Genomic DNA, 208299 nt, shown 5'->3' on the forward strand with positions numbered 1-208299 from the left:
TGATTAGCGGAGCCAGGTGGCAATGATGGCTGCTTTTTCTTCCTGGACAAGTATTTTAATCGTTTTCATGCATTTAAAAACAAAAGTAACAAACTTGTTTTAAATATGTACCAAATAGGAAATATGGATAATCACGTTAAAATGTAAGGGATAAAAGTAAAAAGTAGTCTAAAAAAATACTTAGGAAATACAAAGTACTGACAAAAACTACTCAAGTACAGTAACAAAGTATTTGTACTTCGTGACTTCCCATCGACTTATGCCTGTCTCCATATGTTCTTCTTTTGCGAATATTGAGAGGGGACTCCCCTGCTGTAGGTGGCAGTATACACCATAGAGATGGGATGCACCAACAATTTTAAAGAAGAAGAAGAAGAAAAACAGGAAGCGACTGCGCCGTGCGATGACGTCGTATAGGTTTGCTTTTGTAATTCTATGATAAACCTCATCGATTATTTGCTGTTTTCCATCTAAAATTGCATTAATATTAGCTTCTTTAATTAATTCCCAAAAGATTTCTGTTTCGTCATCGCTTTGTGACTACAAACGTATGTGTGACGTAATATCCGGTCTTGTCAGCGTTTATTCACAAAACCTGTTTCCATAGCCTAAATTAGAATTTTCCTTTTTTTGATGTGCTTGAAAATCCACCCCCTCTAAGCATAAAAACTTTTTGCAAATCTTGGGCCCTTTTTCAAACTTCTAGCGTTCCCATAAGATTTTATTTGAGTATTTTTTGAAAATTCTAATAAAAATGGGTGGATGGAAACCCCACTAATATTTAATTAAAATGTGGCATCTCTGTCTGATCACTGGCTGGCGAACGTGAAGAACTAACCTAACGTCATTTCAAAATGCTCTACTGCTCAGCTAGAAATGAGAGGTTGGAAAACGTGAATAAAAATATTATACAAAACTGGTTGTTGAGAATTACCACACGGATCCCAATATAAAACTATTTGCGGCGATTGAAGCGCTGATCCTGTGCTGAGTGGAAGCCAGATGCTAATGCTAATTAGCTATACTGTCACATTAATGATCAAGTTTTACAATTACAGGGACATTCAAAGTGAAAGGATCCATAGATGTCCTGAGTGTGCCATTTCCATGTTGTCCAACAGACACTCTCTATTTCCGCAGACGACGAAGGCTCAAAAAGAAGGAAGTCCCTGTGAGATCTGCATAATGCAAATGCATTGAGGTAGGATTCTCTCCAGTGCAAGGTCGGAGGAGGTTGCAGCAGAGCTCACTTGTCTTCTCTGGATAATTACTCTGCTGGAAAGTGGACATAAAACTCAACATCTGTGAGTGGAGTTTTGATGGAGACTACAGTAGTGTGGCAAATTCAAATAAATCAATCCAATTGTTGTTTATGGAAAGCAGCTGGCCAAGAAGCACATGTTGGTAAGTGGAAATATGAGATGGTTGCTGAGTGCTGTGTTTGTCTGTAACAAAACGTCTTCCATTTTTACACACTGGCAAAGCCAGACACTTTCAAGCATCTGATGCCATTTGTTGTGCTTGGTGGCAACATCATCCATCTGGAGGAGCTGAGCACGCAACCCGTGTTTCTGTCTTGGTTGATGCTACAAGGCTGCTCTCATAACAACAAGATAACTAGCCTCCATGGGTTTACTGAAAAATAAGGTTAGTATTTGCTTTCAGTCATGTACAAACCCTCTTATCCGTGTATTTATTTACATGCACTGAATCAATTCATCTGTAATGCAGCCAGCAGTCATGTTCTGGATAAGCTTTCATTTCAAAACATTTGGATTTAATTATCATGGGGATATGATATCCAAACAATCTGGTTTCTTCCATTAATAACATGATTGTGGCATGGCAGCATGAGCTAAAGCTGCAGCCCCTTTCATATATTTTCATAGATTTGGAAATTGTTTACTCACTATTACGGGCATGAGGCAAAACTCCATTTCAAGTAATGACACCGTTTATGTTGAAGTGTTTTAAAAGATCTTACAGAGGAAGTGTTTGGCTCTACAGCTGACCGTATCCCCACTTAAAAGGCAGATATGACGCTGTGACTCGCAACGAGAGCTTCAGGACCGTGCTGTCACACAAGGAAGGGGAAACGGCACAAAGGTTTTGTGTAGCTGATAAGTAAAAACTGAGGAAACCGAATGCTACAGCAGACAGCACTGTGTGCTGCTAAACAGATAAACAGTAGAGTATACTATCCTATTGCACCATGATGCAAACGTTGAGTCTTTTTGAGAAGTTTGTCCCTCCGCCCGATGATGGATTTGGACAACAACTTTGTCTTACTTTCCTGCACCCTGCGTTACATTGTGATCGGCCAGTTATTAAGTCATTGTTTGGATTAGGCCTATTGGTCAATCACGAAACGCAGCACTATTGATTTGTCATATCAAGTCACGTACGTATACATTAAGACCAGTTCCAATGTTTGATAAAAGTCAACAACAACAAAAAACAGCGCTTCTGTCATGCCATTAATTGTGTAGAGACTCGAAGAACATTTTCAGATTGAGGCAAAGTATACTACTAGTACTAACTAACCTTGCCAGCAAGCTGAATTCTCGCAGTATTTGTGAGTTCACAAACTCCAGAGAATACATCTTGTACCGCTCGTTACAATACGTTTGCAGCCGACCTTTTTTAGGTCGGACCAATCAGGCGGGACAAAACCAATACGCACAGACAAACAACCATAACAGTGGCTTCGTGCATTTTTAGCTGGTAAAGATGTTCGTGCCCACCCATTTTTGTGATTTTTAGTGGTATGCAACGGAACTACTACATTTTTGAAAATTATGTAAACAAAATACAATATATTCAGAAGATGAAAACATATATATTTAAAGCAATTAGAATGAATAAGTATATCTGACCAATGGCAAAAAAAAAACTCAGAAGGGAGCTAAAAATCAAGTTAAGACTGATTGCCTTAAGTTTGCAAGTGTTCTCGCTTGTAGCAAGTTGTGACATAAAGAGGTGGAGGTGACTAAACAAAACAATGAAAAAGTTCAACCAAACTATTATCATGGCTCAAGTCTGTGAAGAAAAGCGTGGGTACCAAGAGTGATTTAAGCAGGAAAACAGCGTGAGGATGAGACGTGATCATTGTGCTCCTCCTTATGTCCTTTTGCGCTGTGTATGGCAACGTCACTCCTCGGAGCTTACAAATAGGCTACTGGACATTAAGGGTTTTAGTTCAGTGGTTAAAGCACTTAATTCCCATGCTGTGCTCGTTCGAAGCCCGAGTAGCCAGTGGTAATAATTATCAAACCGTGCATAATGTTACAGAGCTGCCAACTGTTACAGATTTTCCGTATTTTGTTACAAAAACTACTGAACGCAAATTCATTACGCCTGGGCAATTTATATTTACATAGCAACACACAAAACCTGATATCTGATTGGACAAAAAAAATTAACTAACCCACAAACTACTCCATGCTGATGTGAAGACACTGACCATGTTAATGGTTTTTAACGATAATTGCAGAGGAAATGCTTGAAGTCGAAATACAATTTATACAGTGTATCTGCTGCCAGGAGTGCCCAATCCTAAGCAGGAGAACACAAAACCCACAACAGAAGAGCAGTGTGATGCTAGCCAACAAAATGAAAGCTTCAGAGAACAACATTGACTTGTAGGTCCCTCATTTATTCACAGTCAATGATGAGGGCTGTGAGACCCTCATTGACAGTGGATTTAAGGTGACTACAGTACTATTTTTTGAAAGCTAGCCTAACAAACAACTGGCAGGTGTCCCACTAAGATCTCTCACTTGCGTTTTTTGTAGAGATGGAGTTAACTAAGGAGATCTCTGGCATTTCTGCGCACATATCATTTCTAGCTAAGATACCAGCAAATCCCTCAACTATTGCATCTGAGAGCAAGATATCCCTTTTAAAGAAAAATTTTGTAGCGCGGTATTATTGATGATGTTATTTTGTTCTTCTCTGGCTCAGAAAAAGAGCTCATAGATTTCCACGGTCATGTTAACAGTTTGAATGAAAAGTTTAAATCTAATCTGGAGTATGCGTTACTGGCCATACATTTTCTGGATTTACACATCTCTAATGGCAATGAGAAGTTCATGCATACATTGATATTCAGAAAGATTACACACTTAAACGTCATACTACTTTACTTTGATTCCATAAAATGTTAACTTTAAACCTTTCTTTAACACTTGGGATTGAAAGACGGCAACCCATATCAAACACAAGATCAAGAACAATTGAGAATTATTGAAAATGTGACATTCCATGAACATTGATTAAAGAAAAATTTGTCAAAAGTATATTTTTCTCCACATACATTTATAACATGGCTACACTAACTGAAAGACAATTTTCCCCTTGATACTATAATTACTGTATGAACAGTTTAATTAATTGCAACTCATATTGCGTATCAATTGGAACGTACTGGTCAAATCTTTTAATTGCGCCTTACTAAAAAGAGTTTATGAGACTGGGTAGCTGAGAATAGGATGTTATTAGAAACATAAAGATTAAAGATGGTAGGGAACAACCTTGTTGCTGACGGACTAGTAATGACTAGGGATGTAACAATAAAGGCAATATCGTTATATAGCGATATTAAAACTGCCAGAATATCGCCGTCGTCATGTCACAATATTAAATGCAGCACATTTGTTAAAAAAAAGTCAGGTTGATTTCCAATTGTGCTGTTCTCGCACCCTCTGGTGGCTCGTTTTTTAGTGCAGTTTAGTTTTCACAAGGCATGTTTTAGCTCTCCTATGTATAAAATCCATGCTAATGGTCAGATGAAGGGGAACGTAATATGCTTGTGAGTCAATGTGTAGAGGAACTCAATGTGTGCGTGCATTAGCAAGTAAGTGCCTCAATATTAGTTGTTATTAGACATTGTAGGTTGTTTATATGCATTGCTGTTATATACAAAGTACAATATTGTGTTTTTTTTAGTATGAGCTAATTTTTTTTTACAATATTGTGACCTTTTTTTTTTTTTATATCGTCAACCTCCCCACAATTTTGTGATAATTATCGTATCGTGAGCATGATAATATTATATTGTGATGTTTTGATATCGTTACATCTCTAGTAATGACACGGTGTTGCTGCCCACCTCTGCTTCTAGCCAGGAATTACATTAAAATATTTTTTTCAATTTTCATGATTTACTAAATACATATATAATAATAAATACTGTGCATATCATTCATGTGGTAAAAATGGATGTTGTTATTGGTTACTCACTCGTCAGGCCGAGTCTCATCGTATAATTAATAATGAATAATTATAATATAACGACATGGGATCGGAGGTACAAGTTTATATAACAAAATCCAATGCAGCTTTGCTTACTTTTGAGCTTTGGTGTATGTTTAAGACAGTGCAGTCAGTTCATGACTTGAAAGATTTTTTTTCCCAGAACCGCTGGCAAGTCGTGGCCAGAGAGACTCTGTGTTGGGGCTGTTTTTAGGTATTTCTCTTCACTGTTATGTAGAAGAGAAATGCAGCTCATAGACACATTTTCAGAAATAGGCCAATAACAAAATATTTGCTCAAATACCAATGTAAATTAAGTGCATTTAACTTTACATGTTGTTGTTGTTGTGTTCTGTGTTATGTTCGTGATGAATCTTATACGTTTTGTCCAAAGAACCTGGTTGAGCTGAATTTCGGTGGAAACCGGCTTTAATACATGACTGTTCAAGCAACATAATACTGTAGCACATATGTTCCCAGTTTACCGTTCAATGTGCATTCATCGTCAGCTGATGAATTATTACTTGAACACATCCCGCCACATGTGTCCAATTAGAGTCCAAGTTAACTGTACTGGCAAACAAATTCTAAATTATTCGTGATGCTGAAATGCAGCAGACTGGTTTTCCTGTGATGTCTAATTACATGGTAAGACATGAGTAATTGTAATAATAACTTATGTGTTTCTGTTGTGAAGAAATCCTGCCAGATGGAAAACATCTGGTTTGGTACTCTTTTTTTTCTTGTTTTATAACACTCATACATCTACATTTCCTACATTTCTCCTCAACCCTTAGTTTATGTTTGATTGTGAGTCTTCAAGTGAATGATGAGTAAAGGATTAATTATAACATTTATTAGCATTGTTAAAAAGTAACTTTCACATGCGTTTGGGTCATTATCTGTCATCCGTCCTATCACTTTTGTAGCATTTGGCAAAATGTGAGAGAAGTGTCCCTATACACATCACAATTTACCTTGTGACTTCTGTCAGCAGTTACATCATCATTAAACACCAGTGAGCCCTTTTTTTTTTTGCGGCCATACATGTTCATGCTATATGACGGCCTGGCCTCCCTCTTGATTGACACTTTGGGCCCTATTTTCGTAGGCAAGCATGGCTGGGTGGACCAAGGGCGTTTTGTATGAGACACTATCGGCGCACCTGAATATTTGGTGACAGAAAGTAGACTAGACTTTAGACCAGGTGAAACCAGGTCTAAGTTGTGGTGCAGGTGGTGTAACGTGAAGTAAAACTTCACACATAACATTATTTTTTATATAAGTTGACTATGGTTTCATGGTTTCATCAGCCATAAACAAATGAGTTAATGGTTAAAAACGTGAGGATCATAGCGTTTTTCAGCTTATTCCTCACATGGACAGTCTATATCCTATTAAGATTGTTGATTTTGAATTCATAGTTGGCAGGTTAGGTAATGCCTTTCCAAACTATCATGACTTTATTCTACATTCATGCACAAACTGGTTTTAGGGTATCATCGTAAATCTTACTGCAGAATCTGTCAAATACCTCTGTGAGTTTTTGACGAGGCTTAGAGGGATTGAGTTCATGAGATGGAAGCCCTGTCCAGATGCTTTATATTCTTTCAACCTTCATCTAAATGGCCAGTGTTGCTCTTAGTCCAAATACTTTAGACCTGTGCAATATGCTCAGTGCCGGGCTCCACCAGATGGCGCTGTTGAGCAGGCTCATAATTTGTCTTCTTTATAGCTAATAATTCCGATTTTTTTATTTTATCAAGAATAATAATATTCAAAGAAATTTTTATTATGTTTGTTAGGAGAGGGCCGGCCCCATGAGCGTGTGTTGAAGTGGATGAGCCACTCAAACCAGTGTGCATGTCCCAAGCTGCTCTCAATAGACAGCCATGGAGCCACATTAACTGGGCCCATCATCCAATTGAAATACAGGACTGATGTCATGTGACGTCAAGACCCAATCAACACACGCTCAGTTTGAGCGGATGGCAGCATACAGCAGTAAACTAGATTGTTTTTCATCGGGATCAAAAAGACTACGTAATAGCAAACCAACAATATGTATGAAGTAGATTCGTTGATGACGTCATCGCTCAAGAGAGAGGCAGTGCAGCAGAACCGGAGGGTGCAAAACACTGCAGTTGTCTCGTTATTAAGGAAGCTTGTGGCTCAAGTGAAGGTGAGATTTTACAAGAGTGACCACCTTATAGAGTGCTTGTTGACAGCACACTTTTCAGTAATATCAGCAAAAAGTTTCCATGTGCTGGATTTGAAGAAGCAGAGAAAATTTGGCCAATTGGAAATAAAGTTTAAAGTAAATAAACTGAGCTGAATAAACAGCACTGGTGAGTAGCATTTTTATTTTGAACTAGGGCAGCTCGATTATAGAAAAAATTATAATCCTAACTAATTTGGTAATCAAAATTATTCAAACGATTATTATTTTTTTATACAAAACAAGAAAATGTTTAAGCATGTAAAAATATTACGACAAATAAAAACATTTGAAACACTATAATTATGTAAGTTATTTTTGGAGCAAACAAGATTTATTAAATTTGTCATTTGTCAAAGGTGCAAATATATAAATTTAAACAACTCAAAATGAGTATTATTATCTTTTATTTTTGTTTACGATTGTTTACGATTATGCCAATTTTGTAATTGTGGAATGTAATAATTGAAATTGTAATTGGATTTCAAATAATTGCACAGCCCTATTTTGAACCATTCGAAGGGTTTTTTCATAGCCTTAATTTGTAAGACTATGAATATAAACCTAATTCCCAAAATGTTGGGACACTACACAAATTGTGAATAAAAACCGAATGCAATTATGTGGAAGTGCCAAATTTTTATATTTTATTCAGAATAGAACATAGAGAACAGGTCAAAAGTTTAAAGAGAAATGCCTGCGCTTCTTGGTCTGCTTTAGAAATGACTTCTTCTTTGTACTGTAGAGTTTCATCTGGCAACGGCGGCTGGCACGGTGGATTGAGTTCACCCACAATGTTTTCTGGAAGTATTCCTGAGCCCTTTCTGTGATTTCCCTAACAGTAAGCATTCCTGTTTGCGGTGCAGTGCCGTTTAAGGGCCCGAAGATCATGGGCATCCAGTATGATTTTTCGGCCTTGACCCTTACACACAGAGATTGTTCCAGATTCTCTGAATCATTGGATGATGTTATGCACTGTAGATGATGATTACTTCAACCTTTTTGAAATGTTTCGCTGCTAAACACCTTTCTGATATTTCTCCACTATCTTTCTGCGCAACATTGGAGGAATTGGTGATTTTCTACCCATCTTCGCTTCTGAGAGACACTGCCACTCCGAGAACCTCTTTTTATACTCCAATCAAGTTGCCAATGGACCTCATTATTGCTATTTTTTTTATAAGCGCAATTGACTAAGCCTCTTAATGCTACCTGTCCCAACTTTTTTTTTAGATTTGTTGTCACCATGAAATTTACAATCAACATATTTTCCCCTTAAAATGATACATTTTCTCATTTGTTACAGGTTTGTAAAATCACAGTCAAATCCAAATGGCATATTCAGATAAAGGATATTGGACTGCTTTTTGTATAGTGCTTTAACTACACCATAAGGTGCCAAAAGCGTTTTACAATGCCTCACATTCACCCATACCAATGGTCGACTGCTGCCATGCAAAGGTCCACTGGGAGCAAATCGGGGTTCGGTGTTTTTTGTTCAACGACACTTCGATATTGTCCACACTCTACCACTGAGCCATGCCGCCCCATATTAAGTTGTGACGTTATGAAAAGCAACTTGTACGGCGTTTCAAATTTATTAAACAAATCAAACACAATGACAACAGTGTATTTCTGGCATTAGCGTCAAAATATAGTGCTTCAAGTTATGAGGCACAATGCAAAAGTAAAATAAAAAAAGTATTTCTGTCATTACAAAGCAATTCACACAAGAGAAATGCAATTTCAACCAAAAAACAAAGATTTTCTGTGACATTATTTTAAGCAGAGATGGGCTGTTAATGACCTTTCATCATTTGGTTTCTAAATTGGCAACTCTTTGTTTACCCTGCCTGATTAGATTTTCAGTGGCGCGATGCAACCTGTGCTAGAGAATGTAATGATCTCATAAAGCGTGCAGATGTGTCCAGTCCATTAGTGCACTAACTGCATGTTCATAATACGCAGCAAATTCCTATTTACAGGGTTTACAAACAAGTATCTTGAAGTGCTTAAAAATGTTTGATGTAGCGTTTGACCAGTGTAACAATGTATATATGTACAGATTCAGCCAATCGCATACCATTCATATTTATGGCCACACACAAACACGCAAACAGAATATTAGCAGTATTCCGCCCTAAACAGCTTGCATTCCCTACCAATGACTTGCTCCAAGTAAACAATAATGTATCTGCTTGTCTGGCATATCAACAGTGTTGTGGTGCCGTTTGTTTGTAGACATGGTGGCCTGCTTTAAACAGCTACTCACTTTGTGTCAGGGGAACTGTAATTTCGAAATGTGAAGAGGTTTTCTGGCCTCAGTTTGGATTAACACTGCTCTGGTGGCCCAATGGCTGGTGCTAAAGTCTGGCATTAAACCACTACATGGGGTGCCCAGTTTACAACAGTCCCAACATGAAAATGACATGCAACATAAGAGTACGTCATCAAACAACACAAAAAGGCATACCAAGTTACCATCCATTTTCTTCTGCTTATCTGTCCTCGGGTCATGTTGGCAGTAGCCTAAGCAGGGAAGCCCAAATTTCACTCTCCCAATTTTTAAAAATTATTTTTTTGTTATTCATTTTATTGTGTGTTCTATGCTTATATATATGCAAAGTGCTATTATAGAGTTTTGAATTGAACTGTTCAGGGAATTGATGGCAAGAGGGAAGAAGCTCTTGGAATGTCAGCTGGTTTTAGTATGAAGGAAGGGTCTGGAAGAGGTGGTGACCAGGATGTAGAGGGTCCGAGAGAATTTAGCCTGCCCTTGTCTTGGTTCTTACAGTGGGTAGAAGATACCAACAACAACAAAAATCTGCAGTCCTAATTGTCCATTGCAGTCGGATTTTGTCTTTCTTTGAGGTGGAAGACAGGACTGATTTAATGACGACTGTATAGAGCTGTCTCAACAGCTCTTGTGGCAGGCTTTGCTTCCTCAGCAGCCTCAGGAAGTGCATCCTCTGCTGGACCTATTTGCCCACATTGCACAGCTCTGTAGAGGCATACCAAGAAATTTGTCCATGTGTGTAATACAGATTTATGATGGTGACAGTTTGAAAATGAAAATATTGTGATATTGCTTCACAGTCAAATCTGATTTTAGTGACGCATGGAGTTTTCTTAGGAAAGAAATGTTGCAATGCAAAGCTAGAGAGCTTTTCCACTGGATGAAGTCAGCATTTGTTGCAGATGTGTTAATTATCTTATTGTCATATAAGAAAAAAATATATGTGTACATCAGAGGAAGTAGTGATGTCAAGCTTCCAGGAATCATCCCAATATAATAATGAGTATTAACACAAAGCAACTTCACAGTGAAACGTCTGGCTGTTACAGATGTAGCTCTACTAGTTCGCCAGTTGACCTCCATGATGACAGCACACGTGGCTCCAAGGAGATTTGTGGCACAATTGGCGTTTTTACCATTACCCCCCCGCCAGACAGCAAAGTGCAGTTTGAGTCTGTTGACTCTCTATGCTTTCATTTGTGTATATTCATTTTTACATGTAAGTGCTCATCCTTCATCACCGCACGTACTATTACTAGGATTGCAAGGAATGAACCATGTAAAACATCATACTGTCGTGTCGTTTGTTTTGTATAAGGTTGAAATGTCATCAGTTCGATGTAAGCCATGGAAAGAGTTTTCTGGAAAGTGTGTCTGGGAAATGGAAGTTTTATTAATTTCACGTCCGAAAAATATGATTTTAAATGTTTTGCTTTCATATGTAGTACATTTTTGTGCAGTAACCATACAAGTAATATACAGTATCTCACAAAAGTAAGTACGTGCCTCACATTTCTGCAGATATTTAATTATATCTTTTCATGGGACAACATTAAAGAAATGATGCTTTCATACACTGAAAAGTAGTCACTCCTCCGTGAGCCGGCACCTTACCGTGGTGGAGGAGTTTGTGTGTTCCAATGATCCTAGGAGCTATGTTGTCTGGGGCTTTATGCTCCTGGCAGGGTAACGCATGGCAAACAGGTCCTAGGTGAGGGGCCAGATAAAGCATGGCTCAAAGACCCCTTATGGTGAACACAATATATGGACAGACGTTTCCCTTGCCCGGACGCGGGACACCGGGGCCCCCCTCTGGAGCCAGACCCGGAGGTGGGGCTCGTTGTTGAGCGCCTGGTGGCCGGGCCTGCACCCACGGGCTCACCGCCGGTGGGAGGGGCCAAAGCGGTCGGGTGCATAGTGGGCTGGGCGGCAGCCAAGGGCGTCACTTCCGATACCCGGCTACAGAAGCTGGCTCTTGGGACTTGGAATGGTGTGTGAGGCACACGGCCTGGGCTCTGGTACCAATCGTTTCAAGAGGGGTCTTCTACTCTGGGGTTTACCCCGGTGAGAGGGAGGGAGGCTACCCTCTCTTTCACCTTCAGGTGGGGGAACGGGTCCTGGGTGTTGTTTGTGCATATGTCCCAAACAGCAGTTAAGAGTACCCACACTTTTTGGAGTCCTTGGAGGTTGTGCTGGAGAGCGCTCCCCGTGGGGACTCCCTCGTTCTGCTGGGGGACTTCAACGCTTCAGAACCCGAGTGGTGATATTGGACATCTGTGCTCGTCACGGATTGTCCATAACAAACACCATGTTTAAACACAAGGGTGTCCATATGTGCACTTGGCACCAGGACACCCTTGGCTGCAGTTCGATGATCGACTTTGGAGTCGTCTCATCGGATTTGCGGTTGCATGTTTTGGACACTCGGGTGAAGAGAGCAAAGCTGTCAACTAATCACCCCCTGGTGGTGTGTTGGCCCTGATGGCGGGGGAAGATGCCAGTCAGACCTGGTAAACCCAAACGTATTGGGAGGGTTTGCTGCGAACGCCCTATTAGAAAGAGTTTCAACGCCCAACTCCGGCAGAACTCTCTTTTCCCGATATTAAGTCAAGAAGGGCCATGTTCCATTGTTGAGGCGGCCGATCGGAGCTGTGGCTGTAAGGTGGTTGGTGCCTGTCGTGGCGGCAATCTTCAAACCCGGGATGCCGTCAAGCTAAGGAAGGAGTCCTATTAGGTCTTTTTGGCCTGTTGGACTCCGGAGGCTGCTGACAGGTACCGGCTGGTCGAGCGGAATGCAGCTTCAGCGGTCGCTGAGGCAAAACTCGGACATGGGAGGAGTTCAGTGAGGCCATGGAAAAAGACTTCCGGACGGCTTCGAGGAATTCTGGTCAACCATCCGGCCTCTCAGGAGAGGAAAGCAGTGCACCATTAACATTGTGTATAGTGGAGATGGGGTGCTGCTGACCTCGAACTTTGAAAACCTCCTCAATTCCACCGACACGTCTTAATTTGAGGAAGCAGAGTCTGGGGACTCAGAGGTGGGCTCTCCTATCTCTGGGGAACGGAGTCACTGAGGTGGTTGGAAAGCTCCTCGGTGGCAAGGACCCCAGGTGTGGATGATATCCGCCCTTTTTAAGAAGGGGGACCGGGGGTGTGCTCCAACTATAGAGGAATCACACACCTGCGCCTCCATGGTAAGGTCTATTCAGGGGTGCTGGAGAGAAGGGTCCGTCGGGATGTCGAATCTCGGATTGAGGAGGAGCAGTGTGGTTTTTGTCCCGGCCGTGTAACAGTGGACCAGCTCTACACCCTTGGCAGGGTCCTCGAGGGTGCATGGAAGTTTGCCCAACCGGTCTACATGTGTTTTGTGGATTTGGAGAGGCGTTTCACCGTGTCCCTTGGGGAGTCCTGTGAGAGGTGCTTCGGGAGTACGGGGCACCGAGCCCCCTGATACGGGTTGTTCGGTCCCTGTACGACCGATCTCAGAGTTTGGTCCCCATTGCCGGCAGTAAGTCGGATTCATTCCCAGTGAGGGTTGGACTCCACCAAGACTGCCCTTTGTCACCGATTCTGTTCATATCTTTTATGGACAGAATTTCAAGGCGCAGCCGAAGACTTGAGGGGGTCTGGTTTGGTATCCTCAGTATAGCATCTCTGCTTTTTGCAGATGATGTGGTTCTATTCGCTTCATCAAGCCGTGATCTCCAAGTATCACTGGAGCAGCTGAATGTGAAGCGGTTGGGATAAGGATTAGCACCTCCAAATCCGAGAACATGGTCCTCAGTCAGAAAAGGGTAGCATGCTCTCTCCAGGTCGGAGAGGAGATCCTGCGGGGTTCAAGTATCTTGGGGTCTTGTTCACGAGTGAGGGCAGGATGGAGCGGGAGATCGACAGGCGGATTGGTGCCGCGTCTGCAGTGATGCGGGCTCTGTATTGGTCTGTGGCGGTGAAGAAGGAGCTGAGTCAAAAGGCGAAGCTCTCGATTTACCGGTCGATCTACGTTCCTACCATCACCTATGGTCACGAGCTGCGGGTCGTGACTGGAAGAACAAGATCCCGGATGCAAGCAGCCGGAATGAGTTTCCTCCGTAGGGTGTCCGGGCTCTCACTTAGAGATAGGGTGAGAAGCACGATCATCCGGGAGGGACTCAGGGTCGAGCCGCTGCCCCTCCACGTGGAGAGGAGCCAGTTCAGGTGGCTATTGCATCTGGTTTGGATGCCCCCTGGATGCCTCCCTGGAGAGGTGTTCCAGGCATGTCCCACCGGCGGGAGGCCCAGGGGATGACTCAGGACACACTGGAGAGACTATGGCCTGGGAACGCCTTGTGAAGCCGCCGGAGGAGCTGGTTGAAGTGGCTGGGGACAGGGAAGTCTGGGCTTCCCTCCTAAAGCTGCTGCCTCTGCAACCGACCACGGATAAGCGGTAGTAATTGGATGGAGGGATGTTTTGCTTTCATATGTAGTAAATTTTTGTGCAGTCACCATACAAGTAGTGTACAGTATCTCACAAAAGAAAGTACGTCCCTCACATTCAAGCAGAAATTTTATTATATCTTTTCATGGGTCAACATTGAAGAAATGATGCTCTGATACACTGAAAAGTAGTCACTGTACAGTTTAGATGACAGTTTAACACATCCATTTATCGCTAAAAACCTGGCAACAACAGTGAATACAAATCAGTGAAAATATGAGGGGTGTGCTAACTATTGTGAGATTCTGTGTTTATTCCACAATATACACACTATAACAATCAACAGTCATACGCTGAGTGCTGAAAGAAATGGCGTAGGCCGAAGCAAAAGCTTACTTACGCCCGGCCAGTTTTTTCTGTTCTTGTTTTCCCCCCTTATTTTTTTTTGCTTCTTTCTTACAAACAACTTTTTTTTAAACTTAAGGTACTACCTCCCAAATATAATAAAGAAAGAAAAAACAAAAAACAATTACACAAAAAAGAACAGGACATTTAGTATTTAAAGCCTTGGCAAACAAGTACTTTAAAAATTAAAAGTAAATTACATTTTTGTTAATATATATATTTTCATCATTCCGATATTTAACTTCAGTTGTATACCTTTATCCTTTTAACATTCTGGAAGTGTCCTAAGTAATTGGTTAGTGGTGGGATTTTAAAGATATTTCCCAGACCAGTCATCTGAAAATTTGACAATAATTTGAATATGAATTGCTTATTATTATTATTTAATATTGACATGGACAAAAAAATGAATGTACTTTCAATAAATGTATAGCCGTGATAACAACTTAATGATATCGAGCAAACAAAGACAAAGGAGATACTTCCATCTTTCAGGTTGTAGCTGATGCCTAACTTCACCGGCCGAAGGAGCTGCACTCCATTCCCGTTCCACTAATTTGCATTCAATAAAGTATTCTGATATTTACAACAAATTCAGTTTAAAATGGAGCCACAATTTCTGTTTCAATTCAAACATCAGTCATTAGACAGAAAGCTAGGGGGAACTGATTTAATTGCGCTTCCTGTTGGTTGCTGTGAATCATTGAAATTGTAAACGACGCAACCAACAACTACTACATTGACATATGAATGACAAGATTTCCTGAATCAAAATTCAATTAATTCAAATGCCATGCCTTTCTCTAATGATTGACAATCTCTTGCTTCATGCGTCACTTCAAATAAATGATCAGTTTATGTGTTTGTCAAAGTTGTGCACTTCCACCCTCTGACTCATTTGATTTAGTCGATGCTGAACGCTGCTCCAGCCCTCGGTGTGCTGACCTCTCGGATTAAGAGGCTGTTTTGGCAACATATGAGCTCATGGGTAATTGGCTGTGGTGATATTTCCTGTTGAATGCTACCAAGTTCTTTTGTGGTCACCTCCGAGGTTGGCCAGTTGAGGCGCAGCTAAGACTGGTAATTGAGCAGCACTTTTGTCTCACAGGCTGTGAACCATGCTGAGGAATTTATATACAGTATTCTAACCTTTTCCCTTCAATGATTCAGGGAATCAATTGACAGAAGACGTCGCCTTACAGTATAAGGCAGTGGTGTCCCAGCTTCTCCCTCTGAGGTCCACATATAGAAAAATCTAAAGATGCAAGGGCCACTGAAATTATTATACTTTACCTGGTCCAGCACATCAAAAGCCAATTTGCATCTTTGGATATTTAGAAAATCTCTAAAGTATATAAAAATATATTTCAGCAGTAGCAAATGTCATTTTTATTATTTGCTGTGGGTCTCTTAAAAGAAGATGACAGGCCAAAAATGGCCCCCGGGCCATAGTTTGGACACCAGTCTTTGGTTTTTCCCTCAGTTGGAGAGTTTCTGTATTGCATTTGCATGCTTGTGTGTGTTCTCTGCTGGTACACTCACAGTCAAAAATTGTGTTACATTAGGTGAAGACTTCGAAAAATGACAAGTAATATATTATTAATATATTAAAAGGTTTTAACCCATAGGTCATATTTTATTTTGAAATAGCCTACAGGTCAGAACCATCAAAAAGCCCAAAACGAGTCCCAATTAGGGCTAGGTTTAAAAAATAATAATTGAATAATCAATATCGAATTGATTTTCCTTTTCGAGCCTATTATCGATTCACAAAACCTTGAATCAATTATTTTAATATTTTTTTTCCGATACATTTATAACAAAATAGAATTTTAAAGACTGAGGGTTTTTGTATTTTACTGTTTTCTTGACTTACTTGATTTACTGTTCACATTAATTTAAAAGTATTTTCTTACATTTATTAAAGACCTGACTTATTGTACTTTAAGAATTAATTCAGAATCTTTTCAATGTTTATTTACAATTATTGAATTAGAATTATGAAAATATTTTCATCTCATCTTTGTTGATAACACAAAATCATTTAACCTGTTACTTCCTCCGCAAAATTTCATATTTGTGGATTTTTTTTTTATCATGTCCTTGATATAGTTAAGAAGACTTGATATTCTATAATTAATCAATATCGGATTGAAGTGAATTCTTGTTAATCAAAATCAAATCGATTGGGGAAATTAGAATCGATACTCAGCCCTAGTCCCAATACCACCCATGGGTTAATTATACTAAAATTAACAACATAAAAGCAAACACTTAGTCTTAAACTAGAAGACAAAAGTTGTAATTTTCAGGTCGGCTGGGTCGCATATGGGCCTCACATCCATTTTTTCACGCAAGTGATTGGAACACTTGATTTCAGTTGTTTGGAAAGGTGAGAGAAAGTGTGTCAAATAAGGCTCGATTCAACCATTGAGCTGAGTTACAAGAATTCCACATGCTTAAGTAGCAGAATAAGATTGAGAGGCTTGTGATGTTTTGGTACGCTACCTGATGTGCCTGTATTGACAAGGTAGTCGCGAAAGGTCTTGAGTTCACCTGCTTTGAAATTCCTCAGTGTAGCAATCTATCCATTAAGCAGTGTGCATACATAGATCAAAATAACAGGGTTGAAATAGAGAAAAGTCAAAGTGTCCACAAAGGGCACTGGTCTGGATGAATGGAGCTGGATAAGGCCGTGAATTCCTTCACTGACTTACAGCCGTGCTGTTTGTTTCATGAAACAGATGTTGCGCCGAATCCATCAATCAAGGAGAAAAGGATGAGCTGGATTTTAAAAAGAAAAGAAAAAAAATACACAACTCACAGAGAGTAGTGACACATATTCTTTCTTCTATGTTTAAATTATGATATATATATATATATATATATATATATATATATATATATATATATATATATATACTTGTAAGGAGGAGATGGTTGGACAAAAACGGATGATGTTGCTGTTGGCAGTTTGGTCTGATGAAATGGTTGATTTTATAGCTGAGAGAACTAGCATGACATCATTTCAGTAGAAAAGCTCTTATCACGTGGGAAAGGATCATATTTTCAGGACGCATCAAGCCCTAAAGGCTTACATTGTTTCATTCGTGATTTGAAAAGTTCAGAACAAAACATCGGAAAATAAGTTCTTATTTTCTTCTAAGATGAAAATCTATATTCGTTATTAGGGATGTTCAATACCACTTTTTTTTAGACCGATACTGATCTCAAATCTTCAGTACTCACCGATACCGATACCAAGTGTTGATACCATTAGTACTTTTGATACATAACATTTCCACACTCACAAAAAAAGATTGATTTAAAAAAAGGACATTTCCTTTCCTTAAAATTGCTTGACAATGGCAATTATGTTCTTTCAATTTGTTCATAAAAGTCATTTTGCATAGAGAACAATAAAATGAATTTCAAAAAATAGATAATTAAAATGAAACAAATAATCCAGTGGCCAGGGGAAAAAAACTCCCAATCAAAATATGTGGTTGTACAACTTCCTTTTAAGGAACACAGTAGGGCTGCAAGTATAGAGTATTTTAGTATTTGAATACTCAACTGAAAATTATATAGAGTACTGAAGTACTCGGATTAAATATATTTTTGCTTGGATAAAGAGTAATTAAAGTACTTAAAATAAAAAACTGTTCAACAGTTAATTTTTTTCAAATTGTACATTTACAATATACGCCAGGGTTGTGATTGTGCATTTATGAATTTTGAGCAGTTCATCAGTAGGCCTAATAAGGCAAATTAAATAGGGTATTTTTAAGGCATTTTTCTTTTGCGTTACAGGTTTAAAAAAACAAAAACAAAGGAAGAAGAAGAAGCTTGTGATGAATTTGCAGGCACGAAACACAATAGCTACTGGAGTACTGCCCTACAGGCCACATCTTAAATCACGAGCCAGTTGAATTGTAACGTGGCAGCCTTCACATCACGCTAAAATAACATATACACAGGACAACCAGAAAAAAGAATCCCCTGCACACTGACAGAACTTCACTCAATGAGGGAAACTCAAATTTTTGTTGTTTCCCTCAAATAAACTCCTTGAGTGAAGTTCTTCTGTCAATGTGCGGGGGATTCTTTTTTCTGGTTGTCATACACGTGCTCCGAGCTCCCGCTGTCCACCAGCGCCTGACCATTGGAGGCTACATTGGAGGCTATGCATAGACGCTTCTCCATTGATTAACATATCCACATATTCATGTAACGTATAGTTTGCTCCTTTCATGGCGACTTGGGCGCAAATGCAGCAACTTACCCCAGGCCAGCCGTGGCCCGGCCTGGACCAGGTTGAGTGGACGCGGGGCGGATGGGCGGCCAGTGCCAGTCGTCCCACAGCAGCGGGCCGGGTGGGCTCCCGCGAGTCGGCCGCACCCTCGGCCTCGTTCGCTGCAGGCGCTCGCTCTCTCCGGTAATGATCCTTCCGCAGGTTCACCTACGGAAACCTTGTTTGTCATCGCCGCCATTTCCGCATTCCTTGCGCCCCTTCGATTTGTCTTTAATTCCTTTGTTCCCGCTGCTTGAATCAAATAAGTAACATCCACTTCTTCTTCCGTCCCTTGCGTTGGTGATATACTGTAAGTACCTAAATTAAAAGTAGTCCGTGCGTGCGCTACGCTAAAGCCTTAAATAAACGAGTACTCTAGGCAGGAAAAAACCCTTGGATTTTTTTGTACTTGAGGTACCTGTGGCGGTCAATAAATGCAAACTAATCATTTAAGCAGTTAGTTCCTGACCGAAAAACGATACTAGAATCCATAACCATCGCGAGTACCGATACCATGAAATATGTCTGGTATCGGCCCGATACCGATACCTGGTATTGGTACTCGCCCATCCCTATTGGATATTATAGTATTTCATTATTTTGCCTTTATTAATTTTTTTACGTGTCCAGTTCAGCTGTTTGCTTACACAAAGAGTCCACTTGGTCTTGGTCTAGGCCTGCCCCCACGTGGTAAATGCACACTAGCCCTAATCTTAACCCTTAGGCAGATGGAGTGGAATATGTGCACTAGGGAACAACACTTTTCTGCTGAAATCCAGTCATCCCCAAACTGCACTAGCTCCCCGGGATACCCTGAATATGAATATGCATATATATATATATATATATATATATATATATATATATATATATATATATTAGTTAAACAACACCAACCTACAGCGCAATTGTTTCCACCCTATAAAATCTCTCCACCTCTTTAACATGATACGTATCAATCTGCAGGAGCTGCTTTGTTTAATTTTACAGGCCCTCTGTATGCGCTAGTTGCTGACGCTGTGTGTAGTGTCTGCATGAGACTGAGTTTGTACTTGTGACATTTATTACAAAGCTGTCATTGAGTAGCTTATGGTGTATTTTTACTGTCATGCTTCTGGAGTGTGGGCCTATTTCCAAATCGCCTGCAATGTCAAACCAGTGTCACTTAAGCATCCCTCTGGTTTGTGTGCTTTAGGTCATCTTGTTGGCTCCTGGAAGCATGTGTTGCTGATAAAATTAGGAAAACACATAGTATGACATTCCCTGCTGACACACAAACTCCAAAGTCATCTGACACTCCAAATCGTATCTTATAAAGATTTGTAGGCTTTTCACTGATGGGATCTCATGCCAGCATTATTTTATGACCTCGGAAAGGTTAATACCTTTTACTGGCAACAGACTTCCTTTGGACCAAAGGTGAACACAGAGGTCAGTGGTTATAATCCTTCTGCTTGCCATCATTTTGTGCCGTGGTAGATGGAGGGAATGGTTGACCAATCAGTTCAACAATGCTGTTGGACTATGCAGGTATGAATGCTATCATCGGTAGCTAAATTGGGTAAAATGTGTGCTGGGGGGCAGCCGAAGGCAGAAAGCTTGGCGGTTCAATCCCCATCTAAAGATGTCAGCTTTCGAGTGATGGAACTTTTAACATGCAATTACAGACAGAAAAATGTACAACATTCATAGGTGACAGTACAACTTTTCAGTGTGTGCTGGTAAAAAAAAAATCATCTGGTTGCATTAATGTGAGTGCATGTTCCAGAGGTGACAAATCTAATTCTAGATAGTAAAAACCCTGCCACAGTTTGGCTTTAGCCTCAGGTGCTAGCTAGCTAGCTCCCTAGCTGGCTCCCATGGTGCTTGTTTACCTGCTAGAGAGCTAGCTAGCGAGCTAGCACCAGTGGCTAAAGCCAAACTGTGGCATGGTATTTACTTTCTGGACCTGGATTTGCCACCTCTGTTTAATACTCCCTCTACAGTCTCACTGTTTCATCACATTAGCCATTGCAATGAGACAGCGCCGTCTTCTTCTCTATGGGCGCGTTCAGAAATACACTCAGAGTGTGCGCTGCTCCATTCCGACTGTTTGGAAATTTGGACAGTTTTTCAAACATGCCATTCGGTTATTCATAGTGCCAAAAAAAAGGAGTGCCGGAACGTGCCCTGGGCAGATAGAAATACGCTGGTACCTCAGAGTTTGAACATAAATCGTTCCTGCGAAGTGTTCAAAGTCCGAATTGTTCAACCTCCCAAATATTTTTTACCATGAGAAATAATGTAAATGCAATTAATCCGTTCCCAAGCTCCAAAAACAGAAAATTCCTATTTTAATTTATATTTATGTTATTTACATTTACACCCTGTACAGTATTTAAACAATAACAAATACTTTACCTTTTTTGTTGTGGTGTGATGGCATCAGTAGATGATAAATGCTATATGTTAATGCTTGCTTTAGTTCAGTGCTGAGTTTGTGTATTTACATTGGTCTTATTGTTAGACTACTAAGGGGTCCTTGCGTGCGTTGTTTAACATCAGGCACGTTGTTGAACAGCTAAGGGAGGTCCTCGTGCCAGAATTTACAGAAGTGGTCACGGTAGTTACAACGGCGCGATAATCTCCTTCCTAATTTCAATGTTGTTCGTAGCACTGTATGTTTTTCTTTGCTGCCACCGGCGGAGAAAATTGTCGTGGAAAAATCTAAATGCACTCGCGAGTATGGACCACCTCCGGGAGTTGCCAGGCATTGCACTGGACGTCTCTACAGAGAGTGGTGAGGAGTGCTGATAACCATCAGGACTCTGCTGCCCTCCACCTGAGAAATTAGAGAGAACCTGACCAGGGCCAATAGCATCCCCTCTCACCTTATGCACCCAGCAACAGATTGTTTTCCATGCTGACCTTTGGCAGGCGGTTCGCAGTCTCTGCAGAAGGACACGTTTTATGCCCTTGCCATGAGACAAATGAACATTCCTGCATAACAAAAATCCCTCACGTACAGGCCGCAGCATCCACCACTTGTCAACCCACTTTCCACGTGATCCTCACTGGACTACAAATGTATGGTTAGTGCTACAGTGCTGCTAAAATTCTCACTTTATTAGGTCACTTGAGGTCGCTTTATCTCTTTAAACTTATCTTTTATGTTTTAGTTTTGCTTTACTAATTATTTTGATACTGTGAGCAAATCTGAAATTTCAATTAATGTGCATGGACTGTATTTTTATTGGAAGGTTAGGTCTTATGAAACAAGTCTATGTTGTATACTCACATACTGTAATTCTAAATCTATGATGTATAACCTGTCCTCAACAGTCCTAGGCTAGCAATTGTGCTTTTAAAATGACAACTTTACTTGGAAAAAAGTCAGTTATTTTCTTGTAATATTACCAATATTTTCTGAAGGGTAAAATTACACAACAAAATTACAACTTCCGTCTCATAATAACTTGTGTTTTTGTCTACCTAAAAGTTGACATTGTAGTGCAATGAAGACTTTTTGTCCTGTTTCCTGACTCCTTAGATCATTGAACCACTTCTAACCCCCAGACCGTTTGTGTGCACCCTAAAATCCCCCTCAAACTCCCCGGATGCCATTAAAGAAGAAAGCCTTTTCATCTGTGACCCTTCTGTTTTGACTATATTGCTATTTTAAGGACATAGATTGAAAAAGAGGAGGGGATCCTTGTAATAAAATGGATATTTTTAACACAAATTCATTTTATTCGTCTTATGCAATCTCAGGTCATATCATGATTCTGACACGAGTGGATGAAATGCTTGGCCACCCACAGAGGCCTTTCTTTTTGGTAAAGAGGTACATGTGTGTTGTCTTGTTCCTGGATCTCTGAGCTGTCCCTCATGTAAACAACCTCAGTGTGACAGGAGGAGGCATCAAACGTATTACTCTTCCTGACAAATCCATTCAACCACACAAGAATGTAGATAGCATGTGCTCACTTTGCTTTATCACACAAAAACAGTGCAGTTAAAGGGAGGATTATTTAAAAAAAATCTACAGTGGAAAAAGGGTTATGTGGCCAAGTCAAGTCCCTAAAATAGAGTGCAGTCTGAGAATGAATTAAGGAAAGGTAAGCAGTGCTGTTTGGTGTCTTCTTTTTCTTCAGCTGAATATGCTTCATCTACCCCTACAACAACCTGAACCATTTAAGTGGAATCTTCACTTTTCTTCTTCTCTGGTACAAAGACTATTTTATTGTCCTTTCAAAGATACTTCAGCCATGTAAGTTGTAAGGCATTAATGTTTTCTTTTAATAAACGGTCTTTTGCAGTGTGTTTAATGTCAATGTTTTTGTTGAAAAATGCTACGTTAGCATCTGCGTGTGGCTAGCATGCCCTTTTTTGTTTACAGGTCTTATTGGCTCTTCGCTCTCACACTTCTAATGCAATGAGCTTATTCCTTTGTTCACTCACCATGTTTAAGACAAGTCAAGAAGTCGTTTAAAGCTACGATACACGTGTCAGAGCTGAGGATAAGCCTGGCAGTCACGCGGACACGCGCTTACGAGGAGTAATCTCCAGTCTATAGCATGCTAAAGATAAACGAGCATCTGTGTCTTAGTGATGTAAATGAGGGGAATTCGGGGATGGATGTTTTTAAGTGTTCTGTTAGAATATCTGCAGACAGTTGTGCATGGTTCCCATGATAGGGTCGCACCAGTGTGGTGGGCGGCAACTGCCAGCCCCCTTTATTTTATTTTTGACCAGAGACTCATGGGAAAGCTATTTCAAGACCTTTCTCCTGTTGAACTTTTAAAGAATGAAAGTTTGATAACAGGTGCAACAGTACAATGAGTTTCTGAGTCTGAAAGTCTTTTTTTGTTTGTTTTTAATTCAAGTCAGTATGTTTTCACGGTCTGATGAAAATAGTTTTTCTTCCCTCTTTTTTTTTAAGAGCAATAACAATATATAGAACTCTTTGGGAGCAAGACAACGCATGTGACACTGACTGCCCTTCTTTGTTTTTCCCACACATTCTGACATGACTGGAGCGATAGCCACATATCACATTCACTATTTGAAAATGTTCCCCATCTTATAGCTCATTGAATGGCACAGTGGTTGCTCTTGGTGCTGCCAGGTACATTTGGTCTCGCCCAGCGCTGAATATTTAAGTCATTATGCTGACTATTACCAGGCTGACTATTTGACCTTTATTCTCATGTTGTTGATATACTGTACAATTCTACATATGTACTCTTCCATCATTTTTTTTTACTGCTTTTTAGCTTCACAGGAAGGCTGGAGTCCAGTGGCATTGTTAGGCCTATTTTAAAGGGGCCTGAGCCCCCCTAAAATAATGTGGCATTTAAAAAAAACAAACATGAACAGCCCTGGGATCAAACACACGACCACCGGTCCCCACTAGGAGTTGAACACACTAGTCAGTTTGCAGTGTTGGGCGGTGGCGGCGCTGTTCTCAACACCAAAACTTTTCAGTCATGAAGCTACTTTTATCATCCACAGAAGCTACAATTCCTTATGGCCATCCTCAAACAAATTGAAGCCACTTAAAAAGTTCTCATAGTCTCAGGTCACTTAGAGATTCCTGTTTTTACTGTGCAACTCCAGAGCATCCAGGGGACTATGCTAATCAGCAAGTTATGTGAAAACTCAGAGGAAATTTACCCTGAGATGAGGGGAAACTCTGGACTCTCCGTTTCAAAGAGCCAGGTAAGAGAAATTTTGTCTCAGTCACTGTGGTAACAGTTGAGCGAACAGATTTTCAAATTATTAACCAAACTGCGATTTCACTGAAAATCAAACATACAATAAAATCTGACCAGGATGTACTTCTAACAAATTTAATCACTAGTCAATTGTTTGTTGCACTATTTATTTAGCTAATGCATATTGCTGTCTTGGATAAAAGTTCAACAGCACTAAACAATTAAATGCAAAAACTATTATCTAAACCACTGTTTCTCAGCCCCGGTCCTCGAGTACCCCTATCCAGCTTGTTTTTTTCTATACCTCTCTCAGCCAACAGACCTGAGGATCGTTAACAGGCTTCATGCAGAGCTTGCTGATAAGCTAATCTTTTGCACAGTTCAACTACTTCCTAAACTTAACACCACTCCTTTGTTTCCTGTCTTTCATGATTGGACAAATTGATTAATCCAGGTGTGTCTGGTCATTGTCGTCGTGGTTACAGTGGTCAAGCACACCTGAACTAATCAGGTTGTCCACTCATGAAAGACAGGAAATGAAGAAGTCGTATTGAGTTCAGGAAGTAGTGGATTTGTGCAAAGAGCCCATTTAACAGACACGTCTGGTCACCCTAGGTAACAGATTTATAAACCTAACCTGCTTGTTAGCAGGTATTGCACACTAAATCCAGACTTTCAATGACATTTGGCTGTCTTAAAATCCCAGAAAAGTTTCTGGCTGACATTTGTGTAAACTACAAGTGAAATCTTTGCGCTGCCGAACCCAACTGAAGGAATAGTGTAGTGGTTAATGCAATCGCCTTGTAAGCAGCAGGTACCCGGTTAGCGACCTGCTCAGGTTTGTTTGTTTTTGTTTTTCTCTCTCTTCTTCCCTCTCCTGCCCTCCTCCTCCACAATTTCTTGCGGTAAGGAGCCGTTTTTTTTTCAAATGTTTATTGAAGAATTGATGGCTTGCATTCAGAGGAGAGTTCAAGTTCAGGTGTGGCGAATCAGACTTGAGCAGACGGAAGGAGGCGAAGGCATCAATCTTAAAGAAACACAGAAAGGGTTGTATCAATTTATATAACGTATTTCATATAGTTCAATTAATATGCTTCACATTCTAAGGCATGTACAAATGTACCTATATGTACTCTCTGTCTGGGCATTCTCCATGATAAAACGATGGCTGATTTACTGGACAATTCCTTCCAGACCTGGTACAATTTTCCTTTTAAATACGACACCAGTTTGGGATATTGGCAGCATGTGTTGCTATGACTTCATGTTACTAATGGCAAGGTCAAAGCACCTTAGCAGCATGAAAGTGGCATTTTGGGCATGCTTTAGTTGCATTCCAGCCAAGGCGACATGGCATTTTGGCACAATCTCCTCCCCTAACCCTTCATTCCCTCAGGACTTCTCGAGAACATGAACACATCTTGTTTCCCATCTCCAAGTCTACAAACAAAGAATTTTGAATAGTGTTGCTAAAATGACCCATCACGTAACGTCATTCGTACAAACAAGCACAACTAGTACAGCTGTAAGACCATCAACAAGACTGTGACCAGTGTCCCACAATTTATAGGGGCTTTCCCTGTGGTCTGGAAAGCTATTTCTATCCATTGTAATACACACCCACAGACCAGCGACCACTGGGAGTCCCATATCATGCCATCAAATGTTCAGCTTTCAAAAACAAAAAACACTGGAAGTCACAGAATCAAAAACAATAATTGGAAGAGCCCAAGACTTGAAGGGCCATGTAAACAGACAGTGTGAAAGTTCACATGGAGCCATTGCGCATCATGTTGGATTGAAAAGGCTCATGTTGGCGGATGTGATTTGTGAGTCCCAAGCCTCTTGCCCTTTCTGACACCATTAACTCTGTCTTCTTGCAGAAAGCATGGATTTCCCATACAATCGACTGGCTTTGTTAGCAACTCTCTGATAAAAGAATAGTCATGCCTCTTATCAAGTATTGATAGCGTGTCTCAACTTTTTACACATATTTCAGACTAAGCCATCTGACTCCAAGAAGCATGTAATCTGTAATTTTCTCAGTGATTATACAGTATTATAAAAACACTTTTGAAATTGAGTGTAATATTACAAGAATTGTGATGTTGCTTTAGCTGTTGGCTTTTTGTGTAATGACATCATAACATCACATCACATCTAACAAATTGTTGCACAAATCTTGGTATTATGTCATTACCCTTTGCCAATCAGTGTCTGACCACAGGCCAGACCACAGCTGCCACTTCCAGTCGACCTCTCTGAGACTCACACATAAACACCCCATCATTACAGAGGCAGAGGGACAAGTAGAAAGTCAGAGTCAGTGGAAGAGGGTCAAATTGGAGTCCCAGACGAAGACATAAAATGATGCATGAGAAGATTTTTGTCAATATAGTTAAGTGGAGGTATTTTGAGTATGGGGAAACGACATTATTAGACCCCCCTCCTGTCTATCGTATACTCAAGAGGGTCTGAGGATGGGAGAGGAATATGAGATGTTAGATTTCCCAGGCTAGCATCCAGAGCAGGGAAACTTCCCTGCTTTTCTTGGTGGTCCAGACCAAACAGAGTGGCTGGCACTGACCCACCTTAAACGCTTCATTTCTCCCACAGACCCTTGGATCTAGAGGCATAAAACTGTTGCTAGAGCTCCTCAGGTTTATGGTTTATGAATGAACTTTAGAATGAAAAGTTGGTTGTCATGTACTGTATCTCAGTAATTTTTATTAGCTTATTAAGGACTTTACAAATGTATTTTCAGATACAACACACAGTGAAAAAAATCTGCACGTCTTGGCCCATTGTGGTCAAGATTGAACATAGTCAAAACTGTATCTAATACTTATACAGTACATTTATACAGAGATGGTGGCATCTCAAAGAAGAGAGATGGCATGTCAAAGAAATGTGAGCGTCCATCATTCAGCAGTTGGGAAACCCTTCCGTCATGGCCAAACCGTCAGTACTGTATTTAAGCTAAAGTACCACTGATTGGCACGCTCATCTAAGTAGGGTGAAATTCACTCTCTGCATTTGGCCCATCCTCCGAGGGAGCGGTGAGCAGCAGCAAAGGCTTGCACTCAGGGATAATTTGGTGATGTAACCCCCCCAATTCCAACCCATAATGCTGAGTGTCAAGTAGGGAGGGCAAATGGGCCCCATTTTCATAGTCTTTGGTATGACCTGGCTGGGGATTGAACCCACGACCTCCCAGTCTCAGGGCGGACACTCTACCACTAGTTCACTGAGCTGGTCAGTATTTCAAACTTTAATCATCACTACGTCAACATTATCTTAACCGGGCTTCCGTCATTGCTAAATAACAGTCGATATTTTAGGATCGACAGTAAATTTTTGGGCACAGTTTGTCGATTATCAGTCTGTCAATGTTATTTTGTCCACACTTACGTCATGCTAATTCACATTTTGTCACCACTATGTTGCACTTGACATTGTTTGTTATGTTACCATTCTTTTCCTCACCAATGTCGCCACATATAGTATGCGCACACGTTCGTAACTGACAGGAAAACTGCCGCACATGGCCAACGGTCTTTATAATTCTACATTCTAGGACCCCTTGTAGGGTCAATATCCTGCCTGTTGTAAAATGGTGCAACAGAGGACCCCTTAGCTAAATGTAAATTTAATGAACTGAGCACTAAACTAATGCTTGCGGAGACATAGCAATAAAATTTACAACAGGAGGAAAACATCATTGTGGTCTATGGTCACCCAAGCTCTGAACTATGGGCAGCTATCATTGTTGGGACAGAGTCAGAAGAGAGAAGTCTTGGAGGATGGTGTGCGAGGAAGTGAGCATTAGTGGTAAGTGTATACAGAATTTAATTGTTTGCTGCAGGAGAAAAAGAGTGGCTCAGCCGCAGTCCCGGGAAAGAAGTGGAAGTACTTTGCAGTGCGTCAGCGAAGTGAGTGTCCGTCTATGTTTCCATCATTCGTCAGTGAAACTGCCGTTTGTCATTGACGAACTGAAAAGGTCCGTTGGTACTGACCTAGTTAATGATGATTACATTGACAGACGACAACCCACTTCTGGCAGTGCACTGCAGTTTTTCAAAGTTTCCCGTTATGTGTAAATCGTCAGCAAAACGGACGCCAATTTTGACGGAATGTCCACCTCTGATGTACTAGGTTTAGCTCATTATTCATTTGTCTACTCTTATAAAGTTTCAAGCATGGTAAATATCATTTGATTAGAAAAATGTTTAGATAGGACACTCAAGGATGGGTCGATTGACTGTACATTTTCATTCAGTTAATAATTGTGTTTTACAGAGTGCATTGTAGGTGAGAGGGATGTACTGTACCATCCAGAGTTTAGGAATGGCAGAATTATGAAGAAGTGCAAGAATGTGTCAATAAAAAAAAAAACAAAGGACGGGTGGATTCTTGAGTTCAAAGACAGCTATTACATGGGAGAAAATACAAGATGTTAGGGGCATGTAGAAGGCTAACACAAGGCATGGGCAAACGAGGGATTAAAGCAGAAGAGGTTCTGGAGCGTGTGCTCTATAATTGAATTTCATGCCTGCTGCCTCCTTCTGAAGTAGTGTAGCAAAGCAATCATTTGAAAAGAAAGCTGTTAGTCAAGCCCTTTGCTAAAATGAGAGTCGGACCATAGGAAATCTGGGATTACCCAGGCAGCAGTCTCTGATTTACTTCGTCAAAACACAAATGCCACGTTTTGCCACAGGAACAGAGGGACAGTAACATCATTCTGACTTTTATAGACTGTAATCAGGACAAATTACTGTTCTTCCATGGGTTATGATTGAGAACGCTTGATTGTTAGATCGGCAATGAAGGGGTGTATGGATCGGTTGGGTAGACACGTACAGTATATGGTTGGATGATTTGGCCATATGAGCAATGGAGAGATGATTGAATGGATGCTTTGTAGATGGTTGGATGTTTTTTTGTCAGATGATTTGTTTGTGTACATGTGTGGATGAATGCATTAGGTAGAGGAGTGGTAGATAGCTGTTAGATGATTGGGTAGAGGAATGGATGTGTGGCAAAGAATTGCTAGATGGATAGAACATGAAGCAAGAGAAAAAAATATATTCTGGCATTTTGTTGTAAAATTAACTAGTGTAACATAATACTGTGTTATGAAAATAGTTTAATTTGTTTCCACCATGATGAACTAATTTATTCAGCTATTTCAAGACCTATGTTCCTATTTACCACAGAGTGAAGTGCAGTTATTTGAGGGCAGCTATGGGAATCGAGCAACTTCTACGGTTCCAGGACCAAAATACAATGTATGTGTTGCAATGGGGCGTGTGCAAACAAATCACCTGTAAGAGCCGGTAGGAGCGCATGCGGGCTTGACATTGCGGGAACAGAAAATAGACTCGCTGGGGTGTGTGCATGACATTGGTAGGTAAACTGCAAGATCTCCCCTTGTGGAGGATGTGGTCAGCCGCGCATGTGCCGTAGTCAAGTGGAGACTGAATTGCACCCATAATCACGCGTCCTTGTGTGCTCCATCCTTAATAGTTTTGCCGTGCGGTCAGGGCGCTGCCATTAAGAAGATAATGATTACAATTTGTACAATTAATTGATTTCTATAATCATTCAGAGGGATTGCCCTCGCGTTGTTGTCATATTTATGAATGCAATAGAGGACATCCACCATACACGTCAGTAGAGCAGCCAATCTGTCGGCCTGTCGGCCTACTCCACCTACTTTACCATTTAGACCTACTTTTACCGAGTCTAAAATCTAGTCTACTTTTCTCTTAATTTTAGCCGGTATCAAATGATGAAGTTGTTATTTTTATTTTTATTTTTTTATTTAGCCTTTAATTATCTAGGTATGACAATTCCTATGTTGACCTGGAAAAGTAGGCACATATTCTGCATTTCTTTTTTTCTTTTCTGGGAATGTTTTCCAAAAAGAAAGGTGTTATTAGAGATTATTCACCAGAAGTTGTTGTGAATCAAGCAGACTCATTTAAAGTAGAAAGACTCTGGTGGCGTCCAAGTAATTTTGTCCTTGGGTTACCAAGTGTGTCACAGCTTGCCAGTTGGAGATTGTAGCCATGTGGGTGAGTAAGAAGACATGTTGGTTCTGTTTAGTGTGTCACTGGTTTTATTTTGGTAGTTTCTACTTAATGTTTGTGTTGTTACCATTGGCTGGTCTCATACATTTGACTTTCTGTTTATGCTGTTTGGCAATAACTGTGTTAAAATATAGATTACTCAATCCTCAGGGGAAATTTAAATAACATAATCCACCACTTAAATGCTACCATCAAGTCTCGATTTTACAAAATAATAACAATAATGCTATATAACAATGAGAGAGAGGCATTTTGTGTAAAAGATTACCGAAGTAAGAAGCAATGTTAACTCTTTATCTTCCGATACACCGCCTCAAAACAACTCCAAACCTCTAACATGACAAAAACAAACCCCCACACACACAAATATATATTTTTTAATAAAATACATCAGACTCACCAGTTATACTTTGATTTTATCTTTATTTAGCTCAAACTCTTAAGCTCTAATCAAGCAATCAGAGGACTGAAAAAATGCAATGTGAATGTTAGCTTCCGAGCTGGTAAAAACAAATCTTTGGGGAGAAAAAAATCTAACATTTACACTCCTGGATGCAGGCCAGCCAATAGAAGCACTATGAAATGAACATTTTAAACTGCTGAAACTACTGTAAATTAATACAACTTTATATAAGTTGTAAACCTAGTTGAATGCTTATGATAGTGTTTAGGCCAACAGAGAAGGGCTTGCTGCCCCTTACTGTACACCACTGAACTGCTATTATCATTTCATGTTTCCATTTAGCTGTGATATGGAAATCACTTGTGATAAAAAGGTATACATATATATATATATATTTTTATATCGCATTTGTGAGTAACTTAATAGTGTGGCAGTTGATGTTAAATAATATGATCCGTGAGGTGCAGCAGCAACTTTACTATACGTACGTTTATTAACACACCTCGTTGTTATTTAACTTAAGAGAGTTTTTAAACCAGTGATTCTCAAGTGGTGGGTCTCCACCATTAAGTGCGGGTCATGGACAGGTTGTAAAAAAATAACAGGGGATCCTCAGTTTATGATGGAATGGATGGATGATGTACAGTAAAATATTCAAAGAAAGTAGTCCGGCTGCATATTATGCCCTTTGCAGTATCTTACCTCGGACTGTGCAAGACGATTTCAAATTGATTATTTTCCTTTTAATGGAGCATAACCAGTCAAATGTGTCTTAGTCATAGGAATCCCAACCATTAACAGTTATACACAGCATTCCATCACATGGAGTTGCTCTTTAGAAAATTGGCCTCCAATTGTTTCCAACAGAACCAGATATGTTAAAGTAATAAAGTTGTTTAAACATTGTGTCACAGGCTTTGAAATGTATTGAAGAGTAAACATATTCTGTTGTATATCTGCAGTGTTTATTTCTGTGGTGTTGTATCTAATGAACAAAATAATTACCGTTACCTTTATAGCATCACAATAGAACGTTAAATCTCTTTGTATTTCCTCACAGTCAAACCTGTTTGGGATTCTTGGCAGAATTCTCAGAATATCATTAAAAGACAAGGAGAGTTTTTAATGTTACACACACTAAAATGTTTAAATGTTTTGTCGCAGGACTGTCAACTCAACGCGGATGATTTTTAAATCTTAAACAGGTTATGAAATAAATGACACATTAGCATATTGTCAAACATTTATATAGTTAAGCAAATTTATAAATAAACTATATTTCATTTTTAATACAACAATATTCAGTAAGTCATAAATGGCACACATTTGCTATCATTAAAATGAGAAATTTTTTATTTTTTTTTAAACTTCCAGCTCTATGCCACGACTTATGTATGCTTGTTTATGTGTCCGTGTAAGTATTGAAGTGTACAGGTCAGACCCATTCGCCAATTAGCAGCCTATTAGAGTTCTGAGAGTTCATCCTGACACTAGTGTTTATTTCCTGCTGAGGAGTGTGCGGCACTCAACTGACAACGCAGGTTCCGTTCTGGATCACTACTCAGCGAACCTGTAAACATGGGGGGCTCTTTAAATGAGGGGCATTTTTGTCTATTAGAACGATATAGACCAGAGGTGGGCAATCTCGGTCCTCGAGGGCCGCAGTCCTGCAGGTTTTGGAGGTTTCTGACTTCCAATACAAGCTGATTCCAATCAACAGGATCATTATCAGGCTTATGCAGAGCTTGCTAATGAGCTGATTATATATCAGCTGTGTTGGAGAAGGGCAACATGCAAAACCTGCAGGATATCGGCCCTCAATGCCCACCTCTGATATAGACTAATGCAGAGCAACTACTGTAAGGACAAATGAATTTAATGAGCTTTTGTATTAACTATTTTTGCCCCATCTAAATTATTTCTCCTGCTACAGTTTCTGTATTTAATTTTATACATATAGATTAGGGATGGGACGAGATCTTGTAGTATGAGATTCAATATTTGCTAACTTGCAAACACGGGGAGAACATGCAAACTCCACCCAGGAAGGCCGAAGCCCGGACTCGATCTCACATCCTCTGCACTGGGAGGCGGACGTGCTAACCAGTCAGCCACCGTGCCACCCTCCAATTTTACAATGAAGTAAAAAGTTTACATTGTGGGGAATATTTGACACAATATCTGGCAACAGGTCGCCAATGTGGTGAGGACAACTTGAAAACAAACCATACCTTACCAAATAATATATGGAGATCAAAGCCTTTTATTTTGATGTTATTCCCGGCAGCATGTCGTGGTGTAACAGCTGACTTGGCACTCGGCTGTTTATTTTGCCCTCAAAAACTATTGCGACAGACACACAACATGACAACTCAACTTCGTCCTAAATCAAGTCCAATTGGCAATCAAGGTGCTAATTTTTTTTTATTTAAATGTAAATTTTATGTATTTATTTATTTATTTAGTCAAAATTAAAAATAATAATAATAATTGTAAATATTGTGCCCTGTGCCTGTTTCTAGCGTTTAGCAGTGGCTAACAGCACTAGCGCGCTAACAGCCATCGGGTTACTTCTCAAAGGCAGCTTAATCAATGTAAATGACTCTGCTGATCACTTGCTCAAATGTGCTGTTCTAGTTGGCAAAATTTCCATTTTACTTTACACTTTAGAGCTAGGCCCTTAATTTTCTTGCAGTCTGCTCATTAAAAAGAAAACATTTTGAAAACTGGAAAATGTATATTAGGCATTATTTTATATTACAAATTTTCTAAAAAATCTCATCTCGTTCTTGTGGACTCAATCTCATGAGACATCTCGTCTCGTGGGATTTGTATTTGATCTACCACTCTTCCAGTATATATGCATACATAATATATAATAACGATTGACCATCTATATTTCACCTTTTCATGAATATATTTCATTCATATTCCTCTTTTGCGTATTCTTCTTCATATTTTTCATTGCATGAATGGTCCTGTTATTACCTGATCCCACTGCTGTTCTCTTATTGTTTGTTTTGGAACGTAGAGTACTTATAAATTCAATATAATACCGTTCCAATCAATAAAATGTGTATCTCTCATATTATAAATATCATCTCCATTTCTCATCAGGTGTTATACTCAGATAATAAGTCTCTTCTCTTTTCAAAGCAAATTCATCTGATCTCCATTGTCTTGTCCTCCCTGCTATTGTCTCAGCACATCTAAATCTTACCCTTTGTGTTCCTCCCCAGTCAATCCCTGGCCAAAACCCTGCCACCTCCATGCTCACATAACTTGCCGTCTCCTAAGAGCGTCAGATTCCACTTAAGCAGTCTTTGTTTGTTTTGGAAACAAATTACAACAAATTTCAAAGAGAACAACAAGGGAGATAAAATACTGCCCATCAAGATGGTTTATTTTACAAAGCGCAAAAAGCTCATTGAACACAAGTGACAAGTCATTTAGTGTTTATGGCTTGCTTAATGAGTTCAGAGCTTTGCTTATACCATGTAACATCATCAAAAGGAACTTTGCCATTTTTTGGGGGAATGGTTGTGCTTGAGCAGACCAACCAAAACGTAACCCTACAGGTCAAAACAGATCAGTTAGGTGAAATTTAAGAAATTAAGATATATATATTATTTCTGAAAGGACATTAAGAATGAATTATTTTCTGAAAGAATGTTTGCTACGAACATTTCAGCCAAATCCCTAGCTTTTCCTGTCCTAGACCCAAAAATCAGAGCCTTATTTTGTGCTCTGCGCAAATCTAGTGCAAAGCGCAGTCTAACGATACGCATGGGTGGAGTTGTCTTTTTTGAGTATTTTGTGAGAGTAGTGCAGATAAAAGAAGGCGTTTGGCAGTTATGAGAGGGAACACAACTGACTTCCGCCCAATCAAAGTGGCTCCCCTCATCCATTTTAAATTCGACAAAGATAGACTCGCAGTCTGCAGTTTATGGCGGAATGACTTGCTGGAGTCCATGCAGGAGATCGGCATACACAATTTTATAGTAAAAGGAACTGCAAGATTTCCATTTGCAAATAACATAAAGTTGGCTGCTGTGGATGGGCACTTGGAGACCGACTCCCACCCCAGACCGTGCTTCTATTTGACAAACCCCAAAATTACTCAATTAAAATTGATTGTCGGCCAATTATTATATTAGCCGATGTCGGCCTTTTTATGAATCTGTAGTCCGATAAACCTGGTATCTCACTGCGCAGTGAATGCTTGTGAACGTAGCGAATTTTGGGCTTTCATTAGGAATTGTAAGATGTTCACCGACAGTTTTTATTTGTCGTAAACACATTAGGAACATATTCATACAATTTTTCACTGCTAAGATCGTTTGAAACGTTTTACAAACCCTGACGAAAACACCAAATTAGCTACATTTGCATGCATTTGTCGCTCAGTGAGATGCAGGGAACTTTTCATTGCGGATCTATTTAAATTTCCACTTTATAAAAAATAGGAACTCCCTGCACTTTTTATTGAAATAAAAAAGAAAATAAATTATATTGAAATTTTAGAGAACTTTATTTACAGTAGAAAACTTTAGGGATCTAGTTACTTGCTTAGTTTTTAATTTAGCTTAACACATGCCAATGACACTGGAAGCTCCCTGCAATTTAAAAAAAATTTTTTTTTTAAACAAATCTGTCAACATAGTTTAAAAGAAAACGTTTTGTGTTTTTGTTCTGTTTTTTTTACACTAATATTTTCTCTTTTACTGCAAATGAATATTGGCTTGCAATATCGGTTGGTGACTACTTATAATCTGTATCGTATCGGCCTTAAAAAAAATGTATCGATCACGAATCAATTTAGCTTTGTAAATGGCTATATATATATAAAAAAAAAAGCAGAGAGAAGATTAAGTATGATAGATTATGACCATTTTACAGGAAATATTTACTTTTCATGTTTAAATAACCCATTCAGTAATACTTTTACATTCACCATTTGTGTGAAGGGATTCAAAAATGAATACCATGTTACGAACTTCAGGTCAAATCGCTAATCTCTAGTCTGTCTCTGCTTGATGAAGTAAACTGACAATAATATCGGATTTTTTAAAAAAACATAAAATCTTACATTAATGTAAAAATAATTTACATTAGCACAAAATCTAAACCATTTTTTGTGATATATATATATATATATATTTTTTACATACACTATTAAACATAATTGCCCGTTTATACATGCATGACGGCAAGAAGCAGGTCTTGCTTTATTGAACAATTTCAAAAACCTTGAAAAAGGACTGCCTCCATCACTTTAGTCTGCATTATTAGAGTAATAGCTTGGAAATGATTTTTTGATTTTCCGTCTGCTACTGTACATAGTGAATATTGCACCGAGGCTTAATTTGAAAAAAAAAGTGAATTGAATCAAAATCACAATATGTGTCAGAAAAATCACAATTGAATCTTTTCCTAAAATTGTTCAGCCCGAGTTCAAAGTACAATTATTACCAACAAACTTCATTAACCTTAAATTTGAATGAAAACTGTAATTCCTATCAAACTCATTTGACCTCTTGACTTCTAGAACTTCAGCTATCTTTCCGCTTAAACAAATATAGCAAAAGGGTCCATTGTTTTGTTTTGTTTTCTGGAACTATCTGGATTCTGAACCCATGTGCAGACGCAATGTTCTGAATATTTGAGAGGAGGGATTATCTAAATGTTTCTATAACAGTCTATATTCACATGGCTTTTATGATTGAGTGAGCAAACTCAGGCTAGATTCATCTGAGGCCACGAGTTTGGAAAAATACTCTGCTGTCTTCTTGCCTTACAGAAGGTGGGCTGTTCGCAGATGATGTGACGCTGCATACGGCAGAGACACAGCAGAAAGGTCTATTTTTTAAACGTTTGCAGTTTGATGTTTCTCTGTAACCATGTCAGAGAAAATCATATCCCCCCACACCCCACCCCACCCTAAAAAAATCCACCTACTGTATGTCCATTGTCAAGCGTAAAGAGTCACTGTGGAGTGTCACGTTTAAATGTTTGGGTAGAAGAATGTGCTGATGTTTGTCTCCTCTGCTAAGTGTCTGCTACTACTGATGATAAAAGTCAGAGTAAAATGAGATATTTTCAATCGTGTTACAAAAGTTGTCATGCTACTAGGGTGACTAGACTGTCAAAATTAAAACTATATAAATGACTAAATAAATAAATGAATAAAAGTGAATATAAAAACAGATACAAAAAATCAAATTAAAAAATTTCATACACAAAAATAAATATAAATGGAAATAAAAACACCAATATATATATCCCTAAATAAATGAATAAAAGTAAAAATAAATACAAAAATAGAAAATAAGATTCAAACTTACAACACATACATTACTGTATTTTTGTATTCATTTTTTGTACTTAATTTTTGAATTATATTTTTTATATCTGTTTTTATTTTCACTTTTATTTATTTATTTAGTCATTTATTTATTTTAAATTTTGGCAGTTTTGTTCCTCCATACTGTTTTGGTTAGAACAGTCCTGGTTTTGAGCCTTGGGTCCTGCGTCCAGGCGGATTTGGCCATACTCTTTGTTTTGTACTGATATTACGCAGGTCCCGTCCCGGCGTCCAACTTTTTGGCATGCGTATGTCACACAGTTGTCAGCGATTCATACCCATTAAAAGGAAATTGAACTGTTAAATTCACATTTTTGTTGTCATTCGCGTCATCTACTTGATAGCAATACCTGCTGCATTCGAGGAACGTGGGAAGTCAGACATATCCCACTTGGAATTTCCCAGTTCTGATCTCAAAGCGCTCAAAGCAAATGTAAACAACTGACTGGTTAACACAGCCCGTCCAAATTATATTGCATTACGTAAAGTTACTTTTTTCGAATAACTAAATTAATGTTATAATTAATACATAGATAGACATGTTTAGAATCATGTAAATTATGTTTTGCTATTGTTTGTCTTTACAGGGTTCACCATTGTGGAGTGACGTCAAATTTAAACCGGTCTGTGAAGTCGGGGCCATTTTTTCCCCGACTTCGCAACTCGTATTTCCGAGTTCAAAGGGGCGTTCCTGTGTATACTAATTGGAAAAGTCCAACTTCCCACTTTCTTCGAATGTAGCATTAGCATTGACCAGAATTAGATGTCCTTCCTGCTTTTGCGTCTAAGAATCATGGGAAATGTAGTCCTACGATCCAAAGCGATCAGACAACCCAAGTCGAGCTCTCAAGTGGTATAATTCCAGGGTTACAGTGTGTGACCGGCGCATCTTTCGCTCGTCGGCTGTCAATCGCTCGCAAGAATTTTAGCTCACTGGTAGCAGTCTGTGCTCACAAACCAGATATATGGTTGCGGCACGGGTTTTAGTTTGTTACTAGTTTGTTAACATGTAATTACACAATACATTTTGTGTATGTTTGCTGTGATGTAATCCAAAGTAGCAAGTGCAATGCTTTGATAATTATGCTATGAGTAAATAGTATGTTGCATTGACTCTACTCTAGCAAGAAATTCAAGTAAATGTAACTGTGAGTAATTGTTACTGCCTCTGGTTCCAGCTACGAAAGACAAAAGCTGCTTAGCCATGCCATGTTTTAGCTTCATTGTCAAAATGAACAGAGGTCAGCTATTTTAGAGAAATGTGATCTTAGAATGAATGTTTGTGGGTAAATTGGATTTACTTGGAGAGGAATTATGTGCTGTTTAAAAGCAGTGAGGTAATGGCTGGTTTGCTCTGTTAGAGTTGCCAGCTCTCACATCAGAGTCAGGTCTTAACACGGAAAGAGCTAAGCAGGCAGCAAATGTGTTCTGCTGCCACTCATAATTACTGTCACCCCACTTCTGCCATTTCTTTGGCTGCTTCACTGTTTTCTCCGCTAAATTCATTTCAGATGAATGGGACATCAGCGCTCTCTGTCCAAATTCACACATGTTTTATTTCATAAGCAAAATTGTCAAGGGTGGCACTAAAAGCGTACATTTATTTTCATGACCAGTATAAGTCAGAGGCGGTGCACGGTCTAAATTTGCGCAGAAGCGGGTTTGATTGGGTATTGGTAATTTTGCAGCAAGATGTAAACATAGGTGAGCGCTTCCTAGAAGTGACATTATATAAGGTAGGTTGATAAAAGAAATGTTTGTGATTTGTTGAAGACATGAGTCAAGCTTGCAATATGATTCCTCTTGTTCATGAGTCCCAGTGCATTGTAAAGTAATATTTATCCCCTTGAAAAATTAAGACCATCTCATTATAATACTAATACGCTAAATTCAACCAACCGTTCATTTTTGCTGGTCACAGCTCCCATAAGGCAGATGATTCACTGCTCATTGTCCTTGCGGGGCCCTCATTTCCCCCACATCCACCCCTGCGTTGACATGGTGCATCAAAAACTACCCTTTGTAATGGCTTGCACGTTGTCATTGCCCGAATTTTCTGTCAGCACCCTAAAACACCCCAACAAGATACCACCCTACATTAGCTTGTAGGTGGTCTATATGTGAATGTGTGAGTGGTAAACAACACATCAGGCGTAACCAATATGGTTCCAAGGACCACAAATCACAGGGGACTGTTCTGAAATTACCAGCTATGTGTTGTTACTGTTAAAAACAACAAAAATAGTGTCACTTACCTGTAACTCTTTTTTTGTTGCTATAATTTTTTTATATCACACTTAAATCAGTGTGAATTTGGAAATTGCAGTATTAAAAACCAAATCTTAACAATAAAATGTGATATAGTTCAAAGGTCAATATTGTAGCGCATGAAAAAATATTATTACAATGTTGGCCAAAGGTGTGAAAAAAATGTGTTTTTTCACTCGTGCATACGTAGGTAATACCCCATATGTTTATACTATGCTATGTTTGTAGCATTTAGCCTACAAGTAAATTCAAACTTATTCGCGAGTATGTTAGAACATATTTGCGTGTACGTTCGAACGTATTTCCAGAGTATGTTCAAACGTACTGGCAAGCATGTTTGAACGTATTCGCGAGTAATGTGTTCGAACATACTCACCAGTCAAAATTTTTTTGTCTTCATTGGCAGTTTCACGCTTCCGTAGTCAAATGGAAAATAGTGGTGACGAAATGTAATTTAACATGATGGAAGCACGGTAAAATAACATTGACGGACTACGCCCATGAAATTTACTGCTGCTCCTAAAACAGCATCCGTCCGTCTTCTTCCGCTTATCCGGGGTCGGGTCGCGGGGGCAGCAGCTTTAGCAGGGAAGCCCAGACTTCCCTCTCCCCAGCCACTTCAGCCAGCTCCTCCGACGGGATCCCAAGGCGTTCCCAGGCCAGCCGAGAGACGTAGTCTCTCCAGCGTGTCCTGGGTCGTCCCCGGGGCCTCCCGCCGGTAGGACATGCCCGGAACACCTGTCCAGGGAGGCATCCAGGGAGCATCCGAACCAGATGCCCGAGCCACCTCAACTGGTTCCTCTCAACGTGGAGGAGTAGTGGCTCGGCGCTGAGTCCCTCCCGGATGACCGAGCTTCTCACCCTATCTCTAAGGGAGAGCCCGGCTACCCTGCGGAGGAAACTCATTTCGGCCGCTTGTATCCGGGATCTTGTTCTTTCGGTCACGACCCACAGCTCGTGACCATAGGTGAGGGCAGGAACGTAGATCGACCGGTAAATCGAGAGCTTTGCCTTTCGGCTCAGCTCCTTCTTCACTACAACGGACCGATACAGCGTCCGCATCACTGCAGACGCTGCACCGCTAAAACAGCGGCTGGTTAAAAATAATGTTGATGCATTGACGATCACAGTTTGGCTAGGCTTAAAATATTAACAGACACCCGAACGCTTTAAATTAGTTGATGCGCCCACCTCTTAGTTTTTGTTTTTGATCTTTACTCTACAATGAAGCAATGGAAAATTACCTGATGAAACATCCATCAAAACCATTATACACTATAATATAATATGAATAAAGTGTGTGAAGTGGTTGATGCCTTTTGCTGTCATTCCTTGTCAAAAGCCTTGCTGTACAGGATTGATTAGAAGTAAGCTCCTTATTAAATGGAAGCTTGTGATCAGCCCCATTTCGACTAAGCTAAGGACCCGTCCACACGAATGCCTGTTTTAATGTATCCGCAGAAGTTTCTTACCATTTGGGCAGTTCGTCCACACGGCGGCGGCGTTTCGGAGCTGGAAACCGATCACTTTTGGAAGTGGAAAGATTTTAAAATGCGCCCCTTACGTTCCAATGTGGACACCATATGCAGGCTCCTCCTCCAGTGATGACGTATACGGTCGCAGCTCGATGAAGACGCGGATAGATGTGTCTTAGTCGTTTTGCGCAACCTCCTTAGCTTTTACAGCAAAATATTTTGTGTGATATTGTTCTACTTGAATCACCCGCCATTGTCACTTGTCCTGTGTTCATCTCACTGATTTGTACTGGATAGCCGATAGCCCATACACGCCGTGCAAGCCGTTGAAGCGACAGGGCGGCCATCTTACCCATCTTGCGATTAGACTACTGTATAAACGATATGTATATGATGTGGATACATACAGATGTACAGCTTGTAGGCTAGTATATATATTAAATACAATTATTATTATTTTATTTTTTTATTGACCAGTATTTTTTTTCCCGGTAAATGTATAGGATCGTATGTCGAGAAACGTTTCTTGGGAGGAGTAATATGGCAGCCTCACGGTTTCAAAATCTTGGCCTATCGGCTAAGATCAGTGGTTTGTCTTTTTCACTGATTCTTCCATGCTGCGCTACAGTACCACTCCAGACTTGGCATATACATTACAGCTGTTAAACGTTCTCAGCATCTTTTTTTTTAGACACATGCATATCTTGAAACGTTTCTGTGTCTACAAGATTCTTTTGGGGAACGAATAGTGTGAATAGGGCCTAAGTGTTTTTTGTTGTTGTTGTTTTTTTGCTCGCTGGGTTGGAGATAGAGAACCCACATGACTTGGTTCGAGATATGCTCACAAACAATGACAAAGAACGATAGTATCCTTCTCAGCATTTTGACATGTGACCAAGTCTATCAATGACTTATCGAGTCTGTCACATTCATCCTTCTGTTTGCAGTGCGAAACATTTTACTGGATATTCATTGACCAGTTAGCACTAGAAAGGCAGTGGTTGAACATTACATCAAAGTACCTTCCGGTATCAGAACGATTATACCTGGTAAAAGACATCGGAACAAAAGCGAGGTAAACACACAAGACAATATTGATTGTCAACACAGGATTTTGGAGACGGAAATCTAAAGGAAGTTGGGGACTGCATTAATGGAAAGTGGCAGAGTGGATTCCAGGGAGGTCTGTGGCTGTTTTGAGGCTGATGGGTATGGTGCGTTCAAACTTGTCACACAAAGCCCAGCAGAAGTACATTCTCTATAAACTTTCCGGGAGCTTTCTAAACACAGAGAGTGCCAGCCTACCCCAGGAGAGATTGAGCAGGGGGGCAGAGAGAAAATGTCTTGCGCACACACGGTCCACACACGATTGGTGTCGGCATTTCTGTTGTGTGAGATTATATGGTTCCTTTGTATTTATATTACCTTATGTATTTAGATTACGGAGTTTCTTTGTATTGAGCAAGTTAAACACACAGGCCATTACTCATGTTGCCAGCAGAGAGTCTACTCACCAGCAGAGATTGCTGGACAGTGCCTCACTGATGTCATTGAAGTTGTTCTGAGACAGGTGCAGTATTTGCAGATCTACCTTTAAACGTCATCAACAGCCAGTGGGCATCACATTGGATGACAATTTTGATGTGTTTAACTCCCAAAAGAATGTTCCTGAATTGTACTTTCATTCAAATCCCTAACACGTACCTGCCGTCAGGCTCTTCTCTTGGAGCGTCTCATCTGTGACATTTTGTTGAGATTTGTTTGTTATTCACTCACTTCAAGTTCCATTTATTGTGTTATACTAAAATGTGTGAATTGGTAGAGGAGTGTTTGAAATCGGTGACTTGGGATTTAAATTGCTGTCAACAATCAACTGGCAACCAGGCCAGGGTCCCTTTTGTCCGCAAACTAGCCCAGGGCTACAAATTCCGGTCCTCAAGGGCCCCTATCCTGCATGTTTTAGACGTTTTCCTCCTCCAATACACATGATTCAAATGATTAGTTCTTGGTAACCCCTGGCGTAGCCCCACTTTGATCCTGAATCAGAAATGTAATATAGCAGTGGTCCTTAACCTTTCATTGAACCTCTGGTTCGGTGAGGTCAAGACACACACCCAACTTGTTTGGTCTATCTGTGACTGTTGTGATGGTACGTCCTGTGATTTCTTTATTATTGTAATCCCTTCATGCTATATATGTCGAGTAACAAAAGCAAGTGTTCGGACGAATATGTGTAATATGAATTCACAATGTATAACAGAATGGCATGGTGTTCCACAGGGTTCAGTTGTGGGGCATCTGCTGTTTTCATTGTATCTGGTGCACCTAGGTTCCATTTTAAGAAAACAGAGAGCCAGATTTGATTACAAAGTTCTCCCTGTTCGTTTTCACTAATAAAGCATATACCTATGTCTTGAATTGAATTGAATTAAGGCCTGTCAAAACACAATAATATACCAATTAAACAGCGTTCGTGGTGCACAACCATGTCTTGCGTCACCCTCTACTGACTCGTCTTCTTCGACATAGCATGAAAACACTTCTATTACATCTTATGACGATCCGGCCATGGCTCAGGGTGTAGCGACGGTCGTTCAGTAAGCAGGTTAGCTGTTTGATCCCCGCTCTCCCCAAGTCATGTGTCGTTGTGTCCTTGGGCTAGACACTTCACACACATTGCATCCAGTGCTACTCACACTGATGTATGAATGGTACAAATGTTTGGTGGTGGTCGGGGGAGCCGTAGGAACACACTGTCAGCCTGCCCCAGGGCAGATGTGGCTACTTAAGTAGTTTACCGCCACCACAGTGTGAGTGCATGAATAATGTTTCCATTCCATTGTAGAGTGTCTAGAAAAGCGCTATATAAATCTGATGTGAAAATAAATAAATCCTATAGCTACAGTTACATTCACATACAGAACAGTTTCATTTTCAAGAAATCACCATATGCATTTTACTCTATAACAAACTCAAATCAATGACATTTAAACATCAGTGGTTTTTAAACCCTGTTCCAATAACTTGTTTTACTCTTCTAATATTTACTTTTACTGTTTTCATCTACTATCTTTCACTATCACACTGTTCTCTTCATTGTTAATGCTCAAATATATTTTATATTGGTTGTCAAAAAATATGTAGTTCCTCTTTAATCCAAAGCACAAAATGTAGATCGTTATGGCGTCCATCACTGGCTAATAAATGAATTAGCACTGGTACCTACACGTGTGCTCATTAGTCTAGTCTATCATAACTACGCTTATCTTAGCGTGTAGCTCACTCACAAGTAACACTAGCGTCTCATGACAGACTGTACTGCTTAACACAGGTTTCTGTTACTCTTCACTTACATCATATGCATTTCTTAGCAGTAGTCACAAATACTTCTCTTATTTCAACACACACTGACATTGTGTTTCATTTCGGTGTTCGCGTCGGACTACGTGTACGCCATTACAAATATACATCGTACGTGACTCACTTCTACAAGCTCTTAGACAATGTACATATACAATCTAGCTCGACATGTGTGACATACTCAAGCCCTTATAATCATTTTCTACTATTGTCTATCATTTACATTTTACTTAGAATATATCTTACCCCTCAAAGCACAATAATATACAAATTAAACTGTGTTTGCGGTGCGCGGCCATGTTTTGAGTCATCATCTACTGACTCGTCTTTTTCGACGGCAGTCAGTTATACACCGCTTTAATACGCAAGGTGCTAAACACTCTGCTGGCAAAAACTTATTTTACACTTTGATATCAAATTGACACTAAATGGGGCGTTGGTTAGCTCACTGCGTTGTGCACCTGCAACATGTGTACAAGGTTGTCCTTGGAGCAGGCAATCCCGGTTCGATTCCAGGGGCATGTGGCCCTTTCCTGCAGGTCATTCCCTCTATCTCCCATTTCCTATCAATTATTCAGCTGTACTGTTGATTAAAAAGCCAAAAAATATACTTTAGTAAAAATACACTAAACAGTAATTCTCTCTGTAGAAAATGACTTTTAAACAATAAATAAAAATACAATTATGGGGGAGCAACCATTTCTGTGTATTCGCTTTTACCATAGTGCCACATTAAGAACCACTGTAGTATAGAAAAACATTGCGTTGTTTATATCTTCCAGAGTGACGGCGAAGACCAAGTGGATATACGACATACTAAATTACGATTGTTACTTGAATGTCCTTAATATTTGGATGAAAATGTGCCTTGAATATCTTACATAAAAGATTGCGGGCATGGAATCACCATGCTATGCACCATTTCAGTCATTAAGTGTTTTGGCTTTTTCCTTTGATGGGTGTTGATGAGAGCAAAACTGTCAAACTATCAAAGTAGGTGATCCGGAGTCACTTTGGCAGTTGCTAATATTTGATATTTGGGAACCAGCTCAATGCAACCTTTTGAGCCTGCTGATGTGAACAAGTCTGCCTTTTTTTTTTGTCAGTAATTCATTTTGCTTGGTTTCTTTATCTTTATCTTGTCTGTGATCATAGGCCTTTACCGAGTGTCCAATCTTGTGTTTCAAACGTCAGCAGACCACCATGTCGGTTTGGCTTATTTGGTCAAAATCACAAATTATTTCACACTGTTGTTCCTTAAAACATTTCGCTGTGTTCCTGCTAGTTGGATTCATTCAACATGAGTTCAGAAAAGGTCACGGTCACTTCTCCTCCTGTATGTGTGTTTCTCTAAAATGTTTTCTCTTACTGTTCTCTGCAGTAAAATATTCTAACTTGGTAGATTTGGTTCAAATTGTCAAGACGCTACCTGGGTCTTTGTCTGACTTTCCAATTATCTAATGCTTACACATTCTCAGATCTACACAGGTTGCGTTCCTCTACAGCTCTACTTTGAGACTGATGCTTAAAGGCGGCATAAATGATATCTTACACAAACTCATCCACCACACTCCACTGAATTTGACTAGACAAGCATTGGAAAATGATGGGTTCATAACAAGCAGTTTATTATCATAACACTCGGCACACATCTGGTGAACTGTAAAATATTAACGTGTCCTCGTCTCTGGAAGATCTTAATCTCTCTTGGCGTGTGCATTCAGACAAGACGCGACGCTATGGCTGCTGCGTGTTCATCCGACAATGTTTACGTTGAATGTGTGCAAAAGTGGCGCGTAGACATAATCCACCATTTTCATCGAGTAAAGTTTTGATGAAATGCTTGTGGCTCAATTCCTCCATGATTGATTTGGACGAAAGCCATCAAACTAAACAGTCTGAAGTAGAATACTATAGAGGTCCAGCTGTAGCTGAGTGCTGCTTTTCACTCCCTCTCTCATCAATTTAGAAAACTGGAGGTCAGACTAATATTATTTTTGCATTCACAAATGAGGAATCAGTGATCTGCATCGGTAACACTGCACATCTGTAAAGTACCAGATGTTGACTGAATGAAATTCAAATTGTTTTTAAAAAAAATGTTTCATAAAAATGGAAACTCAAACACAACTATCCAGTGGCAGGAAAAATTATTTACTGTAATTAATGACATTATAAGGACAATGTTGAATGGGAATTGTTGAGTTGAATGTGTGTCATATTCAACACATTTACATTTAATTTATGTTGCACTATATTCATAACAAACAATAACTTTAAGTTTTGTGTAAAATAGGTCTAGAGGTCAATTCCTTCCACAACTTGTATGCTTGTAAAACCCAAGATTTACTTTGTTTTGAATGACAGGTCCATAGACTGACCTTATCAACACATTTTATAATATATAATTAGCATATAAGGTTATGGTGTAGAATTTTGTGTAATAAATAATGAGACCAGTCTTTTGTGCAATTATAGTATATACAAGTAAAAACATTCCACAACCATTTGACTGATGATTTTGACCGATGCTTAAATTAAGGGCCATAATCAGCCGGTTTAATCGGCCGGCCAATCAGTTGATCTGGCATTTAATAGCCTCTGCTGTCTGTTTGTGACACGTGATCAAAGCAGGTGAGCTTGAATGTATCTTGAAAAACTAATAAAAATTAATAATAAAAACAAATGCTACAAAACTTACCTGGAAATGATCAATTGATCACAATCAATTCTAATATAATCAGTGTTTTTAGGCTCTGTATCTCTCAACATGCAGGGGAAAAAAATACATTTACTGTAGCCTTGTCTTGTTAATTTGAGACATCTGACCTTGTGACTTTCTTCAATGCTGTATCTGCCCTAAGTTACAGCAGCTCTGTGTATGCATCAACTGTCACTGGCTGCTTTTAGGGGCCATCTAGACTAAACCACGTTGGTCATAAAATAGGTAAAAGTAAGAAAAAATGTTGGGCTTGTTTAATGTACTTTCAAATTAAGAACCATAATAACCCTGTGCTTTAGATTGAACCCAAAAATGAGCTGAGGCTGAAAAGATGCAGCGGAATACTTGATCATTTTACGTTAATCTTGTCGTTTCTTGTTTTGTACTAAGTGTGTTTTGTTGATTCTTTGCCATAGTTGTAAATATGTCAGCTAATTCCTTAAGTTCTACGCTAAGTTCCAAGCCACTATATCATGTTTATAAATGCAACATCACGTTTATAAGGCCACTGTTTTTGGATAGTTCTTCAAAAGCTGTGGTCTGTGTTTACAGGTTGAGAGAGGGACTGGACTCCAGGATATGGAGCCTGTACTCTTTTACAACGTTGTCTTGTCTGTCACTTGACAGTTGACTGCTGCTCCGCTATCCCTCCGCTCAGCACGCAGCCCTGTTATATTTTCCATTTGAAAAATCCCAGAGGTCACCAGCATGTCTGACTGTATTTGTTGAAGCCAGATGGGGGTTTTCTTATAAACAAGTGCACAGGCAGTATTTATATGGACTGTGGCACCTGACGCCATAACAGTAATGACAGCCTGTTTTGTGGTCAAAGTTGCCATAAGTCACTTTGAAGAATTAAGTAAATATTTTCGTTGTAGTCCAGTTATTGTTTATTATGGAATGGCAATTTTTTCAGAATCTTTCCAAATCTTCTGTTAATAAAAACCCCAACGGAATTAGAACTTTTAGAGAAGTGATTCTGTTTTTTATATAACTTCACATTTTGCACATACTCTTCATCAAACGTATTGTGTTAGTGAAGCTATTACTTTATTTTTACCATTGACTCGTGTGTCTGAGGTCTGCCCTGAAGCTTGATATGGGTTAGGCATGCCAAAACTCCCCACAAAGGAGACATCAAGAAGGTGTCCGTAACAGATTCTGAAACTATCCTGGGAGGAATTCTTCCTGGATAGTCAAGCTCCTAATGCTAAGTTTACATTATGTTTCCAGCGTTCATAGCAATCAGGTTTCAGGCCACCTTGGATGAAACGGGTTGGACGTGGCACAATAAGCCCCTTGTTGGCTGGGATCGGCAAACATAATTGGCCTTGAGGATGTCTTGCAAGATTTTTTAAACTATGGACATATTTCCCACAACATTCATGGTGTGGGTGGGAAACCTAGTTAGCCATTGTAAAACCAGGTGTCAAAACTTAGGGTGTCACATTTTGTCGCTGTGTCCCACCCGGCATGTGATGGTTTGCAATTCCAGCAGGGGTGGGCATTGAAATGACTTTGTTTTCTGGGAGGGGATGTAAACCCTAGTCTGGCAGGAGAGCTTGATTCGGGTGTGTCGTGGCCAGAAACATGCTCCATTGCTACCGGGCGTCGATATTGGGCATTTTGACAAATATCGGTATTGGCCTTTTTTCTAAATCTGATGGCCGGTAAAAAATAAAGCTAAAAACATTTTAATCTCAGGGAACTGTTTATTTAAATCTTCAGTTAACTTTATAAGAGATGCTGCTGACCCTAGGAAACTTCTGAACCTTTTGTTTTTGTTCAACCTCAAAACAAAGAAATGTGAACGTTTAAAATTCCAGGTATTTTTATATTTTGGGAACAAATATTTACAGTAGAAAACTTATGAGAGCTATGGGATTTACTTGTTTAAGTTTCCATTTAACTTTTTAAGATGCACAGATAACCTTGGGAACAATTTTTTGAAATTTTAAATGAAGTCTATTGTCTAAGATAAAAAAATAAAAAGCTTCTACATTTTGTAAAGTCTGAGAAAGTCTTCAATAAGCAATAATGCTTTTAACAGGATTGGCATTTTTTTATTGAAAAAAAATTGATGCCAATATTTCCCCCCTTTTTTACTGAAAATGAATCTTGGCTTCAAATATCGGTTAACGGCCTCCTTGACTACTAATAAGCGGCATCAGTATCGGCCCCCAAAAAACCTATTGTTTTATTTTTTTATTTTCTTCTTTTTCTTATGTGCGAGAGTATGTGAATGCGCGGGTGTGTGTATGTACTCATTAATGTACTCATTAATTCACCTAAAACCTATTAAAAATCCATACCATTCACCTCAACCGAATACTTCAGAATCCAGCTAGTCGTGAGGTTGTCAGGAGACCCGAGGAAGGATCAAAGAAAAGAAAGGAAAGTGAAATCCAGCACCGACCAGACATCACCTACTACCCACCGGGTTACCTACCAGAGTCTTTCACCAACCCCAGAAACATCTAAATTCCAACAAATTAGGAAGATCTCAAGAGACCAAAGGAGAGACTGAGAAAAGGAAGGAATGATAGATGAAGCATGAAACATATTGGTCTAGCTGTAATCAATATTTCATCTGTTGTAATGCTTCAGGTTGGGACTTTTTGAATGAATGAATGAATGAAAAAAATTATTCGGTTCATTGGCAAATTAAAACTTCTACATGGTCAAAAATAATAATAATCCATACGTAAATATATAACCGAAAGGGTGTGGGCAGAAGCAAAAGCATTTGTATGTGTTTCCCCAAACCTCAATACAGCAAGTCATACATGGAACTACGAGTAAATAACATAATATTTTTAGGGAGTTTTGGTTTATAAAATGTTGTGCCTTCTAAAAAAGTAATAGATTTTGACATTTTCGTTTTGATATAGTTTATCTGAGATTTCCAAGATAATTTATGATCGATTATTACCCCTAGAAATTAAATTTTGGTCACAGTAACAATTTCAACCTCATTCATTTGAATCTTTCTGTGTTCATTTGATGCCCGATTTTCAAAAATTATGCTTCCCCCCCCCCCCCCCTAGTATTTAGTGATAATTTGTTTGCATCAAACCTTTTTTTTTTTAACAATTTTAAATCAGTTGTTGTTTCAGGTGATCCCCACTACAAAAAAAACGTGTCATCAGCAAATAAAACACCCTTCAATGAAGTGGTAACCAAATGTAAATCATTAATATACAAAATAAAAAAGTAAAGGTCCAAGAACTGATCCCTGTGGAACACCACTTTACTTTAAAAATCTTTCAATTTGTGTTATATAATATGAACAAACTGTTACTGTTTGTTCTTCTAAATAATTAGTTAGCCAATCATAGGCCAGTCCTCTAATACTATACCTATGCAACTTTAACAACAGCAATTTATGATACATTTTACCTCTCAAGGGTACAGTTTCTCAAGGCGTTGAAGTATAAAGGAGGAGCAAAAGATTAACAGATTGATGTCTGTAGTGGTTAAGAGTAGGCTGAACCAAAGTCAAAAATTTCGATTTTCAGTTTAGTTGGTGTGGCTTGTCTCAAGTCAAGAGTGCCAATGTCTTTAGCTCATAGTGGCTCTTACATAAGATTGTTACAATAAGTGCTTTATTCTTTAAGTTTAAGCCAAAGTGTATAAAACAAACTAGGTCTAGCCAATTGTTTGATGAATGGAGCAGGGATTCCCCTTTTATCGATCTCTTCTTAATTCACAATCAACAGTGGAAATTTTGGGCTAACCCGATCATAAATAATTTATTACAGTCTAAGAAAAAGAACAAAAAAATCTGGCTTGACGTGTACTTGTCTCACGGTCACCTGCATGTTTCAGATAAAGCGAGAGGCATAAAAGACACTCAAGGAAAGATTTGGCCAGATGTGACCACTCAAAGGAATAATTATCTAGTGAAAGATGACCAGGACTGATGAAGAGATTCAGTAAATGTTGCTGGCTGCACCTTTGGGTGAAGATATGAAAAATGAAACAACAGAACTGCATTGTTATTCACCATGAAACACTGCAAGCTGTCTTTTAGGTCTGAGTGAAATAAAGATAATGAATATCTCCAGTCAAATTGTTCATGAATGTAACAATAAACTATGTGTAAGGGTTGTTAGTGCACAACTATAATAGGAAATACTAGTAACCAAAAGACCACCTTTGGTGTTGTCCCCGCATTTCTTTCTCATCTGTGTCAGTGTCAAATAAAAACTTTGAGATAACCTCAGAATTTTATGGTCTCATAAATAGCCTTGGTCTCATTTTATTCTTCATTTATACAGCACATAAAATCTCACAGAATTGCCATGTTGAGCTACTGACTGGACTACGTCACAGCTTTGTAGCTCTTGTCGGTAGTCCAACATTCTCTGAAAACAGAAACAGCATGAATTTTCATTGCATGGAATCTTGAGGAAGGTGTTGCATGGGTACAGTAGATTCTGACATCCGCTGACTTTTTTGTCACTAATAATTTTAATTTGAGATGCAATGTGCACTGTAACTGTATAGGCGGATTATTATATGACGGTGCGTCCTATTATTTTGTTCCTATCAATAATGTGGCGCAGTTAGAAGTGGAACTAATGGTTGCTCTGCTGCTGCTCGTATGATGCCACAATATTATCTGGACTCATGCAGCTGCTATGCTTGTCTGCCATCCTCTACAAACTTTTGTAAACTAAAACATAGTGTAAGTAATTCCAGCCAACTGGTCGGACCGTGAATAAAGGGAGTCTATTGAGAGCTACATTTATCTATATCTATTTATTTAACATCTGAATATGAACAGGTAGGGAGGGATAACCCAGGAACAGACACGACGCTCGGCATACGCTTATCACTGTCATGTGTAGTTTCTGTTTTCCTTGTGTGTCTTTCTTGTCTTGTTAAGTGTGATCCTGCCCTTCCTCGTGTTATCCAATCAGTGCCCTCAGCCACTTGTGTCTCTCCCAGGTGTGTCTTGTTGTGTCGTTAGTGTTTGTGTATTTAGTCTGCTGTCTCCCCTCTGTCTGTGTGGGTTCATTGTTTTTCCCCATGTCCTGCTGCTCGGTTTTTTTCCGTGTCAGTGTCCCATGTCATGCTGCTTGGTTTTTCCTTGTTGTTCCCGCCCATGTTTTGGTTCATGTTTTGTTGTATGATTTGTTTTATTTTGTACTTTGGAAGATCTTTTTGTTTCATAGAAATTAAATCCTTTTTTTTTGATTGGGCCTCTGCCTCCTCGCCTTGTCTTCCTGCGTTTGGGTCCCCAAGCTTCCCCGGCCTGACAATCACACACTGCACGTAGGGCATCAACTGCCTGGGCGGGCACCCAAAAAATTTAAGCTTGTAAAAAAAATCATAATAATAGTAATTATAATAATATCAGTATATAATATTTAAAATAAAAATTTGTAAAGCGTGCATTTTGTGTCCTTCTTCTTTTGGCCATATTGAGGGAAATTAAATAAATGTCTTGGACGTATGCAGAGCTAAAGGCAAGTCGAGGCCCCACAAATCGGGGCAGAGAGCGCCCATTGCGTAACAGGTGTTGTGCCAATGTACTTACCCCCGAAAAAAAATTTGGATCCCCTGCCGCGGGAGCGCGCACTAAATGACGTCACACAACGCGCGATTAGTACGGCCGGTCTATTCATTTAAAGACACAAACAACATGCTTATATTTCAGTTTTATAAACAAGTGCTTTATATTTAACGACCGATAGATGCGTGGAGAAGCAAAAGAAAAGCAAGTACAGTACTCAAACTCGCGTTTGGCAGCAGACTCAAGGTGCGTTCATTGACCACTCACACAGTACGACATCTCATATTTCCATTGAAAACTCATTCAGTACACCAAACAGCCATGACTAGTCCTACGTGAGCACATTGCAAGGGGTATGTGGAAACATTCTATTATTTATTTGCCCCGTCATTGCAGATGACTGATGAAAATAAAATAAAAATATATATAAAAATATTATTCTCTTTCGTGTTCTGTTCATGCTGTTAATACCTGTTGTTTACAGGGAACTTATTCAAAGGAGCTCCAGAGTTTTTGTGGTGAATGTTATGAGAATTATGTATATTACAAATGCAGTTTTATTCTTTATTTTGATTATTATTAGATAGGATATTCATTTGAGAAACAAAGAAGGCAATGTCCAAGAATTAAATGCTCAAATTAATGAGAAGCGATTAAATGTTGTCAATTGAAAAGAACGATTTTAGAGTAAATCTGGGTGATGGTTCCACAAAAGAGGACCCTGAGAAGTAGGTTGTGAAGGTTCTGCCGCCTGTTCTGCTTTAATATATTCTGGGAAACACAAATAAAAATGTGCATTGCGGGGACATACTGCTGGGTGGATGAGGCACTACTAGCTCTTTATGATAATAGGGCTTTACAGTTAAGGAAAAGTATCTTAAACTGAAGTCTTTACAGGGATCCAGTGCGTACTGGAGGAATAGAATCTCGTCACCCAATTCTTGTCAGTAACTTTTTGGACCAGCGGCACAGTCTTTACAGGCTTGCTTGGGAAGCCTGCTAATAGTCAGTATCCAAGAGGGAAAAAATACTAGGCAGACCATTTGTGGATATGCTGTACAGTATTTGCCCTTTAGGAGGGGGGTGCTGGAGATCATTCTTCGTAAGACTCTATTGTTTTGCTTGGGAACTTCAGTTCTTATTTGGGCAATGACAGTAAGAAGTAGAAGGGCGTGATTGGGAAGAATGGTGCATCGATCAGAACTCGTGCAATGTTCTGTTATTGGACTTCTGTGCTTGCCATAGGCTGTCCATAACAAACACCCCGTTCACACTTACAACTGGACAAAGTGGTTGGGGAGAGGGAAGTTTGGTCTTCTTTGCCAAATCTACTGCCCCCATGACAGGAACCTGTAGGAATTAGAGGAAAAAAATGGATGGATGGATGGATGGATGGGCTTAGGTAAAGACCGATGAATCAAATACACTACCTTAACATTAACCTCATGGAATATATAGCAGTTCAGAGAATCTATGTATGTGTGTATCTTAGTAAAGCTAAATGTAGTTAACTTAACATGCATCTCAAGCCATTCCTGTTTTCAAAACAACCCATTATACAAGGGTTCATGGTTTACAATTGAGTACTGTTCCTTCCTGCAAATCGTAACACGCTGTAGTCTATTACTAATCTATGCTAACACATAAATAAAGTCATAATTACAGTACATTATTGTCTTAAAGGGGAAGTCAACCCCCCAAACTATTTTTATATTAACGTCTTTGGCAGTCCTCCGTAGGATTTTACTAAACGTTATTAAACGTTTTTGGCAGTCAAAGAGTTAATATGTTATATGCAGCCCCACTAGTTTAAATATGTTATTCTGTTTAATATTGCGTTAGTGGAATAGGAGTTGGCAGCACGGTGGCTGACTGGTTAGCACGTCCGCCTCCCAGTGCAGAGGACGTGAGATCGAGTCCGGGCTTCGGCCTTCCTGGGTGGAGTTTGCATGTTCTCCCCGTGCTTGCATGGGTTTCACCGGGTACTCCGGTTTTCTCCCACATTCCAAAGACATGCATGGCAGGTTAATTGAACACTCCAAATTCTCCATAGGTGTGATTGTGAGTATGGTTGTTCGTCTCTGTGTGCCCTGCGATTGGCTGGCAACCAGTTCAGGGTGTACCCCGCCTACTGCCCGAAGCCAGCTGGGATAGGCTCCAGCACCCCCGCGACCCTAGTGAGGAAAAGCGGTCAAGAAAATGGATGGATGGATGGATGGAATAGGAGTTAAGCAGCAAAATCCAGCCGTCTTTATCCATCTCAGGGGTGGCCATTTTGCCACTTGCTGTCGACAGAAGACGACATCAATGTTGCTCAGGTCTCAGGTAATAACCAATCACAGAGCAGCTTCAGAGAACAGGTGAGCTGTGATTGGTCGTTGCCTGAGCCCTGAGTAACAGTGATGTCATCTTCAGTCGACAGCAAGTGGCAAAATGGCCCGCCCCCTGAGATGGATAAAAATGGCTGGATTTTGCTTCATAATGCCCAATTCACACTAACTGCGGAGCGGACGCGAAGTGTTTTCCGTAACACAGCCGCAAGGAATAGAAATAATTCGAGTCTGTGTGTCAAATCACACTAGCTGCAGTGCGGTGCGTATGCGGTGTGGAAGTTTCCGCAAGCGTTCTATTTTTTCCCGACGCCGCATGCGGATTTTCATGAAACTGAAGAAATTACACGAGCCGGACAGGAAGTCGAGCGCCGGCATCAAGTTAGATCCGGTATATTTCTAAATAAAACCGTTTGCGAACTAATTTTTTGGGGAGGGAAGCTAGCTAACTACATAGCATGACATGAGTCGGACATTTAAGACGAAAAAACTAGCTCAGAATACATTAAGCATGACAAAATTACACTATTTAAACACAAAACGTACTTACCCATGGTAGAAGTCCCAGAAATAATATCCAATAGCATATCGATGTGACAACAGGCAAGTATGGCTATTGTTTACCAACAGGACTCTATATACAGTACACGGTTCTTATCACGTGAACTCAACTGCCCAGCGTGAACGCCCTTAATCTTGTGGTCTGGCGGGTGCAGATTTCCGGACACGGACAGTTTACGCAACGCACGCGGTGTGAATTGCAGTCCGTGCGGATGCCGTATGGAAGACGTGAATGGGGCGTAACTCTTATTCCAATGTAATATTAATCAGAATGTCATGTTTAGACTAGTGAGGTGACATAAAACTAATTATTGTAAAGAAATGTTTAAGGTTGACTTCCACTTTAAAAACCTTTCTAGGCTATAAATATAACAAGAAGATGAAAAACAGTACGACGTTAACTGAGCTTGCCTCCTTGCTGTTGACGTATTGTTGAGTCACCGTGCAAATTAGTTCACCGCATGCCGTTTGAAATCTTAAAATGTCATATAATCCTCGTAAACTAAAGCATTGAAGCAGAAAAATGAATGTCACCAAGTTACATTCCGTTATCAATGAATCACAAGCACAATCTTCAAGTGCGGCAACTTAAGTGTGACATCATGCAAATGTATTTGGTGACCACTAGTCATTGACCAGTATCTTGAGCGAATGGTAATAAAGATTAACATCCCACTATGTTAAAGATATGCTAAAGTCGTAAAGACGGTGCTTCAAGTCGCTTGACTTAATGTCTATTCACTCCTTACTCTGTGAATCATTAGAGAGAAGGGGAGATACTGTAGCATGCTTGCATCTCGCCGAGGATGAGGGAATCGATAAGAGGACAACTGTTAAGTGGGACCTGCTATCGGTTCATCTTGATGGGACTCCAAGTGCCACGCGTCTTGGCTTTTTCTGTGTTGACACAGATACAGAGCATCATTCCTTCTGGTGTGGCCTCAGATAACATCAGACAATAACATGGCTCTTTTGAAGACAGCCTTGTTTTATACACTTTTTATCATTATTATTTTACACACATTCTGCGCTCAAGCTTTCATTAAATTGTCCCTTTCCTTCAGCCGTCGCAGCGTTGTGAACAATCAGATTGAGTCCAGCGTATTGCAATTCAAGCAATGTATAAGGCCAGTAAATTATAACAAGAGAGATGAGCATCATTTTTGCTCTGCTTTGTTTCCCTTGGAATATCTTCACCTAATCCAGGAGGGGGTTGTCAACATGTTATAAATTGTCAGAGAGGGTCCTATCTGTGGCTGGGTGGGCTTTTAAGCAAGGCCCATCAGTTAAGATTTCATTAAAGCGTTTACTCCTGATGTTGCATGGAGGAGTCTCAGTCTCCTACAGCCTTTTAACAGACTTTGATTTACTGTTTACTGTTGTCTCGTTTCTGAGGTAAATGTACGTTACTGTGAAGCTCAACCGATGTTTATTTTGCAGTATGATGTGCAAACCCTTTTTATTCCTTTAGATGCACTCCATGTAATCTGTGTGTCAAGATATGGACCGAGTGGATTCAGTATTTTCTTCCTAGAGCAGGAAAGACAATCTCTCTGTTGAGTTTTTACAGAAACCAACCACAAATGTATTTCAACCCGAACAGACCGAGTGATGAAAGCATCACTTATTACAGTTTTCGATGACGTCTTCTAAAAATGGACATTGTTGGTAATGTTATGCTATTGATGTCATTGAGAATGCCATCCAGTTATTCTGTGATCATTGATCACCTGATTTTTGAAAGCGATATGTCCTTTGTAAGGGGTAATGGATTGCGGAAGCCTTTCTTAAAACTCACAATATTACACACAGAAATCAGCAAGTTATTTTTTTTTCTTAACGCATCCATTCCCAGCCACTTTCACTGAAGCAACTCTCTTCGCTCCCGCCTGTGTTACTGGATTTTGACTGATTTCGCAAGGCCCACACAATAGTGTGTTCTATTGCTATAAAAAAAACAATGACATGTAACAACCTACCATAAGAAAGGTTAGAGTCTCTTCTTTCATCAGGGGAAAAAAAGTATATTTCTATCTGTTTCCGTTTTTCAGCAATTAGCATTATAATATAACTAAGTTTCATCATTATTCACAAATCTGTTTAGAACTGTGGGTAAATGAGCTTTTTTCAACATGGCCCTGGTTGATCTCTTGTACTCTGCTGCCACCTGCTGGCCGTTTTTGTAATAATTATAATTTCTTCAACCGTTCTCTGCAGTTGAAAGGCTGCATCAAAGCCTTCGGCATTAAAAAAACGTATAAATACGTCCTTGGGACACTTAAAACATTTACAATTTTGGGAGCAAACGAGTTAATCAAAATTGTAAAATGTGATTAATCTGATTACAGAATTTAATCATGTAACAGCTCTACTACAAATAATCTATCATTTATTAATATTACAGTCTTGATGATTCCTCTGCCCGCCAGTTTGAACATGTTTTTATTACAAGGCCTTAAAAGTATACAAGACATATGAAAAACTAACCAGTTAATTAATTTAAATTCTTCCCTGAATTTTTTATTTATTTATGTTGAGCAATTATGATTTCATAGAACTTTTTATGAATATTTTTGCATTAAGTACAGTATCGGCCATTTTGGATAGTCACGTGATCATCGTGAAGGTGTCTCGTGCGTGAAACACGCATATATGACATGGCCGCTAATGACAACAAAGCCACTCACCAGGAATTATTGCGTCCCACGGCGGACATCAAAGGTGGAATTACGCCCTATGGCAAAGACCGTCTACAAAAGTTGCATGTTACAGAGGCTCAAATTACCAGTCAAGTCACCATTGACATTGTTTACTCTGGAATCGTAATTTGTGGACGGTCGCTAACCTGGACTGTAAACATCCGGTTGACTTTTACTCTGCTAGGCCAAGCTACATGTTGTGTGCACGCTTCTAGCCCACATTAGCAGAGGCCACCTCCCACCGTCCCACCCCCAAACGGAATGACATGCAACCTGACATGCTGAGGATTTTACTCTAATCAGAATTGCCGCAGTAATTGTGACAGAAGACGGCCATTTTCTTTCCCATTACATCGGCAAACTACCATTCAAGTGAGTGACGGCAGCTGTCGTTTACGCACAGGATACGTCATCACGGTCACCTGACCAGGATAATGGCGCTTTATTTTGATACTTAATCGGTTTAAAAGAAAATTCAGGGTATAATATGCCAAAGATATTTGCACTTTTACTCTTTGTACACAATGCCTAATCCAATACTGGAAACTGAGTTATAAGTTTTGTATCGCTTTAAATACTGTACATGAATAATGTTTATATTGTCCTATTCTATTCTCCAAGCAGAGCTGATTAAAGAAAACAAAGCTGTATGTTTTTGGTGCCCTGAAGTGCAAGCCCCTAGAGAAATTGTAGCAAACGGAGTAAAGGCGGCCAGCACAAAAAACATGTCTGGGACTCACTTCGGGAGTTCATTTTTTATATAAACACTTTCCAAGCTACTGAATCTACTGTGTGTTTGCTATTTGTTCAGGAGACAGGAAAGGTCGGCTTTTGTATAATGTGTAGAATGATAGCAGCTATAGAGCATGAACGATGGTTGATGCAGGGATGCATGCTGAGGGAATAAACAGTAAAAACAAAGATGCACAGCAAAATGACATACATCTGTGAGAAGATATTTAAAATCTCAAACCGAATCTTGGGCTGTAATCCAGCTCCTGATGCTGCAGAGCATTTTTGAAACGCAAACACTCCAATTGGATGTTTGCTGTGTCTTTTACGCTAGTTTAAACTCAAACTGTTACGGTTGACTTAGTCACGTGCCTCACACTGTGATGTACACACAGTTCTCTATGACTCTTTGGAAAGGGGACTTGAGGTGACTGGAGATGAGAAATGACCCACAGGGCAGTGAAGTGTGGGCTCTGATTGCTATTAAATGCTCCAAGGACCACTCTAACCGTCCAGGAGACAGGCAGGGTGTCGGACACCTGCAGAGGGCTGCACAGGGTCATGCAAACACTGCACAGCTGACAGAGGCACAAAGCCAAGACGTCAAGAAGCAGCTACCATCAACAGAGGAGAGATCGCTTTATTTTCATTCTAACACAAATGTAGCTGTGAGTCAGATAGTTGAAATGTTTATGTGACTCTTTCATCAGGGCGACATACGATTGCAAAAGAAAAGTTCCAGGAATCGTGTCACAAAAGATGTAATTGAAATACAAATCACCCATCTTTCCAATTTTCTTCAAAAATGTTGTCTTCAAAATGGGTTCCCTTGATGACCCCCTTAATCTTGGGAAAAAATAAAATACATGGGGCCAGGTTGGCTGAATATGGAGATCGGTCCAGCATGGCAGGAATCAATGTAATGTTTAATAGTAGTGCTGTCACTATCGAATATTTTAGAATCGATTAATCTATCAAGTATTGAATCAATTAATTGACTAATGTGATTCATTTAAATTTGCATTAAAATGTATTACAAAAGCATTTTTCCCCGATTACTGTTTATTAACCAGTGATTGGTGTTTATTTCATACTTTGTATTCGTATAGTGATTTAAAAAAAGGAAATATTAATGTTGTGCTTTGTTACCAGTTTGGTCATTGTTTTACAAAGTAAAAACAGATGTTTGCAAATGTATTTTGATTAAATACAAGATAATCATCTTTCATGAAGGACTACAGAAATCAGTGAACAATTACTGTTTGGACAATTCTAAATGGCTCCTAACGATTACTCGATTATCAAAATAGTTGTCGATTAATTTGATAATCAATTACTTGTTGACTAATTGATTAATTTTGACAGTTCTATTTAATAGTGAGCTTGTTATCAAACATAGTGCCCAAATATTTATATTCATATTAGCGCCGTCAAGTGATTACATTTTTTTAACTAATTAATCGCATAATTGTCCGTAATTAATTGCGCATTTTTCTATATCTGCTCCTACTATATTCTACAAAGCTTGTAACAGGTAGTTACTTTTGAAATGAATGTAAAATCATCAAATAGAAAGTATATTTAGTTCAAAGTCTGTTGTAATAGCTTTCTTATATCATTTAATAGAATCCTTCTCCAATAAAATGCAACAAAACGGTCAAAACGAATACAGCTTTACAGACATCTGTTTTCTCATAGAAACATTTCTCAAAACTTCTCGTTTGCAGGTGTGCCCGCAAGCAGCAAACTCCAGCAGGGTACAGTTCATAGGCCGCAACAGGAAGTAAATAAAACTGAGTCAACTGAGTTATTTATTTTTTTAAAGTTTTTAAATAATTTAAATTAATCTCCAGAGTTAATGCTTTAAGTTTGACACCCCTAATTTATATACAATTTGGATATTCTGCCCAGAAATGAAAACATCAGGTTCTATTTGTGATTTATTTGTTTTAGTAAAAAAAAAAATAATAATATAGCAACAGTTTTGGAGAAGTTAAGTTGTTACTCAGCTAGTTTGAAACGTTTATCATGACCTTTGTAATGTGTGTAACAATCCTCTGAATGGTCTCTACCCTCTGCGTACATAATGACGTTGCAGCCTTGGCACACGGATGACCGGTCATTTATATAAATACAAAACTGAATTGGACTAAGGCTCGAACCCTGTGGGATACCTGTCACAAGATCTTCATATTTTCTATTGTGTATTTTAACATACTAAGATCGGTTAGTGAGATATGATTTAAACCAATAAGAAGTAGACTGGGAGATTTTAAATGTTATGTTTAACTGTTTCAAACGATTTTCAGAGATCTAAATAAATAAATAACTCAACTTGTGAAAGTCACATGACCAAACGCAGAAAACAGATGAGCCGTGAGTGGTCGTTACCTAGCCCTGAGCAACTGTGATATATGTGACAAATTGGCCGCCCCCTGAGATGGACAAAAACGGGTGGATTTTGCTGCTTAACTCATATTCCACAGACACAATATTAATCGGTATACCGTGTTTAGACTAGTGGGAACATTATTGTAAAGAACATTTTAGGTTTGACTTCCCCTTTAAACACCATTATTGTTTTATTTTTACAAGTTATCATCAGCAAGCATTAAATAGTCAAACCTGGAGTCACCTATGTCTTTTTAAAAATAAACCGTGTGCGGCAGATAAAACAAATGTGCTTCAACATAATAATGAAGCCATCTGATGAGTAATGCAAGCTCAAATGTCCGAGGGAGGATTCACAACCCCAATCAACCTGTCAGTAATGTAACCCTGGACATCAAAGGACGAAGGTGACACTATCTGAGGAACCATGTGAGTTAAATCTTTATTTTTAGACTGATCCATCCCCAGCGGAGCCTCTGAATAGTGGAAGCAACAGCGCATTTCCCTCCGCGCTCGTAGACTGCAAAGTTTTCCATGATGTCATTTGTAGCGCAGGAGCGGTCGTAATTGAAGAGGCAGATGAACACGAAACTGGAATCTCCTCAAATTCCGACGCTCATTTAATCCCCTCATCCTTCAAATCAGTTTCCAGACAGGAGCGACAAAACATCGCAGGAGCTGAGACTTGGGCTCCTTCGCTTGGAGCCAAATATTTGACGACAGATTCCAAACATGACTGAATAATGGGCCACGGTTGATGTACAGTAAAACATTGCTTCATTTACAGGATGCAGACTGAGGTCTCGAAAAACACGATAACAGTCATACCTTTCTCATATTTTCTCCTGAAATAAGGTCAATTTGTTCTTTAACTCTTTCACTGCCACTGACATTAAAAGACGTCAAGTAAAAACCTACGGAGGGCCCCCAATGACGTTAAAAGACGTCATCCAATTTTTTTTATTTATTTTTTTGGGAAACGGGTGCAGGCAGGCCTTCCGGAGCTGTGGTGAAAGTTTCAAGCAGGTTTAGTGAGCCTAATGACTATTTTTGGCCCCTAGAGGGCAACAATGACTCTCTTTTGACAAGATCGGGTGGGCGTCAGTAGAGGCGGAGCTAGAGCGTCGAGCAGGAGATGAGAATGGAAGACAAAGGAAAAATGGTGACCGGTTGTGAGCAGCTCACGCCCGAGCCGTTTTTTTCTAATACGAAAAGCATCGACCAACGATAAAGAGCACATTGATGTGACGATGATCGTCATCGATGATGATGATGGTGGTGACTCCGTGGTTGGAAAGCATTGACGCGGCAGTAGGAGACGTGAAGGGGAGCTAGATGGCTGAGGAGGAAGTGGACAATGGTGACCGTTTGCAAAGCAGCTCTACACTTACAAGACGAAAGGCATCGACCAACGCTAAAGAGCACATTGATGATGACGATGATCATCATCGATGATGATGATGGTGACTCCGAGCTTGACGGCGAAATTGGAAGCGTTGACGCGGCGGCTATGACGACGTCATAACACGCAGCACAACCGAGCACGTTCAGGCGGACGTTCAATCGGACGACGGAGAGTACCCCGAGTCCAATGCATATTCATCGGAGGAGTGTGTACAGTCTGCTACTTGCTATTTATTCCCCGGAAAAAAAGGCCGTCAAGAAAGTGTAACGTCTGCACACGAAACGGACAAAAGCGAAAGTAAAGTGTTGTGCAAGTCCAACGGCGTCTCCTTGCACGCAGGGGAGCGTTATAAAAAGAAAAACTGTATTTGAAACATCCACATAATTGTAAGTAGTACCACAGTTGCACACATTTGTAAATAGTTTGCAAAATTGTTTTGTCAAATTGTTACACTGTTGAATGGAAATAAACATATTTTGCAAACTAAAAACACTTTTTCATTGTTGGTGAAAGCGTTTTACAGAAGTAAAGCACTATTTAGGTGTTTGTGGCATCATTCATGGACAAAAAGAAGTGTACAATTCACTAGAGTGCATGAAATAACATCGTTTCACAAAAAGCTCTTTTTCTCCGCTTTTTGTTTCAAAACAGAGAATTTCGGTGAAAGTAACCATTTTCTATTGTTGATTACTGAAGAACGGAATAAGGTAGAAACAAACTAGTAGTATGTGTGTTTCCATAGTCCAAACACAACATTTTCTGTGGACCTTGAAAGATCAGTCAAAATGCTTAAATCGGCTGGCACTGGGGACAACCCGTTTCTGAAAACGTCTGGCAGTCAAAGAGTTAATATTAAATAGAATGTCAAATGCATAATGAAATATTTAAATACCTTAAAATACAGTTTGTTCTCCAGTGCTGATGAATTATGAATGTTTTCGCCTTCCTTACTACTACTTACTATCTGTAGGCTCAAGCTCCCTGTGACCCTGATAAGGATAAACGCTATAGAAAATGGATGATGGTTGGATATTAGAATTGAAAATCCTCCCACATATTAATTGTTTTAATGTGCACATGTAATTATTCTAACATGAGCACACAACCATGAATATGAATCAATAAATAATATATTTTTTTGAATTAAAATGTCAAATTAAAAGGAATTTCCACACAAGTCAGTTTAATAAGTGTCAAAATCTAGAAAACAGTTCTTGTGTTCAGTGAGAAATGGAAATGCTTACTTTTCAAAGGGGGTGTAGTTTTTGTGGAACATAAAAAGCCTGGTAGAGGTCAGGATTATAATAGTTTGGGAATTTTCCTGATAGTTCGGTTTGTTTTCTTTAGTTTTGTTTTTGAAATGTAGTTAGTTTTAATTTGTTTTAGGTGGCAAATCTAACCCAGAACCAGAAAATGAACATTACCACTTTTATTTATTTAGTTTTCATTACTAAAGTATACTGTTGACATCTCTCGATACTTGGGACGATTTTGAGTTTGATTCACCACTTCTGATCAACTCCGATTGTCACTTATCCTATGTGCAACTTGCCTTCTGCCCAAACTTCCTCTCACTTTCGAAAAACATGGATATATATATATATATATATATATATATATATATATATATATATATATATATATATATATATATATATATATATATATATATATATATATAGGTAAAGATGTGTGAAAGGTGTAAAAGTGATCGTAAGGGGTCGTTTGCCTGTAGTTGCACTGTGATTGGTTGGCAATCATTCTATAGTGAACCCCGCATTTTTCTTTTTTTCTTTTTTTTTTTTTTATGGATCGGATCAGGGATTTGAGTCACGGATCAGATCATTTTTTTGGATCAGCAAAAAAAGATAGATAGTACTTAGTCTTCGTTTATTTTGTAAAACGCCTCTTCCCATTAAATAAAAAAATATACATTCAAAATATCTAATATAGCAGAGTAGGATTTAGGAACACAACTTTTAAGTGCAATATGAGCCAGAAACATTCTTATTTTTACATGGTTCATGTGTAAAATAACAAGATATTAATGGATTAAAGTTGTGTTCCTATAATTTAAACAATTAAGTTTTTAATGGGCAAAAGTGTTTTATAAAATAAATGAAGACAAAGTTCTATTTATCTTTTTTTTTTTTAAATAATGACAAGACCTCAACGTGCAATTTAAGGCACATTCTCTTCCTTTAAATGTGGAGAGTAAATTACAAAGTAGCCTTGGTCCAGAATATTGAAGAAGAATTTATGTAAACTAGGTACCAGCAGCCAGCCGGCAGCCAGACACTCTTTGGTTATGCTAACAGGTAGCCGCTAGCCACTTAGGTCGGAGACTTCCGCAGTATCATACAATGATGGCGTAATTAATTAGCGGTTTCTTAGCATCCTAAATTAGCGATTGAACATGAGTTCGGGATAGCGTTGTGTTGATGTTGGTCGCAACTACAATGCCAATCAACTATGATAAAGAAACATCTAAAAGGGAAGTTAAGCTAGCCATCACGCCACGACGTGGGCAAACTTCAAAGTAAAAGTGTACTAAGGCTATTTGCATTGCCGTCAAGGTATTACTGTATTTGGTCAACTTTATTTTGAAGTTAGGCTTGGCGTGTTACGTTGAGTATGTTTGAGCTTCCTTGTGACAGAATGGTGACTGAATGCGCACTTTGTTTTTTGTCTTTCCCCCACCAACCAATCCACGGATCGGGCGTGATCCAAACCGTGGCAACTGATCCGAACTGACCATGAATGGGCTCCAGGTGGTGGAGTGGAACCGTCATTTGCCTATGATGCAGGTTGGTTCGGTCCCTGCCTGGGAGACCATGTTTGTGAGTGCAAAAAAAAAAAAAAAAGAATCATGGATCAATGATGATCCGTTGCACCGCTAGTTGACTATGATTGTGAACAGGGCATTGGGTGAGAATCAGGACTACACCAGATTTAGGAAATGCCAATGGTCCATAAGTGCAGCACATACTGTTGCCACTTCACTATTTCAGTGATGGCCCTCGCTTTACTAAGCGCAATACTGAATATCCATCCATCCATCCCATCTTAAGTGTATGTAAAGCCTTAAAACCTTTTAGTAGTCCACATGATGGCATCATTAACACCAGCTTGACATTAGTTGAGGAGTTGGAGTTGCTGCCCCTTCTTTGAAGAACATTTTTCATTATTCCCTGTTTGTTGGTGTATGTGGTTGATATTGAACATCTCAATGAAATAAAAACTGGCTATACATGACAAATATGCATTGCAACTGGAGGGGTGAATGAGTATGAATAGGCATGGCAACTTTATTTATATAGCACATACACAAGGCAAACACAATGTGCTTCACACGACCAAAACAATAACATCTCAAAGCATTTACAAACAGGACAATAAAGATATTAATTGAGCAAAGGGAACAAAAGTATATTGACTGTATAAGATATTGACAATATTTAAGCACATTTGCAGCCAAAACGTTTAAAGACATTTAGAAACAAAGATAAATTAAAAAGGAGTACTAAAAATTGATAAAAAAAAAAAAAAAGCTTAAAATACCTTAATCAAATGAACGGGGGCAAAGGGGCATAGTTTTAAATCTGAATCTAAAATCATTTACACCTGGGGATGACTTTACTTCCAACATATTCCATTTGTGTGCAGCATAGCAGCTAAATGCCGCTTGACCACCAAGCTGTCAACGACCCTCGTGAGTGGTTCAGATAATGGGTGGATGGATGAATTCTACAGCTGACTGTAATTAACTAATCAATTCAACTACTGAAAAATTAGTATGTTTACAAATATAGTAATAATAACGTATCAGATTTATATAGCGCTTTTTTATCTAATCAGATACTCAAAGACGCTTCACAATGAAAGCAAATGAAGGAGGAAAAAAATCTACACTTTCGTCTACTTGGGTTAATTTAACTTTGAGTCAAGAAATGGGTCTTTCGGTGTAATACAACTCATAAATATTGGTTAGATCCTTTACTTGGGTCAAAAAATTGGGTCTCAGAAAAAGTGTTTTTTGATCCATAACTGGGTTACTTCTGACCCAACTGTTTTTTGAGTGCATGTCACTCCATTGCTACTACATCGAGGGTGGATGAACTGTGCTCTATAAAGAGATCCAAATTGGATCAAATTTTGATGTACATTCGGGTACCACTGTGTGATTGTTGAACTAACAATCAATTGGCCAACAGAAGCTTGGGAGGACTCCAGTTGCACTTCCACTCATCTCCGCACATTACTCATTGATTCTAATGAAGTGAATATTATTATTCAACACATAAGAATGTTATGTTCAATCTGTTTACCTTTCTATCTCTAACTACAATCAGCATTAAACCTTAACATGAAAACAAATTCCATCATTGTTATGTGCTGAGCAATAAGTGAAATATGTATGTATTCTAATGCTGTTTCTCCGAATTCATCCCTGAAATTACTCACCTGTTCATTCATCATTCTGGTTACAATCAACACCCATCAAGAACAAACAGCATATAAATGTGAACAGAACGTGTTCTTTTTCCAGCTTTGAAAAATTCCATCTGTCAAGTGTTGTCCACCTTTCTGGAAAATACAACTACCGATAATATAAATATAGAACATGGATGCCTATTGCAGTGGCGAGAGATTGCAGGCCCTTGTGTAGACTGCAAGCAACTCTGAGTCACAGACTCTGTCCGAGAAATGAAATGTTGTTGTATTTGCTTTAGTGTTGATGAATCTTCATGGGTGTTCTGCTCCTGTCTTTCGTCCTGCCAAGTTAATAAGAAGATGATGTCATTATCGAGAACACACCACCTTTGTGTCAACGATGCTAGAACATTAACTGGCTCTCACGAACACCAACCAGAGGCCTCTCTATCTTTTACTGCATCCTAAGTAAGTGTGATATAAATAACTATTTCTGCGGTTTTGTCAATGAGGCAACAAGGTGAGCCAACCTTATGACATGAATAGAATTTTAAAAAAATAGGGGTGTCAAAATTAGTGCGTTCATTTTGAGTTAATTTAAAGTTCCATTAACCCCACTTTTTTTTTTTCCATTATTGATTAATGGACAGCCTGTACTGGGGGAATTCCAATTACAACGCAGCAGACGCGTCCACATTAAAAGAGTTTGGGGTCAAGTTGGATCTTACAATTTTAAAAATGTGTATAATTCCACAAGTTACTTCATGTTAAAGATTAAATAGCTCTTGATATGAAAAGAAAAATGCACTGGGCTGTCACCAATGTCTTACAAATGCAATTATGGCATCTAGTGGCAGAAAAATTACCAACACAAATCAATATCACACACAATAGTTTATAATTTTATCTCAATTTTATGAATTTATATGAAATTATTGTATCAATGACTAAAGATGCAGCCATATTTTTATTAGTTTAACATTTTTTATGTTAACAAGAGTATGAAAACTATTTTTGTTGTATATTTGGAACAGATATAAAATTTGCGATTAATCATGAGTTAACTAATGAAGTCCTGTGATTAATTACGATTAATAATTTGAATCACCTGACATGCCTATAAAAAGCACACGTCACAGTGATGACGTGGAGCAACGTACAGGGTATGTTATTATTTTGATACTTAATTGGCTTGAACCTCTTTTCAGAGAGTCAAATGCCATTGATATTTTCACTTTTAATGTTCATAGACACTGCATAATAGGAATAGGATTTTTTTGTCATGTGTCACTTTTAGGGTCATTTTCAATGAAATTGGTCACTTCAGGCCACATGCGATAATACTGTTTTATTCTAAACCAAATGTTATTTTTATTTAAAACAATCACAAAATATGAATTACAAAAAAAAATCCAGTTTGTCATTCAAATATGTGCTTTAGTGAAACCATATTTAGTCAGCAAAATGCATCTCGCTATATTTTGCTGTTTGACTCACCTTGGAGAGTCTTATCTTTATGTTTATTCTTTTAAATGGGATTTGTAACTACCGAAGCTAATGTTTTTGGAAACAGGACTGGACGCAATTAAACTTTGCGTGATTGTCATTAATATGCCCCGTTGAGCACGGACAAATGTAATATTGAAGGAATTATGGGCTCACTCCAGAAGCTCCGATTCAAAGAATTCATTATTTGGAAGGGTCTTCATGAGGACAATTAAAGGAAAGAGTGTCGCCACAGATACCAGCCGCGGTTATTAAAAGCCTCCGGGAATTAACAGGGAGACAGTAACACGCGCAAACATGCGGGAGATCGGAACATTCAAGTTCATGCAAAGACAAACATATATCAACTCTATAGTCTCAGCAATTAGTACAGTATCAAGTTTAGAACAAACAAGGATCAATGTGAGCAAGTCTCATAATTTCTTTATCGGCTCTTAGCCCTGAAAGATAAAAAACCATCCAGGATTATCCCTCCAAAAGCTCCGGAAAAGATGAGGTCACCGAGCTATATTTAGAGAGCTTTAACGATGGCATATTAAACAAAACGCTTCTAAAATTCAATTAAGAAACCACTCGGCCACAATGACCTGAAAATAACCCAGAGTTATTCTAAAACAAAGGCTCTGCCGCCCAGCCGCCGTGCCGCCTCACATGTGGTTTGGAAACAGCACTTCTTAAAACCGCAGATTGTGAGCCGCTGCGGAGATTAATGAAGAGTTTCTTTTTCCAGGTGTTGTATTGTGGATACAAGAGCTTTGGGCCGTGAATTTTTACCAAGACGAGAAATCCTCACGGTAGAAATGAAAACAGTAACACAATATACAGCCCTGATCCGGCTCACGACTCGAGATGCATTCCAGAAAGAAAAGCGGGAACAGACAGATCATTCGCAGATATCGATCAAGGGGGTTATGAACATCCTTTATGTGAATGGAGGAAATCATCCTTCCAAAAGCGTGAAATGTTTAAGCCCCACACCTCAAGGGATTGATTTCCACTGCACAAAGATCAATGTCACTTACCGTTTATTTAAAATAGGCTATTTTATAGCAGCAAATGGAAACTGTACCATATGGGAGGAAAACCAAATCAGAATGATTGCATTTTGATGTATTTAAAATTCAGCCCTAGGTACATAAATACTATGATGTAATAATCAGTAGACTGATTTTTAAAGGAAGGTTCTGCTCAGACGTAGGCTGAAAGTCGTCTTCTCGACCTTTCTTTGACTCGGCTTGATCCTGACACATTTTTATGCAAATGTCCCCCCAATATTGGATAACAAATTGGAGCGACAGCAGTAAAAATTTGAATAACTTTTACAAAAATACAAAGGTATGAATAATGACATCCCCCTTCTTGAAATTGAATACACTATGAACTAGACTGAGCTCATTCTCTGGTCAGGTGAAATAAAGGATATTAAAGACATGGTAAACAGTCACTTTTTTTTTTAGCCGTCAACAATTCTCTTAAACAATTGCAAAAAATATTTTTTATCATCTAATAATTTACTCTGAATCGTTTATATCTGTATTGCAAGATCTCAATCAATCATGATCTCCAATGTGATTGGCTACACCTTCCTCTATTTTTTTTTTTTTTACTTGTCATCAGTGACAAAGGTTGAAAGAGTACATCACTCTAAAAAGTAAATCAGAAGATCTGTTAACACCACTTGATTTAATACAAGAATGCAAGTTAAAAATGTAATTAACTGATTTTGATGCAATTTAAGTTTGTATTTGATAACCTTATTGTTGGGATCAAATAATAATTTCGCAAGTCATATACACTCAAATTTCACTGTTGGTAGCCTTAAAACAAAATTCAAGTTAAACTTAGCTTAATAAGTTTATTTTCATCAACATTGACTTCCATTTTAAGACGATTTGATTAATCCCATAATGCATGTTTAAGATGTAAATACCAGAGTTTTCCTTTCTTATGTATTGTCAACCTTTTTTCACTGATGTATCACGGTGAAATATTTTTTTCAGCCAAGTACCCCAACCATGCAAAACATTTTGGGTTTTTGGTTCATTTACTCAGTGGTCTCTCAAACTAGTTGGAAATCAAAACACACAAAAAAAACCTTTAAGAAAATAATTGACTTAATTACAAATAAAGATTTGAGCACCAAAAAAATATCACCTTTGAAGTGTCCTCCTTCGGGATTATAATAAAGATCTTTTCTGAAAAAGAAATCATTCAATTAATTTAAAATAATAATAATAATAATAAGGATTGACAGGTAATGTTAGGTGGCATATGACAGTTTGGGTCGAAACATTCTGGTTTGAGGAGACTTGATTTTTAGTAGAATTAAATTGAATAGCCTACTGAATATAAAATTAATTTTATTACCTTGAATTTTCCTGAAATATTTACGTAATTTAATAATTATTTTTGCATGGATGGTGCTTTTTACATTTATTTTAAAATCTTGCTGTATCCCTGGAGTGCCCCCATTTGATAACCTGCTCTAATGTATCGTTGTTTACTGACTTAATTAGTAGTGTTAGGAGTCAAGTGTTTTTCTATTTCTGTTATTTTCTTATTCATTAGTTTTACATAAAAAGTGTGCTGTGCATTTAAGTTTTGTCAAGTCTTTCTAGCTGGTGCTGTAATTTGTTGCTGACTAAAAGGCGCCAATCTCTCAATTACTTTTGTTACCCCATACATAGAAGAATATGAAAGTAACTGTTGTTGGTGTTAAAAGTGAGACTATAGTCTCATTAGTGGAGTGGAAACAGTAACACAAACACACATTTAATTACTCTAATATGTTGTTTCTAACCTTTATTATTATTATTATTATTATTATTATTATTATTATATCAGGCACTTTTTATTCTCCACACTTTTTTGCCGTGTAGAAACTCCCACATTTACACCGTTCAAATTTCCACTTGCTTCAAAAATTCACGCATCTCGGGGTATAGATCGTCTGATTCCACATTACTTACAGTATTCGCACAATTTAACCTTAAATATCAACTTAATTGACTCTTAAATAGCTTACTTTTTTGGTGATGATATAATGGATCAAAAATCAATGATGTCATGGTATCACTGGAAAATCACGTGTCCAGTCATTACCGATGAACAAACAGACCTCAGTTCATTCAGTTCGTTAAATTGCAAGCAACACAATAGCATCTTTCTCTTTTCGCATTCTCAAAAAATATATATAATAATTATATGTTAAATGAGTTAAGATAATTTATTTCCAGTACAACTAGGTGAGGTCTCTCACTTTCCATCATTACACTTGTGTTAAAATTCAACTTTTGACCTTTCCCCCGCCTTTTACTGAAATCCAAAAATGACGACTGCAACACAGTTTTTGTTGCACATTCTTTTTTAACTGCAATCACAGATCATAAAAATATCATATTAAAGCCTTTCTGCTCAGGTTTTATGGCGCTCTTTGTGCATAACCAATAACCTAGACATTTGAAAGAAATATGTAGATCAGCCAAGTACAATACGTCCTGCTTCTAATAACCGTGCACCAATGTATACAATGCAGCAAGGAAGGTTGCATGCGAGGTGAAATCATTCTCTGCTCCATTCCATTGTACTCTGTCAGCCATTCCACTAATGAATAAAAATCATTCATTTTTACGGGTTTACTCGCGATCAACCCAGGTATGCATTTTTCAAAACCGGGAGAAAGTTAGAACCATATGGTAATTCGAATGGGAGACACCTGGTTGTGATTAGGGCTGTGCAGCGAATAATACACACACAAACACATTAACCTGGAACACACACAAAAAAGGAACAAGAACAAGAAGCACATACTGTAGCATGCTAATATGCATAGACTGGCTACATAATTTCCCATTAATTGTTACATAATTTAATTATTTTTCTTACCCTATATATATACTCACACACACACACACACACACACACACACACACATATATTTATTTATTTATTTGTTGGGGGGGCTAATAAGAGAAAAACTCACAAATTTGTGAGAAATAAACAGAGACATGCGAGAAATACACGAAGACTTCTCGGATGTTTCTGTAAAGTCGCAATTTACAAATGTTCAAAATGCCTTCGTTGGAAGTAATTAAATTATACTTTACTTTACACATTAAATTATACTTTTCGGTGGGGTTTCAAATAAGAAGATATTAACCATATCATATTATGCATTCGCACTTTCAAGAGGCACTGCAAGAAACTAGGCCTTTTGGGGAGAAAAAAAAATCACATTATAAAGTGACAAGTTTTGTCCCGCAAATTTGCCACTTTAAAATGTTTTTTCTTGTAAATTTGTTAGTTTTTTCTCGCAAAGTTGCCACTCTATAATGTCACAAATATGCAAAAATATGCAAGTATTTTCTCATAAATTTGTGAGTTTTTTTTTTTTTATCAGAATATTATCCCCCTCTGTATACAGTGTATATTTATATTTATACGTGTCCCTAATACACCGGCATAATCCTCCATGTCATTTCAAATTCTAAAAAAAAAAAAATTATTAGACCTACTCATGTTAGTGTATAGGGACTGGGCCTGCCCATGAATAATGACAATTCTTGTGTAATTGACACCCATTAAAAAAAAATAAAAAAAATTATATATTATATGTATATATATATATATATATATATATATATATATATATATATATATATATATATATGTATATACAGTATATATATATATATATATATTGTAAACAGCAAAAACTCTACGTAAAATGCTGATAAAGCACATTTTCAATGGAAAAACAACAACAAAAATTGGAATCAAATATCAACAGTGTCAAGTTTGCAGATGCAGAGATGAGCTTGATTGGTCTCTCCCAACCCCGTCTCCCCCGCCCCATCCTCCTCCAATGCATGCAGTGTATATTTGGAATGACTTGGAAATATGTGCAAAATATGGATATTTTTCAGATATATTACATTGAATGCGAGAAACTGCAAATTGTCAACGCGTTTTTATTTTCTTTATGTGGCCAAATTCATTTGAGAAAAAAGGTTCCTAATTAATACAAACCTTAAATTGTTGGTTCAGCATAGTAACCATGAGCCAATCAAGTCATTTAGTACTGCTCCAAGTAGGACAGACACTCAGCAAAATATATACAGTATAATGTGTATATTCAAACTAACTAAACTAATCAAGGAATAACACAATCAGACGTCTCTCGAGCGAACCCATGGAAGCTCAGTAATACTCGATCCTCGTACCTCAATCTGCATTCAAGATTAGTGAAACACTCCTCGATATAGCGCCGTTTGAGCAATTTTCAGGTCGCTTTCAACGTTTTAAGGCACAAGGGGGGTGACTTCCCCTTCAATATATTGCCATGGAAGCCGATATTGGCTTAACATTTTCATGCTCTGGATTTTGGTCTTGCATTTGTGCGTCATACCTATAGTTACGTATATTCTGCCAATGTAACAGGCCAAACATCCAACCAAAGCACAATCAGGATGCCTTAATTGTGCCCACCATGTGAAAATCGCCTTGCACTACTTTGATTCTGACCTTTGGATTCTTTTAGACATGTTCTTCATTAAAGTGCGGAACAGAGAATCCATGAAATGTTGCCTCCAAATATCCCCTAAATGCTGTCCATCCCATAGGCCAAGTATAACATGGCAGCGAGGGTCATATTTTTAGAGTTTTCGCCTACATACCAGAAGCTATGGGAATCAGCTTCAGCAAAAATAACACAATATCAACTTTTATATTGCGATCGCACTCGAGCCAATTGTATGTCGATGCTATCAGGGATAAATGTAGATGTTCTTCAATTAACGCTCAGGACAGCAAGTCTAGTCTGATCATTTTCTGTTTATGTATGTTGTCCTTCATTTTCAGAAGACCTTGGAAATTTCATTAAAATGAAGACGAGCTCGTACAGGTATCTGGCTTTTGATCCACTGTTTGCTTTGGTTTGACAGACGGCTGTCCGATGATACTAAGACACGCGCTACTTGGCTTTACGATGAAATTATAAACTGCAAAGTCCTGCTGAAGGAATGTTTTGCATCTAATAAAAAGAAGAGTTTGATGAGACTAGTTTGTTTTACATTTGAAGTTAATATGAAACTATTTTATTTACTTATTTAGTATACTTATTTCAAACTATCTCCAAGGTCATGCAATGGAAATTTCAGAAATCCAGGAAATTTCAGAAAAACATGCCAATATACACACGTTAATAACCAAGGTTTTGTAGATACTGTAGTTTTGTCATATTGTACTAATATCTCTTATAATTCAATAAAACGGCTAATGACATCCAATTTTGGGATTATGTACTAATAATTATGTTTTCCTGCACACAACCATTCTACATATCTTGGATGTTTACTGTATAGCAATTTTCATGACAGAGTATTTTTCTATACTTCAGTATGTTTTATCTAGTAGTGTAAATGTAGTTTTTCTCCTTCAAATAGCAACAGGTTGTAATTTTACAACCCCTACCTTCCTGTCTGCCTGGTATGCAAGCCAGTGGCCAGCATGATCTCTGACCTGTGGAGTCTGAGCCAACAGCAGACCTTTAGAGAATTTTAGACAGCCATCCCCACAGGACATAAGTGTTCCCGTCTGTAACAGACAGGAATGATAAGGGTGCCGTGCAGCACGTTCCCAACCCTAAGCAGCCAAATGCAGCCATTAAATACAAGGTCACAAAATATATTTAAACCAGTCACTAGATGAGCACTCAGTAGTGTACAGAATAGAATCATTTTAAGAATTGTCCAATGAATGATCTTTCGTCAGCCCTTTCCCTCTGACAAGCCACCAGAAGTCTAGTTTGAGATTCTTGTTTATCTGACAAATTGTGACCTTAGACATGTTGAGAAGCCCAAACATTTCCGAAGCTGTCCGTCATGCCAAGGAACAACGGGTGAGGAAAGATTGCAAGCTTGTGTCAAGTATGCAAAGTGCGCAGTTCTTCTCGCCAGTGCATGTGAGGTGTCTCCCCACACACGTCACCACAGTGACTCTTATAATACAAACAATGAGTCAATGAACCACATAATGAATATGCAACTAACTTAACTATTTAAGTCTTGTTTGTTTCGATTAAATCGAATATTAAGGGAAAGCCCTATATTTCAATAATTTGTATCAAAAAGTACAACTTTTACGGTTTATTCGTTCACCATGCTCAAAGTGAAATATTTCAAGCCTTTATTTGTTTCAATCTTGATTATTATGCCAGAAAGAAAATTAGGATGACAAAGTTAAAGGCTCCCTGTGTCCAATCTTGTCAGCTAGTTAACGAAAACACCTGCTGAGGTTTTCCTCAACCCTTAAATGGTCTCAGTTAGGTTTGGTATGCTTCAAAATTATGGGGAAGACTGCTGACTTGACGGTTGCGGCTACAGTTGACACCCTTTATAATGAGAAGAGTGTCAAAAGGAAACAGCAACAGAAGCTAAAAGCTGAAAATTGATGTTGTATTGTCAAGAGGGAGATAAGGGAACTGTGGATGGCCAATGTCATCTTGGGCTACAACAACACCTGTTGTGTGCCAAAGGCTGATCGCCCCCCATGCCATGCCCAACAAAGGAGGCCCAACAAAGTACTGAGGGAACTTTTCAGATGGCCAACATTTATGCATTTATGATTGAAACAAGTAGGCTACCGGCTTGAAATAGTTTACTTTGTGTGTAGTGAACTAATATAACATACAAGTTTCACTTTTTGAAACAAATTATTGAAATGAATTGACTTTAACTTGATATTATTTTTCTTTTTTTGGCACACACCTGTATATTGTACCATCTCATCTAACTAAGACATCTGTTCCATTGTTAAGCACAACACTAATTTTATTTTGACTTAAAAGTATGCTCACAAACAAAGTATTGGATCAATACTTGTTTAACTGAACACATTTAAAGAATTTTGCTTCAAAAACTTCATATTCCTACACTTGTGCACTGTAAATATTTTGAGACTGGGTATTTGGTTGCAGTTTTAATGTTCTTTTCGAATACATTTTCACTGTACTACTATTTTACTAGCCAACATGAATGTCTATCTTTATACTTTGTAAATCAATCACTCTCAAATCAACCGCAAAAAAAATGGAAATGATTTATAAGAAGCAGTCATGTGCATGACAAATCATCAAGTGGCACTATAGCCCCAAGTAGTTTTTTTAAATAACATAAAGGAATTTGTGAAATAGACAGTAGGAAAAATCGAAACACAAGGATAATGTTAATACATTTGAACTTAAGCTAACACAATGGTAAAGTCAAAATTAAAGTAATTATTTGTATGAACAAAATACTTTCAAGCCATAAATATTACAGTATATATTGAATCAGGTGACAAATAAGGACAGAAATCACTACATTTCCAGCGTTTGGACATGTCATTGTATCACATTAACTTCAAAACATTGTAGGTCGGGACAGTCATAAGCTGGGGAAGTCTTCAAGACAGAGTTTTCCCCAAAAGTTATTTTAATCTAAAGATAAAGCTGATATATGGATTCATTCCAAGTAGTATGTCCTATCTAGCCAGACATGTTTGTGTAAATAAATGCCTTTTTTTTCCTAAACCAAACCAACAGACACTATGAAAAGTTGGACCAGCCACATATTATTAGAATGGAAAGTGCTGCCAAGATGTGATTTAGGTACAATGGTGGATGTGAGCTTATTAAAGACCTTCACAGAACGATTGGAAACGTGGGCTCGGTGCGTACATTTCTGTGCGGTCGAGGACACCGTGGGGTTGTCACAATCTCTCCTTCCATGCCGTTTACGCTCCATTCCTCCCTCCGCCTGCTCTCCCCCTTGTCCTCCTCGCCAGTGTGGAGTCTATGAGTTGTTTGGCCTGCGATCGTGGCGCTAGTCCACCACTTTGGCAGCCAGTGACATCATCCTAACATCATTTGCGTGTGTGGAAAGTGACACCTCTGGTCACTGTGACACACTGTTTCCTTGTTCACACTATGAATCGGAGTTGGTGGCCGTAAGAATATATTGTTAGATTAAGTGAACAGCAGAAAATACTGTACATTACAAGTACTATGACATATCATTGATCATTTTTCAGACCAGAGTCGCCACTTAAAACTTTCGATTCCATAATAGAACATGTCTATTATGGAACAACAACCTAATAACAAATGTGAAAGCACTGTGTGTTTTAAACTGTGTGACATTTAACATAATTTGTGATGGCACCGCTGTCATTTCAGTAGAGTCTTTAGACACTGTTCCAAACATTTTGTACACTGTGACCGTACACAGGGTAATAATCAGGGGAGTATGGGAGCAATATGTTTTGCTCAGCAAAGAAAGAAAGGTCAGACGTAACTTTTTTTGGATCCTGAAAAGGTTGTAGACAGTCATGAAGCTCGACGGGTAATTTTCTCTACTGACGCGTGATAAAAATTCAGAGTATAAGGTATAAGGTTAGACATAACTTATACGTTAATTTACAATGCAGTTTTCTGAAATTATTATGTTTTTCATTATATAAAAAAAATTAGGTAATGGGCCATTCTCCCGTCACGTGTGACATCATCACAACAAATTCTGTTCTTGCAGACTTCAAGCCGTGTGTGGCTCACAAACATGTGATGTCACACGTGACGCAGCACATTTGCTTCAGTATCTCTGAGAAGGGAAGTGAACAGTCTAAACTAAAATGGTAAATGGACTGCTTTATATATAGCGCTTTAACTACACCATATGGTGCCCATAGCGCTTTATAATGCCTCACATTCACACGCCAGTGGGCGACTGCTACCATGTCCACTGGGAGCCTTGCCCAAGGACACTTCAACATTGTCACCATGGGTGAGGATCAAACCCATAAACTCGCAGATGGGAGATGACCACTCTACCATTGAGCCATGCCACCATGATAGATAGATAGATAGATAGATAGATAGATAGATAGATAGATAGATAGATAGATAGATAGATAGATAGATAGATAGACTATTTATGAATCTGGTTGTGTGTGATCTGATTGAACTGTATCGCCTCCCTGAGGGCAGAGATGAGAAAAGATGATTACCGGGGTGAGAAATATCCGTACTGATGGTCCTAGCTCTTGTGTGATAAAGGGTTTTAGCAAATTATAGCAATGTCCTGGTATGGTGGAAGAGGGCAGCCAATGACTTTTTCTGCAGTCCTTGCAACTAGTTGCTGTGATATTTTGTCCTTGGCAGAGCAGCCTGCATACCATGAAGTAACAGTGCGTTAATACAGTATGTTAAAGTGCTTTCAACAACAGAACGGTAAAAGGCCACCAGCAGCCTCTTACAGAAGTTGTACTTTTTTTAAATCCTAAGAAAATGAAGACGTTGCTGTTACCACTGAACTACTTACCTAAGACACAATAAACATCCTATAAGTTCGAAAGACCTCATGGCCTAAACATGAAGCTTGGAAAAAAACAACAATTGTTGTGAGAATGGCCCTAATTCCTAAACTTGTAGATGAAATATCAACTACTTAAAATAAGTCTGCTGCAAAGCCACAAAACTAGGCCTGTCTATCTTCAAGTTCAAGTCTATGCTACATAAAATCCATTCCTAAAATGTTCTTAATCGTAAGGAATGTGTCCAATTCTGGGCTTTTTGCTTTTTATTAATATTAATATCAAATATAAAGCATATGAAAAAAAATCACTGACTGAGCTGAAATTGCACCCAATTGTCCAAAACATGTTGAAGTTCAAAATGGCACTGTCCACAATTTCAAAATAATTGTTGTCATTATTATGTATGGAAAACACATTTTTATAGTACACATGAGTAAAAATGTCAAAATTTTGGCCCATTGGCTCCTATTATTTATCATAATTTTTCATATGTTTTAATGCACCTGATGTGTTATAGCGCATTTCCCGCAGTTACCCAATTAATTCCTTTACTCAGGCATCAACTAAACGTAGAAAAAAAAAGTTAACTTTAGAGTCATAAAATCCAAAAGACACCCAATGGCACTAGAGAGCTAATTATAATTTTTTTTGTTGAGCTAACTTATGTGCTTCCTACGTCCCGATTCTTATAACAAAACAAGAAAGCGCAGGTGGGATCGAAAGCTCAGGCCTGTGAGCATGTGTGGACACAGTAACAGTGACGTGCACGCGTGTATTAAAGTAGCACTAAGGAACTTTTCCATCTTAATAAAATATTTTCATAACTCTTCTGCTGAAACATCGACATAAAACTAGTTGAATGGTACCTTTGCCTTGGCCTGAGAGGTTCTGTATCATTTTTACTGGCACTAAGCAACTTTGAGGAGGATGACAGGAACACTGCCACACAAAAAACTACATATGTGCTGACTGCTTTATGGCATGCGTCAAAATCTACCCCTCAAGAAAAAAACAATAGTAATAAAATAAATCCATTCCACTGTGAAGCAGATCATCTGCAACTAGAGAACAATGAAAATTAAATTATATATATATTCCAGTTCCTTGTATATATATGCAGATGATAGTTGTGGTCGACAATATTGCTTTTATTGTCCATAGAGGGCATCAAAAACAAATAAAGAATTTAAAAACTATATATGTATGAATAGGTCTGATGCCACTGAATATTTTGAGTGGTCGCAAGTAAAAAAATATTCATGAATGACTTTGTCACACTTCCAATAGTGAGCCAAATTTTGTCTCATTTTACTTATGTCGTAAAGAAAAAATTTACCATACGAGGGTTTTAAATGTTATGATTTAGAATAAGAAAAATACTTTGGTGTTTAAACCAAGATGGTAATTACACTAAACTCAAAGCTCGTTCCATATAATTATTCAGAGCATTATATGTGTTGTGGTAAGCATATCTGCCTAACATGTTTTTTTTCCCACAAATTCTGGCTTCCTCCCACTCTCAAACAACTAACATATTGGCTAATTAAAGACTCTAAATCAGCGATGGATAACTGGCAACTAGCCCATGTCAACACTCGGAGTTGCCCTCGATTAAGTTTTGAAAATAGAAATGTTTACAGTAGGTGAGCAGTTTCACGTTGTGTTCACCCCTTCAACCTCCAAGACTCTACGTGTGCATTAAAGAGAGAGCACATCCCAGAGATAAGCAGCACAAAGACCAAATTAGGTCAACATACGGTGTTTTTCACGTAAAATAAGAAGCATGTTAGATCACCAAACTTAAACACAAAAGATCTCAAAAGTACACAGTGTTTTGTTTTGGTATTCACAAGAACCATTGACAGTTCGTTTGAACTGCATGAGGAGTTACTAAACAGTGAGTGCTATTGGTTATTGATGTCTGGAAATGTCCTGTGGTTGACTGGTAACCAGTTCAGGGTCATTTTGCCCAAAGTTTGCTGTGATAGTTTCCAACCTGTGCAACACTAATGAGCACAATTCGCTGTTGATATTTGCCATAACCATTGAATAAAGGCAATTGCTTTCCATTAAGCCTGTTAGCCAGGTCGACACGGTTAGCTGAAGTTTTTCCTATCACCTTCAATCATAACATACACTATATAAACAAAAAAATGTCTTTTTTTTTTCACCTCCCTTAGAACCTTACAACAACATAATTAGGCGTACCCAAGGTGTCAAAAGCTGCCACGTCTATGTAACTCTAAGTGAACCTTTGTTGTTTTAAATCGGGTACAGAAGAAAGAGATGTTTGTCTGACAAAATTACCTAGGACAAAAATATATATTTTTAAAAGGTCTACATACTGAAAGGTTGGGTTTTAGCATGACCATGATGTGATTTTTTACTGACAAGTTGCATAAGTCAGGCCTCTCAACATTGCATTGAACGGCGGCGATAGCACATGAAGCCATGTGTTTGCTTTGAATATGGAATGGTAAAAAAATGTCACCCCAGATGAATGCAAGCCAGCGCTGATAAGACGTGCTCTCCTCAGGGTGACCATGCAAACACATGTGACACACGTGCACGTATATGCGCTGAAACACACATACACACACAGACTCAGTCCTATAAATAAGCCGTTGGTATTGAAGGGTCAAGTGGAGTCCAGTCCCGCAGATACCAGCCCTGTACTCAAGAATCAGTCTGTAGCCCTTGGCAACCTGTGGGTCTGTTCTCGATCTGTCAACCACCTCCGACACTGTACCCAGATCAGATTACGGCAGGAATGCAATATCTGCGAGAATTTACATGTACAATTTCATAACTGGTCAATTAGCGTCTGTAGAAACTCAGCATGTTTCTACCATTGCATACGCGTCCTTCAGAGGAAGGAGGGTTTTATGGGGGATTGTGGGGAGGACAGGGTAGGGGCATACCAACAACAACATGGCTCTGTTTGACCCTCATTGAGAGAAAATATGTGCTGGCTGACAGTCCATGTCAGTGACACAACATGGCTAAATATTTGCACTGTTGGGTCTTTATATTGGCAGCACAGTGGATGAGTGGTTAGCACTGTCAACCCCACAAAGACATTTCCGGGTTTGGAGATTTCTCCTCGGAGTTCTCAACAAGCACTCTCACAACCTCCAACAGTCTCAAGAGTTGAACCTCTGAATTTGAACTCTGGAGTGGGATGGCAGTTATGGCTTTATCAACTTCAGTTGCATTTATGCAAAATGGAAAATTGTCCTAAAGACAACATATTAGGTGTGTCAAGCGATTATTTTTTTATTGTAATTAATCGCATGACTTCAATAGTTAAATCACGATTAATCGCAAATTTTATATCTGTTCTGAATGTACATTTTTTCTACGTTTTCATCTTGTTAACATAAAAGTGGATTTTTTTAAACTTATAGAAATATGGCTGAATCTTTTAGTCATTGATAGAATAATTTCATAATAATTCATAAAATTTAATTAAAATAAAAAATATGTTCTTTACTGTAAAAACCGAGTGTGATATGGATTTGTTTTGAGGTATTTTTTCTGCCACTAGATTGCATTTGTAAGCCGTTGGTGAACGCTCATTGCATTTTTCTGTTCATATTAAGAGCTATCCTCAACATGAAGTAACTTGTGAAATTATGCACATTTGTAAATTGTAAAATACAACTTGGCCCCAGTCTCCACAAATATATGCATTATTATTAAATGTGTTACTGCTTACATTTGACATGGATGTGTCTGCTGCGTTGCGACTGGAATTCCCCCAGTACACCCTTTCTAAGTAAGGGGCAGTCATTAATGGCACATTAAAACAAAAAATAGTGGTGTAAAAGGAACTTTAAATTAAGTCACTAATTTTGACACCCCTACAACATATCATTCAAATTTGGATTGTATGCATATAGTTGGGTGTCAGGAGTGTTTGCCCACACATCAAGTGTGGAATTCAGTACCAAATACATCTTTTGTTATCTGGCTATTTCTGAAAAAGTGTTTCTCAGCCAGCTGTTATGAATTTTTACCCCACTAACATATGTAACAGTGGGATTTGGTTGCTAAGTTGAGCCAAGATCCAGAGCCATTTTCAACTAACTTAATTTTCAGAAATAGAATCAGAATTATTTGCTAAGTACCGGTATGTAAAAGCACACAAGGAATTTATCTTCACAGTCATAACGCATTTGAAAAACATGAAAAAATAACTATGACCAACAAAGAAGGGCAGAACAGGTAGCCTGATGGTTCGCTAATTAGCGCCCCACATTTCTTAGATGGAAAAAAGAATTAAACATGATGGAGGGGGGCATTCTTCCACCCATTATGTGCTCTTTACAAAGGGAGCACAGTAAGGGCCTGGAAAAAAACATATATACAACAAATTTTAAAGACTTGCACAACAGGACAGCAAATGAGTGACATTTTGACGTTGTTTGTGTTTGGCTACGTGCCTGTTAATTGGGGCAAAGAATTAAATCTGTCGTGTTGTGGCTAGCAAGTGCTGCATGTTTTGTTTTTTTTAATTTGAGGCTCTGAGCACAGCCACCCCAATCCCTAATTGTCATGGTAAAACATTTTTAGATTGGCCCAAAAATATGGTGGTGCAATGAGTACTTCAGTAAATTGTATGTACCGCATGCCCATTTTATATTAAGAACTAAAAGATTTAGCCGATACACACGGCTTGCCTCATTTTATCCATAGTGTTTGACCCAGTATTATTTCAACTAATATTGACACGCTTTATTTCAATTTCACCAATTTTTACTTAATTAGTTTCTCTTCATAATTCGTCAAGCATGATAATAGAAATCAGATGAGAGATGATTGCTCACCTAAATGTGCCTTTCATCTGCTCCAGTTAGTCATGGGTACACACATTACCAACAACAAAGTAGACTTTAAGTTATTAAATTTCTGATCGAGAAAATTCAGGAATGCCGCGCAAAGCCGACGCATAGCCCCTCGGTAATAGGCAGGTGTTAGGAGTTAAGCTACGGTGATGCAGGCTCGTCTCTGAGCTTGAAGCCTCACAGACATGGACCCCCGCTCCTCTTTCAGCCCACACTGCTGTGGCCCCTGGCCAGCACCGGCAGACTCCATCTGAGTCAATTGCAAAAACCTAAACAACCAAAAAACATAAAACAGTATCTCCCAGCTCTGTGTTTATGTACAAAATGGGAGACAACCTATCTCCAGCACAGACCTCTTGCAGTGTTTGTGGATTCCATTTGGAATTGGCGGCAGACATGCGCCGTTCTCGCCCATGGTTCCAAGCAAGTGAAGGTGACCGAGCCACAGCGGAGATAAAGAAAGCAGAAAGATTTAAGAAGGGGGACAGGAGGGGAGAGTCCTGGCTAAGCCTTAGTTGGTTTTCTATCACTTTTGGTTTGGCTTTTCGTGAAATGCCTTTCTTCTGAAGCCCAGTTTAAAGACAGAGGAGAAACTGATGGTAAACTCCAGCCTATCCTTGCTTTCCCACCTCTTCGCCTCCGCTCGTAGAAAAATATTGCTGGTTTATTTTGTACACTATGCCCTTGGCCTCTGTTATAATACTTAATTTGTTTTCCTTCACAATTCTTCCATTCCCATCTTTTTCTTTTGGAACTGCCAGCTCGTATCGTGGGAAAAGGCCTATGTTTTTCTGATAACACTGATTGAGTGCTGAGAAATGACTGAATCACGCTCACTGTCGCTACTGACAAATGCAAGTTCCATCAATAGATCTCACATGGCTTTGAAAATTAAAAAAAAACAAAATGACAAATGATGCAAAGAAAAATTCATCAAGAAATGGAAGGCGGGACCTTTTCAATATTCTGAGAAATCGTTTGAACTTTTTATTTTGTTCCCAGGCTCTCCTCACAGTTGTATGATTTATGTCAGATATTTTATCACCAAAACACATACCTCATACCTTTATACTGTAGCTAATGTACCTCGATGACCTAAGCCTTAGCTAGGTTCTGACGTGCTGATGCGCGGTCTCTAATGCAGCAACAGACACTTTCAGTGATATTGATTCAGTAATATTGATTCCCAGGCAGTTTAACATATTGTATGAATGCAGTGTTCTCGACTCCCCAGTAAGGAAAGTAATTATTGGCTGTCTTAAAACTCGCTAGAAGTCGCTAAATGACGTAATTGCCTAATTTGCATACTTGGCAACACTGCAGTAGAGATAAATTAATTATAAAAATAAAAAAATCTAATATTTTTTTGTGTGTGTGTATATGTCTTACTGTTTTCTTGGACTTTAGGCCTACTATTCACATTCATAATAAGTGGTAGTAAATATTTTCTCTTTCATTTATGAAAGACCTGATGTACTTAAAGACAATTATTGAATTGGAATTATGAAAACATTTTCATCTCATCCTTGCTGATGTAAATGTTTGTGTAACACATAAGTGATTATAACACAATACTTTCATTAATACACTAAATCATTTAACCAGTTAATGCCTCCTCAAAATTTCCTTTGGAACGTCATGTTTGTGGAGTTTTTCTCATGTCCTTGATATTTAAGAAAAACTGATGTTCCACAATTAATATCAGATTGGAGTGAAGTGAATCAAATCGAACAAATCAAATTGAATTGAATTTTTGTCAATCAATTGACTAAATTATAATCATTACCCAGAACGATTTCCAACATTACAACAATATTTTCTGAAGTGCTGACATAGCAGCGTACAGGGCTGGACTGGCCATCTGGCATGAAGGCAGATGCCCGTTGGGCCGGCCTGTTTTGCAGTGCTTTTCAATTATCATTTTCCTACATTTTACCCCAAGAGGCTGGCCCACAATTAAGAGGTACCTGTCCGTTAATTGATTTCGAATATAGATACTATAGACAGCAAACTGAATGGCAGAACTACATGTTAGGCAAGAGTCGGGCCTAAGTCAAAACGTGCCAGTCCAGCCCTGGCAGCCTAGCAGGACGTAAAAACAAAGATTCTGCCCCTGCCTGGTTAGATGACACCTCGACAAAACGCATCTTTCATTGTTGCAAAAGAAAGACTTCACTTTGCTCATTTTAAGAGCAGGGGGAGGACACAAGCAAAAAAAAAAAAAAAACTAATGGCTTTGCAGGAACTTGGCCAGTTTCATGCATTACTTGTAAGTATAAACCGTCAGCTCCTCTCCAATTGGAGGCGTTTATCTTACTTCACGCCGCCGCCGCCGCCGCCGCCGCCGCCGCCGCTCTCAAATAGAGCATTTTCCAGCAACACTCCATTCCCCAGTACTTGCCCCTCATCACATACAAAATGAATGGGTTTGGTGACTGTACCTGTTCGCTGCTAAATGCAGTGTGAAAACGACTTAAGTCCAGTAGTCCAATCCAACATTTCTGGTCACTTCTACTGTGGAGTGGCATCTCATTCTTCAACCAGGAATTTTTGAACATCAGTCAGCAACATTCACAGGGTCTGGACTCAGGGCAAGAGTCACTGCAATGATATTGCCTTCAATCATGTTCTGTTTTGCCTGTGAGAGAGCTGCCACCATATACGACATCACCCCCCCCCCCCACCCCCCGCCCCCGCCCCTCTGAAAGCGTGCTCTCAAAGCGACTCCAGCGACTGCAGACACTATCTTGGGCATGCAGCACAGTACAGTATAGATAGTATTGAGTGACATCACAGGATCGCGAGTCCGCCCCTTATTGTGGGTCAACTTTCCAGCGGGCTCAGCTGTGTTTCTATTGTGTTTATAAAAAAAAATACTTGTAAACAGTCAATGAGTACATCATAAACGGATCATAGAGGAAAACAAAGGATAAATACAAAATCTTAAAAAGCTTCGCTTCTTTTTTTAACAACTTTTTTCCCACTCACTCACCACACACACACATACAAACATGGTCTCCCCTGTGGGAAAGCAAATCCACGCCACCTTTTTTTTCCTTCTTTTTTTTTAACAACTTTAGGTATGTGATTGAATGACGTGTGTAGAGGACGACGTAAAACTTTGTTTACTAACGGACACACGCGACCGCAGAGCCAGAGAAATAAGCAAATCTTCACTTTTAGAAACCTTCGTTTGTGATGAAAAAAATCCCCGCGGACGTGTGGATGACAGGGCAAGCCGCAAAAAAATATCTCCCGTTTGCAAAAAACCCGGCTACGTGTATACATGGCCTAAGTCAATCAGCCAGCCATTGCCAGTTAATACATCATGAATGGTTTGCCTGTCAGCCGTAATGTCCCCATGTTTTATTTGGTTTTATTTATTTATTTTTTGTTCCTTGTGAGAGCCCTTTAACAATCTACTCATAAGTCCCTGGTGAAAGGTGTGAAGTGGAAGCAGACAGGCAGGAAGAAAATTAAAGAAGTTCTAAGCCTTCCAATTTCCTCTCATACCATATTACAGCCAAGTACCATCATGTCTCACGCTGGCTCAATTCGAAGTACAATAAAAAGTGTAGTGCCTACCGGGACATTGTTGGGCGAGTGACAGTTACATAGCAGCGCTGGCCGATAATAACTTACATGGTGACCCCTATGGAAAAACACGCCACTATTTCATGATTTATTGGAACTGATTGGAACAATGTGAACAGTAACATTCCAAACTGAGTTTATTAAGTGTTTATAATTCTTGAGTTGAATCCAGACATCAATTAAATGATATTTTGTTCACATTTTAGCAAGTTATCTAAAACATAAGAAATCACAGAAAACACAAAATGTCATTAGTTGATCTAGATGTCTGTGCAGATGGCCAATAAACATTGTGGCGTGTGTTCGTCACGTGGCCAATACAAAGGCATGTGTCATGAGATTTTTGTGCACTTAAATCAATTGATTTGATTATATGGCGATGATTGGCTCTTTTTTTGTCTTGCAAGTACACGCGTGCTCGTCCAGACAGTTCAGATGAGACTTGTCACGTCTGTTGACATAGGGCCCAATTAAAGGGGAGGATTAAGCCAGGGCTGGGTGACCTCTTTAGGAATCTTTCCAAAACACTGTGTGTATACTGTCAAACCCTCTGACAGACCTTCCCTTAAAGCACTTTCACCTGCTAATTAAAGAAGCCCATGCGTGCTGTAGTGTGTGTGCACGCGTGCTTTCATTCACAGCAAATTCTAGACAAATGTGCCCGTCTGTGTCAGGGACAGATTTGTAGCCTTTACTGCCGTCTATGTAAATATTTGAATTTGGTAGCATTCTGCGTACGCTCCGACACACGTCAGCGCACAAGCTCACAGCAAACAGATTGAGTGTTATTTATTAGATGAAATGATTACATGTTGTGGCGCATACATCGAACCAGTATGTGCGTCGAGGCTACTCTGCAACAAAGGCCAAGCAGTGTTTATGCTTGGAAGAGATTAAAATGGGTAGTAAAGAGCAGTGAGCTGGAGTTGGACAAAGCTCTCAATGCTCTGTGACTTATTAGTGCTGTGTCACAGCGGTCTTTTACAGAATTTGTACAAAAGGTCTGTAGGAAGATCACTGGAGGAAGTGAAGCTTAACATGTGGCTCAAGGGTCCGTTTTTAACTAAAAACAGTTCAGTTATACAACTGTACGACGGCGTATTAGGGTTACGTATAAATATATATTTGTTTAAACTTGTAAATTTGCCATTTTATAAAGTGACAAATTTGCGAGAAAAAAATTGTAAATTTGCGACTTTATAAAGTGGCAGATTTGCAAGGAAAATAACTCAGAAACTTACGAGAAATATACGTAGCATACTACTCGGATGTTTGTGTGTGCCAATCCTTTTCAGTCGGGTTTTCAAATAAAGGGTTTAATTGCTTTAGCAGAGATTAACCATATGATGTTAAGCATTCGCTCTTTAAAGCGTTGGGTACGGGCAGTGACTTTGCAAAGGTCCCTACCCTGAGGAGCAAGCATTTAAGTTAATTTGGTAAAATGTAAATTTACTTGTAGATTTATGTTTCCAGAATTATTTCCAAATTCATACATTTTGGTATTTTTTTGTACAAGTAGCTAAGTTGATGGGTCGGATCTGCTGTTCCTGGTCATTCACTTGCATTTACCTAAAGTATGCTAGTTTCTGATTGGTTAGTGTTAGTCAGCTGATAGGGAATCGGGAAGTGCTGTCACTCTAGTTGTCATGTATGATGAGTAAAGATTAAATTAAGAATGAATCCTTCTCCATCCTGCCTTTTCAATTTATCAACAGTGTCTCATTAACCACCAATGAATAGCTACGCTACGTGTATTTATCGTAAATTTCAGAGTTTTTTTCTCGCAAATTTGCCACCTTATAAAGTAGCTTGCGAGTTTCTTCTCGGAATATTACCCCCACCCCTCTGAAAAACAATTATACAAGGCCCTATACGCCGTTGTACAACTGCAAGAGTTTTTGAAGTTTTAATAAAATAAGCATTGAGGAAATAATGATGTCAATAGTATCAAAACTATCTATAACTATCTAACTAACTATAACGATCTATTTTTAACTATAAATTACTATCGTTGTAAAGTCATGATTATTCATTTTTTTTGATTATTTGCTACCAGACAGTTCACCTTCGCCTCTCAAATTTAAAGTGTAGAGTTAGAGCTTGTTACTATATGTTAGATAGAAGTTGCATTCATTGCAAAGATGGGCTGCACTCCCTGTGAGGAAGGGACACATTTTAGTTTTGTTAGAGGACAGGACAGGAGTAATGAACCAGGCAGTGCTATCAGTGTGTGGTGAGAGAAGCTATGCAGTGCAAAATAACGGTATGGATTTTAGGAGTGCAAAACAGGGGGTAGTCTAGTGAATTGTGAGTGCCCACACATCAAGCACCTAAGTCCTATAGGCGCGTCTATGGAGACATATAAATGAACTAACAGCGTCTCACATGCATCTTTTTTATTTATTTTTAGGTACAGTGGTACCTCAGAGTTTGAACACAATTCGGTCCTGTGAAGTGTTCAAAGTCTGAATTGTTCAACCTCGGAAACATATTTTCCCATAGGAAATAATGTAAATGCAATTAATCTGTTCCCAAGCTCCAAAAACAGAAAATTCCTATTTTGATTTCTATTTCTGTGAAAAAAAAACAAACATGTACACCCTATACAGTATTTAAACAATAAAAAAAATACCTTACCTTTTTTGTCGCGGTGTGATGGCCTCAGTGGATGAAAAATGCTACGTTAATGACTGCATGCTTTAGTTCAGTGCTGAGTTTGTGTATTTTACATATTATTAGACTACCAATGGGTCTTTGTGCGCTGTTTAGCATCAGGCACGTTGTTGAACAGCTAAGGGGGGTCCTTGTGCCAGTATTTACGGAACTAGTTACAACGGCAAGATAATGTCCTTCCTAAATCCACTATGGTTCATAGCAGTGTACATTTTTATTTTCTGCCACCGGCACTGTTGCCTTTCTTTGGGCCCATGTCAGAGAAAATTGTCATGGAAAAATCCAAATGCACTCGCGAATCTACGGAGCTCCTCCGGAAGTATTCTCCCGCTCTGACTGGAAATGAGCAGTGCTTCGTCTCCACTACCGCACGTGAGCATTCAGTATTGCTCGGCTTCACTCGGCTACCCAATCAAGGTACGTTCGGCTTTGCTTGGTTTGCTTGGGTGTTCAAACTCCGAGAATGAGGTCAAACTCCAAGGCATTTTTTACTCAGATTTTTTGGTCGAAGTCTGATTTGTACGAGTTCTGAGACGTTCAAACTCCGAGGTTTCACTGTATTTATTTTTTATTTTACTTATTGTATTTTAGTATTTTATTGACTTTTTTATAGTTGTTTTACTAGATTTTATTGGTATGATAGTGTGCTGTCAATGTGTAGCACTTTGGAATCACTTGTAAAATGTGTTATAGAAATAAAGTGGATTGGATTGGATCTTAAGTATCTAGTGTCCTGAGTTGCTGTATTGGCTGCACACATCGTAAAGGGGACGTGTAGAACAGGTGAAACCCAAAACCCATAACAAGCAATGTAAATCTAAAAGGCAACACCTGAGCTAGTTCAAACCAAAGGTGCTCTGTTCTGAGTTGTTTAACACATCTAAATGTAAATACCATGAAATAAAAGCTGGAATTCTCATATTCATCTTTTGATCTGAAACCTGAATGTATTCTGTATACAACAATATAGAGGACTGTACCGTTCAGCATTAATGGTGACTTCACAGATGTGCATATTACCCATGCCTTGGGCACCAATCTGGATCGTCCTTTCCCTTTTTTGGCCTGGACAACAAAAACAAGTGGGGACTCGTCAGACCACAATTTTAACTTCCATTTGTAAATGTAAGGAGTTTCTGTGACAATGGTTTTCTGATGTGTTCCTGAGCCCACATGGCAATATCCTTTTCACATTGATGCCAGTTTATAATGAAGGGATCAAAGTTCACGGGCATTCAGTGTTGGTTTTTGGCCTTGCCACCTGCGTGCAGATTTCTCCAGATTATCTGTATTTTTTGACAATATTAGGGGCAGTAGATGATGAAATCCCTGAATTCTTTGCAAATGTACGTTGGTTGGATTATTTGCTCAAACAGTTGTTTATTACAGTTGCTTGTAAACAACTGAATCTTTTGGGGATGCTCCAATCATGATATTCACCTGTTTCCAATTAACATGTCACCTGTGGAATGTTGTAAACGGTTCTTTTTGGAGCGTTCCTAAACTTCCCTTTTTGTTTGCTGCCCCAGTCCTAACTTTTTTGGAACATCATGCAGGCATCACATTAAAAATACGAAGATAAAAAATTTTTAACCTAACAGTCGACAGTTTGTACATTAAATATGTTGTCTTCATAGTGTATTAAATTGGCTATAGCTTGAAAATGATTTGCAAACCATTGTTTTGTTTTTATTTATATTTTACAAAACAACCCAACTTCATCAGAATCAGGGTTTTGTATGGGCATGGCAATTTATCAAGAGTGTATACCCAAAAGCCATCTGGGATTGCTCCAGCTCACAAGTGACTCAAATGTGAACAAGTGATATTGAAAATAAATGGATGGAAATTCCACTTATAGAAGAGCGAGAATTTGGAAACCATTTTACTTTTGAAATATGACAATTGATAGGCTGGTCTTTTTTACAGTACGTCAATCAGGTAGAAGTAGGTGACCTAGTGTGTGTGTGTTATTTGATGAGGAAATGACTTCATATTGATGTTTTATAATTACATGAATAATATGGTAGCCCCATCAAACAACAATATCTATTTTTAAGCACCCAAACAGTTGGTTTTTGTGTCACTAGTTTCTGTATTACATTGCATTCCCGTCTCAAACAAAGCGAATGGATAAACAATCAGAGAGACGACCATGGCATGACCAGCAGACATCCCCTTGTTAATGGATGTTTTGGAGGAGAGCGGGCAAGTAGCTTAGTTCTGCTCTGACAAATATCTAGCTGATATGTAGGAGCTGGAGGAACTGGTGACTTAAATACAGAGTGGAGCATCTACATCAAACTGCTGATAAAATAACCCTGCAGCTCAGCTAAGAATGACTAAACTGCTACTTTTATATTGTACAGTCCCAGTCATAAATGGAACTAGACTAGAACAATTTAATGATTTTATAGAACTGGTTTGTCAACCCCCCAAAAATTATTGACAATAATATGTTCCAAACAGTACTCTGGTTAAAATTGCATTAGTGGAATATTAAGCAGCAAAATCCAGCAGATTTTATCAATATCAGAAGGCGGCCATTTTGCCACTTGCTGTCAAGTGAAAATGACATCAGTTGCTTAGGTCTCAGGTAACAATCATTCACAGCGCAGCTTTAGAAAACAGGTGAGCTGTGATTGGTCGTCGCCTGAGCAACCGTGATGCCATCTTCAGTCGACAACAAGTGGCAAAATGGCCGACCCTGAGATGGATAAAAATGGCTGGATTTTGCTGAATAACTCATATTCCACAAATATAATATTAGTCATATAGTCATATTTATAGTAATAAAGTCACATATAATATATTATTGTCAAGAAATGCTTAAGGTTGACTTGGACAAAATATATGCAAATCTCTTTGTTTCTTATTGAACCAATGTACATGCATCACAGTCAGGGCTGGACTGGCATAAAAAAAAATTGGCCTGGCATTTGGTTCAGTTTGCTGTCTATATTCGAAATGACTAAATGGACTAGCCCATATATATTCTGGGCCAGTCTCTTGGGGTAAAAATGGAGGATAATAATAATAATAATAATAATAATCACTGCATCAGCCCCAAGAGACGCCAGCCCACCGGACATCTGCCCTACATGCCAGATAGCCAGTACAACCCTGATCACTGTTTTTCAGGTGCAAAGCATATATAAAAGATCCAGCCTCCACCAAGTATTTGAACAATCAAAAAATAACCACATGCTGTGTGTGGGCTCTCTTGCATAAAAAGAACCATTCAAGGACGGCCCAAAACGGCATATGCATTTTTCACAAATAATGGTGGTTGTCCCCGCCCCTTAAAACAAACAAACAAACAAAACAAAAAACAAAAAAAGGTGCAATGGTGAATCTGCAGGTGCCGAACTGTGGAAGCCACTGACGAAATGTTTATAATTTCCGCCCAAAACATTTTTAGGGAAAAAATAAATAAATACAACTTGTGCATGTGTGTGCATACTACTCCAGCAATCCAGCTGTGCATTTGGTAAACAGGGAAGAAACACTTTACTTGGGGAGGGGGTTAAATGAACCTAAACAAATCTTGATGATTATGTTGACATCATAGATTTATTAAATTGAAGTTTTAAGACTTATTGGGACAACGTGTTTCCAATTTACTTAATGTTTCCATCAATCCAAATTGGTGTAAATTGACATTAAATGTGCTTTTCAGAACTCGTTGAGGGTGGAGAAAATGATGAATTTACAAATCAATGACTACTTTTTGTGCTTTTTATTCCACCTTTCTGTTCTGTTCCACTAATATTTTACTTTCCTGAGTAATATCTCAGCCAGATCAGGAGTCAGGACAGTGACCTCCCACATTGGTCACTTTTTTGGGGGGGTATATCTGGATGTCTGTTTTATCAACAGTGTGAAAAGTTTGTTCGAAAGCTCAAGCTTGAGCTTGTTCTATGTGACTCTCCTTCTGCTCTCCCTTCCAATAACACACAGCAGGGCTGATAGGCAGATATATTTACACTGGTATCATGGGAGGAAGAAGTCATCAGCCAAACCCCGTCCAGCCTCCGGTTCCTACGGGCGGGTCTGTAGCGCAACCCCCAGGCCGCCTAGCCCCTCCCCAAGCAGGGCATATCTGTGTGTGCTTCGCCTGACTCAGAACTCAGAGCTCTCGGCTTAGATGGGACCAAAGCCTCGGCAAGACTCACACACTTCCACATCAACCCCCCGGGGGAGAGAAGGGGACCACTCGGAGATCTGCTTGCTAGTGTAAACACTGGCGACTGAGACTGACACAACAAGAGAGGCTCTGTTATTACTGTCTTGTTTAAATTTCCGCAAGACCTGTAGATGAAGTAGGCATCAGCTCATCTCAGTCTTGGGGTCCAGAAACAGCCAAGAAGGGCCCAGGTGTGCATGGCTGCATCTTGCAACTTTTGAACCCTGGAACTGTACTCTAAAGCATTATGACTCTTCTGGGCTCTGAACACTCCATACTGATACGAAGCAAGTTTAGATCAGGTAAGGACTTGATGGTTTCACACTCCCAATATGATCAATATGCACTGTCAGATGATGTGAAAAGATGTAAATGGACTGCTTTTCATATAGCGCTTTATCTACACCAGTTGTTCTCAACTTCTTCGAGTACCCCTATCCAGCCTGTTTTCCAAGTCTCCCACAAGCAACACAGGTGTTTCAAACGATCAGCTAATCAGCAAGCTCTGCATGAAGCCTGATAACCATCCTCAGCTGTGTTGGCTAGGGAGACATGAAAAACAGGATGGATAGGGGCACTAGAGGACCGGGGCTGAGAACCAGTGATCTACACCATATGGTACCCAAAACGCTTTACAATGTTTCACACTCACTCACCAGTGATCGGCTGCTGCCATGCAAGGCACTGCCAGGTCCACTGAGAGCAAATCGGGGTTCAGTGCCTTACTCAAAGACGCTCCGACATGGTCACCAGGCGTGAGGATCGAACCCACAACCTCACGGATGTAAAACAATTGCGTTTGTTTGTTCCAAGCCGTTTGCCTATCATCATTTGACATTTGCTGTATTCAAGAACGAGCTGTGTGCTCCTTAGCTCCAAGTGACAGGTGCTTAATAGACTCGCACCGTGCAGGGGAGGGAGACAAGTCAAAACGCTCTCCCATATATATAACCAAACGATGCTCCAAGTTCAACTTCAATATCTTGACGCCTTTCTATGTTTTTCTTTGGGCAATTATAAAAGTGTGACATTTAAGAATAATGTTTCGGACAGGTTCGTGCACTTGTTGCATGTCAGCAGCTGAGAGAAGCCAGCTGTTTTGACACTCTGGTGGATGGACGCTGATAAGGGAGATTAGACACTTGTTGGAGGTTATCTTAATAAGGTTGAATTGGAAGCTAATGGTGCATATATGTGTGTGAGTGTACCTGGTCTTATCAAAAGGAGTACAAGTACTGATTTCAATGGCCACTGAAGGTTCCAACTTTTGTATTCATTCTAATCTTGATTCCAAATCCTAACTTCTTTATCTTGTTGTATATCAATGTCTTGTGCATTTGCCAAAATTCTGTCAAGATTCAATTGTCATTCACTCATAATTAGTCAATTCATACCTTTTATCGTGAGCCACCAAAATGGGACGTTGTTGGTTTTGTGAAAATCTGCCAACAAACAAAACAAGCAGCGTACGCATAACTTCCTTGGAGCAGAGGAAAATGTTGTTTTTGTGTCATGCACAAAAAAATTGTGAGGATAAGCAGCAGCCTATAGAAGATGGGTGAATGGCTACTTTCCAAAGATGAGCTCTAAGCATGTGTGTTTGTGCAGTGGTCTTGTATCCTGTATACTGTGTGCGTGTGTGTGTGTGTGTGTGTGTGCGTGCGTGTGTGCGCGCGCGCGCGTGTGTGTGTGCGCGCGCGTGTGTGTGTGCGTGCGCGCGCGCGCGTGTGTGCGTGTGTGTGTGTGTGTGTGTGTGTGTGTGTGCAACACTGCCACCTCCCTGACGAGAATGTAACTGATAGGAGTTTTTTTGTTTCTGAAGCTCATCTTTTTTAAGAATTGCTGCAAGTACTCCAAGCTGGCGATAACATGAGTGCCCTTCTGTTTTCTTATTCAGTGTCTCAAAAATGTAATTGCATCACAGGAGTGGCAGACTAAATGGGGCTTTTCCTTTTGTGCTGTTTAGAGTAGATTGGCAGGGTGGGAAATGACCCACGGTGCTCCAGGGAAAGAGAAACGTGATGGTTCAGGTTGTGCGTTGCTTGAAAAAAAAACACACACACGCAGGAGCTGCCTTAATTTGTCACAGATGTGGAGACGTTGTCTTTATTCCCATAAAGGTCATCTTACTCCAGATCTGATTGATGATACAGTCAGAATGGATTAATCTTGACAAGACTGAATTCATTACTTGAAAACTGCGCGTAAGTGAAGTAAAACTACTTGTAAATTCAACTGCTTGTAATGGCTGCAGTCAGGCACGATCTGCTCTTTTGATTAACTCTTTTTTTAATTGTAGAAGCTCACATTTTATCGAGCCTTAAAGACCGGTGATTTGTTGATCATTTTACAACCCGCTTGAAGTACATTACAAAGCCATGGGAACTGTTGCTGCATGGTTGAATTTAAAAGAAAAGATAAAGATCTCACTTAAGTGTTCCCCGCGGACCAACCAGTGTTTTGTGTGAGTGCGAGCGCCTAACTGACTGGTTCTCATGTTGATTTGATTACAAGTTGAAGAGCTGACTGATGCTACATAACACAGAGTGACAAAGGTGTCAAAGAAAATCCATCTGATCCATACACTTAAGGAAGTATTCCTTTAGTTTTGCTAGTTGTGCTGGACTACAATTGCTGAATTTGGGATTGCAAATCATGCAGTTAGAACGTTGACTCCCATCACTCAACTCTATATTTATAGAACAATTTATAAAACAGCCACCACTGTTTTCTTGAGATGGAACCCAGGGTTAGTAATACAATGAAAACAGCAGAGGCCCCAGAATTGAACCAAGCGGAACACGGACTTCACCTGATCATCTGCAGCCAATAATGGCCAAGTGGCGCATATCATATATCATATCATATCATATCATATCATATCATGTACGTATTAACCTCAGCCGAACCAAAGGAAAGTTTTGTTTGACATACACTATAAAAACAGTTGGGTTAAAAACAACACAAATTAGGTCAAAAATGGATCAACCCAACTTTTTTGCTTATTCAATTTACCCAAAAAGTTGGATCAAATGAATAACATGCAAAACAACCCATGTAATTGGGTTTTGAGTTAAGTAACTAAAGTTGGGTTGGTTCATTTGTGACCCAATTCAATTAACCCCAAAAGTTGGGATTAATTTATAACCCAAAAAGCAACCCACATTTTGGACCCAACTTTTTGGGTTAAATATTTGTTTATGTTAAATAACTCAAAAAGTTGAGTTGGTTAATTTTTAACCCAATTGAATAGGGTTATTAAATAAAAAAATAAACACACACACACACAAACAAAATGGGTTGCTTTGTGGGTTAATAATAGTTTAATTTCACTCAACTTTTTGGGGTTAAATAACAGAGGTCCATTCTTGACCCAATTTAGGTTATTTTTGACCCAACTGTTTTTAGAGTGTATGGACATGCTGTGACTCAAATCTGACGTTGAATGTGTCATTTTCGCTGTTTGGTCCTCAAGTGAAGTACGGTTAGTTCACTTTTAGCAGTTGTCTTTTTAAATCTTATCGGAAATGCCTTTAAACGTTCCTAGCAAAAATACAGTAGTCCTGGTTCTGTGTTCCTGTTCTATCCAGCAATCGATAAGAGTACCACGTACCTGAACATCGTTGCAACTTGCAAGATCCAGCTGTTGACTTTCAGTTACTGTCAGTGGATCCAATCCAAAATCCGTATTTATGCAATGACTTGTTGACTCTTCTTCACAAATCTGCCAAAGATTGTCCCGTGTGCGTCGGGATAAGATTGGCGACTTTATGTTCATGGAAATTCACTGGTATTGGTCTAAAATAAACAGTAACATTCTATTTAGGAATACCTGTTTATGAGAAGTTATACAGTTGTGCTCATACATCTCTCCTGAGCACATTTCTGTCTGCTTGAGGGGAAGTTCTGGGAATGGATGTAAGAAACGCGACCTGTCTCGTTAGGAATTTTGAGTTTGTGTGGAACGGAGGCGTTATTCTTAGCCGCTTTCATTCTTGCATTGTGCCTTTCGTAAATCACAATCTCACAGCGGTGCCACACGTAATTATCGCCACTTTACTGAGCCAACCAGGCAAAGTGACAATTTATTTACACCATAAATCTGGAATGTTGTAAATATGGTATCACATTTGTATACCAGGACAGCCACATTGGAATACAAATCTGCTTAAGAGAAGAAGGGGTCATATGGTTGAAAGTCGTCTCGCTATAACAATGAGGATTTCATGGCAGCTGGTGTGTGTCTCCCAAAGAATTATTAAGTTTGAGAGAAAGAGTTAAAATCATAGACGATGTGGAGGGTTTTCAGACAGAAAACACCTGTTTCCTTACGCCGACTGAATATGCGGTGCTTTGGGAGACCGCAGGACAAAAACCAATGGGGGTTGTTTCCGTTGCATGCTTTGGTCATCGTACATTCCGCAACTACATCCTCTCTGTTATGATGCGACTAACAGGTCATGACCTCTATCACTGTAAACTAAAGCAGATGTCAGATGAAGGCAAAGCGCTTCGAATTACATAACGGAGGTGCTTTGCTACAAGTGCGTGGTGTGAGTTACCCGAACAGACGGACTTCAAATAAAGTCATTATAAAATGTGTATGTGGCCAAAGCTGAATGAATATAAACCACCTGAAGCAGATAATGAGCAATCGGAGAAAAGAGTGATTAGGCTCTGGCGAAAAGGAGGAACATTTTATACTAGTGTGTCACATCCAGGATGTCAGAAGGAGACCTTCAGATAGCAACAGGGAGGGAAAAGCACGGTGAAACAACGCAAAAATAAGAAGGATAGCCACCGAAACAAGTCGACCGACAGACATGGGGGAGTCTTGATGTTTATGACCCCGTACTCCCACATACGCTCTTCTTCTACAATTCGACATACGCACTTTGAGCATGCAGGAGTGTGCGCACACCCTAAGGACCACACACTGCTCAACAGATCTGTTTAAAGCCAGGAGCCGTGTTTATCACTGCCGACATCCTGCTCGCAGAAATATTTGTGAACAAGCCGCTTTGTTTTTCCCCCCGTTTTGAACAAGCATGCATTTAAGACATACGCGTGTGTACATTCCGTCTCAGATTGCTTGAAATTGACGTTTTTCTTTCATTTCATCAACAACCTCGGTGTAATAAAAGTACGCTTCATGCTTTGATTTCGTCTATGCCAGGGGTCTTCAAGTCCGGTCCCCGAGAGCCCCTATCCAGTCTCCCTCCTCCAACACACCTGAATCAAATACTCAGAGCTTGCTGATGAGCTGATCATTTGATTCAGGTGTGTCAGAAGAGGGAAACATAGAAAACTGGCTGGATAGTGGCTCTCAAGGACCAGACTTTGACACCCCTGATCTATGCAATAGAAGATTGGCTGTATATTTTCCCCTGCTTTTTTTTTTAACTGTCCCTTTCTTTCTACGTCTTTGTCATTTCTTGCCTCCTGTTCGTCTTTGCTATCTGTCTGCCTGACTGTCATCATCCTCTTCCTCCCTCCACCTTCAGTGCTACAGTTAAGACTTCAGCAGAGGAGGACACGAGAGCAGCTGGCAGACCAAGGCATCATGCCTCGTGAGTAACCCTGCAACACAGCTGCAGACAGACACACGCATACTCACATACACACACTTGAAAATACCCCAACGTGTCTTACTGGACTTTTGGTAGGCCTCTGCATAATTTTTAGGTTCTCATGTGGTGTATGTAGGTGTGCAAATGTGATAGTCAACACTTTTACAAAACACACACGGTTCTATAGTTATCGTCAAATTATTCCCATAAGGGGTTGAAATCGATCAGTGTGTACAGTTAAACTTTCACTATTATCGATACTTATATACTTGGCATTTTGGAACATAGCGGTTGTTTTTTTGGCTAGCTTCTGCCATTCTCTGTGTGCTGTAACAACAAACTAATGGTAATTCATTTAAGTTGCTGATTGGGTTGCTGATTATGTACATTTCGGATGCTTTTGTTTTGTTGGTTTATGCTTCCTCTAGCAACATAATACAGGAAAAATCATTCCATGTTATAGACTGTTCACTAGTTCCAAATAAGTGTGAATATTAAAGGGAACGCGACTGTAATGACAAATTTGCTCTATATTATTTATTTGGCTGTGACAAACATAACTGTGAGATTAATTTTACAAAAAAATTTCCAGTTTAATACATTTTGTAGAAACATTTAGACATACGCCACCATTGTTATTTACGTCGCAACACATTCAGTGCGTAGTGACGTAGAATGGCGGTTAGCTTTCTGCCGAGCAATGTGAAACGCCTATAAAGAAAGCAAGGTAAGTCTCCGTAGCAATCCTAAAATAATTATCAAAACTCTTGAATGCGTCTGGTGAATGGCGAAAGCACTGCGTGGGGGAGGGTGACCCAATCGCATGTTGTTTCTTTAGGAACATTACGAGGTTTAACTTGCTTTCTTTATAGGCGTTTCACATTGCGCAGCAGAGAGCCAGCCGCCATTCTACGTCACTACGTACTTAATGCCTTGTGACGTAAATAACAATGGCGGCGTACGTCCTAATAAAGTTACTACTAAATGTATTAAACTGGAAATGATTTTTGAAAAATGAGTCTCATAGTTATTTTAGTAACAACCTAATAAATAATATAGAACTTGTCATGTCGGGGTTCCTTTTAACACTAGTTACTATATCTTCGACCTGTAACCGAAATCCACGTTTGCATATTCGATTACCATTTAACCATTGAATCGTAAATCCATTCAAAAGGGCTACTAGTTAGGCACTTTATCCACACCATATGTTGACAAAAGTACTTCACCAAGCTTCATATTCCCTTTTTATGAGTGTACATAGGATATGCGGCTGACGCGCTAACGTCAACCTACGAAAAAGTTTTCCCTTTTAGTTTAAAATAACTTACTTTAACCTCCAGGATCCCTCATATACTGGCCAGCGGCAGAACCCAGGATGTTTTTTCCCCCGCTTTTTGGTAAAGTTTTAAATCCATCCATTCATATAATTTCTGTCATGCCAGCTAGCTTGTGCTAAGCTAACCTAGTATGGTTCGTCTCTCTGGTACAGCATCTCAACTTTGCAAACTCTTTTATGTTAGGACACCAAACTCATGACAAAGGCTTTGATACACTGCCTAGATGGGCTTTTTTGACTGCTTAACAGTTTAATATGATGGACATTAGCCGGCTTAACATTTTCAATATAATGGTCAAACATGTTATGACTGTAGAAGAGCACATCACACAACGCTGTGCACTCCGCACAAATGTATTACGTCACACATTTTGCCACTTAAACATTCCTGTGACACTAGTACACATGACAAAATGCTATGATTTGTTCTCACTTAAATCAGAAAATTCTGTTTTGGCATTATTTTTAACAGCCAATTTGCATCTCACCACCAATTCATGCACAGCCCGACTAGTTACTAAACATTTTTCCTGATTATATTTTCATTTCATTAGCAGCTAACAGACTTGCAAAAACTGTGCTGTTGGCCCATGACTTTTTCCATTATGAAACCATTTTACCTTCAAGGTTATTTAATTACTTCGTGAATAATGCATGAACCTTAGACAAAATGTATTAAACTAATTTATGCAGTAGGTGTATTTTCAGAAGGTCCATAATTTGATATTGACCCAAATTATAATTGCTAAACCTTTGCTGAGATCTGCTCTCCTCTAATTGGTTAGTTCTGTCGAGGATGTCGACGAAGCACCGAGCCTCGATAGCTAGACAGCATGGCCAGTGAGTCAGCAGACAAGTCGGTGAATGACCGCCAAAGAATGCTTTCACGTGGAAGACACTCTCAGTTTCTCGTTCATAGGCCGCATTCACATTGACATTACCTGTTTACAACACTGCATCTAAGGCAGACTGTAAGAACGTGGAGGCATTTGTGAAACGAACAGCACCAAACAGGAGCCGCCAAAGTATGGACTTAAATGCTTAAATGTCACCTGAGACATAGTGTTGAGGACATGTAGACCTGACTGGACTGAGAGTGCACTTAAATCTTTGCCATAATCCAGATTAATGGTCTCTACTGCTCTTCAGGTCAGGGCTGTGCAGTAATACTTCAACAAACTTGTTTAGTATTGACTGCCAACACACGGAAGACTCATCTATCCATTCTACAAGGATTTTCAACTCTTCATATTCATCGTATCTGAAGTAGATACTGACATACCCTTTGGAAATATGTATACATGCACCTATTGACTAATTCATCTGTCAGGTGTTGACACCATTAGTTAACTTTGAAGCTCTTGAATAAAACATCTTCCGTCGCAGCGTAAATCTTCTTTCAGATCTTATTCTGTGGTCACTGCCCCTCACCATATGCACAATAACTGGGTTACTGCTAAGTGCAGTGTGAAAAGGGCTTCACTCTTTAATTCTTCACCTCACCTTACAAGACTTGGATGACTTTGTTGTAGAAGAACCTTGGGGTCTTTATCTCAACCCCATTCAACATCAGTCAATCTGACTTCTAAATTCTCACAGACCAACTCCCACATTTCATTGAAAGTCTTTACAGACCACAACAGAGTGTGTCATAAAGGTAAGGAGGACAAAAACTGCCAAAATTAGAAATAAGTAAATGACTAAATAAACAAATGTATAAAAGTGAAAATAAAAACGGATATAAAAAACATACATGCATACATACTTACTTACATTTGTTTAATTTTGGCAGTTTTGGTCCTTCATAGTGTCCAACATCAGTCACTCTTCTAAATTCTCACAGACCAACTCCCAAATCTCATTGAAAGTCTTTACAGACCACTATAGAATCTGCCATAGGTTCAAATGTGGAAACGAGGGCTTCTTCAAATGTACTTGACAGCAGTGGAAGTAATTAGCGGGTTTTGTTTTGGTGGGGGGATTTGCCTGCAGGATAAACATGACGGGGGCTTGAAATTCAGGGAAAGGATTTGTTGAACGATATCTTTGGCACCGTTTGCCAGATAAACCGTTGGCAAGTGTGCAAGGGAACAGAATCCAGAGGTCTGGCGCTGTCCTATCAGGTTGTAGGAGTCTGTCACTGATAAGGTGGCAAACGGAAATGCAACTCATTTCAATTGGCTGTTTATCTATTGATTGCGGGAAAGTAGCATCGGTTTATTTAATTTTGTTGATGCCTTAAATTTAATGTTTTTTTATTTGGCCTTTATGTTGGCAATCCAAAATTCAAGTTTTCAGAGGCGTGAAGTGCCCTTTTGCTTTGAATATACAAAATCTAATAGCCTATATGTTTAGTGACCTTTTTGTATGGTCCCTGTTTAAAAACACCCTCTATATCTTGAGCACCATGTTTAATCCTTTGTGGATGGAAATATTCTTGCCTAATGCACCATACGTCCTACCTTTTAGTCTTGTGTTTACATTTGACCAATACAGTCAAAAGGTATATGTATTACAATAGCTTTAAAGTGCATTGCATGTTTTAATTCGACTGGTGAATGTTTGAAACTGTGTAAGCCAGCTTCAAACTCACTGGATCATGTTTCGTTCTACCCATGTGGGCCAGTTTTGCAGTTGTTGAGCAGGTTTTTAGGCAGTTTGGTTACACAGTTTAAACACTGTTAAAACTCTGTGATATTAAATCAGGCCAGGCAGAGACAAGAGAGGTGTTTGGGACAGCAGGACAGGCTCCAGAGCTATAAACGGATGATGATGTCATCTTGATGGTGGGCAGCAAATGGCTTTTCAGTGTGACAACTTATCCTTGAAGGAAGAGTAGTTTATAACTAGGCTGGATCATTTCTGCATATCCGTATATACTGTACTGTAAAGTATAGTATAGCTGCATATTGCAGTTTTTTTTCCCAGTTTTTTTTTTTTTTGCATGGCATAACTGTAATTTCAATATGGCCATCACTGATACCAAAGTTTTTAAATCGGATGTGTACAATAGAAATTCCAAGTCAAATAAAATATTTTTTTTAATGATGACTGACTATTCATCTGACAATTTCAATAATAAGTGTAATGTGAAGTAAATGTGTTTGTCCAAGGCAGGGGTCTGCAACCTGCTGCTCTGGAGCCGCACGGGGCTCTTCAGTCCCTGTCCTTTAACTTTCTTTTTTTTTTTTATAGAAATTAATATCTTTTCTACATACTTATTAGATAAAATATTCTTCAAATGAGTAAATGATTTAGATAAAAAATGAATAGTTAAGCATTACAAAAAATGTCAGTTGTCAGAAAAAGAGGAACAAGTTTTTAAATTACCTAAAAATGTCCAAAAAGTGATCATAAAATGTCCAAAAAGGAAGAGGAAAAGCAGAAATTTACCACAAAATGTCTATAAAATTGCCAAAAATGTCAGAGATTTGTTTTTGTTCTTTAAATGCAGAAAAGAAAATGTTCAAAAAGTAACCTTAAAGTAGCACTAATGAACTTTTCAACCTTAATAAAATATTTTCATAACTCTTCTGATGAAACATTGACTTAAAACTAGTTGAATGGTACCTTTGGCATGGCCTGAGCGGGTCTGTATCATTTTTACTGGCACTAAGCAACTTTGAGTAGGATGGTAATACAAAAGTATAAATATAAGCCATACAAGAAACTACAAATGTGCTGACTCCTTTATGGCATACGTCACTTCCCCCTTTACCCATTCGTTACAAAGACAGAAGTCAATTTGACCGGCGTGAGCAAAAAAACGACGCAATACGCTTGTCTTCCTGGAAAATGTGGTCTTCCTTCAGGCATAACATTATTGCTTTTGTCCATATGGCGCTGCCATTATCAACACAAACCGAAAGTTCCTTAGTGTTCTTTTAAATGTCCAAAAAGAAAAGAAAGGTAGAAAATTACCATAAAATATTTTTAGAATTGGCAAAAAAGTCAGCAAATTTCTTTTTTTAAAAGGCAGAAAAGAGGATGTTCAAAAAGTACACAAAACACACAAAAAAAGAAGTCAGATTTTTTTCTTTTGAGAAAAGGGGAAAGAAAGAAAATAAAATGTTTAAAAAGTAACTATAAAATGTCCAAAAACAAAAGAAGAATTCACAAAATTTACTATAAAATTTCCACAAAATTGCCGAAAAATTTCAGTAACTTGTTGGCAAAAGGGCAGAGAAAAAGTCATAAAATAACAAAGGGAAAGAGATTTATGCGGGATTGTACTTTTTACATATGATTTGAATAAACGGGCCTTTAATCGCAGTATGCAAAACGGTGTCAGCTCTAATTGTGTGTTCGCTACCAAATGCTTGAGATAGAAGTACACTATAAGCAAAGCAACAGCAAACAAAATGACATTATCTTGTTAATTAAACTCAGCAAAACGCTGCTTTTTACTTAGAATTCATCCTGCTTGTATTATGGTTGTGTTCCGGTTCTGGATATGTGTCCCTTTTATTTCATGAATCCCTGACTGTGGATGGATGGTATGACATACAATGGCATCTCAGTTACAGAGGGTGTTATATATAGGTTGTATAGGTTATATAGGCAGATTTTTTTTTTCAGCCACCCCTGCCACAGTGACACTATCACCTAATTACATTTTGACTGAGATTACTAAAACAAATTTTGTTTTTGTTATTTATTTATGTCATGTGTTGTATGTTATTGATAGTGTTTTATTTAAGCAGCCGGAATCGTGTCAAAATAGGTCCCATTTTCACTTGTTCCTCTTTGCCTTTAATGATACACCTCTGAGATGGAATCATAACAAACACAAAAAAAGCAAAAATAAAAGAAAAACGCCATGAGGAGATAATCCTATAGATGCTCATTGAACTGCAGTATCACAAGATTTGCTGGCATCTTAAGGGACGTCACTCATGAAGTTGTATGTTTCATATTTTTCTAGAAAGAGTACCGTAAATAAATAAATAAAAAAACGCTCACATGAACCGAAAAAAAATAAATAAAACAAACTCTGATATTGGAACAGATATAATTTTGAGGTAGAGATATCTGCTTTAAATATAATGCAATACATTTTTCATCAGATATTAATACCATCATCTGAGTTGTCCAGCAAAAACCTCAATCTCCTTTATTTGCTTTTGGCACTCGATCCGCAGATATGGCCTGTGAAAAATCTGACTCAAATTCAGTTTGAAAAAATAAGTTCTGTTGCTCTTTCTCACAATCAGATAATCAAAATGATTTAGTTTGCTTGCTTCACTGTGAGGTAATCGCGCCTGCGAGTACTGCAGCGAGTGCAGGTTTGCCCTAGACATGATTATTTTGTAATAGCTTTAACGGAACGAGATTGTGGAAAGGTTGAAAATCTCACCAGCTGCAGCACTTTAATTACAGCCAGTTAATTTATTTTTCTAGCAAGCCAACGCATCTCTGGCTGTTCATGGCGTGAGGCCGCTAGACAGAGGATAGATACGGGAAGAGCAGAGAAACAAAATGTTAAAACACTTGTGGAGTCTCTTGGTTGGTTTGGTTGCCCATAAACTTACAAAGGTTAGCTCCAAAGTGGACATATGAACAGTGTGGCATTTTTCAAGTAAAATCCCAACTGTTTTATTAAGACTTTCTTGATAGGTAGCACAATTGCCAAGTGGTTAGCAAGTCTAGTCAAATAATATTTTCACATAAAATAAAGTGAATCTTGGTTCAGATCCTCCTGTAACGGAGTTTGCTCCAAAACATATATGGTTGGTCAATTAACTAATTTACTTCCAGCCATTTTCACTGAAGCAACCCCCTTCACTCCGGCTGTTTTACTGGATTTTGACTGATTTTGCAAGGCCTACAGAACATTGTGTTATATTGCTATAAAAACATGGAACCTACCAAAAGAAAGAATATAGTCTCTTTTTTTCGTCAGGAAAAAAAGTATATTTCTATCAGCAATTAACATTAGAATATAGCTAAGTTTCATCATTATTCACAAATCTGTTTAGAATTGTGGGTGAATCAGCTTGTTTGCAACATGGCCCTGGTTGATCTCTTATACTCTGCTGCCCCCTCCTGCCGTTTTTGTAATTACTACCATTGCTTCACTCGTTCTCTGCAGTTCAGAGGCTGCATCAATGCCTGTATGCTCTAGCATAAATTTAAAAAATATTTTTTTTAAAACGTATGAATACGTCTTTGGCACACTTAAAACAATCTATTTATACATTTTTGGGAGCAAATGAGTTTAAAGACGGCACATCTGCGGTGGTGCACAAAGGTTGGCGGATCCTGATTTTAGTACATATGCATGGCTTATGTTTACCAATTTGGCTGACGAGTCTCCCTCATGATGTCTGTGCCAGCGCAGTATAGGGAGTCTCGTTGTAGATGTGCCTGGTGGCAGAAAGTCAATCTATTTTGGCCTGCTTAGACCAAGAATTTGAATCATGAAAGAAATCAATCAATTGAACACATTCTTCTTCTTATTATTATTATTATTATTATATTTGTATTATTTTATTTTGACATCTTCCCACTGAGAGAACACAAAAGATCAAGTTTGGGGTGGTGGTCTACAAGTGCCAACTCAATGGCACAGATGTGCGCTACGCTATGTCGAGACTCCGTTGTGTGACTGGTGCAAATGGAATGAGTGAAGCCGTTGGCCATGATTGAAGTCGGTTGTGACTACTCCCACAGCTGAAAATGGATAATGGATAGATGTAAAGACTTTCTTGTTGTTTTTTTTGTTCAATTAAAGGGGAAGTCAACCCCAAAAATGTTTTTGACGATAGCATGTTCTATGAAGCCCCAAAATAATAAATATGGTATTCTGGTTAATATTGCGTTGACAATAATATGTTATATGTGACCTCATTAGTCTAAACATGACATTCTGATTAATATTGCATTGGCGGAATATGAGTAAAGCAGCACAATCCAGCCGTTTTGAGCCCTGAGCAACTGTGATGTCATCTTCAGTCAACAACAAGTGGCAAAATGGCCGCCCCCTGAAAAAATGGCTGGATTTTTTGGCTGCATAACTCATATTCCACAAATGTAATATTAATCAGATTGTCATGTTTAGACTGATGAGGTCACATATAACATATTATTGTCAATAAATGTTTAACATTGACTTCCACTTTAAGTCATTTTGTATCTAGCTAAAACATATTTTGTCATAATTTCTCTCACTGATGGCAGATTGTAGTACAGTGTGAAAGTATGTGCACCGCAAAAGGTACATTACTCGAGTAGGTTTCTTGAGTAAATCCAGTCCCAATTCTAGCGCGTGTTATGTCCCATTTTGTTGATGGTGTGGCCCTGCTGTGTGTTCTCCAGACTCGGCCTCAGTCAGCTCCTCACTGCAGGACCAAGTGAGGTTAAAGCGAGGCCACCTCGCAGAGGAACTCAATGAGAAGCTGGCTCTCAGGCCAGGGCCCCTGGAACTGGTTCAAAAGAATATCATTCCTCTAGACGCTGCCCTCACCATGTCAGGTATCAGCAGAAAGATGCTGCACGAGTGTATTAACACACCATTTAATGCACCTGCATCTCAACCTGTGTGGCCTCACATTATCATGTTGAATTTGAAAGGAGAGCATGCTGCTTTTGTAATTATACCCGGATAAAATAGAGCACACTTTAGACACAGTAATATGGTGAGTGTGCACTTGAGTTGATGTTTTTCCACACCCGCAAACTAAAATTAAAATGTTAATTTGAGTTAAACATTATGACTCCAGGTTTTACAATAATATACTGTAGACCAGTGCTTTTCAAATGGGGGGGGGGGGGGGGTGACCCCAGGGAGCATGTTTTTTTTGTCTTGCTAGAATAAAGTGTAATTGCACATCCACTACAGTGGGTGGCAGTGGCGCTCTGATTTTCGGAGAGTGGGCAAGGAGTATTAGCGCCGCTGCAGAGTTCTACTTACAACAAGTATTTATTATAGAGAGAGAGAGTTTGGTGGCGGGTGGGGGAGTGGAGGGCGCAAAATTATTATTTTTTTACGGGCGGGCCAACAAAAAATAATTGAGAAGCACTGCTGTATAGTAAAGGACTTAATATTATCAGTCAAATCAATTTAAAATGTGGATATGTTTCTTTTTTTATTGTCATAACCACATATTTGTTTCTTCATGACGAAAAAGTACTCTAGTGTCGGGTTTCTTGCAAGCAATTTTTTTCCCATTTTCAGAATTTCCTTAATGTCATTTTTATGTATAATGATAATAATAATAATCCTCATTATCATTATTATTATTATTATTATTATTATTATTTGGCAATACTGAAGTTGTTGAAGGAAAAAAACACTAAATCAGAAAAAATTCATAGTAAAAAAAAAAGTATGTTTAATAATGTCGGATTTCTTGCAAGCTATTTTTTCCCATTTTCAGAATTAATATGTATAATAATAATAATTATTATTATTATTATTATTTTGAATAAATCAATTATATAACTAGCCAATTAAAATGTATAAAAATAAATGAACACACCAAATTTGGCAATACTGCAAACGCTAAAAAAGACAAAGGGAAAAAAAACACTAAATGAGCAAAAATTCATAGAAAAAGAATTTTTTTTTTTTTTTTTTTTTTTAAAGACGATTAACTTTGAATCTCCAGAATTGTTATTATCATTTATTAAAGCAATTTCTCTTTGACAAGTGTGTATTTGTCAGAAAATTTAATCATGTTTATTGGGGAGGTTCAAGTGTTTGGGGAGCCCTCTTGAAATGCCCTCCTGCTCTCTTTGATTCCAGGAAATGCAGCTTGGACACACTTCATTTAGCATTACGCATCATGTCGGGCCTCAGACTGTTTGTCTTGTAATCCCCTCCATGTTTTGTGCTGTCTTTATATCATCTCTGACAGTGTATGTTGCGTACGAGTTTTACTATAGTGGTTATGGTTCTGTTTGCCTTGATCATTCCGTAAACAAGCTGCGTGAAGAAAGATGCCGTGATCTAGTACACTACTGCAGGAGAAGGATGGAAGTACTTTATTGGGATGAGCAACAGCTGTATTTAGGCCCGCCCTTTCTTTAGAAGTGTGTTTGCAAGCACGTGGGGAATATGTGTATATTTGTAACTCCCTCCCCTCCTTTTAGCACTTGTCTCGGCTTTAATGGGACGGCCTGGCTCCAGCAAGCCACCTACAAAGGTTTCTGAAGGGACCAGGCTGTTGCCTGCCTGCAGCATGAACCACTTACCTTAAAGCGGTGAACCAGGAGCGCTGTACTCCCAACCTCTGTGCACTAATTCTGGATACTATGCGACACACCGTAACTCCGAAGTGAAGAGTGGAAGTGTCCAAAGTCTTGTAGAGGTCTCTTCATTATGCCACCTCAGTCTCTGTGATCAGATTGACGGATGTACTTTAACTCTATGTAGCTTTGTGTGTGTGTGTGTGTGTGTGTGTGTGTGTGTGTGTGTGTGCGTGTGTGTGTGTGTGTGTGTGTGTGTGTGTGTGTGTGCGTGTGTGTGTGTGTGTGTGTGTGTGTGTGTGTGTGTGTTGCAAGGGATCACTGGGTTTCATGAGCCCACTACCGTGATTAAAACCAGGGATGTGTTCTTGGTTGTCACGTTTGGATGCAAAAAGGCAATCTATTGTACGTCACACATACACACCAATCTACAACACTGCTCTCTCTCAGATAGACACTCTCAGCTACTCCAATCACAGCTCAGGCCCTTGTCAACCCAGCCAATCAGAATGTGAAGTGGCTATGTCACGGTTTCACCAGAGCAGCGTAACACCTCCACAGTGAGTGTGTACCAGGTGTCAGTGAGACATGCAAGTCAAGTGTCACACGTTACAACTTCATTCGAGCACTTATAAGCACACAATACAAACATATACGGTAAAAATATTTAATAATAAGTTGTTTTCATTAAGGGTCAATTGATAAAATCTGGGCCAAGCTTCCTGTTTAAGTGGGTAGTTTTTTCTATTTTCTTTTATTTTGCTATAAATTTATTTACTTACTTTTTAAAAAACATCCTAAATTATTCATACCATGTTTCCATACAGGAATATCTATATTTTCTGAATGTACATAAGAGGAGAATAAATTAAAGAGCGGGAGAGAGAGAAAGAGGTGGGGGGCATCATTGACAGATTGACGGACCTTGTGCCCACCTCTGTATATATATTGCATGACTTCAATAGTTAACTCACAATTAATCGCAAATTTCATATCTGTTCTAAATGTACAATAAAACGTACAATAAAATATTTTTTCATACTCTTGTTAACATAAAAGTGGAAAACCTAATAAAAAAATATGGCTGCATCTTTTAGTCATTGATACATTAATTTCATAATCATTCATAAAAATTAGTTAGAATGAAAAAGATGTACTGTACTGCAAAGTGTGTATTTGATTTATGTTGAGGGCATTTTTCTGCCACTAGATGGCGCAATTGCATTTGTAAGACATTGGTGATAGCTCTGTGCATTTTTCTTTTCATTTTAAGAGCTATCTAACATGATGTAACTTGTGGAATTCTACCATTTTTTTTAAAAATTGTAAAATACAACTTGACCCCACAAATATTTGCATTATTATTAAATTTATTACTGCTAAATTTTGACGTGGACGTGTCAGCTGCATTGCGACTGGAATTCATTCCCCCAGTACAGACTTTGCAAGCGGGCGGGTCATTAATCACGCGTTAAAATAATTTGTGGCGTTAAAGGAACTTTAAATTAACTCAAAATTGATGGACTAATTTTGTCACCCCTACTGTTATATATGCAGGGGGGTGTAAAAGTAGATATTGTTATGTGTTTGATTAATGTTATGCAAATGTAGTGATGACTTCAAAAGAAGAAGATATATTTATGTTCCTTTCAGCTCATAACAACTGATATCAAGAAAAGACCACGCGTGTGTTTACATGTCATAATGCATGGTTTCCTCTTTTACATTGGAATCAGCATAATTCATTGTAAAATGGTCATGAACATTCCTATTAAAAGGTTGGCAGCATTGTATTTAATTCCACCAAAGTAACTGTGATTGAGGCCTTTTGTCTTGTAATTCTTTGCCTGTCTTCAAAATGAATGGGATCATGTGATGTTTTGCATGACAGTTGAAGATTATTATTAGACCTGTCAAACAATTACATTTTGTAATCAGATTAATCACATTTTAGAATTTTGATTCATCATGTTTAATCACTTAATTAAAACGGCTTTTTATCAAAAAAATTGCATTTTACATTTATTTTGAAGAACACTTGTGTGTTTATTCTTTCAACATTTAATGTTATGAGGACGTCTTCAACATTTTTTGATCCACTGAACACACTCATCCTCCTCTTTTTAAATCAGTTAATTACACACATAATTTCAAATGACAAAAAAATGCTCCAGTATTTTGACATGAATAAATACGCAAACATTTATTAAATACCATGTGGTAATGGTACTGCATTTATATAGCGCTTTTACACTTCACTATATTCAATACTGATGACACTGATGGGTTCAGTTCTTGCTCAAGGATACCGCAACATAGTCACACTGGCCTGGGATCAAACCCACAATCTCAGGGTTGCGAGACAACCATTCTACCACTGACCCATGCCACCCTATAGTTGTGTTTATTGCTCAATACAACCTGTTATACATTTAACGTAACCGCTGTCAAGCTAAAAGATCATCTGCTGTCAAAATTAATAGTGTGATTCATCTGCGTTAATACATGATTAATATGATAATTTTTTGTGATTTATTAATGAGTTAAAGGATCTTTGTACAGTTTGTTATTCGCGATTGCCACCTCTGGCCCAAAGCGTAACTGCAGCATCCCAACTGTGGAAAGTTAACAGCTCATGCCTGCTGTGTCGTACGCTAGCTAACACCACAGGCTAATGCTAGCACAACTCCCCCTCCCCAACAAAACTGTGGAGTGTGCGGGGTCCGCACACTCTACTATAAGGGAAAGATAAAAGCTGATAGGTGCAGTCAGAGTAAAACAGTCAGGGCTCTTTGTACTCATCCGGGCATTGGCGGAGCTTTGCATGATGTAGAAAAAGCTTTAATATTACCTTTTTAAACGGCACAATGCACCTTTAACGCTTTAACATTGACAGCACTAATTATACACGGGGTGTGAAAAGGTTGCTAAGGTTATAGCTACACACTTTTAGAATAGACAGGAGAAGTGAAAATCATCTTAAAGTGAAGAGTTCAAGTTTTTCATTATAAGTAGTGGTTATGAAAAATAACCCACAATGGGGTTGTTTGGTCTTGGCGGAGGCCTACTATCATTCAAGTAAAGGAGGCTTCCTGGTTCAAACTCGTTGGTGAAAAGGTCTAGTGGACTTTTTTTTTTAATAGCAGAAACAATCACCCTCAGTTCATTTTCATTTTCTTAAATTGCCAAACCCAAATTACGGGTCAACCCCTAATTTTTTTTGCAACGCCTGACAAAATAAGATTTGGTATTTACTATTTGTACTCTGGTTTTATCTTTGGTGACAAAAGCTCTTTTGTGTCTCCTTTTGCAGTAAACCATGGCAAGTTCCCCAAGCAAGAGGACTCGTACGCCTTTGAGGAGGACAGCAGCAGTGAGAGTTTGTCTCCTGAGCAGCATCACAGCGACGAGTCTCAGGGCTCAGCTTGCCCTTCATCTGAGGCGGTCGGCAACATGCCCTCCTCCTCTTCCTCACCTGCACTCGCCGGCACACAGCAGGTACAAGCAACCTTGCACTGACTTCAAAACATTAGCAAGATTTATTCACGTCTCTGGTATTTGCTTTCATGCTCCGTTTTCCCCCATCTGCTTGTTTCTACCCACTTGGACATTGACCGGTTCTGGAGTTTGTCTTCATATATTAGCCTGTTCTCCCCCCATGTGGCGTCAGAGCGAACTACAGCCTTTTACTTGTCAATTTATGGTTGGACTTAATAAAATAGCTTTGACTCTTCTTGAGCAGTCGCCCTGGAGGAGGGGGTTGCTTGATGATCTGACGAGCTTAGTTGTCCAGAACTTAATGTTCCTGGTAAGACAAACAGGTTCTGTGAGTGAGAGACCAGAACAAGCATGGCTATGAAGATTGATAAAACAGGACTATGTTTTGCCTCAGCTGGAGGTAGGCGAAATGTGACTCTCTGGCAGGGAATGAAACTAAGATGGTGGGCAAGGTAAAAAAAAAAAAAAAAATCTGACCTTGATTCAAGGTTTCGGCAAGAGTCTTTTTGGAGTCTGTGGTGGTCTTGATGGTGAGGATTTCCACTAAGGATTTCCTTGTCCTGCTGGGGGACTTCAGTGCTCATGTGGGCAAAGACGATGAGACCAGGAAGGGCGTGACTAAGAGGAACGGGACACTAAAGTGCACTATCACTGATCTACTGATCTCAAAATCAGTAGATCACTAGATGTTGCATACTAAATTAATAAATAATTATCATGATATGTATTTTGTAGGAGTGTCAGGCGATTAATTTTTAATCGTAATTAATCACATGACTTCAATAGTTAACTCACAATTAATTGCAGATTTTGTATCTGTTCCAAATGTACAATAAAATGTACAATAACAATTTTTTTCAAAGTTTTCATACTCTTGTTAACATAAAAGTGGAAAAAAATGTTGAACTGACATCATTGAAACAGTCATTTCATAATAATTCATAACAATGAGTTAAAATTAAAAAGATGCACTGTAGTATAAAAAGCGAGTGTGATATTGATTTGTGTTGAGGTATTTTTTCTGCCACTAGATGGCATAATTGCATTTGTAAGACGTTGGTGACAGCTCAGTACATTTTTCTTTTCATATTAACTCATTCACTCCCAGCCATTTTCACTGAAGCAACCCCCTTTGCTCCCAGCTGTTTTACTGGATTTTGACTGATTTGGCAAGGCCCACAGAATATTGTGTTCTATTGCTATAAAAACATGGAACCTACCAAATGAAAGATTAGAGTCACTTCTTTCACCAGGAAAAAAAAGTATATGTATGTATATGTATATATTTGTTTTGCAGCAGTTAGCTTCAGAATATAGCTAAGTTTCATCATTATTCACAATTCTGTTTAAAACAGTGGGGGAAAAGAGCTTTTTGCAACATGGCCCTTGTTGATCTCTTGTACTTTGCTGCTAACTGCTGGCCATTTTTTGTAAAAACTACCATTGCTTCAAGCATTCTCTTTAGTTCAGAGACTGCATCAAAGCCTTCTGTATGCTCTAGCATTTAAAAAAAAAACATTAAAACGTGGAAGTAAGTTTTTGGGACAATGGCAATATTAAAAGTAGAACGTTTTTATACGTTTTTGGGAGCAAATGAGTTAAATTTATGACGTGGACGTGTCTGCTACAGTATGTTGCGACTAGAATTTCCCCAGCACCGGCTGTCCAAGTAAGGGGCGGTCATTAATCGTAATTGAGTGGCGTTAAAGGAATATTAAATTAACTAAAAATTAGCACACTAATTTTGATACCCTGAGTTGTTTGTTTGTGAACAGGAGGGCACAACCAGAGACCCGTCTGACCAAAGCCAAGATGAAGGACTGTCTGGAGTTTGCAACAACCATGCCACCCCCCCAATTCCAGTTCCAGCTATTGTCAAGGTTGGCACATTATGAATAAAATGCTCTCATATTTTACAGCATCTACAATTATTTAGCATGTTTTACTTTCCAAACAGTCCAAGACATCTGACAAGAACCGCCATAAGAAGCCCAAAGACGTGAAGCCCAAAGTGAAAAAGCTCAAATACCACCAGTATATACCGCCAGATCAGAAAGCTGATAAGTCGCCCCCGCCTATGGACTCTGCGTACGCCCGACTCCTCCAGCAGCAGCAGCTGTTCCTGCAACTGCAGATCCTCAGCCAGCAGAAACACGCTCAGCACACTCATTCCCAGTCTCAGCAGCACACACATGCTGGACAGATGCAGGGCCAGGCTCCGCAGCGACAGCCTGCCTTCAGTTATCAGCCGCACCCGCAGGCGCAGATGCAGAAGTAAGCGCATGGCAAAAATCAAAGTGATTGAAAAATTTTACTTTTATTATTCAAGATCTTGCTGAACTGAAGTTGTTTAGTGAAATACTGTATGCCTTTAACGGCTAATATGTGTATTCCGTCATTGACAAAACATCCATTTAGCTGATGAATGATGAATTGATAATTTATATATATAATTTGATTTGTCTTAAAATATTGACGGATTGACCATGACGGAAGGGCGGCCCAACTGTTGATGACTGGCAAATGACGGACGCTTAAAATACATTGACCCGCCCACCTTTGCCTTCTACTGCTACTTACTACATCACAATTATTTGCTACACAAGCAGTGCATCCACACCGATTCCGTGAAAATTAAAGCAAAGATATTTCATAGTACTGTATTTAAAATCAATATTTACAATCATGTCTTTGAGTCAAAAATTCGATAAATAAAAATATCGAATCTATCTAAAAGTCTCCCTCGCTCTCCCTTCCTCCCTGTCTCTCTCATGCTCTCCCTCTCTCTCCCTCTCTCTCTTTCGCTCCTTCTCTCCCTCCGTCCCTCTCTCTTTCTCTCCTTCTCTGCCTCTCTCTCTACTTCTCTCCTTTTCTCCCTCACTCCCTCTCTCTCCATCCCTCTTTCTCTCTGTCTGTCCCAACAATGATCTTTTTTATGTGTGACCCAAAACTGGAAGTAATTGTTTACAAAATATTGTTGAAATAAATAATTTCATCTAAATTTTACAGAAAACCAAAGCCATAAAGGTTTATATACAAATAAGTAGTTATACTGTAAAATATTAGACTCAAACAAGGATTGTAGATTTGTGTTGTCATGGCAAGGTAACGTGACGTCATCTTTGCTAAATTAGTCTGGTTCCGCCTCTTTTGTCAAGCCAAATCTGTTGTCTGTCTATGTTGCTCTTTTGAATAATGTGTTCAAATCTTTCATTCTAGAGGGTCCAGCGAGCAGCTGTCAGTTTGTATGCCCAGTGGTCTATCCACCACTGGAGACAGCAACTCTTCCTCACCAATCAAGACCACATATCCCAACCAAAACAACATCTCCCCAGTGAAACCTGGGCCTCTGCCACCCAATCTGGATGACCTTAAAGTAGGTTCTATAGTTTAATACCATTGTGTTGCCAATTCATTTAATGGAAACTGGAAACGCCAAGTACATTTTTTTTGTTTTGTTTTGTTTTGTTTTGCAAGGTATCAGAGCTCCGGCAGCATCTTCGTATCCGTGGATTGCCTGTGTCAGGTACCAAGACGGCTCTCATTGAGCGACTTCGGCCCTTCAAGGACTCCAATTCCGGCTCGTCTCCATCGGCCTCCTCTGACATCACCACAGTGACCTTCCCCGTGACTCCAACAGGGTCGCTGTCTTCTTACCAGTCTCCATCTTCTTCCAGCACTCTGTCTCAGGGAGGCTTTTACCCTTACCCCAGTACCTCTTCCACCCCGCCAATCTCGCCAGCATCCTCTGAGCATTCCCTCAGTGGCTCGCTCCCAGACAGCTTCAGCGATGTGCCCATGTCCTCTCCGCCACAGTTTGCTCTGCAGGCATCTCCTGGCCAAGTCGGCGTGGATGATGGCCTGGGAGGGGGTGGATCGCGAGCAGGAGAGGGTGTCGGAATGGACGGCATGGATGCAGAAAAAGACAAAATGCTGGTAGAAAAACAAAAGGTGATTGAAGAGCTGACATGGAAGCTACACCAGGAGCAACGACAGGTGAGAACTGCAAGTGTAATTCATATCCCAGAATGGCTCAATGCAGCTAAATAAAATTATATACACCATTGGGAAGTAGAGGGTTTCCACAAGTCATTAAAAAGGCCTTAAAGGGACATTCAGTGATCCCTAGTGCCATCTAGTGGTGAACTAATAATTCATTCATTCATTCATTTCACTGTTTATGTTAACTCATTCACTGCCATTGACGGCTATAGACGGCTATTTCTATTAGTTTTACATTTTTGCCCACTTTTGTTAACAAAAGTATGTAAACCTAGAATGGTTTTTTTTGTATTAGAACAGATATATATATTTTTTTATTAATTATGAGTTAACTAGTGAAGTCATGCAATTAATTACGTTTAAAAATTGTAATCGCCCGACGCACCTAATCTTTATCTTTAAAAAAAAAACATTACTTTTTTTTTTATTATTACAATTTTTTTTATTCGGGAGTTAACTAGTGAAGTCATGCGATTAATTACGTCTAAAAATTGTAATCGCCCGACGCCCCTAATTTTTAATACTTTAAAACAAAAAAAACATTATTATTTTTTCACGATTAATCACACATTTTATATCTGTTCTAAAATGTACAAAAAAATCTAGGTTTTCATATTCTTGTTAACAAAAATAGGGGGAAAAATGTTTAACTAATAAAAATACGTCAAATTAATTTTTGACATCTATAGCTGTCAATGGCAGTGAATGAGTTAATAGTATGCAAAAAAAAAAAAGTATTTACAATGAAAGAAAATGGCCTAGAATCCACGAGTTTCTTTATGTCCTAAATACCAATTGCTCCTTTCACGACCAATGTGCAACATAAAACACTCATGCCACCTAGTAGCAGAAAATTACCTCAACACAAATCTATGACTAAATGTTTCACACTCCTTTTAACTGTTAAGTATATCTTTTTAACTTCAAATAACGTTTTTAATTACTATAAAATTACTATAACACTGAGATAAAATATACAATGTACTTGGAAACAAGATGTTTCCGCTTTTATGATAAGTAACAAGAGTATGAAAATTTTAAGTAAAAATATCTGTCATTGTACATTTACAGATACGTGTGATTAATTTGCAATTAATTGTGAGTTAACTAGGCAGTCATGCCATTAATTAATCAGTCAAACTTTTATTTTTATGCCCATATTGTAGGTTGAGGAGCTAAAGATGCAACTTCACAAGAGGAAGCGCTGCTATGGAGCAGCACAAGGCACCATCACTCCATCTCAGTCCCACAATCTGTCCATGCATAATCAAACTCCAGCAATGATGGGGCACCATCCCTACGAGGTGAACATCAAACAAGAGCCGATGTCCATGTCTTCAAGCTGTCCGCTCTCCTCTTCCAAACATATCAAGAGCTCCCCAGGGAACTGCATGGAGGACATGGGACAATGCAACACCATGCTCCCCAATATGGGGGGTGACTGTGGGCCACATTGTATGAACTCAGCCCCTTCCTCGGGCAGCCCGTCCACTATGACTGCTTTCCTCAGTCCGCAGTGCTCACCACAAGACTCACCCATCGGAAAGCCTTCTGGAAGCCCCCAGCCATCGTCTCCAAGCAACCCTTACATGCTATCACCTCCAGTTGGGAGGGACAGCTGTGGTCACCCCACAACCCACTGCGGTACCAGAGGATGCATTATGCAGGTATGTAGAAACGTCTACAGAACAGTAATCATCAAACCTTAAATAATGTGTGGAACTTTTAACTCATTCACTCCCAGCCATTTTTACTGAAGCAACCCCCTTCGCTCCCAGCTGTTTTACTGGATTTTGACTGATTTTGCACGGCCCACCGAATATTGTGTCTATAAAAACATGGAACCTACTAGAAGAAAGATTTAAGTCTCTTCTTTCATCAGGAAAAAAAGTACATTTGTATCTGTTTCCGTTTTGAAGCAACTAGCATTTGAATATAGCTAAGTTTCATCATTATTCACGAACTTGTTCAAAACAATGGGGAAAAGAGCTTGTTGCAACATTGCACTGGTTGATCTCTTATACTCTGCTGCCACCTGTTGGCCGTTTTTTGTAATAACTACTATTGCTTTAGGCAGCCTCTTCAGGTCAGAGGCTGCATCAAAGCCTTCTGTATGCTCTAGCATTAAAAAAAAACATTAAAAAAAACATAAATACATTTTTGGGACCATGGTAATATTTAAAATCGATTTTGTTTTTGGGAGCAAATGAGTTAAGGTTTAAATTGTTTAAATGCAAGACACTGGCTACTAGTTTTTCTGCGATTGATAAGTTTACTTGAAGGTGAATGGAACGGTTTCGCAATATCGCAGCTACAGGGACAAGACAAATTTTCTTAAATAAATATTGTGAAAGCAACATTTTTTTGCCTTTTTTAATAGTTGATATTCAATATTTTGAGTTAGGTAAATCACCATAAACCTTTTCACCACACTGTGCATGTTTTTTTTTTGTACATCAGATTAAATCTTTCTGTAAGGATGGGCTTGAACAAGTTATAAAGCCCAGAAAATGTCCAATATTCAGTTCAATTTTATACAGGAAAAAAAAAGTAACTGCAAAGAAGTCATATTTTCTTAAAGACCTGCATGATACAGTATAGTGACGCTAAATATGAAATCATCATTGAAATTCATCATATTATATCACAGTGTTTCCCACAGATTTGAAATCTACTTGGGTGGGTGGACTCCGGCGGTGGGAATGGGAGGCGGGTCGGACGGGAGGTGGTTCTCAGTCCTGTAGCCTCACGATCCACAAGTTAGTGACGGCGAACTAACGTTACATGTGGTATATACAATCACGACCCAAAAGTCTTAATGTAGGACCCTGCTTTGACTTACCTATATCATTTCATATATTTCTGTGGCTTTAAAAAAGCGAAGTGTAGAGAGTCTCTCAGGAAACGACATGAGTGCCCTTAATAAAAGAGGTGGTCATTGCCACAAGCTTGTCAAATATACACTCTCTATTAGGCTACGTTCACACTGCAGGCAAATGCAACCCAGATCTGATTTTTTTGCCCAAATGCGACCTGTATCTGACTTTTTTTTTTATGTCAGTGTGAACCGTACAATTTTGATTTTTTCATATCCGACCTGGGTCGCTATCATATTTCGTATTTGCATGAGACAATCACTTTGTGTGATTGTCTGTTTTGTGTGTGTGTGTTTGTGTGTTTTTTATTTACAATTGTTCATAACATCACATTCGGCAGTCATGTTTGATGTGTAGCAAGCCTAAAATGAATAGGGTATAAAGGTTATTAACTACCATAAATTCTTCTCTTTTTTTAAGATTTTTAAAAATTAAAGGCAAGAGGCAATAAATTTTTTTTTAATTGTAATTAATCACATGACTTCACTAGTAAACTCACGATTAATCAAAAATTTGACATCTCTTCTAAATGTACAAAAAGTTTTCATACTCTTGTTGACAAAAGTGGGGAAAAAAATGTTAAACTAATAGAAATAGTTCAAATGAATTTTTAACGTTTATAGCCGTCAATGGCAGTGAATGAATTAAAAAAAGAAAGAAAATATAATTAAAATTTGGGGCGTCAGGCGATTATTGTTTTTAATCCTAATTAATCGCATGACTTCACTAGTTACTGGTTTTATACAATTGTTAACAAAAGTGGAAACAAATTTAAACTAATAGAAATAGTTCAATGAAATAGTTCAAATAAATTTTTGACGTTTATAGCCATCAATGGCAGTGAACTAGTTAATTGCTGGCCTGTAGGCCCTGAAAAATTCCACCCAGCATCCGAAATGTTAAAATAAAAGTAGTTGATTATTGCTATGACAACCTGCGCATATTTGGTAAAATTCACACTTGTGAAAATAATATTTCCAAATGATTACATATTTGATTCATTCCGGAGCCTGATTAGCTTTGGCAATGTGGCAGTTCAGTATTTTGATATGTATTTCTTTTTTTATTTAAATATTGAGATGTAGCCAAGATGAAAGTTACAATGACCGACAGGCAACGCCAAGACAAAGTTCAACAATGTGCTTTAGTCTAGACAAACAAATTAGTGGCTCCAGAAGTGGTAGTACTACATTAAAAATGATTGAATAAGGATTTAACATTGAACATGCTCTCTTCCTACAGGCACCTCATAAGATTACTTCTCAGCCCGTCAACTGTTCTTACCCTACAGACCAAAGAGGCCTTCAGGGAGTTTATTCCAATGCATCCGATTACAGCCTCAATCACAATGGCTCAGCCAAGCCTGGCAACCCAAATATGCAATCAAAGGTAAATAATGACAGAATTCTCCTGCTTTGTCGTTTATTTCATTGACATTTTCTTTGCGTCTACAAAACCAAATTACTCTATTTGCAAAGACCCAATTTCATTGTTCCTTCAACTTTCTCATTAGTTAAACACACCTGCGTGGTAAGCTCCAGCTCAGAGCTAATGTCACTTCTCACCTGTTTCATGTAGATGTCATTTTTGCCCCCTCCTCGTCATCTTGGCCAATCCTTCAATAGTTCACATTCGACTGACTTAAGCCAACTCCCATGCTATGAGGATGCAGTCGTGCAGGTAAATTTGAATCCAAGCTTCAAATTCTACAAATCATGGCTGGCCCTTAATTTTTTAATTTTATTTATTTTATTTTTTATTTGCCTGCTGGCATTTCTCACTATTGTGTTGAGTTTCCTGAAATCCATCACCTATTATACATCTTTCTTTTTGCATTTGCTCCATCGACTGCGCTGTTTTTGGGTTGGAGTATTTTTTTCAAACATGCAGAATATATGCATACTTGGAGTTAAATGAATAAAGGACCATAATATAGCTATCTACAGAACCCTTGAACATGATCAGCCCACAATTCATTACTAACAAGCGAGATAGCACCCATTCAATCTATTCAACCCATTTACATCATACAAAAATGCTAAGAGAATAAGAATTCAGATGTTTTAACTTACCAAAAACATAAACAATTATTTACTTAAGTCAATTAACAACGATGTGACAATTATACTACTTCCTTTGTATGATTATTAATTTTGTAATCGAGTCTAAACTGTCTATTGGTCTTGGTTTTCAAGAAATGCTTCTAAAACTGTTCTACAGGCTTTTGGCTTTTCCGAGTGAAGTCAACACCATTATTATATACTTTCAACTTTTTGTGTTACAGCAACTGACCAGAAGTCAGCAGATGGATGAACTTTTGGACGTTCTCATAGAAAGTGGAGGTAAGCTGAAATGTTTGAAATGTCAAAAACTAATTTTGTCACTGTATTTAAAACAAACATAAAACATTAGATACACTTGTCCAATCTTGTGTGATCCAATAAACAAACAATAAAAAATGTTAATAAAAAATAAAAAAAGATGATAATGATCAATATTTGAGGGATACGATCAGTATTCATGTAATAAAATGCATTCTGTTGTAGTTATAGTTTGGCTGGCCTATTCGTTTTGCAAAGGGTTCACATGAACAACTGGAACACCTCGCTTGTACTAGCATCCACACGTGTGAAAATAAAAAGCACAACTTTCAAAATAAAAGGACCACATATTTTACGTTTTGACTTCATGATTACTGTGAGGGCCATACTTTGCTCCAGGCTGGTTTACAGTGATGCGAGTTACACTATTTTGTTACATGAACAGGACAAAATATTAGAGACACAGGTCCAGGTATAATGTAGAACAGTTCGACACTATTGTTTATTTTGAATATTTGGATTTGTGTCACACTAGGTTTAATATGTTCATTTGATACAAAGCAGTAGAGGCATGGCTTTGCTAAGCAAAGCAGCCCATGTTATTATTTCTTTATAAATGTTAGTGCATTTTTCCATAAGCAGACCCTAACTTGAACCGCTGCTGAGCAACAGGTATCATGTTTACAATTGATCAATTATCATTAAAGTTTACCTAACTACACAGAAACATTTAAAATCGTTAGCAGTCCTCATCATCACTTACACTACCCATATTGCTATCTTACTAAATGGTACCATACATTTATTTTTGCATTTAGAATTCTCCATCTAGATGTAGTACCTGGGTAACTTTATTGAGACTTATCACCTGTTGCAATCAAGTTGCTGGCTTACTACTTACTGTAAATTATAGCCTACCAATTTTATTAATTTTCATCAGTACCGGAATACAGGGTAGATGTAAAATCCTTGTCAAGAGACCATAGCAATTTCTCTGCTCTGGTGGATATTGAATTTGTTAGCATGTTAGCATTTTTATTACAAACCAGACAAAGTGCAATTTCAATAGAAATTGCATGGGAATGCTTAAGGCTATTAGCTCAAGATTTGAATGCATGTGCTAAAATCATTTCAGTAAAATTATAATCCATTTCCTGATGTGACACTCAGTTGGATACATGTATATATATCACTTAGCATAACAGCCATGGGTATATTTGCAATGTATAGTCCATTGGTGAGATTCAAACCTCTAACCTCCTGGTTACTGGACAATGCACTTTACAACACCGAACAGTATCAGACACCTGCCAATGATGATCAGTTGTATGTATGGAAGTGGGCGTGGAAAGTGGTACTTAAAAAAGTTAAATGTCAGTCCCATTGAAAATAAATGGGGAAAAGTTGATATTTAACATGAAATTGTGCAAATACTGTAAGTAATGTGGAATCAGACAATATATACCTGCCAGGAGGCGGGGATTTATGAAGCAATGGTGTAAATCGGAAGAATTATTTGGGAGTTATTTCACGGCAAAGTGTTGAGGATAAAAATCACAATAACATACTGTATGCTGTTGATGCTTCAGCATTCCCATAATAATACCTAAAAACAGGGCAAGGGCAAGATATAATGCTTTCTGAACTCAGGTTGCACTCTTGCTACGTTAGCATACAAAATGTCAGCCCGTTAGCATGCTATCACCTCTCATTAGCCACAGTACCCAATTTACAGTATCCAATCTCTTTTTGTGCTTTTGCAACTCATCTTGCTTTATAAAAGGTCAAGGGAGACTTTCTGATGTAGCGAGAGTGACCAGATTTTCCAATTTACTTTAGTAACTTAATTGATCTGATGCTAAATGCTATATTGGTTGACAGTTTAACATCGCTAAACAAGGCAATGCACTCACCATTTTCCAACCTCTTTAGCTCGACCCCAGCGGCTATTGGAAGCTGGCTGTGCTGTTCACCTCGCGCCGTTCTTACATTCTAACAAAATATGTCGCTAGAAAGCTCAGCTTGTGTTGGGTCCAATGGTGGCGAAGGCAATATTAGGATAGTAGGACAACATTTAACATGATTCTTTGACACGAAAGCAGGAAGTAGTTGTAGTTCCACCAGTATGATGAAAACATGCCTGCTAGCGAGTAGATGCGGATGAGAACGCAAACGGAATGTGAAAGTAAACAGGAAGGAATTTAACAGTTTAATTCCCTTTTAACTCATTCACTCTCAGCCATTTTCGCTGAAGCAACGCCTTTCGCTCCCGGCTGTTTTACTGGATTTTGACTGATTTTGCAAAGTCCACAGAATATTCTGTTCTAATTAGCATTAGAATATAGCTAAGTTTCATCATTATTCACAAACTTGTTGAAAACACTGACAAAAAGAGCTTTTGCAACATGGCCTGTTTTTTGTTATAACTACCATTGCTTTAAGTGACCTCTTCATGACAGAAGCTGTATCAAAGCCTTATGTATGCTCTAGCTAGCATAAACAAAAAAAAAATTATAAATGTATTTATATATTTTTGGGTTTGAATTAATTAATTAATCCATTGTATGAATCGCTATGACAACGGTGATTGACATACACATGGCAAAAAAAAACAGGATACCGGGATGGGACCTGCGTTACATCGGGATAAAACAATGGAGTTGGTGATATTCGTCTGTACTCAAGAGCCGAGGCTCAAAATCAGGACTGTCCCGATCAAATCGGGACGTCTGATCATCCTAGATACAGCTCTTATGGATCTTGTGCAATGGGTCAACCTAATGAACAAACCATATTGTGTGACTCACACAGACAAAGATATGCCACCAGGACGCAGTGATTTCTGTTTAGCATTCATATTGAAGCCTTTCAACCAAAAACTTGTCAAACGTGAACATGTGCTACTGTAATTGTTTGTACTTTTAGACTCTTCATAAATCTATATATTGGTAACCAAACCGTCAACCTGATTCAATACTCCCTCATCTTCTTTCTCTTCAAGAGATGCCAGCTAACGCCAGAGAAGAGAAGGAGAGGTCTTCTGTAACCAAAGTCTTGCCTCACCTTACTGTGTTCCCAGGGTACCCCAGCCTACTCGTCCCAAGGCTCCACCGCCACTACGAACACCATTCACCCTCACAGCTCCATTATGACCACCTGGAGACTCTGCTGGGCCCAATGAGCAGGGGAGGGGAGGCAACCTCTGTCAAGATGGCCACAGACGACGGGCACCAAGAAGACGAAGGAAACCGAGACGGTGAAGGCTACGGCGGCCCTCACAACCACCAGCGCCACCCTCATCATCCCCAACAGGACAAAGTTGGGCCCAGTAGAGATCTGCTAGACACGCCTCTTTCACCCCTCAACAAGGTGTCTGCTATCCCCGAGGTGCAGGGGATGGTCAGTATGGCTTTTAGTGAAACCCCGTGGGAGACGATGGAGTGGCTGGACCTGACGTCACCAACTTCAACCGCTGCCTTTAATGTTCCAACGCCCATCGTGCCCAGCATTTTCAACGCTGAGTTCTTGGATGTCACTGATATAAACTTAAACTCTGCTATGGACCTCCATCTGGAGCACTGGTGAACACAGACGCATCGACAACAAGACTGTATAAATCACATTGGCTATAATGAAAATAGAAAATAATGGAAATCAGAAGAGCCAATGCTAAAAAATCTTGATCCAGACCAAAATATCCTTCATCATTATGCACCTTGTGCATGCTATGCCATTAAGATATATTCATTATCTCAATGGACAATGTGTATTTTTAGCGCCATCTAGTGGTGAACTAATAATTAATTTTATACAGAGGTGGCAAATCCTGGTCCAGAAAATAAAAACCCTGCCACAGTTTGGCTTTAGCCGATGGTGCTAGATAGCTATCTCCCATGGTGCTCGTTTACCTGCTAGCTAGCACGACAATGGAAACAATTAGCGATAAGGGCTAAAGGGCTGAAGCCAAACTGTGGCAGGGTTTTTACTTTCTGAACCTGGATTTGCCACCTCTGATTTTAAAAACCAGAGGTTTTTACTTTCTGGACCTGGATTTGCCACCTCTGGTTTTTAAAAATTAGTGGTGGCAAATCCAGGTCCAAAAAGTAAAAATCCTGCCACAGTTTGGCTTTAGCCCCAGGTGCTAGCTAGCTAGCTCCCTAACTAGCTCTTATGGTTCTTGTTTACCTGCTATTGAGCTAGCTAGCATCAATGGGTAAAGCCAAACTGTGGCACCGTATTTACTTCCTGGACCTGCCACCTCTGGTTTTTAAAACTCACTATAAAATTAATCAACCTACATTTCTTTATATATATATATATATATATATATATATATATATATATATATATATATATATATAAATAAAATCGTAAGTCTCTAGCTAGTTTTTGTTAGCCGCTCCAGCAAGTTGTTGCTATCCACTCTTGGTCGCCACTCCCGCTAGCTCCTGCTCGCCGGGCTGCTCGCTTGCTCACTCCGGTTAATAATGGGTAGTACTGTAATTGGTGGTAGCCTCGCGAACCACTAGATGACACTAAATAATGCACTAAGGAAAGTATTTTTAAAACACATTATCATGCCATTAAAAAAAAAAAATCTCCATAAAGATGTTCTACATTGCCCCTTGACTTACACTTTCTTTACAATCAAGAAATAGAAATTCAACATTAGAAGAATAGAAAATTGCCATTAATTTCATGCAATTTTAAGGAAAAATGCTATCTTAGGATGTATGTCTTTCTTTAAAATGATCTGTCATTGTTCTTAAATTTTATTTATCAAAACTACTAGTAGTATCGGTACATGCATTCAGTATCTGTGATTACTCAATAGTTGTGTACTCATAATGGTATCGAACATCCCTACAAATCAATAGGAATTAAATATTCTCCAGACAATTATTTTTACTTAATTATTATTATTAATTACTTTATCATACACATTTATAAAATAATGCATTATGGCATCAATACTCCAAGCCTAATTTTTACAATTATTTTGAATTTTTTTAGCTTTTGGGTTTGTGTTAATAACTTTATCTTTTAATGTAAATATGAACAAAACTCACTGTGCACCTTTAGTTTAAATGATGCAGTATTTGATACACTTTGCTTTGTGATATTAATATGAATATGCAATGGGTATAAAAAAAGTCTACACACCCCTCGTTGAAAGGCCTCTTTTGGGGTATATAAAAAAATTGAGACCTACTTGATTTTAAAATCTTTTTCACCATTAAAGTGACCTATAGAATGTGCAACTCAATTGTGTGTGTGTGTGTGGGGGGGGGTTATGCTTTGGTTAGAAGAAAATAAGGTCAGGAAAAGCCTACCAGAACAACTGATTATTATTTTTAAAAAAAAAAACATTTTGAGGGGGGCGGGGGCTATTTGGAAGCAATTTAATATTAAAATGGTTAGCGGTGTATGCTGACTTAGATTTAACATGAGTTTGAATGTGTAACCACGACTTATTGTGGTCCCAATTTTTTATATCACAAAAACCTTTACACAGGGGTGTTTTTTTTTTTTTTAATGTGCTCTTGTGTAGAGAAGCCTGGCATTTCTTTGAGGGAACCTTTTAACCCTTTTCATTCTTTAAAATATTTATCCATGGAGTGGCGTTATTCAAAACGTAATGCCTTTGAAAATGTGTTATCTATTTTAATCAGCAGAAATTGTGCATATATCATTTCTGCTTTCATGCAAACATTTAAATTGGCGTCAGATAAATTCTATGTCATCTCTATTTTTCTAACAAATACTTTTTGTCCTAAAACATTCACCCTTTAGAACTTCAATCCAGCTAGTTATTTATTTGGTGTAATAATATTTGTACCGTTTCATGTATTTATACTGACATTCCTTTCTATATAGAGATTGCCGCTTGTTTTGGATTGAATAGACCACAGACATTTGTCTTATAAAATGTGATGCAAATTGAAATTCCCACTTCAAAATGAATCGTTTTCTTAAATCATTTGCCACCAAGAATTGTCCATTACTAGCACTTGTGAATAATAAATGTAATATATAAGTACACCTGTAAACAGATCTCTACTGTGAATACTGCCTTATACTGTAATTCACCACAGCTGGCTTTTTACAAAGTAGGTGCCCTAATAAGTAGTTCCACTTTGTTGCACATGTAAATACTTATCACACATTTGACAGCTCTTTGATTTCTTGTGGGAAATCAGCCTGCTAGATGCAAGGCTACATGTTTCCCAAAATGTACATTTTCCATTTCCACGTTGTCTGCAAGCATTGATCATCAATTGGCTACAAAATTCTGCTTTTCCCTGTTCCAAAGGGGGAAAAAAAACATCTTTCTTTCTACGTAAAACAGTCATCAAGCACAGAAAAAAGTTTTACTGAAGTTAAGAATATGACAAAATGTAAACTAATCATCCATTTATGCTGTACTTCTGTTTTTTAATGTTTAAGTGATGTATGCAATAAAATGTGTTTCCATTGGTTATTTACTGTGATGACAGTGCATGGAGGGGACTACTGACTGATTCACATAAGAGGTCAAAATTGCCATACAGAACTTGGACATACACCTAAAATATTGATGATTAGTATGAGAAACTTTCTCGGTAGAATGAGAAACATATTTCAATTTCCCCCCATGTCACTTAAGACCGAGAAATTTTATCAGAACGACAAAGTTTCTCGCCCTATTGAGAAACATAAAAATCCGAAGAAAACAATGCATTTATATAGAAATACATATATATATATATATATATATATATATATGTCTCAGTACACCTCCCAAAATCCTTAATCCTCATCCAATCACTATCAATGAGTATTTATGCTTTTCTGGCAACTCAAATTATTTATTTCATCCCTTTGTGTAAAGATGTTTTTAGTTTGCATCAGTGCCACCAAGACAAAATCCATCCACCGAAAAAAAAAAAAATGTACCTGACAGAAGCTGCAATGTTGCTTGGCCACTGACTTTCTTAATTTTGTCTTTTATTTTTAATTCCTGCATTCCTGTACACAACAGAAAAGAGCAATAAATTCACCACAGCAAAATTAAGTCGTGTACCTTTTCTTTTTATGTACGGAAAAAACAAAACACAAGTCCAGTCTTTTCCACAGGAACTTTATTGGTAACCCTCGATTGACATACAATATAATATTAATTGCCCTTAATATTACTTTATAATCTAATATGAACATTCTAGTAGATTGCAATTTATACAACATGTACCCCAGTGATCAGCATTCACTAGGGCTAGAAAACATACCCCATAGGTGAGAAACAGATCTTTTTTTTTGGTAGGTTTGCACCATTTCCGCATTACAGACAAAGACAAACAGATAAGTAGTGACAGAATCCTCCAATTGACCTAAAGAGAGCACACTGGCTCGACCGCAATGACTCTTTAATCATACTTATTCATGACCTATCTGGCTCCTATTTGGGGGATTCTGGCATTTTGATTGAAATATAATAGGTGACATCGATTTTCATCATCAGTGCAAGCCAGAGCGACATGCTTGGAGGGACATGCTGAGTATCCAAGTCATCTTTCACCACTCAACAGATTGTGGCAAAAGTGTTATTGGACATAATTTAGCAGCATTTACTGGTGTCTTTTTTCTATTAGGAGGAAACCCTTAGCGTCCCATTTCTCAAATTTACACCTGTTTGTCTTTGTAATGCAGCATGGTGGATCTGTGATCAGTGTGGATGAGCAGTAAAACTGTACAGTGCGAGGACAGGATGCAAAGAGGAATCAAGGCCCAATCTCAAATTCCACTCCTGATTTTTTTTAACCTGCTCTCCCCACTAACTAGTTGTGGTTTTGTTCGAGCGGGCCTTAATAGTCTTGCAAAACCTGCCAAGAACAGCAGATTAGATGCACTATATACATACACATATACATACATCAGTGGACATCAAGTAACTTTACATCAGGCAAGCATTGCATTAGCCAGTTTGTGCATTGTCATTATTTTCAAGTCACAGAAATGAGCATTTAATTTCTTTCAAAAAAAAAAAAATCCTTAATAAACTTCATGTCCAATCCTACAGTAAGGTCTATTGTATGGAGGACCAAAACTGCCACAATTATAAATAAATAAATGAATAAAAGTGAAAATAAAAACAGATATAAAAATAATTTAAAATTACATTAAAAAATATATATATAAATGGAAACATAAAAAGTAACAATAAATACAAAAATAAAAAAACAAGATTAAAAAAATAAATATAAAAATAAATGTCGAAATAAATACAAAAATAAATATCTAAATAGAATTAAATATCAATCAATAAATAAAAACACTTTGCTCTCACATTTATGCATTTCATGCTGCAGACGCTCTGTCAGGTTGCTCGACAAGTCGTGGTGACAATGGACAAGATAGTCATCCATTGCTGGAGCTCTCCATGCAAGGCGGCGACACTTTTTCGCCGACCCGCTCAGACGACCAATGAAAGGCAGTTTGCAACGGAGGAGCCCAACACAAGACACGCTTAGGACCGCCCCCCTCATTTGAATAACATTTCAACCTGACAGAGCGTCTGTAGCCTCAAATAAATAAATGTGAGAGCAGTGTTTTTATTTATTGATTGGTATTTAATTCTATTTATATATTTATTTTTGTATTTTTCTTACATTTTTATTTTTTGAATCTCGTTTTTTTGGGGGGGAAGGATATTTTTTGTTGTTTTTATTTCCATTTATATTTATTTTTGTATAAAAAAAAATTATATTTTTTTATATCTGTTTTTATTTTTACTTTTATTCATTTATTTATTTCGTAATTAATTTATTTTTTAATTTTGGCAGTTTTGGTTCTCCATACTACTGACTGTCTAAAGACCATCTTGAAAACAAACAAAAACAAGGCTCATCTCAGTGACTTGAATGCAAAGACATTACAAGAGAGGGACAAACTGGGGCGACCTTGAGCGTTGACTATTGTCCTAATTGTGCGTTAAGACAAACACTCACAGATTCCACATTGAAGAGAGAAATGACATAAAAGCCACACAAACCAATTTCAGAATTATTCACCCAGACAAGCGCGTTTTGCATACTTATGTAGTTACCGTGGAGCCAAAGTCCAAGATGGCCGTGTGTGTTTACAGAGTCGGTCTAGCTGATTACATCTGTACATTTCTTCAGAGGTGAACACACAAAAGCATACGTACAATAGGTGGCTATTTTTAGTCATCAGTCTTTTTATTTGGTATTCTTTTTTTTTTTGTGAACAATGAGTGACTTTAAATGAGGTGATGTGTGGTCGAAGGGTTGGCTTAACGATATTGATCACATTGCACCACTCATGTTCCTCTCTTCTTTGGAACGTGACTTAAATCGGTGATTCTGTAAAAGTCCAAGAGCTAAGATGGAGGGTGTTTCTCACCCGTTGCACGGTGGCCCCTACCACCAACTCCCTCAGTCCACATACATGGGAGAGATGGGAGAGGCGGGGATCTTATCCAGGATGCGGCACACGTAACTGGCGACATCCACAAAACGCTCTTCATACATGAGAATGAACGGATGTTTCTGGGCAAGACAAACACATACAATAGTCAACTCCAATTAACACCTTTCTATAAACATACACATATATTGAATTATTTTATACTAGCTTTGTGGTGCATGCATGTTGTTTACAATTCATTTGTCTGCTGCTATTGAAATAAAAACAGTATAGCCCGTTGTAGTTAAAGATGTAGCAAAGGCATTTTACACTAGAAAAAGTGCAATTTCTGCAGAAATTGCGTGGGAATCCTGAATAGCTGAATGTTTATGAAGCAAATTGAAAGATAAATTATGTGAAAATAACTCATTATAAATTGTAGTTGAATGATAAAGTATTATGTGGGAGTTTTTTTCACTGTAAAAAAACGAGGAGAATAAAATGCTATAATCGTATTGAATAAAGAATCCAAATAATATAAGTGGCAATTAACTGACAAAGGAGACACTTACCAGCAACTCCCTGTACTTTGGCCTTTTAGATTCGTCCTTTGTAAGGCTGGGGAGAAAAGCGTGTCAAAAGCATGAAGTCATACAGAAATGGTTTACATTTTGCTTTCGATGTTGATTAACTTAACGGTTCAAATGAATTGGCTGTGTAGTGATATTTGAATAAAGTGACAGAACAGAGAAGATTAGAACTGGATATTTCACAGTGCAGGCATTTGAAACCTAGATATTAATAATGCATTGTTTCCACCAAGCCGTAGAGTTCAGACAAAGAAAAAAAACAAAAACAATGGAGGACAGACAGCATTTTGTGTACTTGTGTGGCTGTTAAAAAAGGCAAACCTTTGCAAAAATGTGTTTAGCTCTGGCCTTGAGGAACCCGAATAAGTATTGTTGGTACCCTTTAAGAGGGATGCCAAAAAGTAGTATATTACAGATTGTTTCATTAGATAGATACTCTTGAAACAGCCACAAAGAAATTAAAACATAGTAGAAATTGGTTTAAAATGGGGTATGTTTCAGTTACAAACATGGAATATATAACTTCTTTAACATAATAAATATAAAAACTGAATTTCAAAAGTCACAGTAGCAGTGCCAGCATTAAGTGCAAAAAAATAATCCTATTTTTCCCTGAAAATCTGACCTTTGTTGATTTGTGCTCAAGATAAAACAGAAGTAATACTTTAACGCCATCTGGTGGCACATTATGCATTGAAGGAACCTGAAACTGATTCTGCTTCTCTTCATACAGAGCTGCCATGTTGCAATTTCCCTGTTTTCACAAACATTAATTATTGTATGCAAATGCCAAAAGGTGAGTTTAATGACTTGATATTTTTTTGTGTTAAGTTCTAGTGAAGTCATTGTGTGCAGTTTGTGCTAGCGTGTTATTTAGGCTAGTAAGCTAACTACTGTGAGAATATTGATTTTAACCTTTATTTATCCAGGTAACACAAGCGTGAGCATATTCTTATTTGCAATGCAATTAACTCATTCACTGCCATTGACGGCTATAGACGTCACAAATCGATTTGAACTATTTCTTTTAGTTTAACATTTTTTCCCACTTTTGTTAACACAATTTATGAAAACCTAGTGTTTTTATATTGTATTAGAACAGACAAAATGTGTGATTAATCGTGAGTTAACTAGTGAAGTCATGCAATTAATTACGATTAAAAATAGCACTTGCCTGACGTCCCTAATTTTTAATAATCTTTTCTTAAATAAAAACTAAAGATTATTAAAAAAACAAAAAAAAACAAAAACAAAGATAAAAAATTAGGGGCATCAGGTAATTAAATTTTTTTTAATCGTAATAGTTTGCATGACTTCACTAGTTAACTCATGATTAATCACAAATGTTATATCTGTTCTAAATGTACAAAAAAAATGTAAACTTAAACTAATAGAAAAAGTTCCGATTAATTTTTGACGTCTACAGCTGTCAATAGCAGTGAATGAGTTCAAATAGAGCAATAATTTGTATTTAAAAATATATAATTAATAAATAAATAAATATTATTATTAATAATAATAATAGGAAAAAATTAAAACAAAATTAAATTTATAATTCAAGTAAAAAATTTAAAAATATGAAATTGACCAAATTTTTACAGAAGAGGTTTTGCCCCGACACCAACGTAATGTAACATGACTTTGCGATTGTGTACATGCAAGATTGCATGGTGTTCATACTTTATGATCCTTTGTGTTTTGCTGCCATTTTGTGGCATCCATAGGAAATTCCAAACCCTTTTCCTTAGGGCCGCCAATTATTCACAAATTTTCACTTAGTCAAGGCAGTTCTTGGTAAGGTGACTTGACGTGGGACTTGCAAGCGACTGGCAGGCAGGCACCGAGAGAGTGGCTGACAATTTAACATACATGTATTTTACTTACCATAAGTTGACAAAATTGATGAACTTGGGGGAGAACTGCCTCTCCTCAGAATTACTGAGCTGTGGAGGCTCACCCTTCACCACTTGCGTCAGCTGATCAAAAACGCTGTTCCACTTGGGGTACGGAAACCTTCCAGTGGCCAGCTCATACTAGAAACAAACAAAGCATATGAATTTAGATACTGAACAATCTTCAATTTTATAACTTCTGTAATTCCAGTAAGTCCCAACGCGGATTTCGTACCAAGGTGATTCCCAAGCTCCACACATCAGAACGAACATCGTAACCTTGTCTAGAGGCACTGGGGTCTATTCTTTCAGGCTGAAAAACACACAATTCATCAGTAGTGTTTGATGTCGGTTCATTGACTGCTTCATGCTAATGATTTCTATTTAATTGTCTGCATTTGAGCCCACCTGCTTTCATAATTCTGACCCATAGTTGTAACGGGGGTGTTATTTGGCAGAAAGACGTGTGTAAACTTGTCATTATCTTTACTTACTGCCATGTAGGGCCTGCAGCCAGCATCTCTGGTCTTGGCTATGGAGTCCACCAGCTGGCCGCTGATCCCGAAATCACACAGCTTGATGTTACCCTTTCGGTCCATAAGAATGTTGGAAGGTTTGATGTCTAGAGTGGTAGAAAGGGAGATTGTGGTTAATAAAGAAAACTCTCAACAATTTAAACAAAACCACACAATTATGGAGGGGAATTGTAATTTAATCTTTTTGTTGAGAATTTTGTTGATCATTTGGGATTCAATCAATCGAAATGTAATTGTGATTTTGACTTCAATCAATCGAAATGTAATCGTGATTTTGACTTCAATCAATCGAAATGTAATCGTGATTTTGACTTCTCACAATCATAAAATCCTTATAACCTGAAAAACACAATTATTAATGTGCCGAACGGCAGTGTGTTTGCAAGTTCTGACATTGTGAAAGCACCCTGAATGTACCGTGTTGTTGGCGCAGCAGCCCTGAGCATGCGTTAAGCTATTTAATGTAAGCCCAGTTGGCGTTTACTGTAAAACCCTGATTGTATTTTTAAATACAAGACATAGTTTTAGAAACATCCCCAGTGCTAATGCTTAAGTCAATGTAATATCTCTTTGACATGCTAATGGTAAATTAGCATTGACAAAAATTCACACTAAACGCTGAACTTGCACATACAAAGAGGTAATATAACAATACGCAAAGGCATATATTCTTCCTGTTTGAATAAAAAGCTTTATTAATGGCAGCTTTCTTCTTCTAATCTTTTTATCTTAAAATCTGTACTCAATCCATTCACCGCCAAGAGGGAAAGTCGCGCACGGGACGTATAGCTAGTATTTAATTTTATTTATTGATCTTATTTTAATATATTATTTTACTTTGTTATCGATTTACGTTGTGATATTTTGTTTCAAATTGTATTTAAAGTTGAGATTTGGTAGTTTTGAAATCAATTAACTCTTTGACCGCCAGACGTTTTCAGAAAAGGGATGCCGTGGGTGCCAGCCGATTTAAGCATTTTGACTGATTTTTCAAGGTCCACAGAAAATTTTGTGTTTGGACTATGGAAACACACATACTACCAAATGGAAGATTGGACTCGCATCTTTCATAAGAAAAAAATAGTTTGTTTCTACCTTATTCCGTTTTTCAGTAATCAACAATAGAAAATGGTTAGTTTCACCCAAATGCTTTGTTTTGAAACAAAATACGGAGAAATCAAGCTTTTTGTGAAACGATATTATTTCATGCACTGTAGTGAATTTGACACCTTTTTTTTCCCATGAATGATGCCACAAACACCTAACCAGTGCTTTACTTCTGTAAAACACTACCACCAACAATGAAAAAGTGTTTTTTGATAGCAAAATACGTTTATTTCCATTCAACAGTGTAACAATTTGACAAAACAATTTGGCAAACTATTTACAAATGTGTGCAACTGTGGTACTATTTACAATTGTGTGGATGTTTCAAATACAGTTTTTCTTTTTGTAACACTCCCCTGTATGCAAAGGGACGCAGCAGGATTTGCACAACAGATTAGTTTCACTGCGATGGCCCCTTCGCGTGCAGACGATACACTTTCTTGTCGGCCTTTTTTTCCGGGGAATAGCAAGTATATACTGCAGTGTGTGTTTGGCCATGTTGCCATCAAGTCTACTCTCAGGATCATGATACGGTGACGTTACGGTGGTGTTACGTCTGGCTTCCTCATGTCCTTCAGTTCCTATACCGGGTGGTAAGAGATGTTCCGATCCATCTTATCCGCTCCATTCATGGTGGCATCATAGTCCATAACCAGTGTCTTCTCCGTGATCAGACTGTACCCACTCCTCCCATGAATATGCATTGGACTCGGGGTACTCTTCGTCGTCCGATTGAACGTCCGCCTGTGCAGAAGTGCTCAGTTGTGCTCCGCGTTTTCCGGCGTTAGCATCGCTAGCCGGTGAGGCTTTATGACGTGATCATAGCCGCCGCGTCAACGCTTCCAACTTCGGCGTCAACCTCGGAGTCACCATCATCATCATCATCAATGTGCTCTTTAGCACTGGTTGATGCTTCTCTTCTTTGAAAAAAAAACGATCAAGCATGAGCTGCTTGCCACCGATCGCCATTTTCGCTTTCTCAGCCATTCTCCCCTCAACACTCTAGCTCCGCCTCACGTCTTCTACTACTGACGCCTACCCGATCTTGTCCAAAGAGAGTCATCGCTGCCATCTAGGGGCCAAAAATAGTCATTATACTAACTAGATCTGCTTGATACTTTCAGCACAGCTGGCCAAGGCTTACCTCCACCCGTTTCCCCCCAAAAAATAAAATAAAACTTGGTGAACGTCTTTTAACTCTTTTACTGCCAAAAACGTTAAATGACGTTTAGTAAAAACCTACGGAGGAGCGCCAGAGACGTTAAAAGACGTGGCCCCCTGATCACGTCATAAAGCCTCACCGGCTAGTGATGCTAACGCCGGAAAACGCGGAACACAACCGAGCACGCTCAGGCGGACGTTCAATCGGACGACGAAGAGTGCCCCGAGTCCAATGCATATTCATCGGAAGAGTGGGTACAGTCTGATCACGGAGAAGACACTGGTTATGGACTACGATGCCACCATGAATGGAGCGGATAAGATGGATCGGAACATCTCTTACCACCCGGTATAGGAACTGAAGGACATGAGGAAGCCAGACGTAACACCACCGTAACATCATGATCCTGAGAGTAGACTTGATGGCAACGTGGCCAAACACACACTGCAGTATATACTTGCTATTCTCCGGGGAAAAAAAGCCAGCAAGAAAGTGTAGCGTTTGCACGCTAAGGGGCCATCGCAGTGAAACTCATCTGTTGTGCAAATCCTGCTGCGTCGCCTTGCACGCAGGGGAGTGTTACAAAAAGAAAAACTGTATTTGGAACAACCACCCAATTGTAAATAGTACCACGGTTGCACACATTTGTAAATAGTTTGCCAAATTGTTTTATCAAATTGTTACACTGTTGAATGTAAATAAACGTATTGTGCTATCAAAAAACACTTTTTCATTGTTGGTGGTAGTGTTTTACAGAAGTAAAGCACTGTTTAGGTGTTTGTGGCATCATTCATGGAAAAAAAAGGGTCTCAAATTCACTACAGTGCATGAAATAATATCGTTTCACAAAAAGCTTGATTTCTCCGTTTTTTGTTTCAAAACAGAGCATTTGGGTGAAAGCTTTTTTTTCTGATGAAAGATGAGAGTCCAATCTTTCATTTGGTAGTATGTGTGTTTCCATAGTGCAAACAAAATTTTCTGTGGACCTTGAAAGATCAGTCAAAATGCTTAAATCAGCTGGCACTGACGGCATCCCTTTTCTGAAAACGTCTGGCAGTCAAAGAGTTAATGTCTTTGGCGCTCCTCCATAGGATTTTACTAAACGTTATTTAACGTTTTTGGCGGTCAAAGAGTTAATATTAGTGTTGTAGTTTTTATTTTATTTTTACCCGTTTTGAACAACGTGCAACAAATTAGCTTACATAGCAGCATAAGAATACATCACCATATGGGTTTTTTGTTTTTCATTTTATTATCTTATATTCTCTGACATCAATAATACCCTGTACGAACAGTTAATTGCCCTTAAATGTAGTCAAATCCCGCCACACAACATTCATAAAATAGTATTACAAACAACAATAATGTACAATGCATCAACTCACCTCTGTGAATTATTTTCAAGTTTTCCTTTAAGTGGTTCAGTGCTTTCACGGTCTGTTAAAAAGACTCAACTATAATTCTGATAACATAAGTGATATCACACAAAAACATTCAAATGTTGATGTTCTACTCACCGCTAATGTTATTTTGCCTAATATTTCCTCTGGAATGACATCATCGGATGCACAATATACATATTTATAAAATTTGTCTAATGAGGTAGACATAAGCTCCATACAAATCCAACAGTCTCCCTGAAATACACACACACACAAAATCTTATAACATAATACATGTTTAAAAAGAAAAAGACAGACACACATATCAGGAGCAATTTTGTACCTCTCTGAAGAGAGCCCCATAGAATTGAACGATGTAGAGACAGTCGCTACTCCTCATTACCACGTCGAGATCCATCAACAGCTGCTTCTGCTCCTTTTCATCCACAGTGGAACGAATCCTCTGAGGAGGAAAAATAACACAAAACGACGATTGTTAAATCCTTTATGATTAGTTCCAGTGTTGTAGGACAAAAATGCAATCAGATCCAACAAACTGGTTAGTTACCTTGACAGCCATAATCTGGCCCGTGGGTTTGTGGACCATCTTATTGACGGAGCCGTACGCCCCGCGGCCGATCTCCCCGAGGTCTCTCAAATCTTCTGCCGTGAAGTCGCAATGCTGCTCAGGAGAAATTTTAAGCTTCCCTGACGATTCAATGCTGTGCGTTCTCAGCCGCTCTCTGAAGGACGATGAAGGATGGAACAAGATGGAATAAAATACAGGATTGGCATAGGAAGTCACACAATCCTGTATAAAATGATATTATAGTAAGTAATTCGTAGTTATTTGAAGTTAAAAAGGAGTGTGAAACATTGAGTCAGATTTGTGTTGTATTAATTTTCTGCCACTAGGTGGCATTCGTTTTTCATGTTGGACGTTAGTGACAGGAACAGTATTTTTTATACCTCTATGTCGTATTTAACGCTTTTGAATGCCATTCAAGCGTTTAAGGCACCATTATGTTATTAGGTGGGTTTCCATTCACCCATTTTTATTCGAATTTCCAAGAAATACAAAAATAAAACTGAATGGAAACGCTAGAAATTCGAAAAAAAAGTTTTTACGTTGGTGGCTTTTGAAGCGTATTGAAAAAAGGGAAATGCAAATTTAAAACACCGACAAGACCGGATACACGTTTTGACTGGTCACTACGTCACACGTATGTTTGTAGTCACAAAGCGGCGGATAATAAAGAAAGGTATGTTTGAAGGGACGACGAAACTGAAATCTTTTTGGAATTAATAAAAGAAGCAAATATTAATGCAATTTTAGATGGAAAACAGCAAATAAAAAACGCTACAGTTTATCAAAAATTACAAAAGTGACATCTGTATTCATTCACAATTTTCTACCTGGTGTGTCAGATTTGTCATATAAACGATGGTATGACAAAAGACGAAGCTGGGAGATATTTTTTCAAATAGCATTTTAAAGTCATTTGAAAAACTGACGAAAACTTATCAGCTCCCCAAGCATGATCTCTTTCGTTTTTTTACAAATTAAACTACATTACAAAGGATACAACCCTTGTTGATCACTGTGAGGTTTCACCCATTGAGAAAATATTGTTTCAATCCCCAAAGAAGATGTTGATAATGATATGATTTGTGGCACATGTTCTGGTAATATAGATGGGATCAGAAGAATTTGGGAGAAGGAATTATCAGTAAATGTGGACGGAGAGACATGGGAAAATGTTTGAAAATATGTGAAAAAAAAATTCTATTTGTCCTCGAATGAAAGAAATCCAAGTTAAAATATTACACAGGTTACATATTTCTCCAAACAGACAACATTTTTAACGCATCTTTCTCACCTATGTGCCTTAAGTGTAAAACAGAAATAGGTACACCTTAACTCATTGCCTTTGGTCTTGTTATAAAATAAGGAAATATTGGTCTGACATATTGGGTGAAATGAAAAAGATTGATGTACATTTGGAAATGGATCCAGTTTGTTTGATCCTGGGTCTCCCAAGCAAACGTTTATTTACGGCAGACAATAAAAAGTTGTGTAAAATTCTTAATTTTTCTGCGAGAAAGAATATATTGTTACAGTGGTTAATGAGAAGAGCCCTTCTGTTACTGGTTGGTGTAATGTAAAATTGATTCCTTTGGAATATCTGACATCACAAAGTGGACCAATTTAATAATGTATGGCAACCATTTTTGAGTTATCTTGGGCCTGAATACTCTTTATCGATTGTACAAGGTACTTCCTGAATTTTGACTGTTTTGCTCCAGACGTGAATATTGAGCCACTCACTGAAGTTTTTATTTATTTGAGCTGTATTTTTGTTTTGTTTTAGTTATTGTGTTAATTAGTATGCTTTGTATATGACGAATTGGCGGAATGTATGGTGACACTTTTGCATGTTTTTGTTTGTATAAAATTTGTGAAAATTCAATAAATATATTAAGGGAAAAAAAATAATTACAAAAGCAAACTCATACGACATTATCGCATGTCACAGTCGTTTCCTGTTCGTCTTCTTTTAAATTACTGGTGGATCCCATCTCTATGGTGTATACCGCCACCTACAGCGGTGGAGTCCCCTTCTCAATATTCGCAAAAGAAGAACAAATGGAAACGGGCATAAGTCGTATGTCCGTTTTGCGCATTTTCAGTAAATTTGCTTTAAAAAATTGGATGGAAACCCCACTTGCGTCATTCTGTTTTTTTTTCAAAGCCGAATCAAACTTAAACTGTCAGTCTGTCAGTTTATTTTAACCACGCTTCCGTCATCACCAACAGACAGAGGTGGGCATTCCATCAGTCCATCATCAACAAAACAGGCGTCCGTCAGTGACGGACTGAGATGTCCATCAGTACTTGACCGTTAAGTGACAATTACACTGACGGTCAAAAACACACTTCTGTTAGTACTTGTATCTGTCTTTTTTTTTCAGTTTCTTGTCTTTGTTAGCAGAAAGGGCGTAAGTCAGTGACGAGCTGACGGAATGCCCACCTCTGTTATACAGTGCCTGTTGCAAGCGTTTAGCAACAGCTCCAGCGTTAAACACATTCAGGTGGACTGGAATCAGGGGACTGTATTATACACAATTACAGAAAAAAAATGCTTTTTACAAGTGATTTGAAGGGAAGAGTATTATACATGTAAGCGTGTGATACACGGAATAATAATGTAATTATTTTAAATGTGGAAAAGATTCCATGAAGTGACAGTGACATTTTAGTTGGCTATCTTTAATTATTCTGTGTAAATAAAGCTTTAAACTTCAGCACAAAGACAAAATATTTTGATGAGATGTTTTCATTCATTTAACATGATAAATCCACTACGGCCATGCCTACTCACATGTGGGTGTTCTGGAAGGAAGGGGGTGTTGGATTGAGCGGGAGGCGGGACGCTGGTTTGACCGGAGGGCTGGCGAAATTCAGCTTCAGCGCTTTACGTTTACCTGGCGGAACAAAAACACAGACTGGTCCATATTGCCACAACATGCGCATTGCATATGATGCACTGCAAAACACGGCGCTCTGTGTAATGCTTAATAACTTACACACTATTACAGCAACCAGCCACAACATTATAACCACTTGGCACAATATGAAGACATCCAAGACAAACCATAATCATGAACATATTGATAAATAAATATCATTGATATTTAATATATATCTTGATTTTTGATACAGTTGTGGCACTGATATCATTTTATTGTGCAAGTTGTCACAATGTGACTGGATCAATGTACTGTATACATATACACTTGAGATAAGCCTTCACATACGGAAAAGTGACCTAAAATTTGACACCAGATAGGTCAGTAAATAATGTAAAGGAGTAGCAGAGAGAGGAATCAGCAGTCAACATTTCGAAAAGAAGAATTAAGTGTGCTGAAATAGCTACAATAAACGCTACTGTTGAGTTATCTCAAGTTGTCATTGAAATGTACTTTTAACACTAAATGTTAAAGCAGCCTTACAGGGGTTCCCAACACTCCCAATTCTGGTGGACCAGCCCATTTATCTTGATTTGCTATATTTCTTGCCAATGATAACCAAGGCACTAAACTGAAATTTAGAATTTTGGAGCGCAGTTGTGTTCACTTTGAGAAACATTTCAAAGTTAAGACATGAACCCAATTTGCAGTCTCTGTTTTTCAAGTGTGGTCAAATAGAAACCCTGAGTGCTTGAGATTAACATAATAAAGGACATTTGAGCCAAATATTAATGGGTGTGTATGTTCAGCAGTGCCCCAAGATACAGGTTTAATTCATCTTCCAGCCTTTGTAATATATGTACTGTATTTTAATGAGGAAAAATGCCACTCCATAATATTGTACTATTGTATTGTAAAAACAGAGTCGATACTAAGAATGTTCGATTCCAGTTTTTCCCAGACAGTACAAGTGCTCATTTCTTAAGTAAGCACTGATACCAATACCCCAGAATACTTTTGATTCATTAAGAAAAAAAAAAATATATATATATATATCCCAATATAGCATTTTTCCTTAAAATTGCATGTAATTAATGAAAATTTTATATTTTGCTAATTTCTAGTTCTTGATTGTAAAATGGCCACAAGTAGGCAACAGCACCGATACCTTGAAATAATACCTGGTATTGGTACTCGCCTATCCCTAGTTAATACTAAGGATGTAACAATAACTGCAATATCGTGATATCGCGTTTTTGAAATTGCCACAATATCGTCGTTATCATGTCACGATATTAAAAGCAGCACATCTGTTAAAGAGGTAAGGTTTTATTTCATTTCTGTAGTTCTAGCACCCTCTGGTGGTTAGTTTATTATTGCAGTTTAATTTTAATTAGGAATATTTTGGCCACTACTGTGATTATCCCTCATGTAAATCAGTCACAGCAGTATTTTGTTTTGTTTTTTTATCTTGGCAGCCTCTCCACAATATCGTGATAATTATCGTACAGCGAGGTTCACATCGTGATATTTCTCGTGTCGTTTTGTTTGGATATCGTTACATCTCTAGTAAATACATAATTAAACAGAATTTGCATCTGCATCAATGTAATGGCCATTGTGCTGCTCCTTCTGGTGTGATTTGCAAGGATTGGAGACAATCCCAAATCATTTAAAATGTATTCAAACTTGTGCACCAAATTCTTGTTTAAATAATCACTGTGGATGTATGCTCAATAATAACGTGCACATGTGTGTGTATGCTGAGACTAATTCTAAAAACACTTGGGTGACTTCTATGAGAGTGAGTTAATGATCATGGGAAATTGTAGATCCAAGGATGAAACCAGCTGAGAACCCCTGGTCAAGAATAAATCATTTCAAAGTGCTGCATTCAAGTGTTACATCGTCTTTGTCATGCTCTGTTCAAATAAAGTGCAAAGCAATTGCAATATTATAAAGTCCAAATGCAAACATACTACAGTATAGCTTTCTTTGCCAAAGTTGAGTTAAGCAGTGGAGAGTGGACAGACTCCCAAACTACCAGAGCACCACACAGGCTGCCTCAATAGTATACAGTGGCTTCCTTGAACCCATTTCACACGTCACATAGAACAAATCAACATTTAAATGTGCCCCTGACAGCATCCCATCATGACGACAACAAATCAAGTGTCCAGAAACTGAATGATAGAAGTTAGGAAAACCACCTTAGACTACTGTACGTGTACCCACAAAGAGATTAGAGCAGCGTGATTAGCGTGCAAGTTATTTGCTTACTTTTGGAAACTCCGGAGAGGCTTATCTGAAATCCTGAAGTAAGAATAAAAGAACACAAACTTACTTTTTGATTTTGCTTACAATAGGAGTGCATCATTATTAGAAAGGCTCATAATACCAGCAATCTACAATAACTGACTTGAAAGTGTAACTGCTGAACAAGCGCACTTTTTGGGAGAAGGCTAATGTCATTCTTTATTTGCAAGATAAACTTCTTGAATATTAAATGTATTGTGTAGTAAGTACTATGCCACTCTCATAATGTTCTGAAGAACAAGCTACTGTACACTGCACTGCATAATACGCAGATGGGCTAACATTTCACTCATGTAGCTAACTAGCTAGCTGAATGAAGTCCTAAAAGGGACAACCCGAAAGTTTTTTCGTTCCAATAACATGCTAACCATGGTATTCTGATAAATAATGTTTGTGGAATATGCTTTCAGCAGCAAAATCCACTTGTTTTGGCCATCTGAGTGGGTGTCCATTTTGCCACTTGCTGTTGACTGAAAATTACATCATAGGTGCTCAAGGCTCAGGTAACGACAAATCGTGGCTCACCTTTTTTTTCTGAAGCAGAGCTAATTTTTGTCTAAAAACAAGAATAATTTATAAAGAAACCTGCAGTTAAGGCAACACACTTGTTTAGTTGAACTGCATTTTATGTTTTTTATTGTTAGTAATAGTAATTGCTAGTATACTCAGGAGCTATAACATGAGTTGCACCAATGTAATCTACTCAAATACATTGCAGTTCAAAAGTGCTTAATCTGTGACAGTGTCCTTCAAAAGTGAGCTGCCAATGAAGAGCAGGGCCCGACCGATTAATCGGCCGCCGATTATAATCGGACGATTATTGGCCTTCAGACATCAGCCGAAATAATCGGCCAATTGTTATATTATTTTCCCCTTAAAACAGGGGGTGGGCACACTCGGTCCTCGAGGGCCGGAGTCCTGCAGGTTTTGGAGGTTTCCCTTCTCCAACACATCTGATATATGATCAGCTCATCAGCAAGCTCTGCATAAATTTAGTAATAATCCTGTTGATTGGAATCAGCTGCGGTGCAGCAGGGAAACCTCCAACACCTGCAGGACGCTGGCCCTTGAGGACCGAGTTTGCCCGCCACTGCCTTAAAACATTATTGAAGAAAACCGAAGTGTGCGACGCTGTGCAAGTACCCTGAATGCACCAATTTGCTTGCGTAAGATTAGCAACTAGCAAGTATGTAGCGTATGTTATCGTGGTTATTCTGTTGTCCCCCAAGTGTCCTTTAAACTGTTTAATAACATCCCAGTTGGAGTTAACTGTAAAACTAAACACACAACATTAAGAATTACATCCATTGTATATATTTTTTTTAAATACAAAACATGCTTCATTATTAAAACATCGCTAGCCTAGCACTAATGCTAAAAGCGAAGGGAGGATCCCATTCAAATGCTAATAGGAAGTTAGCATCGACTTCGGGAGTGTTTTTCCTTCAAACACAAATGTTGTGGGAACACATGACCATGGGTAACATAAGACTAAGCAAAGGCACAAATTATTCCCAATGTGTGAAAAACAAGTTATTTTAATAGAATTCAATCGTAACTTTCTTCTGTACTCACTTCACGTGTATACACCATGGATGCACGGCACCACACTGCCCCCAAGAGGCCAAAATGCACAGGAACAGTGAGTTTTTGTACAGGTTTTTCAGTTGCTATTATTTTTAATTTATTCTATTTTTATTTCACTTTCTTATTGTTTTAATTGTTATGGTTGATACCCATTGAAAAGGAATTGGGGGGAGGGGGCTAAATGTATGCATTAAATATAGATTTTTAAATAATCGGCAGATTAATTGGTAATCTGTATTTTTTTCTGCCATAGAAGGGTATCGGCATCAGCCTCTTAAAATGCAAATCAATCGGGCCCTAATGAAGAGTTTGTCGATTTTACAGGTGCAACTACTGTATTGTTGTCATTGCTGAGTGAGTACATGTACTAGCAGTTGGACCAAAAAGAAAATTGAAATGTATAGAAATGTACATGCAGATTTAGGCATTCAATCAGAATTGGATTGAATCAGAATAATTGCGCATTATTGTCTAAAGAAAAACATTTAGAAAAGGAAACTTACCCAACAACATGCAGATTCACTATAAATATTATAGATACAGGGTTCAGTCAAACCTCGGTTCATGATCTTAATTTGTTCTGGGACTGTTTGCAAACCAAAGTAATTGTTCCCCCCCATCGAATACATAGAAATAGAATTACAATCTAGCCCCAGAACAAAGTTATGTTTACCTTGTTTTATGGTTATGCCTTTTATTACCACTTTGTTTTTAAGGATAGCACAGTCTGTAAATTTTTCCAAACCAAACTGAGGGCTAATTTAGAGTAAAAAAACAAACACATACACCTGTAAGAAAAATACAGTAGCTACGTTACACGGACAGCAACGTTGATTACGCTGTGGTGGAGAAACCCCAACTGAGTGGTCTGTGTGGATGCTGTGACCGCTTGTGATCTGAGGCATATTCCATGATCCCCAGTGAGATTTGTTCAAAAAGCTTACTCGGAAATTTGTTAGCAAAATGTCACTCGTAAATCAAGGTTTGACTGTATAAATGAATTCAAATTTAAAAATAATAATATCATACCAAAATGGGGTGGTTCCAAGTTTTTAAATTGATCTAAATTGCCATTATACAGTAAGACCCAAATAAAGTGTAAAAATGTCAAACAGATCACTTCCAACAGCAGGCTAAAGTCTAATAAGGTAAATGTGAATACCTGTTTCATTTTGACATCTCCAGCAGCTGTTGGTTTCTGTAGGGTTTAGATAAAAGATTTCATACTACACACGTGCCACAGAATAGGATCATGCAAATACACACTTGTGAATTGAGCGATATAATGTTGCTGTTTATCATGTCATGATGTAACGGGGTGGAGCAAGTCATTCAATGGAAATGTCCTCCATCAGGACATGATTCTGTCTAATGCGGGAACATTCTCTTGTCAAGAATTAGTCATTAAAGAAGTGTGATAACTCACAGTGTGTCCACAGATTGACACATTTGTTATTCTAAACCAATATTAGATATTAAAAGGGAGATTACGCTTATCATGATCCTATACGTAAGAATTTAATAACCATTTAAGAATACATAGCACACCCAATAATGTCAGGACTAAAAGCAGAACTGCGTGTAATGCTTAATAAAAACATGATTTGATCAGAATGAGTAGTACTGTATTTGCAAAATGTAAATAGCTCAGGTCATTCACCAGCTAATGAATAAAGGTAGACTGACTAAATGCACGTAATATAATTTATTTGTAGTTCAGTATTAATAAGATATTGTGCAAAAAACAGTGGCCTGGCTGAGAATAAATACTTTCAAAGCAGGCCTGGCTTCCTCATTGCTAGTATCAGTAGAACGGCTGGGCTGTTAGTGACGGTGGTCCTATATATACTTATTAAATGTATTGTTTGCGTTTTTATACATGGTAGTTTTTATAGTAATGCGGATCGTGACGAACTCGGGCAATACAAGTCTCCACAATGCCAAACAGGCCTGGCGATGCAGCAGCTAAACTAGGCTACTGCATCATTGCTAACCTGATAGCTGTGAGTTTCTGGTGGAACCGTTTAAAGTTAGCTGAACCAAGCTAGGACGTTAAAGGAAACGGTGAAATGTACACTCCAACATAAAAGTTCACATGTACCTTATTGGTGTTTATTTGTTTATAATCTACAAAAACGCGGCAAAGTGTTCATTAAATGTTTTGCATTTATATTATTTTCCTTTGAACTAACATTTTATGGGCTGACTCAAATGTCAAAACAATTTATTTAGGAACAAACAAAGATTTAGATTTTATTTTGAAAAGTCTGACTACACAGTCCGATGTAAATCTATCTCAAGTTACAACAGTTCCTACTTAGGAAGCTACAATGCTACATTTCCTTACAGCTTCCGTCTTAAGATAGCCAACAAGATCAAATATATTTGTGGCGTACCTTGCATACTGCTACTCTGTGTCTGCTGATGGAATTGGTGCAACGCGGATCCTACAATGTTGAAGCTGTTGCTGGAGCTAGAGGAGTTGCTGTCAGGACTGGGAGTCGCCATTGTTGTGTTGGGTTCCGGCAGCAGCACTCGGGCTGCAATGCAGATAGTGAAACTTCGCCCTCTCTCTGCCTCCAAACGGGACACTGCGCAACTTGAACGCAGCAGATGCGATACAGCCACGTCTTTGCTGATGATGCCTTCACGTACTGTCGGACGAATCATAAGCCCGTCGCCCACTGCAAGCAACGTCCACAGCCTCTCAAAAAAATAAAAAATAAACTCTAGTAATACCCATACCCGCGCGTGATTGATTATGTAGTCAAGTGAATCTGAACTGTGCCACAGTATGCCACGAGAAATCATAAAGTGTGGCACAGGAAATTATCCATTTTCAATCAATTGGTCGAGGAATAAAAAAAAAAATAATAATAATATTTTTTATTTATGCCAGCGACAGGCAGAATATTGGAGAATAATAACCGTTTTTGGTTGTACACTGTGAAATTGTTTAGAATGTAAAATGTGGGCTCAAGCTCAATAAATCCTATAAAATACTGTTTTGATCAACAGGTTTTGCAAATATTGTGCATCTTCCATGTAGCTAAGGTAACCAACATTATGTCAGTTAGGTAAAGGTGGAATTAAAGAAATATGTTCTATGGCAAAGATATCAAACCTAGGGTCCGGGGCCATTTGCGGCCCACTAACCCGAGACGTATACTAAAAATTACACTTGTAAAGTTGATGCAGACTACCACTACTAGTATTTAATTCTATTTTAAATGTTATATTCTGTAGAGCTTTTCTAAACATGAAAAAAGATACAGTTGAACTATTTCTAAGTCAAATTAATTTTTAAAAAACATTTACCTTCCTAACAGTGTGGTGAATAATTCTCCGAATTGTGAACTTATTACATTAATTAATTGACTGCTTTAAAATTTGTCATATTACGCACTACAAATTGCTCTTATTTTGGTTCTGAATACAAATATGGCATTCGGCTCCTGATTTGTACAGGGGTGATTCTAATCTAATGAGATAAAGGGCCGGGCCACCCTAATATTTTTATCCATCCATCCATTTTCTTGGCCGCTTTTTCCTCACAAGGGTCGCTGGAGCCTATCCCAGCTGGCTTCGGGCAGTAGGCGGGGTACACTCTGAACTGGTTGCCAGCCAATCGCAGGGCACACAGAGATGAACAACCACACTCACAATCACACCTAGGGACAATTTGGAGTGTTCAATTAATCTGCCATGCATGTCTTTGGAATGTGGGAGGAAACCGGAGTACCCGGTGAAAACCCAAACAAGCACAGGGAGAACATGCAAACTCCACCCAGGAAGGCCGAAGCCCGGACTCGATCTCACGTCCTCTGCACTGGGAGGCGGACGTGCTAAATATATATATATATATGTATTTATATATATACATATACACGCACACACACACACATATATATATATATATATTTACATACATATATATATATATATATATATATATATATATATATATATATATATATATATAAACACACACACACACACAGTGCTCAGCGTGCTCAGCGTAAATGAGTACACCCCCTTTAAAAAGTAACATTTTAAACAATATCTCAATGAACACAATTTCCAAAAAGTTTAATATACATCTGGTTAATTTATAACATGAAAGTAATGTTAAAAATTAAAAATTTTACTACACATTTTTCAGTTTTACTCAAATAGGGGTGATGCAAAAATGAGTACACCCCACAATTTTTTAAAATAAATTTTCTACTTTGTATGGCCTCCACGATTTTTAATCACAGCACCAAGTCTTCAAGGCATTGAATGAACAAGCTGGCAACATTTTGTTGCATCAATCTTTTCCCATTCTTCAAGAATGGCCTCTCAAGACTGGATGCTGGATGGAGAGTGATGCTCAACTTTTCTCTTCAGAATTCCCCATAGATGTTTCATTGGGTTCAGATCAGGAGACATACTTGGCCACTGAATCACTTTTACCCGGTTCTTCTTCAGAAATCAAACAGAAACCTTAGATGTGTGCTTAGGATCATTGTCATGTTGGAAAAGCGCACGACGACCAAGGGCATGGAGTGATGGCAGCATCTTTTCTTTCAAAATTGAGCAATACAGCTGTGAATTCATGATGCCATCAATGAAATTCAGCTCCCCAACACCAGCAGTATTAATGCAACCCCACAAGGACACTGCCGGCACCATGTTTCACTGTAGGCACCATGCAGTTTTCTTTGTATTCCTCACCTTTGCGACGCCATACAGTTTTGAAGCCATCAGTCCCAAAAACATTTATCTTGGTCTCATCACTCCAGAGCATAGAGTCCCAGTAGTTTTCATCTTTGTCAGCATGGGCCCTGGCAAACTCTAGGCGCACTTTTTTGTGCCAGGGCTTTAGGAGAGGCTTCCTCCGTGGACATGCCATTCCTTTGCAGCGTACGCCGTATTGTGTCACGGGAAATAGTCACCCTAGTTTGGCTTTTTATTTCCTCGGATAACTGCAGTGAACTAACATGTCGATTTTCTTCCACCCTTCTTATCAGAAGATGCTGCTGTCGAGTTGTTAACATCCGCGGACGACCTTGACTTCTCTGTGAGATGGTTGCAGTTCCATCTTTTTTACATTTTTGTACCACTTTTTAGTGTTCTGACTGATAAGTAAAGCTTTGCTGATCTTCTTGTAGCCATCACCTTTGTTGTGCAAAGAAATTATTTTCTTTCCCAGAGCTTGTGACATTTCTCTTCCCATGTGGTGCTATTGCTAACAGCATGAAATGGGAAAGTGTTTTCTTTAAGTAACACCCATTTATAGTCAACAGTCTGCTTGACACATGTGTAATGAATAATTAGACTCAGCTGTAGACGTTTGTAGTCTAAAATTTAGGCTTGACCTGAACCAGTCCGTAAGTGCGCCTTCATTGCAACCTGACCATATACCACTGGCGCAACGCTTTAATTCAAATAATAAAAGGATTGACAGGTCAAAACGCTTCCATCTCTATTCCCCATCTACCTATTTTCATTCCCTTTTTATCTTAGTTCATTTGGTCGCATGTTTTCTTAATAATCTTTGATTCACGTTTTAATTACGTTTCTTTAATAAGTTAGGCTGTGTTTGATATATGTGTGTGTTTACTAAATAAATTTGTTGTCTAGAGATTTCTGCCGAATCATTTGTGTTTTCTGAGTGGATTAGTAATTCTCTTATTAAAGCAAACAACTCCATAATTAACTATAGTAGCAACTTCAGATTATGAATACTTGACAATAGGATTCCATAATTTTTACATTTTAGTACCACTTTTGCTACAGTGTTCTGACTGATGAGTAAAGCTTTGCTGATCTTCTTACTTTCTAAATTACTTTCTTACTCAGGTCCTGTGACATTTCTCTTCCGTGTGGTGCCATTGCTAACAGCTTGAAATGGGAAAGTGTTTTAAGTAACACCCATTTATAGTCAAAAGTCTGCTTGACACCTGTATAATGATTAATTACACTCAGCTGTAGTCGTTTGTAGTCTAAAATTCAGGCTTTTGGGGCTTTGCTCCAGAGACTTTTAGTGGGGTGTACTCATTTTTGCATCACCCTAATTTGAATAAAACTGTCCTCAAATGTATATTATTAACCTTACTTTCATTTTATAAGTTAAACAGATGTTATACAAATTTAGTCATATATATATAAGTACATTTGTATGTTTTACATTTGTATGTTGAGAAAGTCTTCTTCAAATATTTTGCTACAAATCCTCCATGTATCACCGGTACATTGACACAAATATATCTAGACAACTGCTTACAGAAATGTATTTATTACTTATTCAAATTTACATTTGCATTTTTCTGTTTGATATTGAGCTCATTTTTTCACTAGAAAAGCCAACACAATGGCAGCAGCTTACAAAAAGTATTTCACAGCAAACATAAGATGTGGCGTTTACAATATGCAACGCAAGGTAGAAGTCAGTGGTTAAAAAAAAATCGAATGAATGTTGATGAACAGTATTATTTAAATGAAAATGTTATACAGTACATTCAGGTTTTGCCAGTGAAAGTGCTTTAAAAGTATTTAACAAATGCCCTGCTGAAGACGTCACATGTCATTTTTCCTCATACAATATGCAGAAATAATCAGGTCAGTGCAAAATAAATCATGTGCAAAGTTTAAAAATGTTTTTTAGACATTCATTTTCCTAATCATAATCAAACCATCACCTTTTACATACATTGTGTAAATATTGTACATACAAAATGATGGCCTACACAGTAAATACAAAGTTGAGTAATATTTGGTTCTCATTGCCTCATAGACTGCTGGGGGGAAAGAAAATGTCAATATCTGGAATCCTCCCAACCCCTTTCAAGACCATCCTGTCTTCGTACACTGAGACAGTCCCAAACGCATTGCTTTCTGGTGGCGTCTCGATGACTGCCTCCAGCGTAACGTGGTGAATTCCTGTGCTTTTATCCAAGAAATATCCACCATCATGATCATGTCCGGCTATGAAACACACCACACTATTGTGGGACTGTATAGTGGATAGGAGTTCATCGAAGTTCCAGGCCAGGCACATGGGGGCTGTGGAGAACGGATGAACTGGGAGGTGACCTGAAAAGTACAAGTAAAACATGACCTTAACTGTAGTGGTATCCAAATATTTTATCATATCACAGCTTTCTGTTAAAGGTGATAAGGCAAAAAATAAATAAAAATCGGCATTTTGGGGTGGTCCACTGCCCTGTATCGCACCACAATAGACCCCCCCCCCCCCCAGCACATTTCCACATTCAGAACTAAAACAAGCGTGATCTGTAATATGATGCAGAGGTAGTCAAAAATACTACTTACTGACAATGGTGACTTTTTCCCGTTTCTTGTCGGCCAAGGACAGAACCGAATCAAGCCAGTCCAGCTGGGTCTTGCTGAAACCACCATTGAACTTGGAGAACCTCTGGTCTAGGTCATCACATAACCCTGGGCCGGACAAGTGCAAAAATGGAAGACAAACAATCAAGTCATTTGTTTACTGAAGGAAACAAACTAATGTTACACTATAAACTTTGCACAGTACAACAAAATGTGGACATACATGTATGTACTATTTGTGGGGAAAGTGGAAAACTCTTGTATAATAAAAGCCCATTGAAATGCATTGGGGAAAAAATCAACAACAGCTGGATAAGGATCAGATAATATTTAGCATGTTATGCAAAATCGGGAGCGGCACGGTGGCTGACTGGTAAGCACGTCCGCCTCCCAGTGCTGAGGACGTGAGATCGAGTCCGGGCTTCGGCCTTCCTGGGTGGAGTTTGCATGTTCTCCCCGTGCTTGCGTGGGTTTTCTCCGGGTACTCCGGTTTCCTCCCACATTCCAAAAACATGCATGGCAGGTTAATTGGACTCTCCAAATTGTCCATAGGTGTGATTGTGTGTATGATTGTTCGTCTCTGTGTGCCCTGCAATTGACTGGCAACCAGTTCAGGGTGTACACCGCCTACTGCCCGAAGCCAGCTGGGATAGGCTCCAGCAACCCCCGCGACCCTTGTGAGGACAAGCGGTAAAGAAAATGGATGGATGCAAAATCGGTAATCAGGTGTAATGTCTTAATTTGCTTGATCGATCAATAATGTCATTGGTCGGCTTCACAAAATAGGACATTACTTTAAGACTTTATACTTCATGTTTATCAGTATTTTTCAATTCCCCATTGCATTTCAAGTCATCTATCTATCTATCAATCTGACTGTAGAGAATAAATATAAAAAAAATTGTTTTAATTAAATCGATACATTGCTCCATTTTCTGAAATCGGTGATTGGTTATCGTGGGTTTCTTTTTCAGACAGATCAGAAAGTGGAAGAAACTATTTGCTTCTAAAATTGAATTAACTTTATTCACATGTATCACTGTTTTGAAGAGAAATTGTGTTATTATTTTAATTTATTGTATCTTTGCATGTTTAGAAAAGCTCTACAGTATAAACCAATTAATTAGTACTAGTGGCACTTTTTTGACACTCTCCTTTACTATTTTTTAATAGCCTTGCGAGCCATGTCAAATGTCATGTTGTGGGCCGCTGAAAAATGCATGGCGGACTGCAAATGACCCCCGGGCCGTAGTTTGGGCACCCATGATATACATATATAAATCTCCCAAAAATGTTTTTTGAAAATCTGATAAACATTCATGTGCGTTTTGCGAAAATTGAGGGGGAAAAAAATCACCAAAACAACTAATTACATATAGAGTATTTTAAAATATTGACCAAAAACTGTGACTAGTGAATCCACAATAGCCTACTTGCACTACCTTGTTCAAATGAAAAGGTTTGTTTCCTAGTGGGGCTATCGGATGGCGTGGACTTTTGCCACACACAAGTACTGTATGTGCGACGTCATGGCTTAAAGGTCTTCCGAATGTGTGGTTACCTGGGGGAGTGTTGAGATCCTCGTTGCTGTTGTGTTGTTTTATCCAATTTAAAGCACAGTGGTACTGCTGACTGTCCTCATCTACACCAAGCAAGCTCACATCATAAGCGTCCAACACGACAAATGTGAAGCCGCGGAAGGGACTGAAGCTGTAGGCGTAGATATCGCCACCGGCCCGGGTTCCACTGAGGCTCGCGTCGGCAAGGGCGGAGCTGTTCAGCTTGGAACACAACAGCTCGCTTCTACTGAAGTTGTAGAACTCATGGTTGCCCCACACATGGTGCACGTCAATGAGACTGAGGCTGAACTCTTCCAAGACCTTCTCCAGTGCTCGGCTTGAGGCGCCGCGATCCTTGTTAAAACCGTCGATGATGTCTCCCAGCTGAATGATGAACTTTGGACGGGCGGCCGAGTGAGACCAGCTCTCCCGGGCGTTTCTGAGCAGCCCAAGACTATTTCGGTAGTATCGCCTTCTTGTCTGGCTGAAATTGAGCCCGTCCTCCATGTCTGCGTACTGAACGTCAGCGATCACGCCGAATGTAAACAATGGCGCTCGCTGACAACTGTCGTCCATCGCCGGTCTTTTCTTGGCTAACAATGGTGAGCCGGTGTGTTAATGAGAGCGATGCCGGTGTTCAGTAAACAGCACACGTAATCCCTTCACATGTCATGAAAAGTGAAGTTCATCAGCTGATCATTTCCGCCACGTCAGTTCCAAAGACAATAGTCCTGCGCTTTTGTCTACGGTGGTGTGCCTGTATTCACTTCCGGGTTGTACCTTAAAAATAATGAAGTAAGCGAGTGGCAACAGAAAGCAAAAGTGGAACTTTAAAAAGGTTTCAATCAAGTATCACAGTAACGAGCAGGGGGATACCGAAATAGAAGTTTTGTATGCATAAGCGATGAAAAGTATTTATTATATCCTGTATTGAAACGACTTCCGTTCTTTCAACCAAAAGTGTTGCGCTTGACACTTTTTTTTAAACACCTGCGTTCCTCCTAATGGCCATCAGGGGACGACTGAATTATTATGGTAGCAGATTCTTCCATAATTATGCTGCATCCTAAATTCCTAATGTAAAGTGCTGCTGCTGCTACTACTACTACTACTACTACTACTACTACTACTACTACTACTAATACTAATACTACTACAAAAACAACAATAATAACACCAACAAACAACAACAACACCCATTCTGAAAACTTTATTTATCTCTTGAAATAACATCGATCATCACAGTAATATGAACACAAGTTTACAACATAAATAAGCAAATAAACAAAACATATTTACATACATATATAAATTTAAAGGGTGTGGTGGAATCAACAGGCTGTATTTACATTATTGTAAATAGAGTAATAATAGTAATAAGTACTCGTTACATGCATGCATTACATTAGATTATAGGGGTGTTAAAAAAAAATCAATCCGGCAATATATTGCGATATTACAGTGCACAATTATCTTATCGATTCAATATGCAGCCGAATCGATTTTTTAAGATAAATTTTTGATGGAAATATTCATTTTTTTCTTATTTTTAAAAACCTTTTTCACTTCTAGAGCTCAGTCTTGTTCATTCAGTAATCTTACCGATTTGACATGTCATCATCATTGCTCGCTCTCTCTTTTTTTCTTTTTTTTGTAAGTGCCTGAGTATGTGCATGTGTGGGTGTAGGTGTGCATATGTGCGTGCGTATGAGTGTAAACTCATTAATTCACCTAAAACCTATTTAAAATCCTATACCGTTCACCTAAACCAAATACTTCAGAATCCAGCTAGAGTTGTGAGGTTGTCAGCAGACCCGAGGAAGGTTGAAAGAAAAGAAAGAAAAGTTAAATCCAGCACCGACCAGACATCACCTACTACCCACCGGGTTACCAACCAGAATCTTTCACCAACCCCAGAAACATCTAAATTCCAACAAATTTGGGAGACCTGAAGAGACCAAAGGAAAGACTGAGGAAAGGAAGAAAGGATAGATGAAGCAGAGTGAGATCCACAGACATCAGCCTCCACCGATTCAACGACCAGAGGAAGAAGCAGATTGTGTTTGAATTTCGGTAGATGCTGGTGTGGTGGATCTGGCATGCATGAAAACCTCCACCAAAGAGGGAAGCCGTCGACCCTGGCCAGGACAGAGCAAGCACAACCCCCCAGGGCCCCCCAGGCCACGGCAGCGCCAAGGCACAACCCCATAGCCCCGCAGGGGCCCCCGGCCAGAGAGCAAACCCAGGAGCCAGGAGACAACCCCCCACCCCAACACGGCCCGCGCACAAAGCCCAACGCAACAGAACGGGGCACGGCAGGCCCACCAGGCACCCCACCGGCCCACAGCCCCTGCTCCCCCCACGATATGGGTGAGTGTGGGCCAATACCCAGACTTATTTCAAGGTATCAGTCCTCGCGACAGCGGCTGATACTAGTATTGGGCGCCCTCTTGTGGCCCTTTTACGATCAGGAACAGGACATTAAAAGGCTAGAGAATTACATTTCATGTAATTTTAAGGAAAAACGGTATATTGGGATATATATGTCTTTGTTTAAAATTATCTGTCATTGTTTTTATTGGGCTGGGGGTGGGGGGGGGGGGGATTTTATGGATCAAAAGTACTAGTACAGGGGTGGTCAAGTTCGGTCCTCGAGAGCCGCCATTGTCATGTCTGGGTAGAGCTGGCTTTGGTTGAGGGCCCCGATTGGTCCTGAGTGGATGCCTGCCCTTTCGCAGGCTGACCAATCCGGGCCCTCAGCCACTTGTGCCTGGCCCCAGGTGTGACTAATCCCCTAATTAGTGTGGGTGCATTTAATTCCCGGGTGGTGATCAGTCCCTTGTGGGATCATTGCCATTGTCACGGTCACCCCCGGAGTTTGTGCTGTCATTTTGATTTTGAGTTTGTACAATAAAACATAACGGTCTAACCCGCACTCCTGCCGTGGTTCTCCTGCCTTCCTGCATTTTGGGTCCTCTACGCCACACATCGACAGTCACCACGCCGTTCCGTGGACGCATCGTGACAGCCATCCAGCCTGTTTTCCATGTTTCTCTCCACTAACACACCTGATTCATGACCAGGATCGTTATCAGGCTTCTGCAAAGCTTGCTGATTAACTGATCATTAGATTCAGCTGTGCTTCAGGGGGGAAACATGGAAAACAGGCTGGGTAGGGGCTCTCGAGGACCGAACTTGAGCACCCCTGTACTAGTAGTATCGATGACTATTTAAGTTGAGTACTACTACTCCCACAGGTAGCGGTCCAAAAAAAAATTGGTATCAAATAGGGGTGTGAATTGCCTAGTACCTGGCGATTCGATTCGTATCGCGATTCATAGGTCACGATTCGATTCGATACCGATTAATCCCGATACGAAACAATAAATTGATTAATCAGTAAACTTGTACATGTACACTGTAAGATTTGTATGAAAATGTATCTATTTATCTGAAAATTCAGGTTGCAGGCTGTTTGTTTGAACAGCACTGAAATAAAATATTAACGCTTAATGTTCCATTAATATAACATTCTTCCATGCTTAATGTGTAAATCCTAACCCTAAGTAAGACGTTTTGTTGAATATTTTAAAAATCGATTCGGCTGCATATTGATTCGATTCGAGAATTGCGCGCTGTAATATCGCGAAATATTGCCAAATCGATTTTTTCTGACACTCCTAGTATCACACATCCCTAATGATTATTATTATTGGTTATTAATGTAGTTAATTTAATTATAATCATTGCATTAGAACATGAACGAAAACATACAAATTCCACACAAAATCCATCTTGTATTTTCATGCTGTTCTAGAATGTTCTCATTTGACAGGGTTAGATCAAATTGCCTGACACTGGAGGGCACTATGGTTTGTTTCTAACTTTGCTTGAAATGGGATCATTTTGTGTTGTGCATTCAAATACAGTGTATTATTATCCAACCATTCATCTGTCCATCAACTTTCTATTCTTCTTGCTCTGTTAAGGGTTATAGCAGTCAGTCACAGGGGTATTATTATTGTTGTTGTTAACTAACTGATAATTATGTTTTATTGAAGCCCAAATGACTACATTTTCCCGCAAGAAGATTTGGACAGAAAACAGTGATGGTAAATGACATGAGGACCCTAAGAAAATAGCACTTATTAAACATCCGTTGAAATCAAACTCAAGTTTCAACTGTCTGAAGGGGACATGTAACAAGAAAATTGAGGATTGCTAAAATATGCTGTGAATAATGAGCATTCCGCTCCTCACTTTGTTTCTTTCACAGCTTCACACGTCATTTCTAACAAATTTCCTTCTAAAATGTTTTTAATACATTTTGTACTTTCAACTTTCCGTTTGCGTACATACAACGCATATCTGCATAATGGGGAAATCCATTCAAATAATCAAATAATTGGCTGCATTTGCACAAATAAATAGTGTAGGCTTGTACATAGGGAGAAACTATTGTTGTATCAAAATGCAATCTCAGACAGATAATAGACTGCGACGAGTGCTTAGCACCCCCTTATTTAGACAACTTGAGCTCGACTTGACATTTACTCATAAGCCATGAGATTTGGCCATCTGTTACATTACAGATTACAATAAACTCATGTTGCAATCCATAGAATTCAGCCTGGCTTTCTTAGACACACAAGGAGGTGCTGTTCAAAACCATTTCAATCAATAGAAGCACACACACACACACACACCACTGTGAAAACAAGGCAATAAAAGAGAGAGAAAATTGGTGGCTGTGGTGTTAATCCACTTAGTGTCACACCGGGCAGCATTTTCCCCTTCAGAACAGTCTCTAAGAATATCTAACTCGATGGACTCCCTAATGTAGCCCATACTTAAGATGGAAACAATGTAAGCTGAAGGTTCATAGCCTGCTTGTTCATGATTTAGCACCCTTCTTGTCAGTTTACAATCATCTAATTTTCTCCTGCATGACCCTGACAATAGATTTTAAACTGAGTGACAGTTTAAATACATCACTTCAAAGACTATAATAATATAGAGGAGACTGGGGCTTGTTGTCACACGGGCAAGTTGTCACATTGCAATAATCTTTTCCAACAGAGGGCACATATCGTCGCTGTTTATATATATATATATATATATATCATCCCAAAAACGTAAATAAATAAATACAATGGACATAAGTGTTTTTCACAGGACAGCGACAATATGAAAAGTGGAATACCCGCCTTCTTTCTTTATATGATCAAACAAACAAAAAAACAAGGTAGTTTTGAGCAACATGTCTCAGTCATTTTGAGGTTAGATATCACGTGACGTGCAAAGATCGGGCCAATAAAGAATGCACCCCTGGCAAATCGGTTAATTATCATCCGGATGGTGATTCTGACGTGAGGAAATTCATTTGTCAGGTTTTGTTTGAGTGTTTGTATACAAAATAAGTTAAAATATAATCAATGGCTATTTCAATTAATTTTCCAAGCTCGATGATAAACATATTCTTTGGCTGACTACAAAGTTCAACTTTAAGTAAAAAGAAAAAGGAGAACTGCAATAATGTCCTTGTTTTACAGTATTAGTTACAAAATCCAATGTGTGAAATCCATATAGTGAGACAATTTACCCAATGGTGAGGCAACATGCCATATATTCACACTCTCTGTTTGATTGCTTATAACTCTGCACTGATATAAAATAATAAAATTACATGAATACAAAATTTTTACCTGAGAATTTGTTTTTCATCTGGTGCACATTTTGTTTACATATCATGTATTGATTCCAAGAAATAATATGACGTGTTCTCCCCTATTATCAATACAAGGGAAAGTCCAGGCCCATTTCATAATGTTGTTAGTTGTGGTCAAATTTTTTCATGTTTGCATCAAGAAAGGTACTGACCTGTGGCGATAAGCTAACAACAATTCCACTTACCGTACATTTAATGTTCACAAATTTCTGACGACAAAGTAAATTTACATTTACATGCAACAATAGTAGTTATGTCCTTTTGATTGACACTCTAACTCATTTGCTCTATTCTATTTAAATAGAATTTGCACGTTCTATTTGAAATATTATCAGTGTCCCAAAAACGTATTTATATGTTTGTTTGTTTGTTTGTTTATGCTAGAGCATACAGAAGGCTGTGATGCAGCCTCTGAACTCAAGTAGCCCTGGATGCGGTGTGGGGGAGTCAAACGTTTAGGCCCACCCGACATGGCAGGATGCCTCGAACTGTGCTCTGCATCCAGGGCTTATTCTCTGAACTGAAGAGAACGGTTGAAGCAATGGTAGTTATTACATCAACGGCCAGCAGGTAGCAGCAGAGTATAAGAGATCAACCAGGGCCATGTTGCAAAAAGGTGTTTTCCCCACAGTTTTAAACAAATTTGTGAATAATGAAAAAACTCAGCTATATTCTAATGCTAATTGCTGAAAAACGGAAACAGATACAAATATACTTTTTTCCTTGATGAAAGGAGAGACTCCTGGTAGATTCCATGTTTTTCTAGCAATAGAACACAATATTCTGTGGGATCTTCCAAAATCAGTCAAAATCCAGTAAAACAGCCGGGAGCGAAGGGGGTTGCTTCACTGGAAATGGCTTGGAGTGAATTAGTTAATAAACAGTAATCCAGGGGAAAATGCTTTTGTAATACACTCTAATGTAAAATGAAAATACATTTGATTAGTTGATTAATCGATTGAATAATTGATGGATTAATCGATTCTAAAAATATTCGATAGTGACAGCACTACTGTTAAGATAGAATCCAAGAGTTTCATGTTGATGGTGGTTTAGTTAGTCCATCCATCCATCCTCTATACTTCTTCTCGACCAACACACTCAGAGCTTGTTACTCTGCTTTTTAGTTGGTCATACAACAAAAGCGATGGTCTGACAACGCATGTACACATGTTGCAGCCTGCAGACTTTTGGCGCCATGTTTGTGCCCAATAGAAGTGTAGTGCAGTCTAACTTTGAGTTTTCATGTTTTGGTATTTTTGTAGTTGGTTGCAGGTAGATAGGAGCATTTGCGCTGTTGTGGGACTGAACATAATGCTATTTATTTTTATGCGTATGTCAATCAAAGCAATCATGAGGTCATTCATATCTGTCTAATATCTCAAAGCCTAAAATTGGCAGCCTGTCCAGTGTGCAAAATACTATATTGACTTGTCCTTCAGATGTTAAGGATGGGACATTCCGAATAGTCCCTTGGTATTATGATGTTGTATTGACACATACTTTGACAATAAACCCAGTCAGGTCAGCATCCCCCAAACAAGACTGTCCGGGCCCATGATGAGGCATTATTCTAAAGCTCTTCTTATGCCTTTGCTTTCTGAGATGCCCATACAGCATACAGTATGAGTGAAAGAGGACAACTGCAGGCCTTGTGTGTTGTGCTTGTTGCCAAGGCTGAATCATCTTCGATGGAGCCTTAATTGTTTCAAGCTTTGTATCACTTGTAGAGGTCGCCATCCTTTGACATTCTTTTTTTTTTTATCCTTAATCCTAGTTACTCCGTGCCTTGGGTTTATAACAAAAGCTCAGTGATATCCCCATTAAATCACATGCCAAAGTAATCGCTCCTCTACCCGCCACATGGCTTTGACCTAAATATAGGTGTTGGAGACCTTATAAAGGACTTAAGCGCCAATGTCGTGTGCATTTTTCAGCTGAGACTTCTGCTGGTAAGTATGTTTGACTGTTTAATTGTTTTGGGTTGTTGAGTGATGGATGCTATCAGACTTTCTGGTAATTCCTATTAAAAATACTACTGTTGACAGAATAACAGTTCTGACGTATAATTTGAGAAAACTACAACAGTGAAAATGGATGCTGAAATGGCTGTGTTCGGGGAGGCGGCCCACTACCTAAGGCGGCCTGAACGGGAACGGATCGAGGCCCAGAATCGGCCCTTTGACGCCAAAACTTGCGTGTATGTGGTGGATCCAAAAGAGCTCTTTGTTAAAGGCACTATACAGAGCAAAGATAAGGGGAAAGTGACTGTAAAAACTGATGCGGGAAAGGTACGGTAGAATACAAGAAGTGTATGCTCCATGTTGAGCTGTGTTAACTGTAACTAATTAATATTGCAGGTTTTCACAGCGACGGATGACGAAGTCTTCCCTATGAATCCGCCCAAGTTTGACAAAATTGAGGACATGGCCATGATGACTCACCTCAATGAGGCTGCTGTGCTGTACAACCTCAAAGAGCGTTATGCAGCGTGGATGATTTATGTGAGTAAAATATGAGCGTAACTTTTGGTCCTTTAAGTATTTTGCGTACTTGCCTGACTACGTTTTCGTCAGCATTTCTGGAATGCCAAATTGAATACTCTTTTAAACATACTTTTTGTTGTTTGGAAATCAGAGGTGTCCAAAACATTTCCTCCGAGGGCTGCTTACAGAAAAATATGACAATCTAAGGGCCTATTTGGAATTCTTTACCTTAGATATATTACAAATGGTAAAACAAGTTTTCCAAGCAATTTCATGGTGTTTATAAATTGTAGGTATTTAAAAAAATAAAATAAAATAAAAATAAAAAACCTACATCACAGCTTTCTGTCAAGCAAATTTTGGGGTGGTCAGCAGCCCTGTGACCCACTAGAAAAAAATCCGCCCTTGTATTGCATTGTTCTCCAAAGTGAGAACCAAAACAAGAGAAATCTACAAGAAGTTGACATTTTTTAGGATCATTAATTGGACCTTGACAAGGAGTAGAAAGTGGAGGAAACCATTTTTGTTAGTTAGTTTTTTTTCTTATTTTCTTTATTTTACTATTTTAACTAGTAATTAGTTGTTTTGTTGTGTCTGCAAAACATTTTTTGTCTGTATATTTTTTTCAACACTCACACAGTAAATTCTGTAAATTTGACTCTACTTAGAGTGGGACCAAATAGACTCAGTTTTAGAGTAGCCTAATATTTACACTCGAAAGAAAGTAGAATAAAGAATTGGGGGGGAAAAGTCACTCAATAGGGTTGAGGAACGATCTCACGACCTTCAGTTTTGGAGACTGCTACAGTACCACCTAAGCTATGCCACTCCTGCTGTTTGCTTATATCCAAGAGGAGACCAAACACATTGTATTTGATCTTGGAGTTACGAAGATTTCAGCTGACACGAGCAATATGCTAACATACAGCAAGAGCTGCATGGCTCAGGGAGTAGATCAGCTTCCAACCTGAAGTTGTGGGTTTGTTCCTTAAACTTTCAGTGACTTTTTTGTATTTTTTATTTTACCCTCTTCCAAGTGTAAATTTTACTCTTTTTAGTGTGGGACCAAATAGACTCAGTTTAGAGTCAAATTTACTCTACATAAATTAATGTGCACTTTTCTTTCTTAAGAAAACAAACAAAAAACAAAACAAGAAAAAAAAATCATGATTTTGGATAGAGGTTGTGGGCTGCCAAAAAACGTAAGGTGGACCACAAATGGCCTTCGACCCTTGTTTGGACACCCCTGCTCTAAACCCTTAAAGCATAGGTGTCAAACCGGTCCTCGAGGACTGTAGTCCTGCAGGTTTTGGATGTTTCCCTTCTCCAACACAGCTGATATGTGATCAGCTCATCAGCAAGCTCTGCATAAGCCTGGTAACGATCCTGCTGATTGGAATCAGCTTGTGTTGGAAGAGAGGAAGAGGAAAACCTGCAGTACTGCGGCCCTCGAGGACCGGAGTTTGACACCTATGCCTCAAAGCATACACAAATGGTCATCTCCAAAAATACCACATGCGATTTTCTTTCAGACCTACTCCGGACTCTTCTGTGTCACTGTGAATCCTTACAAGTGGCTCCCGGTGTACAACCAAGAGGTCGTGGTGGCCTACAGGGGCAAAAAGCGCCAGGAGGCCCCACCGCACATCTTCTCCATCTCGGACAATGCCTATCAGTTCTTGCTCACTGGTACACTGTTTGCATTAACCTGCCTGTAAAAAGTTCTGCATCGTTGTTCCAAGCATCACAATTTAGAATGTAACCGCATTTGTTTATTCTAGGTAGAGAAAACCAGTCCATCCTTATCACGTAAGTTGTGTGTTTATTCACACTAAATTGTGTTTTCATTAGGGAAATATAACAAAATCCAAATGATTCCTGTTTATTTCTATGTTGTAGTGGAGAATCCGGCGCAGGGAAGACTGTCAACACCAAGCGTGTGATCCAGTACTTTGCAACAATTGCAGGGTCCGGGGATAAAAAGAAAGACTCGGGTGCAACTGGCAAATTACAGGTGACTATGAAATGATTTATGTATACCTTCCAATTTCTTTGCATTGTATACTACATATGTATTTGGAGTTTACTACTTTTGTAGGGAAATCTGGAGGACCAAATCATCTCTGCTAACCCCCTGCTGGAGGCTTTTGGAAATGCAAAGACTGTCAGAAATGATAATTCCTCACGTTTTGTGAGTAAAGTACTATTTAATGAGATCCAATGCAAGAGTTGTATGAATAATTCCGCTTTTACAGAGATAGCTATGATCTGTTTATGCTAAAGACAAACAATGTTGGTTGTACTTATTTGTATGAACTTTCATGACACTGTCATCCTTCTACAGTGAAGTCTTTTTTTTAATTTTTATTTATTAATCATTGCTCCATTTGCTCCATTTCATTGGTGGGTCCTATGTGCACCCAATATAACCGGACTGTAACAATCTAATGTGAAAAAAATGACTGCACCTTTCTGTAAAAATAGGATTTGTGACTGTTTTACGATCCGGAACTAGAAATTGGAAGAATAAAAAAACTTCATTAATTGCATGCAATTTTAAGGGAAAATGCTATATTGAGATATATAGGTCTTGCTTTAAGATTATCTGTCACTTTTTTTTTTATGCATCAAAAGTACTAGTGGTATAGGTACCTGATATCGGTTTGTCTTTTTTGTTGAGTATTCGTACTGGCAACAGTCTGAAAAAAACTGGTATCAAACATCCCTAATACAATACTTTTTTTCCCCCAGGGCAAATTCATAAGAATTCACTTTGGCACAACAGGAAAATTGGCCTCCGCGGACATTGAAACATGTGAGTTAAATAGAAATTGAAGCTGTATGGATTTTATTGTTACAACTTTTTGCTTATGATTAACTCATGCTTCTTAGATTTGTTGGAAAAATCCAGAGTTACCTTCCAGCTGTCTGCAGAGAGAAGTTATCATATTTTTTACCAGATCATGTCCAACAAGAAGCCTGAGCTCATAGGTAACATTTTAATAGAAATTGAGTTAATGCTGCAAATGACATTCTTATGCATTATGACTCAAAATTGTCCTTCCAGAGGCTCTGCTCATTACTACCAACCCGTATGACTACCCATTCCTCAGCCAGGGAGAGATCAGTGTAGCCAGCATTGACGACAGTGATGAGCTGTTGGCTACAGATGTAAGACAACATTTCAAACTAGACTAAATGCAATTTCTGGAGAAATTGTGTGGGAATGCTGAAACTGAATGCTAATAGCTGAATGCTAAGATTTAAATGCATGTGGAATGCTTATGAAGTAAATTGAGTGATAAATTATAAAATTATGACATCCTGGTTACTGGACAATGCACTTGCAAACATACAGTATCAGACACATGGTAATGATGATAAGTTATATGTATGGAAGTGGGCGTGGAAAGTGATACTTAGAAAAAGTTCAATGTCTGTTGCATTGAAAATGAATGAGGAAATGTTCATAATTAACGTTAAATTGTGCAAAAACGGTAAGTAATGTGTAATCAGACGATATATACCCTGGGAGGCGTGGATTTTTGAAGCAAGTTGAAATTTGAACAGTGTAAATCGGAAGTGTTTTGTGAGTTGTTTCATGGCAAAAAAAGGGCGGAGAATAAAAATCACAATATTGTGATTTGCTGAAGCATTCCCACAACAAAATGCTCTATCATCGCCTAATTGACATGGATGTACACTTGGGGATTTGTCACGTTGTTCTTTTAGAGTGCTATTGATACCCTCGGCTTCAGCGGAGAGGAGCGGATCGGCATTTACAAGCTCACAGGTGCTGTGATGCATTATGGCAACATGAAGTTCAAGCAGAAGCAGAGAGAAGAGCAGGCAGAGCCAGATGGGACAGAAGGTATTATCAGAACTCAGCACTATGTTCTGCTATCTGTAATTATAAATTCTCAGAACATTTTTTGATTCTGTTCCATTTTCATCAGTGGCTGACAAAGCGGCTTATCTGATGGGTATGAACTCCGCAGATCTATTGAAAGCGCTGTGTTATCCCAGAGTGAAAGTGGGGAATGAGTATGTAACCAAAGGACAGACTGTGCAACAGGTACATTTACGATGGAAATAAGTGCTATATGCAAATAATATCATTCCAATGCCATAACTCCTATAAAGTATAAGCAATTTAGTGGGTGGAAAATAACTAATTCTATAGCACATTAATATGATGTTAGTAAAAAGCAAAAAATAATAATAATAATAATACCAAAATGCTCTAGCTAACAACTAAAGCACTTCACACTGACATTGCATTCACCTACTGATGGCGCAGCATCAGGAGCAACTAAGGGTTCAGTATCTTGCTCAGATACTTTGACATTTGACATGACTTTGACAACCACTCTACCACCAAGCCATGCCGCCCACTCTAATGGAGTGCCGCAACGTCTATCACTTCACAATTACGGTATTTTTGAACACTTTATTGAACAACAAAAATGTGAAAAACTGACCGAAACCCAAATACTAACCTCAACCGTCCAGGGATGCGCTATCTGCTGGGGACATGTAGTACTGCACTTTGGCCTCTTCCTCAAACAGTTTAGTTAGCTCCTCCCCGGCTGACTGAGGGTTGAGTGTTTGTCATTTTCGATGCTCCATAATGTGTATCTATCTATCTCCTTGTGCAGGTCTACAATTCCATTGGTGCTTTGGCCAAATCAGTGTATGAGAAGATGTTTATGTGGATGGTCATCCGCATCAATCAAATGTTGGACACCAAGCAGCCACGTCAGTTCTTTATTGGCGTCTTGGATATTGCTGGCTTTGAGATCTTCGACGTACGTTCCCATTCACATTTACTGAAATCACAATGGTGAATTTTTAGTAAAAGTCAGATGGTTGTGTGTGTTTTTCAGTATAACAGTTTGGAGCAGCTGTGTATCAATTTCACCAATGAGAAATTGCAACAGTTTTTCAACCATCACATGTTTGTGTTGGAGCAAGAAGAGTATAAGAAAGAAGGCATCGAGTGGGAGTTCATTGACTTTGGGATGGATCTGGCTGCTTGTATAGAGCTCATTGAAAAGGTTGTTTACAATTTATCCAGTCTTTGTAGATAAGTATTAAATAATGTATTTTGTTCACCACAGCCAATGGGCATCTTTTCTATCCTTGAAGAGGAATGCATGTTCCCCAAGGCATCAGATACCACCTTCAAAAACAAACTGTATGACCAACATCTTGGAAAGTCAAACAACTTCCAGAAGCCCAAGCCTATCAAAGGCAAAGCCGAGGCTCACTTCTCTCTGGTGCACTACGCTGGCACTGTGGACTACAGCATCACCGGCTGGTTAGACAAAAACAAGGACCCGCTCAATGAAACTGTAGTCCAGCTCTTCCAGAAGGCAGGCCTAAAACTATTGGCATTTCTTTATAGCAGTTATTCTTCATCAGATGGTAAGACACTGAACTAGCACTTCTCACACTTAAAAAAATAAAAATAAATTGTCATTAACATTCTCATACTTATCAGATAACTCTGCTGGAGGAAGTACAAAGAAAGCTGCCAAAAAGAAGGGCTCCTCCTTCCAGACCGTTTCAGCTCTTTTTAGGGTAATATCATTCTGAAATATTAAACAATTAAACTTTGGGAAGTTTACAATATTATAATGATTTTTTCTCTCTAAAACAGGAGAACCTTGGGAAGCTAATGACAAATCTCAGGAGTACCCATCCACATTTTGTTAGGTGTCTCATTCCAAATGAAACAAAAACTCCAGGTATTTGTTCAGTAGATTTGTATCAGAAATTCTCCCTTCAAATAGGAGGGCAGTTAGTAGCTATTTGTGGTTTCACAATTAGCTTGCAGCATTCAGGTACTTCTTAATGATAAATTATTAGTTCATTATTTTCAGTAAAATTTGGGAGAATTTAAACAGAAATCATGGACCATAGTATTTTTGTTGTTTGACTTTCCTTTAGTTAGTCAGTAAGCTAATATTTGGTTCCCTGAGAACATGAAACTGAGGGTGTGACTGTATAGAACCAATAAGATGATGGCCATATTTTTTTGTTTCAACTAGTATTAGCAATTTATGAACAAACAGAGGTGAATTATGGTTGCACAAGTCAACAATACAATTTTCTTATAACTTCAATGCCACCGGAGACAAAATTATGATGTTATGCTGTGACTGTCAATTAGGGATCATGGAACACCATCTGGTTATACACCAGCTCCGATGTAATGGTGTGCTGGAAGGAATCAGGATCTGCAGGAAGGGCTTTCCCAGTCGGATTTTGTATGGAGATTTCAAGCAAAGGTAAGCAAAAAGAACATTTGTCAGCAAAGTGATAGTATTTCATTTAATTCTGGGTTGTTTCCATGGCAGATGAGAGTTTCACCAAGCAGATTCAGATTTTAATGAAACTTGGTGTACTTTTTGACTTTGACCTTGAAATTGACCTTGTGGATCATGTGATCGTAACAAAATTTTTCATGAAATGTAATCTCGCACATGCTCTCTTAAACATGTAAAAGTTTCAGCGATATAAAACATTGTTGTTTAGCAGCAATAAGAAGTAAAATATATGAGAGTATGGATACTTTTGAGTCCTTAAAAGAAAAAAAATATTCAGGTCACGTGATCCACAAGGTCAGTTTCAAGGTCAAAGTTCATCTTTCCAACAATACTTGTTTTGTGAAGATTGAGCGAGTAGTTCCTGAGATATAAGGGTTCAAATAAAGGCAGCCACGCCCCCTTTTTGCCAAAAATGTCCAAATTCGGTAGGCCGTAGCTCCTAAAGCCCTGCTTCAATATGACCTAAAATTTGAGATTTAGTGCCATCAATATCAACAAGTACACCATGTTCTATTAAAATCCAAATCTACTTGGCTAAACCCACTTGGCTAAATCTAATGATCCTCTTTAATTAATCATGTCTTGAATCAATTGTGGAAAATTTGAGTGCACTGCTTGTCTAGCAGAGGTGCTGTTGATTCAGTCTCAAATCGTTTTTGGTCTAACTGCTCAATGCGACACCGGCTTTGAAACAGGTGTTTGACATATAGTTGAAGACAGAGTATCTGTGTGTGAATGGGAGGGACCCAAGTGGAAGAGTGAGGTTACTGGGAGAAGAGACCAAGAAGGTGGAGGAGTTTACGTATTTAGGGTCAACAGTTCAGAGCAATGGAGAGTGTGGAAAAGTGTCAGGTGTGATATGTGATAGAAGAGTTTCAGCTCAAATGAAAGGAAAGGTTTATAAAACTGTGGTGAGACCAGCCATGTTGTTTGGTCTGGAGACAGTGCCACTAAGGAAAAGACAGGAGGCAGATCTGGAGGTGGCAGAGATGAAAATACTGAGGTTCTCTTTGGGAGTGACCAGGATGGATAGAATCAGGAATGAGTACATCAGAGGGACTACACATGTTCGAGGCTTTGGGAGGTAAAGTCAGAGAGGCCAGACTGAGATGGTTTGGACATGTCCAGAGGAGAGATAGTGAGTATATTGGCAGAAGGATGCTGAGTTTCCAAATGCCAGGCAGGAGGTCTAGAGGAAGACCAAAGAAGAGGTCTATGGATGTAGTTAAAGAGGACATGAAGGTAGTTGGTGTGAGAGCAGAGGATGCAGAGGACAGGGTTAGATGGAGGCAACTGATTCACTGTGGCGACCCTTGAAGGGAAAAGCTGAAAGGAAAAGAAGAAGACATATAGTTGGAGATACATTTTTTGTTCAGTAGTCGACCAAGGACGTTCAAGGATTTAAAATATCACATTTTTAATCGACTTTATTTCTATTCTATTTTCCTAAAGGTACAAAGTGTTGAATGCCAGTGTTATCCCTGATGGCCAATTCATTGACAACAAGAAAGCTGCAGAGAAGCTCTTAGGATCTATAGATGTGGATCATACACAGTATAGATTTGGGCATACAAAGGTATTTTCAGTAGAAGCACCATTATATGCTTCATAATTGAAGTCAAATGTTTTTGGGTTCCTGTAGGTGTTCTTCAAAGCAGGTCTTCTGGGTCTCCTAGAAGAAATGAGGGATGAGCGACTGGCCTCCCTCATCACTATCACTCAAGCCTTGTGTCGTGGCTTCCTCAGGAGGAAGGAAATTCAGCAAATGGCCGAGAGGAGGTAAGGAGAATTATGGTAACACAAATAATCAGAGGTGGTAAATCCAGGTCCAGAAAGTACCTAGCTAGCTCCCATGGTGCTAGCTAGCACCAAGGGCTAAAGCCAAACTGTGGCAGGGCTTTTACTTTCTGGACCAGGATTTGCCACCACTGCAAATAATTATGATCATATTGACTTTATTACTTGAATTCCATGCACTTGTAGAGAATCTGTTTACACCATCCAGTATAACATCCGCTCCTTCATGAATGTCAAACACTGGCCATGGATGAAGCTTTACTTCAAGATTAAACCACTCTTGAGGAGTGCTGAAACAGAGAAGGAAATGGCCATTATGAAGGAAGAATTTGCTAAATGCAAAGAGGATTTAGCTAAATCTGAAGCTAAGAAAAAGGAGCTGGAAGCCAAAATGGTTTCCCTGGTTCAAGAGAAGAATGATTTGTGTCTGCAGATCCAAACTGTGAGTCGAATCTTTATCAAAATCTCTTGAGTGAATGTAAACCATGGGTAGTTTCAGAAAGAAGGGCAAACACGTACTACTGGTAATGGTTAATAATTAGCATTGTTTATTGTTGTCTTGTCTTTTAATCTAGGAAGGCGAAAGTCTGGCAGATGCAGAAGATAGATGTGATGGACTCATAAAAAACAAGATTGTGTTGGAGGCAAAAACCAAAGAATTGAGCGAACGACTGGAGGATGAGGAAGAGGTGAATGCTGAACTCACTGCTAAGAAAAGGAAGTTGGAGGATGAATGCTCCGAGCTGAAAAGGGATATTGATGACTTAGAGCTCACCCTGGCCAAAGTTGAAAAGGAAAAGCATGCCACTGAAAACAAGGTTTGCATCTAGTAGGCAATCCCACTGAGGACCAAAAGAGGAATGTTTGTTCAATTTATTTATTTATTTTTCTTCAGGTAAAAAATTTGACAGAAGAGATGTCTTCCCTGGATGATACAATTGTCAAGTTATCCAAGGAGAAGTCCGCCTTGCAGCAAGCACACCAGCAGACCCTGGAAGACCTGCAAGCAGAGGAAGACAAAGTCAACTCTCTGAGCAAAGCTAAGATCAAGTTGGAGCAACAAGTTGATGATGTTGGTCTTTTATTTTTTAGTGAAATCAAGTCATACTACATGACCAAAAATCTTAATAAAATATATCTTTCTGTCAATGGGTTAGCTGGAGGGGTCTCTAGAACAAGAGAAGAAGAACCACATGGATGTCGAAAGGAGCAAGAGGAAGATCGAAGGAGATCTTAATCTAGCCCACGAAGCCATAATGGATTTGGAAAATGACAAACAAACGCTGGAGGAGCACCTTAAAAAGTAGGCATTGAGACAAAAACATTTTAATTAGACGGCAGTGGTACACTGATACAGTGATTTATATTTTCAGGAAAGACTTCGAATTAAGCCAACTTACATCCAAAATCGAAGATGAGCAGAGTATAGCTGTGCAGTCTCAGAAAAAGTTTAAGGACCTGCAGGTAATTCACAAATGACAGCAGTGAGCACTTAGAGAAGGTAGACCTTCACCCTGGCTTACTTATTTGTCACCAATATGTACTACATTAGCTTAATCCAGATCCATAACTTCTTCTGATTCAATCACAGAACAAGTACCTATCTCAATAAATCTGAATTTCACAGAAACTTCATTTACTTTAGTAGTTTAATTAAAAAAGTTAAACCCATACCTTACATACTGTACATACACAGATGTTATTTCTCATAATTATGACGATCATCGCTTGCAGTCAACAAACCTCGCAAATGCAACATCTCAAAATAATTATTACATGACAACAAAATAAAGTGATATTTCATATAGAAATGATGACCTTCTGAAAAGTATTTTCATTTATATTCAGCCAATACTTGGTTGAAGTTTATTTAGCAAGAAATGTTACATCAGTGTCATGGAGGCGATCACCTTGTGACACTGTTGGTGCGTTACGGAAGCACGGGTTGCTTTGATAGCAGCCATCAGCTTGTTTGCATTCTTGGGTCTGGTGTCCCTGATTGGAACTGTGAGGCAGATGTAAGAGCAATGATTCACCTGATTCATGTTGTACAATATAATTACTATTCTTTTCTTTTTGCTTTAGTTTTCCTCGTATGTAGCCTTGTTGACCATAAAATTTAGTCTGTTGAGTGTTCCCACACAAACAAGACCCTTATTTTACTATATGAAAAAACATTTGGCATATAAATAGCACTGATTACAGCATAAACGATGAAAGTGACAAATACATATTAGTGTTGTAGTTCTTGAGATCAGTCATTTTTCACTTTTTAAGTGTCTCGTTCTTGTCTTGGAATTGAAGGCATTTTTCCTCGGTCTTGTCTCGGCCTCAGACATGGCAGATTAAAGATGTTTTATTAAGATCGTCCGAGACCAGACCGTTACTACTTTAAGCAGTGAGAAACGCAGTATGCCGGTGCGGTACCCGGAGTGCCATATCACCTGTTTTTCAGTCCCCAAAAGTCTTAGTCTTTTCTCGGTCTTGATACTCTCTAGTCTTGATAATTTCTTGGTCTCGGTTGGCGTGGTCTTGACTTTAAAGCGGTTGCTTTCCTAGGCACGCATTGAAGAGCTAGAAGAGGAGATTGAAGCAGAGCATGTTGCCAGAGCCAAGGTGGAGAGACAGCGGGGTGAAATCGCACGGGAGCTTGAGGAGATCAGCGAGAGGTTAGAGGAGTCCGGTGGGGCCACTGCAGCTCAGATAGAGATGAACAAGAAGCGAGAGGTGGAGTTTCAGAAACTAAGACGGGACCTGGAGGAGTCCACGCTCCACCATGAGGCGATAGCCGCCGCCTTAAGGAAGAAACACGCCGACAGTGTGGCTGAGCTGGGGGAGCACATTGACAACCTGCAACGGGTAAAGCAAAAGCTGGAGAAGGAGAAGAGCGAATACAAGATGGAGGTTGATGACATGTCCGGCAACATTGAAGTTGCAGTAAAAGCAAAGGTAATCTGTGATTGTATACACATTGGTGTTTAAACTGTTTTCATGAATGTGTTATGAATTTTGTCAATTAATACAGAGTCATTATGAGAAGCTGTGTCACTCCATGGAGGACCAACTGAGTGAATACAAAGTGAAACATGATGAAGATTCTCGTTTGATCACTGAATTAAACACACAAAGGGCAAGGCTCCAGAATGAAAATGGTAACACGCTGATTACAGTCTTGTGGAATGTAGAAGTGTATAGAAACTCTTTTCTGATTATGCATTCACTGAACAGGTGAGTTTTCTCGTCTTCTGGAGGAGAAAGAAGCAATCCTTTCTCAAATGTCAAGGGCTAAGCTTGCCTTCACCCAACAAGTTGATGAGCTCAAGAGACAAGTTGAGGAGGAAACAAAGGTCTGTTGTCTTACTGTTCTCTAAAATACAAACCAAAGCGATGACCTTTTAGGGGCTAATTACCAGATAAAATAAAATTGTAGCCTCTGCCCTAATACAGTTATTTTCAACTGATTCCCTCTCTGTTAGGCTAAGAGTGCCCTGGCTCACGCTCTCCAATCTGCACGTCATGACTGTGATCTGCTTAGGGAACAATTTGAAGAGGAGCAGGAGGCCAAAGCTGAGCTCCAGAGGGCAATGTCTAAAGCCAACAGTGAGGTGGCACAATGGAGAACAAAATATGAGACTGATGCCATTCAGCGCAATGATGAACTGGAAGAGGCAAAGTTCGTGTTATATTCAAGCAAATACATTGTTTGAGAATTGTCATTCCTGAACTCTTAAATGTTGCATTTGTTCAGGAAAAAGCTCACTCAACGTTTGCAAGATGCTGAAGAGGCTAACGAGGCTGTGAATGCCAAGTGCTCCTCATTGGAAAAGACAAAGCAGAGGCTCCAAGGAGAAGTGGACGACCTCATGGTTGAAGTGGAAAGAGCCAATGTGCAAGCAGCGTTCCTGGATAAAAAGCAGAGGAGCTTTGATAAGGTCAGAGGGATACCCTGTTGGTCAGTCAAAATGGAGGATTACTTAACTTTGCTACTGGTTGGATATTTGTACATATATTTGAACAACCAATGAATTGTGTCATGTTTAGATTTTGTCTGAATCAAGACAGAAGTATGAAGAAAGTCAAGCTGACCTGGAAGGCTCGCAACGGGAATGTCGAACCCTCAGCACAGAGCTCTTTAAAATCAAGAACTCTTATGAAGAAGCTTTGGATCACCTCGAGGTCCTCAAACGAGAGAATACAAACTTACAGCGTATGTATTTGATAGTAGGGCAAAAAGAAAAGGGAAAATATATACAGTATACTGTACATAATTCTGATAAGCCACTGGATATGAAATATGCTTTGTAGAGGAGATCTCCGACCTCTCTGACCAACTTGGTGAAAATGGCAAAGTCATGCATGAGCTGGAGAAGACTAAGAAACATACAGAGACTGAAAAAACAGAGATCCAGACTGCATTAGAGGAGGCAGAGGTATCGTGGCCGTTTTTTTTTGTACAAACCCCAATTGCAATGAGGTTGGGATGTTGTGCAAGAGGCTCCTTCATCTAGAAATGCCATGGCAATAAAAATCAACATCTTGTAGGCAATATCCAATATTTCCAGACCAGATAAAAAGTTAGCTCTAAACAGTTGCTTACGATCTTGGACAAGCCACAAATCAAGCTCTTAACTATGTTTCAACTTGCCAGTAAAGTGCATAAAAAAATATGAAAAAGGAAAAACAACCTTCTTAACGAATATCAAACATGAATACCTGTGCTTCAGTATTAACATGTCATTTTTGTATTACAGGCTTCTCTTGAACATGAAGAATCAAAAATTCTCCGCATCCAGCTTGAGCTCACTCAAGTCAAAGGGGAAGTAGATCGAAGGCTGGCTGAGAAGGACGAAGAGATTGAGCAGATGAAACGCAACCACCTGCGCATGGTGGACACTTTGCAGTCCGCCTTGGATGCTGAAGTACGCAGCAAGAATGATGCCATGCGAATCAGGAAGAAGATGGAGACTGACCTCAATGAGTTGGAGATGCAGTTGAGCCACTCCAATCGGCAGGCTTCTGAAGCCCAGAAACAGCTGAAGAGCATACAAGCCCACCTCAAGGTGAAACAAAATCTCGACAGCTTTGAATACAGATACAGCCGAAATTAAACCTTTATTTTGCTTTCTACAGGAGCAAACTCTTCTCTTGGATAATGCACTGCGCAGCCAAGAGGACCTTAAGGAGCAGGTAGCCATATTGGAGCGCAGAAGCACCTTGATGCAATCCGAAGTGGAAGAGCTGAGGGCTGCGCTGGAACAATCGGACAGAAGCCGCAAATTAGCTGAACAGGAACTTGCTGATGCCTGTGAGAGAGCTGGCTTGCTGCACTCACAGGTGGGGAATATGAAACCCGCATGGCCAGAGGTGGCAAATCCAGGTCCAGAAAGTAAAAACCCTGAAACTGTTTGGCTTTAGCCCCATGTGCTAGCGAACTAGCTCCCATGGTGCTTGTTTACCTGTGGAGAGCTAGCTCGCTAGCATCAGGGGCTTAAGTCAAACTGTGACAGGTTTTTTACTTTTTGGACCTGGATTTGTCACCTCTGCCGTATGCCACCAAGGGGCAAACGTTTGCGATGCTAATGAATGTTGATTTCACATCAGTGTTACTGTTTGTTCAAGTTCACAACGTTTGCTAAATGTTCGCCTCAGTGGGTTATGTGCTTAATGAATTGTAACACATTAATTTGATGCCATTAGCTTGTGAATCTGTTTGAATCACCTGGGAATTAAATTTGCGTATGCACACTTTCATTTGCTGACTTAATGCACTGTGGTTTTGTTTGTCACTGGAAAACAGAACACAAGTCTTCTCAACCAAAAGAGGAAGTTGGATGCGGATGTCAGCCAGCTGCAGGGGGAGCTGGAGGAAGCGATCCAAGAGTCTCGCAATGCTGATGAGAAAGCAAAGAAAGCGATCACTGATGTAAATATCACATTAATTATTTGCTGCCACATTCGTTGTTAACTCTTTGACTGCCAAAAACGTTAAATAACGTTTCGTAAAATCCTATGGAGGAGTGCCAAAGACGTTAAAAGACGTTTTTTTCAAAACAGGTGAAATTAACCATTTTCTATTGTTGATTACTCAAAAACGGAATAAGGTAGAAACAAACTTTTTTTTTTCTGATGGAAGATGAGAGTCCAATCTTGTTTTGGCAGTATGTGTGTTTCCATAGTCCAAACACATAATTTTCTATGGACCTTGAAAGATCAGTCAAAATGCTTAAAATCGGCTGGCACCCACGGCATCCCTTTTCTGAAAACGTCTGGCAGTCAAAGAGTTAAAGATCATGATTAAAATTTTATTTCCCTCAGGAATTCTGTGTGTGAATGCTGAGAGGCTCTGAGATGAAATACCAAAGAAAGAAATGAATTGAGGACTTCATCGTAATTCCCAGATACAATGCAAATATAGTTTGATGAGCTTTAAAAAGTATAGTGAGGATGACAACTGAGATAAATTGGTAATATGGGTTGGCGCCTATCCCAGCTGACTTTGGAACAAAGGCGCTAGTGTTTTAGTTCTCGAGATCGGTCTTGGGTCTTGTCTCGGAATCTAAGGCATTTTTTGTCTCAGTCTTGGACAGGGCGAACTTTTAAGAAAAATCAAGACCAGGCCAGTACTACAGTGATCAGTTAGCAAAGCAGAATGTGTGTGCTGCCTTCCTAGTGTCGCCTGGAGTGCCACACCCCTGTTTCATTGTACCATTTCAGAAACAATGTAGGAGAATTAGTTTTTTGTGCAAATGAAAAGAAAATATAGATAGGCTGTGTAGTTTTTGTGATTTTTCTTTGATATATATAATATTGGTCTTGACTATCAAAAGCCTGGGTCTTATCTCTGCCTCAACCTCCAAAAGTCTTGGTCTTATCTCTGCCTCGACCTCCAAAAGACTTGGTTTTGTTTCGGCCTCGACCTTCAAAAGTCTTGGTCTTGTCTCGGCCTTGACCTTCAAAAGTCTTGGTCTTTTCTCGGCCTCGACCCCTAAAAGTCTTGGTCTTGTCTCGGCCTTGACTTTCAAAAGTCTTGGTCTCGTCTCGGCCTTGACTTTCAAAAGTCTGGGTCTCGCCTCGGCCTTGACTTTCAAAAGTCTTGGTTCATGTCTCGGCCTTGACTTTCAAAAGTCTTGGTTCATGTCTCGGCTTGACTTTCAAAAGTCTTGGTTCTTGTCTCGGCCTTGACTTTCAAAAGTCTTGGTCTTATCTCTATCTCGACCTCCAAAAGTCTTGGTCTTATCTGTGCCTCGACCTCCAAAAGTCTTGGTCTTGTCTCAGTCTCAACCTCCAAAAGTCTTGGTCTTGTCTTGGTCTCAATACTCTCGTCTTGATAAAGTCTTGGTCTCGGTTGGTGGGGTCGTGACTTCAACACTAAAAGGCGCACTACTCCCAATGGAGGTCACCAATCAATCACAGGCCACATACTGTATGCTGTAGAGACAGATAACCAATCACTCATATATTTGCACTGTCAGTGAGTGGAGATTGAACCCAAGTCAAGCCAAGTCTCCCATCAGTGACAGAACGTGTTGTAATTTTAGCATTTTTGTAGAAACAATACTTCCTTTTTCAAATTTCCATTATTTGCTTGTGTAAATCCAGGCAGCCATGATGGCAGAGGAGCTAAAGAAAGAACAGGATACCAGCAGCCACCTGGAGAGGATGAAAAAGAACTTGGAGGCCTCAGTGAAGGACTTGCAGCACCGCCTCGATGAAGCTGAGAGCCTTGCATTGAAGGGGGGCAAGAAGCAGCTCCAGAAACTGGAGGCTCGGGTATGCAAACACGTACTTAAAAGACCGGCAATGTTACCACGAGGAAAGATAAGTTCTTGGAGTTGGGTGTCTGTTTTAGGTGCGTGAACTGGAGGGTGAAATGGAGAGTGAACAGAGAAGAGCTGCCGATGCTATCAAGGGAGTTCGTAAATATGAGAGGCGGATCAGGGAACTCACGTACCAGACAGAAGAGGACAAGAAGACTGTTTTGAGACTTCAGGACCTTGTTGATAAACTGCAACTCAAAGTCAAATTATACAAACGGCAGAATGAGGAAGTGGTAAGGTCTTAATTGAATCACAATTTATGAACAAGAACAAAAATGTTCATTGGAATTTGTCATTTGCACAGGAGGAGCAAGCCAATGATAATCTTGCTAAATTAAGGAAGGTCCAACATGAACTGGAAGAGGCCCAGGAGAGAGCAGACATTGCTGAGTCTCAAGTCAATAAGATGAGAAGCAAAAGCAGAGAATTTGGAAGGGTAACTTCAAGCACTAGTATTATATCAGTAAAATCATCCTTGTCCTTAACAGGTGGCAAAAACACATCATTGTTCATATGTGGGATGTGATTTAGATTATGAAATGGATTTCAATTTCAATGCATTACTAAATATAAACTGTTGTATGTAGAATAGACACACACACACACAAAATTCATCTATATTTACAGATTATAATTTTTTTTTTTTTTAAACGACCACATCTAAAGCAAACGCACAAACACTAAGTTGACATCATGAAGCCTTTGCCTTGAAAGCTTTTTAATTGGCTATTTTCTGTATAATAAAAACATTTGTCTTCTCTCTTCTGTTGTTTTTTGGGCTAGGTTGCTAATTCAGAGTAGAACTGGAAAACATCTACACCAAGAGGATCGTCAATTGTCAACTCTGAGCTCAATAAAAACGAATGTCTGAATTTAATTTGTTAAGCTTCAGCAACATGTTATGCTGTGAAACTGTAGTAGAATAAATCAGCATGATGCATTGTGTTGTTCTCGCTCTCCCTCTTTTTTTTCTCTCCTCTCTCTTGCTCTTAAATGGAATGCAGGGGCCATTGAATCTGAGCGAGCCATGTCCCAGGCCTCTGTTGCTGAGGCATCCGATCGGAGCTTTGGCTGTGAGGTAGCAGTTCGTTTAAATATCCATCCATGCATTATACAAACAGCTCATCCTCTGAAGTGCCGTGGCCTTGCTGGAATCTACCCCAGCTGTCTTCGGCGAGTATGTACGGCGGCGTATTAGGGCCGCGTATAATTGTTTAGTTTTTTTTGAGAGGGAGGGATAATATTCTGAGAAAAAAAACTTGCAAATTTGCGACTGATAACTCAGAAACTTATGAGAAATACACGTAGAGTAGCTATAGTCACATTCCTTGGTGGTTAATGGGAGAGTGTTCATAAAATGAAAAGAGGATGGAGACAGATTCATTCTTAATTTAAACATTACTCGTCATACACGGCAGCTAGATCGACAACACTTCCTGATCCCCTATCAGCGGACTAAGTACTAACCAATCAGAAGCTACAGTAGCATACTTAAGGTAAATGCAAGTGAATGACGGAGAGCAGAACTTAAAAAATACCAAAATGTATGAATGTGTAAATAATAATTCTGGAAACATTAATGTACAAGTAAATATACATTTTAACAAATTAACTTAAATGCTTGATCGTCCAGGCGGGGACCTTCGCAAAGCGAGGTGTCTTTGTCGCTGGCAATACCCAACGCTTCAAAGCATGAATGCTTAACATGATATGATTAATCTCTGCTAAAGCAATTACTATCTCTTTATTTGATAATAATAATATTGCATTAGATTAATATAGCGCTTTTTTGGATCATCAAAGACGCTTCACAGTGTTTTGCATTATTCATGCGCTCACACATTCACACTGTGGTGGCGGGAAGCTACTTAAGTAGCCACAGCTGCCCTAGGGCAGGCTGACGGAAGCGTGGCTGCCAGTGTGTGCCTACGGCCCCTCCGACCACCACCTAACATTCGCACCTTCCATACACCAGTGTGAGTAGCACTGGAGGCAATGTGTGTGAAGTGCCTTGCCCAAGGACACAACGTCACATGACTTGGGGAGAGTGGGGATCGAACAGGCAACCTTCTGGTTACTGGACGACACCCTGAAAACCCAACCGAAAAGTATTGGCACAAGCATCCGAGTAGTACGCTACGTGTAATTCTCGTAAGTTTCTGAGAGTTTTTTTTTATCGCAAATTTGCCATGTTATAAAGTCACAAATTTGCTATTTTTTTCTTTGAATATTGCCCCTACCCTCTAAAAAATATATATTTATATGTGGCCCTAATACGTCGAGACAAATACCAAAATAAATCAAAATGGCGGACTTCCTATTAGGTTTAGCAGATGGCTGCAAAAGACATTACGATACTGAAGGAATTATATTACTATATTAAGTGTAATCTTTGCGTGTCCAAATAATTGTATTCAGGATCTGATGAAGAAGTTTTCTTGAAAGAATTTATTTAGAAGCCTCTAAAGACACCGTTAGGACATCCACGTCTGAATGCGACGTAGACCCCCCAAGAGTGTGACAATTTACAGAACATCGACTCATTTATACTCAAAAGATAAAAGGTTCCTCCTCCCGGCTCTTGATTGAACAAAGGGCAGACATGTCATCTCCTAGATTGAACAAAGGTGTAAGGTTGATGGTAAACAGACATCTTTATACAGTTCCCCTTCTTGATTGGGGGAACAGAAGTAATCAAAATCTGACCCCAGACCTTCAGTCCCTAAGTGACAAGAGACTCTGACAACATCATGCACATTGCCCCTCCAACAGCATTTGAGGGTACAAAGATCAAATTAAGTTCACAAAATCACCATCCCACTGTATTCTTTTAAACACTCATGATTATATCACATTGATATGCCTATAAGTAAATTCAAAAACAGTAAAACATCAAATTGAAAATGTTAAATGTCTTCAATACGCCTCTCAAATTTCGTGGATTTAGGCGAAACATTCAAGCGAGAATGCTTCATTAAGAACTAATTGTGAAATGCTAAATTTGATGCCCCACCCCCGTCATATAGTTAGTCAAAAACCTAAGATTTCTTTTCCCTGTTGATATCCCAGGTGTTGAGATGGTACAACACAAGTTTGAAGTCAATCTGGTTAACCTTATATAACAGGAGTCCCCAAATCTGATCCTTGAGGGCTCCTATCCTGCATGTTTTCCTCCACCAACACACCTGATTCTAATGATCAGCTCATCAAGAAGATCTGCAGAATGATCCTGAGCCCATCGTTCACTTCTTGTACATTTTAGGGTATGGCTAAAGTCTTCTTTGTACGCACATCTCGGTACAAAGGCTACATGTGCCTCCCAATATTCATACCATAGGTCAAATCTACAGGGACAGGGCTCCGGTAAACCTCTGTAGAGGGCGCTACAGGACCATTTTTTTGTACTCGTGTAAATGGCAACTTTAAAATATAACAATTTACACCAGGTTCAATGTGTGAGCAAAGTTTGGTTTATTTAAAAAAAAAAAAGAGTACAAATAATATGATCTATTGGTTGCTTAAGTAAAAACACAATGAAACGGCTTTGTAAAGATCAGTATTTTCGTGAATATCACACGCTGTGACACCTCACTGGCACACACCCTCTTTACTCAGTAAAATCAAGGTGTCGTCTTCACTCTGGAGCTGGAGATGACGAGCTGTCAGTAAGTTGGTCGCTTAGTTTTTATCGTTTAATTGAAGTACTTCACAGTACACAAAAGCTAAGGACATAGAGGAGTGTTTATTGTATAAAACTCACACAAAACATGCCTTGTAATTTGATCGATCTTCTTGCAATATTACAGAGTCCGATTGTGACACAAGTCTAGTAGGAGTGAGCTTTACCATCCTCTGAGCTGTCAAGTGTTTTGAATTGTTTGTATTTTCTTCGTGAAATCACGCCGCGTTACACCTGATGCTTGGAATGCTTCATTGTTCATTCATTAGGAGCGAACCAAAAAAGGTTCACGACATCCTACCCTCAGTATGAAGTTAGAAACTGGCAACGCAACGAGACAGCATAATGCAAATTAATAAAATGAGACATATCAGGAGGATAAAACACATGCACACACACACAGCCGGCAGGTAACAACATGGTAGTATACGTCATCCGGTTTGGCTGCTGTGATAGCTACTGCGGGAAGATTTTTGGCGCATAATTTGAAATTGTGATCATGATTACCCACAATGCACATTGAAAAGTAGTGAACATTGATGGGCATAGTGTGTAATAATAATTAGCGCCATCGAATGGTGAATAATTCATGTACTTTAAAAACCCACTATTGTTTTTTTTTTAAAGAGAAGAAACAGAAAAAAAACACTTGATTTCAATAACATGCACACAAAAAAATCCTATCACATCAACTTACTTTTTTTTTTTTTTTATGTAATTGTAGAGCTAGTAACCAGTAACTGTATTACATGGCTGAAGCCTCACCTTACAAGTGGCTGACATTTTTCACCACCATTTTCCTGCCCAAAGAACAACTTCGTGAACGTAGGTAGCCCTGCTCTCATCTAGTGTCCGACCCAATGGATTGACCGCCAGTTGCTGACCGCCACTCACCACTCAGGCACAAGATGGTGCCTGCAGGTGGTCATCGCTGAGTCCCGTGATTCGGGCTCCCGTCGCTTGTTGCTCTCTGCTTTGCTCTCCAAAGCTTTTAATCGCTTCTTCCACTGCTATATAAATGACTTGACTAGCCGCTTGTTAGCTGCTCGATCCCGCCAATGGCTCAGCTAACTCCCACTAGCCGTTCTTGATAGCTGCTTCAGCTAACTCCAGCTTGCTCAGTCTTTCGGTGTCGCTTGCTGGGCTTCTTCACAGCTGCCAAGTTGCTGTCGCTCGCCCAGATGCTCCCTTGCTCACGCTAAATAATATTGGTGGTAGGCTTGCTAAGTTTAGTCTGTCTGAGTCACTGTAGGTCACATGCTTCAAATTGCATGCACTTGGCTGTATTTGGTGACATCTAGTGGTCAACTATATTACACACTCCACCTCTAATTATGTACTAAATATGTACAATAATGTTAGTAAAATGAAGTTTTAAAACATTAGTATTCACAATAATCGGAGATGTATGTGTTGTCTCTCATTCAATGAAGGAGACAAAGTGTGTTGGTTTGAACTTGTTCTCAGCTTGTACTTATCAACACTCGTACAGCTCTCTCCCAACGTCACTGTGCATACTCTAAACTACTGTGGCATGCTGGGTAATGTAGTTCTTATGTTATCTCACTCATAACATCATAATGCACTATATGCCACGGAGGAGGCGGGACTTCCGGGTTTCCACCCATCAACTTTGTTTCCGTTTCCGGTTTGCAACGTGTGGGCCGCGTCCCAGTACTTGCGCTTCCGCCTTTGTGCCCCTCGGCTGTGCGTTCCCGTCGACGGGTGCGAGGCTGCGAGTGTGTAATGTCGGTGTCTGCAGCATTTCAGAAAGCCGAGACGCCCTCCCGCCGATGAGCAAGAGCGCGCGGTTGGGGGGCGCAGGGGTGGGAGTGCGAATGTTGGAACAGTGGCCGGAAACGGCGCTGATGTGTAAAACCCGGAAGTCGGAAGTCCGTGGCATCTACCCCATTATACACGGTGCATCATGACAGGTACAACGATCACGTGATACACGACGTGGAAGTAGCTCGGGACTATAGTGAATGAGGGGTGTAGCGATTGCCGTAATGGCTTGTGAGAAATTTAGACGGTACTGAGGAAAACATAGCTAACCGTGATATTATTATGTGGAGTTTGTTCTACAGCTTGTGTGTCCATGCTAGGTGGCTCTCTCTTTGTTTTTAGCAATACTAACTACGTTATCTATCACAACGAGTGGTTCTTAAATTGAGGCCCTTCTTCCAGGAAGGCCACAACATACTGATGGAACTATAAACTTATACTTAAGCATTGGTTCATTCACAAGACGTCTACATAATGAAGACATTTAACATTTTCAATTTATATTTTTACTGTTTATGAATTTACTTATAAACATATATTGGACATATAACTGTGTACTGTATTGTAATGAATATAACTGTGATGATGTTGTTGTGAAGTATATTGGAACTTTTTCACTCCCTGCCAGCTGGTGAGATAGGAATGTGATGGGAGTCAAGTTCTCAAGTTCTCATGTAGATAACACTGTTGGGCTGAGGGAGTCTAGGTCTCATGGCATTACCTGTCTAATCATATATTTCCGGCTTGGACGGGGAACTGGAGTAAACATGTCAGTATATCACTTGTCTGTCTATTATAATTACTAACCCTTTGTCCAGCTTCAGAGGAGGAGTATGCTTTTTTCATCTATAAAGCGACTGTGTGTTTTCATATTGACACACTCGAGGCTTAACATCACTTTTGAATGTAAGCATTAAATCTTGTGTCTTTTAGGAGCTCCTAAAATTAATTCTTTGCAAAGAAGGCTTCTTCATCAGATCTCTTATCCAATTATTTTGATCACGCAAAGATTACACTTAATATAGTAATCAACTAATACCTTCAATAATTACAGAACGTAGGTACATGACTGATGAGTCTCTGTTTGACCGTTTAAGTTGTTTAAGACCAGTCGAAACAGTTAGCCAGCTAGCTTGTAGCCTGACGCCAGTGGTACGTGTGTGTACATTTGAGTTGAAAATAGAATGATCCTGAATCACATTTATTCACCCAAGAAGAAACAAGACAGCGGTCATTTAGTGCTTCTTTTGATCCTAGTTTGGTGTCCCAACCACACACGAAATAGTTGTAAGCCTGAAGGCTTTTATGCGCCATCATTTAGCTAGCGGTGTAGTATGATGTCTGGAGGACGAGGTAGTTTGTGATGTCGATTGCCTCCACACCAGAAAAATCCGACACAAGTTCGGAAAAATTTCTTTTCCTCAGAGTGTAAGGATCATATCTGACATGTTTTACTATTTATAGAGCGTATCGGCTACGTCCAGGCTCATCCAACGCTTTTGCATAGAAACGTTCCATCATTTTGAATGTGTGTTCCCTACTTACTGACCCCCAGTTGAATTTTGCGCCGCCAGAATCACGTGATTGCAACTCTCCTATATATCATTTTTACACCCTGTGCTGTTACACTAGCTCATGGGTGTCAAAATCAGTTTTGTCGCAGTCCCCTTTGTAGTTGCGGCTTACGGTACCTCGGAGAGCTGTTATGATGGCGAAACCAAATACATGTTTATTTGTCTCATCGAATTATTACCTATACACAAGATGAAGGATTACTATTTTTTAAATCAGAATTCAAGGATAATAGTTTGTTCAGTAATTCAAATTACTGTAAAAAGGGTAACAGAGCAAAATGTCTTTATTACATGACATTGTGAAGAAGAAAAAAAAAGATTTAATTTTGAAGTATCGTCAAGGACATACTCACAAAGTAATGGAATGGAACATACCAGCATGGTAAGAAACAACTAACCAATACCAACAATGGTAAGAAAGAGCCAGTGCAGGGCAAATAAAACTAAGCCCTGCCCTCTTGATACTGTGACCAGATCATGTGTTTGTAAGATGCTTTAAAGCTATAAATGTTTAGATATTGCTTGTGGTGTGCGTGCGCGCGTCAAATGGCCATTTATACACTAGCACAGAGGTGGGCAATCTCGGTCCTCGAGGGCCGGAGGTCCTGCAGGTTTGAGAAGTTTCTCACTTCCAACACAAGCTGATTCCAATCTACAGGATCATTATCAGGCTTATGCAGGGCTCGCTGATGAGCTGATCATATATCAGCTGTGTTGGAGATGGGCAACATGCAAAACCTGCAGGACTTCGGCCCTCGATGTCACGAATCTGCACTAGCAGGTATGTGCAGAATCCCCTTATCAGTCACGCTGGCGACAGGAAGGCAATATCAAACATAAGCCGTAACGCCTCTGCCTCACAATATTTTTAAAATTCAATTTATGATGAAAGGCATTCTGTCATGTGAGAATCATTTCAATTAAATCAAAGTGTGTCAGTTTGCTTCTTCAAACCTCCATCACAAGATGGCGGCAGCAAACTTTAACACATCTAAGTGGTTTTTTTTCCGATAAAGAACAAGTGGTAGCCTACAGTTGATGTGTTGGTTAAAACCTAGAATAAAATGAAAATTTAAGAATTCTATTGCTTTGGAATGTTCACTAGTTCAAGTTCAACCTTCAGTGTCGTCACCGTCACACATCATTGGTTGGAGTAGAAGTAATTTCACAAAATCTATCGTTCAGTCTGATTACATTTCGTAAGATTCACTGTGTAAATATTTTTTTGTAAATTACACCATCAATTAATACTCGAATAACTTTCTATTTTTGGTAAACCTCAATCATTTTTAAGTATATATATATGTATATATATATGGAGGTTTGAAGAAGCACAACTGACACACTTTGATTTATTTGAAATGATTCTAACATGACAGAATGCCTTTCATCATAAATTGAATTTTAAAAATATTGTGAGGCAGAGGCGTTACGGCTTATGTTTGAATATATATATATATATATATATATATATATCCATCTACACTCTTATTTTGGACCACATCACCGGATGTAGAGAGATGAACGTGATTCGCTGCACTGATGAACAATGTTGTCAGAAGATGTCGCGTTAATGTACAGGAAAACTAACTATGTTTCTTAGTCGTCCAAATGCAGTTTGAAGATTTATTTTTTTATACACGCTAAATGACTCTATTGTTAAACGTGTTGCTCTAGAATATATTTTAATATAGTATTTCTTTTTTTCCCGTGATACGAGATTTGGCCAAGTGGAGTTGCCGTAGAATTCACGTGATAGAACATATATACCATTCCAGGCTGCTTTACGTAGCTAATCACGCTTCACTATATAATTCATAATAATTCATCCTGAATTCGTACTGAACCAACTTAAACATCGACACTGTGCGGCCGTCACTGCTTTTATTGAAGTTAAACATAACTGTTGCATTTCGTGTGTGGTTAAATTCATATCAGACAGTGCCCGTCGAAATTTCTCGGCCCTGCTTTGCTTAGCTTACTTTAGCTTAGCTTGGCTTGCTAGCCGCCAAATAAGTAGACGACGAGGTGTCTGTTATCGACAAATTGGCATAGCAGGCATCAAGTGCCGTGAATATCATGTGAAAATGTACGCAAGAACGAACGTCAAGTACGAAAAGGAGCTTTGTGGCGCACAAGAGGAGAACGAGCGACAACTTCCACTGCTGGACGCTGTTTGCAAGCAACCTCGAGGTGTGTTAAACAGAGCAGGTTTATCACTTGTTTGTTCAGTACTTTTCAACAATATGTCTGTATTTATTTCGAAAGGAATCTTCATCCAGGCACTTTGTTACGTTTACAGTTTTTCTCAGTGTCTTTGGTACATTTCTCAGATTAGTATATAATTTCTCAAAACTACTTGTTCAATTTTCACATCACTGTGTCACTTGTACACAGCAAAAAGCAGTTTCTCTCTCTCTCTTTTTTTTTTTACTGCTTTATGCAAGTGATAATGAACAATTTACTTTTGTTTCCTACAATATAATTTGCCTATGATATGTTCATACTTGCCAACTTTGGGTTGGGAAAAAATAGGGAGATCTTTTGTTACTTTCGGACAAATCATTGTGACAGTTTCAACATAACAATTTACAAGATATTTGTTACATCCGAAAAGAAAAAGGGCTGACGGGATGAAGCCAAAGCTTATTCATTCCAATCCCCAGAATACATTTAAGACCCAGTTATCAATGTGTTAAACCTGTCTATAATTATGCTGTGAAGCGAGTGCATAGTTACAAGATTTTTTATTATTATTATTTTTTGTAGAATATCGTTATGGAGTTTTTGAGGAAAATTGATTTATTTATTTTTTAGCCCACATAGCCCACCCCTAATCTTTATTTTACAATTATGCTGATTTTGTGATTGTGGAGTGTAATAATTTAAATTGTAAGTAAATTTTGATTATTGCAACAGCCCTAATACTGACGATACGCAACATTTGCCAGCTTTGTTATTCTTTTACTCATGTGGCCCATGTGATAATCTTAAATACAAAATACATAGCATCACAATAAAGTGACTTTACCAAACCATGTTTATCTTGTGTCCCGCAGACGTCAGTGAAAAATATCTTTGTCCTAAGTGGCAAGAACCAGAGTTCCCTGCCGTAAAAGAGGAGGAGGACATGGAGGCTCTTCAAGTTAAAGAAGAAGAGCAGCCACAGCCGCCCAACATAAAAAAAGAGGAGCAGCTGCCACCATGCATTAAAGAGGAGGAGGATTTTACAGAATTGCCTGTGACTGGTGTCCATTTGAAGATTGAAGATGAATGTCAATATGAAGAGAACAAAGAGGCGGAGCCTCCAAGCTGCAGCTCAAGACAACAGATAAAAGAAGGTAATGATGACCACCCTGGAGGATCACAAGCAGACAGCTGGTTAGCTCCAATGTCAGATGATGAAGACACGTCACACTCTACTCACACTGATGACTATGAACAGTCTGACAGTGATGTGACATATCACACTGACAGCAAACCTTGGAAATGTTCTCAGTGTGGAAAAACTTTTGGCTACAAGCATCAATTGAGAAAACACATGATTGGCCACACTGGTGAGAAACCTTTTGCTTGCTCAGTTTGTGGCCAGAGTTTCTCTTTGAAGGGAAACTTAAAACAACACACAAGAACCCACACTGGAGAGAAGCCTTTTACCTGTTCAGATTGTGGTAAAAGATTTACTCAGAAGAGAAGCTTAAAAAGACACACAAGAACCCACACTGGAGAGAAGGATTTTGGCTGCACAGTTTGTGGTCAAAGTTTTTCTGAGAAGGGACACTTAAAAAGACACATGAGAACCCATACTGGAGAGAAGCCTTTTACCTGCTCAGTTTGTGGTAAAAAATTCGCTGTGAATGAAAATTTAAAAATACACACAAGAACCCACACTGGTGAAAAACCTTTTGCCTGCTCAGTTTGTGGTCAAACATTTTCTCACAAGGGAAACTTAAACATACACACAAGAACACACACTGGAGAGAAGCCTTTTGCTTGCTCAGTTTGTGGCCTAAAATTCTCTGAGAAGGGAAGCTTACAAGTACACACAAGAATCCACACTGGTGAGAAACCTTTTGTCTGCTTATTTTGTGGTCAAAGTTTCTCTCACAGGGTAAGCTTAAAAATCCACACAAGAACCCACACCGGAGAGAAACCTTTTTCTTGCTCAGTTTGTGGTCGACATTTTTCTCAAAAGGGGAAATTAAAAATCCACACAACAACCCACACTGGAGAGAAGCCTTTTACCTGCTCAGTTTGTGGGCAAAATTTTTCTCAGAAGGGATACTTAAAAAGACACACAAGAATCCACACTGGAGAGAAGCCTTTTACCTGCTCAGTTTGTGGTAAAAAATTTGCTGTGAATGAAAGCTTAAAAAGACACACACAAAAATCACACTGGTGAGAAAGCTTTTGCCTGCTCAATTTGTGGTCACAGTTTCTCTGAGAAGGGAGACTTAATAAAACACAAGAACCCATCCTGGAGAGAAACCCTTTGCCTGCTCAGTTTGTTGTCAAAGATTCCCAAGTAAGGCTAAAGCTAAGAGGCACAAGTGTGCCGGTGAGAATAGCAGTGATTAATGAAACTTGATATGATCCCATTTATGAATTTACATTTAAAATGGTGCAGGAATCATGTCTACCGCTAAATGAACGAATGATTTGTATACTTGTGTATTGTATGTGTCTTGACTTACCCTATTTTGAAATTTAATTTGTTTTAAAATGTTACATCAACCTGACAAGGGGCTGCAGATTATCTGACGGCTACAATCTGGCATGTTTACATGTAAATGCACATTCCTATGCACTGTGCCTTTATATGTATTTTTTATATCACATTTTCCACATTTAATATTAAAGGTAATTACAATGACATTGAATTTAAATAATCTACATTTTTGTGATCTATTTGCAACTGTTGACAATTAGCACTTGTGCCAAAACTCTCAAAGCGTTGTATATAGTTTGCCCCTTTTTTTGTGTGTGAAGTTCATACCCAGTAAGTGAATGAATGATTGATTGCAATTGACTTTGGAGAAACGGATTTATTGTGGTGAGATAAAAAAAATAAAAATTGTACCTGAATATGATCCTGAATAAAGTACTGCTCTTCACATGCCTTTTCTCTCCATGACGTGCGCACACTTGACTGAAAAGGTGGCGCTCTCAAATTGCCATGCCAGTTGAGCTGATGGATTACTAGTTTTGAAATCAGAAGTCAAGGATAAAGGATTGTTCAGTTATTCAAATTGGGGCAAAATGTCAACACTATTTATTACCTTGCATTTTTAAATTTTGGTACAGATTTTAGCGGGGATCGTGCAAAAATATAAAATAACACAAGACCTACAAAAAAAGTATTTTGAAGCCATATGTAAAACCCATCAGAAAGTCCTCCATTTTGGATTTACTTTCAATTTTTGCCTTATTTTATTTTATTTTGGAGCATGTGGGAAAAACAAAACAGTCGTTCAACTAGTGTGCTGATTTGTCTGACTTGCGAGAACAAAGTGCATACTAGTAGATGGACCTTAGGATATATACAATATTTTTAGTAGTCGCTCAACAGCTTTCCACAAGTAACGAGCTGAGTCCTATCTGAGGTGTTAACAAATGCCACTGCTCGCCGTGGGAGGGTCGAGAGCAGGATGACGGTCATAAGGAGTAGACATTGAAAAGAAGACACTGAGCACAAAATTTAATTTCAACCAACTCACCCCGTGTAAAGTTGTCAATCTTGATATAAGATGGAGGTGTGTCCTTGCATGTCAACTGTAGCTTGAAATGTAAGGTTTTTCTCGCTGGTTATATGACAACTGCAGTTGATGGTATTATGGAGATGATCACTGTGGAAATTATAAAGGAAAAAGCTAGAAATGTTTTAATTAGTTGTGTCTAAAGATCACCAAGTTCATGTGTAAAAAATATTCACATATATTGTAGGAAGAATTTCGTGTTGTAGCACGCGGGACACCAAGACGGCCGTTAGGTGTCACCCTTGTTAACTACACAGCAGAGCCGTATATAGAGAGAGCTTGTGTCCAAATTTTCAAGGCTGGGTCCTCCCGAAGGCCGAATTTGTCTGCTGCATGACGTCACTCGGTCAATGCGCTACCGACAAGCAGCATTGACAATGGGGCTCCAGGTGGCGGAATGGTTACCGTCGCTTGCCTTCGGTACAGGTTGGCGTGATTTTGTTTCCCAGCTTGGGGTACCATATACGTGTGAGTCCACCAAAAAATGAACAAAAAGCAGCATTGACAATCCATTCATATGTAAATCCGTGCGTGCTGACTATTCCCGCTAGGAGTGACGTCATGCAGCCGACAAATTTGGCCTTCGGAGTACCCAGCCTTGTAAATTTGGACACAGACAGAGTATTTTTTGTTTGTTTGCTTTCTTTATCAATATTCAAACTCCAACATCCAATACAGACTGAGCACACAAACCAGAACGGTGCTGTCAAACAAGACAAAAGAAAAAGAAAACGGGACACAGGCAGAGTCTGACCAAATGAAAACACGACGCCATGTTGTTACCCTCGGCGACGGGGCGGGGCGTGCGCTCAAGAGCGGAGCGTATGAGCATGTCTATCGTTTTGCACGCAAAATAACTTTCTTTCACAAACTAGGTGTACAGTTTCTTTTATATTTCCCACTTGTTTGTTTTTTTAACCTTTTATGTATTTGAAAAGCTGATGATATAAGGATTACACTGCATGTATGATACAGGCTTTTACTAGTATATGGTATACTTTTACTGTACATGGATTTTGATTTTCAACGTTGATATTGCTGGAAATGTAGCAGTGTGTTAATACATAACACATAATATGTATATGTATATAATAGATCTGATTACCCGTATTTGCTTTAGCTCTTGTCTTTGGCTCCTGATACAACAAGCAAGACACTTGATAATAAAGCCAATTTTTCATGGTATCAATGAATGTATTATAATAGGTTCCTCTGTAATTTGTCATTTAAACGTGATTTCAGTGTACTGACAAACAAATGTCATATTTTCTTTTTAATTTTTATCATTGGCTTTCAATTGTACATGTACAATATTTTGAACTTTTATTTACAACACAAAATCCACAATAACTAATTTCCATTGTATGGGCCCTGTTTCATCAAGAGTTCAAATTTATAATTTTAGTTTAAGCCTATTTAAGCCAGCAGGTAATCATCAGTTGCATGTGTGTAGACTTGGAGCAATACAGTTTTTAGGCCGCTCTTAGGGTCGCTAGGAGTTGGACACATGTTGAGCTTATTATTGGAAAGATTTGAATGTACTTTGTTGTAGGGATGGCAAAAATGGAACATTGAAGAAACGATCAAATCATTTGGAACAATTGATTCAGAAAAAGAATCGATCTTTTGAAACGTCCGGAACATCTCTCCACAGTGACATCTGGTGTCCAATTGTGAAATATCACATTCAAACAGTAGAGCAGTGTTGCCAACTGCCGAGTAAGGAACTTAAATATTGGCTGTCTGTCATCACTCATCACCTAATTTACAGAGCTGGAATTCGGCATATGATGTTATTGTAATGGACGCCGTAATAGAGAGAAATAATATCATGGGAAAGAAAAATCACCCCCCTCAAAATATGTATAGAAGTACAAATGAGCTTTTTGTGGCTGATTCTTGGTTTGTTTTTAATTTTGCTTTTTGAATAGATAATCGTTTATCAGCATAACTTAATGACTTAAATGTTTTGATGAGACCCACAATACTATCACATTTACCGTAATCAAAAACTTTCATTTAAAAGGCTTTTTTTTTTTTTTTTGCCACACAGGGCATCTTATGTTTCGACACAAAGCATTAGAGAGGAAAAATAGTGACCTGCAAAATATTTCGCACGGACCGGGGTCGCCTGCTTCACGCACTAACTTCAGTACATTAAGCAGGTGCGTTACCACTACTAACCAACACGCAGATGTAACTTTCGACAATTTATCATTATTTATCGCCTCTATGTACAAAGTATACTTAGGATGGATATATTTTACATTTAAAATAAAATATTGAAATGGGACAGGCTTTTCTGCATCATAAATTACCATGGCTACTGAGTGGGTATTCATATAACCAGGAGCCAGGTTCATCGAAATAAGACAAGCTTTTCCTTAATCCGGCTTGATGGAATACCCCCCAAGACTTTCACAACGCCAAACAAATAGCGCTATGATGAATTATTATTGTCCATTTAGTTTGTGTGTAAACCAGCATACCACAAATCCAATGCTTTGCATTGGTGGGATAAAACTAAATGACAATTAACCTATGGGGAAAAGGAATTATGATTACACGTGACTATTTGAATCTGGACAAAGCCACCGAGGCTGGTTCGAACGTTACTGGTGAGAAACCATGCCCTTGGATAAATAGTAGTATCTTGAACTTGAGAAGATTGTGCCAGAAAACTGAGCGCTTGTGGAAATTTACCAGATTAGAGCCTCACAAACTATTTTAGGGACCTTACTTTCTCCCTAAATAATCTGATGAAAGAGGCAAGATCTAAATTTTTTTATCATTTGATAAGATCAAACAGGGGCGGCACGGTGGTTGATTGTTTAGCTCGTCCGTCTTCCAGTGCAGAGGACGTGAGATCGTGTCTGGGCTTCGGCCTTTCTGGGTGGGATTTGCATGTTCTCCCTGTGCTCGCGTGGGTTTTCTCCGGGTGCTCTGGTTTCCTCCCACATTCCAAAGACATGCATGTCAGGTTATTTGAACACTCTAAATTGTCCCTAGGTGTGGATGGTTGTTCGTCTCTGTGTGCCCTGCGATTGGCTGGCAACCAGTTCAGGGTGTACCCCGCCTACTGCCCGAAGCCAGCTGGGATAGGCTCCAGCGCCCCCTGCGACCCTTGTAAGGACTGAGCGGTTAAGAAAATGGATGGATGGATGGATGGATAACATCAAACAAGGGAAATCCAAAGGGGCTATTTGACACAATTACCTCGCTTGTGTCTTACAGTGCTAGGGTAAGGTAAGGTAGTAATGACTTTTTAAACTTTTTTTATTGACAAGGTTAAGAGATATTAAATAGAATATCCCACCACTCTCTTGTGAGGGACCAGCTCATGTTGACCTGCCTTCTCAAGCCTCGTCTTCTTTTAACCCAGTGTCGTTGGAGGACGTTTTAGCTAGGACATTTAGCATTTTAGTCTGATGTCCTCCCTTTTAAACTTTTTAGAACTGTCTTTGACTCAATTGGGCCGTGGGTCACTAAAATCTTTAACCTGTCCCTCGCATTGGGTGTGTTTACCAGCTCCTTTTGAAGGAGGTAGTTAAAAATCCATACTTTTGCGTGTCCAATAAATCAACTTGTGAGATAAGAAATGAACAGAGTTTCCTGCGCAGGATAATTCTTAAAGGAGATCTCCTGTTACACCATTGAATCAAACTCAGACAGGTTTTGATCAACAATGCACACCCTTCTCTCGAAGGGCCAGCCTTTTATTACAATTCAGTCTCCAAGCAGAATACCTCTCCCTTCAATGAATAGGCAAATGTGTTATACAGTTGAAGGACATGTCAAACGACAGAACTCTTAGTACAGTTGCAGCTGTATTCGTGTCTAGCCCAAATATATTTTCAAGGCACTTTTCGTATTCTTCTCCATAACAAAAATCTCACAAACAAGTTGACCCAGATGCACAGTGGCCGTGACTGATGAAGAAAGTAAAGTGTGTGTGTGTGTTATTTCAAAACTAATTCTGTTTTCATGACCGAGATGTGCGTGTACAAATAAAACAAGGAATTTTGGACCAATCAGTGTATACCAGCCAAAGGAGTGTGTGTGTGTTTTTGAGACAAATTCTGGTTCAAGGGCTAAATGTGCTTTCGCACAAAACGCTGAGAAGGAACTTTTTTAGACTAAATAATATGACCCAGCTTAAGGCCAGACCATACGAGGTCGACATCATCTGCTCTGCTCAGGACACAAAATATGTCTTATAGGTTAATATGAAGAATTAAAATGTTCATAATGTGTAACAATAGTTGATATATGAAATTAGGTATTAAAAATGTTATAATATCTTTCACTTTCAACATGCGGTGGTTGTACCAAGTCTTAAAAAGCCTAGTCTGGACCAGTCTGACTTCAAGAACTTTCAGCCTATTTCGAAGCTCCCTTTTATGTCAAAGATATTAGAAAATGTGGTAGCTAAACAAATAGCATCCTTCCTTGAAGAACACGACATCTATGACAGGTTTCAGTCAGGGTTTCGGAAACACCATTCTACCAAAACAGCGCTACTGAAAGTGTTCAGCGATATCATGATGTCTGCTGACTCAGTATAGTACTGTTGCTTTTGGATTTATCTTCGGCGTTTTATATAATTGACCACAGTATCATGGTAAACCGGCTCCGGGATGTGGTGGCGTTTTCGGGTATCGTGTTAGACTGGTTTGCCTCCTACTTGACTGGCACGAGTTTTAGTGTGTCAATCAACCACATTATGTCTGAGTCGGCTGATTTATGACAATATGGTGTCCCTCGGGGCTCAGTTTTGGGCCCACTTCTGTTCCTTTTGAATGTCTTCCCCTCGGCCAGATAATTAAACGGTTTGGTGATGTGGCTTATCACTGTTCGCAGATGACATTCAGTTGTACTGTTCTTTTAAAATCTCTGAAGCCCGCAAATCTCTACTTAGCTGCCTGAAACAGGTAAAACAGTGGCTAAACGACAACAGTCTCCAACTAAACAAAGACAAATTGGAGGTACTTATAATTGCTTCTAACAGTGCCATCCCAGACATTAAACATTACCTGGGCGATTTGAGCTCGCCACCCAAGACGAGTTATTTTTGATGAGGGGGGATGTCATATATATATATATATATATATATATATATATATATATATATATATATATATATATATATATAAACAGATTTCTTGTTCAGGGAGCGGTTAATCAGAGACAATTCTCTTTGTTGTTACAATGGGCCAGCAAACTCGTTATCAGCGGGACACGTCAGGACCACTGCGGGCCTCCACCAGGTTTTCCTCTGGCTTCGCCCTGTCCGGGCATAGTTCACCATCTTTCGCAACATTTTCTGGCCTTCTACTATTCCATCCCATTCGTATTGGGTTAGTTACCAGCCCAGCTCTCTCTGCCCACAGAGATGCCTCTGTATCTGGGCACTAGCTAGCACCTTTATCGGACTCCTGTACTGTCACCCAACTGATGTCTTTTTCAGGGAGCAGTTAATTAGAGTCAATTCTCTTGGGCGCTGCATTGGCCCAGCAAGCTCGTTGCCAGCGGGACACGTCAGGACCCCGGCGGGCCTCCACCAGGTTTTCCTCTGGCTTCTCCCTGTCTGGGCATAGTTCACCATCCTTTGAATAATTTTCCGGCCTTCTGACTTTCCCTCCCGTTTGTAATGGGTTAATTACCATCCTAGTTCTATCAGCCCTCAGAGACGCCTCTGTATCTAGGCACTTGCTGATCCCTTCATTGGACTCCTGTACCATCAAACAACATCTCTTTTTTCAGGATGCGATTTATCAAATGCACTCCATGAGGGCGCAGTGCTGGCCGAGCAAGCTCGTTACCAGAGGGACACGTCAGAACTGCTGCTAGCCTCCACTAAAGTTTCCTATAGCTTCTCCGTGTCTGGCCATAGTTCACAATTTTTCACTTGATTTTCTGCTCGTCTGTCATTCCATTCTATTTGTAATGGGTTAGTTACAGCCCCAATTCTCTCTTCCCACAGAGACGCCTCTGTATCTGGGCCTTTGCTGGCACCTTTAACGGACTAGTGTACCGTCACGCAAACTGATGTCTTTTTCAGGGAGCAGTTAATCAGAGACAATTCTCTTTTGCACTGCATTGGCCTAGCAAACTCTTTACCAGTGGGACACGTCAGGACCACTGTGGGCCTCCACTAGGTTTTCCTCTGGCTTCTCCCTGTCCGGACATAGTTCACCATCTTTCTCAACTTTTTCTGGGACATTTCATCCTAATGGTATTAGGTTAGTTACCGCCCCAGCTCTCTCTGTCCATAGACACCTCTGTAGCGATTATTTGGGTTGCCGTAATGGCTTATGAGAAATTTAGACGGTACTGAGGGGAGTTGTAATTTCAGCAACCTCTGGTTGGTTCAATGAAACTGAATACAAATGTTAATCAAAGATAAAAAGAAAACTTGCAACCTAACTAACTAAGATAAAAGAAGGTAGATGAAAAAGGTAGATGGGGGATAAAGATGGAAGCTGTTTGAATGTTGATGTTTGAATAAAAGCGTTGCACCAGTAGTATATGGTCAGATTGCAATGCACCACAACGTTTTCCTCTAGCTTCTACTTGCCCGGGCATAGTTCACTATCTTTCGCATCATTTTCTGTCCTTCCGCCATTCCATCCCAAATGTATTGGGTTTGTTACCGCCGCAGCCCTCCCTGCCCACAGACGCGCCTCTGTATCTGGGCCCTCCACTTTTATTGGTCTCCTGTACCGTCACACAATTGATGTCTATATATATATACGTATATACATATATATACATACATATTGTTTTGTAGAAAACACTACTTCACCTTTATATTTTTATGCAGGATCGTAGTGGTCGGCGGCAACAATGAATACACAGAGACTGATATGCTCAGCTAAAATAATCGTGCCTTTTATTCCCCGCAAACAGCAATCAACACCTGGGCTGTGCTAGAATAATTGTACCTTTTATTCCCCGCAAACAGCAATAAACACAACTCACTTTTGCTTGAGTAATGGTTCCTTTTATTCCCCGCAAACAGCAATGTAACACGCTTCAACGCTAAGCAGCAGAATATGATCATCATCAGCGCTTACCTTGACACTAGACCGGAGAGCCCACGGTCCGGGTAAAACGAGCTGCAAAACGGCTGGGCAATGGTATGTATTCCACAGCTGACTCTGTCCGGACCGTGTGCCGCTCCGGTTTCTCACCAGTGTGTGTTCTTGTGTGTATTTTTAAGCTATCCTTGTGAGAGTACCTTTGGCCACAGAATGAGCAAGCAAAAGGTTTCTCACCAGTGTGGGTTCTTGTGTGCATGTTTAAGCTTCCTCTCTGAGAGAATCTTTGCCCACATATTGAGAAGGCAAAAGGTTTCTCACCAGTGTGCGTTCTTGTGTGTCTTTTTAAATGTCCCTTCTGAGAGAATCTTAGCCCACAAAGTGTGCAAGCAAAATGTTTCTCCTGTGTATGGGTTCTTGTGTGTCTTTTTAAATGTCCCTTCTGAGATAAGTAGAGGAAGAAGCAGATTGTGTCTGAGTTTCGATAGATGATGGTGTGGTGGATCTGGCATGCATGAAAGTCTCCACAAAAGAGGGGAGCCGTCGACCCCCGCCAGGACAGAGCAAGCGCAACACCTCAGGGCCCCCCAGGCCGCGGCAGTGCCAAAGGACGACCCGCAGGGGCCACCGGCCGGAGAGCAAAACCAGGAGCAGCAGCGCCCCCCACCCCAATGCGGCCCGCGCCCCCAACCCAACGCAGCAAGACGGGGCACTGTAGGCCCGCCAGGCACCCCACCGGTCCGGAGGTTAGACCGGAGCGTACCCCGAAGTGTTGGAATTTGTTTCTTTATCATACTTTTAACTTGCAGATAATGTAAAAAAATTCCGTTTTTTATTTTGTATTTTTGGAGCAAGGATGTATATGATATAAACATATTATCTGAGAAGAGATGGTGGAGATGTGTAATTCCTTTCTGCTCCCACACACCTAAATAAAACTATTGATTGTTAAGTTGAAAGTCGGGGTTATGCCATAGGGGAGAAAGCCCACAGGGCTCCACTTGGGCTTTTGTAATTTCTAGTGCCTTCCACCAGGCTGTCAGGGTGGCGGAAATCATTGGGTTTTTAAAACAATAATGTCGCTTAATCGATGTTGTAATAAAGAGTAAATCTAGAAGTCTGAGGTTATTACAATCCTTCTGTTCTAGTTCCAGCCAACAGTTAGTATCTCTGTTGGGTTGTGCCCATAGAATGATATATTGTAGCTGGTTAGCTATATAGTAGTACATAAAATTTGGTGCCTCTAGACCACCTTTGGATTCACTTTTCTGAAGAGTAGATAGACAAATTTTTGCTTTTTTTTTATTCCAGTAAAATTTTGTAACGGCTGAGTCCAACAACTGGAACCATTTAGCCGTAGGTTTAAATGGAATCATTGAGAATTTTTTTTTTATTTTGGGTAAAACTTTCATTTTAATGGTGGCTATTCATCCTATTAGAGAAATAGGAAGATTATTTCAGCGTTTCAAGTCACTTTGAATGTTATCCAGAAGTGGAGAAAAGTTTAAATGAATTAAATCAGTTAATTTAGGTGAGATTTTTATGCCCAAGTATTTTAAATTATAGGAAATTAGTAGTGTGGGTCCTGGCTTGCAGGGTTCCATGAATTGTCTGTAATAGGGAGAAGTGTGGATTTTGTCCAGTTAATAGAATAATCTGATAACTGTGAGAATTTAGTTATTAAGTTAAATACTTCCCCTAACGAAATAGCAGGCTTTTCTAAATAAAATAAAATATCATCGGCATACAGTATACAGTAGATTAATTTTATGTTCTGTTACCCCAGAGTGAATTCCTTGAATCCTTCTTTCCTGGCGTATGGCTAATGCAAGTGGCTTAATAAATATTGCAAATAATAAAGGGGACAGTGGGCATCCCTGTCTTGTGCCTCTCTGTAGAGTAAAACTCTGAGATATAATCCCATTAGTAGTAACTGTAGCTTTAGGAGAATCATATAATACTGATACCCAGTGGATAAATTATTTCCCAAAGCCAAATTTATTTAAAACAGCAAAGAGGAAGGACCAGTTAACTTTGTCGAAAGCTTTTTCTGCATCCAATGATATAATAACTGCTTTTTTATCATACCGCTGTGACATGCTAATAAGGTTAAAGAGCCTCCTAATATTATTAGTAGAGTGACGATCTTTAATAAAGCCTGTTTGGTCGCTATGAATGATTGTCGAGATTACTGTTTCTAGTCTAGATGTGAAAGCCTTAGTGATAATTTTAATATCAGTGTTAATTAGTGAAATCGGACGGTAACTTGATGGAAGGGTGGGGTCTTTTTCTGGCTTTAATAAAAGTTTAATTGTTGTTGTATTCATGTTTAATTTCTGTTACTACTCTTAAGAATAGTGGAGCAAAAAAATATAGCCGGATAACCATCTGGGCCAGGTGCTTTGCCATTAGGCATACTATCTAGAGCACTGTACACCTCGTTTATAGTAAGTGGTGCATCTAACATATCTTTATATTCAGTAGTTAACTGAGGTATATTTAAGCTACCTAGCTAAGCTAGCTAAGAATGCCTCAATATGCTCAGGGTTAGGCTTGTTAGTTTCTGAGTATAGGTTGCGATAATAGTTATAAAAAATTTGATTAATTTCTTCTGGTGATTGTGTGCATTCACCAGTTGTCCCTTTAATAGCCGTTATAAGAGATTTTTCCCGATTGCGTTGAAGTTGGTTTGCAAGAAATTTACCTGATTTGTTATTATATTCAAAGTTGTTGTATCTCAATTGTTGTATTATAAACTCTGTCTTTTTAGTTAGCATATCGTCTAACTGTATTTTTGTATTTTGTAAGTCAGTCTATATTTGGTTATTTGGGTTTATTGCGTACTCATCCGTCAGTTGTTTAATTTTATCTTCCAAGTCTTTTTCTAATTTTTTATCCTGTTTCTTTTTATAGGATGAATATGATATAATTTTACCTCTAATTACCGCTTTCCCGGCTTCCCAGAGAAGAGATGGCGATAGGTCTGGAGAGTCATTTATTTCCAAAAAGTCTGCCCACTCTTTCCTTATAATTTTATCAAACTCGTTTAGCAGTGAGATGTTAAAACGCCATGACGGTGGTGGTTTAAAGGTATAATCAACTTGTAGGGAAAGGGAAACTGGTGCATGGTCGCTAATAATAATAGGATGTATTTTTGTAACAGTTTTATCAGCAATAGAGTTATTTGTAAGAAAATAATCAATTCTTGAAAAAGACCTGTGCACAGCGGAAAATAAGGTAAATTCCTTCTTATTTGGATTTTTAAGTCTCCAGCTGTCGACGAGGCCAAAATCATCCATATATTCCCCTATTACTTTAGTAGATTGTAATCGCCTTATACATGTTGTATTATTAGAACGGTCTATTAATGGATTTAAGACTGTGTTAAAGTCTCCTCTAATAATAATAGTAGAGTTCGCTGCTAAATCAAACAGCTGAGAGAAAAAATCATGGAAAAAGGCCGGATCATCATTATTAGGGGCATATAAATTACCAAATGTATATATTTTATTAAATATAGTCACCTGAATAATAATGTATCGGCCCTCTGGGTCTGTTCTTATATTATTTAGAGTAAAGAGTAAATTCTTATGTATGAGTATACAGACTCCTCTTTGTCTACTGTTATAAGGGGCAGAGTACGCTTGGCTAAAATTCTTATCAATAAGTAATTTTTCTTCAGATTTTTGTAGGTGAGTTTCTTGTAGGAGGCAAATATCTGCTTTTAATTTTAAGAGATGGTCTAAAGTTTTTATTCTTTTTGCCTGTGAGCGAGCACCACAAACATTCCAGGAAACCAGAACTAATTTATGCATACAAACAATATAGACTCGGTCCTGTGTATATATCTGTATAGGCCATTTGTCAATATTGGCATGTTATAGGATAGAATCAAATTGGTTAGGTGATTTATGTAATTTGTGTAAAATATGAGGTAATGTGTAAGTAAATATAACAGTGAAAAAACGGGTAGGGGGGTGAAAGTGAAGGAAGTTAGCGGGGAATTAAACATAAAAATACACCAGTAACTGGTAACCCAAGCGAGATTTTTTGTTTAAATATACTTTAGATATAGTTATGTATTAATATTATATTTATAACATAGCTTAAACATAATGAGTATTCATATTTTAGGTTTTATAACCACATATACAGTATATGTATACATCTAATAATCAAACAAAGTTTAGTTCCACCAATGCCAATTAGAACAGCCAGGGAGTGGAGTTGGGGTTCCGGAATAGTTGGCCATCGATGTATAGTTTATCAACGACCATCGTAGTCCGTTTACCCTCCTGCCTATTTTGTTTCATTATAGGAAACAGTACCTTTCACCGCTCATTAATCTCTCTCGGGAATTTGTCATTCATTCCAAATGAGGTCCCTTTAATCTCCCGTCCTTTACTTTTAAACGAATTCTTTCTGTTTAAAATGCTCAAACTTGGCGATAATAGGACGGGGTCTGTTGCTCCTACGGGCTCCAAGCCGATGCACCCGGTGAAAAGAGATGTTATTTACCGTCTCCTGAGGAATTTTTAACGACGTCGTCATAATTTTTTTTATCTCAACCTCTGGATTGTCAGAGGTATTCTCGGATATACCTAAGAATATTAAATTCTCCCGCATGCTACGGGATTGGACATCCAGAACAGTTTCTTTTAGCGTTTTATTCTCCTTTTTAACGGTTTCCAACTCGGCTGAAACAGCCGCGAGTGAAGAGCGTAACTCGGCATTATCTCGTTGGAGGCCACTTACCTGTTGGCTGACGAATTCCAAGCTTACCCTTAATTATTTGACGTCCTCGCTGATTAGGGAGAGGACATCTAGTTTTTTATTTATGGACTCCAGCATACTGACCGAAACCTCCGTAGTGGCTAGGTCGTCCGTGTCCGTCGCTGAGTCATTTTTCCTCTTTTTCGAAGGTTTCTTCGACGGTTTCTCGACGGAAGGATCCTCCATCGCGCAGCTGTAAAAATATCCGTCGATGAAGCGTTCAAGGTCCTCCACGCTGGGTGGTATTCCAAATCTGCCGGATGAAAGAGAGAAGAGAAAAGCCAAGATATATGATGGTTAAATTTGGATTAGTTTAGCATAATAGAGCTAGTTCTATCTTAGCAGCAGGGCGCCGCCATGTTGAGGTTTCCCGGTCTCGCTGAGGTCTCGCGATGGTCACAGCATCTCGCGATAGCTCCCACCAGCCGTGAACCCCATATATATATTATATATATATATATTTATTAGGCCTCTTAATGATTAGATGGGTGACTTGAGCTCGGCCGTTGTGTCGCTGTGACCTGTCCTGGCTTGGTGCCTTTCCCATAGTTTCTGAGGTATCCCTTCTCGAAAAACAGGAAAAAAATGTACAAAACTGTTCCTAAATTATATGAAGAATATACTCAACGCTAAAGCCAGTTTATTGTACCCTAGGACAATCATCAATTTTAATTTAACTCTTTGTCTGCCAAAAACGTTTAATAACGTTTAGTAAAATCCTACGGAGGGCTGCCAAAGACGTTAAAAGAAACGGGTGGAGGAAAGCCTTGGCCAGCTGGGCTGAAAGTATCAAGCAGATCTAGTTAGTATAATGACTATTTTTGGGCACTAGATGGCAGCAATGAATCTCTTTGGACAAGATCGGGTAGGCGTCAGTAGAAGACGTGCCCAGGCGGACGTTCAATCGGACGACGAAGAGTACCCCGAGTCCAATGCATATTCATTGGAGGAGTGGGTACAGTCTGATCACGGAGAAGACACTGGTTCTGGACTACGATGCCACCATGAATGGAGTGGATAAGATGGATCAGAACATCTCTTACCACCCGGTATAGGAACTGAAGGACATGAGAAAGCCAGACGTAACACCACCGTAACGTCACCGTATCATGATCCTGAGAGTAGACTTGATGGCAACATGGCCAAACACACACTGCAGTATATACTTGCTATTCCCCGGAAAAAAAGGCCAGCAAGAAAGTGTAGCGTCTGCACACGAAGGGGCAGTCACAGTGAAACTAATCTGTTGTGCAAATCCTGCTGCGTCTCCTTGCACGCAGGGGAGTGTTACAAAAAGAAAAACTGTATTTGAAACATCCACACAATTGTAAATAGTACCACAGTTGCACACATTTGTAAATAGTTTGCCAAATTGTTTTGTCAAATTGTTACACTGTTGAATGTAAATAAACGTACTGTATTTTGCTATCAAAAAACACTTTTTCATTGTTGGTGGTAGTGTTTTACAGAAGTAAAGCACTGTTTAGGTGTTTGTGGCATCATTCATGGAAAAAAAAGGTGTCAAATTCACTAGAGTGCATGAAATAATATCATTCCACAAAAAGCTTGATTTCTCCGTATTTTGTTTCAAAACAGAGCATTTAGGTGAAACTAACCATTTTCTATTGTTGATTACTGAAAAATGGAATAAGGTAGAAACCAACAAACAACTTTTTGTTCTGATGAAAGATGAGAGTTCAATCTTTCATTTGGTAGTATGTGTGTTTCCATAGTCCAAATACAAAATTTTCTGTGGACCTTGAAAGATCAGTCAAAATGCTTAAATCAGCTGGCACCCAGAGCATCCCTTTTCTGAAAACGGCTGGCAGTCAAAGAGTTAATCTATTTAGAAATACAAGCTCATAATTCACTGCAGAAATACTATCACTATCAAGAAGCTCCAGCCCCCGGGTCCGGCTGTAACATGTTCTCCTGGCGCTTGCGTAGGTGTTTCCACATTGCAAAAAAATTGAAGACTCTGATTTGCCGTGACTGTGAATACTTGTTTCCACGTGCCCTGGCATTGATTAGCGACCTGTCATTTCTTTGATTAGTGAACGATTACAGTAAAAATGACAGCAAATGTAATTGAGGGTTTATAGTTCATATTCCCAAAACCAGAGTGAAACATTTGCAGTTTTTCCTAGCACTAGGAGAACAACAGTGCCACCTAGAGGTTGCTTAAGTGTACAGACACCAAGAATGAAGCGCTTGATGTCATATTTTCAACACTGGCCAAAAGAACACGCATGGCCAAGAAGAAGAAATGATGACACCGTCCGGTAACATGAGCAAGATGAGTTGAGAGGAGTATGCATTACGGGTAGGGAGAGTAAGTGCCTCTAACATGCATGCTATTGTCACCACAAGGATTGCTATAAAATGCTAGTGGGTTTTTAAATTAAATTGGAAAAGGTAATGTCATATAAGCAGGTATAATTTTACTTTGCCTACACTTTAGTATGTGTGAGTTTACTGACTGGAGATCGCTAAGTTTTATTTTTTAAATATGTATAAAGGTATTGAATTTATTAATTGATAAATGCAGTGTTTAAAAAGTGCAGTGTTTACAAGTCATGTTTCATGCAACATGAAAAGTTGGATATGTTGAAGTGGTAAATTGTAACTGTAACTGCAATTGTAGAAGAAAAAAATGTGATATTAAGGTTTCATTTGGCTTTATCTTAAAATCCTATAATCTATAATAGATTTGATCATGTTTATTATAATTAACTTTGTTGGGTAAAAAAATAATTGAAAAGGATATTGAAGGGGAAAAAAATCGCATATGATATCGCATTCGCATTTTTGGGGGGTAGGGGGTCGCAATTAGATTATTTTCCATAGTCGTTCAACCCTAGTTTGGGGCATTTATATTGCCATTGTTCACAAACTCTGAATACACGAGCATTTCGTCAGCCCTTACACCGCAACGACACACTTCCGAAAATAACTTCAAAATAAAAGCTATACAGTGCATTGATCCACTTATGCTACTTAGTAAGTTAAGGTTTATTTTTTAAATTGGGTTTCTCACAGCGTTACTACTGTCATGCATACTACCGTTAGCTTGACTACGACTATCTCAGCGGGTATCCGAGGCAGAAATGACGAGGACTCGTTTCAGACCTAGTATTAATAATCATTTTTGAACGATTATGCCAATTTTGTAATCATGAAGGGTAATAATAAAAATCTTAATTGAAATTCGATCAATTGCACAGCCCTATTGTAAACAATTCAAACCCTTCGATTTCTATGTCACTTATTTTCCCAAGTCTCTGATATGGCTATGACTAGTTCATTTTATTCAAGTATTCCTTAATTTCAGTGAAATTTTATAGAGACTTCTGCTAATAAAGTGTATAATTGAAAATGTATGATCATGTTCCATGTTTATGTTTATATTAACTCATTCACTGCCTTAACAAAAGTAGAAAAATGTTAAACTAATAGAAATTGTTCAAATAATTTTTTTACATCTATAGCCGTCAATGGCAGTGAATTAGTTAAATTGATCATTATTAGAGTCATAATTATTTCTATTATCTAGATCAACACTATTTTTTGGATCAAATTTCTTGTGTTCATCATATTCAAATGTTTTCAAATCTATTTCTTTGGTATAAAGGTTTTCCTTTTTTTTATGTGGTATTTGACAATTTTATTGTATTTTGTTTTGCCACCGAAGATAGGCTGCTATCGGCATTACCAGCCTAACCCTAACCAAAACCCTCAGAGCATACTAACAACATTTACATGCAGTCAATATTCGGGTTAAGGTCAGAATTCCAGTTTCTGAAACAATCGAGTTAAAACGTTCACATGCGTGGCAGAAAGAGTTACTCCTGTTTACATGCTCATTTGTGCTCAATTGGAATATCTTGTTCGGACCACGACACCCGGACA

General features: G+C 38.9%; 4 protein-coding genes, 2 long non-coding RNA genes and 1 pseudogene across 9 annotated transcripts; 4 read left to right on the forward strand and 3 right to left on the reverse strand.

The window, feature by feature from the left end:
* The first annotated feature begins 1132 nt into the window (after positions 1-1132).
* LOC144038731 (uncharacterized) lies at positions 1133-8397 on the forward strand. Its single transcript, XR_013289274.1, has 3 exons — positions 1133-1404; positions 1489-1647; positions 8217-8397. It is a non-coding gene; the product is annotated as an uncharacterized LOC144038731 (long non-coding RNA).
* Positions 8398-21604: 13207 nt separating this feature from the next.
* myocd (myocardin) lies at positions 21605-127055 on the forward strand. The gene is made up of 13 exons (XM_077551548.1): positions 21605-21659; positions 99994-100059; positions 108716-108871; positions 113901-114085; positions 115861-115965; positions 116043-116359; positions 117305-117461; positions 117563-118081; positions 119254-119754; positions 122206-122352; positions 122542-122643; positions 123248-123305; positions 126286-127055. Exons 1-13 carry the CDS (start codon positions 21605-21607, stop codon positions 126867-126869), a joined length of 2952 nt encoding a protein of 983 aa, XP_077407674.1. The 3' UTR covers positions 126870-127055.
* Positions 127056-130388: 3333 nt separating this feature from the next.
* On the reverse strand, positions 130389-149422 carry map2k4b (mitogen-activated protein kinase kinase 4b). Of its 3 annotated transcripts, XM_077550524.1 has the most exons (13): positions 149126-149422; positions 147892-147927; positions 145107-145139; positions 142739-142841; positions 139924-140098; positions 139699-139818; positions 139491-139610; positions 139359-139410; positions 135663-135790; positions 135404-135481; positions 135161-135309; positions 133259-133304; positions 130389-132829 (listed from the first exon to the last, which is right to left on the reverse strand). In XM_077550524.1, the coding sequence occupies exons 1-13, from the start codon at positions 149397-149399 to the stop codon at positions 132716-132718; spliced, it is 1428 nt and encodes a 475-aa protein (XP_077406650.1). In that variant the 5' UTR covers positions 149400-149422; the 3' UTR covers positions 130389-132715. The 3 variants fall into 3 exon arrangements, with proteins under 3 accessions (XP_077406650.1, XP_077406651.1, XP_077406653.1); XM_077550525.1 differs by lacking the exon at positions 145107-145139; XM_077550527.1 differs by lacking the exons at positions 145107-145139; positions 147892-147927.
* Positions 149423-152990: 3568 nt separating this feature from the next.
* adprm (ADP-ribose/CDP-alcohol diphosphatase, manganese-dependent) lies at positions 152991-156362 on the reverse strand. The gene is made up of 3 exons (XM_077550778.1): positions 155626-156362; positions 154047-154172; positions 152991-153806 (listed from the first exon to the last, which is right to left on the reverse strand). The coding sequence occupies exons 1-3, from the start codon at positions 156197-156199 to the stop codon at positions 153502-153504; spliced, it is 1005 nt and encodes a 334-aa protein (XP_077406904.1). The 5' UTR covers positions 156200-156362; the 3' UTR covers positions 152991-153501.
* A 7082-nt stretch (positions 156363-163444) lies between these two features.
* On the forward strand, positions 163445-180730 carry LOC144038217 (myosin heavy chain, skeletal muscle, adult-like). Its single transcript, XM_077550495.1, has 38 exons — positions 163445-163642; positions 163712-163855; positions 165370-165526; positions 165619-165646; positions 165737-165851; positions 165936-166028; positions 166589-166652; positions 166730-166828; positions 166905-167008; positions 167570-167708; positions 167794-167912; positions 168496-168645; positions 168724-168894; positions 168958-169264; positions 169341-169420; positions 169500-169587; positions 170013-170130; positions 171622-171745; positions 171812-171948; positions 172153-172408; positions 172542-172784; positions 172862-173038; positions 173124-173269; positions 173340-173430; positions 174526-174915; positions 174992-175118; positions 175195-175313; positions 175443-175639; positions 175715-175898; positions 176008-176173; positions 176272-176396; positions 176718-177026; positions 177097-177300; positions 177764-177889; positions 179566-179736; positions 179816-180016; positions 180088-180219; positions 180567-180730. The coding sequence occupies exons 1-38, from the start codon at positions 163445-163447 to the stop codon at positions 180582-180584; spliced, it is 5817 nt and encodes a 1938-aa protein (XP_077406621.1). The 3' UTR covers positions 180585-180730.
* Positions 172915-177338, reverse strand: LOC144038218 (uncharacterized). Its single transcript, XR_013289181.1, has 3 exons — positions 174411-177338; positions 173877-173971; positions 172915-173424 (listed from the first exon to the last, which is right to left on the reverse strand). It is a non-coding gene; the product is annotated as an uncharacterized LOC144038218 (long non-coding RNA).
* Positions 180731-188384: 7654 nt separating the features above from the next.
* Positions 188385-192065, forward strand: LOC144037924 (uncharacterized; annotated as a pseudogene). Its single transcript, XR_013289116.1, has 2 exons — positions 188385-189014; positions 189881-192065. The product of XR_013289116.1 is annotated as an uncharacterized LOC144037924 (transcript).
* Positions 192066-208299: the final 16234 nt, after the last annotated feature.

The sequence above is a fragment of the Vanacampus margaritifer genome, chromosome 18 (genome assembly GCF_051991255.1).
Source record: "Vanacampus margaritifer isolate UIUO_Vmar chromosome 18, RoL_Vmar_1.0, whole genome shotgun sequence".
NCBI classification, from domain to species: Eukaryota; Metazoa; Chordata; class Actinopteri; order Syngnathiformes; family Syngnathidae; genus Vanacampus; species Vanacampus margaritifer.

Excerpts from the sequence above, each read along its gene's own strand:
- adprm (XM_077550778.1), bottom strand. The coding sequence starts at position 156,199 with ATGGACGACAGTTGTCAGCGAGCGCCATTGTTTACATTCGGCGTGATC. Across the intron at positions 154,173-155,625 it reads GGATCTCAACACTCCCCCAG|GGTTATGTGATGACCTAGAC; the intron begins GTAACCACACAT and ends TGTCCGGCCCAG. Across the intron at positions 153,807-154,046 it reads GGAAAAAGTCACCATTGTCA|GTCACCTCCCAGTTCATCCG; the intron begins GTAAGTAGTATT and ends TGTACTTTTCAG.
- LOC144038217 (XM_077550495.1), top strand. The coding sequence starts at position 163,445 with ATGGATGCTGAAATGGCTGTGTTCGGGGAGGCGGCCCACTACCTAAGG. Across the intron at positions 165,852-165,935 it reads GTGCAACTGGCAAATTACAG|GGAAATCTGGAGGACCAAAT; the intron begins GTGACTATGAAA and ends CTACTTTTGTAG. Across the intron at positions 180,017-180,087 it reads AACGGCAGAATGAGGAAGTG|GAGGAGCAAGCCAATGATAA; the intron begins GTAAGGTCTTAA and ends TCATTTGCACAG.
- map2k4b (XM_077550524.1), bottom strand. The coding sequence starts at position 149,399 with ATGATTCGTCCGACAGTACGTGAAGGCATCATCAGCAAAGACGTGGCT. Across the intron at positions 145,140-147,891 it reads GAGATGTCAAAATGAAACAG|GATTTCAGATAAGCCTCTCC; the intron begins GTATTCACATTT and ends TTCTTACTTCAG. Across the intron at positions 135,310-135,403 it reads GGAGCTTGGGAATCACCTTG|TATGAGCTGGCCACTGGAAG; the intron begins GTACGAAATCCG and ends GTTTGTTTCTAG.
- myocd (XM_077551548.1), top strand. The coding sequence starts at position 21,605 with ATGGACCACCTCCGGGAGTTGCCAGGCATTGCACTGGACGTCTCTACA. Across the intron at positions 114,086-115,860 it reads CACTCGCCGGCACACAGCAG|GAGGGCACAACCAGAGACCC; the intron begins GTACAAGCAACC and ends GTTTGTGAACAG. Across the intron at positions 118,082-119,253 it reads TACACCAGGAGCAACGACAG|GTTGAGGAGCTAAAGATGCA; the intron begins GTGAGAACTGCA and ends CCCATATTGTAG.